The sequence below is a fragment of the Vespula vulgaris genome, chromosome 10 (genome assembly GCF_905475345.1).
Source record: "Vespula vulgaris chromosome 10, iyVesVulg1.1, whole genome shotgun sequence".
Taxonomy (NCBI): Eukaryota; Metazoa; Arthropoda; class Insecta; order Hymenoptera; family Vespidae; genus Vespula; species Vespula vulgaris.
In genome coordinates this window covers 6,085,792-6,374,149 of record NC_066595.1, presented here as the reverse complement: position 1 = coordinate 6,374,149, position 288,358 = coordinate 6,085,792, and the positions used below count along the sequence as shown (strand labels likewise).

The 288,358-nt window shown below is 34.4% G+C and overlaps 20 protein-coding genes and 2 long non-coding RNA genes across 53 annotated transcripts in view; 14 read left to right on the top strand and 8 right to left on the bottom strand.

Annotated features, from left to right (window-relative positions):
- Window positions 1-14,929, top strand: part of LOC127066732 (pyruvate carboxylase, mitochondrial) — a 15,495-nt gene extending 566 nt beyond the window's left edge. Inside the window, exons 2-13 of one of the 3 annotated variants that reach the window (XM_051000793.1) lie at window positions 6,641-6,900; window positions 7,695-8,014; window positions 8,265-8,415; window positions 8,515-8,726; window positions 8,789-8,991; window positions 9,069-9,330; window positions 9,439-9,757; window positions 10,725-10,775; window positions 11,469-11,936; window positions 12,045-12,434; window positions 12,515-13,347; window positions 13,430-14,929. In XM_051000793.1, coding sequence (XP_050856750.1) covers window positions 6,768-6,900; window positions 7,695-8,014; window positions 8,265-8,415; window positions 8,515-8,726; window positions 8,789-8,991; window positions 9,069-9,330; window positions 9,439-9,757; window positions 10,725-10,775; window positions 11,469-11,936; window positions 12,045-12,434; window positions 12,515-13,347; window positions 13,430-13,678 — 3,591 coding nt within the window. In that variant the 5' untranslated portion in view covers window positions 6,641-6,767 and the 3' untranslated portion in view covers window positions 13,679-14,929. Of the gene's footprint in view, window positions 1-6,640; window positions 6,901-7,694; window positions 8,015-8,264; window positions 8,426-8,514; window positions 8,727-8,788; window positions 8,992-9,068; window positions 9,331-9,438; window positions 9,758-10,724; window positions 10,776-11,468; window positions 11,937-12,044; window positions 12,435-12,514; window positions 13,348-13,429 lie in introns of those variants that run through there. The other 2 variants (XM_051000794.1, XM_051000795.1) reach the window with 2 other exon arrangements.
- A 237-nt stretch (window positions 14,930-15,166) lies between these two features.
- Window positions 15,167-16,722, top strand: LOC127066748 (uncharacterized). Its single transcript, XM_051000835.1, has 4 exons — window positions 15,167-15,485; window positions 15,563-15,761; window positions 15,841-16,031; window positions 16,259-16,722. Exons 2-4 carry the CDS (start codon window positions 15,565-15,567, stop codon window positions 16,429-16,431), a joined length of 561 nt encoding a protein of 186 aa, XP_050856792.1. The 5' UTR covers window positions 15,167-15,485; window positions 15,563-15,564; the 3' UTR covers window positions 16,432-16,722.
- A 55-nt stretch (window positions 16,723-16,777) lies between these two features.
- Window positions 16,778-18,756, top strand: LOC127066747 (eukaryotic translation initiation factor 4E type 2-like). 3 transcript variants are annotated; one of them, XM_051000832.1, is made up of 6 exons: window positions 16,778-17,129; window positions 17,545-17,664; window positions 17,759-18,001; window positions 18,102-18,254; window positions 18,331-18,540; window positions 18,614-18,756. In XM_051000832.1, the coding sequence occupies exons 1-5, from the start codon at window positions 17,124-17,126 to the stop codon at window positions 18,484-18,486; spliced, it is 678 nt and encodes a 225-aa protein (XP_050856789.1). In that variant the 5' UTR covers window positions 16,778-17,123; the 3' UTR covers window positions 18,487-18,540; window positions 18,614-18,756. The 3 variants fall into 3 exon arrangements, with proteins under 3 accessions (XP_050856789.1, XP_050856790.1, XP_050856791.1); XM_051000833.1 differs by having other exon boundaries at window positions 16,800-17,065; window positions 17,580-17,664; XM_051000834.1 differs by having other exon boundaries at window positions 16,819-17,065; window positions 17,589-17,664.
- Window positions 18,757-19,362: 606 nt separating this feature from the next.
- Window positions 19,363-22,048, bottom strand: LOC127066746 (motile sperm domain-containing protein 1-like). 2 transcript variants are annotated; one of them, XM_051000829.1, is made up of 8 exons: window positions 21,816-22,048; window positions 21,440-21,512; window positions 20,992-21,168; window positions 20,748-20,911; window positions 20,497-20,656; window positions 20,228-20,362; window positions 19,529-19,672; window positions 19,363-19,464 (listed from the first exon to the last, which is right to left on the bottom strand). In XM_051000829.1, the coding sequence occupies exons 3-8, from the start codon at window positions 21,134-21,136 to the stop codon at window positions 19,433-19,435; spliced, it is 780 nt and encodes a 259-aa protein (XP_050856786.1). In that variant the 5' UTR covers window positions 21,137-21,168; window positions 21,440-21,512; window positions 21,816-22,048; the 3' UTR covers window positions 19,363-19,432. The 2 variants fall into 2 exon arrangements, with proteins under 2 accessions (XP_050856786.1, XP_050856787.1); XM_051000830.1 differs by lacking the exon at window positions 20,228-20,362 and having other exon boundaries at window positions 21,816-22,038.
- Window positions 22,049-22,271: 223 nt separating this feature from the next.
- LOC127066745 (mitochondrial carrier homolog 2-like) lies at window positions 22,272-28,526 on the top strand. Of its 4 annotated transcripts, XR_007782496.1 has the most exons (10): window positions 22,283-22,699; window positions 22,773-22,913; window positions 22,985-23,069; window positions 23,149-23,320; window positions 23,410-23,541; window positions 23,631-23,817; window positions 23,887-23,954; window positions 24,028-24,325; window positions 27,484-27,966; window positions 28,322-28,526. XR_007782496.1 is itself a non-coding variant. In XM_051000827.1 (9 exons), exons 3-9 carry the CDS (start codon window positions 22,812-22,814, stop codon window positions 24,224-24,226), a joined length of 945 nt encoding a protein of 314 aa, XP_050856784.1. In that variant the 5' UTR covers window positions 22,282-22,328; window positions 22,569-22,699; window positions 22,773-22,811; the 3' UTR covers window positions 24,227-24,287. The 4 variants fall into 4 exon arrangements, 3 of the variants coding, with proteins under 3 accessions (XP_050856785.1, XP_050856784.1, XP_050856783.1); XM_051000827.1 differs by lacking the exons at window positions 27,484-27,966; window positions 28,322-28,526 and having other exon boundaries at window positions 22,282-22,328; window positions 22,569-22,699; window positions 24,028-24,287; XM_051000828.1 differs by lacking the exons at window positions 27,484-27,966; window positions 28,322-28,526 and having other exon boundaries at window positions 22,272-22,328; window positions 24,028-24,287.
- On the bottom strand, window positions 25,167-30,655 carry LOC127066735 (USP6 N-terminal-like protein). The gene is made up of 8 exons (XM_051000808.1): window positions 30,490-30,655; window positions 29,878-30,117; window positions 29,488-29,811; window positions 29,235-29,422; window positions 28,950-29,110; window positions 28,556-28,876; window positions 28,334-28,475; window positions 25,167-27,902 (listed from the first exon to the last, which is right to left on the bottom strand). The coding sequence occupies exons 2-8, from the start codon at window positions 30,030-30,032 to the stop codon at window positions 27,475-27,477; spliced, it is 1,719 nt and encodes a 572-aa protein (XP_050856765.1). The 5' UTR covers window positions 30,033-30,117; window positions 30,490-30,655; the 3' UTR covers window positions 25,167-27,474.
- Window positions 30,656-32,200: 1,545 nt separating this feature from the next.
- LOC127066740 (acyl-CoA Delta-9 desaturase) lies at window positions 32,201-46,491 on the top strand. Of its 3 annotated transcripts, none has more exons than XM_051000818.1 (6): window positions 32,201-32,473; window positions 42,286-42,981; window positions 43,492-43,622; window positions 43,784-43,989; window positions 44,231-44,416; window positions 44,500-46,491. In XM_051000818.1, exons 2-6 carry the CDS (start codon window positions 42,690-42,692, stop codon window positions 44,813-44,815), a joined length of 1,131 nt encoding a protein of 376 aa, XP_050856775.1. In that variant the 5' UTR covers window positions 32,201-32,473; window positions 42,286-42,689; the 3' UTR covers window positions 44,816-46,491. The 3 variants fall into 3 exon arrangements, with proteins under 3 accessions (XP_050856775.1, XP_050856773.1, XP_050856774.1); XM_051000816.1 differs by having other exon boundaries at window positions 32,201-32,478; XM_051000817.1 differs by lacking the exon at window positions 32,201-32,473 and adding an exon at window positions 34,325-34,343.
- LOC127066744 (acyl-CoA Delta-12 desaturase) lies at window positions 46,420-49,054 on the top strand. Of its 2 annotated transcripts, XM_051000825.1 has the most exons (6): window positions 46,420-46,561; window positions 46,773-46,918; window positions 47,119-47,249; window positions 47,388-47,593; window positions 47,692-47,877; window positions 48,540-49,054. In XM_051000825.1, the coding sequence occupies exons 2-6, from the start codon at window positions 46,774-46,776 to the stop codon at window positions 48,847-48,849; spliced, it is 978 nt and encodes a 325-aa protein (XP_050856782.1). In that variant the 5' UTR covers window positions 46,420-46,561; window position 46,773; the 3' UTR covers window positions 48,850-49,054. The 2 variants fall into 2 exon arrangements, with proteins under 2 accessions (XP_050856782.1, XP_050856781.1); XM_051000824.1 differs by lacking the exon at window positions 46,420-46,561 and having other exon boundaries at window positions 46,633-46,918.
- A 2,453-nt stretch (window positions 49,055-51,507) lies between these two features.
- Window positions 51,508-53,443, top strand: LOC127066743 (acyl-CoA Delta-9 desaturase-like). Its single transcript, XM_051000822.1, has 5 exons — window positions 51,508-51,733; window positions 51,993-52,123; window positions 52,408-52,613; window positions 52,715-52,900; window positions 52,981-53,443. Exons 1-5 carry the CDS (start codon window positions 51,523-51,525, stop codon window positions 53,306-53,308), a joined length of 1,062 nt encoding a protein of 353 aa, XP_050856779.1. The 5' UTR covers window positions 51,508-51,522; the 3' UTR covers window positions 53,309-53,443.
- Window positions 53,444-55,551: 2,108 nt separating this feature from the next.
- Window positions 55,552-75,510, bottom strand: LOC127066742 (acyl-CoA Delta-9 desaturase-like). 3 transcript variants are annotated; one of them, XM_051000821.1, is made up of 6 exons: window positions 75,214-75,510; window positions 59,311-59,534; window positions 58,942-59,072; window positions 58,450-58,655; window positions 58,163-58,348; window positions 55,552-58,082 (listed from the first exon to the last, which is right to left on the bottom strand). In XM_051000821.1, exons 2-6 carry the CDS (start codon window positions 59,519-59,521, stop codon window positions 57,755-57,757), a joined length of 1,062 nt encoding a protein of 353 aa, XP_050856778.1. In that variant the 5' UTR covers window positions 59,522-59,534; window positions 75,214-75,510; the 3' UTR covers window positions 55,552-57,754. The 3 variants fall into 3 exon arrangements, with proteins under 3 accessions (XP_050856778.1, XP_050856777.1, XP_050856776.1); XM_051000820.1 differs by lacking the exon at window positions 75,214-75,510 and adding an exon at window positions 68,574-68,743; XM_051000819.1 differs by lacking the exon at window positions 75,214-75,510 and adding an exon at window positions 61,514-61,817.
- A 209-nt stretch (window positions 75,511-75,719) lies between these two features.
- Window positions 75,720-81,958, bottom strand: LOC127067354 (glutamate receptor ionotropic, kainate glr-3-like). 3 transcript variants are annotated; one of them, XM_051002180.1, is made up of 11 exons: window positions 80,575-80,795; window positions 80,008-80,368; window positions 79,394-79,578; window positions 79,132-79,316; window positions 78,331-78,717; window positions 77,976-78,143; window positions 77,685-77,911; window positions 77,406-77,608; window positions 77,077-77,342; window positions 76,667-76,883; window positions 76,261-76,418 (listed from the first exon to the last, which is right to left on the bottom strand). In XM_051002180.1, exons 2-11 carry the CDS (start codon window positions 80,159-80,161, stop codon window positions 76,398-76,400), a joined length of 2,013 nt encoding a protein of 670 aa, XP_050858137.1. In that variant the 5' UTR covers window positions 80,162-80,368; window positions 80,575-80,795; the 3' UTR covers window positions 76,261-76,397. The 3 variants fall into 3 exon arrangements, with proteins under 3 accessions (XP_050858136.1, XP_050858135.1, XP_050858137.1); XM_051002179.1 differs by lacking the exon at window positions 80,575-80,795 and adding an exon at window positions 81,934-81,958 and having other exon boundaries at window positions 75,720-76,883; XM_051002178.1 differs by having other exon boundaries at window positions 75,720-76,883.
- A 218-nt stretch (window positions 81,959-82,176) lies between these two features.
- LOC127067355 (acyl-CoA Delta-9 desaturase-like) lies at window positions 82,177-101,212 on the top strand. 3 transcript variants are annotated; one of them, XM_051002183.1, is made up of 7 exons: window positions 82,177-82,452; window positions 91,206-91,381; window positions 97,745-98,013; window positions 98,247-98,377; window positions 98,993-99,198; window positions 99,282-99,464; window positions 99,658-101,212. In XM_051002183.1, the coding sequence occupies exons 3-7, from the start codon at window positions 97,758-97,760 to the stop codon at window positions 100,013-100,015; spliced, it is 1,134 nt and encodes a 377-aa protein (XP_050858140.1). In that variant the 5' UTR covers window positions 82,177-82,452; window positions 91,206-91,381; window positions 97,745-97,757; the 3' UTR covers window positions 100,016-101,212. The 3 variants fall into 3 exon arrangements, with proteins under 3 accessions (XP_050858140.1, XP_050858141.1, XP_050858139.1); XM_051002184.1 differs by lacking the exon at window positions 91,206-91,381; XM_051002182.1 differs by lacking the exons at window positions 82,177-82,452; window positions 91,206-91,381 and adding an exon at window positions 92,189-92,497.
- Window positions 101,213-103,808: 2,596 nt separating this feature from the next.
- On the top strand, window positions 103,809-107,669 carry LOC127067356 (acyl-CoA Delta-9 desaturase-like). Its single transcript, XM_051002185.1, has 7 exons — window positions 103,809-103,953; window positions 104,048-104,102; window positions 105,091-105,359; window positions 105,570-105,700; window positions 106,014-106,219; window positions 106,292-106,474; window positions 106,647-107,669. The coding sequence occupies exons 3-7, from the start codon at window positions 105,104-105,106 to the stop codon at window positions 106,999-107,001; spliced, it is 1,131 nt and encodes a 376-aa protein (XP_050858142.1). The 5' UTR covers window positions 103,809-103,953; window positions 104,048-104,102; window positions 105,091-105,103; the 3' UTR covers window positions 107,002-107,669.
- Window positions 107,670-108,385: 716 nt separating this feature from the next.
- On the top strand, window positions 108,386-114,469 carry LOC127067317 (aminopeptidase A-like). Of its 3 annotated transcripts, none has more exons than XM_051002110.1 (17): window positions 108,386-108,534; window positions 109,302-109,373; window positions 109,457-109,519; window positions 110,103-110,535; window positions 110,615-110,762; window positions 110,853-111,123; window positions 111,250-111,420; window positions 111,548-111,645; window positions 111,899-112,033; window positions 112,110-112,408; window positions 112,496-112,581; window positions 112,648-112,775; window positions 112,854-113,057; window positions 113,160-113,239; window positions 113,318-113,466; window positions 113,550-113,682; window positions 113,800-114,469. In XM_051002110.1, the coding sequence occupies exons 3-17, from the start codon at window positions 109,465-109,467 to the stop codon at window positions 114,170-114,172; spliced, it is 2,763 nt and encodes a 920-aa protein (XP_050858067.1). In that variant the 5' UTR covers window positions 108,386-108,534; window positions 109,302-109,373; window positions 109,457-109,464; the 3' UTR covers window positions 114,173-114,469. The 3 variants fall into 3 exon arrangements, with proteins under 3 accessions (XP_050858067.1, XP_050858065.1, XP_050858066.1); XM_051002108.1 differs by having other exon boundaries at window positions 109,457-109,636; XM_051002109.1 differs by lacking the exon at window positions 108,386-108,534 and adding an exon at window positions 108,607-108,733 and having other exon boundaries at window positions 109,457-109,636.
- Window positions 114,470-115,669: 1,200 nt separating this feature from the next.
- LOC127067319 (peptide transporter family 1-like) lies at window positions 115,670-123,712 on the top strand. Of its 2 annotated transcripts, XM_051002112.1 has the most exons (10): window positions 115,670-115,833; window positions 116,654-116,694; window positions 120,222-120,300; window positions 120,402-120,630; window positions 120,913-121,187; window positions 121,259-121,341; window positions 121,644-122,057; window positions 122,136-122,352; window positions 122,433-123,025; window positions 123,128-123,712. In XM_051002112.1, the coding sequence occupies exons 1-10, from the start codon at window positions 115,800-115,802 to the stop codon at window positions 123,296-123,298; spliced, it is 2,136 nt and encodes a 711-aa protein (XP_050858069.1). In that variant the 5' UTR covers window positions 115,670-115,799; the 3' UTR covers window positions 123,299-123,712. The 2 variants fall into 2 exon arrangements, with proteins under 2 accessions (XP_050858069.1, XP_050858070.1); XM_051002113.1 differs by lacking the exons at window positions 115,670-115,833; window positions 116,654-116,694 and adding an exon at window positions 118,620-119,174.
- LOC127067318 (putative histone-lysine N-methyltransferase 1) lies at window positions 123,547-128,039 on the bottom strand. The gene is made up of 5 exons (XM_051002111.1): window positions 127,150-128,039; window positions 126,967-127,071; window positions 126,405-126,845; window positions 124,640-126,322; window positions 123,547-124,551 (listed from the first exon to the last, which is right to left on the bottom strand). Exons 1-5 carry the CDS (start codon window positions 127,714-127,716, stop codon window positions 124,507-124,509), a joined length of 2,841 nt encoding a protein of 946 aa, XP_050858068.1. The 5' UTR covers window positions 127,717-128,039; the 3' UTR covers window positions 123,547-124,506.
- A 587-nt stretch (window positions 128,040-128,626) lies between these two features.
- LOC127067058 (integrin alpha-PS2) lies at window positions 128,627-178,504 on the top strand. 2 transcript variants are annotated; one of them, XM_051001544.1, is made up of 13 exons: window positions 128,627-129,769; window positions 141,294-141,415; window positions 145,624-145,742; window positions 156,195-156,366; window positions 163,064-163,125; window positions 170,941-170,989; window positions 171,425-171,502; window positions 172,560-172,735; window positions 173,154-173,392; window positions 173,575-174,190; window positions 174,273-175,172; window positions 175,256-177,310; window positions 177,403-178,504. In XM_051001544.1, the coding sequence occupies exons 1-13, from the start codon at window positions 129,591-129,593 to the stop codon at window positions 177,496-177,498; spliced, it is 4,863 nt and encodes a 1,620-aa protein (XP_050857501.1). In that variant the 5' UTR covers window positions 128,627-129,590; the 3' UTR covers window positions 177,499-178,504. The 2 variants fall into 2 exon arrangements, with proteins under 2 accessions (XP_050857501.1, XP_050857502.1); XM_051001545.1 differs by lacking the exon at window positions 171,425-171,502.
- Window positions 178,505-178,926: 422 nt separating this feature from the next.
- Window positions 178,927-189,841, bottom strand: LOC127067059 (PAN2-PAN3 deadenylation complex catalytic subunit PAN2). Of its 7 annotated transcripts, none has more exons than XM_051001553.1 (21): window positions 189,019-189,841; window positions 188,083-188,301; window positions 187,803-187,972; window positions 187,617-187,737; window positions 187,350-187,546; window positions 187,047-187,260; window positions 186,826-186,962; window positions 186,604-186,750; window positions 186,367-186,463; window positions 184,280-184,513; window positions 183,866-184,111; window positions 183,474-183,720; window positions 182,494-182,676; window positions 182,249-182,415; window positions 181,983-182,163; window positions 181,412-181,910; window positions 181,118-181,335; window positions 180,892-181,021; window positions 180,580-180,801; window positions 180,204-180,465; window positions 178,927-180,131 (listed from the first exon to the last, which is right to left on the bottom strand). In XM_051001553.1, exons 2-21 carry the CDS (start codon window positions 188,101-188,103, stop codon window positions 180,117-180,119), a joined length of 3,708 nt encoding a protein of 1,235 aa, XP_050857510.1. In that variant the 5' UTR covers window positions 188,104-188,301; window positions 189,019-189,841; the 3' UTR covers window positions 178,927-180,116. The 7 variants fall into 7 exon arrangements, with proteins under 7 accessions (XP_050857510.1, XP_050857503.1, XP_050857506.1 ...); XM_051001546.1 differs by having other exon boundaries at window positions 188,083-188,270; XM_051001549.1 differs by having other exon boundaries at window positions 181,995-182,163; window positions 188,083-188,270.
- A 145-nt stretch (window positions 189,842-189,986) lies between these two features.
- On the bottom strand, window positions 189,987-197,159 carry LOC127067065 (uncharacterized). Of its 2 annotated transcripts, XM_051001581.1 has the most exons (6): window positions 196,951-197,159; window positions 191,748-191,962; window positions 191,587-191,675; window positions 191,245-191,398; window positions 190,972-191,166; window positions 189,987-190,806 (listed from the first exon to the last, which is right to left on the bottom strand). In XM_051001581.1, the coding sequence occupies exons 1-5, from the start codon at window positions 197,142-197,144 to the stop codon at window positions 190,973-190,975; spliced, it is 846 nt and encodes a 281-aa protein (XP_050857538.1). In that variant the 5' UTR covers window positions 197,145-197,159; the 3' UTR covers window positions 189,987-190,806; window position 190,972. The 2 variants fall into 2 exon arrangements, with proteins under 2 accessions (XP_050857538.1, XP_050857537.1); XM_051001580.1 differs by lacking the exon at window positions 196,951-197,159 and having other exon boundaries at window positions 191,748-192,697.
- Window positions 197,160-202,510: 5,351 nt separating this feature from the next.
- On the top strand, window positions 202,511-269,195 carry LOC127067068 (uncharacterized). The gene is made up of 3 exons (XR_007782547.1): window positions 202,511-202,644; window positions 236,438-236,570; window positions 268,715-269,195. It is a non-coding gene; the product is annotated as an uncharacterized LOC127067068 (long non-coding RNA).
- On the bottom strand, window positions 253,722-254,681 carry LOC127067067 (uncharacterized). 2 transcript variants are annotated; one of them, XR_007782546.1, is made up of 3 exons: window positions 254,617-254,681; window positions 254,025-254,095; window positions 253,722-253,844 (listed from the first exon to the last, which is right to left on the bottom strand). It is a non-coding gene; the product is annotated as an uncharacterized LOC127067067 (long non-coding RNA). The 2 variants fall into 2 exon arrangements; XR_007782545.1 differs by lacking the exon at window positions 254,617-254,681 and adding an exon at window positions 254,321-254,385.
- Window positions 269,196-274,357: 5,162 nt separating the features above from the next.
- The window catches only part of LOC127067062 (serine/threonine-protein kinase Warts-like), a 142,756-nt gene continuing 128,755 nt past the window's right edge, over window positions 274,358-288,358 (top strand). Inside the window, exon 1 of one of the 3 annotated variants that reach the window (XM_051001564.1) lies at window positions 274,358-274,403. In XM_051001564.1, the coding sequence (XP_050857521.1) occupies window positions 274,373-274,403 (31 nt within the window). In that variant the 5' untranslated portion in view covers window positions 274,358-274,372. Of the gene's footprint in view, window positions 274,404-286,408; window positions 286,926-287,528; window positions 287,560-288,358 lie in introns of those variants that run through there. The other 2 variants (XM_051001565.1, XM_051001566.1) reach the window with 2 other exon arrangements.

Here is a 288,358-nt window from a genome sequence, read left to right as displayed (position 1 = left end):
TTCTCTTAACGTAATTGCGCATTATCTTTTACATAACCAACAACGTTGAAATTTTCATTGTTACATATCCTCGGTTATTTAAATTAATTACGTTTCTTCGCTTATTCGTGGAAATATACGAGTTGATTATAGTTAATAGTCGTAAAAACATTAATGCGTATTTTATTATACGTTAGAATTTCACAAAAAATTCATTGATAAAAAGATATGACTTTAAGTACTCGTGTCTCGTAAATCTCTTATAAGACAACTCTCTTTCTCTCTCTCTCTCTCTTTTCTCTCTCTCTCTCTCTCTCTCTCTCTCTTTTCTCTCTCTCTATCTCTCTCTCTCTCTCTCTCTTTCAATGTTCTCGTCAAACTAACGCAGAGGGATTAGCGAACGACTGACGATGTGAGGCGCTTCGTGATGCGCCAAAAGAATGACGCACCGAAGTGGGAGCTACGTTATACGTTCGAATTTGGTGAGATGTAGATGAGTCTCGTTGTCTCTCGGTCTCCCTATGACACGTGTTTGTTCACCATTCGATGACGCGACGAAGCGACGAGAGAAGCTTCATGTCACTCTCGATGCAAATCATGCATCGATCATTTTAAACACGAACACGTTTTCAAGTGTTCGAAATTCGAAAAAGGAAAAAGAGAAGAAGAAAAAGATGAAGGTGCTGCTACATACTCGATTTTAATTATTTGTTCTCTTCGATAACAGACGAATATATAGGAAAAATATTTATATCTATATATATATATATATATATATATATATATATATATATATATATTTCGTCACGTATCTATTCTTAAGATTAAGTTGTTGATCAAATCTATATAGATAATATGTTACTCGTTGTATTCCTAGTGTTACGATCAACCTTAATCGGTCATTAACTCAATTTTTTCCCCACGTTTAGTTACGTATATACATATCATATGCATACATACGTTAGTTACGAGTTACAATAGGAATAAATACAATTTTTAGTAATATCTTTTCTTGGCCGTGCATAAACCTTCGATATAATAACATCGTTACGGATCGTGGCAATTTTTATTTATTTATTTATTCCTTTTTTTTTTTTTTTGCCAATTAACGTTGTATCGTTTGATCTAACAATGTGATAAAAATAGAGTCAGGATCTTAACTTTGTTATATACATGAATAATCGATTGTCTCTCTCTCTCTCTCTCTCTCTCTCTCTATCTCTCACGATTTATCTTTTCTCGAATTTCTTTTCTTTTTCATTCCTTTTGACCCTGAACTGGTTTTCTTGGACACTCGAAGGAGAACTCGTTCTCTAGTTGGATAGAAACAGAGTTTTCATTAACGTTTATGGAAATGTCTGAACGATTGCATATATATATATATATATATATATATATATATATATATATATATATAAACAATTTTTAATGATAATACATACTTTGCTTTTATTTTTATTATTTTCTTGATATAATAGAGTGATATCAGATACGACAATATATCATCGACAACGTTTGTCTTCACTTTCTAAACAGTTTCAAATTAATCGATTCGATTATTGACCACTTAAGAAAAAAATTTCTTTCCTCTTCTCTTCGTTTCTTTTTTTTTTTTGTTTTTTTTTCTCTAAAACGATCTCTTATATATCCTTTTGAATACAAGATAACACAATTGGAGGTTCGTGTTTCAAAATAAGACAATTGTCTTCTTGATTATCTAACTTCTAATCCAATCTAATCATTACCTCTTTTACGTATAATGTACGGAAATATACGTCCTTTGGGACGTAAATACTCAATAGTTTCTTAGAAAGAAATGAATGGAATAGGTTGGACAATGATCACTGAATTCATTATCTTATATATATATATATATATATATATATATATATATATATATATATATTACTTTTCTTTCTTTTTTGTTTTCAAGATCTTGTATTATGTTTACGAAAATATGGAATTAACCTTTTAAAGATAGCGGTAAATGTTTTTTATTTTTCGAGATTAACTTGCTTGACTAATGATGTTTATTATTATCTTTTTAGTAACCTTCCGCGAAAAAATTATCATAAAAGTAATTATCATAACTGATATATATATATATAATATATATATATATATATATATATATATATATATATAAAGTGTTCGTTCATCAATGTCTAAATAAATATCTTGCAATTATTAGAAATTACAAGAAGATTTCTAAAGAGAAATTTACACTACACAAAAACAGATATATATATTTACACGTTTAATTTTTTCTATACGCACTTTATGAACCAGTTCAGAGCCACGCAAACTTCTAATATTTACAAGAGATGTTATTTTTAATATCATATGTGAATCAAATCAATCAGATATAGGCGCAATAAAATCGAGAAACGGTATCGAAGACAAGAGCCTTTCAAATGGCAATTCAAATACAAGAAAAATAGTCGACATTTTGAAATGGTGTAAGAATATTAAACAAAATGGATCGTCGTTACGACAGCAATAATACAAACTTCATACTTTTATTTTTCTGTTTTTAATTTTTTAATAAGACATTTGTAATTCTATTCTTATACAACATTTTGTTTTTATTTCTTTTCGTAAAACATATCGGCAGGCGGAAAAAGAACTGAAAAACCTTGTATACATAATATATATATACATACACGTGTATATATAATACGTATGATGTTGAAACTTGATACAAATTTCGAATTAGTTTTATCTAAGCCATAGTACGATTGATTGATGAAAGGACGAAGCCATAAAACGACTTTTTCCTAGGGTCCATTGCGGTTTCTTATTTTTATTATTCGAAGTAACACAAGCTTGCTGTTAATTTAATTACACGCACACACTAGACATTACGATCTCTATAGTAAGTCGAGAAAATCATATGGTGACATGCTCGAAAAAATATGTGCGGTTCGTAAACATTATTTATACATACATCTTATACATGTATACATAATACTCATATAAACATTTATATTATATATATATATTAACAAGCATTACGTATAACGAACGAATTAATCGTATGCAGAAGAAATATGCATCCTAATTAGACTTGATATTTTACGATATATTAAAAATAATTTTAATGGCGATCATTTTGAATATTTAAATATCTATATAATTATCATGATTTAATATTAATTACGAGTAACATTTACGAGAGCATTTTTTAGATAATTTAAATTATCTTTAAAGCGAAGTACAATCGGTAGACTCATTTAGATAACTTTTCCATATTTGTGTCAATGACAGAATATAGTTGTAAAGGATAAGTTATACACGTTAGAAGGAAAAGAAAAAGAGAAAACAGATATACTTGAATATTGTTGACTTATACGAAGGAAAGACATGTATGTATTCACCAAGGAAAGTTTCAATGATGCAAAGAATGATTACGTCGTAAATGATTTGTGCTTTTTTTTTTGTTTTCTTTTTTTCTTTTTCTTTTTTTTTCCTCATACATTTTACATTGCAAAAAGATCTAATAGTATTTATCTTGATCATTTTTCTTTTCTCTATGATATGATAAAATACTTGTAGATACTCGTCTAATTTTACACGCTACAATATAATATCTTTATAATATTATAATTCGATTTAACGTCGAATCTCGGGCTTTCGATCGAAGGGTAAAAGGTTAACAGTACGTGCGATTAGTTAGAAATAATAATTGCGTAAGCTAATGGCGAAGTTCGGCTCTAATTGCGTGCTTCAAATAATATATCGATTTCATGAAAGATTAGAATTTGAATTTGGCGCGCTTTATTTCACATACACACACATTCAACGATGTCAAAGGCCGGACAAAATCGTTTCTGTAGTCTTACTAGAGAAGCAAATACATTCGGATCAAAGTCCTCTCATCGATGATTCTTTTGTATTGTTACGGAATTATTTGTTTTCTTTCTCCCCTTTCTAGACGATAACAGATCAATTTGGAGCATTGACAATTTCGTATTATAATGAGGGAAGAGTCATAACACTAACGATAAGCGATTTGTTATTTCTCTTCTTTACTTATCCGATATATTCGAATTTATTTGATTTCATTTTTTACGTTACTCGATATATATAAATACGTTCTTTTTTTCTTCAGATAAATCAAAAGTTTTATTTTTTAATAAAAAATATTGTAATATCGGTGGTTATATATCGTTTTACAAAATACTAAGGAAATGATAACGGAATGAAGATATAATCATGTTTTTTTCTTTTTTCTTCTTCCCACGTGACTACGTAATATATAACGTATACATATCTAGAGGAAAAATGAAATTGGAATTCCCGCGAGAAACGAGAATATGGTTCAAGTCGTCATTTTCCATTAACTCCGTATACGTTGAAATTATTAAAAAATACAACGAAGAAAGAGTCTATAAAACGAGTTTTACGAAGGAAGGAGATAAAATGGGAACAGGGGAAACAAATTTTAGAAAATTGAATTTGACCGTTCAGAACGATGATGAAATAAAAGAAAAAAAAAAAAAAGAAAAGAAAAAGCAAACAAGAAAAAACAAACAAATAAATTCACGGATATGCTTCGATATTAATTCAAGTAACGATATTAATTCAACGATGTGAAATTTGATCGAACGATAAATTTTGATTGAAAATGTCGATTAATTCGAGGGTACCGCGTTATCAATGTGGGGTAATTAGATATTCTGAAAGCTGCGCAGTAACATTGAACTCATGGTGGGATTGAGAAGGATAAGGTAGGGGAAAACTAGGACTACCCCATTCGCCCGAAATGCTTTTGCATAAATGTCATAGTCGGTGTACGTAACGGAATAGTTTCTCTTTAGTCGAATGAACAAATCAAGAATTCAAGAAGATTAAAAAATTTTTATTCGATAATTATCAAATAGGTATGTACATAGGTGGCAAAATTTTTTTTTTTTTATCAACATTTTGTTCCTCTTATCTTACGTTATCGTACGATCTATAATTTTTTTCTCTGTCATATTTTTTTCTTTTCTTTTATATGTTTTTCCTTTATATAACACAAATTTACAATTTGATTTGTATCTACTCGTTTTACCGTACGATATATATGTACGTACCGACAAACGACATTTAAATTAGAAACTCACACCCACGCAATATTCAAATCGAAACGAAGGGCATGAATCTATTTTGACTATGCCAATTTTCTTACTTACAGAGATCTCTTATTAATATGATCGTACAAAATTTGTCAATATTATCATTCGCTATTATCGATTATCTTGAAATAATCGAACCACTTATAAATTTCTCTGTAGAAAGTTTTCTATAATTTCCTTTCTTTTTTATTTTATTTTATTTTTTTTTTTTTTGATTATTTAAATCAATAAATTGATCGATATAAATAGGAAAGACGAAGAAAAGTATCTCGAGTTTATCGAAAGAATGATTAGGCAGACATGTAAATAACGCATATTATCAGACAAAAACAATAAAATTGCAAATTGTCGACCGTCTCCCGAGCAAATTCATAGTCTATAATACATTACGTAATGATAGTAGACTACCATGAAATACATAAGCCAACGAAAGAGACTGTTAAAGTACTTTGTCGTCTGACAATAAACATCGTTAATGAACCGATAAAAAAAAGAGATAGAAAAAGAAAGAGAAAAAAAAGGAAGTTCAAAAATCCTTACATTACATTCTCATCTATTCTTGTTTGTTTAGATAAAATGGAATAATATTGTAAGTTGCGTCGAGAATATATAGAGCTTATCATCGGTTATTTGTCTTATCGAACTTAAGACTTTATAGTCATAAATTTCTTCATCCAATGAAACTTCAATGATTAATAATTTTAAATTAATGAAATCGATTATTTTCTACTGTAACCATTGATCATCCTGATGCAAAATTCTATAATTAATATCTTCTCTTTTTTTTTTCTTTCTTTCTTTTCTTATGACTGATATTCACCATTAAATGTTTTAATAAATTATTAACATTTGGATAACATATTCGTTATTATTATTTGTATTATTATTATTATTTTTGTGAAAGGTAAAATGCAGAAAGGTCATTGATCGTGAATGCTCTGAATTTTTTTTTCTTTTCTTTTTTTTTTTTTTTTTATTATTATCAGATATAAATATAAATCCTTTTCCTAGATTTCCTGGATTATCTCTTGACGGCTGTAAATTATGTTCGGCACTTATGACATTTAATAACTTCGGATAGGATAGACTAAACTCTGAACATATGGTCCGAATGGACAACTTTAATTATTATGAACGACCATGCGTTATTGTTTTGATAAAGTACTGATAAAAGTTTAACGAGAGCATAGTTCTTTCCTTAGTCGATTAATTTTTTTTCACAATTAATTTTCTGTTTTTCTGTTTTATTTTTTTTTCTGTTTTTGTTTTTGTTTTATTTAGATATCCGTCATCCATCATCGAAGTAGTCCCCTTGTTATTAATAAACATTTAAATACGATACAACTTTATAAAAAGAAAAAAGTGTTCGACAAGAGAATAAAACGTCTTCTGTTAAATAAAAAGAAAAAAAGAAAAAAAAACAGAAAAAGGAGAAAAAGAAAATGCCTTAAAAAGAGAGAAGAAATATTGAATGAAAAATATTGGAGTTTGTAACACCGGTTTCTTTCTTTTTTTTTTTTTTTTTTTTTCCCAATAAATAGGTGAATAAAACAAGAAATTGGAGAATAACAATCATCGATAGATATCGAAGTTATAACATTTACAACGAATAACTAGAAACGTTCAAAAATATATCTATAATCTATAAGAAAGTTCAAGTTATCGAAGATGCAATCGATAAGAGCCCAGCAAGCCTTATTAAGGCACAAAACGATACTACAAACATGGAGAGTCAGCAAGAATTTATTCGCCAGCGATGTTCAGTACAAACCTATAAGAAGCGTTTTGGTCGCAAATCGAGGTAAGTGATTTAATTTCTTTAGAAATAAAAATAAAATAATAAGCAAAAATAAAAGTAAACGGATAAAGATTAAATTAATTAATGATAGAATAAAGAAAAGAAAAGAAAAAAAAAAAGAAAAAAAAGACAAGTTTAATCGGGTTGAATTGACCTAAAAAAATAATTTGATATTGTTCACTGGCTTTGACCGATCGAAAATCTTTGGCTTCATTACAGTAGAGTTATTTAGCTCAATACACTTGGCAACCAATCCAACAAACCGATCCAAAAAAAAATGGTAATCCCTCGCAAATATCTAACTTATTTGACTAACGCACGATAACGCGTAAGCCTAAAATCATGCACCATACGATCACGAGTCCATTCACGATAAGAGTGACGAATATTGATTCAATCTGACGTTAATTCAACAAACGACCATTCATATTATCTCTTTAAATAATCCAACTTAATTATCGTGAAAGTATTGCTTCGATCGGCCTGAACTTTGATTAATTATTAATTAAAAAAAAAAAGGATGTTTCCTCAGATGATAGATAAGATCGCAATACGCGTAATGGAATCCAAAAGCTAATTTTCGAAAGTAACATTTATCTCTGATCGATGATTCTAAATCGCAATTTGTTTTTCTTTCTTTTCTTTTTAATTACTCCAATACTTTCTTCGATCGATAGATCCGTGAGATAGATAAATTTTAATACAACTTCAATGTTGCAATAAACACAAGATTCCAAAGAAAAAAAAAAAAATAAATAAATAAATAAAAAATATTCTCTGTTCTACGATTTATTTAGGAGAGATCGCCATTCGCGTTTTTCGTGCCTGCACCGAACTCGGCATTCGTTCGGTAGCTATTTATTCGGAACAAGACAAGATGCAAATGCACCGGCAGAAGGCCGATGAAGGTTACTTAGTTGGAAGAGGCTTACCGCCGGTCCAAGCTTATCTCAATATACCGGAGATTATAAAAGTAGCTAAAGAGAATGACGTCGATGCCATTCATCCAGGCTATGGTTTCCTCTCAGAGAGATCAGATTTTGCTCAAGCTGTGATCGATGCTGGATTAAGATTCATCGGACCTAGTCCGAAGGTCGTTCAACAAATGGGGGACAAGGTGAGGCCTCGAGAAAATTCGTGAATAGTTAAAGAACTGCAATTAATCCTTTAATGATTACGATTTCTTTTTCTTCTTAACAAATTTCAAAAAAGAAAAAAAGAATTATATCTTAATTATCAAGTGAATATTAAAAGCGAAAAAATTACGTAAATAATTTTATCGAAATTTACCGTGAAAAATAAATTTTCATGAACATTTGTAAAAATGTTGTAGACGAGTTGTTGTTAACGTAAAATTATATTATTAGGTGGCTGCCAGACAAGCTGCTATAGCAGCTGGAGTACCAATCGTTCCAGGAACGGACGGTCCAGTAAGGACTACCGACGAAGCCATGGAATTTTGTATGAAACACGGTCTTCCCGTAATATTCAAAGCTGCTTATGGAGGTGGAGGGCGAGGTAGACCCCAGTAATTGATAACTGTTTTTCGTTATTACTCTCATTATCGAATATTTACTATGGTTTGAGGAACGATCGAAACGTGTATTACATCGACAGGTATGCGTGTCGTCAAACAAATGGAAGAGGTTCGTGAAATGTTCGAACGTGCCTCGTCCGAGGCAAAGGCAGCTTTTGGAGACGGTGCTATGTTCATCGAGAAGTTCATCGAAAGACCAAGACATATCGAGGTACAATTACTCGGTGATCAAGCTGGTAACGTCGTTCATCTTTACGAACGCGATTGTTCCGTTCAACGTCGGCATCAAAAGGTGAGATAATCGAGATCGTACTGTTTCTAAACTAATTTGAATAATCAAATTCAAATCGATAGGTTGTGGAAATTGCACCTGCGCCACGATTGGATGTCAAAGTAAGGAATAAGATGACCGAATATGCCGTAAAGCTAGCAAAACACGTTGGTTACTCGAATGCCGGTACTGTCGAGTTTCTAGCCGACGAATCAGGAAACTTTTACTTCATCGAAGTGAATGCTAGATTACAAGTTGAGCATACGGTCACGGAAGAGATCACCGGGTACTTTTTCAACTTTCAATGATATTATATAAAAGAGATAGATGACAAGTGATTCGTCGTTATTCAATACGTTTTAGGATCGATCTTGTCCAATCTCAAGTACGTATCGCCGAAGGGATCACTTTACCTGAGCTTGGTATGACGCAAGATAAAATTGTTCCCCAAGGTTTTGCCATCCAGTGTAGAGTTACAACCGAAGATCCAGCAAAGAATTTCCAACCAGATACTGGAAGGATCGAAGTCTTTCGATCGGGAGAGGGTATGGGAATCCGACTGGACGGTGCATCTGCTTTTGCTGGTGCTATTATTTCACCTTATTACGATTCCCTTCTCGTTAAGGTATCTATAACGATTTAAAAGATTAAAAAAAAAGAAATAAATAAAAAGAGCAATTTTCTATAGAAACTCGTTTCTATAAAAGCCAGTAACAATTTCTTATTTCAACAGGTGATAAGTCACTCCGCAGATCTTCAATCGTCCTGCGCTAAGATGAATCGTGCATTACGTGAATTCCGAGTTCGTGGTGTGAAAACCAACATACCGTTCTTACTTAACGTTTTGGAAAATCAAAAATTCCTCAACGGAAACGTCGACACCTATTTCATCGATGAGAATCCACAATTGTTTCAATTTCAACAGAGTCAGAATCGAGCTCAAAAGTTATTGAATTATTTAGGGACCGTTCTCGTCAATGGACCTAGCACACCATTGGCTACTACTCTAAAACCAGCAGAAATCAAACCTCACGTTCCACAGATTGCTTTAGGTATGATATTTGAAAACGTAGCAAACTGCTTGTGCGTTTGTAATTACTATTGGAACTCTTATTCTAATTCGAAAGATTTAGAAATAAAAACGTTAATAACGATCTAGTCTCTCAAGTGGCAAACAAGTTAAAACGCTAGAGATCTACAAAGGATACGCTTTGATACGTGGGTCCATAATAAATGGGAGCATACTTTTCTTACTTCGCCTTTAGGGTGTCTGCCAGTCTCTCTCTCTCTCTCTCTCTCTCTCTCTCTCTCTATTGATCGGTAATGATCGCCAGAAGGTGATCAAGATTTCTTGTAAGGTGATTTCAACATCGTGTGAATAATATTTTCAGTTTTTGCTAATCCAAATGTTAATATCGCAAATAACATTCTATTACGACAGACACCCTATTTTTAGCCCATACAAACTGAAACATTTTGCTTTCTCTGATGGATGACTATGGGCAAATATTGGACAAATCTTTAATTGGACAAATTTTTATCACATTTTTATGTACTTATATTCGTTTGCACAATTTGCACCACGTCATCATATGCGACACTAATGCACTTTACGTGAAAGATCAATATTCGTAATACTTGTCATACTTTTCGTTCTTTTTTTTTAATATTTCTTTTTTCATTTCTCTATCTTATATCATACTCATATCATGGTATTTCTCATTTATAACTTCATTTATCTTTCTATTTTCTTTTGGATTTATTATCAAAGGAAAACATTTGTAATTAAAAAGTCATTTAAGTTCACGAGCATGCTTAATAATGAATCAACGAAAGGATACATCCAAGTTGTGCGTCCAAATTTATTTCTCGTTAAAATAACGAAATCGTTAATAGTTTTCTTAATTAAATTGACCACACCTTGGATAGCCGTTAATTAGAAATTAATGGTTCCTCGTAATTTATTACACTTTATTGTTTATCGCATGCTTTTATTTTATTGTTTGGCAATGTTTTTAGACTTTGCTAAGCTTGCAGCTGCAGAGGAGAACAATGATCCAGATTCACCAGGTAGGCAAACAATACTGATTCTTTTTTTATTTTCATATACTTGTTATCAAGTATCCATTTATTATTATAGAGACTGAAGAACATGTATAGCTTGCAAAAATTATTATATAGATAATAATCTGTTAGTTTAGTTAATACACTATTGATGCAATATACTTTACAAAGATACAAGATACATTAACTACACAACAATGTGTGTCTGTGTGTGTGACCGGAGTACAAAAGAGTATCTTCTTAAAAATAGAAGTAGGTAAAAAATTATAATATAATATGAAGAAATATGTATACGTTCCTCGTACACATAAACAATTGGCACACTAAGAAGATTTTGATATTTATAATACAATTTTTTTGATATTTTTTGTGCATGCATAGGGGTTACACTTGTGAAAATGTAATTTACACGTAAACAGTGCATCTCACTTCTAGCTTACAAACATTATTATTGTCCATTTGTTGCATGAACACATATATATATATATATATATATATATATACAGCATGATCATACACTATCGTATAACTACATACAAAGCTTTAATTTGGACCGATAATACGTGTATATGTGTGTGTGTGTATACGCATGGGATCACTAAACTTTCGTTAATACCTTGATTTCAATTTTCTGAGGAAAAAAAAGAAAACAAGAAAAAGAAGAGATCATTGCTGATTAAAATGTATCACATCTTACAGGAGTTATGGACCCACCGAAAGGTTTTCGTCATATCTACAAAGAACAGGGACCAGAAGCATTTGCCAAAGCCGTTCGCCAACACAAAGGTGTGTTACTGATGGACACGACATTCCGTGATGCTCATCAATCTCTCTTAGCTACTCGCGTCCGATCTCACGACCTTCTAACGATCTCACCATTTGTGGCACATAAATTCAACAAACTCTACTCTTTGGAGAACTGGGGAGGTGCAACCTTCGACGTAGCGTTAAGATTTTTACACGAATGCCCGTGGGAACGTTTGGAAGATATGCGTAAAGCCATTCCCAATATTCCTTTCCAAATGTTATTAAGAGGTGCTAATGCAGTCGGTTATACGAATTATCCGGACAACGTTGTCTTCAAATTTTGCGAATTAGCCGTACAAATGGGCATAGACGTTTTCAGGGTGTTCGATTCGTTGAATTACATGCCTAACTTGATCATCGGTAAGACTATATTCTTTTTATGAAAGATATCTTTGAATATTTTTTTTTATTTTATTTGTCTTTTTCTTTCATGAACTATAGCGATTAACGAATTAAGATCTTTTTCAGGAATGGAAGCAGCTGGTAAAGCAGGTGGAATCGTAGAAGCTGCTATCTCATATACAGGAGATGTCAGCAATCCAGAACGTAAAAAGTACGATCTAAAATATTACACCGATTTGGCGAGTGAACTAGTCAAAGCTGGCACTCACGTCCTAGCGATCAAAGATATGGCAGGCCTTTTGAAACCAAAAGCTGCGACAATGCTGATCGATGCTATTAGGCAAAAAAATCCTGACGTGCCGATTCATATCCATACTCATGATACCGCAGGCGTCGGAGTTGCATCGATGTTAGCTTGTGTCGAAAGTGGAGCCGATGTTGTAGACGTTGCTGTTGACAGCATGTCTGGAATGACCAGTCAACCTTCTATGGGAGCTGTTGTCGCGTCATTGCAAGGTAAAATATTCGTAATAGTAATTTTACCTTTATGCTTATTTCTCTTTTTGAAGTCTGTTAATTTTGATACAAAACTTTAGGTACACCGAACGATACCAATCTGGATCTGAGCGATGTCTCGGAATATTCAGCTTATTGGGAACAAACGAGAACGTTGTATGCACCTTTCGAATGTACAACGACGATGAAATCTGGAAACGCTGATGTATACTTGAACGAAATTCCAGGCGGCCAATATACGAATCTTCAATTCCAAACGTATTCCCTTGGATTGGGTCAATTCTTTGAGGATGTTAAGAAAGCATATAGAGAAGCTAATCTTTTACTAGGAGATATAATCAAAGTTACACCTAGCTCGAAGGTAGTCGGCGATTTGGCACAATTCATGGTACAAAATAAACTATCCTCTGAAGATGTACTTAACAAGGCCGAAGAATTGTCTTTCCCGAAATCGGTAGTCGAATTTCTTCAAGGTGCGATCGGTGAACCTCACGGTGGATTCCCTGAACCTCTTAGATCTAAGGTTCTGAAAGATATGCCAAGAGTAAAGGGTAGGCCAGGAGCGAACTTGGCACCTTTAGATTTCGCCAATTTGAAAAAAGAATTGCAAGAATCCCATCCACATGTTACGGAAAAAGATGTTATGTCCGCGGCCCTATATCCTAGCGTGACCAACGATTACTTGAACTTTAAAGAACAATTTGGTCCGGTAGACAAACTTGAAACTAGAATTTTCCTTACGGGACCAAAAGTAGGAGAAGAATTTGACGTAACTATAGAAAGGGGTAAGACGTTAGCCATCAAAACCTTGGCAGTTGCCGAAGATCTTACGAAAAATGGTGAACGTGAAGTATTCTTTGAAATGAATGGACAATTGAGATCTGTATTCATTAAGGATAAAGAGGCTGTTAAGGTAAGCTTTCATTAAATTTATATATATATATTTTTTTTTTTTGATAATAATCCTGTTTTAATTCATTCTCATTATCTCTCAGGAACTTCACGTACATCCAAAAGCAGACAAAAGTAATAAAAATCAAATAGGAGCTCCTATGCCTGGTACCGTCATTGATATCAGAGCAAAAGTTGGTGATACGGTAGACAAAGGTGCACCTTTGATCGTCTTATCTGCCATGAAAATGGAAATGGTAGTGCAGGCACCAAAGGCAGGAAAAGTAAAAACGATAGATGTTAGCCAAGGAATAAGAGTAGAAGGAGATGATCTTCTAGTGACCCTCGAATAAGATGAGCCAAAATTACAGAACATTCATTAGTCATTTTTCTACATAATTCGTTGCAACAGAGAATCCCTCTGCATTACATTATTTTCATAATACATTTGACAAATTTTACCAATCACAGACTATCAAGTATCGAGGCACGTTTTCAAATATAAAAAGAATATATATTATTTTACACATTCTTCTCTTCTTTTTCATCTTTGTTAGAATATTTATAATTTTAATAATGCTATAATAGCACAAAATTTTTAATATATATATACACATATAAGTCTTTATAATTCAATGCTGCCTAAAATGTCAATTTATATTAGAGATATATATATATATGTTTTATAAAATATTCACAAAACAAAAAGAATTGGTTGCACGAAAGTAATAGATCTTTTATATTCCAATACATAAAAGCTATAAATGAAAGCTCGAATTCATTTGTTGGTTCATTACTAAAATGTATCGTACAATAGTAATTTTAGTAACCTCACAACAAATAGAAATATAAAATTTAGGAAACAGGATAGTTAGATTTTATATATATAAAGATCAATTATCTATATTTAAAATTGTGTAAAAAAACAATAACTATTTTTCTCAATCTAAAACAGTTCTAGCAAGAAAATATCAGTGACTCCTGAGTTTTTGCCATAGGCTTTATTTAAATTGTTATTTCAGACTATATGTACATACGTCGTATCTATCCTGAAAGTTGTCAATGATTAACCACCGTCATATTCTCTGGTTTCACTGATAATTGTATATATAGCCATAAGTGAATATAAGTTTTTAGCTTGTACTTGTTATAAATGTATAATTGTATTTGACAAAAGGGCTCCGTTATTGTGCTAGTTAAAGTAATTATAATATTTTAAAGCTGCATATTATTCATAATAAATGTATGAAAAAGGAAAAAAAAAAAAGAAACGGATCATTTTATATACAATCATCAATTTTATATAGAAACATTGCTGCTTCTTTAACAATAATTGCAAACAAAAGCAAGTTTATAACGATGTTGGAATTTATCAAAAACTTGAACATTTTTTATGAAATAATAAACAGCTGATACGTATGTGAATTTATCTTCTATATATTATTGAAAAAGTTTAAAAACAAATTTACATACGTACTTGATGAAGTCATTCGTCGAATGTTTCTTTTTATTTCTCGTGACTAAATGGAATGATGGTTCGATCTTAAAATTTTTATAGCAAAAATATCACTTGTTCCGATCAATAAAAGATACGCTTATACACACGTTTCGCATTAATTATTGCCACAATATATATATATATATATATACATATATATATATATATATATATACATATATATCACGTTAATTATTGCCACGATTGGAACGAATTGTCGAGAAAATTTAAAAACGATTTTCCCACCGTTCTTAATTATTTTTAAAAGATTATCTTACACCATCTGGCGGTACTTTGGAAGAACTAAAGCTATTATATTTATTTATAAATGTACATACACATGCACACACACACACACACACACACACACACACACACACACACACACACACATAAATTACTTTCACGATTTTCTTCGTTTAATTAATGTAAACTTGAAATTCTTTCTATTTCTGAATGCTTAACGCGTACAAAAAATTTAGAAAAGTTTTAATAGAAGGGAGCTACAATATTAGAAGAAACTACAAACTACTATCCGTCAGTTTCATGGATACAGTCGACGTGTCAATGTCGAAGATAAAAATTGTATCTGTCGTGTGTATCAGTGACGGAAGTTGTGTAGGCTTTTTTGATTATTTAAAAGATCACTTTTATACAAACAGGTATTTAAAACAGAATATTATTAAAAGAAATCATTCAAATAATGTATATTATCGATATAACAATCATTTCTTTCCAGAAATGAGTATCAATCCAATGAAATGGAAGACCAAAAATATTGTATATACCATAATAATCATTTTTACGTTTTATTATCTTTTTATTCATAAGAAAACTAATCGAACGCAGATCGTAGGTATCGTCAATAATACCCATCCAATTTATGTATGGGATTTTGTAGCAGATTTTAGTAACATGAAATTATTGAATCCACTTATGTACGTACCTTAACGTTATACTATTCTCAATAAGAAAAAAAAAAAAAAGGAAAGAAAAGATCAGTGTTATGAATTTCAGAGATGATTTTAATATCACTGCTGAAAGTGGAAATTACGATCACTGGCAATATTCCGTTGAATATAGCGAACATTTACGTTATTTGCCATTCGTACAAAACTTCGCTATTGGACATTATTCGATAAGAAAAGAAAACCTTGATTATTTAATAAGTTCGAATCACAATACTTGTTTCTTTGGTTTCATATGTCGTAAGTTATTTTGTTCTCTTTTTTATTTCTTTTTTATATTTTTTTTTCTTTTTCTTTTTCTTTTTTTTTTTAAAGAGAAAGAGCTATTTTTAAGGACGATCATAAAAGTCAAATAAAAATAGAAGTGTAGTCTGAGAGATAACACAGCTTGAATTATAATTGTAAAATAAGTCATTGACTTTCATAAAATCCGATTCTAAATTTCAATGATCTCGTTCAAATTTCAGTGAGAACAACATCGGAATTTAAATTCGAGATATACGAGGAAAAGAACACGAAATGCACCGAAAGCGTGGAATATCATTGTCCGATCACTATTATGCGCTTGTGCGACGAAGAAGTTAAAGCACAACGGAAGGACATAATGAATCGATTAAAGGCGGCATTTTCATCAACATGAAAAATAACACTATCGATTCCTCGATACTTTGTAACTTAATGAAATATTTTTAAAATACGCGTTTAGAGAGATTTTTCATATATACATATATATACATCGAATTCTCTTAATGATCAAACAAAATATATTTGTTAGAATAATGATGATTAACAAAATGATGATTTAAAAAAAAAAAAAAGGAAGGAAGGAAAGAAAAATGAAAAGATGACAACATCACACCATTTTCCCCAGAAGCAAAAATATGTACTATCTTTTTTCTAAGAAAAAATATAATATTTTTTTTATCAATTATCTCTGTATTATCCCACGTTTGTTATGCGCTATCAAATTTCTATGGTGATATATATATATATGTATGTATGATATGTATGTGTATATATATATATATTATTATTATTTTAGATTCGCTGAGAGAACGATATATTAAAACTAGGAAATTCTAGTAAAAGATTAGTATAGCCAACGTGAGGGCATTAAACTTCTTAATGCAATAAGCGATAAAGAAGGAGAGAGATCAACAATCGAGTTTTTGTATTTATATTCCTACTTGTTGAAATATATCGTTTACAGTATTTTATTAATATTCTATATACATTTATACCTCTGCAAGAAACATGTCCAATAAATTTGAGGCGTAAGTGAAACTATAGTGTTTCTCTGATTTCATCGTGCTATTTTCGCAAGCAACTTTTATGGAGGTTAGATTCATTTTCAATGCAAAATTACTCGAGTAAAATATTTATCATACTCGTGACATGAAGCACCAGTTGTTAGAATAATCGTGTACAAATTTCTCTTCGATATGGACTTTCAGTGCTTCGATTTATAATATCCAGTGGAATATAGAACGTGACATTTGTCAGAATAGATTGTATTGACTCGTGTTTTTATCCTTTCTTTTTTTTTTCTTTTCAAAATTTACTAACCGTGTTTTCGGAGCTTCCTCGTTTCGATTTTACAGTGTTTTCGAGTTAAAAATGATCGATTAATAGTGAATACATTATATAAATCAATTCAAATGTGTATATATATTTGAGTTGTGCCAGGCACATTATTTGTTAATAAATGAAATATGTGGTTATTATTATTTATTTATTTTTTTTTTTCATATAGATAAAAAAGGAAACATATTTTGTGAATTATGATAGTTCTTACAGATCAAAAACCAATGAAGACAGTGGAGAAGAAGAAACCCAATCAAAGGACAGTCATAAAGTTGAGAAAGATCTATTAGTGAGTAGAATATTTGCAGCTTACTTTTATTTAGTTTTACTTGCAAATTTAGATTTAGAAGTGCTTTATAAATCACTTTTTTTTTTATGTATAGCCTTCTATAGAAATAAGTCCTCACGAGCACAAATTGCAATATGCATATGCATTATGGTATAGTAGACGCAGTCCTGGTAAACAAACCAGCATACAGAGTTACGACCAGAATTTAAAATTGGTTGGTAGGTTTGCAAGTGTGGAACAATTTTGGGGTCTATACAGTCATTTAGTCAGACCGTCAGAACTAACGACACATACAGACTTTCATTTATTCAAAGTTGGTATAAAACCTATGTGGGAGGTAAGTTTTTTATCTCGACAATTATTTTTTGTGCTACTTTAAATGAAAGCATTAAAATCAATCAAGATAAATGTATACGATTAAAGTACTTTAATTTCAGGATGAGGCAAACCAAAGAGGTGGTAAATGGATAGTAAGATTAAGAAAAGGCTTGGTATCAAGATGTTGGGAAAATCTTATTTTAGCTATGTTAGGAGAGCAATTTATGGTAGGAGAGGAAATATGTGGTGCTGTTGTATCCATAAGGTTTCAAGTAAGATTAATCTCATATCTATTTTTAATTTACTTCATTCAATTTAATATGTAATATTTTTTTTTTTTTAATGCAGGAAGATATAATTTGTGTTTGGAATAAAACAGCATCGGACGTTGCAACGACGGCAAGAATTAGAGATACACTTAGGAGAGTATTACATCTTCCAGCCAGTGCCTCTATGGAATATAAGACTCACAATGAAAGTTTAAAAAATGTTCATAGGCTTTAGAGCTATGAAAATCTGACTGCGATACATTTCAACCACTTTGTGGAGATTGTAAAGGCAAGTTATATATTTTTTAGCAGATACAAGCCTCAAATGTAATTTATTTGACAATTTATTATTATACCAACAGATACTTGTGACGTGGTGGCAGTTCTGACGTTCAGAATATTTTGCAAATAATGAATTGGGCTAAACAACTGTTCGGTGAACCACTTTATTCACAAGTGTCATCATTGTAACTTATGTAAATAATAAATACACATTGCTAATGGTTGTCTGAATGCTTTTATTTAAAAATTGAAAAATTGTAACTTAATTGACTAATCAGTCTTATGAAATACTTATATTGTTAAAAAAAATTGATTTCCTCTTTAATATAAATGAAACTAATTCAGCTTGATTTGTATTATTTTTTAGAATATACAAAGATATCTTTATTGACATTTTCATATAATTCTTTTTATTAAGAATTTAAAATGGCAACCTACTGCACATAGGAAGATATTTACATATCTGTATATGAGATCATATTTTTTTGAATGCATAATTATTAAAATGATTATAGATAGAACATGTAGAAGAATTCTTGAGCTGCAAAACTAGATTATTCTATCTAAGGCTTTTTTGTTTTTGATACATAAAAAAGGATTGGTGATATATCACATATATATGCATAATGTTTATATGTCATTGATTAAAAATATAAATTGAGATATTGTAATGAACGAAAAAGAATATAAAATGGAAGAAAATAAAATATCACATTCAAAACTAAATATTGGAAGTGCTCAAAAAATAGGCTAGCTACATAATACTTGTAAACTAGACCTCCATACATTTAACAAAGATAAGACATCTAATATAAAAAAAAAATATGCATTAATTGTGCTTTCACCCCATAATCCTATTTATTGTATAAAGTCTTTTTTTTCATATAACCAGCCACAAATTACAACCTTAAGATTATAATTGTTACCATACCTGTAACAAAATTGTGTGTTATATATACTATCTAATTTATAAATACTAAGTATACTATACTTACCTAATACGAACGAAAATATTAATTTAAAATTTATGGAAAGATGGAGGTAATCAGGCACTGTGTGACTACGTTCTCCTTCTGTTGGTAGAAGTAGCCCAGCTATGCAAATAATTCCTGCGATAAGTGCTACATAGTTTGTTCCTCCTGAAAGGTAATTTATTCTGTAATTCTGATAATATCATTTCTTTGTTACACACTGTCTCTCTCTCTCTCACACACAAACACACATGCCATTATAATATTGACATTATATAAACTACATTTTACGTCTATATTTGCTGTAATTTAATATATTATATAACAAACTATAAGTATACAAGCTACATATAATTAGTTATATTGTAAAATGATAGAAAAAACTGTTCTTTGAACTTGTATATTTATAGCTTTCCAAAAAAAGGAAAGTATTGCTGAGACATCTACTTAATATTGAAGATCGTTCATATTCATAAAAGAAACTATTAATCTTAAGTAATAATTGTATTTTTTTAGAAAGCAGATTGAAAAATATGGCACTACTGAAGATTCTATTATTATTCTTATAAGAACTTTTTATGTATAATGCATATAAAACGTACATCATTTTTTTTTTTGCAACTTCTCATAAAAATCATGTATATGAAAATTTTAATTATCAGTTTCATCATGTTGCAGTGTATTCATAGATCAGCAACTAAATTCAAATACTAACATATTAACCTTTATCCACAATGATACAATTGGCATTTTTCATATTTGAGCTCAGAAACATATTTGTAATTTTATCTTGAATTTCTCCATGAAATAAATCATACTGCAACTGTAATAAGTTTTTATGTATCTTGAGTGAAGTGTCTGTAATTATAAATTATTGTTGTGGAACATAGGTAAATGCAATACTTTTCAAAACCTACATTCTGCTGTTTTAAATAACCATACCTTTAAATTATGTATGCAATCCATACTCAATTATAATATTTTATACTCACTGTCAATTGTTCTATTTTGAGTTATAAGCGCATATGATTGTTGTTGTCTAGTTTCATTTATTGGAAGTTGTTGAAACATTTCTGGATCTGGAGTTGCTCTTCCAGCAGTCTCTGAAGTTCCAGGTAACAATGTAGCTTCAACATCTCGTTTACCTGTTGCCTTTAAATATTGAGAAGATATAAATATAAGACGAATATATATAAATGCTTTAATGAATTCAAATCTGTATTATTATTACTAATACTATTACCTGTTTACTAGGATGTTCTTGCATTTGTATCCTGAATTTATCAGTCACATTGCAATTACTAATTAAAAGAGCTGTGTGTCTTACAACAATGTCAACGCAACATTTTGCCTTTATCGTTCCTTCGGGATCGACAACTTTGTACTTATTTGGTGCAGTACAAAGCACTAAAAATATATTGTAAAAATCATGTTATAAATAATATTATCTCTCAAATAACTCTTAAAAGAAATTCAATAAGATATACCTTTGAATTTTACTGGGAAATCATATGGATTATATAAAGTCAAAACTTGTTTATGAGTAGATTGATTTTCTAGATAAAAAGTAATGCTTGAAGGGAAGACAAACACAGGTAATTTTCGAGGAGTTGCTGCTAACTGGGACTGCATTATGTATGATTATGTTTACATAACCCATGCACCTACAAAAAATAAGTAACGGAAGATGACACATTTACAATTTGACTCAGACTTAACAAAAACATGACAATTCATTTTATAATTATTATTATTATTTTTATATATATATACTGTTTATATTACTATTAAAATTATTACTATTATTATTATTATTATTATTATTATTATTATTATTATTATTATTATTGTTGTTGTTGTTGTTGTTGTTTTTGTTATTCCATGTTATTGAATTTAAGTTTTCAAATATACAATTAAATTTATTTCAAGACTTACATTACGATTAATCTAATCAAAAGTACTCCATCGTATTGCAAGGAATAATATGATATTTACTGCAGCAACTGACCTAAAAATATTTGTCTTTGTCAAATGCAGTGGTCGAATATAAACGTCATATGTTAGATCGGACTTTAACATGTGAATTAGTTCGAGTGGAATAAAAGTTATCGGTGGATGTTGATGCTCGTTTCACGCAAAATTTGTGCAAATCTCAAGGGATTTAATTTCACAATCATTTTATATTTCACTTCACAAAAAAATGACCAATTATTACTATCACGAAATTTTGATAAATCGAAAGTTAGGGATAAGCCAATAAAAACAATTTCTTTCCTAATAATCATTTAAAATGATATATCGAAATACTAACCAACATTGAAGAGACAACTGTTTTTCTTTCTTCTGCGTTGGCCTTCTCTACATAATAATATTTTATTAAATTTGATTGGTCACAGTAGAATTAAAATTGATTAAAGTCATATAAAATACGAAGTTAGTAAACTTGATCGTAATACGTTGATTAATGAACTATAAAATCCCAAAAGCGAAAGAGTTACACTGATCAAAACAATCCAAGTAACAAAGATTTATAAACATATATTTCTTTTACGGTTGGTAACATTTGATTAAATAAATTTGCGAACATCGTTTTTTGATCAAAGATTAAATAACAATGAGCGTTTTGAACTTAATATTTATAACACGGTTATATATATATATATATATATATATATATATATATCAGTTATGTTTTTATTAAGACATTTTTAACGTACCTATGAACATTAACTTTTACTTTTACATGCATGATGTTGGTACTCCTGATTAATAAGATGGTGTAGGAGTGGTAGCCTCTCTGATGTATTCGTGTACTACGTTTATGGTAAAGTTCAAGTGAATAAATTCAGAATATGATCGGCGATTTTGCTATTTTCTAATAACAGAATCGTAGAGAACATGGAACTTACATTTTGTTGGTTTTCGAAAATATCTAATATGAAATTTATAGAATTATTATTTGCAAAAGTATTTTCGATTACAGATTAAATACGATATGTTATTGACTATCTTTCGATAATAGTTACAGTACAAAGAATAATTTATCTTATGCTCGTGTTTTAAGCTTCTAAAGAAAGATGCCGTTGGCCTAAGTATTGAAAACTACTGTGAGATTAAGTAAAGAAATTATTTAAAAAGAAATCTAATAAATTTCACCAAATATAAGAAAAAAAGAGATAGATCTTATTTATTATCGTGCGTATATTTTATTAAGCGCTTCATAGTTTCATTTTTTATTTTCATTTTTACGGAATATCTATGTTTCCAGAAAAAATAATATAGTGAAGTAAAACTCGTGAAATTAATTATGATTTCGCAAAGAGAAGAACCTGTATGGTCTAATATAGCAATTCGTATGTTCATAAATACAATATCCCATCCGATCGAATATGCAAAAGTTCTGATACAGGTATGTAATATATATGTTTAAAAATTATATGCATAAAAAAGATAAAAATTGTATCTTTTTATAAATTTCAGATTGGTCATGAACCTATTACACCACGCCAAACAGTGACGTTGTTTGGAAAACCAGCATTAGCTTTACCTAACGTTTTTCAATATGGCAAGTTAAAAATTAGCATAGGAAATAAAAAATTTTTGTTAGTTTTGTTAAAAATTTTTTTATATTATTACTCTTTTAGTTAGGTATATAAAAAATGTTGATGGATTTAGTGGATGTTATCGAGGACTTGTACCCAAACTTTGTGCATATACTATCAGTGCAGTAGCCTTTGAGAAAACTTCTGAATGCATTTCATTTAGTGGTGAACCTGACAAAAATATTGATGACGAAGAATTATCAGAACCTGAAAGGTAAAGCTTGAATGCTTTGGGAAAGCAATAGATTCTTAGCATTTATATAATCATAATTATAATTTAATAAATTTATAACAATATTACAGACGTACTAGATGTATACACGAACTTATACGGGATTTACTTAGTAGAATGATGGGAATCATAGTAAGCCATCCATTAGATGTAATAATGTTAAGAATGATGGCCCAATTTGTAGGTGGTGAAACGAAATATAAGTTAGTTATATAAATATTAATTCTAACACATTTAAATGTTATTTATAAAAACATTTAATGCTCGAACAATTATTTGTTTTATATTCTAGTGGATTGATTAGATCGTTTATAGAAGTGTACAAGGAGAATGGGATTGCAGGATATTATGCAGGATTAGTACCACGCTTGATTGCAAATGCAGCAGTATTAGTTCTTGTCAGTTCATCAACTTATGTCATCAATAAATATGTTATTCGTGATCAAGAATTAAAGACTTATACAGCTTCCACTATGAAAGTAAATACAAATACTAATATAATAATTATTATTCAAGTGTAAAGTTTTACATAATTATATAATTTTTAGTTTCTTGCAACGACCGTTACATATCCATTTTTGGTAGTATCTCATTGCATGGCAGTAAATAACTGCGGGTAAGTTAATGATAATATATATTATACAAAGATCTTAAATGTAAATTAATCTAACTTTTTTTTTTTATATAAGGTTGGTTGCTGGTCTTCCTCCAAATATGCCAATTTATAATAGTTGGTTGGATTGCTGGTCTCATTTATCAAGTATCAATCAATTGAAGAGAGGCAGCAGTCTTTTATGGCGCTACTATACAGGTCCACAAGTAATTATGAATGGAAAAGCAATACCTATTAATGCAGATGACTTTTATCTGGAAAGTAAAATCCAATAAAAATTTGGTTGATACTTTGAAAAATATTCAGAAGACCAATAAAAATCAGTCCTAAATCACATATGTGTTACATTATGGTGTTCATCTGTAATTTATAAGGTACTTTACAATATTGTATAATAAAGATATAGATAGTTTTTACTACTTCAATATGTATTCCAGTATAAACTATATACTAAAAACTTTGGATCATATGTTCGAACTATGTATATATATATGATACATATGTTTAATGAGAACATAATTATGCATTGATGAGCTTATATAAATTATAATATTTAATATCCCTTTATCAAAAAATTCCATTTTATTTAATATCTTTTCCAAGTGCTCCATTATTTTTGTCTTCTTTATTTCAATGAAAAGTTCTATTTATCTCATAGTTTAAAAAAAAATCAAAATTTATTTTATTTCAGCGTCTTTATTGTTTGGGCGTTTTGTCAATTTACAATGAGATTTGTCAGGCATTAATCATTTGCAGACACATGAGTATTGCATCATTAGATTGTGTGTGTACATATTTTACTACATTTCTAATAATAATTTATCATACATGAAAGTTTATGCTAAGTTTTGCATTTGACACATGTATAAAAAAAATATTGACTTGAACTATAGTCTTATACATTATACATATATTTTTCCAGGTAGTAAGTTTGAACTGTAATTTATCTACTAAAGCTGCAATATGAATGTGAATAATGAACAGAATGCATTTATTAATGATATATTATATATACTTAGTTTCTATTTAAAATTTAATAATTGAAAATGAATAATACCAAAATTATTCTATACTATACAATGTTGATGTTGAAATATTTTAATAAAAAGAAAAAAAAAAAGGAATATATTTATAAATATTTAATTTGTTTTCAATGGTTATATAAAGGTTAATTTCCTACGTAATATTTTACCTATGCTCAAGTAATAAAATAAATAAATCAAAAAATATATTTTATTCACAATAACAACTAAGATACACCACTTTTTTTTTCGTCAATACCTCAACAATACTATTTTGACATTAATATTACTGTATGCAATAATTATCTTATACTGTAAAGATATATATTTATCCCTTAAATCTTCTTAACGTTTTTGAGTATAATTAATATTAAGAAGTACAATGTTTGACCATTTGTTGCATGAAAAATATAAATGCAACTGTGCACTTAAAATGTTGCTAATATGAAAATTGTAATCTTTGTAAAATATATAATATACATATAATTGCTGATTTTGAAAAGATTTCTTTAGATAACATATATTTTGAAGAATTGTGCAATATTTAAGTGCCATATGTTTTAAATATCTGGTCCACTTCTGCTTTTTATGCAATTTTTCGATTTTAACTGCTGTCGATACAAAAAAATTACATTCGTCATAATTTTTTTTCAATATCATTTAGTTTTTAAGTTCTACACTTAAGTAGTTTTAGGAATGTCATATTTTGCAGCTGGCATTATAGTTCACTATAAGTTATTGAAGATTTTGCATTTTGCACTCTGAACAATTAAATGATTCATATTGATTGGAAATATATCAAATGAAAATAGAAGATCATTGGTCATTTTACTATCTTTTTTAAATATGTTAAATTTGCGCAATTAATATAATTTTTATGGTATTTGTAATAGTTTATACATGTATCTCAAACATTATAATGGCCAATGATCCTTTACTTTACCTAATACTTGATATTATAATATACAACTTGTACAGTTTTTGTTTCTTAAAAATATATGAATTTGCATACTTTATAATATGAGAATCTGCATTTTCTAATTCTTTGATTACAATTTTTATTTTTTATATATGATCTTGTTTTATAAGAGATATATCTGTGAATGCATTGTCATATAATTTTATGGCATTGGATCATCCAGATTCATACAACACGATAAACATTTAATATTCGATCAACAAATTTTACTTATGCTATTAAATATAACAACTAATTGTTGTAAGATCTGTTCATGTATTGGAATGTTTATAAACTAAAAATAGAAGTGTATATCTTAGTTCAATTACACTCACAACAGCAAGTATATCATTTCATGTTTAAATAGTATAGAGGAAATATAATACTAGACTGTCCATTATTCACATTCTTTAGTGAAGATTTTATGCAACTTGTTCATTGTATTTAACGACTTTTACATATCTTTAAGGATACTATTTATTTACAAAAGTATACTTCTTATAGTGTATGAATAATTGAAAAGAAAAACTTAGATGTAATCAAATTTTAATAATCCTACGGCAGTATAATACTTAATTTAAAACAGGATTTTATCCATAAATATATTAACCAGTTTATAACATTATCCTAACATAGAAATAAAAAAAGGTAGATAAAAATTTCAGATCTAGCGTTAAAATATAAGTATGAGATATATAAAACAATAGAATTAAAGATAAATTAAGTGTCTATCAATGTTAAGTTTGCAAAAAAAAGTGCTACTGTAATGCATTATTTCTGCATTGTTTAAAGCAAAATATGGTGTATGATACATTTAGGTGATAAAATTACTAAATTTAAGCATTGAAAATAAATTAATGGTACATTTCTTTCTATTATAATCACTGTTATAGCAGCATACTTTCTTACTTAATGTCACTAGGTGCAAATAAATAAATAATATCTGATCTACTATAATTGAAATAGACACAAACTTTTCGTTTTTTATATTAATTACTTCTTTTTAACTTGCTTGCTGCTTTCTGTAATACTATCATCTTTCCGATTATTATCAATAATACTCAACTGAATGTTGTGAGCAATATAATATTTGGAATGCAAATGAAATGAAAATTCTGAGTGCCAATAAAGCAAGAAATATCATTTTCATAGTGCTAGGAACGTAGTAATTACATATTAATTTTTCATTGCCATGCTTCATTGTCTTTTGTCACTGTCAATGAAGATTAGTTAATTTTACAACTAAGTTTTAATTAAACTTTTGTAATTGATAAATTGATTAGATGTACCATGTAATATTATAATTAGCTTTGCAGTTATTTTCACATTATTAATATATCGATATTATCGATGATATTTTTGTTTCTGATTATCATCCTTCTATACATATTATTTATATATATATATCTATATATATATATATGTATATATATATTATATATATATCTTTTTTATTAGATATATACAACATACATCTAATTTCATTATCTTCAATTGTAATAATACTATTTATAGTGCTTGTTACGTAATTTCTATTTGTTATTTATTTTAGATCTAATTCAAACTCTGGACTATCTAAAGAAAGTGGCTTGAGGTGTTCAACTATAGGAGTTTGATCGGGATCAACACGTATGCGGATTCTATTCGTTTCTAAAGATCGAGGAAGGGTGCGAGGAAGATCGTCCTTGTACGAAGTTGCGGAAGGTGAAGTATATGGTACATAGATTCGTACAATATCAGGACTTGGATGATGGGGCGTTGCCCTTGGTGTAAGCAAACCACCACTACCAGAACTACCATTAGAAACATTACTTTGAGTATCAAGACTATTGTCTAATGCTTGAGACCGTGTCGCGGAACTAAATACAGAAAGATCAGCTGTGGAGGTAACAGATGTGTCAGCCAAAGATCGATGTGAGCCATTAGGAGACGCACCATCGTCAAGACTTGGATCAAATGAGAATTTGCTCCCTGCACATACATTCACAATTTATTGCTTGTATTAGTATTTTGACGATTCGCCGTCTGTGCAAAGGTGTTTCTAATGTTATCACTGCAGATACTTCTTTTATGATTCTATCAATTGATTGTTATAACTTTAATTAATACATATATGACCAGAAGTATTATGAAAGTAAAAAATATATTTACATTTATTACAGAAATTACAATGATTCTTTTCAAAATATATTTCAATATCATAATCGACTTTTTCTTTATATCTAACTTTAACCCAGATTTTAAAAATCTGTTTTATAATCTAGTATTATATATAAGTATAATATCAATTGCTGAATCAATTTCAGTGTCACTCTTCTCATCTGCATCACCCTCATATATGGGCCGACAAATAGTAATATCTCTGCTATTGTGTGTGGTATTGTCACTAGATTCAAACTTACCACCAAGGCCACCACCACTACTTGGATCAACTGGCGTTGTACTTTCTCTGCCTTCCTCGACGAGAGCCATATCCCTTCGTTGTACTACCGATTCGCGCATCATATGCTGTGCTTCACTGAACTCTTCGCTACGTCGTCCAACCTGCATAAGCATAATATTATAATCACTTAATATGCTCGTTTTTATATTAAAGGTATTTTATTTAATTCGTGTTATAATACCTTGCTAGTGAAAGAGGGTTCTTTAAATGTACCAACTGGATACTGTGGTAATTCGTGTGGTAAGGGAGGGCCTGGATATTCTAATTTGGCACGTTTAAGTTCTTCCATGCAACGTTCCATGGTATTAATTACAGTATCATCGTTAAAACCAAAGTCTTGTTCCAATTTAATTTGCAAATAATTACAAAATTCATCAAGACTTTCCATTGGCATTAAATTACGTTTATGCATTTTCATAATAGTGTATGCCATTGCAGGTAAAATGCGATCTCCATCCAGTAAAAATATATCCCAAATACGAAGACCAAGACTAACAGGTGTCTACAAGACAACGTAGGGAATTACTTAGATGTACATTAACAGTTTTCTAAAATGCAATGAACATAGTGCTTACTCGTTCTTGGAAAACTACAAAGAACCATTTCAATGCATATAATATAGAATCGCAACCACACTTATCAAGTTTTCGTTTTAGTTTTGGTAGAAATTTATTCATTATTTTATCGTGATGTTCGATGAAACGATTTAGTTTAGGAAAACCATCAACATAAAATCCTAGAAATCAAAAATGCTTAGAGATGCTCTTTAATACATGCATCACGCACATGCTGTGTTATATTAATCATAAAAAAAAAAAAACTCAAGCATAATCAATAATTGTTATAACAGATATACTTACCGTGCATACTATATTTTTTATCGGCAAGTAATACAGACAAACCCCAAAATGCATCTTCTTCATCCATATATAGTAAAAGTAATCCTGCCAAAACTGACATTCCTTGACAATAACCTACTTCCATGTTGTACATACTATAAGCAGCTAACACATAGAACATAGACCGTTGTTTTATGCTATATCTCTCCCTGTAGAAAAGTTTTGCTTATGATCTAGAACTTATATAATGTAAATAAAAAAATATACTGCATACCTATAATTGATATGATCCCTATATTGTCTAGCAACATCAGCATCAATTTGCCGAATTTCAGTGGACCAATGACGTGCAAGTTTAAGCATTTCTTCATACTTGCCTGCTTGTTCTTCCTTTAGAGTTTTTATTCCTAGTAATAAAGTCCATACTTGACCTCTAAATCTATTTGGAATACCTTTATATATTCTACGACGTAATTTCTCCTTAGTCGATGAACTCTCCCATTGTTTTGTCATCTTTTCCCATTTTTTCAATCTCTGTATTTCTATTTGATCAAGTCTTATTTCATTTGCACCTAACCTTCGTGGTAATCGCTTATCGCTATATAACAAAGAAGATATTAAATGATAAATTATATATTTAAATTTATCCTTACAAAATACGTACTGTATAAATCCATATCTATCTGTGGTATGATAAACTTCATAACCAGGATCTTCCCATGCATCAATTTGGGCTCCATGTTCTCTGCCACGGTCATAGCAGCTGAATATTCTATCACGCTCCGCAGCTGACCGTGTCAATAACTCTTCCTCATTCATTCCACGTTTGAATGCTCGACCAATCTTTTACAAACATTCCGTCTCATTAGTAATGATCTATAGACCGAAGATTGCTCTCCCTTATCTAAAATACAAGATAACAATGTTAACCTTCTTTCATATGTATCTATTAAAATATATATATCGGTAAGAGATGAAACTGCATAAGTAATATACGATTGTGTATATATATACACACACACACATATATACATACATATATATATATATATCATGCTTTAAGAGGTTTATTCATATTACAGCTGGAAAGATATTGCTAATATATATGTATATATTTATTGCATTTAATTAAAGACAAGAACGACTAATAATAATATATGATATATATCATGAGAAATTCCGCAAATATCTATAAAATTGTATGATATTAAATTAATGACATACTACAAGCTAAAAGGTTATACATAAACAGTAAGTTGAACCTACACATACGTACCGTTTGTCGTTATTGAACCGTATATACATGAACACTGTAAATTCAAATACGGAAATATTTTCTGCGTTTCATATTATATGGATATATTACTTTCTCGGAAGGAGCCCTTCGTTTAGCAAAACCACCGTATATCGTCAAGCCGGATTTGGATGTTCCCACTTCCCATTCCACAGTAATACCAACATAAAAGTTGTACACTCATCCAACCAGTGAAATTTTAACGAAGAAAAAGGCGAATGGTCATAGCATTGATTGTTTCTAGATTTAAATTATATCAGAATATTCTTTCATTATAATTAATTGTCTAATGGTAAGCATAATTAAATATTTCTATTAGATTTCATCTCATACAATAGTTTAAATTAATCTATTAATATATTACGATATTCTCTTTTATTTGATATATTCTCATTTTACATACTCGAATAATTTTAAATTGTTAATTCATGGCTCAACTGATACATTCGTTACATGTCCACAGATTCTTGTCTGTTTCTTTTTTTTTTTTTTAATTTTTTCATAATCAATGACAAAAATGCTATCATGTATTAAAGATAGTATAATTGTTATACAATATTTTTATGTTATATTCGATCTATAATTTATAATTTATAGATGTAGATATTATTGATTAACATTATTTGACAAATAATCAGTACGAGTGTATATATAATTTATACATATGTATCGTATATGAAGCATCCAATTCAGTCAAAATGTGTGTGGTGTGTATATATGTATGTATATATAGGATCATGAATTATCGACATCAGATGATATTCAATAGCCCGGGTATTTAAATTAACGCTTGGAGAACATTCTTGATAAATTTGTATTTAAATGTTATAATTATTAATCTTTTATGTTTAATCTTTTATTTATTTATCTATTATTATTATTATTTTATAGAAAAACGACGAGAACGATCCTTTCACCAAGATAATGCAATTACTTGATAATGAGGGAAATGAAAAAAATGTCTGCAAATTGTTTAGCTGACCTTCCTTGTCATTTGGGATTTCCTATTAATATAATCATGCGTGAATGTGTGAATGTAACGTGATAAAAATATCTTTGGATTTAGCACATCAATCGTTTCTAATCTTGCTATCAAGTCTAATCCATATCGTAGGTGTAAAAATAAAACATGATCTCGATCCGTAATCAATCGAAAATCATTTCAAACACGATTACCATTTCTACTTGATTTATTTGAAATGATGAAAGCTGTGAAATATTTTTAACACGACACGACGAAAGAAGAAACATTTTCGATATCTCTGAAATAAGAAAACTAATATTATATATTTTCTTGTTAGGTTGGACGGAGTCAATTAAGCGCAGTATGTCTTTTTATCAAAGCCTTTTACTCAGCTTCCTTCTTTCAAGCGAAGTGAAAGGAAGTCAACGTGGTATCGTCCGAGATTCCTGATCGGCAATTATAACGAATGAAGAGATTCAGGTATTACAAGATATTACGAAATTACAAAGGGAATATAAGATGATGAAACAAAATGATAGAAATGAACGAAGGAGATAGAAGATACTAATATACGTTATATCGAGTAGTAAACTTAGAGCTAACATCTGTCTTATCAATTTTATCTCTTTCACCGGTAATCTAGCGCGTGCATTAGAGCGCATGCGCATCTTCAAAAGCCTCGAAAAGAACGCGCGCGCAAATGATTGAGCAGCACCGCACGCGTTAGCCAGTCGTTTGTTGATCCAACGGGCGTTCGGGTCTACGTGCGAGTGTTCGTGCGTATAGGGAAAAAAAAAGAAAGATAGGAGAGATAGACAGATAGATAGATAGGCAAAGAGAAAGAGAGAAAGAACTAAAAAAAAAAGAAGTAAAGTGTCCTCGTCATAGACAAGTGAAATTTTGGAAGCAGCTCGAAGGAGGATTTATCGATCTTTTTCGATGATCGTCCATGTCTTCAGAAGAGGATTAGTGTAGTTGTAGAAGAATTTTAAGCAAGTTAACGTAACGTAAATATCACGATTAAACCATAACGTTAAATAGAAGAAAAAAAGAGAGAAAAAAAGATCATTTTCTCATAGTAAATAATTTTCATATATCCCGAAATTATTTTTCTATCGTCATCTATTATATCATTTATTTATCCTTTTTTCGCGTTACGTTCGAACGTCCTTCCGTTGTCGTTACGTGTGGTAACTCGATCGATAATTTTATTCGCTTCGATCCGGAGTGACATCATTACGAGGAAGAATATCTCGAGTCTTTTTCCTTCTTCGAATTCATAATAATAACCAATCAATCATCGATCTTATATACTTTTCTTATTGGATATCCATTTTGTATGTATTTCATTCGAAAACGGATTAATATATTATCTTCCTGTTTGGTGAGTGATATTGCCTTAACTGGTACCGTTAGAATTTCGTCTCGTACGATATCCACGTGTTGTATCGTCATCATTTTCGTAGTCTCTCTTTCAACGAGGTGAATCCTTCGAATATGTATTACATAGTATTTATATAAAAAAGAAAAAAAAACAAATACGTACACGAATACGATCAGAAAAAAACGTCGAGTTGATACATGTAATTGACCCTAGAGAACCTTTACACGATCTTATGTATCTTACGTTCTTCTAATGTACCGAAGACCGGTTATGTTTATAAATGTTACTACACGATAACGTGCACTCTTTTAAATGTGCTCAGATCAATGAGCCTTTCATCGATCGATCTCGTCCAATGATGTTTGACTTTCAACTTATATCGTAATTATAAAATATTCTAAAAGAAACTTTATAATGTTTCCCTATTCAACTTTTCGCATCCTAGTATTTTTACGATAATTAACGATATTTACGATATTTCTAGGAATTGGTACGTTAACGATTAGATATCTATTTGTTTCTGCTGTTTTTCTGTCATTTTTTTTTTTTTCTTTTCGTATCAAAGTATTTGTAGGGTCTTCAGAAGGAAGTCAATGTATCTGCTTTCTAGTTATTTCGATGGATCAATATTTTGTTTGTTTTTAAATACGTTTAATAAATGTTTCTATTTGTTCCATACAAATACTTATATATTTTTTCTTTTCTTTCGAGTATTATAACTGATCGATGTGACTACACTCGTAAACTTCATTTTTATTTCGTTTATGCGACCTGACTCGAATGTATTCGACGAAGAGTCGAGATTAAACGATATTCAAGTGATTCGCTAGTAAGTGCGAACGACCGGTTCAACGATATTAGATAAACGTGTTTAATCAACGCATTTCTATGTAACGCGGAAATTCATAATTGCTGATAGTTTCATCGATCGATTGATTTTTTTTTAGTCTTTAGCGATTTGCATAATTTGTTATGAAACGTAGAGAAAGAGAGAGAGAAAGAGAGAGAGAGAGAGAGAGAGAGAGAGAGAGAGAGAGAGAGAGAGAGAGAGAGAGAGAGAGAGAGAGAGAGAGAGAGAGAGGAGAGAAAGAAGAGAAAGATCTAAACGAAACCTTTGCTAAGTGAATAGTAAAGTATTCCCACGTGTTCCGTGATGTGTGTGTAATTGCTCATGCAACAGTATACGTCTTTCTTTCTCTTTTCTACTTATTATACCATCATTAATAATAACATTAATTCGCTGCACTAATCTATAAAAATCAAAGAAGCTATTTATAGAAATCATATTTTTTCGATGTGACGAAAAGTAAGAAATAGAGATAAAGATAATAATAAAGAAAGAGAGAGAGAAAGAGAGGGAGAGCAAAAGAGAAAAGTAAGAAGAAATTTGTGAAGCGATGAACGCCGCCTTTTGCAATATCTCACGTATGGTCTTATCTTTCTTTCTTTAGAGACGAAGGGCCTTGGCGAGCCGATTTCCTTGTACATGTGCGTATTTTCTTCTCATGCATATGTATATGTTAGTATGCTTCTCTATCTCTATTTCTCTCTCTGTCTTTCTCTCTTTCTCCTTTTCTTTCTCTCTCTTTCTCTCACTCTCTTTCTCTCACTCACTCTTTCTATCTCTTTATAAACATCTAACGTAAGATGACCGTAAGACGTATTTTTACTACTACTTCTAGGTAGTAGTGTAATAGAGTGAACACGAGTGTCTCTTTTCTTGCCGTGTAAATGACGTAATACTAAACGGGCGTGGGTTCGAGTAGGCACGAAGTCATAAGATTTATACACTGCGCACTTGCTTTCTTTCTTTTTTTTTTGTCCAGACACATATGCATGATGTCATATTTGTAATATTTATATATGTGTGTGTGTGTGTGTTGTGGCTCTGTCTCTCTCTCTCTCTCTTTCTCTTTCTCCGTGTGCATGTATGTGTGTACATCTGTTTGTAAAGTATATAGAATCGAAGAAATTTCGTTTATTCCTGGAGATTCTTCCTTGTACATCTTTATCTGTATACGTGTATGTATGTCATGTGTAATTAGCGAGACGTAAAAATAAAAGATACCAAGGCGTTATTAAATACTATACGCTAAGATTTCAGACGTTTTTAAAAGCCGGTGTTTTTGCATCCTTGCTAAGAATAAATACTACTTCATTGGTATAGTTTTAAACACAAGTTGCGAGTTTAATCACGGTTTGTCTATTGTCGTTCGTATTCTTTCGAGTTTATTCTCTCTCTTTCTCTTTTTCTTTCTCTCTCTCTTTCTCCCTCGTAAATTCTTGTTATCTTTTACGCTTGTTTCCTGCATCTTACTCATTTGTTAGAGGATATTACGAAGGCAGACGAAACGAAACGCTGAGCGATATATTTGACCGTGAACTATAAATTACTAACAATAAACACTGATTAAAGGCCATGCGACAGAAGTGGAGAAAGATGTATAGAATAAATTCTCTATTGGCTACTTCTATTTGATAGAAATTTTTTACTCGACGTGAAAGCTTCTTTTCTTTCTTTTTTTTTCTTTCTTTCTTTCTTTTTCTTTTTGTTCTTTTTAGATTGTTTTTTTTTTTATTTTTTCTTGTCGTCGAACGCTCAACGCAAATAAATTTCCTTGAGATGCCGTCGATTATATTTAGATTTCCGGCGGCGCAACGCTTTAACTTAATTTGACGAAACACTTGATCTCCGTATCGAATACGGTCGACTGAAAAAAACTTTTCGCGATTATCGTCAGACTTTCGTCTCGCATTTTTAATTAGTCGCATGGTATATACGATATTAGACGCGATATTAGAAACACTGAGAGACCGATAAGAGGTTTAACATAGTATCATATCATTCTAGAGACTTCTAATCTATAATAAATTTGTTTTCACGCCAAGTCGAAATTAATCTTTTGAGGTCGTTGGAAGCACAGGTTGAAGGTTTATGAAAAAATAATCTATCTATGTTAGAAAATTATTAATATCTCTTTTCCTTTATATTATCTATATTATTAACCATGTACTTTTTAAACGACAAGAAAATTGATTTTTAAAAGTGAGTAATTAAAATGCAGTACGTTACTTTGAAAATATTGATTTAGTATCGAGCGGGACGTTTCGTGAGTAAGTACGCTTTCGTTCAATCAAAAACAACAGGTAACGAGATTAGTAAACAGAATTCCGATTGGCGGCAGTAATTTTCCGCGAAAATTCAATTACACGTTCGAAGGCTGACGAGACCGGTAATTTCGGAACAATAGACTTTCGTGATTACAATTGCTAACTATGTTTATATATACTGGATCGTAAGTCTATTGATAAAGAAGAGAAATAAAGAATAGAAAAGGTTTAATTGAAAGGAAAAATCGATTGATACGAACGAAAACAAACTGCTCATGGATTGTTAATAAACTAAATGAAAGAAAATATGCTATGTTTTGAAAATGGAAACAAAAAGTCTACGATCATTTAAACGTATAAGAAATTCAAGAAGTCGAACAATATTCGAAGAAGACATACATAAAACATAAAGACATACGCGTAAAGAGTAATAAATAGATGCATGATTCATAAGCAATGATTGCAAGGCATTTTCATATTATGAAGTCCTCTATGGACACTGGTTATGCAGTCACAAGGTTACTTTGTTCTTTTTCTTTTTCCTTTGCAAGGTATTTTTTATCTTTTTTATTTATATTTAATCCGTGCGCGATCGTAACGTAAAGAGAGGCGTCGATTTACTGGTCGATGCAGACATACAATCATAAATGACGCACGGTACGTTAAACGTGCGTTGCAGAGAACGTAAATATATATGTATTTACTTACTTATATATATTTTGAATGTGAGATGCCGCACGTTACCGCACGTCAAGCTGCGTTAACGCAATATCCCACGTTGTCCTGACGCTTAAACGCAAAACATCATGTCCTACGAGATTGATATTAAACTTTTAATCAAAATAATTAAAAAAAGCATTGACGATTAATTTGTCGAAAATATTCTATATATAATTTTGATGAAATGGATATAAATATCAGAAAGATTCACATTCATAATCCTAGATGACTAAAAATTGAAAAAACTATATGTGAAAACGTAACGCGCGTTTAACATTACTTGCTTGCGTTAACGCACCGTGCACCAAACAATAACGTTGCGTCACCGCTCGTTTGCATCGGCCGCATGATGATACGTTCGTTGTAACGAATTCAATGGAAAAAAAATAAAAAGAGAAAGAAAGAAAGAGAAAGAAAAAAATAGAAAGAGAGATAAAGAGAGAGAGAGAGAATCTACTTCTCATCTAATTTTAATCGAATTAACGATAAATCGATACTCTTTTTATATTTTCATGAAAAAGTAATTCTAAGGCACGTATATGTATTATTCATACACATATCTACTTACGTTCGATTTTGTATCTTATCTCATTATTTTTGATAGATTAGTACAACATATTCGGCTCTATCTTTCAAAACGTGAAAATTTAAGCGATCGATTTTTGCAATAATCGAACAAGTTGTAAATGAGAACTGGTTGTACACACATCATACACACATACACACACACACACACATATTTATACGTTGCGAATGAATATGAAAGAGATTGTGCGCGCGTTCAAAAAGAATCGCTTTTGTTCGGATCAATAAGAGTAAGGTCCGTTAAGAAAAAGAGCTGAGCACACGCGACTGTTCCGAGATTATTATCGTTGGCTCGCGAATATCGATTATTTTTTTTTTTTATCTTCCTTTCTTTTATTCCTTCTCTGTCTTTTTTTTTGCTTTTAGTTTTTCACAAAATAACAACGCGCGTGTAATGTTTTAAGGCTACACTATATCATAGATAATGTACAAATACAATATCTTAGGCAATAAGACCGCTAAAAGGAACATGCGATAATATTTAACGTATTATTTGTTATTTTCTTTTACATAAAATGTATAGATATTTCATTGGTAAAATTCGTTTTATTTATATATTTATTTATAAAATCCTGATTACGATATATAATAAATGTAGGAGAGATAAGTCTTATTTGTTACTTTACTATAAATAATATGAAATAATAACGATCCTCCGACTTGCAGGTTTTATTAGTATTATATTATTGCATCTATAAAATTGCTTTTTCATTCGGTCGTCAAAATTTGTAATTTTTATCGAACCATTCATTACTATTTTGTACTTATACTATATTATATTGTTATGTATAAGGTGAAGAAAAAGTGATTTACGTAATCTCGAATTCAGTTTGAAAAGATTATCAAAGTTTCTACGTTTTCAAAAGATTATTCTATCGCTAAGAAAAAAAGAAAAAAATTATTTTTTTGAAAAAGTATTTTTTAGTATAGTTATATAATAAGTACAAGTGATTAGTTTTGTCACGAAGCAGATTATCTATTGATATATGTACATTCTTTATACGTCAAATTATGTACTTGTATTTTGTTTTGATTCGTATATGTGTCCTACTTCTTAAATGCATGAAGGACATAATGTATTTATAAAAGTATAAATATCAAGTATCATAACAAATCAAGCAATATTACGCTTGCAAAAGTCAAGAGCTGGAAGAGCATTTATTTAATTTGCTTTTTATATGTTATTGATTGTTTTGAAATCACAAATAATTGAATCGAAAAGTGATAAACAATTTTAATTGGATATATCTACATTCGCGATTAGTAATAATAATTTTTCATGGTTGTTTTTTACGTTCTTTTTTGTGTTATATGTTAACAAAGCCAACTAGTTTCTTTCAAAAAAAGAAACGATTGTTGTTTTTTTCTTTTTTTTTTTCGATTGAACATGATACGATAGACGACATAATAACGACGAATAATAACTGTGAAGCATAAAGATATAAATAACTTATATGACGAAAATCGTGATAAGAAAATAAAAAAGGAAAAAAGAAAGAACAATATAAATCGATATCGTGTGCTCGTAAAATCGTACACAATAATAAATAGTCTATTATAAGGATTAATTAATAAAAAGATCGTTATCAAATGGAATCACATCTATTGGAATTATATATCTAGGAATTAGTTATAAATTATTATTTCGCGTTCTTACAATTTCATTAGTCAGTAGAGAGAAATGAATAATGAATATAATCGTCGATCTTTGTTATACGCGTTACGTTTCACGCGAATATTATACATGCAATTTGTGCAATTAGAAATAACGAGACGAAAGAAGCTATATAATTATTACTAATATTAATTATTTCACTGACTTCATTTTATTATAGTAGTTACATTAGGAATGATAATTATCGATAAAATTTGTCTTTCCTTCTTTTTTTTTTTTTCGTAATTACACAATTGTTTTAACTAATTAACGAAATGTTCCATTTTATTCGTACACGTCAACGTGAGATTATCGTCGTAGAAATTTTATCTTAATAAAACTATAAAAATATTTTGCAGTTTATATATGTTCTTCTTTTTTTCTTTCTTTCTTTATTTTATTTTATTTCTTTTTCTTTTTTTACAATCAAGTTGTAAAACGAACCTCGTCGAATCTTTCATTGATCTAGAGAAAAGGACTCGTCGTTTGTCGTTTGAACGATACAATAAATAAGTTGTGAAGAGTCAATTTAAGCTTTCCCTCGTAGGATCGTAGGCGCCTGTTAATGCGAAGTCTAGGCTCGATTGACTCTATCGCAAAGTGCCAGTGCTCTTTCGTAACTTTCCTCGCGCGCATCAATATTATCGACGTTGGTTGGTGTGCGATAATAATGATGATTAACTCCCGTTGAATCGTTAAACCGTTATATTTTCATTTCGTATTTGAGAAAAAGAAAAAAAGAGAAGAAGGAGAAAAAGGAAAGAAGAGAAAGAGAAATAGGACGATCAAATATTATTAACATGCTCTGGAAAATTTTTAATAGATATCTTTGCAATATCGCGAATTGATTTTCTTCTATCCTTAAACACAATTTATGATTATCTTTAACCAATTCGAGTGGATATATATATATATATATTTATATATAATTCAATTAATGATTAAATTGAATTAATTAAATGGAATTATTTCATTGTCAATCTCGATGAAACGTTTACTTAATTACGAATTAATTATTAAATCTATTGCATGATTATTAATGATTAATAATTGCAATTTTTATCGTCGTTAAACGAATATTTGCTTCTTTACATATATATATATATATTTATTTATTTATTTATTTATTTATTGTTACCTTATTGATATATTTAAGAATTAATTAGAATAATAAGCGAGATGTACGGATGATCGTACGAAATGGTTAGTCAATGATGTACAATGTGATTACGAAATAGTCAATGATTCATGATTTATCTACGAATAAAATAATTCTATGAAAATAATTCTAAGAATTCTATGATCGAATATATTTATGAAATAGTCTGACAAGGAATCACGGTACGTCTATGAAGTAGTTCGTCAATGTGCGAGTTTCAATCATGGTCGGTGATTGAAACTGATCGTCAATGATTGAAACTCGCACTCAATAATTGAAATTCATCGTCAATGATTAAAATTCGCACGCTGACATCAATTACTTATTAGATATAATATAAATCATTGAATCGTTTTATTCATAGACACGTCGAAAATCATTAAAAAATTATTTTGTAGAATCATTTTCATTTTACTTATCATTTCGTTTCATTTAAAAAATGGTAATAACAATTATACATATAATAAAAAAAAAATTGCACATTAATTTTATTACGATGAGAAGTTTAATCCTCTACAATCTGATTTTTTTTCGGGCTTAGGATGAAAAAAAATTTCGGAACGAAGTTACTTGTTTCTTTTTGCGTAGAATATGCTGCCATTATGAAAAATGTAGGTTCCTATTAGAAAAAGAAAAAGAGAGAAAAAAAAATAGTTGACCTTGAAATGACCTTAAAATCTTTTGCTAAATAAAACACAATAAATGCCGTAATATTCTCCAATGAAATGAGATAACTCTTGTCTAAACAATTTTTCTCAAAAATACCGTGTTCTCGAGATAACAATTTTTAACTCTATGATTTGAACATCCTATAATGTTATTACACAATATTAAGTATAATTTCGATTTAAAACATTTGATTTCGATGAAAAACTGTATATGAATTAACAAATAATTTTACAATGATAAAATGAAATAAGATAAAAAAATATAGATATATGTATATTTAGATATGTGACTTCAAAGTTACAGAGCACTATAAACAGTTAATCTAATTAAAATTAAAAATGTTAAAAATTGTGATATTAATAATGAAATAATTATTAGAATTTTAATTGTTCTAATCATCGAAAAAATTATATATTATTTAATGAGCTTTTTTTCATTAGTTTTATGATAATCAATATTCCATCCAACTAATGTCGCTCGCTTTGTGTTTCTAAATGCATGTCATTGGAGATCGTGCGCGTGCGTATGACATAGACAGAAAGATAGAGAGAAAGAGAGAGAGAAAGAGAGAGAGAGAGAGAGAGAGAGAGAGAGAGAGAAAGACATAAAAAATCGAACGATATATCTCTGTTCTTTCTTCAAGTGTCTCTTTAATTAATTGATAATAGAAACGTTAAATAAAAACCGACGATTATAATTCCACTTTCGTATTTGCGATTATATCGTAAAACGGTTCTTTATATGCATATATGTATATATGTATAATACAATACATTTGTTTTGCAGTTGTCTAAGATAAACGGATCAGTATAATGTAATGTGCTTAATGTATAATCTATATAATACTTTTGGAAATATCGAACAAACAAAATATCTATAAATCTTCTATTTCTATCTATGATATTACAATACGATATTTATTATACGAGGTGGAATGTTTAAACAAAAACATCTGATTATTTTATCATTCGTATTAATTTATAATAGGTACTTTTTACGTGAGAAATTATAATTTTGTAAAAGTAAATCTAGCGGTAAATATATTTTTTCTGAGAATCATTTTTTACTAGCGACATCTTATCTTGTTTATCATATTATTGATAAATAGCACAGGTGTACAATATGCAGGTGTTCCCATTTAGATGGGAACTCCTTATATAATATTCTATAATATGATTTTATATCATTAAGATCATATATACAGAAAAAGAAGTCAATGAAAGATACAAGCTTCGTGACCGAAACGAATAAGAAAGATGGAAAAAAAGGAGTAAAATAAAATTATATAAAATAAAAAACGAAGAATATTCTTAGAAAAAACTTTCGAGCATGTTATTGATCGCGATTTGGATTTTATTCTTCGTACGATTACAATCTTAGATTTCTAAAAAAAGTGCCCAGTAGATAAAACAAGTTACACGATCATCAAAGGAGAAATCAATCGATGATTTAAGTTTCATTTTCGAGAGTGTCACGTAAAGTATATAGTTCGAAGATATCAAAGTACTTTCATACTTTTTATTTCTTTCCAGAGTGCTTGATCTATCTGAAAAACAATTAACTTCGATGCATCATCGATCGAAGACTTGAGTTAAATCATCATTTTCGCGAGGGAGAGAGAAAGAAGAGGAAGGTGATGAAGATGCGAAACGCAGACTATGTTATTTTGATCATACATTAAAAAAGAAATTAAAGAGAGAGAGAGAGAGAGAGAGAGAGTATCTGTATGAGTGTACGTGTATATTTAGAAGAAGAGACATACACGTACGTACTTCCAATAGATTCGAAATTCAAGGAAATAAATTGATAAGAAGGAAGCTTCGTGAGTATATAAAAAAAGAGAGAGGAGGTAGAGAGAAAGAAGATAGAAAGAAGAAAGATAGACAGATAGAGAGAGAGAGAGAGACAGACAGAGAGAAAGAGAGAATCGTTGGGTATGTGCCCTGATAAGGAAAGAGTATTGACTATGAGGTGTGCTGTCAACGAAAAGGCTGCTTATGAAGAAGTTGATCCTCCTTCGATGAAAAAAATGGAGGACGAGTTAAGGATTGAAGGAGTCAAGGAAGATCGAACATCTCCTTCAGAGGATTCTTCTTTGAGTGACCGGATTGAATATGTTCCAAAGATCAAGTGGTTGGACCTTTCCGCGCAAATATTCATCCATGGTGGTTGTCTTTATGGATTCTACCTCATGTTCACGCAGGCGAAACTTTTGACGTCTTTCTGGGGTAGGTTTTATTATTAAAAACTTATTATTAAAGATAGCTTGTCAATTATTTAGAAATGAATCTTATACTTTGGGAAATGTTAAATATATTCAAAAGGAAATAAGTGTAGAGAGAGAAAGCAAGAAAAAAATATAATACATATAATATTATCTTTGATATACCATAACTTAGTGAAAGCAAACGTAATAGTTAACGAGAGATAGACATCAAGAGTAAGGGTGATAAGGAAAAACGATAAAATGAATCATAGAGCTTTGTTGCGTTCGATTATCTTTGCTATTAAACTGTGCAAGTATTACAGTTTCGAATTTTCTAAATTAATCCCTATAACGTATCGAGATATTCTTTAAAAGATCCAACAGTGATAAATTGTTTTTAATAAGATTTTATAATATCGTTGATAATAAGTTATAATTTTGAAGAATCGATATGTTCGAAACTTTATTAAATGAAATTCTTCTTTTATATTATATTATAATTAAATTTAATCATGGAATTTTTTTTTCATAGCTTTCATAGTAATATACACTTCCGGTTTTGGCATAACAGCGGGAGCTCACAGATTATGGTCTCATAGGGCGTACAAAGCGAAGTGGCCATTGCGATTACTTCTAGTCTTCCTTTTTACGATAACTGGTCAAGTATGTACATATACTTTTTACACACACACATATATTATATATATTTTTAGATTATTATATTTAAGATTATTATTATTAATATACTCCTATATCAAAGTTATAAAAACATTAATAATCTATATATAATAATATAATAATTCTAATATCAATTTCAATTATAGAAGCACGTTTATGCGTGGGCGTTGGACCACAGGGTGCACCACAAATATAGTGAGACCGATGCCGATCCACATAACGCGAAAAGAGGTTTCTTTTTTGCTCATGTAGGGTGGCTTTTTACGACACCCCACCCAGACGTTGTGGCTAAACGCAAAGTCGTCGATATGAGTGATCTTGAAGCCGATCCAATAGTGATGTGGCAAAAGAGGTAAGCTTGCAATGAAATGAGAAAAGCATTGAAAGAAGTTATATAAATGATTTCATTCATATATATATATTATTCTTGATGAATAATATATAATATTAAAATGAAAACAAATCGATATTTTCGTTTCGTTAAGATTCGCTGAGCAATAAGATAATATGTTTGTATTTTGTTGATATATATATATATAAATATAAATAAATATATATATATGTATATTTAACAATTTAAAAAAATTTTATAGATTTTACATACCTCTGTTTGCTCTTTTAACCATTGGATTACCGGTCGCCGTACCTTATTATCTTTGGTCTGAAACATTCTGGACATCTTTCTGGGTCAGTTTTAATTTCCGATTTTGCGTAACGCTCAATATAGCCTTCTTCGTTAATAGCGTCGCACACATGTGGGGTCAGAAACCTTACGATAAGTAAGTCACTTAGTCAGTCAGTTCCTTTAAATGAATCTTTCACAATGCCGTATAATGAAATTAAATGAGAGATATAATTATAGGAATATCTCACCAGTTGAAAACATTGCGGTCTCCATAGCAGCACTTGGAGAAGGCTGGCACAATTATCATCACGTGTTCCCATGGGATTACAAGACCGGAGAACTTGGTGATTATTCTTTCAATATAACGACTGGATTCATCGACGCTTTTGCTCGTATTGGTTGGGCTTATGATCGGAAATACGTCTCGCCAGAAATGGTACGGCGAAGGGCTAATAAATCTGGTGATGGTAGTCATGTTTGGGGTTATGGAGATGTGGATATCTCTAAAGAAGATCTTCAAGAATTAGAAACGATGGATAAAAAATTTTTATAAATAAGTAGTTCCTCTTTTATTATCTTATAATATGCCCGGCGCACGATATAGCAGAATCTTTGTCGTCGTTCTTATTATAATCCTGCCGTCTTTTTTATATTTTCTAGAAAAATAAAACTATCTTAGGTTTATATAACAATTTTATAACCATGGAATAGCAAAGAACACGCTCATGCGTTATTAATTGGAAGCATAAATATAATTTCGTGCAATGAGATATATGAGTATAACAATGAGGTAAAAAGGAATAAAACGAAAAAAAGAAAACAAAAAGCTATTTTTACGCTCTTTCGTTTTTTTTTTGTTTTGTTTTGGTTTAATACATACTATGTATTTCCAAATGGGAGCACAAAAATACGTTAGTTTTAATAAAGTATTATTCATTTTTGTTGTTATTTCCGATTGTATGGATATACGTTTTGTAATAGAAATGCAACGGATGTCATATGTTACTTTTGTTAAAAGAATATTATTCTGATTTATTTGTCATAAGACCATTAGCTTAATAAATAATGAATAAAATAAAAAATAGATTTTTCAATCGCCAAGTTTTCACGGTAGATTTTCCATAGTAGTTTTTTTTTTCTAACGTTTAAAGATTTGATACATACATAATGAAAAAATATATATATGATTTCTATAAGATATAAGTACACGAATAATATATATATTATTTATATATATATATATATGCGATATATATGTAATTATAATAATATATTCACGAATCGTATTTTTTATAACTTGTTTGAAAAAAAAACAAATGATTATGATTTTAATTCCATTATTTATAAATGAAATCAAAATAAATCATTTATTTATTGATAAAATAAGTGAGTAAAATAAGTTTGATAGATTTTGTTACGATAATTAGATTCCATTTTATTATTGTAATACTTCCATGAGTGAAATATGAAACGTAAGCATTCATAGTAACCGATACTTGTGTGAATTCTAAAGGTGCATATCCACTTGTTGCGTATTCTCATATCATATCTTCGTTATATATCAATATGGATAGACAAAGGACAAATTGTATCCTCTGTTTTTATACGGAAGAATGATTTGTAATAATGATACTAAAATATGCAACAAGTGGATACGCATTTTAATATATAAATTATCGTGAAATCTGCCTCGAATTAATAATTTATTGTCACTGATGATCACTATCTTAAAATATATGGATCTTACATTACAGATTTTGGATAATTTTGTATAAATCTACAGGAAGTATATATATGTATAGGCGTATGCATATATATATATATATATATATATATATATATATATATATATATATATATCGATAATACTTTTACTCGATACTTCTTTTTGATTTTTGAATTTTTGTTCCAGCACGAATAGAAGAACTTCGTTCTTATTTCAATATTGTGATACTATTAAATCATTGTACAGTTACTTATTATATTAATATAGTAAATGCTAATGAAGTAAATGCTAATGATGATACATGTTTAATATTTATGGAATCTTATAATAAAAACATATTCTATTTATATAAAAAATAAAAATACAAAAGAAGACAAAGGTCATCATTTCTTCGAAACACTTTTCAGTGAGGTATTTTAGCACAATCACGATGTGATTTCGAAATGAAGGAAGTGACATGAAAATTAAGGCAGTGGTCGAATAAACAAGATTAATTAACATAAGCTTATGTTGAATTGTTTTCAATGATTTCAGTCTCTTCCGAAACTTCCAACGGTTCGAATGATCTTTCAAGTACGATAATCGTCTTTTTTCTTCTTCTTTATTTAATTTTTGTATTTTTTCTTTTTTATTTTAATGTGTTCTCTATAAAAAAAAACGAAACGATTGTCTATCTTCGCGAAACGAAAAAATCAATATACGTTCTTATTGATTAAAATAAAAATATCTTACACATTATATATATATAAATATATACTATTAATTTTTAATTGATTAACGACAGAATGTCAACAAATGAGGATACAAATATTTCAAAAAATCAAGAATTAAATTGGTTTCTCGTGCTATGGTATATTCACATTCATTTAATTGGTATCTATGGATTTTGGCTGTTGCTTTTCGAAACGAAATGGATGACAGTGCTATTTGGTATGTTTCACTAACATCTTTTTTATAAACAGGAAATAATATCACATTGATATTATTATCATTAATTAATCCAATTATTTTATATTCATTATCGAACCTATTAGATAAGTTTCAATGTTATTTTCTATTTATATCTATAAGTATATATGGAATAAAAATAAGATATCTTGAAAATATAATGAATTTGTAAACGATTTCAGTTATTTTTGTCACATCGATCAATTGTCTTGGAATAACCATAGGCGCCCACAGACATTATGCACATAGAGCGTTTGAAGCAGTAAAACCTCTTAAATATTTTTTCCTCATAGCTCATACCATTGCCGGTGTGGTAAGTGTCAGTGAAAAAAAAAAAAAAAAGAAAAAGAAATAAAAAAAAAGAAAAAGAAAAAGAAAAAACAAAAAAAAGGTTCTAAAGTTGGCATCAAAATATTATTTTTATTTCTACATATTATTTTTATTTCTACAGGGCCCTTTGTACAACTGGGTTTGTTATCACAGGATACATCATAAATACTACGGTACTGATAAAGATCCCTATTGTAGTAATAAAGGATTTTGGTACAGTTACCTTTTCAGCAACATGATGAATTCAAATTTGAACAAAGATGAATTGACAAAGATAGTAGACATGCGAGACATCGATAATGATACTTGCATTATGATTCAGAAATTGTAAGCGTCGCTTTATTTATTTATTTACTTACTTTATATATATTATTACTAATAATGACGATTATTTGTTACGTCTAAACGTTAATGTTTCTTTTTAGATTATATTGGATTATAATCATACCGATAACGTATCTAATATCTATTTCCATACCTATGGAATATTGGAATGAGACTCTTCTAAATTCTATCTGTATTATGGGATTTTTGCGATTGCTTATAAACTCCAGCGTATCTAGGATGGTGAACAGCGCCATTTTGGTGTGGGGTCTTAAACGAGGAGACAAGTTAATGTCTATTCTATATATTATTCGATTACTTTATATGTTTTTTTTTAAAATACCGAAGAGTCACGGTACTGTTATGATTGATTACGATGGTATACGTACTAATTGAATTTAAGTACTCGTTAATTTATAAGTCACCTTATCAAATAGAAAGTTATCGTTCTTGTAATATTTATGATCTTATATATAAACTTTCGAATGTTAAGATAATAGTTTCTCTCTCTTTTCTCTGTTTTATGATAAGTATTATATATAGCTACGAAAAAATTGTAGAATTAGTATTGTCTTATCTTATATTTATGTAATTCCTTCTTTTTAATTATTTTTTTATGACATATTTACAATGCGATTATGTGAATCAAATAAGAGGATAGATTCGAATATCAACAAATATTATTATATAGAGTATAAAAAACGGGCTCGTTCGAATCCACGGAAAAAAGGGAGTATCTTGAAAGGATCTAATTTAAAATAGAAATTATAATATTATTTAAACAATTAATCGAGTTAAGGGATGTAGTATTAATGTGAGTTAGAGGTGTGACTCTTATCTTCAATATGATGACTTCCTTTATTATGTTCGTCCGGTGTTTGAATGTGCTTGTATTTATATATCATTTATATATAGTAATAATAACAAAAAATTAATCGATGTTTTGCAGATATCCAGTCGATGACAATTCGATATTTTACATTACCAAATCTTATTGGTTAAATTATCATTATCTTCTTCCTTGGGATTGGAAAAGTTCGGAATTTGGCAAGTACGATAAAGGATGTGGTACTCTAATTATTAAAATTTGGCGTGATCTCGGTATAGTGAAAAATCTTAAAACATCGTCGACGGAAGATATCAGAAAAATTATTCAGGATTTGGGAAGTAAAAAGATATCATTAACAGAAGCCATAATTGAATTGCAGAAGCTAAGCGAAGAAGAAGTTGAACGAGAAAACCTTCGTTTCTTTCATTAATATAAAGAGGAATTTGTATTTCATAAATTTATATGATCTATATGAATTAAATGTTAAGGAATTAATTACATAAGAAAGTTTCTTTAAATTATTGATGTTTGTAATGATCAATCATGCTCTAAATAAAAAAATTTCATTCATAATTTTATTTTTAAAATATATACACATATCTATTTAATAAAAGGAAATAATTTTTATTCCGAAATATCTGTTTCTTTTTTTATTAGATTTTCTAAAATAATTACAAATTACATAAGTATACTTGAAAATAAATTTGTATTGAATGGAAGATTTAATTCTACACTCCAGCCAATTTTGTGACATAATGTATTATCTTCAAGATTCCTTTACAGAAATTTTATAATCCTTAAATATGTAGAGAATTACAAAAATGTCGCTATTTCAAGCACTTTTCAAAAAAATCGGTCGATAAAGCGTTGTTTCCTGTATCTACACTTATGAGAATCAATGACTATGTTTAATCTACAATTATGTAAATCAATGACAACGATAAGGAATTGATAAATGTATCAGAAATTGCAGAAATCACGATATTGATAATGGTAAAAATAAAAATCACAAAGACAACTATTCAATTTTATTTGATTTTTCACTGTCATTTATTATATCGACAAATGTATGAGCTATAAGGAAAAAATATCTAAGAAGAATTTGTATTTTATTCAATGAAACTTTTATTGATTCATCTTCGATTAATTGATCGAAGAAAATACATGTCTGTATATGATCACGTCATGTGATTTATAAAGTCATCGCTACGTGCAAAGGAAGTAGAATCAAAGTTGAAATTCATCGTTTATTTTTAATAATTGTTCTTTCCTTCACATGTAATTCGCTGAGTCAGCACTACGTCCGATTAGATTTACATGCTATTATACGTTTTTGCTCGTTTCATATTTATATATTGAAAGTTATATATCTTCGTTATAAAATAATGTTAGTTAATTATATAAAATAGTATAATTGAATAATATTATTGAATAGTTATAATATATATAATTTATAAAATAAAAATTGTATTAGCAGATTTTCATTTTCTTATATTTTTAAATCAGTTAAATCGAAAGGAATGTTTTTATATTTTAATACGTAGACGAATTTTATGTTCGGTCGATCAAAAAACACTACGTAAGACAATTCGATCGTTTCTCTTTTTCTCTCTATTTTTCTTTCTTCTTTTTTCTCAAAGAATTGAGAGGGAGAAAGCAGAGGTGAAAAATGATCGTCGATACTCGTGAATATCACAGTAGAAGAGTAGGATCAAGAAGGATCAAGAAATCCCAGTAAAGTAATAAAAGTAAGGATTGTATTTTATTCGTTCAACCATTCTACGTATAATACCTTGTGGAATTTATCCAACCTACGAGGTAATTTATTATAATTATCTTTGCGATATTAAAAATTTACAAAATTCTTTGAAGTAAGAGAGAGAGAGAGAGAGAGAGAGAGAGAGAGAGAGAGAGAGAGAGAGAGAGAGAGAGAGAGAGAGAGAGAGATAGAAGATAATAGGCTAATAATCCTTTTGTTGTAAAAAATTTGACAAATATTCATATATTCGTATAAATTCATAAAAATGTATTTTGTAGTATAATCAAATACAAAATACATCTATTTAACTAATGAAGTTGTCGTAATGTTTCTCAATTATCGATTATTTCGATGAATATTTATTATTTATAACGCGCATTTTTAAATTTCTTTCTTTCTTTCTTTTTAACAATTTCAAATTACGTTCATTCTACATACGTAATCATATATACGAAAAGATAACTCTGTTATATATATATTTTCTAAATTCCTTTATCTGTCGATAAGTGAAACGAATTTTTCTTAACATATCTATTGATTGGCATTTAGTAAAAATCGTTTTCTATCGGAGATTTATTACTTCGTCGAAAATCATTGAGAAAAAATTCCTTCTTTCTTTTCTATTCTTGAATTCTGAAAAATATTTGCGATTATAGAATGGAAAAATAATCTTCGTTTGTGCGTATGTACAAAACAATGTACGTCCGGAAATAATATTTGTATTATTCTTATTTTTTATTTCCTCGTTCTTTGTCTCACAAATGTAATAGTTAGGTGGGTGTTTTAGAAATTCAAAGGCATATATACTCATCAGTATTATAGTACATAGTAAAATATTTACATATTTTATACGAATATTTCACATTCCACATCATTACTATGAAATACATATCAATCGATTGTATACACAATCGATTCTATAATTTCAAGTAGCTCACATAATTGATTTATTATAACTCTTATATAATTTCATAGATTATTAAACAATTTTATTATTTATTATTGCACTTGTTATTTGTTATTAATAATCACTTATTATTTCATTTTTTAGTACTGATAATAAGATTTCGTAGTACGTTAAATTATAATATATTTACTATATGATGCACGACGAAAAGAAAACTAAGAGATATTATTATCCAATTATATTTTATAATGTTGTCGGATGTCAATATTTTAAAATAATAGAGAGAATGAGGAAAAAAAATTATTAATATATCATGCACGTCATATATTGAAATATTCAATTATTTAAAAAGATAGTTTCGTACGATATTTATTTATTATATCTAATCTTTCTTATTTTCTTATCTATTTTCTTTTCTTTTAAGAATAAATTGAAACATGCTATCGAATATCACATGCAGCTCAATGGAAGTTCTCTACGAAAGAGAAAAGATAGATGATCATGCAATCGAATTATCCAAAGAAAAAGAAATATATAAGAGACGTATCGTTTGGAGAAATGTCATGATATTGAGTAGTTTACACATCGGTGCTATTTATGGTATCTATCTTACGCTCACATCCGCAAAATTGTTAACAACGCTTTTTGGTAAGTAACGCACACACACCTTTTCTCTCCTATTTTTTTCAGCGTATTTTCGATTATTCATAATATTATATATGACACTAATAGAATTAAAAAGATTGTATGTCACGAATAATATATCCAGCGAATCGACAGGAATATTTTAACGATTTTGTAAAACGATTTTAACACATTTAAGAATTTCAATAAAAAATACATGTTTATGTATACATATATTAACAATTTAAATAAAAATACAAATATATTAATACTCGTTTTTTAGGTATCTTACTTGGCATGTGCTCAGGTTTTGGTATCACAGCAGGAGCACATAGATTATGGGCGCACAGATCCTACAAAGCAAAGTGGCAACTTCGATTAATTCTTATTATATTCAATACCATAGCCTTTCAGGTATGAGAGATAATCTATTCGTTTATTTCATGGATTTCTTATATTTTACTACAAATAAGTTTCTACGAATTATGTCATCACGACGATATTATGTTATCGCGAATAAGATTGATCGATTAATTAACATAACGTAAAATTTATTCGTATGCATTTAAAATCTTTCGCTACGTATCAACCGACGGTCAAAGAAATATATCAATAATAATAAACTAATATCTATTCAGTTTAATCAAACAACCATCGTTCGATAAAAGTGATTAAAAATTGATATCCTTTTGCGGCAGGATGCGGCTATCGATTGGGCAAGGGACCACAGGGTTCATCATAAATACAGTGAAACTGATGCAGATCCGCATAACGCCAAAAGGGGATTCTTCTTCTCTCACGTAGGTTGGTTGCTGCTCAGGAAACATCCGGAAGTTAAGCAGAAGGGTAAAGGAATCGACATGAGCGATCTTAAAAGTGATCCCATCATCGCCTTTCAAAAGAAGTATGGTCTCTCTTAGAGTATTTTTTATATATTTTACATTTATACGAGATACGAGAATGTAAATTAAGGGAACAGCTTTTACAAGGAAACTAATGTTTCAGATACTATTTCCTTCTGATGCCTATGATGTGCTTCGTCCTACCAAGCTTAATACCCATGTATTTCTGGAACGAGACTTTCCTCAATGCTTACTTCGTCCCCGTAGTATTTCGTTACGTCTACACCTTAAATACTACGTGGCTAGTGAACTCCGCCGCACATCTTTTCGGCAATAAACCTTACGACAAGTTAGTTAGAACCGATGGATTAACATAAGATGGTTAATTCTAACGAATGGTTTTGTAAATGTTGAAATTGTTATTTATAGATACATCAATCCCTCGGAAAACAAAGGAGTAGCAATGATAGCAATGGGCGAAGGCTGGCACAATTATCATCACGTATTTCCATGGGATTACAAAACTAGCGAATTGGGTAATTACAGGTTTAATATCACGACCGCGTTTATCGACTTCTTTGCGAAAATAGGTTGGGCCTATGATCTAAAAAGTGTCTCGAAAGATATGGTGAAAACACGCGTGCTCAAAAGCGGTGATGGTACCCACGATGTTTGGGGTTGGGGTGACAAGGATCAAACACTAGAAGAGAAACAACAAACCATAGTCACGTATATTTCCTCGACGAAGGATCGATAACTATTCTTTCTCTTCTTGTACTCTTTCCCCTTATTTATTTTTTCATCTATCAAAAATATCTTTAAATTCATTCAACCAAATTAAGTAATTTGCAATCAGGAATTTATTAGTCTTCATACAACAATCTTTGCGTTATGATTTCCTCTCTCTCCCTCCCCCTCTTTTCTTATTCTCATCTTATTCATCATAATATAATATTTACGAGATAATTTTACAACAATATAATTCATTCAAGAGACGAATAGATCGTCTCTCATCTCAAAGGTTGAATGTAATAAAAATTAATCGGATTTTAGTATTTTGCTTTATGATTTGTTTTATGATTGTGTTTACTAAAAAAACAAGTTGTAATACACGTGTATTTTTATTTTCATTGAAATTTCAAAACAAGTTAAAGTCTTCTCACGAAATAGTGAAAACATACATATCGATTCGTTGCATGTGTTTATTGATAATATAAAATGTTTTTAATTTGATAAGTATTATGAGATTAAGAATAATCTAAAGGAATGTAACGCGTTGAAAGAGAGAGAGAGAGAGAGAAAGAAAGAGAGGAAGTATATGCATGTGTGCATATTTATCAAAAAGCGATGTTAATAATTTACTGGAAGATAAGATAATCTGCAACGATGTGTAGAGCGCTCAATATCACGATGTTTCTTTCAAACAATACGTTTCTTGTATATTTCTTTTTCTTTGGGTAATTCGATCTTTGATCTTTTCTGCTTTAAACGAAATTTCTATTGGACTACTTGTGATATTCGATACCATGATCGGTATAAAATAAAATGATATATAAAGAAAAATAATTTTAATATCGAAATATATGAAATACTTGCATATAATATTTTTCCATTATATTTATTTTAAGCAAATATCTTCAATATATTAAAGCAAAAATACAATTTGTTAAAAACCGACAGGATGCGATTCTCATTGTTGGAAAAAATTAAATTTAAATATTTGTAGCTATTTTTATGGCTAAGACAATTTTTATGGGTTCTGTAACGTTATGCCAAGATAAAATGTCAATAATAAAATATTTTTATAGTGTTTTGTCTGAATAAATTGTCAGTAAAAAATCAAATAAAATCCGAAAATTCGCTTTGAAATATTATTTTTATTTCCACAAAGTTTGTTGTACGACAGGGCTCATCATCACAGAACATATCAGAAATATATAATAAAATATACAATAATGAAAAAAATTAATCCATGTTTTAGATTTCCAATCAACGATAACTTAATCTTCTACGTGATCGAGTCTTATTATATTCTACGTATATATTCTACGTATCAAATTATCATCTTCTTTCTTGGAATTGGAAAAATTTGCAATTTGGCAAATACAATAAAGTTTTTGATGATGATTAAAATTTAGCATAATTTCGATTTTATAAAAGTAGTTAAAACTATGTCGGCGAAAGATATCAGAAACGTTTTTCTTAAACTCGAGAGTAAAAAGATATCATTACCAGAAATCATAATTGAATTGCAGAAGCTAAGCGAAGAAGAAGCTGAATGAGAAGACCTTCGTTTTTTTCGTTAATATAAAGAGGAATTTGTATTTTATAAATTTATACGATCTATATGAATTAAATGTTAACGAATTAATTACATAAGAAAATTTCTTTAAATTATTGATGTTTGCAATGATCAATCATGCTCTAAATAAAAAAATTTCATTCATAATTTTATTTTTAATATATATACACATATCTATCTAATAAAAGGAAATATTTTTTATTCCGAAATATCTGTTTCTTTTTTTATTAGATTTTCTAAAATAATTACAAATTACATAAGTATACTTGAAAATAAATTTGTATTGAATGGAAGATTTAATTCTACACTCCAGCCAATTTTGTGACATAATGTATTATCTTCAAGATTCCTTTACAGAAATTTTATAATCCTTAAATATGTAGAGAATTACAAAAATGTCGCTATTTCAAGCACTTTTCAAAAAGATCGGTCGATAAAGCGTTGTTTCTTGTATCTACACTTATGAGAATCAATGACTATGTTCAATCTACGATCACGTGTATCAATGGACAGGGTAAAGAAGATTATTTCTTTTTTCTATTTTTTCGAATCTATGCTTGAATAAATCAATGACATTTTAGCGTTTTCTACCTTATTTCCTCGATATAGCTCAACTAATTGTATTTATTGTTAAAGAAAAGAGGAACAAAAAGAGGAATATATTATTAAGGAAAAAATAAATAAATCTTTCGTTCAAATTCTATATACTTTCATTTAATATTATTACTATTATTTATGATTGGTATCTTTGATACTTTATCACAATTTCGATTAAATAACGATAGTTTATTCAAATTACTCGATACGTGTTTAATTTTCTTACGACTAACATTATTTTTCGATTTGATATGACATAAAAATACCGAAATATTTGTGTATAATAATTTAAAGTTATCGCGCGCGCGATTGGTATTAACAAAATTTATATTAATATATGGAAAACATATATATTCTTGACATAACGTTGTTCCTGAGTGAGATACAGAGTTTATAAGGAACGCTTGGAATAATAATATACCCAGATACAAATAAAAATTATATACTGCGCAATGGCTTCGCTTATTTATTCACTCTTTAATGCTTAAAATTAACGTAGCTGAGAAATGTATCAAAAATTGCAGAGATCACGGAATTGACCATGCGGTATAAAAATTAGTAAAACTACATTTTTCGGCCATAAAATAGTTTATTCTTTTGTTATCCTCGTTCTCGTTTCGGCACTTGTTACAGTTCTATCAAACTGTAGCCACATTTATTTCTTTTTAGTATCAATAGTAAAAATAATTACACAAATGAGACGGATAATTTTATAGAGAGCGCGCTTTTTTGAATTGTTAAATTATATGAAACGTTTACATATAATATTTTTCCCTTGTATCTTCTTTATGCAAATATTTTTAAACATATTAATATAAGAATGATGAGAGCCAACAAAATTCAATCCGCAAACTTGGAGAAAATTAAACTTAAAAGTTTGTAGGAATATTTAAAGACAACCAAATCTTATTTGTTCTGTAATATTTTGCCATAATAAAATTTAATAAAATAAACATAAAACGTTTATTAGTATATAAGATATTATGAAAATATTACGAACAAACGAAATGGTTTTACCGCATTACTCGGTCATTTTCCGAGTACTCTGAATAAACAACCTTAACTAAATAAATTATGGATTAATATATACACCCACACGCGTTTCTGTGCATAGGACGTCAATAAATTTTTACATTTATTATATACCCCCTTTTTTTTATACGTTCAAACGTACTTTATAATTCTTTTTCGGATTATAATTTTTTTTTTGGCAATATTATATTCGATTCACGAAGAATATTCACACAATATGAGTAAATTAATTGTTAGCCAGATTTGATGATTAACAATTACAATTCATCGACGTGGTTTAATTAATTTTTTGCTTCATTTATTTTTTATTGTTCTATTGTTATCACTACTGAAAAAATAAACAGAATGAGGTATGAGAATTATTCTAAGAAATAATTCGTCGATGAATGACGACAAACGAACTACTTTTGCAGTTAAAATATAACTTGTAGAAGTATTCTCATCGCTTCGATTAAGTTTCCAGTAGTAATAACCAAATTGCCCAAAATTGGTATTAATAAATGTATTAAATTTAAACATCGATCTTATATATATATATATGTATACTTCCTCTTTTTCCCCTATATAAAAACTAGTATATGTAATAATAATAAGAAAACGGAGAAACCAAAGTGTCGCTAGTTTACTAACAAAAACAAAAACACAAAATATAACTTAAGTAGTTCCCAGAATGAAAATAATAATAATAAAAAAAAAGAAAAAAAAAAGAAAAAAAAATGTAAAATAAAATAAAATGAAGAAGACAAAAGAAAAGAAAAGAGAGAACCATGCTGACTTTTCTTCGCGTTGCTTACTTTGAAAGGCATCTGTGAAATTCTGAATGTTATTATAGCGATCATGCCCGTTTTACGTTGACGTATTTATTAGAATCGTATCGGTAATGAGAATAGTCGTATCAAAATCTTGGAGACTTGTCGGATACAATTTTTCAAAGTCGACACTTTCGTTGCGCAACAACGGTTTTTTTTTTTCTTTCCGTTGATGAATTACATGCACTACTGGAATTTAATTTAATACACAGGTACAAAGATCACCCACTCAATAACAAAAATTACAATCTATCACGTATCATATAAGATACGTGATTTAAGGAGGAACATAGATGTATGTAAAAAGAGGGGGAGAATAAGGAAAATTATAAAGCAAAGATTCTTTTATAAAGAATAATAAACTCATGCTTGCAAATTACTTAGTTTTGTTGAGTGAATGTAGGGATATTCTAGAAAGAAGGAAAACAAATAAGCGCGAAGAGGACAACGAGAGAGAGAACAGTTATTGATCCTTCGTCGAAGAAGTATACGTGACTATGGCTTGCTGTTTCTCTTCTTGTGTTTGATCCTTGTCGCCCCAACCCCAAACATCGTGGGTACCATCACCACTTTTGAGTACGCGCGCTTTCACCATATCTTTCGCGACACTTTTTAGGTCATAAGCCCAACCTATTTTCGCAAAGAAGTCGATGAACGCGGTCGTGATATTAAACCTGTAATTACCCAATTCGCTAGTTTTGTAATCCCATGGAAATACGTGATGATAATTGTGCCAGCCTTCGCCTAACGCCATCATTGCTACTCCTTTGTTTTCCGAGGGATTGATGTATCTATAAAGAACAATTTCAACATTTACAAGACCATTCGTTAGAATTAACCATCTTATGTTAATCCATCGGTTCTAACTAACTTGTCGTAAGGTTTATTGCCGAAAAGATGTGCGGCGGAGTTCACTAGCCACGTCATATTTAAGGTGAAGACGTAACGAAATACTACGGGGATGAAGTAAGCATTGAGGAAAGTCTCGTTCCAGAAATACATGGGTATTAAGCTTGGTAGGACGAAGCACATCATAGGCATCAGAAGGAAATAGTATCTGAAACATTAGTTTCCTTGTAAAAGCTGTTCCCTTAATTTACATTCTCGTATCTCGTATAAATGTAAAATATATAAAAAATACTCTAAGAGAGACCATACTTCTTTTGAAAGGCGATGATGGGATCACTTTTAAGATCGCTCATGTCGATTCCTTTACCCTTCTGCTTAACTTCCGGATGTTTCCTGAGCAGCAACCAGCCTACGTGAGAAAAGAAGAATCCCCTTTTGGCGTTATGCGGATCTGCATCAGTTTCACTGTATTTATGATGAACCCTGTGGTCCCTTGCCCAATCGATAGCCGCATCCTGCCGCAAAAGGAAATCAATTTTTAATCACTTTTATCGAACGATGGCTGTTTGATTAAACCGAATAGATATTAGTTTATTATTATTGATATATTTCTTTGACCGTCGGTTGATACGTAGCGAAAGATCTTAAATGAATACGAATAAATTTTACGTTATGTTAATTAATTGATCAATCTTATTCGCGATAACATAATATCGTCGTAAGATGACATAATTCGTAGAAACTTATTTGTAGTAAAATATAAGAAATCTATGAAATAAACGAATAGATTATCTCTCATACCTGAAAGGCTATGGTATTAAATATAATAAGAATTAATCGAAGTTGCCACTTTGCTTTGTAGGATCTGTGCGCCCATAATCTATGTGCTCCTGCTGTGATACCTATACCTGAGCACTGGTAAAGTATGAAGGCTGAAAAAATATTATAATGTATATTTTTATTTCGTTAAAATTTTAAAATACGTTATAATCTTCTTACGAAATCGTAAAAACATTCGTATTGCGCGTTAGTGATCATGTAAAATATACTTAATTCCATAAATATCATATACAATATTCTGAATAATTTAAAAGATCGGAACGCGCTGGGAGAAATGAAAAAAAGAAAGAGAGATAAAAGAGAGAGAAGAAAATGTGTGTGTATACTTACCAAAAAGCGTTGTTAACAATTTGGCGGATGTGAGTGCAAGATAGACGCCATAAATAGCACCGATGTGTAGACCGCTAAATATCGCAACATTTCTCCAAACTATACGTCTTTTATATATTTCTTTTTCCTTGTTTATTTCGACTGGTTGATCCTCTATGTTTTCTCCTTCGAACAGAACTCCCGTAGGGCTGCTTGTGATATTCGGTGCCATATTTGAATTTATCCTTAAGAGAAAACAAATAGAAAAAAAAAGAAAACTTAAATATGACAAATACGATAGAACGTACATAGATAAATATCGAAAGAGACTACGTTTTTAAATATGCATTTTTTTCTTTTATGAATTCGTAGAAATTTATTTTTATATCCTCATCCTTTTTCTTTCCACTCTTCCAAATGAATAGTACAATGTTGGACGAGTATAATACATTACGTTATAACTTTTATTGTTGTTGTTATTTTCTATAACTGATATCCAAGTCAAGTGTGCGATTTACCGTGTGATACCATGAAGGTTTAATAGTAGATTTGGCAGTTTTAGTTCGAGACAAGCAAAAATCGAATTGTAAAAGTCGATATCTCATTTACTTTAAAATGTATGAATTTTTTAACCTTAAGGTAATACACACACACACGAAGAGTCCTGTTTTTATCATGTATAATATATTCAACACGCAATCCTGAAATATATATACGCATGGAATGCTGATCAAACTTTATCTCCTCGTGATATATTTTGAATGAAGCTAAAATAGTTTAAATTGTTGCTAATATGATTTACATTTTTTTAAAGCCCGAAATTATCCATTTTTGTTAGTTTTGGAAAATTTATTATCGAAAAAAAAAGAAGAAGATAATAAACCTGTTATCTATATAACCTTTCCTTAAAAAAATCTATCTAAAACGACTAAAATATTATAACGTAATACTGATATCGACTTCACGTACATTGGGTCATCATTTTTACGTCGCAAACATGCAACATTCACGATCGAAATATGGCAATTCTCAGCGTATCTCGTATATATAATAGCAGAGCTGAAAATTACATATCTCTCAAAATAATCGAGCTTTCGTTTTTTTGACTTTTATTACTTTTTGATTTTTGTTCGTTTCGTCTTAGGAATTGATGCAGTCGAACATTGATGCCACAGAAATATGATACAATCCAAGATTATAGAAAATGATCGTAACAGTTAGTCATCTTTTAATTCATTACGTACGTATATACATACAATATGATGTAATACTTTAAAAAGTCTCCTTTTTAGTATCAAAACAAAAATAAAAAAAAAAAAAAAGATGAAAGATTATAATTAATCGACAAATAATACGATCATTTAATAAAGTTAAGGTTACAAAATATATACGCTACACTAATACATAATAAATTAAGCAGAATAAATGTAGAAACAATTATTTGTAAAATCGATCGATGACATGACGAATGTAGAAAATTCAAATAAGCAATGTAAATGTAATTGCTTATGCGTATCACGTATTCGATGTTAAGAATGCTTTTGGATTTCAACGTGCTATTAAACTATTCGTTTGCCTGTTGCATTCGTGAAAAAGAGGAAAAATGGGAGAAAAAAAGCAAAAAAAAAAAGAAAGAAAGAAAAGAAAAGAAAGTGAAAACAAATGAAATGCTCGAATAAAAAATGGAGAATACAAGTATCATTATTATCTAAGACGAACGACGAGTGAGTTTTCTTTTTTTTTTTTTTTTCATTTTAAAATCGACGAATAATTTCTAAAATCAAGGATAGGAAAGAGACGAGAAGGAAAGGGAGAATTTGTTCAGTGATTTTCGACAAGGTCACGAAGCTCCGATCGAGCGGTATGCTAACTACCGAACAATAGGTCACGAGAAACTCGTGTCACTTTCAACTTGTTTTCTTACTAACAGATAAGAAATGAATTTAGTAAATATCGATATTATTTATCCTTTCGCGGATATAACTTATATCTGTAAAATAATGATTTAACAAAAAAGAAAGAAAAAGAAAGGAAAGAAGAAAACGATAGCTTGAAATTATTTAACATAAAACAAAAAGAAAAAAGAAAAGGAAAGAAAAAAAAGTGGGACGGAGGGAGAGGGAGAGAGAGAGAGAGAGAGAGAGAGAGAGAGAGAGAGAGAATAGAAGAAGGAAAAAGGAAAAATAAAAGGTCCATTACGAATAACAAATATTATAATATTCACCGAAATGATTGATAATTGCTACACATCGTGACAACTTCACTAGCATCAAATTAATCAGGTGTCTTTTGTATCCCATAACAACGAAAAATTACACTCTCACGAATTTTTCGTATATTCGAATACGTATCCTTGAGCTTCACTACGTCGTCCCTTTCTTCCTTGTAAAATTTTTCACGACTAAATGACTATTCCTTTCTCTCTCTTTCTCTCTCTGTTTCCGTCTCTTTCTCTGTCTTTCTCTCTTTGTCTGTCTCTTTCTCTTCTCGTTTTAAAGAGCTTCTGAAAAGTTTACATATCACGACGATAACTGCGACGAAGTACCTCGTAAACTGGCAGGATTCCAGAAGGTACTGTACGTTAGAGAGTGGACGAACAAAAAACAACCCTTTCTGTGTTACCACGCGATTTCTACTCAATCCTGCCGACCCACTCTGCTACTGAGAGTGTGACGAGTTTGCGCACATCGACGAATATCCTCCTCCCCTCCTTTTTCCTTCTCTATTCTTCGAGAAAGACAGAGAGAGAGAGAGAGAGAGAGAGAGGGAGAGAGACACGATCGAAATATTGTACGTAATAGTTGTCGATCGATCAAAAAATTCATCTTTGTACAAAGATCGAAAATATGGAGAATTCTTTCAATAATAGATAATTTAAAAACAAAAAGAAAGAATATATAAAAAAAAAAAAAGAAAAGAAAAGAAAGAAAGAGAGACCCGCGAGTTCCAAGAACAACTGCAAGGACTCTTACGTAATCACTGCATTGAAAATTTTCTTTTATATTTGAAATTCTATAGGAATTATTACGTTTCATGTTTTTTACGTTTCTTAATTGTAAATCTGTTCCTCTTTCTCTTTCTCTCTCTCCCTCCTCTCTCTATTTTTAGATTCTTTTAATTTCTCTTATTTTTATGTTGCATGTGAATATTTAAACTGTTTGTAAATAATTATATAAAAATAAATAATTACAGCTTGTAAATATAGTAAATATAGCACCGAATGAATAATTAATCGAAATTGGTTATTAATATATAAAATGTTTATAATGAAAAACAAGGCAAATCGATATTTCAGATATGATTTATAGAAAATATAAAAAATTTTGTACCGCTTTGATTTAAAACATTAATATATTTTAAAATGTAAAAAAGATTTCATAAGAAGAAGGCTAGTTAAGATAATTTATGTACATAATGTATATCTAATTTTAATTACCCGATTATAGGATTATTACATAAATTTACAGATGTAAATTTTTAACCTTTACTACTATGTAATCGCTTTATTGTCGCAAATACCATACTTCTTCTTTTAAATATTTCTGAGTCATGGTTCTAATGTATTTAATTAACAAATCAAGGCCAGAGTGCGAGAATATGAATTTCAAATTATAAATGTTTTGCGTACACGAATACATAATATATCCACGACTAAAGATACTAAAACCAAAGATAGTGACAATATAGATATAGATCTTATAAAATTTTATGGAAAATTATCGTAATACATTTACTTATCTTAATCATTATTTCAAATCGATATAACATACAAAGATATATATTGAAATCCATTTCAATGTACTCGTTAATATATCTTGTCTTCTTTAAAAATTTAATAGAACGACGATTATGATCTATGGACAAATGTGAAACAATTCGAAATTGAATAAGACACTGCCAAAGGTCGTGTTTAAAAAAAGGGATGGATAATGTTAGTAACTGCATGAGATGCAATGAATAGCAAACTCTTCTCACTGATGACATGCTGGCACTGTTTTATATGTTTAGACGTTATGATTGTGGCACCTCGAAAAATAATATCTATCGACTGCCAGTTGGATCTCGCAAGAAGAGTAACGAGGCCTTCAAGCGCAGACGCGTCGTCATTGGATAGCCTCCCCTTCTCACCCTTCTCAACCCTTTACAGAGGGTGAACCTAACCAGTGTCACTTTCGAAAGTTCTCTCGGACGATCAGCTGACTCCCACGGAGACTACTCTACTTCTTTGTCCTTGTCTACCGAGGCGAACCCTGCTTTGACGTTCTCTTGGGCCATTTATTTTCTCTTCTCTTTCTTTCTCCTTTATTTTTTTTTTCTTTTAACGTCATTATCGTATTACATATTGTACTCTCTTCTTTACCCTATGTGCCAGTCGATCGATAGCGTTTTCCTTTTTTTTTTCGAATTAGTTATTACTCCTTATCAAAGAGACAATTAACGTAAAAATTTGATTTTATATATAATTTGATTTTATAATCAATGTTCCGTAATGTATTTTCTCTCATAGATTCATAAATCTTTAAATAAGATATTGGTTTTATATAAAAAGCTTTATTTCTATCTCATACGCATGCTTAATTATACCGAGGAGAAAAAAAAGAAAAAAAAAAGAAACGAGAAGAAAGAATACAATCGTAACCTTTCGAAATCAATTTCTGTCGAATACAAATAGTCAATTAAATGTAATTATTTGTTAAATATATCAAATATACTCCACGATCTTCAAAAATTCTATTCAAATAATAATTCCCAAATTAAGCAAATCTTTCTTCCCTTAATTATAGAAACTCGATATTTCGATGTTTATACGCGATGAATACTGTTTAATTTCTAACTTAAATTAAAGTCTGAATAATATTTGTATAATCACATATATATTTATCAGTCATTTTCCAACATGTATTCATTGAATGAATCATTAAATAAATAAATAATCATAACTGATGAAAGTTTATTTTAGAAATAAAATACAACTGACTTATTTCTCTCAATCTCTGTCTGTCTCTCTTTCTCTTTCTTTTTAATTTTTCTTTTTCTTTTTTTTATTTTGATTTTTAATCGCGTTTTCTAATTTCTTCTTTTAAATTCGACTGATATGAGTCAATAATCCTTGAAGAGTTCAGATCAACGTCCGCTTCCGTATAAACGTCCTCGATAGAGGTTGACCATATAACGTATAATATATCGTGCGCGATATAAAACCAGACAAGGTCGAGGTTTCGGACGATTACATTGCTCTGGTCGTACGATTACTTGGCAGTGCTCGTACGATGGAAGAAGAAAATAAGACGACGAGCAGAGGAAAAGAGAGAGAAAGACAGAGAGACATAGAAGGGGAAAAGAGAGAGAGAGAGAGGGAACTAGGGAGTAAGAAAGAGGGAGAAACAGAGAGAGAGAGAGAGAGGGGGGGGGAGGGAACTAGGGAGTAAGAAAGAGGGAGAAACAGAGAGAGAGAGAGAGAGAGAGAGAGAGAGTGTGAAAATGTCAATGGCAAGGTTATCTAAGGCCTTGCAACGAGCTCGTTTATGTAACGAGACAACTGGAGCATGTTGGTGGTGGTAGTTATAGAGTGATCGAACTTGTAATTATAAGATAAAATTCAAATAATTATATTTTTTATAAATTCGAGAATATATTTATAAGAAAGAATTTTATAATCAAAAGAAATAGTATATTCGAAAATCAGACGCAATCTTTACGTAATTCGATTTTGGCTAATGAATATTCGTCCAATATTTTATATCCAAATAAATAATATCAGCTTTTTTTTTTTGTAACAGAGTTATCGAACTTGTGATTGATAACATTCGAATAGTTATATTTCTTATAAATTGGTGGAGATATTCATAAGAAAGAATGTAATTCGAAAGAAATAGTATAATTAAAAATTAGACCCAATCTTTATAAAATTTGCTAATGAGTTAGTCAATATTTGTCAAACTTTATCCATACTTTATATTTGAATAAATAATACTACTAATTTTTACTGAATATTCTAACATTACTTATCGGTCAATCCCAATACTAACTTTATTATATTTTGTTTTTATTTTATTGAAATGTAAAATACTGAACAGTTTTTATTGGTCAACTTAATAAATGAATTACGAATCTTAATAAACGTCGTAAATAAATGACTTAATGATCTTTACATACCACAATAAAGTAATATATATTTTAATAAACATATAGATTATATATATATATATATATATATATATATATATATATAAATTACATAATGACCTGTGTGCGCGCGCGTGTATCGTTTTGGAAAAATTGGCTCGTTTTTCTCCTACTTAAAAAGAAGATAAACTCTCGTTAAATCGAGAGAAGAAAGTTTTGCCTCCGTTCCTTCCTGATTATTTTTAAGAAGCTTATTTTATGAATTATGCAAGAAAGTAAAATATGTTTTATCGAAATATTTTTATTATATTGGACTTTATTACGATAAGGATAATAATATTTGGAATTCTGTATGCTTAGATATTATTAATGTTGCATATCACATTGTACAAAGTCAGACAGAAATATTTTTGATCAATTATTTTTATGTATTGACGCAAAAATCAATGTTACTATGTAAATGAAAAAAATAAAAAAAAAAAAAAAAAAGAAAAAGGAAAGAAAGAAAAATAAAGCATAAAACAAATAGATCTTTCTAGTAAAAAGTTTTTTGTCTTTCATTAAATTTAAAATAAATATTCACTTAATACTAACGTATGGTCACCTTCACGAGAGGACAAAAAATATCTTCGAGAAAAGACGTTCACTATTATTCCATTCTCTTCTAATAATCTCGATGTCAATGAATACCACTGCTTGGTAATCTTCTTCAGGAAATGACGAAGAACAGTTTTGAACCAGGCACTCGTTTAAAAGAGAAATTGCAACGGTACCCGACGTACTCATATTATATGTATCATTATTACACCTATAACTCATCTGCTATGTACATAACACATACGTACATAGATACATATATATATATACATACATATATATATACATACATACATATACACGTATGCACATGCAAGCATACAAAAATAGCTCTTTTGAAAAGTTCACGATAATTAAGCGACGATAATATTTTTAATAATTCAATATAATAACTCATTCCGAAACGGAAACGTAAGATTTTGATATTTGAAACAAAGTCAAATTTGAAATGATATTTACTTTAAATTCGTAAATAATAATACGTTAGAAGAGATAGCTGGAGAAAATTGCACGGTAATTTTTCAATTTGTTACGATGAGCTGATCACAATATCGTTTTAAGTAATGACAATAAAAATATGTGACAGCGATAGAGAGAGAAAAAGAGAGAGAGAAAGAGAGAGAATAATTATTTCGCAAAAATTTTTGAACCTTGAATTTTTGTAGGTTTTACAGCTCGTGGAAAAAGAAAAAAAAAAAGAGAGAGAGAAAAGAAGATAAAAACAGAGAAATAGCAAAAAAAAAAAAAAACAGAAAAACAGTAAAGAAGAATTTCGAAGAGAAAGCTAAGTGTTTTTGTGAAATATGAGTCGTTCACAGTTCAAAGTGATTAACTCCGAGTCAAGAATTCTCCTATTTAAATTTTCACGTTAAAACATTTGATTGATGCTTTATGCTTTTTTTTTTTCATATTTGAAATACATTTCTTTAACAATTTATATGCTAGTTTAAGACTAAAAAATACAATAATGTCTATAACTTCTTTAATTTTATCTACTTTTTATTTTACGGAGTTGATCGATTTGATAAAAACGAACGGCTTATACGAAATGATGCTTTGAATTTTTCATTAATGTGTTTATGAATTAACTAAATATTTCGAAATAAAAATATCTTGATCTATCTCGAAGGGAAAAAAAAACAAAAAAAGAAAAAAAAAAACACGCAGAGAAACAGGAATATTAATAATTTAACAGTTGAAAGAATGATTAGAACAACCAGTGTGTGTATATACACACACGCGCGCGCGTGCGTACACACACATCTGTTATTTAATTATGTACGTATATATCTTAGCTAGGCCTTCAGCTAATTATGCAACTAACCTAAAATATAAATTCGAGCTTCCGTTAGACGGTAAGTCAAGAAACTTGGACGTGAGAAGAGAAGATATATATGGTTGGCGGTCGGACAGATTAAATGAAAAAGAAAAAAAAAAAAAGAAAATAAAAAAAAGGAAAATTAGAAAAAAAAGAAAAAAAAAAAGTTTTGCAGTTAAAACGATCGTCGTTAACACAGGTGATCGATCCATTCATTAAATACGCCGAGGAGTTGTCGAAGTGGGAAATATTTTTATAAAAGAATATGATGACGGATAAAATATAAAGAGGAAAAGAAAAGAAAGGAAAAAAAAAGAAAAAGAAAAAAAAAGAAGCGATAAATGGATAGTAAGATACGGTTAAGAGAGCACGATGGTCTCACCCGAGGTGGTGCGGACCAATCGCGTTGCTTCCTGCTACTCTCGCCACTCGTTGTAACGAATGAGAGAGCGGAAAGAGCAACAGACGAGACGTCGCGCGAGTTTGTGGCGTTCTGATTCTAACGTTTTAGGTATGGCGCGATATAGGTATGTAAGAGGGGGTAACACGTAGCACAATGAGCGAAGGAGAGAGAGAGAGATAGAGAGAAAGAGAGAGAGAGAGAGAGAGAGAGAATTATGGCGAGGATGGTTCACGCATGCGCCTTACTCATTCTTCTAAAGCACACGTGGGGACATAGTGAAATACAACAAAACGCGGGCTCGAATTTTCTTTTTTAAGTGTACGTAATTACCAAACGCGTAATATAAATTTTATTTGTTTCTTTTATCTTTTGAATTCTAATTTTTACGCTTATTTTTGTTTATTGCTAAAAAGATGATTGGTTACATTTGATTTCATTCTTTATGACAAAGTAAAACACGACCGAAATTATTTTTCCCCTTTCCATTACGAAAAACGTGTCTTCTTGTTTTTTCTCTTTTGTTCTTCTTCTTCTATTTACTACTATTTTTCTCTCGATTTTGACTCTTTATTTGAAGAGTATCACACGATACACGTGTCTATGTACTTGTATATGTGTGCGTGTGTGTAGATATATATGTATATATGTATATGTTCTTATCTACGCGTTACAAGAGTGATGCAACATTTGCAAATAACTCGTTAAAGTACACAAAATTTCTTGGGAATATCATATAATTTATATCAAATATATAAATTCTAATTCTAATTTAATAGTCCAATTTAATAGTCGAATTTGGCAAGAAAATCATTTAAAAGCGTATGCAAAATTTGAACTTACATTATTATTTCGTTTTTCTTCGTAACGACGTATAAACTGTAGATTGTAAACGTTTGGATTTGTCAAAAAAAAAAAAAATTAAAAAGAACAATGTCTATTGTTACGTTTAAAATAAATTTTAAACAACACAACAAAGGAATTTATTTCCATCATCATTGTATCACGCAACAACCCATGGAAAATGAGAGAATAGTCATGGATTTAATCGATACGGCGTACGCTCGCGAATCCAGCCACATATGTGCGCGCGAATATGATGTTACGTCCACGTGAATATCGCGTGGATATACGTGCGCGCGCAACCACGCATCACGAGTCCGTGATAATACTCGGTAACTAAAAACTCATTTAATCCGTCGCACTATGCTGATTACATACACGTATGATCTTTTCCTAATAAATAAATAAGTAAATAAATAAATAAAAAATATATGCATGTATTTTTTTTTATATGTGTATAAATACATACACGATATGTAAATATATATAATTTATATATAATTTATATATAACTACGTTATATCTACCATAATTCAATATTATATAAATATTTATTATGTTATAAATATTTGTTAATATATAACTTGTATATGTATATACATAATATAGACAGACTGTAGATATACTCTAAAAAGAGAACATACATACACACAGTAAACGTATATGCATATATATATACATTGTACATGAATGTGTTTAGATGTATATATCGAGAAATGTTCATAAGATATATAATATATTAATATAATTAATACAATATTGTAATAAACATTCTGAATATATGGTATACTTCTTTTTCTTTTTTTCAAATTGAACACTTGTTCGATATTTTCTTTTATATCATATCACAATATATATTTTAAATGGTGTATAGTTAGCCTACGTGATTTTTCATGGATCATCTTGTCATTGAAAGGTAAATGTCATGACATAAAGTAGATAATGGAAGTTTTAATAGATTGAAGATAAAAAATATTTTTCTAGGTAAAGCAACAAGAACACAAACACAGACTGCATATAATATATATATATATATATATATATATATATATATATATATATATATATATAATATATATTATTCCGTACATACATACATACATATATATATTTTGCAGTTTATCAACATCTTACAATTATCTTATTTAGAGAGCAATTATGATTGTAATATCTACAAGTAATTTGTTTGATACTTTTTACGGCTTCTAGAGTACATTGACTAATCAAACCGGTTGTCGAGAAACTCGTTATACTAAGAATACAACGAGGAAATGTTCCCGATCGATAAATGGCACGTGGAAAGCTTTTATTTTCGTTTCGTTTTTCCAACTTGCGCCTTTTACTCGTTCGATTATACGAGAAAAAATAAAAGAATGAATAATAAAACAAACAAAATTGTCCATGCAAAGTAATAATGTAGATGCAACGTTAACGGTGATTATTGCAAAGAAAGTTGTAAACGTAAGAAATATTAGATAAGGTCTCTAGCGTAATTTCCCTTGTCGTTTTATTACAATCACCTTTCCTCTTTTAGAGCTATCCAGGAAGTATTTGCAACTAACTTTCGCCTCTGACGACACTAGAAATTATTACAACGTCACGTCGTTACGTAGAAATATACGAGATATATATATATCACATTATACATATATTATATAATATACATAACAATATATATATTACATAATATTATATAGTATATATAACATTTATATAATATATAATATATATATTATATAATATGTTATATATGTATAATGTATAAATATATTTTATTTGTATATATTAAAGAATCTTTTTTTGTTCAAGGACGTCATCGTAAGACGCATAACACTTATTAGGCATACAATTATGTTTTTATTTTTTCCTCTGCTTCTCTCTCTCTCTCTCTTTTTTATCTACACGCACACACATTTTTTCAGAGATAAATTCAGTTAAGTATTAATTAAGATTTCGAGAAAAATATCAGGATGAATACGTGTCTCTTGCGTGCTCAAATATCAAATTTGCATGAAAATGATTCACCGACAAAACAATTAAATAATTATAACAATTACTTATAATAATCAGATAAATTCGTTTATAATACGATTATCAATCCAAAAACTTCCTTTTATAATCTATTATTCTCTTTACAATGTATCCACGTTTTTTGTATCAATCATTAATAAAAAAATGAATATTCGTAAGAAAAATAAATAAGAAGAAGATTAACTTTTTTAAGAGTTAAAAAATATTGATAATTCTATATTTGATTAATATATAATTTAAGCCTCGTTTTACACATTTCACTTTGATTTTCCTTTCAACCTTTCGTCCATAGTATTTTCAATACTACTTCATATAATTTAAACATTTTTTTATTCAGTTGAACAATTATTTCACTTATTTATTCGTCATAGATAACTTTTTTAATACATAATTACGGAAAAAAATGTGCAATATGTTAATTGACTTTTAGTTGATGTTGTCATTTTAAAACCAACATTTATTTATCGGACAATTATATGAGTGTTTTAACTTCAGGGTTAAAACTTAATTGATCGGAACAAATCTAGAAAAAGAACAAAAACAGAAAGAAACTATGTTTCCAATATGACTAAATGCATATATATATTAAAAGGACGATTGGAATTCTTTCTTTTGTAATTCTGATATATTTTGCATACGAATGCAAAGAAAATGAAACATTTGAGTTTCGACAGAACTCAACTACATAAGAAATTCAAGAACTGAAAATTTGACAAATTTTATGTTTGATCATGTACATTCGATGCCCGTATCCTCTTTCTACTTGTTCTGCCACAAAATCCATCAGCAAATTTTGTTATTTATATTTTATTTTTCAATTTTTTTAAAATACTTTACAATATAACTTTACCTCATGCATTTTTTATAACAATTGGCATAAAAATGAATCTCATTATCTGTAGAATAAAAAAAAAAGAAAAAAGAAGAAAAGAAAAAAGTGAAAAGAGAAAAGGAATAAAAAAAAAGGAGAAAAACTCGATCTTTTAAAATCAATAATTACAGTATAATAATAAGATTAATGAGCTATAAACATACGATTAGACTCGTAACTGATTAAATCGTTTAAATGATCATTGATATGCAAACGTATCGTAACCGTTTATAATATCTAAATATTTATATACGATCTGAGATTATCCATAATATAAAGGAGTCAATCATTTCGAAAATGAAATGTTTCCGAAGGGATTTTTGAAAGACAAAAAAAAACACTCAAATACGTTTATATAAGTCCGCGCTGTAAGGATGTCCTTTAGTGGTCAGACCGGAAAGTAGAGTGACCACCGAATATAACCGGAGGAGATATATGCGGGTTATAGATGATGTATTTACATATAAAAGTGTACGTTACACATATAAAAACTACGATAACTAATTCGAGTACGACGCACGGACTTTTATAAACGTTTCTTCCTCTCTCTTTGCATAACGTTAATATCATACTGTCAATCAGTTTTATGCTAAAAAAAAAAGAAAAAAAAAAAATAATTCTCCTTCCATGTATAAATAGCTTTCTATACATATTTAATACGAAATGATTTTTATAGGAGTCACATATATTGTTTAATTAATATTCCAAAAAGTTTGTCACTAACAGACTCTTCAATTGTCGATGTTAAAGATTCAATTTGAAGCAACTGATATGAAATAAATTTTCATTGATATGATCAATAAAAAATCATCATTCTGCGCTACGCTGTACTAACAGAGTACTTGTGAACATACACGATTTATATATGTATATACGTGTACGGAGCCAATTGTTCCCTCACCCTCGGAATAAAGAGTGATATAATTATTTTATATTAAGCACTTATTTAACGTAATGAAAAAATATCACTAGTACGTACGTTTTCTATATAAGATGACGCGTTCTATTTCTATGAGAATTAAAAGTTATATTTTGAAATATATATTTTACTACAATTCGAATTGAAGTAAACTGTGTTATCGTTATCACTACAATTTTACGTATATCGTATTACCATTTAGTCTACTTTAAAACATGATTATTATACAAAACAACAATAATTACGGTTAATGTATTTATATGTGCAAAAGAGTACTATTTAACATGTTCGTTTGAAACTTACTACTATATAATAACGAAAAGAAACGTGACAAGCATTTTGTAATATTTTTATACAACACGTGTCTTCTAATAATAAAATATCAATTAATTCACATCGTTAATCTATATTTCTTTACAAATAAATAGAACAAAATTACTTATATAGTTATTTTCATTATAATTGAATAAGTAAATATAAATAGATGATTTAAGGCGACGATGATGTAAAAAATAATAAAAGTCAGTACATGGATATAAGTACATATCTTTTGCTATATATATATACACACTATATTACATACTTATATGTACGTACGTGTGTCTTTAATGTCTTTCGACTAATATATAGATAATATTAAAACGTAAAATGACGACATTAAAAAGTCATTTTTATATTACATGTCAAGATATATCAATATAAATAGAATCCTAACTCTTATTCTTTGAAAAATAATTCGATTATAAAACGGATTAGGTCGCATATATGAAAAGTAAGGAAATAAATATTGTGTGCATAGAATTTAAACGGAAAATACACGATCGATTTCGAATCCTTTAATTTGATTCTTATTCCAACGAGAAAATGGAATTTATTATCAGACAGATTTGATAGATTGGATATTGGCTTCTATAATTGTATCATGAAAATTTCAACGAGCTAATCCTTTATAAGATACGTGTTTTGATTCGTCTAACTTGAGAAATATTTCGTTTTCGACATTGATAAGATCTCGATAATTGAGAATCGAGTAAGAGCGTTTGAAAATAAAAAAGAAAAGGAAGCAAAAAAGAAAAAGAAAAAAAGAAAGAAAAAAAAATAAGATTAATAAATTAAATCGATGAATGGAAGAAAACGTTTTATAATTGTAAAATCTTATGCTAATTTTTATATTATACGGTCGTGTACGTAAATGCAAGAATAATGATATCTATGACGATATTGCATTGTTAAAATTCACAATTCCATAATAGGTGACTCAGCCTTATAATGTTTTACTTCGTTAAAATTTTAAATATATATATATATATATATATATATATATATATATATATATCGATATATATTTCTTCTTATATACTAATAGATGTGAATAAATACGATTACGTTAACATAATTTTGCAAATTATCGCTAGTACGTATGGATATGTATATATCTTATGACCTACCAATATTCAAGCGTTATCTCAATCAGCCGATGAACAAAAAAGAAAATACTGATTTCTTATAAGAAATATCAAATATCATTCGTTATTCTATTTTTGATTTTGAAATTTCCGATGATACAAAAGATCATTAGATAATCATAGATTTCCTCGTCGTTAAATCGTAAATAAAATATTTCCACCGTTATTATTGATCATTCGCAAAGTTTTCTTTACGAAAATGATAGAACAGTTTACTTATTTTTATAGGTTATAAAACCTATAAAAATAAATAGAGAATCTTTGTCCCAGGTCCATTTGTTTACAATCGTATTTCTAAGGAAAGAAAAAGAGAGGAAGAAAAAGAAAAGGAAAAAGAAAAAGAAAGAAAAAAAACAACAAGAAACAAAAGAAATATGAATTTTCTTCGAAGGACACATTAAGCCTTACGAATGCATACGTTGAAAATTTCCTTATTCGTTAATCGCGACTCGGTGACCTAACCTCTACGGACGACATTCGCGATTCGTGTTATGGCCATTATATTACAATAGACCAGGACTTTATGTGTGTATCTATGTCTATCTATTGTAAAATACATGTATATATATATATATATATACACATATACACATATATATATCTAATATAACCTACTGAGTTTACGCGATATTATTGTTCTATATGTCCTTCGACGTGTTTCTACATTTGCCCGGCTTTTTTCTATAACGTACTAGAAATTTTTCTCCCCTTTCTCTCTCTCTCTCTCTCTCTCTCTCTCTCTCTCTCTTTCTCTCTATCTGTTTGTCTGTCTCTCTCGCTCTCTCTTTCTCTCTCTCTCTTTCTCTTTGCTGTCTCTCTCCCCTTTCGGTCCCATCGTATACTTGATTTCATCGACAGGTTAAACGACCGATCCCCATCGATGATAATTGCCCAGGATTGACAAGCACGAGAAAGAGGAGGAGGGAAAGAGAGGAAGTGCAGATTGATTGAAATCGAACGAGAAACGCGCGAGAGAGAGAGAGAGAGAGAGAGAGAGAGAAAGACAGAGAGAGAGAGAAGTAGAATATTTTTCAAAGCGAACAATTGACATCGTCCTCGTCGAGTTTTTTCGACGAAATGAATGTTTTCTAAAGACAAACGAACGGTATCGAGAGACTAATATCAAAACAGAATAAGAGAGAGAATGAGAGATGGAGGGAGAAAGAGAGAGGGAGAAAGAGAGAGAGAGAGAGAGAGAGAGAGAGAAAATGAGGCATACGAAAAAGGATAGATTGATTTGGAAGGACGGAAGTGATACGTGACGACATTCACAGCGTCGTGCCAAAAAAATATTTACCTATCATTAAAAATGTAAAAAGTATACGGAATTTCTATCATTAAAAATAGACTCACCTGGCTCCTTCTTTTCTTATCCCTTCCGGTAATGGGTATTCTCTTTCTCTTTTCGTAAGTGAGCTTCTTCGTATGTTCGTTACAGGTCACGCATGAAACGTCATGCGTGTCGTTGATTTCTCTGATGGCTTTTGATTTTTCTCTTTCAAATTGACTTGAAAAATGGAAGTTATTAAGAGGAAGTAGATGATGTCCTGTGGCTGAACGTTTCTCACTCTCTCCCTCTATCTCACTTTTTCTCGTTCGATGCCTGGGATCAAGGCAACGATGCAACAGCGCCGCAGAAACTGAGATGCCGGCTACACGCGGCAACGGTTAAATATAATTCCTAAACTGATGTGGCGCTGTAAGCGCTGTTTGTAGCGTCATCTGTTGACATTCGGGGAAAATATTGAAGAAAATTTTATCCAATGAGTAAGCGAAAGAGATTAGAGGGAAATAATATTATGCAAAAATAAAAAGAAGGATAAAGTGAATGAAGATAATGGAAAAAAAAAAGCAAAAGAAAATTTACAGATATTTTAATTTGAACGAACGATTCATTATTATCTGACTGTATCATTTAGACACATTAAGTTTCACAGAATATCACGTGTTCATTTTTATATAAGCAAATAAAGTAAATAATTATTAATTATATGAAGTTCATAGTTCGTAACAATTTTGTTCAGTATTAATTTGAGCGCTCGCATGTTTCACGTTTTACATAATAAGATAACGCATTTTTAAAATAACGAGCAAAACATATTTATTTTTATAATTACATATTATGATATCTTTTTTATAATTGTATTTTATTCATTAATATTGAGAATATTTCGATCGAATGAATAATCGAAAAACTCTTTAAACTAGCATGTTGTAGAGAGTGTAAAAACGTAAATGATGCAAATCGGTGTAATTAGACGTAAATAAAAAATGTTTAAAGACGGAAAGGTAAAATCTCCGTCATTGTTCTTTTCCTTTCTTCCGTGTTTTCCGCCTTAATTGTTTTCTCAGCTGATATTTCTCGTTTTTCGATCGTTACTTTAGATTCATTTTGAGGTACACCAACGAAAGAGGCCCAGAAAGCCTTTTTTGATATGTTTTTGGCTGATCGTTTTCGTATGGACGATGAACGTTTAGCAGACGAACGATCTTTCACGATCGATGATGCTACGTTCGATGTTTCGTTGGATCTCTTCTTACTCGTCAAAATTGTTTCGCTATTTTTTGAGGCAAAATTAGAATAATTTATAAAGTGAGGAGTCGCGGGTTTATTTGAATGATCGTTAATAAAATAAGGTTGAAACGATTGATCGTTATGATATCGATGATGACTAGAATGATGATTAGAATGTCGATTAGAATTAGGAGGAGGAGGATGATCAAGATGCTGATGATGTCGATGATGATAATGAAAGTTTATATGAGGCATATGAGGAATAAAATGATGCTCTCGAAATCCCCGTACTATGCTCTCTTGCATTTGTTTCCTTTTGTTCCAAATTCTCTCGAAGATTCCAATAGAAACAGCGGTAATGAGACCAACTATAAGTATTAAAAAGGCCGAGTAAACATCGGCTAATCTTGCACTGTTAAACGTCGTTGGTGCTTTGCACGTAGGCATTTCTGGTAACATTCTCTCGGCTATTCTTCGAAGAACACCGTGTTCTTGTATGCGTAATATACTGCAATGATAAGATTTAATGTAATTCTATTTTAATGATTGATTTTTTTGATAAATCTTTTGTAATAAATTTTCTTTGATAAATGATTCTATTTTCTTTCTTTTCTTTATTTTTTAATTTTTTATTTACTACGAATGATAACGCATAAATCAATCTAACGGCTGATTACGAAGTACAATAGCGTCTGGCTTACCTCAAATTGATAATTTTTTTATACGGACAAGTATTGGCCATAGGTAAAGCGACGAGAGTAAACGTCTGAGGTAAAGGGAGTTCCTTCAACGAACATCTTTCTTGAATAAACGTTGTACGTAGAGCACGGCGTGCCAAAGTTGCGCTGACGAAAAATCCGTAACGTCCTTGAGCGGCTTTCATGAGGCCAGTCGTCGCTCCCAAACGAGATTCACGATTGTTAAAAGCTTTTATGTACAGTTGACGAAGGTGACTGTCGTTAACGTTCTACGAGAATTTTGATAACAAAAAAGGAGCCAAAAATCCATCTATTTATCAAGAACTTCATACCCGAATATATTCGTCTTCGGTGATACTGTATCCTAGTTTGAAATTATTAAACAAGAGATCTGTAATCGATCTTATTCCACTGGCTTGTACAGATAGAATCGAAGTTATGAAACCGGCGTAAGCATTGTAAGTGACCAATGCAAATACTAAGCTAAAAAGTAAAAGAGTCTTTCCCGATGAACTTTTTGGTATCCAAGGTGATCCTACGTAGGATAATATAAACGATATATTTTAATTAGCTTTGTAATAATTTTTTAGATAATCATATTGTCGTTAAACCTTGCATGCACATGATACTCATACACCAAAGTGCTGCTTCACCGAGTCCAACGTTCTTTTCTTCTTCAGGATGTAAAGTTCTTTTAGCCACGTAAATGATCGTTCCCATTGAGAGTAAGATGAGAAAATACGTGGCTGCTACGCAACCAAGTAATCGATCATTGAATGGCTGTAGAAATATATCTCTCATAGTACCGGTTTCCAAGGGATGATAATAAACATTTCTCCTGTAATTAACGTAAACAAATTTGTTAATTATTAACAAAGTAAATACAAATGTTAGATACCAACATGTATCGAATAAGAGGATGGCTGAACGTCATATCTCCTAATCTTTCTTCATTGATAGTTATATATCCTAATCCAGCATCTACAGTACCAGCAACCACGTCACCGAGAAGATGGCTCCAAACCTTGTTCGTCAAAGTACCGAGTTTATCGTGCGGTATCAATTCTATGCTGGAAAATAAACGAAATAAAAATTTATTCGATAATATAAACGTAATTACAGAAAAATTATAACGTTTGTTCTATTTTTATTTCTTTATTCATTTCATTAGGATTTATATAAAAATTGTGTATGAAGAATGGTATTAAAAAATATAATAAAGAATTTACATAAGAAGGTATAATACAATCTTTATACCTGGCATTTAGATCGTGCGTTACAGAATCAGCAAAATCTAAAAGAGGTGTTATATCATTGACCACGACTTCGTCGGTAATGTCCGTTTGGCCATCGTTTGTACCATTTAAAACACCAAATATAATCGGCCAGCCTCTGAAATCTTTTCTTAGTTTCACACTCATTGGATCCTTTAGTAAAAATAATCCTGGACACCAAGATCCAAGGGAATATACGACGAGACTGGAATTATCGGAATTACGAATTTTATAAACGTGCAAGAAATGAAAACACATCGTCCGATTTTCCCGACCAATGTAATCCAGATTCATCATTCTATCCAAATTTCGTCGTTCCGGTAGATTTTGAAAATCAAGTTGGCCGTATTGTCGGAAATTCGAGCACGTTCTGAAATATGAGAATAAAAATAAAAAAATAAAAAAAAGAAAAGAGAAGAAAAGAAAAAGTACTTACGCGTCTCTTTTATCTTATTTCTTAAAAAAGAAAAAAAGAAAAAAAGAAAAAAATCTCACCATAGATTCGACATAATTAACGTGGAAAAGTTTTTAAAATTTTCATTAAAGTTATTAATCGCATTCTAGTTAATCATTTTTGAACGATCGTATTAGGGAATATTACAGAATGAAAGTGGTCACGTTTAGGAGAGGAGAAAGAGTGATAGAGAAGGGACAGAGAGAAAGAGAAATTATTCCAATGGGAATAATTTATATGTAGGTATACAATATTACTCGTAGTAATAATATGGAAGCAATTGACCTTGGCTATTTTTATAACGACTTATAACGATTTCTAATTTCTAACCTGTTCCGATATTTCAACGTCAATTCCCACATAACGTCCTGTGAATTTGAAGAGGTTGCAACCACCACATCGCTGTCAATACCAATATTGAGATCCTTCAGAACGGCGTCGATAGTGGTATCGGTATTTCTAGCCGTGATCATAAACCAAGACACGTAATAGTTGAACAATAATTTCTGTGAAGCCTAAATATCGAACAAAAATTTGTGATATACGCAAATTAAATAAGTTCTATAGCTGTTTCGAAATATAATATATCTACCACTTGAAGTACGTTATCTGAGGAAGTCAAGTTGAGTCCATCTAAAAGTACTATAGAACCAATTCTATGTCGTCGTATCGTAAGCGCGATTGGTATATTTGGATTTGTTGCCGACTGAATGGACACACTGATTCCTCTTTCAGCAAGACAAGACATTAAAGGTCGAGCGTATCTCAGGACACAATCTACGTGCGAGAATATTGAATTTGATTTTGGCATGATATTATTGTCTTAGATGTTAATAAATATTTCTAGTTATTAAGAAGAACATTAAAGTTATTAAAGTTTATTTAAAGTTTCATTTGTAAATTTCTCAGGCTATATGTCAGTTGATGAAGATAATGAATCAAATCGTTAATCTTTTACAGAGTATCAGATTTATTCATACAGAAGCAGTTAAGAATTATTTATATAACATGATCCATATAAATTTTTATTAGTTAAAGTATTATCTATTAAGCTTTTCTTATTGAAAAAGAATAACTTTATATAAAATTAACAGATTATTATGTCTCGTGTTAATAATTTTTGCACAGGATTTTTTCTTTAAAAGTACAAAGTGCAATACGGAAAAATGTTTACACATGCAAAGATTAAATTTCTATCATACTTACTCTTTGAACTGAGATTATCGAAAAGTACAATCTGATCCCACGATCTCCACTTAACATACTCAATTATTAGTTGCAACGTTAATGGCGATGGCATAACGCAACTATTTGCGAATACGAAGAAAAGAGACGAGAACATTAACAAAACTGTCTTCATTTTTTTTCCCTATTTTCCACTTTTTATTTCTTGATACGTCTTTAATAATCGACGGTGACGACAACGACAATAAAAATCGAACTCAGCGAAATCGGTTTCACGTTACGTTTTACGTAAGTACATATATACGTAAGCTATATAGAACCAATTATCTACGTTCGTTTTTGCTGCCTATCAACTTAATAATTTCGCTTAGCGTGAGTTGTTCTAAAATTAGAAATTCAACCAAAGGATGAACTAAACATTTAAGAAAGGTCGTAATTTATCGTTAGTTTTTAACCAGAATTTTATAGTTTTCATTTTTATTTTGAGATTGAAATTAATTCTATATATGTCCGTATATCTTAATAATTTTTATTAACTTTATCAAAACAAAAATAATGAATCGTAATATTTTCTCGTTCAACACTTACCCCATTATTGATTGGATACAGATATACATATATATATAAGTATTATAAGATTATTTCACTAGTAAATTAAATATAAGGAAATATAAAGCAGAAAAAACAAAGATTAAAAAGATCCGTTTAAGCACAAAGTGGCGTTACTACTGACACAAAGAGAATTTTTTTCTTTCGAGTGATCCCGCTACATGAACTGTGTCAGAGGGCGATCGGTCAGAAACTAGAGATCATCTTATAAAAGTCGATTCGATTGCTTTCTCTCTACCCATCGAAACTATCCAATAGAAATGAACTGAACAGATAGAGATCATAAAAACACTTTCATTTTTTGTACGAGCAAATTAATTGATGGAATGTCTTTTCACAATGGTCATTAATGATAATCCCATGGGACTTGAGCGGAAAGAGTAAAACTGTCTATGTCGTAGATTAAGAACGTTCTAAGCGAAAGGAAACGTAACATTATTATTTATTTCGTGACCGTACGAATTTTCGAAATTACTGTATATTTTTTTATTAGGATACACCAACGATATATTTTCTTGCAAATCGAATCCTTTACTAAAGTACAAAGTTTTACGTTGAGAAGGAACTAAAATCGTTTTCTTTTCTTTTCCTTATTTTTTTTTTTTCCTTTTTTTTATAAGTGTTTTTTCTAACAGTACTCCTTACCTATAGCATCGTTAAAGAATACAAGAGACATGTGCTGAGTTGGCTCTTAACAATCACTCAGAATTTTTTATTTGACATGCATCAATTAAAATAATAATCGTGTACGACTTTCATCGAGAGATATTAAATAGAAATGGTTCGATATCTCTTGAGTCATGCTTACTGATCGAAAATTTATACGGTAGTGTTGGATAATATTTCATTCAAATAAAGATTAACGATTACACAGCTAGAATATTCCATTATTAATTAGTTATTTACTAATTAATTGAATTAATTGATTAACAATTGAATTTCTTATCGTTCTAAAAGTTATTCGCTTTTATATATTTTCCTTTTTTTTGTCGTCATGAATGATCGTTTAAAGATGAATTAAAATGATAAATGAAATGAATAAATGATTCCAAAGAATTTATGCTATTATGAATTATGGCTATTTATAATTCTCCTTTTTAATCATACATCTTGTATTTTTTAATCAAACAGATTCAATGACTTCAAGCTTGTCTACGACATATTATTTAGAATCATTGATAAAACTAATCGTAGACATGAATGATTGATTGATTAAATTAATTAATTAAATTAAACAATGTCAAAGAATTTTATATATTATCTACAACTAAAATCATCGATTAGATTTTTTAATAAACATAACTAAACACAATGAATTATTTAGTATCGATAACTTACCGACGGAGAAAGAACTCGCATGGTAATAAACAGAAGACATTTTAATTATTTCCATTTTTGTCTCCCCATTGATTTTTAACAATGTAACAACACCATACAACGTATCATTCTAAAACTCCTCCATTATTATTGATTTCGTTTTATCTCGAAATGTCGCATTAGCGAGAAATTTAATTCTCAAGAAGGCCGTGTATGGCGTTAACGGCGTTTCGGATCAATCGGATTGAGCACATAGGGAAGAGAGAAGGAGATAGAAAGTAAAACGGATAGGTAACGAACTCTAACAACCCTGAGAAAAGATATTACTATATTATTCGAAATAACGATTGAATTTCGTCGACGTGTCGGCTTGTAGAACGTTCTTTCGAAGATTTTTTCGGAGTATTCGAATGATATAGAAAAGCAAGAAGACAAGAAGAACGATTTTATTCATGATTCTTTGCAAAACGATCGGGAGTGTTCGTTCAAATCGACGAAAATTATTTTGGTGCGTGTATCGCATGTGGATCTCCTACAAGGGTAATTATTATCACAATATATATTCATTATGCTAAATTTCAGTACAAGAAAAAGTTAAGGCCGGTTAACGTGTATCTACTTATATGTGTTCTCTCTCTCTCTCTCTCTCTCTCTCTCTTTCTCTGCCTATCTCTGTCTTTCTCTCTCTCTTTTTGTCTCTATCTCTGTCTCTCTTTTTCTCTTTCTCTTTCTCTTTCTCTTTCTCTTTCTCTTTCTCTTTCTCTTTCTCCTTCTTCCTTTCTCAATCGTGCGTAGAATTAAAGCTGTTTACAATCCAATAAGATTACATCATAAATTTTCCTGATTACGATTCTCCGATAATTTTAACGTTTAAAGGTTCATTCAGAGAAAAATAAAAAGTGAAAACATAACAAAACTGTTTTCGTTTCCTTTTCCTCTTTTCTTTAAAAAACGTTTCTCTTTGCGTGAAAATTGTTTTGCAAAATTATCTTTATTTTATTTATTTATTTTTTTAAACGTAATATTTATAAGAAATATATTATATATTAATATTTTTTTTTTTTTACGAATCGATAATCATCATTTGTTTTTTATCTTTGATTTCTGGATCGTCAAGATTCGTAGAAAACTGTATTCAGAAAAATTTATGTCGTAAATCATTTTAAACATATTTCTCATCATGTTTTCATGTATGACTTTTTTTGGAATTTTGTAAAAAGTATATCCTACTTTGTAAAACTATAATCCTGAAAAGTATTGTGTTTGAAAAATACTGACGCTTGAAATCGATATAAACATTTTTGTTCGTTTTCTTTTTCTCTTTTTATATATAAAGATTATGATAAGATCATTTTGTGACAATCATCTTATCGTGTGTAATCATTTGATTTGTGTAATCACTGATATAATCGACGTATTGTTATATGTAATTAATTTACCATTTATAATGTCATGACAGATTTATCACATAATTATACTTATATAGTTAACTATATTACTTTGAGAGAAACGTATGTTAATTGCGTTTCATTTTACGTATAAGTAGGTATTTTTACCTACGTAAGAATTAACATAACAATATATTATTTTGAAGAAACTGTGGGTTTTGTTTGAAATTTAAAGATTTTACGTAACTTTTACACAATGTTTAAAACGTAAATTTATTTTGGATATAAATTATTCGATATGAAGAAATTTATAGTCCCGCACGTTTATTTTTTAATAACAAATTTTTTCATTCCTTTGTTCTTACATTGAATGTAACGATTACGTTTATCAAAAGTTTTCATATTTTAATACTTTTATAATTAGATAGTTTTAGACGTCTTCTTGTTATCTGTTATTTTTTTTTTTATATTTCTCATATTACTAATTGTTCATTCGTTTTTGGCCGAAAGTGATTTTTTGGTGAAAGCTTTGAGTGATCACAATGTGATTTTTTTAATTTTTTTTTTTTTGGGGTAATGATATCATGTAATATTATTACCTTTTTACTAATGTAATATTATTTCGTGCGTGCATGTGTGTGCGTGCGTGTTGTACCTCTCTCTCTCTCTCTCTCTCTCTCTCTCTATATATATATATATATATATATATATATATATATCGAGGATATCATTCGTACCTTAAAAAACTCGTCTCCTAAAAAAAAAAGAAAAAAAGAAATTCTTGTTTCTGATTTCTGGTTTTGAGATAACCAGTTTCAAATGTCCAAAAAAGATTTCTTTTTTTTCCGATTATCGATAGATAACCTTATTCACAATAATATCATTTTGAGATGGTAAAGATGCGTACACATTATGTCACTCGTGTCCGGTAGGAAATCATCCTCCCACGCATGCTAATTTGGGGATCGGGTCACTGTTAGCGCGTAGAATATTATGTCCCTACCATCTATTAAACTACCGCGTTATATCATTCCGAGATATCACGATAAGGATAACATTCAGCTATAGATGTATGTCCAACAATTGCATAGAATCTCATAAGATTTATTTTTGAGAGATTGTAATTCCAATCGGTATAGTTTCCTTATATAATGTATCAATCGAGAATTGATTTATAATTTTTGCAAAAATTTTTAAGAATTTTTTTCAAATAAATAATACACGGATATCTGTAATAATAATTACATTAAAAATATTTGTAACAATCACCGGCAAACAGATAGATTTGTTTCTCGTTAAAACGCATAAATATCGTTTGCGAAAAACAAGATCATTATCCAACTTGTCTGTATTACGAGGATCTATTAGCAACGTTAGAATAACAGAAAGATTTGGGAAGTATTTTGCGAGGATAAGTATCATTACGAACAATCAAGAGATACTTCGTCGTGGCATAGATGAACAGGGGCTACGTATAATTGATTGAAACTGAAACTTACATGAATCAAAACAAATGTTCTCTCTTTGCATTAATTTTCGTCTATCTACGTTGATCTATTCATTTGATTAAAAGTCATATATTTTCTTTTCAATCGAAAAATACTACTGTTTGAAGTTTCACACTGCATTATTAATATGAAATGATATATTGCGTTGACTTTCGTTGACTTTCATTAATTAATTAATTGCTCGCTCGTTCGACTCGATAGATAGAGAAAGAAATTAGCTACGAACGCTTTTAATGCATAGATATTTCTTTTTATTTCGAACTTAGCTCGAAGGGATAATATAAGATATAGAAATGCATGAGCATTATTAAGTAATACAAAGATTAAAAATAAACTGAATAAAGATTGTCCTTCAGTTTTGATCTTCCGTAATGATATTTATTCTTCAATGTTTATAGATACGATTTATTTTTTATATAATTTCGCACGCACGAAGCAAAACAAAATATGAGTTGCTTCGTTACGTAAACAATGAATATCAATGTACAAACATATTTCCCCAAGGAACCAATAACGAGGAACTTTTTATTGACATTCCATATGGCGATCAAATCAATATCAAATTAGTATTATCGGTACCAGTCTGAAAAAAATAATACCATATCGAATAATACCTAAGTCGTAGATATCAAAAATATTGATACTCGTTTGATACTTCTATGAAAGTATCGATAACCATTTGATACTTCTATGAAAATTTCAAGACGAGTGACTCTTTGTTCTTTATTATTAGTCTTTCGTTTCTTCTTTAGTTTAGTTTACAGAGTCGTTCTTTGTTTATTCATGTATCGATATATCAGTGGATAGGAGTACTTTTCGATTTGATATCGATTTAAGAAATCTATACTATGTCATTATCGAAAATAGATATCAAGTTCAATAAAAATTCAATATGTATCGTCAAAAGTAAAATTCTAATATGTATTGATGTTTCTCATTGAGTATTTCGGTATTACATACGTATACCTTAGTATAGTTTTGAAATTAATTGAATATCATATATAATATATCTTAAAAAAGTCTTCGAATTATCAACAACAGATGTTATCATAAAAATGTTATAAAAAAAAACATACGGACATAAATGGCAACGAAATAAATAGTTCCTCCATTGTCTTAAAAACGAATAGATAGCACACAATAGATAGCATGACGTGATTATAATCTTTCTCCAACAGATTTAAAACTATTAGTTTTTTTTATTTCCAAGAGATTTTTAAATATTTGAAATCACGTAACAGCATGTATGTATGACATAATATTAACGTATTTCTATTTTTATTAATGTTTCAGTATTTTATGAATATTTCATTTTATTTATTCCAATGCTATTATGCATCTCTTATTTATTTTTCTTTTTTTCTTTCTTTCTTTTTTTTTTTTGTTAATTATTCAAATCTTAAGCAAAAGATCATGAAATCTCCATAAAAAGCAATATAAAAACTTGAGGAAGTTTTAATATTCTCTTTTCGAAAAGATTTCTATACTATTCATATTGAAATTAGGTTACACGTGGTAGTCATTCGTTGACATTAATCAAATGTCTTTTGTTATTTTCTTAATTTTCATTCATACGTTTATCCTTTTTGTCGATTTTTTTTTTCTTTTAATAGATAACAATCATCGTTAAGCATTTAATAATTAATAATATTTCATTATCATTATCAATTTCGCTTGACACTTTAAGTTTTATTTATAACGATTATAAAATCTTTATAAAATACTTTATAGAAAAATTGACGAATCATTGACAAATTGCTCTCTAAATACATTCAACAAATCATAAGTTTATTTTTATTCGAGAATGCTTTGTAAATTATTATCAAATTGTCTCTCGTAGACATATTGTATGGAAATACATTCATTTCATTATTGGTTTTTAGGAAACATTTTTAAATATATATAAATGACGAAGAAAAAGAAATGAGTCATAGAGAGATAGGACATATAATATATATCGATTGAAATTTGATCGTGAAATGGGAACTAATTTTATATCTTTCCTGTTGAAATATGAGATAATCATGGCAATGTACTTTAATCCTTCGTTATTATTTAAAAGAATAAAATCTACATAGTCTTTCTTATGCAATATATATATATATTTGACACACATTTTTATACGACATACATATATAAATAAAAACAAAAAATTAACTTTAGATCTTTCATTCAAAGGATTAAGGTTACTAGGTAATAATTGATTGAACGTAAATCAGCTGTTGTGCGAACGAAAATAATTCCGACTAACGGGATATTTATGGCTACAGCTATTGCAATAGAGAAGTGTCAATGTAGACGCTATACAACTATTTTCAAAAGTAGAGCAGTTTTTTATTCAAATTTGTTAATATACCATGCTGTCAGGTCACACATAAGTCTTGGCCGGTGAAAAGAAACATTTCTTATACTGATAGGTACCGTTTAATAACCTTATTCCCCTTAAGATATCGAAACTCTCCAACCTCATTTTGTAAATTTCGAACGGTCCATTCTTCTTTTATAAACGTCTCTTTTAATAAGTGTCTCTTTTAATCTTCCTCTTTTTTCTGTCTTTCCATTTTAAATTCCTCGTTAGATTCATCATCCGATTTTTACCAATAGATATCTCAAATATCTTTACAATTTCCAAAATATTCTTATCCAAAGAGACTTGTTCTCCTTTCATAACCTCCTTTCAATATTTTTGAAGATATTTAAAATTATTTAAACTATTTTGCATATTTTAATTAACATTATAAAACTAAAAACATTGTAAAACTATAACAATTTTACAAATCAAAACTATTCATAAATGTTTTTGAAATTGCATAATTGCATTCGAAAATACTTTTGAGATATGATCGAAGAGAAAGAATCTCATTTACATCGTATTTTAATTTACAATATAATCGCTATATAAACTCGTTATATAATTAAATTCATGACGAATAGCGTTATAACACATATGTTTTAATTTTCGATATATTTCAAATGTTTAACTTAAGTGATAACCAGCGATTTTTTTCTTTCTTTCATGATCTAAATTTATTAACAGATGTGCAAATAGTTAGAATTCTATGACAATTCTGAAGAAAAAGAAAAGAAAAGAAAGAAAAAAGAACGAATTTTGACGATTTTTACCAATAAAGGAAAATTTCTAGTAAATTGTTTTGTCGATTGTACCATAGAAGTTACACGTATGATGCGTTAAGAATGGATAACAATTCGAGAATAATTTTAAAATGTTTAAACGGAGCGAATAATGTCAAAAATGAAAACAAAAAAATACTTTTAATATTCCATCCTTCGATCGAAATGTTACGAAATGGAAATATAATTTCAGTTCGATTATGATTAAATTTTCGATCTACATATTTATTTGTTATTGTCAAAAAAAATAAAAAATAAAAAAATAAAGCGGGGAATAACTAATAAAACGGAGAGGAAAATCCTTGAAGAAATCGCGCTAAGTCCGAGCTCGAACTAACAAAAATTCAATATTGCCCTATGTAATAGAAGTTTATGCATGGTAAATGTTTGACAAGAGAGATACGTGTGACACCTAAGATGAAGAAGAAAAAAGGAAGGTAGGGTCTCCTATATTTCGACACATCCTAGTGATTTTTCTCGACTATATTTATCGCATATTACTTTTCTCATTGGAGAGTTGGTCAGGTTTGGGAGATAAACCTTGAGGTATTCTTTTCTTTTTTCTTTTTTTCTTTCATCTTTTTTTTCGCGATACATTCTTGTCCTCCTTTACTCTCTTCTTCTTAGAAACGTTCACGAGTGAAATGAAAAATAAAAATATATAGTTAGAGAATGAATAGTATTAACATTATATTTATATCGTATTATTCATGTTAAACGAGATATCCTATTTTGCTATAGAATATTTATTAACTCAATATTTATTATATACACATATACACACACATATATATAATAAATAATTTATATATATATAATAAATTGATTTAATTTTAATTTAATTAATTTATTTATTTATATATAATCAATATACTTCTGGTAATAACATTTTGATGTCGATATAAAGTGGAACATTAGCAGCATGCTCATAAATTCTTCGCTGATCAAAATGGCGATAACTTCTCGTTCGCTCGCATTTTTTCATCTCTAAATCATCCCACCTCATTTTGTGATTCGTTCGAATGTCGTCGACCCCTTTGTTTCTATGTCGAAAAGTGTGTTATCCGAACGGTTTATCTCGAAGCAATGATGTCGTAAAACGTAACATCCATCTAACGGAGAAGTTATATTTACCTCTTTGTGACTGTCAGTGTAAATAAGAAAAGCAAAAACGAAAGCAATGCGTTTTAACGAACTATAGCTTTTTGTAGGTCATAGTTTTTTTTTGCGATTTTCGTTTCTAGTAGATTTTAATGACGGCAATAAATTCTTTCTGGATATTTCGGTTCTTTCAATACTTCTTCATAACAGAAATATCTAAAAATTTTTTTCTTCGGAATTTAAAACCAATTTATTTTATAGTAAAGAGGTCATGAATTATTTATTACGTATATATAAATAATAAGGAAAATCATAACAATCGCAATGTATATCAAAAGCATATGTATTTATTCCAGATCATTTCAAATACCGTGAGACTTCCTTTCATTGTAAAACTTTTGTAAAAATAAAGACAAAACTTAATAGCGTCATTGTTAGCATAATTACGATGCTTGCGCAAATATTTGCGTTAACTATGATAATGAATTATTCATAATATAAATTAAATATATTTGAATTTCTCAATCACATATATGATTGTTAGAATACTTTTCATTAAACAGAATATTGTAATTGTTTTTCATTGAACTCTTACATATTTTCTGTATTCTGTTTAATTTTTCCAATTTTTACATTGTTATAATAATTATCTAACACGATCGAATTTATATTTTTAAATGAGATCTATATATTTCTTTTTATCATAGCCAAAATCGAAAGGTTTTAAAAATATCATTAATTTGTATCTTTTGCACAAATCACTATCGGGATAATATTAAAATTCGAAGTAAATATGTTTTAAATCTTACTTTAAATTACTGAATCCTTACTGAAACAACTTCTAAATCACTGAAACAATTGAGACATTTTCCATCTATTTTTCAAAAGTCATTATTTCTTATTGGATAATTCTTCAGGTTGATGTTATTAGATCAAAGGAAAATATAAAAAACGTGATCAAACGTGACAACAAAATTTGACGAAACGAACTAAAAAAATTTTTCCTCCAACATATATGCTTCAATTCGGACAAAATACTCATTCAAGTTGTATAATTTTGTTTATAGAGATTATTTCTGTTTCAACTGAAAACTGTTTTACTTAAAAATACAGAATAAATGTTATTCCATATTTTTAACACAGATATAAATGCTTCATTAAAAAATTTTAAGAAAAATTAAATTCTTGTTATTAATATAGTACTTCGTAACGATGATCTGTTGTGTTTCATATTACTGTTCCATTTCAAAACGTTCGTCATTTACATTGCATTTGAATAGCCATTGAAAAGCTCTTTCTTCGATATTGCGTGGTGATTGTTGTAACCACATATTATTATTATGGATATTAAAAGTATCTTATTTTGTAAATGTAGTTTCATTGATCCATAGTATTAATAATGGAAAATTATTATTTTCTTCGATTGAACACACATGAAATTCATGAGATTATAGTTGCTATTATTTTCTTTTCTTTCAATATTTACTGCTGATAAATATGGTAAATATAATACCGTATTAATAATATTAACATGGTCATTTTATGCTATCATTTAATTTAATTCTTGTTATAATGTTTTAATAAAGCATTTATAAGATTATCTAATCGTCTAAGACTATCTAATCTATCAAAGATTATCTAATCGTAAAACGTACCGGTACAATACAATGTAAAAAAGTATTATTTTAACGTGATTTATTTGAAGAATAATAAATATTGAAGAATATATAAATGAATTCTATTAAATGATTATGCTTGTGAATATCACTTCAAGATGTATAGATTGTATTCAATTTTATATCATATGACATCTTATATTATATTAATATATTCGTTAATTAGGATTAGCATAGTTATTTATTAACGCATGGTTGCTATATTCCACTAGTGATTTCAAAACTTTATGCTTATAATGTTATGAATTATGCTAAATCATAATCTCTAAATGCAACTGATGATTTATAATATCATATTTTGTTATGAGTAAAGTGTACGTTCGATCCATGATAAAACACACGATCAATTTGCTCTAAGATATTTAATTGGTACATACTGAAGTATATTCTAGTACTCTGATTGTCCATATTATTGCAATTATTTTTTACCAAACAAAATAACTTTTAATTAGACTTATTTAAAATCCTTGCATCTTGAATGTCTTCAGGAATCATATCACGATCATCTCAACTCCAAACAACATCATTGTGTGTGTGCTCGTGTTGATCTTCGATAAGTTGATACTTCGTGCCATCTCCTCTTCGAGCTGCTTGCATCTGAATCAAAAGGGAGAGATTCCCTTGATATCATAGATACAGCCGAGTTTAGCGAAGTTGTAACAGGGTAGGTATTGATTTTATACGAAATCGAAAATATACTATCGAAAGTAACTACACCCAAAGAATAAATTTAGTTAGATATAAATTAAAGTAATTTTTAGGCTGGCACGTTTATCTATTAGTAGCAAGTTTTCTCGTAGCTTTGTCATGTTATTACTATTTTATTTTTATACGTGTTATTATATGTATATCTGTATATGTGTGTGTCCGTGTAAGTAGATGCAAAAAAGACTCCAATGGAGTTCGAGAAGAATATCAACGTTATTATGTTTTAATAAGATTCTCTTATTGCTGTAAAAATAATTGTTTCTTAACGTATACAATAAATATAAGTAAACAGTTGTCATAAAACAAGTCATACATTAATATGAATTGTTTACATGCCAAAACACTCTTATTTTATTTGAATTCGAACTTTTTATAGTTGGACTTTTATTCTATCAAAAATTACGACAGTGTCAATCAATATCGTTTAATCAAAATCAATCAAAATCATTTAACAAAGATTTGATAAAGCAATGATATACATATCTCTATTAAACAATAAGCCAATAATGATACGTTTTTCTTTATTATAGATAGTCTTGTAATGATAATTTTAGCTTCAGTGTTCTTTTAACTCGCTTTTGAATCTTTCTTTTTTTCCTTTTTTTTTCTTTTTTTTTTCATGTCCGCCATCGAAGTCACTCATAATTCGAAAAGGAGATGGTGAACAGCCTTTTACTCTTCCCCTCGTAAACTTCGTAGTCGTTACAGTGGTAGTGGTTTAGTCTAGCGGCCAATGCTGATAAGTAGGACGTACTTTCCTGCACGTCGGTATTTTGTAGCAAGCTCGCCTTCGACTCAGATCACTTGGTGTTTGCCATTAAGAATCATACGTACTGATCGGTCGTATTGGGTGAATCTGCTCTCTTGCTTTTTCATTTGTCCCTCTTATTTCTCTCCAATCGTTCGTTATTATTTCATTATTCAGATTATTATTAAACGAAGCTCATTTTCGCGAGTTCGTTATTTAAAAATTTGAGTTTGTATATTGAAAATAACAATAATCTGTCAATTCTGTATTCCTTATCATCCGAGAGTCCCAAAGACTTCGAACTTGGATCATCGATATTTCTTTGTAAGTGTTTCATCATTTTATATTTTTTATTTGATCTATTTATTTTCATCATTAACAAGTGGCAGTTCCGACCACGTGATTCGTTTAAATATTTTTATAGTTATTGATTAACGCGACAATGTACGTACTAACTTGTATTATGAGAAGTAGTAAAATTATGATTTTCTTAGACGATTGTGTTTATCGAGCTGTCAGTCACACTTGATTCCCAAAAATCACATTTACACGACAAGTTTCATTTACACGAAGTTAATTATATTGTTTCTATAGCTGTAGAAATTTATATATGTCCTTTAATTCTTTTCTTTTTCCTCTCTTCCATTCGTATGTGTACTATACTGTTAATGGTGTAAAATTTATACATTCTTTATAATTATTTGGTATTATTTACATCAAGACATATATCATATTTCCAATCATCTTCTTATTTCGTATTTTAATAATCAGCATATATGATAATAAAATTAAATGCGTTTTACTCTTAAAAGTTTTTGAAAGAAAATTTGTTTGATAAAAAGTCAAATAACATAAGAATTTATTTAGAAGAATATATTCCAACTTAAATTGATATTTTGTCTTAAAATATCGAATGAGAGTCGTAGAATCTAAAATAATAATCTTTTATCATTTTACCTTAGCTTATGTTTAAGTGAAGTTGATTACAATCGTTATAGAAAATATGCAATTGTCGTATAAAACAAAGAATATTTTCACACAGGTATATATCAAATATTATTGAAATTATAATTATAACATGTGTGTTATTTTCAAAAGCATATAATAATGAACAATACAATCAAAAAATTAATCAATAAAAGTTTGCACTGAAAATAAAAAAAGAAATGGAATAACTTGGTGTAATGCAAGCCGTGTAAAGTTGTTTCACTAGTATTAAAGTGTTTTGAAATATAGCATATAATTTAGAATCATTAATGAATATTAGAAGCGAGTTTTATACCAAAAGTAGGCCACTCGAACTATGTTTTTTTAATAGAAAATTAAGTATAATTATTTTAATATGTTCTTTCGTTTTTAATATGAAACATTATTTTATCTTTCGTTATTATATTTTTGTCTTGTTGCATTATATCATATTATAAAATTTATATATAAAAATATTTATATATTCATTAAAAAGTAAACTAGATTGTTTGGTTCTGTTATTTATACACAAATATTGAACTATCGGATTTAAGAAGAAAATCACAAAGAACGTACTCATTCAAGAATCTTTCCCGATGTTTTTCTCGTTCGGTGCCTTCATACGCCTGATAATCCTTCCGCTCGACACACTTTCTTACTCGTGCGATTCTGTTTACTAGAGTGAAATTAAATACTTGAAAGAATCACAGAATTTCGCTTGAAACGTGTAAACAACAAGTGTTAATACTTTTTCTAGGAAAATAACATTGAAAGATATTCTTTAAATTTATTCAATTTAATCAACTTATTTGTGTAAAATTTTTATAAGTTTTCGTTTTTGAAAGCATTTATTATTCGATAGCAAAAGTTATTTCAATAGTAGAATAATAACATAAGGATATTTAAAATATAATAACGAAAGGAAATTCATTATTGAACAATCTTCAAAATGTTCCAATGCATCTTTTTTTTCACGTTTCGAAAATGCCGATGATTCATATGATCGTCGAAAAAAGCTTTTACTATCCGTCAGCTTCTATTCGATGTTTAGATGAAATCATTAAAAGACATACTTCGCTAGATGAGTTACGTGGTACGAAGTATATATATACATTTGGATATGTGTGTGTTTCCAATTTCGAGTAATTGCACTTGCACCATGGAATTGTGCAACGATCGCGAAAGGACACGTTTGCGAAGTATGAGAAATCGTTGCGAATCTGCAAAGTTGAGTATCTTAAACGGCATCGTAACGTGATTCATTAACTCCGATATAATGAGAATCGAAAATGCCGTTTATCAAACATCAAAAAATGATCGTATTATTTGGATAACTCTGACATGTTTGATTTCTTTTTTGGTCTGATTGCGTGCCAACTACTATGTGAAGTTCCTTACAAGGAAATCGACAATTAGGTCACTTTCATCTGTACCCACGCTCTTCAAATCCTTGTTCATTGCGTGCGTCCACTTTCCGAAGAAGCATCCCGTTCGTCTCAATACTTCATCGACGTATGACCTCCTTATAAATACGTTTTACAAATCTCGAATGACTACAATCAAAATTTCGGCTAAATTGAACATAGTTAATAATAAGATAGAAATGCAATAGGTCGTTACGTTGCAATTTATTTAAATTTCCCCGTTCGATCTCAACGTGAAAAAATATAGAAAAAAGAAAGAGGAGAAATATCTATATATAGGTCTACTTTCGATTAACATATAATTAACCTAATTCCGATAAACAGACTTGTCAAGAATTCAAATTAAAAAATAAAAATAGCACAAATCATGATAAAAATGCGATCAATCAGAAAGTGTTGGTATATTTATAATGGAGCAGCTCTGATACTATGTAGTACTACGATACTATGTAGTAACAAGTCGGTGATTGGCAATGACCTCAACAGCGCCATTGGCCTCCTTTCTGGAGAACCCGTTTGCGTCTCTTGAAACTTCACTTCTTTTACTTCCTTCTTCCTTTCCCGCTCCACTCTTTTACCACCATCAGAATCTTCTCCCTCTCTGTCTGTTCCTTCAGCTCGCTTTCTTTTATCCTCTTTCTCCATCCTCCATCGATATACCGTTGCATTTTGGTACATACGTCAATTGAAGCACTTTTACTACTAACACAGAATGGAGAAGATCACGTTACTCACCTTCTATCTAGTCACGCAAACAGCATCTATCTATTCCTTTTTCTAAACGTAGTTACAATTTCCTATATAAAAATCATTACTCCATGTTTATTTGCTATTTCTGTTATATTAATATCTTCTTGTTGGTTTCCTCAAAAATATATCAATGAATAACAATATCATTTAATATTGATAAATAAACCTAAAGAACCTTTCGGCGAATGTTTCGCCGATGATATTGAATATTTTTATTTGATAAGTTCGAATTTATTTAAATGATTAAATTAAGTTCAAATTTAATTAAGTAATTTAAGTAAATTCTATACATTTATGTATATATGTCGAGCCAATTGAGATATATGTATATATACATAATAATTGTTTCGTAAAGTGATTAAATTTGATAACTTATAAGAAATTTTTGTCATTTTTTTAATAATACAAGGATACCATATGAACTAGCCTGATGTTTTGATATTACTATACCTTGGCAATGGATGTCTATCAACGTAATCAACTCGGTATCGTTTATTTAAGTATACTTATCGATAATTTGTCAAACGTAATACTTGAGTTTTCATTAGTCACATTACATCCATTTTTTAAATATTCATTCGATTAGGAATCACCTTTGAACATATCTATCATTTCATTCTAATTTCTCTGTTATAACAAAATAATTTATCTTATCTACTAGAAAATAGTCATTAACTTTAAAGATTCAACAAAAACATTTTCTAAAATTACTAAGTGATCTAAATTAAACTTCATACGTATTGTTGTAAATACAACGTTTAAAAGTTTCAAAATACGTTTCAAAAGTTCTTCCTATAGTGATAGAAAAACCCAAATAAGCTTATTGGATTTATCAGAAAGATCTATATTCTTTTTTTATTTTTTGCTCTCCTCTTGTCTTTTTCTCGTTTGTCTGTCGTTACTATTAATATTAAAAATCATTTCTTTTATTTTTCGAAATATCTTTTTTAGCGAAAGTAGATTCGAGTTGAAGCAATGTCAATCGTCAGGATTACGAGTTTCTGATTATCCGCGATAATCATTAACGATGAAGAAAGATCTTCGTGAAATAACTTGTACGTTGGCTTGGCTAGAACTATCCGTTATTTCACCGTAATAGAGTTTTAATACGCGTGGAAAATGATATATGATAATGACATACAGTTAACTGTGTGAAAAAATGCGTTCAAATCGATGATATATATTTTAAAGGATTTCCAATAGAAAGGATGGTAGACACGAGGTCGGCAAGTACCGAAGTCAAAAGTTTATTTCATCCTTGCGTAAATTAAAAAGAAAAAAAAAAAGAACAAATAATGACTCGTCGTATTTATATATACCAAACGAAAGGTTAGAACTTTTTCTTTCTTCTTCTTTTTATTTTTCTATGTAGTCATAAAGAATTGTTTAAACTTCACATAAACTTTCTTTATTTAACGGAATATCACATTGTCAACGTACATATACAAATGTACATATATATCTATATATATACGCGTATACTTCTATACATATATACATACTTACGTGTGTGTGTGTGTGTGTATGTATGCGTGCACGTATATTCAATATAAATATACGCATGCATTTTAATAGTAATTTCCTACGGTTGAGTACGTTCCTTTACTTAACTCAATATCGTTGAAAAATTTTATCCCATTGATCTCGAAACAGCTTACCGTTGTTGATTTTTCTTGAAATCAAATATTTCTTTACTATTTATACTATTGCATGGTCATGAATCTAATAAAACATTCTATGAATATATATATATATACATATATATATAGGTATACAAAGATAATTTACATCGATATTGATAATATACGTCCATAGAAAGTTTGTAAATTTGTTGGAGAACATATATGAATAAGAATGTAACGGATTCTTAGTCGAAATCGATTTGTTATTTCAAAAATGGAACCATTAGTAGTCTATTTTTTAAAATAACATTCTTACTTCAAAGCTTTCCATCGAAGAAGATTTATTAGAAGAGAAATACGAACGGGTTATCATAAACGGATTCACAATTGGTAAAGCCATCGAAAGCACTCACGTGTTAATATTATCTCTCCTTGACAATGAAAGCTGCTTTCACACATTGTAAAAAAATATGCTGTTAACTGCTGATGTTATTTGAGAATGGGCTTTCTTTACTCAGCTTGTTTAAATAAACGGATTTTAAAGATTAAAACGTTGTTGCATCTACTGATTCTAATTGCGTTTACTGATTTTTATTTCTTTTAGATCATTACGTTTTCTTTCTGTTTCTTTTCTTATTTTTTTGTTTTGTTTTTAACGAGTAGTATCTTAACATTATAAAAACTAATTAATGCTGAGTGATATCCGTTGAAAAATTTATAAAATCGATATTATATCATAATTATATGAAAAAAACGTTCTAATACAGTTTAAAGATCACGAGAAATTTACAATGTTATTGTTTTTTCAGAACATCCGTCATCATGGCGCCAAACCTGTTCGGAACTTCGGCATCTTTATTCTTGGAAGCGTCCCAGCAGAATCTCATTCAGGAAAAATCAACAACAGAAAAAACAAACACGCCGAAGTTGGACACGCAGAAATCGCTAAGATCGAAATCAAAATATAAGTGGAACATTGTATGGAGAAACGTGATAGCATTTCTCTATCTTCACATCAGCGCTGTTTACGGACTCTATTTGTGCTTCACCGGTGCAAAATTATGCACGGTCATATACAGTAAGTCGTTTAATATCGATTTTTCTTTACTAACACGTTTTGCTATTCAATCGTTTCGTTATTATCAATCCCATAATGATATTATAGATATAATAATAAATTCTTAATTTGTTATCCTGAATGACTATTCATTACGATTTTTATTTATTATCGAATATCAAAGATGTAAACTATATTAAAAAATAAGCAATGTTTTTCATCGTTTTGAGGATATTCCATTCTTTCTTTTTCAGCGTTTGTCATAGGTTTTATTGCAGCCTTTGGTGTTACAGCCGGTGCACATAGATTATGGGCTCATAAATCCTACAAAGCGAAATGGCCTATGAGAGTAATTCTAATGATTTGTCAAACGATAGCCTTCCAAGTAAGTATATTTTATTCGTACGTATAAACACAGGATATAATAATGAAAAATTCGTTCGTTTTATTCTAATCCCGCAAGAAACATTTTAATCATTAATATTTTTAATTTAGTACATTCTTACGATAAAGAAATCGTGGAGCAGTTAACGCTTGAAAAAATATTTTTAGTCTTCCATATATTTAACTCTGGATTTCGAAGTGTAAAATAAAAATATCAGTTTCCTAAACAATTAATAAGGGTCGCAGAAAAATAAGGAATATCGTCCGAGAGAAGGAAAGAAATTGTGAAAGGATTCGACAATTGGAATTTAATGAAATACAATTTTTCTCCGCGATCAGGATTACGAACAATCTATAATATTGAATGACGAAATAAACAAATAATTGTTATTAACTGTTAAGTTATAGTAAAATTAAAATTATAGAAATTGTAATATTATAAAATTATAAAATACTTTATTAAAATCAATTATCTTATTGATTTATATAATGAAAAATTTGTTTAAATAGAATTTGATGAAATTATTATTTATAGCATTTAAATTGATAAAGAATGATACACGCGTGTACGTGTTGCGAAAAGACAAATAAGTAAATAGAATTGTTAATATTACAGAATCACATTTACGAATGGGTAAGAGATCATAGAGTCCATCACAAATTCACTGACACTGATGCCGATCCTCATAATGCTCAGAGAGGTTTTTTCTTTTCGCACATTGGCTGGCTGATGTTAAAAAAACATCCTGATGTTATCAAAAAAGGTGCTATGATCGATATGAGCGATCTCGAGAAAGATCCAGTGGTTGTTTGGCAACGAAGGTAAATATTAATAGTTGAATATTTTTGAATTTTTGTCGTTTTTATTAGGACCTTAATATATCTTTTTATTTTTATTTTTCTAGACTCTATATCGTCCTTATGCCACTCTTCTGTTTCATCATTCCCACGTGGATACCATGGCATTTTTGGGGAGAACGACCGATGTATGCTTGGTACCTAACTCTTTTCAGATATACCCTATCCTTGAACCTAACTTGGCTCGTAAATTCTGCTGCTCATATATGGGGTATGAAACCGTTTGACAGGTATGTAGCAATTTTTTTTTCTTTTCTAATATCACTTGAACCAGTAATATAAAGAATGAAAAATTATTGAATTGATAAAAAAAAAGAAGTATTAATAAAATAGATTAGGATTGTAAATATGTATGTATATATATATATATGTATATATGTAATCACTAAAAGAATAATTTTTATCATTATTTTCTTCTTCCAGTTCAATTTCTCCAACCGACAGTTATTCAGTTGGTATAGCTGCAATCGGTGAAGGTTGGCATAATTACCATCATGTCTTTCCATGGGATTACAAAGCCGCAGAGTTGGGCAACTATAAAGTGAATTTCACGACGGCTATCATCGACGGCTTCGCGAAACTTGGTTGGGCCTACGATCTCAAGACTGCTTCTGTTGAAATGATTCAAAAACGAGCAGCTCGAACGGGAGATGGCTCAAGATACAAACTTATCGAAGATCAACACGAACACACGCATAATGATGCTGTTTGGGGTTGGGACGATAGTGATATGATCCCTGAAGACATTCAAGAAACAAGGATATTAAATAAGTCTGATTAAAGTCTTTCATTATTATTTGGAGGATTTTTACGTTCTCGTTGAAGGATTATTACCAAAAAAAAAAAAAGGAAATGGCATGGAAATGAAAAAAAAAACTTGTAACAGAACGGTCGATTTTCAAGTTTATTAATGTAATATTGTTTACGTACTAGCATAATTAGGTTTATTGTTTCATTTTCGATCATTTATTTCGAATACCATATATATTACTTATCATAGTTTTAGCGTTGAATTTTTGGATATATGGAAAAAAGGGTAACACATGAAGTAATAGTGAATTAACATCGTCAATTAAAAATCTGGAATACATAGCGACGGTGATATCAGAACTATTTTTTACATTTGCTTTCTAATTCCCATAAATCGCATATAGGTAGATCGTAGTTCTCCTATGATTCCGTAGATTATATTTTTGATAGGATTTTTGCCGAATGACCTTTTACCTTTGGAAAAATTAACCAAATGACTATTTGAGAAAAGGGAAAAAACAATTTTTTTTTAATCGACCTAACTTTCAGAAATTGGATTGATTTGCTCTACGAAGGTTTCTCAAATAAATAATATTCGCGATTGCAGTAAGCAATTTTATAAAATATGTCATTTCAAGTTTCATATTGTCTTCCGAACACGTTATCTTAAGAGAATTCTCGAGAATCAATTCTCTTTTTGGATAAAAAATTTATTCATATAACACAAAAAATGTTACTCCACGTGTTATACTGAAGTTTACTGTACATACGTCGAACTCGATGATGATCGTTTTCGAAAAAAATTTTAACAATTCATTAATAATCCGATATCGATGTTTTGCCTTAAAACATTTACTTATATGTAGACAAATATTGTTAATTAACTGAAGTTTCGGTATCTAGTTAAAAATTGTTCGTTCGGAATTATTGCATACTCACGCAATATAAATTTTTGCGAGATAGCTATCTACCTTGTAAGTATAGTAGCGGCATACCATTATGCGATATGAATACATTATTTATAATAGGCTACTTTTTGTCCTATAGAATTATACTAAATTTAACGAAATTCGTAGAAAAAACAGCGTAATTATGATCGAAATGGCTGTTAGAATTACAAAAGGATGTGTTTATTTTGTTTCTTTTCTATGTAACATATGTTTCCTAAAATGATACAATAATAAGGATTGATATGATACTTTCAAATAAATTATTTTATTCGGATGCATATTTGTGCGCTATTTATGTTATTTGAATATGTAAGTGCCTAATTTTCGCTTATTTGACTTTTCGATCATATTTTAATGGCAAATAGTCGCATTTAGAACAATGTCGAGTCTATTATTTTATTCATTTTAAGCTAAACGAATTTGAATGTAAATAGCACTTAAAATTAAGAAAGAATATCGTCATAATCTTCTCTTTCATATTGAATTATATTACTCGGACATTCGCTTGAAATATGTTTATAAATGCTCTTCTTTTTTTCTTGAGAATGGCTTTCGATAATTTCGTAAATGTTATAATAGATGCTAGAATAATCATAAAAAAAGAAAACAATAGAAAACAAAACAAAAGAAAAAAATAAGGTAGATCAACAAGTGCTGTTTAACATTAATTTATTTCAAATGATTTCGCCTGTGATTAAAGGTCAAACAAAATCAGAATTATGTTCATGATTCATTATTTAATTCGTTGAATTATGATCTATATAATTATCAGTATTGTTTAATTTGAGCTTGCATTGAAAAAAGAGATAATATAAGTCATAAGCTAGAATATACATTCGTAAGCTATAAGAGAGTCCTAAGTAGATAAAAGGGAAATTACAATACAAAATAAACGTCTTTATCTATCAAAAAAAAAGCATATTAACACATTAAAGAATATTTTACAAATTAATGCAATGCGATAATATGGTACTTTCTCAACATTGTAGCATATTGTTCTTAGCATTGTTGATAAATAAAAACGCTAGACAATAGGGATACCGAAGGATTTCATTGAGAGTTGAGATTAAGCAATATTAGTGTACTTATAATCGATTAAATATTAATATACTTTTAATCGAAAATTCAAAATGTAAGTATTTAAATGTCTGTACGATTGAAATATTCGATTAATGTAAAAAAAAACGTATCGGAGTTCTATGAAATTAAACTATATAATTCGTTCAAACGTCTAATTTTATTAAAACATTGATTAAGAAATTAATGAGTAAATAAAAAATTTCTAAAAAAATTTCTTATAAAAATTTTAGGATGGTTAAATAATAATGTAGAAAAACGAGCCGAATTATAAGATTGATTTTGTGAGGAAATGGAAAAAATATATTGAAATGAAAAATATATTTAATTTATCGACTAATACGGATCCAATTTAGATGAATTATAAATTGATAAAACGATCGACAGATGACGCTAAAAATCATACCGGAGTAGTAGCAATGGATGCAAGTACTTGCAAAAACGTACCGATAGATGTACTACTTTATTTATGCATTTTGTTTTATCTGATAACTTTATATTTAATTTGGTTCTTATCAATGAAAACATTGAAGTTATTAGCTTTTGATACGGTAAGATATCCTCTCGTATTCGTCACGAAACAACGGAATAATCTAAAAATTCATTAAAACCGGATACATTATCGATCACGTTAATCAGCGAATTACTGTGCTAGTCGAATATGTTCAGCAAATTTTAATTAAAAAGAAATAATGACAAAAAAATCGAAATATTTTTTACAATACACTTATTCAATTAGTAGAAAATTTGATAAATTTCAACTTGGACTTATTAATGATTGGATTATATGACGAGCTGAAACTATTAAAATATTGTGAGACTAGTAAAATATGTGATCATGGACGTCTGACAATACTTTTTGTAGAATTAAATCTGTTGAATGGTTCTTAATTATTTTCCTGCTAATGTCATATAATAATTGTTTTGAAATAATTTTGTCGCTTCATATTCTACTCACGTAGTAAATATAATTGATTCAAATTACCTTTATTTTCAGATCAAAATAAATTGTAAACAGATGCCGTCGTGAACCACGATCAGCTGAATAATAAGACTTTCAAATTATCGAAGAAAATTAAATCGCCCTTCACCAAGAAGATCTCAAACTTACTTATACTATTACATCGAGTTGAAAACATGATCGCGAAGATAACTATGAAATCGAATTATTAACAACTATGAATCGAGTTTATTATTCAGACGTTAATTTTGATAATTATTATTTTCGAAGAAAATTAACAATATAATTAAAATCTGACATCGATGACTTATCTTAAATATCTGTTTATATTTATATAAATATTATTAACGTATTAATGTATTCGTAGTATGACGAAAATATCTCGTTCGAGGTCATTTGAAATATATTGAAGTGATATATTAGATTTATATCTATTTTTCGCACTCGTAATTCGATTTTACGTTCAATTTTTTTCACCATTTAATAATTTTAATATGTTAATCTTATCCATTAAGTAACAGTATTAAATGATTATATCTATTATATCTATTAATTATAATATATCTATTAATTTATAAATTATTATATCTATTATATCTATAATATATTAATAATTCATTATAGTACATAGAAACAGGAAATCTTTTAAATTCCTATGTTTCTAATTTGAATATGCGAGAGTCATTCTTACGTGTTGTTTCGACTTAAAACGATTCACTTTTTTATAAATGTACACCGCACATAGTGTGAATTTGTAATTAATAATTACTATTTCTCCCACCACAACAAAATAGTCTATCCCCACTGTATCCATAGTATTATGATTATTACGCAGATAGAGTCATCATCCTCGAATTGTAAGAAACATAACATGAAAAGTTTCTAGCTGGTCTTAGTTAAACTTTGAATGTTCTATTGAATAGTAACCGTACTACGCAAAATGCTCTAGAAATTTTTCCTCATATCGATTAAAAGGCTTACGTGAGTTTAGCTTTTAAGATTATCAACACAGCCCATTACAAACTTTTTTGCTAATTGATCATAGTGAAACTTTGAAAAATTTTTTTTTTGGCAGTGTATTCAAACCAGACGCTCCAAAAACATTTCTCTGCAGCAATCGAAAGACTTATGTGAGTTTAATCCTTAACAATTTATAAACACAACTCACAAGCTTTACAAACTTTAATTTGAACATTAACGAATTATCGTGTTTGTCAGAAAAACTTTCGTTCCTTTCATTTTTATTTTGTTTTACGATTATTATGAATAATTTATTTCGAAATATGTTTTTTAATGAAAGTAGATATAAATAGAAGGAATATCTTAAAAAACTAGTTTCTTACGAATTTCTTATTATTCGCGATGATCGTTAACGATGAGAAAAATTTTTTTAGATTATGTTGAATCAATTATAATTATTCGTTATTACAGATAATAACGAGCTTAATAAAGTTTTAATATATGTGGGAAATGATATATAACAATGAAACGACTATGTCAAATATACCTTCAAATTTATTAAATGTACTTTAAAGAATTTAAGCAGAAAGGATTGTAGATCGAAGAGTTTCAAAAGTCAGTTCATATCGTATTCTTGTATGAGCTTAAAAAAAAACAAATAATTATATGTTTACAAATAACCAAGCATACCAAGGAGAAGGGTTGGAGTCTACTCTCTCTCTCTCTCTCTCTCTCTTTTTTATTTCCTTTTTACGTAACTATAAAGAATTTTCTTAGTTTAACGAAATATTTTTGAGATATACTTGCATTTACATACATATTGTTATCGCATATATGAATGCGTAATAAAACTTTGAAGTCATGACTATGAATTTTTTGTTAATCATAGACTAACTATGCATATGAATGCAAAGCAAGTCATTAAAATAGAAATTAAATTACAAATGTACTAGCGATCCATCTAATTCATATTTAAATTACTGGAGTCTTTTGTTTCGTGGTTTCTTATTTGTTTGTTCTTAGATATTTTTTTCAAAATTCTAATACTATCAAAATCGACTGATCCTAGAATAATACAAAACTTTACAAACTTGCTACTATGTCAACATTATATAGTAAATTATTTCACGAGAAAATCTGATATCATTGATTTTTTAGATTATTCTTCGTCATGGTAAAAGACTTGCACAAAACTTCGGCGACTTTATCTCTGAAAGAACTTCAACAAGATATTGTTCAAGAAAATTCTACAATACAGGAAGAAAGCTGGCCGATGTCTAACTTACAGAAATCTCAAAAGTCGGAGCCAAAATATAAATGGAAGATTGTATGGAGAAACGTGATAATTTTTCTCTATTTTCATATCGGTGCTATATATGGAGCATATTTGTTTTTCACCGTAGTGAGATGGTACACAATTATATTCTGTAAGTTCTTTAACTTTGACTTTCCATTGCTGTCATGTTTCGCTAAGCAATCTGTTATCGATCACTTCACGATAATAAAAATAATAAATTCTCGCTCTATTGTAAGCAGAAATCATTCATTTATTAACAAATATGACAAATTCAAACTATGTTAAAATATAAGAAATGCTTCCAAAAAAATTTTTACTATACTCGATTATTTCTTTTCAGGTTTATTCACATTGTATAGTGGATTAGTTGGTATAACTGCTGGTGCTCACAGATTGTGGACTCATAAATCTTACAAAGCGAAATGGCCAATGAGAGTAATTCTGATGATTTGTCAAACCATTGCTTTTCAAGTAAGTCTATTCATTGTTCTTCCATTTACACGTATAAATATAAGAGATAATCGCGAAAAACTTGATATAATAATAAATAATAGTGATTACGAAGAACAATATTACCTAAAAAAATAAATAAAAGATCGTTACTAAAATGATTAAATATCGTATTAGAATCGATTATTTCACTGAATTATATAGTATGAAGAAAACTTATAATTGAAACAAGATTCAATTAAATTATAATTTATGAAACTTGAATTTATAAAGAATAGGCATATAAGCCTGATGCAATAGAGCAAAAAAGTAATTGCAATTGTTGATATTGCAGAATCATATTTACGAATGGGTGAGGGACCACAGGGTCCATCACAAGTACACCGATACTGATGCAGATCCCCATAACGCAAAGAGAGGCTTTTTCTTTTCACACATTGGCTGGCTGATGCTAAAAAAACATCCTGATGTTATCAAAAAAGGTGCTACGATCGATATGAGCGATCTCGAGAAAGATCCAGTGGTTGTTTGGCAACGAAAGTAGGTATTAATCTTTGAATTCTTTCGTTTTTACTACTACATTGATATATTTTCTTGCTTTAATTTTTCTAGACTCTATATCGTTCTTATGCCACTCCTCTGTTTCATTATCCCTACATGGATACCCTCCTATTTTTGGGGAGAGCGTCCGATATATGCTTGGTACCTCACTATTTTCAGATATACGATGTGCTTGAACATTACTTGGCTAGTAAATTCTGCTGCTCATATATGGGGTATGAAACCATATGACAGGTACTTACAAATTTTCTTTTTTGTAGCAATACGAATTTTATCATTCGATTTTCGATAAAATAACGTATAAAATAATTTTATTAACAATACAAATACCTTGTTATTAAAATGGATTTGTATTACACAGAGAGTTTCTTAAAAGATAATACCTATCAATATTTTCTTTTTACAGATATATTTCTCCAACTGACAGTTATTCAGTTGGTATAACAGCAATCGGTGAAGGTTGGCACAATTATCATCACGTATTTCCGTGGGATTACAAAACTTCAGAGTTAAATAGCTATAGTGTGAACTTCACGACAGCAGTGATCGACGGATTCGCGAAACTCGGTTGGGCTTATGATCTCAAGACAGTCTCTCCCGAAATGATTCAACGGCGAGCAGCTCGGACGGGAGATGGTACAAAGTATCATCTTATCGATCATGAATACGAGCATGCGAGCAATAATGTTTGGGGTTGGGACGATAGCGATATGATTCCTGAAGATATTCAAGATGCAAAGATATTAAATAAGTGTGATTAAAATCTTTCATTATTATTTGGAAATAGTTTTTTTTCGTAATGAATTCCTTTATTGTATAAATATTTCTGATAATTATTTCGAAGGATACAAAGCGATATTACGAAGGAACTTATTAAATAGCAATGGATTCTTGATTCTTTTCACGTTACTTTGTTTATATATAAAAGTAGTTAACTTTATTGATTTAATTTTAATCATATATTTCGAAAATTATATATATTACGTAAATGAAGCTTCAGCGCCGATTATCTCGTAAACGATGAATATGCAAAAATGAAATTATAGATATCCATTAGAAAAAAAAATCTATATTGATCCATGCAATTCGAAAAGGTCAAAAGTAAAAAAAAGATTTTTATATGCAATTTGTAGCTGATTCGAAGTCATGCAAATTTCTCTTATTAAACTTTCTTGCAAATTCAACCAGTCTCGAAATATTTATTCAGATATATACGGGCAGGTTTTTTTTGTATATGTATATATATATATATATGTATGTATATATATATATATTTATTTATTTATTTATTTATTATATAGAATAATTTGTTTAGATATATTTATTTAAATTTGTTAATTTTATTTTCTTAGTATGTAATATATATTTCTTGAAATGGTAAATCAAAGTTGATAACGTATTTACAAATAAATTATTTTATTGGGATGCATTTCTATTTCTTATTTACTTAATTATCAATATACGTATTTGATATTCTAATAATATTTTTTACTTGACATTTCGATAATTTTTTAACAAAAAATAATTCCATTTATAAATTATATATATATATTAATTATATATATATATATATTATATTATATATATATATATAAATTATATATATATATATATATATATATATATATATATATGTTTATAAGAATAGCAGACAATGTATTATGCAGACGAATATTTAATTTATTTCAGAGGATAATAGTTCTAAGTCTACGTTAAATTTAGTCAGAGTAATTGGATCTAAGTGCTTAACAAATTTGAATGCAAGTCATGTCTCGAATTGAGAACGAATTTCGTCATAGGTTCTTTCCTTGTATTGAATTAAATTGCCCGAACGTGCGTTAGAAATAATTTCTATGCACGCGGTTTTTTATTTTTCTTATTTTTTTTTTTTTATTTTCACGAAAAACTTTCGGTGTATTCGTATATGTCATAAAAAAATATTATTGGAATAAACGTATAAATAAATAATAAAAGATAAAATAAAGATAAAAAGACGATTGAACGAGTGCAGTTCGATATTGATTTGTATAAAACGATCACGTTTGTGATCAAAGGTCGAACGAAGTGAAAGTTACGTACACGAACAACTATTATATCAGCCAGTAATAAATAACCTGTGTAAATACGATTTTTCATTTGTGCTTGTGCTCTGATAATATTAAGTCGTAGCTTCGTAAGCTGTAAGTACTCTAAGAAACGAGAATAACAAATAAGCATCTCTTAGTAGTAACCGAGAGAAAGTGATGGTAACAGCTCACGAGTGAACATTATACGAGTAAACGCGACACGATAAGGTATGATTTTACAATCATGAAACAGGCGGTTCTTATCGTAGATAAATCAATACGATGAACGATAATAATATTAAATGATTCAGTATTAAGATTAAATAATGTTTAGTGTATTTATAATCAATTTGAAACTGAAAGTGTTACCATTTGAACATATGCACGATCGAAACGAATCGGATTTTAGTGAAATCAAAAATATATAGTGCGTTCAAGTGTTCGATTTTGTTAATATATATATATATGTAGTTTAAAAAATTCTTGGGAAAAGCAAAGTGATTTTTAAAAAAATGTTTAACGAAATGTAAAGAAAAAAAAAAGTGAGAAATATTTAAGGTTACGTTTTTGATCGAAGATTATATATATATATATATTTTTTTTTTTTTTTTAAAAGACGTGTGATCAAATTGTGAAATTCGTTGTTGATATATTTTTAGAAGAGTTTTATTGTAAAACAAGTGGAATATTTCATAAAGGTTATAAAGTAATACTACGTACAACTTGCTATACATTTAACCGAGTAATCTTCGATCATTATTCTATTTACATTAACAAAGGTAGCAGGACTGCTTTCGCTATGATTTGATAAATTACCTGAGCTGGATAATTTAATAACGAGGAAGATATTTTCAAACGACTGATCTCAAAATTGATACGCGAATGAACTACGTTATTAAATTAAAATACATATATATATATAACGTTCGCTCGTTCGTTTCGTTTTCGACGATCCGATAAAAGATTTTTAAAAAGATTTATTATAAAAATTTCAGGATAGATATATAATAATCTACGAAAAAAGAAGACGGATTATAAGAGCGATTTTGTTCGAAAAAATACGAAAGGTAAATTGAAAAGAAAAATTTTGAATTAACGACTGAGACGGATGCAACTTCAATGAGTTACAATTTTGCAATATGATCGACAGGTGGAGCTATGAGTCGTAGCGGTGCAGTAAAGACGCTCAAGTTGCACCAACGTGGCGACAGAGGTACAGCTTTTCTCTGTTTCACTTGTGCTGTTTGTTTTGTTCTAAGTGTTACCTGTACTTTTCTCGGCACTCTTGTTATCCTCGATCAGAAAGTCGAGGCTGCCAGTTATCGATACGGTAAGAAATTCTAATGTTCTCAAAATAATAAAAGAACCGGAGAGAACCGTCAAAATCGCATTCATCACTGATCACGTGGTTTAAAGTATTATTAGCGCGCTATTTGAATACGCTTTAACGTTTATATTGATTCCAAAGAAACATCTTAAACAAAAAGCAACTCGAAATACAACATTGCTTCGTACGATAACTCTATAAACCAATTCGATTTGTTTAAAACTCGATAAATGTATTAATGATAAAAGTTATATCACGAATTAAACCTATCGAAGAATCTACAAATGAAATTTATCCGACGGACTTTGTTTGCGCTACTTTTCGTAGAGATAAGATGACTTTTACGATGACTCTCAATTATTTTCTCGGTAACGTTATACGTTAGTCCATTGATATCAAAATAATTTTATCAATTCATACTCTATTCGCATAATGAATTCGCAATTGATTAAGATCTGTTTATTTACAGATCCAAGTAAATTGGAAACGGTCGCCATCATGAGCCACGATCAACACGATGATTATACTTTCAGATTACCGAAGGAAGTCAAACCGATTCACTATGATATTTATTTATATCCCGATCTTAACAATGGTACATTCGTAGGTAAAGTTACGATCCTTATAGATGTTTTAGACAAAAGAGGCCAAATTGCCCTTCATCAAAAGGATCTCAATATTACTCATATCGAGCTAAAAACTTATGATCGCGAAGAGAACTATAAAATCGGATTATTGCCTCCATTTACGGTCCCGAAATATGAAATGCTTGTTGTTCCTATAAAGAACGAGATCAATTCAGGACTTTATGATCTATCTATCGAATTTAATGGAGCTCTTCAACCGGATAAAATCGTCGGTTTTTACTCGAGCAAATATAAAGACGAGAATAATAAAACGAGGTAAGAGTCTCGAGTATAACTTGATAATATATCGGGATTAATCGAATGTATCTTAAATATTTCGCACTTTTTTCCTCAGATATATCGCTACTTCGAAATTCGAACCAACCTATGCGAGAAGAGCGTTTCCTTGCTTCGACGAGCCTTCGTTCAAGGCCAAATTTTCAGTCAAATTAGTTCATCCTACCGATAACTGTTATAATGCACTTTCCAACATGAACGTCAAGGTAACGAAGTATAGCTTTGTTATTCGATCTACGATGTTTTCCCGCGAACGACAACTATATTTATTATAATTACAAATACGAATTATACAGAGTACTCTTATTAATCAACCAAGCCCTGGACTTACAACCGTGGTTTTTGCCGAAAGTGTACCTATGTCCACTTATTTGAGTTGCTTCATAATCAGCGATTTCGTAGCTGTAACAAAAAAAGCAAAAGGTTTTGATGGTCGAGAATTTCCAATTAGCGTATATACTACCAGAGCACAAAGGGAAAAAGGCTCTTTTGCTCTTAGTATTGGTGTTGATATCATTGAATATTATATCAATTTATTCCATATAGACTATCCTTTACCTAAGCTTGGTGAGTAACGATTGCTAATCGATCGTTTTTGTTTATTGTTTATTACCTGTAAACAGATTTTATATATATGTGTGTATGTGTGTGTGTATTATATAACAAATTTTATATATAAAAATTAATTTTCAGATATGATTGCAATACCAGATTTTGTATCGGGTGCGATGGAAAATTGGGGTATCGTAACGTACAGAGAAGCGAGATTACTTTACGATAATCAAACTAGTTCTACTCGAGAGATGCACGACATCGTCACCGTAATTAGTCACGAATTTGCACATATGTGGTTTGGCAATCTAGGTAAATATTATAATAAAAATAAATAGTTCCTGATCGTAAGTTGTAATTAAATGTAAAAATATTTCTTTCTTTTTCTTTTGTTTTTTTTCTTTTTCTCTCTTTTTTTATTTTTTTTCTTTTCATTCAGTTACAATGAAGTGGTGGAACGATCTATGGCTAAATGAAGGTTTTGCTTCGTTCATGCAATACAAAAGCGCGAATGCTATTCTTCCCGATTGGGGACTGGTTAGTATCGATAGGATGTAAATAAAAGAAATTGTACCAGTGTAAACAAAGATAAGAAAGTATAAAAAGCTAAACATTATGATCCACGAGTTTGACCCATGTAATAAAAATCGTAAGACCGTCGACGGTGATCGGTAATTATTGCGCCGTCATGGCGAATAAAAATTACAATCGAATTCATTTTAATGCGATCATCATAATTATTCCATCGAGATAGAAGATCTCGATTTATTAACGGAAGTAAATTTTGCAGATGGAAGAATTTCTACTCGACCAAATACACTTGGTCTTCGTTACAGATGCAAAACTGAGCACTCATCCGATCATTCAAACTGTCAACAATCCTGACGAGATCACGTCTATTTTCGATGAAATCTCTTATAGAAAGGTGAACGCATAAGAATCATTCATTAGTTATGCTTTATAATCGATATTAGACGAGTCGTTACTTTTTTTCTTTCCAGGGATCATCCATCATACGTATGATGGAAAATTTTATTGGTGTTGATAGATTTTACAACGGTATTAGAACCTATCTGAATAGGTTCACCTATCATAATGCGGAGACGACCGATCTCCTTAATATTTTGCAAGAACAAGTCGGCACAGAAATAAACGTGACGGAGATCATGAATACCTGGACCAGACAAAATGGTTTTCCAGTAGTGAATGTCCGTAAGACTGAAAACAAATACGTGTTAACGCAAAAACGTTTCTTGGCCGATCCAGACACTCAAATCGATCCTTCGGAATCAGATTACGGGTTGGTTTAATTCACAGAGAAATTGTGTTAATAATAATAATGTGAATTAACGATGAATTGATGATACATACGATATTCTCTTTTCAGATATAAATGGATAATACCTATTACGTATATTACTAATAAATCATCAAGGCCAACTTTAGTCTGGTTCAATAATAATGCTACTAATTGTAGGTATACATTCGAATTTCTTTTTGTTTCACGTTACCTCATATACTTTTTAATATAATTTTCAGTGGTAATCGAATTGGAAGAACCTGTCGAATGGATTAAATTTAATAAAGATCAAGTTGGTTACTATCGCGTTAATTATGAAACAACGGAATGGGAAAATTTGATTCATTTGCTTAAATATTATCACAAGGTAATTATTTCTTTGTACCGGTATATATACTCTTTGTGCAGATGGTTCTGGAAAATGAGTAAAAGTTGATATTTACAGAGATTATCTGTATCAGATAGAGCTCATCTCTTGGAAGAAGTATTCAGTTTAGCATCTGCGGGTGAACTTGACTACGGTATCGCCATGAATATGACCAAATATCTTCCACAAGAAAGTCATGTTATTCCATGGACTGTTGCATCGAAAAATTTATTGGCCATAGATCAATTTTTGTCGTCAACGAATTTATCTACTATTTTTAAGGTTATATAATAATACATTTTTATGTACATACGAATATAGAATACAATAAGAATGTTTTAGATTGCATATTTACCGATGATTTGATACTTTATTATTTTACAGTCATACGTAAGAAACTTGGTTGATAGCGTGTATCACGATGTAACATGGCGTGTAGATAACACGGAAGATCATGTAATGCTGTAAGACCAAAAGAATACTTATCAATTAACTCAAGATTTAATGCATACTTTATTGAAATAATTATGTCAAATTTGCAGAAGACTTCGCTCGGTAGTATTAGATCTGGCTTGTTCGGTGGGTCATATAGAATGTTTAGAAGAAGCATCCGAAATCTTCAAAAAGTGGATAAACGATATAAAGGACGTTCGTCCGCATCCTGATATTCGAGGATTGATTTATTATTACGGTTAGTGTTTTATGAATTTATACTTATATTAACGATTAGAATTGATCGTTTGAAATAAATACTTTTATTTAATATCATTACAGGCTTACATTATGCTGGTTCTGAAACTGAATGGAATCTTATGTTTGATAAATTTGTTCAAGAAACGGATTCGTCTGAAAAATTAAAATTGATGCGTGGATTAACGGGAACACGAGAAAGTTGGCTTTTGAACAAGTTAGTTAACTTTTTATATAAATTTCCAAATAAACAATATTTATGTTACTCGTAGAGACAAAGAGAAAGACAGAGAGAGAAAATATTTGATACATTGTTTCTTTGTTTCTTCTATAGATTTATCACTATAGCGAAGAATGAAAATTACGTTCGTGCACAAGATTTTTTTTCTTGTTTGACGGCAATTTCTAACAATCCTGTTGGTACACCTCTCGTTTGGGATTGGGTTCGAGGAAACTGGGAGTTTTTAGTTCAGAGATACACTTTGAACGATCGATACCTTGGACAACTTATACCTGGAATTACAAAAACTTTTGCTACGGAAACGAAGTTGAACGAAATGAAAGCCTTTTTTGAAAAATATCCTGAAGCCGGTGCTGGTGCATCGAATCGGGCGAAAGCATTGGAGACAGTACAGAATAATATAAAATGGTTAACGAGAAATACAGCCAAGCTTGAAAACTGGTTGAATTCACATTCGAGCAATTAATCCGACTGATTAAACTATACTACTAATCCATTTTTATGAAGAATAATGTTATCAAATAAAGAAAACCTACGATAATGTTTTTGAAATATATTTATGAAGAATATATATATATATATATATATATATATATATATATATATATATAAGAAGACTAATCGTAAGTTGAACAAAAATAAAAATTTTTACTTCATATATAAAAAGGCTTAATAATTTGTTATTATCTAATCCATTATTCTTACGATGTATAATAATGAATAACTTTTTCATTTGTTCGATTATTAAATCTATATAAAAGTATATCTAATGCAATAAAATTATTTACACTACCAAACTATCGTCATTTATATTCGACGATTGAATACAAATTATCGAAATTCAAAATAGACTAGAATATTAATGTTTGACTTTATCTCTCGATTATCTAACATAGCTGAACGAAAAATATGAAAAATGACGAAGCATTTATCGAAAATAGAGATACGACGTTAAAAAAGACATCAGCAAAAATTTATAATTATATTAAATAAGATTACATGATTTTATTTCAATGTATTAGATATTATTATTTTTATCAAATCTTTTTAATTCTCTTGAGAATTACTCGATAATAATTATCTATATTACGAACTATTTTTTGAAAAATAATCGTAAAACTATGACGTCGACGATGTAATACCAACGTACATTCGTACATAAACTTCCCCAGTCAATTAACTTCTTGACACGTCGCGTTGAAATCTAAGTTTTCTAATCACCATCCATAAAGAAAAATTATTAGAAAGATATGGGAGATTCAGATACACCTGTGACTTATAACGAACGTATTCTGCTAATGTTATCGTAAGTTACAAAAGAAAATTTTTTATAATGTTATAGTTACGTCGTAAAATGAAGATAACATTTTTTTTAAATAAAACTATCAATTCTTTTTTCCTTTTTAGAGAAAACCGTAGAAAACTCCTTCTACAATTATTATCGAAAAATGCGTTATCTCGTTATAACTTTTCACAGAAATAAAATTTGTAATATCTGTCTTAATATTTCTAAGAATTATGACATTTTTAAATGTGTGTGTGCGTGTAAATTCTTTTTTTTTTTTTTTTTTTTTGAATATAACAAAATTTTACGCATAGTTCGTGTACCATTATGGAATTTTTTAATTAATGAGATGCAATGATTATACATGAATACTAACTAAACGTGAATATAATAAAATATTATTATATATTATAGATAATATGTATTAAAAAAAAAAATAATAAAAACACATGTATTATTCGAGTAACATATAAATATAGACTTTCTCCATTTTACGATGATTATCGAATTCTTTAATCGAATTTACCAAAATTCGTGTGTTTTACTCAGACGGTTTCGAGTTTCGATGCATATCTCTATGACATCAACACCCCCGTGAAAGATATTTCTGATAAATTCATTTGTCAAAATTAATTGCTGTCCTACGTATTTCAATAGATAAGATGAGATAGTCACAAAGTGATATCGTGATCCAAAAGAGGATTAGTCTGAGACGTATTGTTGTATGAAGAAGACGTAGTGAAGAAAATTACAGTGAGCAGAATCGAGTCAGCCGAACAGTAAAAATATTAACTTATTAGAAATAGAAATGGAAAGAAAACTTTCGGAAAACGAAATTCGAGGTACTTTTTTTACTTTATCGTTTTGTATTAATCTTCGTCTCATATAAAACTATTTCTTAAACTGTTTCGATCGTATCGTTTCATTATAAAAATTATATTTATAATTTATTAATTAAATATGATGATATATTTGCATACCAATTTTTTGTATGTATATAGCTTTTTTAATATAGATAATAATATAAAAATATAAAAATATAAATATACATATAATGTTTATGGGTTTATATTTATTTATGTACATCATATATATATATATATATATATGTATATATATATATATATATATATATTGTATTATAATAACATTATAATATATTCATTATATTCATATAAATACATTAATATTTGTATATATAATCATATAAACACACAATAATATTTTTAATAAATATTATCTTATAATTCCTCAAGAAACTTATGTACTCATTGAGAAAGATTATTCAATTTGATGACTGTCAAATTGTCACTTCAATTTTCTTCAATCAAAAGTTATCGATTTTCTGTTTCGGAAATACGATAAAATGATAATCTTAAATTTCGTTCGAAGATACTTATAGATATATAAGATAAAGAAAAGGGTTTATTGTCCGAAGACTTAATAAAGGTTTTGATGGATTGATCGATTCGTTTAAAAAGTCGTCGAAACGTAATTACACCATGACCTAAATAGAAAGAACAACTATCGCTAGTGACATTGACACTTACACGCATTGATTTATATTAATTCAGTGATTAACGTGCAATTGCGAAAAGGTCAATGAAACTGATCTATCATTTTGGCAATCTCTTTATTTATTTATCGTTTGTCTCTATTTAGATCATCCAGAAGAACATAGCGATGTTGAAGCAACCGAAACCGTGAGTATCTATATATGTTACTATAATCAAAAAATTATGAAATTCTTGCAGAGAAAGTTTCGTCTTTTTCGACATTCGTTAAAATTATAAAACGTTCGTAATGACAGAATTATTTCAATTATTTTATAAGATTCGCAAGAATTCTTGATACATTCGAAATGAGAAAGTGAAATGGATTGATATAAAAATATCCACTTGGTGAACTTACGAAATCGAAATGAGTTTGCTCAACGAATACTTCTTTCATCGATAATCCTTTCGATAAAATTATTCCTATCCTTACTTTATTTAATTTATTTATTATTTATTGATTTCTTTTTATTTTTCATTGCCGAACGATCGCTCGTGAGAATGGGGACAGTAAAATTTCGGCTTGTCCCGTCGCTAAAAGCTTCAATAATCGAACGATCGATCAAGCAAGCGAAGAAAAATATTCAGGTCAATAATCATTTGTACAGATCACGCGTCGCATACGACACGATTCGCTTCTTGTAAGGCAGGTATCCGCACAAATAAGTAAGACACTGAAATATTCGTAGACTTGTTAAAATTAAATAACTTTTTCTAGACCTATCGAATAATTCAGAAATTTTGAATAAACGCAAAGAAACATTGCTTTTTGTTTTGCGAGTGATCAAAAATACAAAATAAACTTCTTTCAAGATATTATCATTAAAAAAAAATTAATAAATAAATAATAAGTAAATAAAAAACAATACAAAGGAACAAATATATGCATTCCATCATGTATATCAAATCATCTTATACGAATTTTATAAATATTATCAAAATCGTACGATCTATAGATCTTTAAACGAGTATAATTTTTACGACATAAGATTAACGTAAGATTGACATAATCGACTTTACAGATCTTCGCGAATAAATGCAGTTAAACAAATATAAATTATTGTAAAATTGCTTATCGATTTTGATTACATAAAACTAACAAATATAAAAAAAATATGCCATATAATTGAGTTCGTTCTATGAAGATAAAATTGCCGCAGTGATATGTATTATTAAATGATTTGTTATAACTTAGTATGATAACGATTTCGTTTGTTATTCTTTCAATAATTTTTAAGATTTGAAGCAAGGAAGTGAAATGATCAGAATATCCATTAGTCAAGAGATATATATATATATATATATATATATATATATATATATGCTCTTTGAATCGTTACTTCTGATTAAATATCTTCTTCTTAAATAAAGATCATTTGTTCGCTCGCATTCTTTAACCTTGCAAGCATTCGAACGCACACATGCGTTAATCTATCGTTCTTCTTATATCCATTCTCAGGATTTCTTCTTCTATCATACCAGAAATATATCGATTATTCTTTAAGTCCACTATACGTATCATTCGTTGATTTACTTATTTCTGTTACTCATCCTACAATAACAACAATAATATGGAAAACGAAGTAATGTATTTGTTTTGTATAAAACTTTTTGATAACAAATTCTAAAAAGGTATATTTCGTATATTTTTTTTTTTTAATTCTTCCTGTCTTTGTTAATCTACACGCTCTAATTAATTCTACTCTACTCGCTTTATCTTACTTAAAAAAAAAAAAAAAAATGTATTCTATTTTCAAGCATTTCTGCTGTTCATGATACTTAATACACCATTTCTATATAAGCTAGAATGCCACACAGTAAATACGTTTGTAAACTTCTGGCGATACACTTGTTAATTTAAAATTAAATAAAATTAATCGCACACGCACGCAGAGAACAAATAACGTTCACGTTTTATACACAAGATACTACCTAATCGAAAATTATCTTTCGATTACATAATTTCGTCTTTCTCTTTTCTTTTGTCTTGTCTTTACCATTTTTTTTTTTTTTTTTTTTTTCTTATATAACGAATCAATCTGACAAGATAAATAAAAATATTTTATTATGATCAGTCGAGGAAGGCCTCAAGTTTTCTTTCTCTCTCTCTTCTCGTTTTCTTCTTTTTTTGTTTTCTACAAAGAACGAAGAAAAAAAAAAGAAAAGAAAAGAGAAAACGATGAAGGAAACTTCCTGATACGTAGAACGGTAAACGATTTCCAAACGATCGATCAGTCGTTCTTGAACGAGCTCTAGAAAGGAAAGAACGCGGCACCAGCGAAGGTTCGACAATCGCTCCGTTTTCTTTCACTCTCTTGTCACACACAACAGAAATAAAACGGGTTAGACGGGATCAAGACGCGCGTGCGCTAGCTAGATCGCGAATGATCTATCAATCCAGACAACGAGAGAAAAAAAGTGACGCGTTTAGTACGTAAGATATGCACAAAACTGATAAAATCCAAAGTGAACGGGCCGAATACATATGAATTCACGTAAATCTTGTGTATCATCGCAAATGTGTGCGTGTAAATGTGCGTATTTGTTATGTCAACGTGCATTACGATCCATCGATTCCTTTCAAATTCGATCATCAAGATAAATAGATCGACGAGATGAGCGCGGGAAAGGTACGATCGTCAATATTTTCCAAATCGTCATAATCAATCACCTTTTCTTTTTTATCTTTTATATTTAACCATTCGACTGACCTATTTTCTCAAAGCTTATACGAAAATATATCTGTACGATTCGTCGGAGATCGATAACGTATTTCGTTACTACTACGATCATTATTTCATCGAGCGACTTTCACTATTTCTTCCTCTGACCGTCTTCTTTTTCCAAAAATGACGTTCTTTCATGCGTCCTTATTAAATTCATCGAAATAGTCGAGTCGGTATGTTGTAATAACAAATAGATAATGCGCAACGAAGTTATAAATACTTATGTATGTAAAAAAGAACGTCAGAAGACATGTCCTCGAAACGCTTAAGAATGGTGTTTCATCATACATTTACTTGTTACTTTTCTTCTCTCTTCTTTATTTCTATATTTTATTTTTTTTTTTTAATCGAGTTTTTTTTCGATTAAACATTTATAAATTCTATAAAAGCTATCGAGCTTTTATATGAATCATTTACATTCTTTTCGACATTCTCTCAGATTTTTACATTCCTTTTAAATTTTTAATTTATTTAAACAACGCGCTTATTTCTTTTCGTGTTAATATATAACATAGATTACTATTAACTGATTATTACAATCGTAATAAAACTTGCTTCTTGATATATCATAACTGCGATTAAAGATAAAATATTTTCTAGGACGTACATATCGTCATGCTAGACGTATCGTCGACAGAAAAATACGCTCTTGTATGAATCAATGAGCGTGAGATTACGTCGCTATTGCGGTTTTGTATATACTCTTACGATTACCACTACCACGATCTTGCGAAAGCAACGAAACTAATTACCAGCGTATAGTTGCATAATCAATAAACTACAAGCGCGAACATATAAATACACTGATCATTATTAACTCTAGTTTGGTGACCTTTCATTTGCGATAATAAAAGTAACAAGCAAGGTTAAAAAAACATCGTTGCAAGATGAAACAACAAGAAAGAAACGTTTCTCTTTTCAATTATATTTAAGTTCTTCATATTATTGCAGAAGCTCAAGTATCCCAAATCGGTATTTTTCATCATCAGCAATGAATTCTGCGAGAGATTCTCTTTCTATGGAATGCGTAGTAAGTTTTTTCTCTCTCTCTCTCTCTCTATCTATCTTTTTTTTTATTATTATTATTATTTTTTTTTATATAGACATTCATTTAATTTACTTTAATTTCAGCGGTCCTGACGTTGTATCTTCGAAATGTTTTAAACTACACTGACAACACTTCGACCGTGATCTATCATATCTTCACGATGTTTGTTTTTTTCTTTCCATTATTCGGAGCTATCCTAGCAGATTCCATACTTGGGAAATACCGTACGATATTCTATGTTAGTATAATTTATACTGTGGGACAACTCTTGTTGGCCTTGAGTGCTGTACCGCCACTAGGATTGCCACCAAGGTTAATATTTGCAACAACGCGTCAAATGATTTGCAATGACTCAGAAAACTGATAGCTTTCTTATAATAGTCTAAACAAAATATCTGGACATTACGAATTGATGTAGAAATAAATGAGAATTTCGCTAATACATCTGTAATCGTAATTTTTCCAATTGACTTAGCTCGTTATGAAAAAAAAAATTGATCGGTATGAAAGAATATAATCATTTTATGAGTCATTGCATGATCTATTCTTTTATGATTAAATATGTCTTCTAATTCTAATCCAATCGAATTGCAGGGAGTTCGCATTAGTGGGTTTGTTTCTTATAGCTATTGGTTCGGGTGGTATAAAACCTTGCGTATCAGCGTTTGGTGGAGATCAATTTGTATTACCGCAACAGGAACAACAACTTTCGACTTTCTTTTCCGTCTTCTATTTCTCAATTAATTCGGGTTCCTTAATATCCAGCTTTCTTACACCGATATTAAGAAGCGACGTTACTTGTTTTGGCGATAAAACATGTTATTCCTTGTCTTTTCTAATACCTGCCGTATTGATGTCAATATCGATCGGTAATATAATATTTAAATCTATGAATACTATAGAAACGCAAGAATTTTGAATGTAAATTTTTCTTTTACAGTGATATTCGTGCTTGGTAAACCTTTGTACAAAATAGTCGATCTCAAAGGCAATATCGTGGTTGATGTTACCAAATGCATTTACGTAAGTTAATCAAATAATTCTTTTTTGAAAATTAACTAATATCTACGTTAGAATGTTAGCGAAATTATAATAACTAATAATAATAATAATAATAATAATAATAATAATAATAATAATAATAATAATAAAATAACAATAATGTATTAATATCAACAAGTTTTTATCATACGAACGAACGTGCATACCTTTACATTCGTATTCGCCATATCATGGATTGATAATATCTGGATTAGTTAATTTAAGTGAAATAATTAGTCAACTTTAGTCAGATAACTCAACTTAAATAAGAATAAAAATTTTAGTACGCGATCAAGAAGAAGATACAATCAAAGGAAAAGGTAGATCACTGGCTCGATCACTCATCGGACAAATATGGTCAAAAGTTGGTCGAGGACATCAAAGATTCCTTACAGGTATTAAAGATGTTCCTTCCTTTGCCGATCTTTTGGGCTCTTTTCGATCAACAAGGATCGAGATGGACGATCCAAGCGACAAGAATGGATGGTAAAGTTGGTAATTTCTTGATACAATCCGATCAGATGCAAGTATTTAATCCATTGTTGGTTGTCATCTTCATTCCTATCTTCGAGACTTGCATTTATCCAATATTTTCTAAAATTCATCTACTTAATACACCTTTGAAGAAACTTACAGTCGGTGGTGTATTAGCCGCATTATCCTTCGTTATATCTGCTATTGTTGAATTACAACTTGAGGTAAATACGAAACTCTTTAATATCCAATAACTATCTGTATAACTTTCATTCCATCGATATTTACTTGATTAATTTTAGAAAACATACCCGATACTGCCTACCACTGAAGAGGCCCAAGTAAGAATTTTCAATACCATGAATTGTAACGTAATAATAAATATTGATGGTAAAGATGAGACTATTAATGGTCTGGATTTTTGGGAAAATATAAATATCAAAACTATTAATGGCTCGGCTAATTTGAAGTATTCTTTAAATCCGACAGATTGCTTCTCGAAAAATTTCATCAAAGAAGGTAAATCAATCAGAGAATCTGTGGAATTAGAAATATATGTTAGAATAGAAAATAGTAATAACGAATTTATATTCTCATAGGAACGATGGTTATAACCGAAGCGAAAGCGATATCATTCGCTATTACACCTGATGGAATCAAGTATAATTACGTTGACAATGTAGCAAAACCAAAGAATGGTTTGCCTCTGGTTCGTGGTCTTATTTATTTGTCAGTAGAATCAATGCAAAAGAATACTAGCTTGATGTTTTATCAAGAATCGAAACTTGTGGATGAAATTAAATTAGATAAGACAAATATCAATAAAACTTCATTACGTGAACTCAAGCCAGATAAATATAATATTTATTTAAATGAAAAGCTATTATTACCAAATGTGGAATTAAAATTAGGTGGAGTATACACCATTGTTGGTCATGACATACCAGGAGAAACAAAATTGTCGATTGTTACTGTAACACTTCCTAATTCGATGCATTTGTTTTGGCTATTACCACAATACATTGTCATTACCATGGCAGAAGTCTTGTTTTCAGTAACGGGATTGGAATTTGCATTCACACAATCACCTCCCAGCATGAAATCCTTAATGCAATCCTCCTGGTTACTTACAGTAGCTTTTGGCAATCTTATTGTTGTTATTATCGCAGAAATATCATTCTTCAGTAGACAGGTGAGCTATCTAAATATCTGATAACAACTTTTACAGATTTTTATTTATAGAAGTCGATGATTAATTATAATTGATTTTGTTAATCGGAAACGTATGTTGCAGGTTTACGAGTTCTTCCTATTCGCAGGTCTAATGCTTATATTTATGATATTATTTGGCATAATGACAATGTTTTATAAATATACGGATATACCTGAAACAAATGAGGAAGAAATCGTATTAGAAGGGAAAAATGGAACTGTTAATCCATCGTACAAGAACGACGAAAAATGAAAAATACAAATAAATCTTAAAGATATTTGAGTATCTACCTGTTTTCAATTTTCTTTTGAGTGATACAATATATCAAGCTCAAGGATAATGAAGTTTTCATTGCAAAGATCGTTACGTTGAATGTGCAATGAAAGATATACGTCGAGATGGACGATGATGTTATTAACGATTATATGGAAAGGAGTTAAGTGTACGTGAAAAAAATATAAAAGTGAAATTTTTGAATCATAGGAAAGATCACAGAGGAATTACGAGTAATATATTTATTTTTACTAGCTCAAATAAATTGTTAAGATCTATCACAATAGAATAAAACACACGTTTGCAAATTTTGATACATACCGAACAAGTATTACCGAGTTAATATTCCATGTCTGTAATTAGTTATTGAAAATAAATTAGAAATATTTATAATCGTATTTGTTTTATATAGAATCGAAACTATTATTCACGAAAAAGGTCTATTTTCCTTTTTTAAAATAAGATCCATCTATATTAATTTTTATGGTAGTCACTCTTAAAACAATTCCAGATTTAACAAATATACATCTTAATGATTAATAATTTACGCATCTGTTGTTACATTATATTAATTTTATAACATGACAATGTAGATGCAATCGTAGCCGTACGATTTTTTAATGAAAATACCGTAACATATATTTTAATTTATAAAGAATAATGTGATATTCTATTATAGAATTATATTGTGATTAATTTCATCGTTCTATCGTAAGATATTTAACAATAGAATGTTTTCTTAGTTTTATTGCTCCTTACACAAATACAAGTAAATTAGTATGTTAACGAGCTATATTCTATAATTATTTTTGACGAAGTTATTCAGAAGCCAACGTTTGTATCATATAAGCAATTTTTCTGATAAATGTATTTCTATGTATAAGATTTTGACAATTTAATGATATTTTAAGAGGGCAAAAGATTATAGATTATTTTTCTAAACGTTTGTTGAATATATACGATCTAACATCTAATAAGATTCACATCTTTGATAAATTGTTTTAGTACCACCAGCTTTAAAATTCTAATTTCTAAAATAAATGATATATTAAATATGTAAGATACACACTTGCCTAGTAAACAATTCTATTTAGCGTTTTTCATTTGGAGCAAGCAAATGGTTATCTCTCTATATGTAATATTATAATCAAGATTTTTGAGGAAGTGTAAATCTTCTGTAGGTTTATTTAATGCCGAGGAGTCTTTTTCATATACGATAATCGATCGTCTTTCTACAACAATTTTTAAGAGCATACGTGTAAATATTAGTATTATAAAAATCAACAGTATTGATAAAAGAATACATAAGAAAACAATTACCGAATTTGAACGAATTCTAACAATTGCTTCACGAGCTGTTCCATATGCAATAGAAGCAAAATGGAAAGCACCAGTTACCAATGTTTCTGGCAAAATATGAATAGGTTCTGCAGTTCCTGGCATTGAATCGGTGGTAGTTTCCTCAACTATATGTCCAACATTTTTATTCTCTTCTTTCTTTGGATTGTTCTCCAGATATTTATTACCTAAGTCTTTCTTTATTTGCTCACGTATTTTGTTTTTTTTTGAAGCTGCAGATTTATTGCAATCAGAAAAACTATGTTTTGAATAATCATGACTGTTACTAGTATTTGTCTCACTTATACCATAAACACCATTGTCTGTAATCGAAGTAGTATGAGAATGAAAACTCTGTGTTAAATCGTTTAAATCTGTTTGGGCTTGACAATTGTGCTGTGCTATCGGAAAATCTGAAAAAATTGGATTTACTGGTTCTGTTGTCAAATAACTAGTATGAGAACTGTTTACATCAATCTTCATGGCATTTGTATTGTTATGTTTGGATTCTAAATGCAGTAAATTTGTATTCTCATCTATTGATTTTGATGTCTTTTTTATAAACAGGGAACAAATATTATCTGTTAGATTTGTTGAGTTATTGTTCGTACATTTTTTTAAAGTATTTGATAAATGTGTATCATGTATTTTTTCATTGATATTATCCTCATTTTTAGAATCTTCTTTTTCACCCAATTTGTAAGTACTAACATTATTTAAATCCTTCTTATTCATAGAAGTAGAATTATTCGAATTAGCTGTAAAATGATTCTCAGCAATGCAAATGACTGAAGATGCAGGTGATATTTCTGGAAGTAAATCAAAAGTTAAAAGATCAGTAACAATTTCATCATCATCCTCTTTATGGGCAATGTTTTTTATGTTCTCAGTTTTTGATGGACTTTTTTGTTTGTGACAATTTGTATTGGTTTTGTATTTTATTGGCATTGAAATTAATTCAAATTCATTATAGTCATCACAGATCTCTGTGTTACTGCTTAGGTCAGAACGTATACTGATATTCTCTATGTCAGATCCACAACAACAAGTTGTACTTTCAAGATATTTTTTATCCAACATTTGATATTCAGTGATAGAACAATTCATTCTTTGTCCACCATTTTCTTTTGTCCCATTGAATATGTTTGGTTCATTATACAAATTTTCTTTTGAAGATTCTAATGGAAGAAAATTTGGAGACATAGAATTACGTTTATCTTCAATCTGCTTTTCGCCAATATCATTTTGCTTATGAGCACTATTTATATTGCTCATTAATTCTGACGCATTATAGGTTTCGTTATGAACATTTTCCTCCTCTTTGTCTTCGTTAGGTTCACTGTTATATTCAAACTTTTCTTCGAATTTTTTCACTTGTTTCTTTCTGCTTTTGATAATGTTTATAAGTGGTTTATCTACATGTTCAGAATAAATCTTGTCGACTAGCATGTCCCTTTTCTTCCTTTTATATTGTCTTCTTTGATCTGTAAGTAAATTATTTCTTTGGTGATTACACTTTGATTTCAGACGATGAGATTGATTTTCAGATTTATTTGCATCCTTAGATTCTGTGCAAATCGGTGACCTCATAGAACACTTATTTAAATTTTCCATTACGTTAAACATGATTTGATTAGAAACTTCTGTTATTATATCCTTTTTTAACTACGAATAAAAGAAAGTACATGTTGCATTAATTTATAAAAAATAATATAAATAAAAAATAAATGGCACTTTTTATATTCACCTGTTCCATATATTGTACAAACCATGTCGGTGGAACATTATTGAGAACATCCTGGCTAGTTATGTTTGAAGGTGTTGTATTTTCTAGCTTCATATTATCAAAACTTTTTGTAAGGATCTTTGAATATGCTGATGTAGTTAAATTTGGAAACAAAGAAATAGCTCCATCCTTATCATTTAATTTATTATCATTAGTTTCTTCAACTAAATTAAATATTCTATTTAAATGTTGCCTTTTATTTTGTTGCTTTACTTCGCTCATGCTTTCTTTCGATTTAAAGTTTTCAGATGAAATAGAATTACTTGCAAATGAATTTTCTTGATCGTCACCAGATGATTCGTCAACTTCATGTTTATTTTTATTTATATCATCATCCTGATTATTTATAAAATCAACTAACAACAGTACTCCTTTGCTTTGCTTGGAGCATAATTTAGCAAACTAAAATTACACGTACCTTTTATTATTACCTTATTCATTATTTTGTATAAAGTCTTTTATATTGAGCGAAAAACAAAATTTGTATTACTATTAAAATATAGAGAAAACTATTCAAAATTACCTGCCATAATTCTAAAAATTCAGTTTCATTTTGAACCAAACGTACTTTGTCGTCATTATCGACATATAAAATATTGTTAGACGTATTTATCGCAAAGAAACGCATCTATGAAAAAAATATAAGAAATCACAAATATAAATGTTAATTTTAATACTAGAAATTGCTATCCAAAATATAACTTACTAAATATATCTTAAATAATTCGAAATTAAATGTCACTTTGAAAACTGAATTGTTATTATTCTCATAATTATCTTTTTTATCATTAGTGGGATTATACTTTGTTACGTCGCATATAGATAATTCGGAATCGTGCCACAAATACGATAATTTGTCATTATCCTTTGTTTTCTTACACGTATCCAAGAATAATTCTGATGTTTCTTTTACTGATGAGATAGATTTATCTTTGTGTGTATCGCCACGTACAGGTAATTCAGAATCATGCCACAAATATGACAATTTGTCATTATCTTTAGTTTTCTTGCACGTATCCAAGAATAATTCTGATGTTTCTTTCACTGGTAAAATAGATTTATTTTTGTGTGTATTGCCATTCTCGTTCAAGTTGCATCCATTTTCAATATCTTTGTGTATTAAATTTGCATACGAATCACGCACTACGCAAAAGATGTCTTTATACTTGTTAGTGCATTCTAAAGTAGATTCTTTCTTCCTTAGTACAAAGAACGTATAATCGTCTTTCTTCAGATGAGCAGAGCTCGGACTTATTATAGGAATCTTTTTCATTATACTTCTCGATTTTATAAATCCAGTAGACAATCGAATGATTCCAACGATTATAACTACGAAGGAAAACAGTAACAATTAACAGTTTACATGAAATCTCAAAACGATCAGGCAATAATCATTGCAACAGTAATGTCAAGTTAAACGTTACGGAAACAATTACACGATACTATTGCTAGTTACGCCGTCTTTCCGCCTTTCTCTGAACTGCATCGGAACCGACCTTGATTTGACCCTTATTCCGATCAAGTGATATTTACACTCTTCAAAAATCAAACATTCAAAGATCGTATTTTATCTAACAATAATTCGTAATAAAATAATTCGATGTTCCTGTAAATATTTTCCCAATCGAACATATATCAACTGGTTTAAATTGTTTTATTAACTGTACTATATCTGTATTTGAACTACCACCATTGTATAACTACACTAGTCAAAATAACCATTATAAATTTCATTATGTTAACGACGAAGAAAAAAGGGCTGATCGTCTCTACGAAGTAACGTTATTTCGTATAATTTATTTTTATTTTATCAATTATTCTTCAATGAGAAAAATATTAATTCCAATAAATGATTCAATTCCAATAATAATTTCATATTGACAATAGCGTTAACGTAGTTTCCGTTCTCATCATCTGGTGGTTAAATTTTCTATAAAAAAAAAAAAAAAAAAAAAAAAGAAAGAAAAATCCACAAAACACGGAGAATCTAATATAAGTAAGAAACATAGAATAGTAAATACAATATACCTGCTGCAAGTTCAACGAATTATTTACGAAAAATGAAGATAGCACAGTCGGTAAAAAGGTAAAGGATCGATACAGTAGTTAATTCGATGACAGTGCTCCCTACGATAGTCGTTAAATAATTAGAACCAGTAAATATGGCGGAACTAGGCGCGAGTAGACCTTTCAAAACTCTTTCTTTCAATATTCTTTGTTTTTATTTCTCCATCATCGACGAAATCAAAGATACTGCGTGTCGAACGCGAATCGATTTTAAACGAGATATACGCGACAATGTGTTGGTTCGAAAGTTTCCACGAAAATTGAAGATATCTCGCGAAGGAAAGAATCGCGCGACATTGAAAAGATATCGACAATTCTACGAAATGAAAATTAACGAAAGAAAGAAAGTTACAGTTTTTAATGAAGTGTTAAATATTCGATGGATGGATGTCGACTGGTAGAAGTCAAAGTAAATAGGATGTGACGAGAAATATAATCACGATACGTCATGATGTTTTGAATAACGACGAAGTGTCTTTAGAAGTGAGGTAATGGGTGGGAGTTGATTCGTTCGTTGGAACGAAGAGAGAGAGAAAGAGAGAAAGAGACAGAGAGAGAGAGAGAGAGAAGAAGAAGAAGCAAAGAGGAACCGAAAGAAGGGAGTTCCAGTCAGTCTGTCCGTGCGAGTCCGTCCGTCGAGCAGACTTCTCTCACTCTTTCGTTCTCCTCTTAGAGCAGACCGTCGAGTGGCTCGTGGTGGAAGCCACATGTCGTCGGTGGTGCAGCTGCTACCGGCACCCTGACGATCAATCAGTTTATCGTCGTCATTGGTATAGATCGCGATCGTCCGCTTTCCATTATTTACCACACCTTTTTTTTCTTTTCATTTTGTTAATCTTCTCTTATCGCACTCGATACATTTATACTCGTAATATACGCATGAGAGTGATCAAAAACAGCAAAATAATAGAGATAGAGATAGAGGGAAGGAAAGAAAAAAAAAAGAGTGCTTGTTAAAAGTGTTTGAGAAAAGGATTAGATCTTAAAGAATTCTTTTCTTTTTCTTTTTTTCTTTTTATTTTTTTTTTTCTTCTTCTTCTTTGGAGAGAAAGAAGAAATCGACGAAAAAACTCGAAGAACATGTCGTCGAGAATAATTTTCGGTTTGTTCGTCGGCTTGCTCATCGTTGTTGGTTCACCACCTACCATCATCGAAGCTTTCAACGTCGAAACAAAACATTACGCGATATATCGCAACGAGGCCCAATCTATGTTCGGCTTTGCCGTTTCAACATATCGTGACAAATATGGACGAGGATGGTGAGTGGAATTTTTATATATATATATATATATAAATACATACGTATATATATTACATTGGTTATTACGTTCTTTCAAATTTGCCGCGGTTTTTTTGCGCGAGAGTGCGCGCTCTCCTCTTCCTTCTTCGTTTCACGATCAATGGAAACGTTTGATCGATCTGTTGATTATCGTGATCGGAAATTGTAAACAAAACAATCGATTGTAAATCGATTGTAAATCGATTAATATTCGTGAGATTCGAACTTACGTATCGAACGAGTTATTATGGAAAATTTATTAAATGATTTATTTTAGAAGTAACTTAAATATTTATTATTATTGACAAATATTTTTCATATTCATTATTATCGACAAATGTTGTTATTAAAAATCTTCCAATTTTTTAATTCGAATAAAATTCTAATGCATTCGACGATTATGTTCTTCCTTCGAAATTCGAAAGTAAAAACATGGTTTAATTAAAATATGCGAGTTTATAATACGATATAAATCCACGCGATTTTTGTGCATATATATATATATATATATACACATATATGTGTGTACGTATATGTGTAATTAATAATATTTTTTTTCTTCGGTCTATACGCTGAATCAACATCGTGATTCTGAAAAAAAAGTTTGATTCATCGTGATTCGAGCTCGTCGCCACAATTGACTCACTGGTATATTCTCAAACGTGGAAATGTTTGTTCTCCAGATGAAATACTATCGACGATACTGTCTCATGTAGAATTGGATTTAACTTTTTTCTTTTTCCATTTTTTGTATTAACTCTCATCTCTTTTCTTTCATCTCTTTCTTATTTCTCGTTCTTGTCCTATTGTGCTGTTGCATTCGGATACACAAGAGCCTCTCTGTTCCTCAAACAACCGAATCGTATGATCTTTGTAATTTTTTCTTTTTTTTTCTTCTCCTTTTTTCTCCTTTTCAAAGCATCCAAATTAAAGCTCAACAAACGATTTGGTCCGTCTTCGTACGAGCATAATGCTTTCATAACGCTTTTAAAAAATATTTTTCATCGTCAAACGAATCCCTTCTCTCTCTCTCTCTCTCTCTCTCTCTCTCTCTCTCTCTCTCTCTCTCTCTCTCTCTCTCTCACTTTCTGTCTCGGCTGAACGTTTTATCAAAGATAAAAAAAAGTGTCTATAATCTTCATCTTACATTTTATAGCTTCTTTCTCTCGAGATCTTCATTTCGTATCGTTGATCCATTCGATCGGACTTAAAACGAGTCCGCGATATAGCTAGTGGACGATGTTTTCGATTCATAGAGCTAGCTCTGCGTTTTTATTCGTTCATTTATTTATTTCTTTCTTTTTCTTTTTTCCTTTTATTTTCTCTCGCGTTTGGACCACCCTCTCCTAAACGTGTCGAGTTCTCTGGTCGATTCTCTCTCTCTCTCTTTCTATATATCTTTTTCTCTTTAGAAGCTTCGGTCCACCAAGACTCGAATCTCGCGTGACTCACGCCCGCGACGAGCCACGAATAAACATTTCTACTCGGGCTCTACTCCCGCGGCGACGGCGAATATAAATAATACTGGCGGATCGGTGAAACGCGACTAACGCCGAATGATTACGTCGATGGCGCCTTGTAAAAGTTATCCATAACGCCGACATCTTCTCTCACCTTTATACATATTTATTTCTATTATATTTTTCTTTGTAATAAGAAACATAGCCACGAATTCGTTCGTTACTCGTTTATCCGTGCTTCTCAAAATTATCTATGACGTCTAACTAAGTAAATACTTTGCTTAATAAACTTATCGTATCAATAGTTAACAAAAAAAAATAGCGGACAATAGTAGACAATGTGAAATCACGCCAGAGAGAGAGAGAGAGAGAGAGAGAGAGAGAGAGAGAGAGAGAGAGAGAGAGAGAGAGAGAATTCTATTCTCGTGACCGGGCAGGAAGTTCGGATTACGTGATTACGTATAAACGAGAGAGACCTCGTAACCACTTATATTTAGGCCAATTCTCATAGTAGAACCTTTACGAACGTTTGTCTTCTTCGTTAATCTCGCGTAAGTCGAGAAATATAGACTGTGATGACCCACCTGAAATAGAATTTAATTGCATGATATTTATAATCGAAGCTCCTCGACCCGTCGAGAGATATCGTCGAACGCTTTATACCAACGGAAATGCGAAATTCGATCCTCCTTGGAACGGTTCAAGCACTTTTCCAATCTTTTTTATTCATAAAATACATAAACACATATATACACATATTATATATACATACATATATATATACACATATATATTCGAGTTCATGTATCCTATCTATCCATCCTACCTACTCGAGCTGAATCGTGTAATAGTATCCGCGATTTTCTTTTAACGAGATCACCGACCAGTCGCAAGAACGTAGCACGTTCGACGATGAGAGGGCCACTCTGATACAGGATGTTAGGTCATCGCTGGGACGATGATCATGTGGGTGGTTGATCGTTCTCGCGTGTGTCGCTCAGCTCTTAATACCTTCTTGTAATCTTTCTGTTCGATCTGCTATTCCTACCTTCTCATTCGAATGTATACGTCGAAGACGAAGACAGAAAAAAGAGAGAGAGAGAGAAAGAAAGATAGAAGCTATTCTTCTTTCGATAATCTGACCCTGCCTTACCTCCTTGGTCACAAACTTCGATTCTGGATTTCGAGGAAGTTAAGTGGAATTAAAGGTTCGACCCCCCGTGGCGGTCTCTCATGCATACTCTTACTTACGTTTGCGGATGCGATCTAATCTTCGTACCAGCTCAGAGAGTCGGCCACTCCAGCTTCCACGCGCCGATCTTTCTTTTATTTTCGAAAGATATCTCTACTATCCGCATATATTCGTTCGTATGTATATATCCTACGGTATATATCTAAGAGACGTTTTCGACTTGGTATATCGTCGAAAAGAAAGCTTTCGAGAAAAGATTTCGAGATTATTCGGATATCTATACTTACGGATTTCTAAGATCACGTTGATGTTTCATTCGTCTCGTAAAAAGAGAGATTCTTTTCCATCTCGTCGAAAATTTTCAAATTCGACATTCGATTTATCTCCGTTGAATCAACAGGTTTTTACTGAACGTTTTTGTTCATTTATCCAACGAAATTTTGATGGAAAGAATTCTTCTCTTTAAAATAAGATGAGACAATTGATATTAGTGGTTATACGATTCTTACGAATCCCTTGACTCACCAACGTGTCATAGCTGGTTCTTCTTTAAAAGGAAACTCGAGGTGACGGCGTTAACTCTAAAAATGGAATCAACGTGAGATACCGATCGAGAGGTGACGCGTTTGTGTGAACGATGAGTGTCACTTTTTCTTGGATTCGCTGACCAAACGTTTCTCATCCGTGGTGTATATCAAAACCCAAAATTTCCTAATGAAGAAAAGAAAGGAAAAATAAAAAACAGAGAGAAAGAAAAAGAACGAACGAAGATTTGTTTAAAACCATCGATGAAACAACGATCACTCGTTGGAATCGTTAACTCATGTACCTCGAAATTGTCTCGAAATAATCTTGATTCCTTTTATTGTCTGCCACAAAGGAGATATTAGAAAATCATGGAAGGCACGGAGGAGGACGTTCGTATTAATAATGCGTTCCGCTAATGAGCGAAAAGTGATTCTCCTTTGTAAGCGAGACTGTTGTTAACAATTTTTTTACTGATATTCTAGGAAGCATGCCTCCGTTATCGCTGCTCGCTTCCATGAAGATAAGAACGCTTTGCGCTTAAAACGGAGATTCCACTTGGAATTCTCTTTCGAAGCTTTCGCCTATCTCTCTAAGCAATTCTTTCTCTTTCTTTTTCTCTCTTTCTTCTTTCTTCTTTCTCTTTCTCTCTTTCTTTCTATCTTTCCCTCCGTATTACAAAATAATCCTATCTTGCAAACACATCGAAGTATTACTTATTATGTACTTACTCGCATACTTGTTTCTTTTTCTTTCTTTTTCGAACTTTTAGAATCTTTTTAAATCGATCGATTCAATCATCATCGCTCGCGTTAACTCGTTCGCAACGATTACTACTCTTTGTTCGAGAAATATAGTTGCGAAAAGAAGAAGCGGAACTTTTAACGTTTGCCGCGCTTTTTCCATGGGACAAACGAAGCGTATCCTAACAGGAAACGAGGATTCAATTTCCTCGATGTTTCCGGTCAGAGGAACAAAACAAGTGTTGTCGAGGGTTTGATCATTTTTATGTCGGTAGAACTATTTCTTCAGTTATGATCGTTTTAAAAAAAAAGATAACATGCAGTAACCTAAAATAAAATGAGAAAGAAAGAGAGAAAGAGAGAAATAAGAAGCGAGAGAAGGAGAAAAGAAGGGAGGGTAGATGATGCAAAGGAAAATAAATGAGGATCGCGTGAGGCACGTGCCTGAAGCTTTGCTTATGTCATTATCCGAACGAATGAGAGAGTCAGCAAGCTTCAGTCAGCCCTCTTACCTTTAGAACGCGTTAAAGCGCGTGATCACGCGATGCGAAAAGAACTCGAGCCCACCCGGTCGGCCTCGCTTTCAAAGCGTGATAAGCCCAATAGAATTTACGATTAACGACCTTCTCTCTCTCTCTCTCTCTCTCTCTCTCTCTTTCTCTCTCTTTCTTTCTTTCTCTCTGTCTCTTTCTCTTTCTCTCTCGTCTGTCCGTATGTCTCTCTTTCTTTTTCTTCTTTATACATTCTTTATTTAGAACGAGATCATTTTTTGATGCTACAGAAATGTTCTTTTCTCCTTTCTTTTCTTTTCTTTTTTTTACTTTGAATTCTCTCCTTATTTAAAGATTAAAAAAGACAAAAGATCATTTGTAAAGATTGCATTGTAATATTAATATATCGCAAGATTAATAAAACCGCTTTAATTAAATTTAAAAGCATCTATTAGTAAATAACTTCTCGCGTGCGTTCCTTTTTTTTTCTTTCTCTCTCTCTCTCTTTTTTTTTTATTTTTTCTTTCTTTCTCTACTGTGCCCGCCATATGGACAGTTTCGTTCGTTACATGTCACTCCATAGAAATGACATTGTTACCACGGGGACCTTGCCCCGACACATGTTTCTACTTCCGTGGAGTAGAACGAAGGGTCGAGTCGTGCACCGGACGACCTACGTACGGAAAAGCGTTTTACGAGCATCCTACCGAAGATTTATAGTTCCTTTTAGGCAAAGGAAAGAGACACAGAGAAATGGGTGAGGAGTGTTCGTTCTATTTGTTTGTCTCTTTCTTTCTTTCTTTCTTTCTTTCTCACTCCGTTTCTCTCTGTCTCTCTTTTTTCTTTCTACTTGATGCACTCTTGCAAATCGATGCTATACTACTCGAGAGAAAAATCTTTCGAAAATAAACAAAATTAAGTAAGACAGTATATAACTAAAATGTTACATAAGATCATCGTGATTATCGATAATGGAGAAGAGCAGACAGGGGTCATTATATCATGGTGATACGTAATGATATTACGATTTGCTTGAGCTCGTTAATTAATCCGGCTAAATTTATCTAATTAATACGTTTATCGCGACCCAGTTGTTACTACAGTAGAACGTACAAACACAATACGGATGAAACTCTAACTGAGATTTTCAAGTTCGTATCTCTTTTTCTTTTATTTGTCTTTTTTTTTTTTTATTTCGAAAATGTGAAAAATATAAAATTTCTTTTCGATCGATTGTGACATTCCTACTTATGAAAACCGTCGACTTAGCCATTCCCGCACGAATACCAACGAAAATGCGTCTGACGTCAGCTGTAACAATCGTGACGAAATATCGTGGGTTTGTTCAAAGTTTCGCAAGGACTGTTAACCACATGTACTCGATGACCATTTCACGACTGTCTTTTCGAATATGTTTAGAAAACTTAAGTCTACTATTAACGTGTACCGGACAGTCATCTGTCGATACTCAGGTATAAGAACGATGTCATCTGGCGCACAGAACTAATAATATCTAATTGTTATTGAACAATGAAATCTTCGCCTTGAGAATATTCCAAACGTGAGCGTACTCTCGCATGCATAAACATAAACGTAATAAATAAATTTATTTCAATCGGTAAAAATATCTTCGTTCCAGTCACGATCTAAGAAATCATAGAAACATTCCGCATGTACTTATGCGATATCTTTATATTAGTTTTTTTCTTCTCTTTTACTTTCCTTTTCTTTTCTATTTCTTTTTTTCTTCTTTTTTTCTCCCCTTTAATAAAATATAAATAAAAATGCTAAAGATAAAATGTAGGTATCTGTGGTACGTCGACTATCCTTACGATCGACACAAACATTGTATTTTATGGATGCAATACATTAGCAGATACCTGTCTTGCCTATTTTGCGGTTCGACAGATTGGAGACATCGATAGTGAAATTGTTTAAGGAGTAACACGCGGGGATCGTGTTACTCGCGAACACGAACGCGGACTCGTACTGTCACGCTTCGAGCATACGCACGATTTCTCAGAGATTCCTCTTCGTATGTATGTATGTATGTATGTATGTTACGTATATTTACCTATTGGATTTTCTTTACACAGTGAAAGCCGATTTTACGGTGTGCTGTATCCGTGAGAAGGTGCTCCTTATAAAGTAGCAGAGACTCGAGACGCCGATATACGCCTCCGTTCGCGTCCATTGCGTCATCGACCGATTGCGAACGAGCACAAGTCTGCATCTCCTCTAGTTGACCGCCTTATCCACCAAATCATTTTCTAATACACTAATAAGATACACCTTACCAAGAGACATATCATTAACTTACAATAACAGAATCTTTAACATCGGCCTGAATTCTTTATCACATCGCTTTTTTATATCTGTTTATTTATATCTATGTATCATATATACGTAAGAATGTATGTATGGTAGTTTGTTAGTTAGTTAGTTAGTTAATTTGTTTGTTTGTATATTTGTTGGGCACGTACATGCATACAGAGAAAAGAACGTGGAATATCGCAAAGCTAATGCCGCTTAAAAATGCTACCTATTTGATATTCGAATACTCCGCTATTCGTTTCTCGACTTTATCAAGCTACATAAATAGAATGTCTCATTTGATTATTATAGGTACATATATGATAATATTTATCAGAGAAAAATCAGAAGACAAAATTTAGCCGACACGATTTCTTTTTAGCGATTCATTTCTATACGTCTCGTTCATAAAAAACGAAGAATATTTAGAATGTTTCCATTACAATCGTCCACTCTCTCTTTCTCTCTCTTTCTCTCTCTCTCTCTCTCTCTCTCTCTCTCTCTCTCTCTCTCTCTCTCTTTATATATATATATGTATTACTAATTCTCAAAGGAATCTTCCGCTAGTTTTTCGAAAACGTTATCTCATGTAACAGTATATCGCGATAAGTTAGGCGAATTCCTAGATACTGCTTGGGATATGCAAAATGTTCTCGACGTTGGAGAGCCGACAAAATTTCCCAGAGATAAGGTGAATACGTTATTGCATTAGGTTAGCGTATCCGCATTAGACTCCTTCGTGTACTCTTCGAAGAGTAGCTAACAATAAAGTTTTACTTCTCGTATGGAGTAGTACCAACGGACCGGAAGGCGTATCTACCTGGTTTTAAATTTCCTAGCACGCACCCGGGAGCTTCATTACCATATACGCGTTCTTCGGAAGGAGAGAAAGAAAAAAGAAAGAGAAAGAGAGAGAAAAGTCACCGAGAGTTCGCTGAACCCCCATGGTTTAATCGAAAAATTTTACTCCAAAAATCTTGTCTATCCGATCACTATTTCTTCTTCACGAGATCTTTTACTATCGATAGACATTAGTATTTAACGAGCCTTTAGAATCTCCAATTCAATGGTTATTGCATATAATTTGTTTTCTATCTTTTATACCATACATATGTACATACATACATACATAGATATCGTCTCGTACAGAGATGCTTCGATTTAAGTAAAACTCCATTGATAAAGAAAACGATGATATAAGTACTTACTTATTCCTTAAATATTACAAAATACCTATAGGTATCGAAGAAACGCAAAAGGAGTCTCGACGGGGAAAGACAATTCACGGCGGTGAATACTAAACGTTTAATTTTTCGTGGTGGGTTAAACGAACGTGACAATTTCCACACTTCCTACGAAAAAGGCCTTCCCTTTGAAAAGGACGTAAAATCTTACGTGATTTCCGTTTCGAAAGTAGAAGCTTGAATTATAATCGGTGCCATTTTATAGCCCTTTATGTGTAATCGTTCTATCGGAAATTCTTTCTTATTCATATCTATTTCGTAAAAGGATTCGACGACGAATATATAGAGCTTGTTTAATAAATAAACAAGATATTTTTCGATGTTTCTTTTGAAATGTAATGTTGATCTAACATCTGCTGTTTCTATGAAACGCAATATCGATTTACGATATGTGCTGTAACAATGGTGTTAAAAAATTAGATAGGAAAGCTTTCTCTTTAGCTTTTTCTTTTTCCTTTTTCTTTTTCTTGGTTTTCTTTCTTTTTTCTCTTTTCTTTAGAAAGATCAAAGCTAGAGATTCTAAGGGAAAACGGTGCTTCGGCATTGAGCAATTCGCCAAGAATGGCATCCATGCACGATGTCGGATGGAGCCGTCCGATTTTGCCAAATACGGGATTACAAATGCGCTTCTGTCCAGCGACCCGCCGCAATATAAGTCAATACAGCAGGCAACTTCTCCTTGCCGTTTCCATCGCGCGAATAAAAGACCCCGACGATATTTATTTCCCAATACGATAGCCGATGTCACGATAACGCTTGATTTACGCCGAACGACAAATCGCCGTCTAATTCGCGATCTTCGATCTTCGACCTTCACAAAGACGAGAATTACGAAAGCCTCGCGAGAATCTTTGATGAAAAAGAAAAAGAAAAATAGAAAAGAAAAGAAAGAAAATATAATCAAAAGACGTGACCGTTTGTCGACATTTCTTTCTATTTGTTTTCGTTTTTTTTTTTTTTTATTATTATTATTATTATACGTATCTTTATTCTACGTTCGTTATTTATCATCGAATGGTAATAATTTTACAATACGCGTATACGTTAAGTAATAACAATAATAATAGAAATATATAGATATATATGGAAATGTAAATATCTCGTTTCGTTTAAAAAAATTGTTTAAAACCAAATCGCAAATCGTATATGCAGGTGTACTGCAAATTCGCGTTATCGTATGTGACCAAGGCCAACGTGGAATGTAATAACGTCGAGGTTGACGTACGCTTATGGAACTTTTGTCTGTTCAAGGATAAACGTAAGAATAGACTAAACACGTTCTTATGATTCATATTATCTTTGCTGTATATCGCGAAGACGCGCTATCCTTTATTTGGCGATATTCGTGCTAAATCATTCGAATATAATATTACGTTCGCATATTACAAATTTCATCGTCGAGAAACACGTTACTCGATTTTCCAACTGTTTCAAAGTGATTCAGCAAGTGACGTCATTCTTACGAATAAATATCAAATCAATAAATGTCTCGCGTTTACCTTCGTTCGTAAAAGAAACCTGTTTCAGCTCGATTCTATTTAGAAAATCGAAACAGCGTTTCTTTTTTTTTGTTCTTTTCTTTTATATTTTTCTTCTTTTTTACTGATAAATAATTACTCGTCTAAATCGATACAGAATCTCACGGTGACTGGTTCGTTTCATAGTATACGTCATATATCGGTAATTGTGGTTCTTCACCAATGCAAAAAAAAAAGAAAAAAGAAAAAAAAAAAGAAAAATGGAGTGGGCGAGAGCAAGACCTTCGTCAGGTTCGACCCACGCAAGTTATTAACGAGACGCGTGCGTAGAGTTCATTGAATATTAGCTTTCAGTGAACGCGTTGAGTTTTCATGGTGTGGATCCCATTTGTACTGTTCGAGATAAAAGAAAAAGAAAAAAAAAGACGAAGAAGAAAAGTAACTTTTTTCGAGCTTTTTTCCTTTTTTTTTTTTTTTTTAGACGATAAACAAGATTTCAAATTAACATACGTACAAATTTTTATATTTTTTAAGCGATAAAAATAAAAATAAGATCGCTCGACGGCTTCTTTTTTTCCTTCTTTCTTCTTTCTCCTCCCTTTCGTTTTTCTTTATTCAGCTGATTCTAATTTAAACGCCGTTTACGAGGCAAACGTGCCATCTTCGACTTCTCATTAGCGTCGCATCATATTTTGTTGCCCCATTCGATTTATTGTTATCGGTCATACCGCCTACGCTACTCCGCCATTGCTTCTTCCAAGATGCGTACGAATCACTGAGCGAGTTATGAATCGCTTACATAACTTTCTCGCATAATCGTACTTTCCTCCTTCCACGTGTTTCGCGCTCGCTTTTACAACCATATGAGCGAGTGAACGTGTGGGTCTCTTTACCTACGCGTACTGCATCCAAGCTGTGCAACTTAGAAGCCAAAGTATGCCAAGGTTGTTCGATCTATCGATAAGATTTTCAAATATCTTTTACGTTCCTTACATAGATACGTGTATTAAAAAAATTTCTTTGAAGAAAGACAATCATTTTTGTTTTGTTTTTTTCTTCTCTCCTCTTTCCTTTCTTTTCATTTTTTAATCGCATATTGCAGACGACGAGTATAACAAATATTTCGAATAAACGATCGTTTCATGTAAATCAGATCGATCATCGTTCTCTTCTTCCTTCGTATCGATAATAAAAATATCGTGATACTCGCTCGAGGTCGTTCAGAAAGCATGGCACACGATTAGAACGATTAGAACCTGTTACGAATCTGGGTCAATGCATTAGTTCGTTTACATTGATTTCTACGATTGATCGACTTATTGAATCATAGATCTCGAGACAAGTTACGCATGACATGGCGGGAGATTAGGAGTATCGATTTAAAGTTAGATTAATCATAAAGTTTTTCCACCCTTTTTTTTTAATATGTATGTACACTGTAATCTATATTTTTGTCTGACACGCCCTCTTCGAATAATTACACGATCGATTGTCTTATTTACTCTCTTCCTTGATATTACATATATATATATCATATATATACATAAATATAAAAGAAAAGAATTTTACCTTTCAACGCCATTGGTGTGCCTCTGCTCGAATTTCGAAGGGCCAACCCGCGAGAAATAAATTACACCTCGACTTCCTTCCAATCCTCGGCTAACGACCGCTCATCGTCGATTCGTGTCCATTAGGAAAAACGTCATGTCGATGATCCCTCGGTCAATAAAGGTAATAGCCAATTTGGCACGGCGAGTCGACGACCGGTGGCTTCATTAACATAATTGAAGGTGTCAGGAGATTCGTTATTCTCATATTTTCTTTCTTTTTTCTAACATCATCAAAATTATACACCAAGTTTCATCGACGCATACCTATTTATTACATACTTTGTAATTAATATTTTTAAAAGATAATGTAACATCTATATTTTGCAAAACCTTACTTAAAAAAAAAAAGAAAGAAAAAAAGGAAAAGCATTAGAAATTTTTAACGATTGATTCGTTTAGATAAGAATTAAACGTGACGATATTAGAAATAATTCCTATCGTGTTTCAGGGCGATCGTAGGAGCTCCGGAGGCCGATACATCGCAAGTGGGTGTGTATAGGGGTGGTGCGGTTTACAGATGCGATATAGCGGCCGACGACAGATGCGACATCATCCACTTCGACGATAATGGTAAGATCATCGGCGACAGTAACGTAGCAACGACATGTTATCATGTCCAAGACGTGTCTCTCGCGAAATTTTATCGTCGATCTTTCAAAAGAAAATCGATACTAAAGCCGTCGAGATGGCAAATCGTTGATTCTGGATCGACGCTCGAGGATCGATCGCGACAGGACCGGTTTTGTATAATTTGCTCGTCAGAATCGACTGTACTTACAGATACATGTGTGTAACGATATATATACATACATAATAATACATAGGTATCTATACTTACTTCTTCGTCGGCTTTGCGCGCCTTGAAATTGTTCCGTTCAAAAGCGACGGCAAGACGGACAATAGAATTGTCTGTAATTCAAGTAGCAAGAGTAGCGATACTCGGAGTTGCTAACTAAGTCTCTTCGCGTCTGACATGTCTCAAGATTTAATTCGATATCTTTCTTCTTCCGCTCCTTTTTCCTATTTTTTTTCTTTTCCTTTATTTTTGTTTCTTTCTCTTTTCGACTCTTCCAGAGTAAGTACTCGTCCGGTACTTAGAGAGAAGACGCACTCTTGTCGGTACGCTAACAAGACTCCCTACCTCTAATTCTTACTTACATGTTCGCAGTAAGCTGACCCACATTTTCATTCGCTTGAGTTTCAAAGTAGCTTCGTAATCTCGAAAGAGAAAGAGAGAGAGAGAGAGAGAGACACTGCGAAATAACCAGCACACTGACTATATAACGTTTCTATTCTTAGTCGACTCCACCTACCCTGCGTTGACCCTTCCATTTTTCGAAGGCCTTCCGCTCCAGATAATCTTCTCCGTTCGGTTCTAACATTCCGAATAATCAGCTCTCGATGATCGACCGCTAGATTTAAATGGATTCGAAAAGAATGATCTTCAGTTATCGGTTCTTCGCCGAGTAAATAGAGAAACGTTTCAACATAGAATTTAATCTCAAAGCACGATTGAAACGAACACGGTACTACAGCTCGATGTAAATTAGAGGAATCAAGTCCGGTGCGAATTAGATGTATGTATCTACGCTTGCACACCTCGTAACGAGCGTATCTCTCTATGATCAGTAGGCCGTAACTCGGTACGATAATCTCAGCCATAATTTGCCGGCGCGAAAGTAATCGACCGGCTCGAGAAATCCTCGGCCATTCTACCTGCTCGTTCGCTGATTTCGTGTTATCTCGAACACCTCCAGAACAAAGCACGAAACGAGCAGGATTATCTACCGGGACATGCGATTTACCGAAACGCTTCGATGACTCTACGAGATCTCTTTTATTTCTATCTTCGTCTCTTTCTTTTTCTTTTTCCTTTTATTATTATTATTATTATTATTATTTTTTCTTTTTTAGATAAGAAGTTCCTTATTTATTTATTTTCATTCTTAGAAGAAAGTTGTTAAATGCGTATCGGTCGTCTAAGTCATATTTCATCGATTTGTGTTCCTTATTACTATGTATAAAACGACATATATAACGACGTTATATGTATAACGATATATGATATAAATGATAAGTCTTAGTAAATTTACAATCGTTTTTATACGTGTGTTGTTTATATCCTTTTGAAAAATAAGTATCTTACGATTAATGCGTCTTACGAACATGTATCTAATATTTTCTTTTTCGCTAATTTATTTAGCTTATAGTAATCTAATAATACGGATTTATTCTACGTTTCTAAAAAAAATGTACTACGCTTTTATTCGAGATACTGTTTCAACGATTGGTTATATCGTACCTGTGTTATACTATATTGAAAAAAAAAAAAACTTATGATAAATTCATTCGTTCGTTAGAGAAAATATTTTATACAATAATCTATAATATTACGTAAAAATTTATATTAAATATATGAGATAAAATATCTTAAATGATAATAATTTTGATAATTCTCTCTGAAAACTAAGAAATACTTTGTTTATATAAATGCAAAAAGATCAGAGAGTTCGTTAAGTAAGGTTAGATTAAATTAATTAGTTTCTCGTATAAAATACTTCACTATAGATTAGACTTTCGTCTTAGTTTCGATCTTCTTATCCAATTAAGATCGGGTCGAAAGATTTCTTCTATCTTCTGCCAGGATAATACGAAGATTATTCAGTAGAGCCTTTGAAACTTATCGAATCGTGCGTCGATCGAAAACGAAATCTAACAATTTTAGTTTAAACTTAAAAAATAATCTCGAAAGGTATAGTTGTACGTAGAAAGAACGATCTTAAAATAGTAATGAATTGCTCGACTAGTCACTCCGACTTTGCGGTGCCGTTAAGACGATGCAAACAAGATGCGTACTCGAAAATAGATCGCGGACGTATGCGTGTGCCGCGAAAGATGACGACGGTATGACCTAATGAAGATGAACGAACAATATACGACCTTCTACATAAATAAAGACATTGTTGTCCTTGTGTATCGTTAAACATGTGTACACATAAGACAAGATTATCGAATGAATGTAAACACGTATTTGTAATGTATTGATCGGCGTCCCATTAAAATCAATATTTCTTCAATGTTAACATTGGATCGATACAATGTCCTTGATATTTAAAGAGATAATATACGTAATCGTAATAATTTCAATTATTCATTTTTATTAGAAATTAATTCTTATAATTTAATTATATATATAGATAACAAAAAAGATATATATATTTTTTAAAAAGACGCGAATTAACATATATATATATATATACACATATATATAAAGAATTTTTTAGAACAATTAAGAAATATAATTTGTGATATCGATTTTGTATCTAACGCGAAGAAAAGAATTCAAGGAGCGATTCCTGTCGATCCTGAGCGAGATCGTCATCGATCCTTATTCGAACTGATCCGGTCGATCCACCTGCGAGTTCCGACGCGTCCAAGTGCCAAACGATCTTCCCGATTGAGGATCGTATCTCTGATTCAGTCTGCGTACGAGGAAGCGATCTCTTGAGTAGAGTCTTCCTCGAGGTCACTTACTCTTCGCCTAACTCAAAGTCAACGTAAGACTGGACGTAGAATGATTTTCTCGAAGAAGAACTTTGTGAAGAGGAGCAGCAACAGGCTTAAGTAAACTCTCTTTTATAGAGAGTTTTATCTCGTCGTACACGCTGGGTAACCTCGAGATACCGAGAATCCGTACTCTTCGACAAGAAGTCGACCCTGCCTAATACAGAAAACCGTAAGACGAGCCCTACGAACGCCCTGCCTACCCGAACGTTTGACACTTCTTGCCGGATACCACCTGGTGGACCTTCACGAGAAGGTCAGAAGATCTTTTCTTCGGCTAATTGATCCTTCCTTCGACGAATAAAATTTACCGTTCGTAATATATATATATATATATTTTCTTTTTTAAGAATATTATTATTGTATTTCTATACGTATAAGCACTTAGCACATATTCCATCCGTAAAATGTATAATGAATTACGATTTACGATTTTTCTAATCTATATGATCCGACAAGATGAGAAAAAAGTAAATAGTGTAAAAACTCAATGTACTAAAGTAAAATGAAAAAAATTATATCTCGTAGGTAGGTATATCAAAATGTTAATAAATAATAATATTATTATTTAATTTGATATAATATTACTAATTTAATCGTAAATTGAATAAAACCGATCGATCAATCATTTATTATTATTTCACTTCGATATCTCGCGTTCCTCGTGTCGATGTGGTCACGCGAGTGTTGTAACTGGTAGAGTTGGAAGACTGACAACTTCCCTTTAAGGACCAATTGCGACCGATACGGTTAACGGCTTCGTATGGTCGTCGGAGTCAGAGTCAGAGGAAGAAACGTCAAGAATATGTTTCACCCGAAAGTAGATATACGTGTTCGTACGAAATATCTACTACTACTATTATAAGTTTGGTTTATAGATAGTTATCGTCGTATACACACGTTTCTTCGAAATGAAAACCCAAGCGAATGAATCATTCGAATCCGTAATATCGCGTGCCAGAAATTGAACATCAGGAAAGTCATTAGTTTCGACCTGGATTAATTTCTACCAAAAGTGTAAACGTCACAAGAAACGTCATCCTTTTCATTCCGATCCTTTTCAATGTCATCGTATATTACATCGTTTAGTTTCTTTAGACAACTTACGTTTCCTTGACTGGCATAATTTTAAATTAGCATATTCGATGTAGACGAACGATAAATTCGAAAGAAGTTTCATTCGATAACATAACGTTCTCTCGTTCTTCTTCCAGGAAACAACCATGTTAGAAATCCGAGCGTACCTAGTAGTCTGACTCAGATCGATAACAAAACGCTTCAGTGGTTTGGTGCGACGGTATCTGCTTCGAGTAAAGACGGCGGTCCGATTATGGTAAGTACTTTTCTTACTGAAACATCCAGGGAAAAATGAATAGTTTTGATTGAAACGTAGTAACAAGTAAAGTTCATTGATAAGTTCGATTTAATTTTTTATGAAATAAGAAAATCGATATGCGACGTATTCTTTAAATGTTTCGTTTGTTAAATATATTAAAACGTTTGTTTCAATCAAGTATATGCATATGAAATGATGTTGGATAATATGGGATTTTATTTTCGATTTCATTGATAAGTTCGATTTAATTTTTGATGAAATAAGGAAATCAAAACACGATGTATTCTTTAATTAAATATATGCATATACTTAAACCATTTTCTTTAATCAAGTATATGTATATGAAATGATGTTGGATAATACGAGATTTTCTTTTTGATGGAGAGTATGGAAAGTACATGAAACGATGTGTGTGGCTTTGTTAAGTCAAATAATTCCACGTAGGTATATAAAACTATACACATCGGCACGCAAGTATCCAGACTTTGTGCGACGGGAAGCGAAGCTTTCTCGCAAGGACAAGGAAAAATAAACTGGAAGAATCCGGCCTTATTTCTGGCTTCTCAGGAAAACTCCTTACAGGGAATCGCAGTTGTTGAAAGAGGGAAGAAGAAAAAGACAGAAAGAAAGAGAAAGAGAGAGAGAGAAAGGAGATCGGTGAAGAAACACGTGCGAGTTGTTCGCAAGTGTTGAATAATCATAAACATTCATTTTCTCTTTAACCGAGAAAATTATTGATTATCCTCGATTAAAAGTTTTGCGAAAATTTTACAACCGAGACGTTTCTCAAAAATCCTATTTTATACGAACGAATAGGTAAACTCTCTCTTTCTCTCTCTCTCTCTCTCTCTCTCTCTCTTGGTAGTCGACTCCATTTCTATTTTAAGAATTGAAAATAAACAAAGGCCAGAGTTCCTCGATGTTGTTACTCCGAGGGCAGAACTCGACTTAGAGTGGCAGGATATCATGATAAAATCATGATCGCCCGATGGAACCGATCGTATAGTCGATGAAATCTCAAGATGATATTTTATATTTTTAAAAAATTTGGAAAACACTTGGCTGTTTTCTTTCTTTTTCCAATACGAGAGATATAAGCATTGCGAAAAGCAATCTTCTCTAATGTAGAAAGATTTTTACTCTTCTCGAAGAGTCACGTATCCGTTCGTAGACGGCGGTACGTGTGATGTACCGCAGCCCTTATTCACTTTGATGCATTTTCTCCAGAAATTCAAACACAGTGCGGTAACGTAGTCGGTACGCATAGAGCTTCTCATAATCCGTTGAACTCCCTGAAAGTCTGGACCCAGTGGGATGTTAGAAAAAAGCGTACGAAAAATCTCGTAAATCCGGATGCGAGACGGGCCCTACGTTTCTCCGAAATTTCGCGCGAGAGACGTACTCGTGAACGGTCTTTGAAATGGCGGCACGATAATTACTTCCATAGAGACGTCGTTATTTCGATTGCAATTTATTTAATTGCATTAAAAAAGGGACACGATCAAATTGTTCGATGAATTTGAAAAACGAGAAGGATAAAAAAGAATCGGTTCGATCGATCTTGAGTTCGAACGAATTTCTTATTAAAATCTAAATGATCAACCATCGATTATTTAAATATAGATCGTGAGATAAAAAAGACGCGGTTAATTACAAATTTATATAAAACGATGCAAACGTTATAATATTGTTTTCGTATAACACACGATGAAGAAAAAGCTCGCTCGTAAAACGTGATACAGGTGTGCCATTTAATTCGATTATTTTAAATATCTCTATTGTTTTCGACGACATAAGAATATCTTTAAAGATAAAGTTCAATCGTTGGAGGAGGTAAATGACGATGATGATATGGAAATTATAGTATAAACTATGCGGTTCTCTATACGTTCTCTACCGTATGAATCAAGTGAAAGTTTAACGGACGTATGAAGAATGAAAAGAAGAAAGAGAGATAAAAAAAAGGAGAGAGAGAGAGAGAAAAAGGACAAGAGGTTATAAATAAGAAGACAATTACCGACAATTCCGTACTCGCGTAATTTTCATGCACAGGAAAACGTCATGCTTACTACTCTGCAACGACATTCTCTCTGGGTCTACCTTTCCGTCCGTCCGCCATTGTACTGGAATTATCTACTTACTCCAGAATGCGAACCCTCTGTAAATCGTCTCCTGTTTTTAAATTCTCTGCACCTTTTCTTTTTCTTCTTCTTCTTTTTCTTTCTTTATTTCGTTTCATCGTGCCCAGTTTAAAATTCGATAATAAAAGTGAAAAACGTTTGATTTCAAGGACAAGCGGAATTAAATAATTCATTTATCGTCTTTTATCGTTCAAGAAACGTTAATCGTGGCACGTGGTAAAATAAATTAAAGTGGAGAATCTTTAGAAAGAACGGACGTTTCTTTTAAAGATCGGAAGTACAATAGGTACGCGAGTCGCATAATCGATCGTGGCAAACCTTTTGAAAGAAGCACGATCCAGCACGCTAAAACAATGTACCCTCAACTTCTACATACTATTCTCATCACGGACTATGTGACGTCTATCGATGGTACTCTATGTAGCCACGAAAATCGTTATCCGACAAACTTGATTTGTTTTTCCTTTCGAGAAAATAATAGCATGTTTTCAAAGTATGTTATATTAAAAGGATAAGGCTTACGTGACGATGAAATTATATATTTACGATGATCGAAGTAATTAAAAATTCATGAGGTTCATGGTTTCGACCGATTCTTCTTGAAAATCTCTTTCAGAGAAATAAGAAAATAAAAGTATAATAAAGAAAATAAAAGTATAATTCGTCGAACGAGATTGAAAGAGAAAAGAACAGTAGTCGAACGAACGGAACAGAAACGCAATAGGTAATCGTCGAGAGTTGTCGTTGTACCGCTTCTTCCGTAATGACAGATTTCAATCTGAACACAGTCTTCTACCTCTTCCTTGTCCTCTTCTTCTTCTTCTTCTCCTCCTCCTCCTCCTCCTCCTCCTCCATTTCCTTCATCTTCTTTTTCTTCTTTTTCTTCTTCCTCGAACATACAACGTGCGTTTCGCACCGTCGTACGAACACGAACGACGAGCTACCACGATAATTACCTTCTATTAATTGCTTCCGAGAGAAAGGTCGCGTCTAAAGGGCAAACGAGCGAACGAGACTTCGACAGAAAGCAACTTCCGAGCACGTTCGAATAATGCTCACGATCTTTCTTTTCTAACGAAAGAAAAAGTATTTTCGGATGGTGATCTTGCTCTGATGTTTATAAAACTCTTTCTATTAATACTTTTCCTATATTCAAGATTGTTTTGTAATTGTAAACCACGCGAAAGAATCTGTAAATTATGCCACCGTAGTTTTCTACCTTCTTCTTTTTTCTCTTTTTCTTTCTTTTTTTTTTCTTTTTCTCCTTTCTTCTCTTTTTGAAATTTCTAAAGTTCTACGTTCGATTAGGAATTTTGGAGCTACGATAGCATAATAATTCAACGTACAAAATAAGATTTATTATAGTCATAGAATTGTTTCATGAAATATGATGCAGTCTTATTTTTATATAATTTTCATGCGCAATCAATACAAGTATTTATAAAAATTGTAGACAATTGATGAGTTTCGAAAGTCGAAGCTTCGTTTATTACGCGTATGTACGTCGAGCGATTTTTAAGAGGTAAATTTACGAAGGAAAAAAAGAAAAACGAGAAAGAAGAGAAAATACAACCGAAAGAGTCGGGATATCAAAGCGAAGGACAATCGCGACCTCGGCGACCCTGCTTGAAAGCAGAGCCTTGTACGAAATCCTCGAGACTTTCCTTCTTTCTACTTAGTCTTCTTCTTCTGTCTACTATCTCCTCCCTCTTCGACACGCACGTCCCTTACACCGTGACTTTCGCCCGTTTTGGGAATTCGCATGGGAGGACCCATCGCATGGGAGTTTGCGTGAACGCAACGAAGGATTCAGGAGGATCGATAGGATTCGAGATTGTCGTTTGTCGGCACACTCTTCGTGAGAATGGAAATGGCATTGTAGAGTCTACTGGACAGGACAATGTTCCTTCAGAGAAGTCACCGTAGGCTACACCTCGCAAAGGGCATATAAGATCTCGAGTATGCATTGCCTGTGCTATGTATGTTTCCGATGCGATCTGTTGCCTTTGCAAAAAGAAAAAAAAGAAGGGATTGGAGGAGAGAAAAAAAACACAAAACGAAACGGGAAAGATAAAAAGAAAAATACAAAACTTGCTCGATACACGCATACTATTATATACATCTAAATCTGCGTCAAAATCGATCGAACAACTCGAATAAGATAATAAGCGATCGAATCGAAAGTTTCACAAAGTGTTATCTATGTTCGTAATTAATGTACGTGTACATATATATATATATATATATATAGATAATTATTTTCTATTTTATTAACGAAAGTAACTGAAATATTAGCTTGATCGAAGAGACTCATCTCGCTAGTCTGGAACTCGTCTAGCGAGGTGCTTGGTCCTAGAAAAAGGAGGAGGAAGAGGAGGAGAAGGATGAGATGAAGAAGAAGAAGAAGAAGAAGAAGAAGAAGAAGAAGAAGAAGAAGAAGGGATCGGATAATCCGACGGTCAGACAATACGCATTCCAGTCGTGTGTTTTGTCGAGGGGACAAATTGCGACGCCCGTTAAACGATCCCTTTTTGCTCCGCGGTAGCCTTTCGTGGCCTCCTCCGAGACGGTTCGTTCAAGAACGAACCACTTTGCGCTCTCTCTCTCTTTCTCTCTCTTTCTCTCTTTCTCGTCTCCTTAGCGGCGTTAGCTCCGTCACGGGAACAAGGAAATGCGACCTTAATACGATAAAACACCGTGAAACTCGTCCATGCTCGTAAACCAAAACGAAACGGATTGATTATGATAGGACTAAGATGAACGATATATACTACTTAAATTTAATATTTAATATTCGAACATTTTTCGAGTCCGTCCATGAGTCAAAAGGAAATAAAAAATTTTATAAGCACGTCAACGAAACGATACGCGAATTCTTTCGCAGAGTTAGTTTTTAAGATATTAATCGTACGAAATGTACTGCTAACAAATTGCAGGATTCAAGGATGATAGATCGTTCGAGTCGTTTTCTCTGACAATTGCGAGCTCCTAACCTTCTTCTCTCACACACAAACAAGACACACACACACATGCTCTCTATTTTTTTCTTTTTGTCTCTTATTATTCTATGTGTTCACAACTACAAGAATCATATGCTCGTATTTGTACGATGTATAAATAATGTTGTGACTCAGTATATACGAGGTGAGTCAACCTCGAAACTAAAGCAACTCCTTAGACTCCACCTTTATGACGTAAATATCCCACTCCGTAACTACTCTGTTATTCTGTCACTCGAAAGTACTTACTCCTTTCTTATTCTTATTGTTTTTTTTTTATCTCTTCTTTCTTTCTTTCTTTTTTTTACATCTTTCTTTTCCTTTCCTGCATTAGTGATACGGAGTAAAAAATTAAGAGTGATATGTACGTAGATACACGTATGTGTGTGTGTGTCTGGAGTCATAAAAAATCAACATCGTAAAATTTTGATACCGTTCGTCGTGCGATAAACGTAAAGCTTGATTTTCTACGAAATAATCAAGTTCACCTTCGACTATCAACGTCGTAATTCGTCGATTAACTCGCGAGGAAGCGAGGACCCATTCACCGTTGATTTTCGTTTGCGTCGTTAATTTCATTCGTGGCAAATAAAATGTCAAGGTGTTCGAAGGCACAGACGAAAGGGAGATGGACGTTTTACGAGCGAACTATTACAGGCCATTTTGTTGTGTTAGCAAGAAAGAAAAAGAAGAGAGAGAAAGAGAGAGAGAGAGAGAGTGAGTGAGTGACTGAGTGAGAGTCTATACGAAGAAAGAAGTTGTTACATTTCCTTTTTTTATTTTCTTTCTTTTTGTTCCATTTATTGTGGTCATTTTCGGACACCGTCTTTCCGGGTGTTGATCACTCGTTATATTTTTTCTTCATCGCAGTAACCCGTCAGTTATCTCTTAAAAAATAAAATAAAAAAAAAAGAGAGAGAGAGAGAGAGAGAGAGAGAGAAAAAGGAGAAAGACGTATAAATACTTACTCGGTAGTTATCACCGGGATTATGATTCACGACGTTTGAATAAAAGGATTTAGTTTAATCTTCTAGAAAGCCTTTGCGAGACGTTCATTGTACTCCAAGAGATAAGGTTTCTTAATCCGAAGAAACGGAAGATGAGAACTCTTTCGGAATATAACGTCATCGGCTTTGTAAAAGACCGAGCATTGTACTCTCTAATGACTTCCGTCCTACGGAAGTAACCCGATTCGATGGCTTCGGCATTATAGGTAGTTGTATCGTCGAAAAAAGAGTGACATGCGCGACGTACATATGTATGAACTTATATGTATGTATTATATATTTTGGTGTAGTAAAGAACCGGCCTTCTCTTTCAAATTTAAAAGGACTGTCAACTGCTTTAAAACACGAGCGAGATCTATTCGAAACGATCAAGTTGAGTGCAACCAACCAGAGATGACCTCATTCGTATAACGAAAATAACTTTCGCTTTATTTCGTTTAAGTTTCCAAACTTTTAACGATCGTCCTTCTCCTCCTTCGATTTCTTTTCTTTTTTTTTCTTCTCTTTTTTTTTTTGTCGACAGTTTTATCGACAGTTTGAAAAAAAGTTCGATGATTTTTAAAAGATTTTTAGAAACGATAAGATTTATCAAAGATTTTCTCGACGTATCGTTTTCATTTAACTCTTCGAAACTTTTCGTTGCATAATAATACCCGTGCGTTTAGCGAGTCTTGTCATATTTATTCGACGCGATACTCCGTGACTCGAAGGATCTTCGAGGCGTGCGCGTGCGCGCACGTGCGTACGAACAATAAAGGCGTAAAAGCATGAAGCTTTACGACGATGCGAGACCAGCTGCCGTTTGGTTTTCTCTCATCTTGGCCCGCGTCCAATCGGCCGATCGTAAAGTTCGACGAAGAATCGTAAATGGCGCGAACACCCTACGTGCGTGTTCTTCCTTTTCAACGTATGTACGTTGCCATCATAAAAATTATTTTTTCGATGAGAGATATATATATATATATATATACACATACATAAATGTATATAATATATATTCATGATGTATATGTGTAATGATATATAATTTTCATAATATTTGATTATATCAAATTTATTTAATTATATAAATCGTTCTATACGATATATGTATATATGTTAATATGTATGTATCTTATATACGTATGTAATCGTGAAATATCTGTTTGTATATATCTATACAACGATACGATACATAGAAAGAGCACTTTACTCGCTAAATTCACGAACGACTTCACGCTTTTCTCCTTCCCCGTTCATTGAGATGCCTGTTGAAAGCTCGTGAAGTGGCCCACCGAGGAAGACATTAAAGGAACCATGTTATTAACCGTGTTTTAAGCTACCTCAAGTGGTCCTCGAGTTTATAAAGATCGTACTCGAGTGATCGTAAAATGAAAAAATGAATAAAATAGTACGCGTCGGGTTTCCTGAATGGCCATTGTTTCTTCGTTTCTCGTAGATTTCAATTTTAGTTTATATATTTTATATCGGATGGCAAAGTAAGTTTATCGTTTATCTTTAAATAAAAAAAAAATAGAAGATCTCGTACAAAAATAAATATTCTCGTAAAAGAACAAAATGTCATATCCAATATTTTCCAAACGACTTCTGATTCGTTCGCAGATATAATACAGTTTAAAAACTTATTTTGCTATAAAACTCGCTTTTTCTTTTTCATATCTTTTTTTTTTTTTTTTTTTTTTAATAATAATAAAGCAATTGTACAACTTGTTCCGTACAAAAAAAGTATGCTTCATATATTTATCCATATTGTATAATAACGTTTACGAATTTTAATTAATAAAACGTAATTAGAATTCCTCCCAGTGCAAAAAAAAAAAAAAGGAAAAGTTTAGCCAATAACTCTGTTAAATACCATTCATCCGTATCTAAATTCGATTCTAAATCTTTTATTTATAGAAGAGTAAAGAAATCCCGTTTCGCGATAGTCATTCTACGATCGTGAAACGATAAATGAATACAAATTTAACATTCTTAACCGTATACACCCGAAATGCATTCTTGTTTCTCTGCATTTAATGGCGGCTTAAATATATTATCTACTACGTCGTAACTAGCGTTTCGTCTTTAAATTCGTTCACCTTTAAATCGAAGATACTCGAACGAAGAAGAAAACTAGGAGGAATCGCGTGTGTAAGAACTTCGCGATCGAATTCCTACGACTCGCTCGGCCAAGTTCTTTCTTCTTTCGAGTTCTATTTCATCTCGATGACTTCCTCTCTTTCCTTTCTTCCTTGCTTGCTTGCTTCCTTCCTTCCTTCCTTCCTTCCTTATTTCTTCTTTTTCGTTTCTTCTTTCTTTCTTTCTTCTTCGATTCTTCGGCCGAATTCCTTCGTTCCTTCGCGGCACCGGTGAAAGGAATCGCCAAAGGTTTCTTTATTTGGAACGACCGATAACCGTTTCTTTCCGCTTACGGCTTCGACGACATAGTCGCGAGCTCTTCGTCGACCGCCATTATTCTCTTCGACGTCGCGCCAAACCGAAAGGAGAAATGTGCGAGAGCGTACTTAACGGTCGTTGTTGCTCTCCGTCAGTCGGCATTGAGTTCAGTCATAGTGGTTCGTACGTTATCATAGCGGTAATCCTTCAACGATTGAGCTAAACTGGCGCAATGGATAAATTACGCTACTTTGGCGCATCGTCTTCTCTTTATTATTTATCTTTCTCTCTCTCTCTCTCTCTCTTTGTTTTCTTTTATTACGTTCGTACGTAGTAACAACATCCTCTGTTTTCATCGGAGTAATCCGATTCGTCCTGTAAAATGTTTACACATTTTTGTTTTTATTTATTTATTTATTTATTTATTTATATTTTTGTCTTCTCTTCTTCCGTTTCTTTTTAATTCATTCTTCTCCAGTTGATTCATAGCATCTATTATGATCACCTTCGTAGAATCGACTAACGTTCGCGCGTGTAACAACTTAATCGATGGAATCGAATTCTCTTTCCTCGTAATTCTTGATTAAAAGAAAGGTGGATGGGATGTAGTGGGTGTAGACCTCACCGGTTACGTGCAACAACGTGTTCCAGATACAAGAGAATCGCGTGCGTATAACGACGAAGCTCGTTGTAACGCCCCTTAATTGGCTCGCAATTAATATTGGTCGTGTTGCGTGCATCGAACGAAACCGGTGCGCATTCGTATAATTCTTCCTGAAAAGGATGAACATGAGAGAAAGAGAAAGAAAAAGAGAAAGAGGAGAGAGAAAGAGAGAGAGAGAGAGAGAGAGAGAGAGAATTAGCAACACGTGCGTGCTTTTGCTTCTGGTGTATGCATGTGAAATCAACGTTCGAGCCTCGTTAAGGCTCGTTTACACGGGCCAACCTTGAAAAACGATTAAAATATTAACGTGTTGCAGGCGCAAACAATGAGAGCTATGCGTGTTCCCTCGAGGCTATCGTTCGAGAGATTACGAAGAACTATCTTTTCTTTTTTTTTTTATCATCATCATCTTTATCTTATTCTTCTTATTTTCGTTCATAACGATTTTTATATCGTTATATCGTTAGAAACACGAGCGAGAAATAGAGAATTCAATCCTCTTCACCTGCTACTTATTCTCTCGAGGTCAATGGCTGCTTCTGTTAGCCGGTCAACTACAGAAGATCGACGTAACTCGATTGGATTATTATCAAGCGAGAGACAACGAGAGGGATGGTAGTCGAACAGGATGAATTCGTCACGATGATCATCGATGTTATTAATAGGTAACGAGGGAGAAAAGTGGTCAATTTTTTCAACGTTGCACGAACAGTTGAAGAATTCAACATATGTGTATACATTAATATAATCATTCTTTTTATCTCGCGATTCTTTAATCACGATGCTGAGAAGCGTTCTTGCGTTTCGCGATTTCATTCAAGATAAAAACTTAACGCGGGATACGGTCCAATAACGTGGCCGCAATAGCTGATTGTACGAGTAATGATAAATTCTAAATACAGCAATGATCTATACACATTACGCAATACATACTAGTAAACGTATGCAGATATGTATATCCTCGAACTTGAAGGCCTTCAACGAGTACATAACTAAATGACATCATCCGTTAAAGTATACTTTCTTCTCTCTCTAACGCCCAAGTGAATACTTACATACATACATCGTGAAATTTTCGATGTTGTTAGCATTGAACGAGCAAGATCGTCGAGTAGACGACACGAACTCGTTAAAATGCTCCTCTTATTACGAGCAAACGCATCGTTAACAATGCAAACACACTGGGATAAGGAAAGAACGAAGAAAGAAACTTTGAATGATGTTTGACTTAACTCAATTAAGTCTTCCCTTTGTTACAGGCATGTGCTCCGAGATACATTTGGTTCTCTCTATCACAGCCAAGATACGATCCTGACGAATCGAGATCGACTAAAGAAACTACCGTTGGTAATCGAAGAGATCCAGTTGGTACCTGTTGGGTAGTCGACAAAAATTTCAACGAATCTCAAGAATTTTCTCCATGTCGAACGAGTGAGTATTTTTTTTGTTTCCTTTTTTTCTTTTGTTCTTTCCTCATTTCTCGATCGATCACGAAAAATCGAGTAAAATTATTCGAGCATTACACCACGTAAGTTCGAAATACTTGGACGATCTATCGTACATCTGTTGACCATTCCTTCCTGGATTTAACTCTTGAATTTACGGAAAAATGTTGAAGAATGACGTCTGTTTAGACTCAAATTCGAGTGTTATAAACAGTCGTAAAGTGGTGAGTCTCAGCTCGAAACAGACAGATCTTGGCTACTGTTTCTTCTTTTTCTTAGTTTTTCTCTTTTTTCTTTTTTCTCTGTTCTTCTTTTCAAAATTCATTTCTTTCTTTTTCCCCTATTAACGTTAAGGAGAATTTGAGGGGTCTTGAATTTAGCCGAAGAGAGGTAAATCCTTGACGGAACGGAGAAAGTTTCGAGGATCTTAAGGATCAAGGCGACATATGGTCGTGTTCTCAAACTATAGCAACCATAAATACGCCTCGTAACAGGATACTTCCTGCCAACCCGTAGGTACTTACTTACTTACCTCCGCCTTTCGCGTTTTAATGACAAAAGACATATCGACTTTCGTACGTCGTACGAAATTCTACGGGATCGAGCTTCGTTGTCCCGTGATAATAATTTAAACTACAACGAAATTCAATTAGCGAAAGAAAATCTCGAACACTATGCTATTCTCTTCGAGTTGAATGCTTCCGAATCGATATTTCATGACTCTTGTATTATCTTTGACTAAAACTTTGTTCATATTTTTAAAGCGACGAGAAAAACACTTGTCTCCGACGATTCGAGCCAACACAATAAGAGATAACAATCGTGCTAAAGTAGCTTTTCCGCGTTATCGATCTTCTTTATCGGCAGAGTAAAGTAGCTGCCGTGTTATCTCGTAAAAGCAATATCTTATTTGCGACGAGGAGACAAGGGGGAAGTCGGGGGGTGGAGAACGCATTACCTCGAAATTTCGATCATTGAAGCGAGTTCGTAGCGTGAGCTCATCGCCGAGAAATTCCAAGCTCGTGAATCGCGTAATTAAACAATTTGTTGGATTCGAAAGAGAAAGAGAAAGAGAGAAAAAGAGAAAAAGAGAAAAAGAGCGATTAGAAGAGAAACGAGAAACCGTGAGCGACAACTTTTCTTGGGAATTGTATTTTAGCAAAAGAATCTTTCACGATGGAGAAAAACACTTTGCAATTTATAACGCATCTCTCCTCACGTTTTATTTTACGAATGGAAAGTCGTAACATTCGTCGTGAGCATTGTTCGCTTTTATTATGAAAGAAAAGCCACATCCTCTCGCCCGTATATCTTTCAACGTTTTATCTTTCGAACACCGTCACCAATAGATACTCTACCAGCACACAGGTATTCACTTACTCGACACTTGTTCGTAAAACTTCTGACGTGTGACTCATTCGTTGAAATAAATGAAAGTTACATTAATCGAGAGAACTATACTCGGAATCTTATCAATCTGTCACCTGGATGTAGGAAATTTATTTTTATTAGAAATGAAATGGTACGAATGAAAAAATTAAGATTTCGATAAATTAATGAAAACGTTCGATCACAAAATTGGAACGGATAGTTCTTTCTCTAGCAATAGATTTTTACGATTCGATTACAAGGATTGGTTTTTTTTTTATCGTTTTTATTTTTACGAATTTCTATTTTTAATCTTATCGCACGTTTTTCTCCAAGCAAATATATTATGATTTTTTTTTGTCCCATATATATATGATCTATTTTATAATCAATTTTATAATCAATTTGGATTTACGGATATTGATCGTATAGATATATGTGCCCTAATTGGAATATATTATTCATATACAAGGTAGTGTTTTAAGAATATTTTTTTATATTTTTCTATGGATTTATATCGTTTATTTTTATGATTTGTGTTATACATATTGTTTTCTATAATATTTAATACTACTCTCATATTATCAATGAATTTTATCAAGTCTAAATTTTCCAATACCTCTGATTTTCTTCTTGATATATACTTTAACTAATTCAATTTTTCATTTTGATGTTTTGGAAATATGAAAACAAGTATGATTACATAAAAGACTAACGAAGTTACATAAGTTATTACGATTAATTTGCTTGATTCAAAACCTTCCTATATCATTTTCTCCTCATACTTATTTTCACTGATATCCCACATATTGATACGAAAATCACGTTAAAATGGGATCTTCTTCATTATAAAATTCAAGCTCCTATCGTTATATCAATCAAAGTCGAAATAAATTGCTACAAAATAATAATTAACGATTTGATTTTGATTCATTTAACTTTAAGTATAAAGTCAATTGACGTATTACATGATTCCAATATTAACAGAGGTAAAAAAGAAATGATTTATGAATAATATTCTTTTAACGAATTAAGAATTCATTTATTGTAGCTAAGTCTTCTATTGAAAATGGGATTTTGTTGTATACACTTGTACACTTGTCTGATTTCGATCGTGTATAAATATTCGAATTCGAATTCATTGAAGGATCGATTGTCGTGTGTAAATGAACCTTTAGTTTAATTTTTGTTAACTCGATAAGGTTAACATATAAATATTTTGTAAATCGTCGATTTGAAGATCGGTCGGTTAGTATCCGTTAGATTAGAGAAAGGAAGGACAAAACGCGAGAAGCGCATTCCACGATGAAAGGCACCCACTCGTTCGCTGCTATTACATAGATACTTTGGAAAAAAAGAAATGATAATTAGAAGGCGCCATAGAGCGCGAGCGGTACTAACTCAGCGCCGTTCTAACGAGGCCAATTAGCACTTGATCCTACTTGAATTACGATCGAGCTGGCCGATCCCTGCCTGTCTACCCGGTTATTTTGCTACACGTTGTTTCTTTTTCCGGCTTGCCGATTCATTAAAACAAATTGTTGAGCGACACCGACGCAATTTATCTCTGTGTTTCGACGTTAAATTCACGCTATAATTATTCTTTTTGTCGGAAACTATGATATATGTATATATATATATATATATTCGCTTTTTAAAATGTACAATGAACGATTACGAAGAATAGATTAGAAATTTCACGAACAGGAGGAAAACGTTGCCTGATAATAAATGTCAACGTGTGTCTAATCGTATTATACACATATAAAAGGTTTCTATATTACCAACGAGGATATAAATAATTCTACAATTAAAGAGAGGAGAAATAGATAGGAAACGAAGGTCGATAACCGATATAAAAGAATAAAGAAATAGACAGAGGGAGGGACAGCAGCAATGGCCTTCGAATTTCTATAGAAAAATGATACGATAAAATACGCGCTCAACTGTACGTATAATAATGCACAAATGCGTGGACTTCTCACACGTTCGCAGCATCCAAGAGTATCACAGTGACTCCATTCATCGCATGTAACTCGATTAAGAGACGCGTCGGACAACGCGATTCTCGAACCACTCAACTTTGTGATTTCGATTCTTTCGTCCATACAATCTTGTACCATCGACTTTTTTCAATTAGCGATATATTAATTATTCAGAGATTGGATACTCGTTATTACATTTTTTATATTTATAAATAAACTTTAGAAATGTAAGAAACCGATACTTACGGTGTAATTAAATTTGCAAAGTATCTTCGAACAGCAATGTAAAATATTTCTTATAAATATTTATTGAATAAAAAAGTTGAGAAGTCGACAAATATTCGCGATTAACTCGAATGCAAGGATTTTCTTCTTCTCCCTCTTTCTCTCTCTCTCTCTCTCTCTCTCTCTCTCTCTCTCTCTCTCTGTCTATCTTCTTATCCGTGACGAGTAAAAGTCCGGAAAATACCGATCGATCTTAACTTTTTATCGCGGTTCTCTAGTGCGTCAACGATCACAGTCGGATCACGGACCAAGAGAAGCGATCGATGTAATTGCGTGAGTAGCAGCTCTCGTCCAAAGTGACCGATCGTTCGTCGGTCTCTCTTCGTCTTTCTCTCATAACGTATGTAAAAGCTCATGCGTGCTGGTAAAACACACATACGTTTGTGTATGTGTGTGTGTGTATGGAAGAAAGGCACGGCCGAGATCCTCCGACCGGGGAGCAGACCGGATATTCTCCCCCATTCGAGCCTACATTTCTTACAGTCCGTGCATGCGGCTATGACCCTACGTCGTCGGTCTTGGACAATATTTAATTCAATTGACGATTGACCATTCCAATTGAAATATTTCATTCATCAATCAGAATTGAAAATTTACTTAAATCATTGTTAGCTACTCGTGATTAAATTTATCATATATTTTTACTCGGTTAATCGGATTAATCATTCTCATCGTCGCGAGATCAATGTCCCTTTCTACATATTTTTATCGTTTCTTCGTTCGTTATTAACGATTTGAAAAATTTTTATTCTTTCGAAGTGACTCGTATTAACGATTTACCGTTTAATAATAATGCGTGAAGTAATGAGAATTAAAATGAATTACGTGTTTCTACGGGGTTATTTCTAAAATAATTCAAACTCGTACAACGAATTACTTCTTAGAGATTCAGTAAATCTTCAATATCGTTTTATTCGTAGACGTCGGCTCTATCTACTGACCCTGTTCCGCAATAAACGCTTCGTCACTTTTATCATTCCATCGAGATTCATTCTTCTTAATTAATTCATTAAGTAATTAATGAAACGTGGCCCTACGTCGAATCTGACTCGACATCGCATCTCGTTTGATCCTCTGGCATATCGATAAAAAAATATGTTTCAATAATTATAGATATTTCTCTCATGTTAAAATATTGAAATGAAAGATCATTAAGAATGGAATGAGGTTAATTATTTGAATTTCTTGAAGAGTTAACGTTCTAATCTAACAGAACGTCCATATTTCTCTTTCTCTCTCACTCTTTCTTTTTTTTTTTTTTAATGAATAGATCGATAAAATTAATTTTTTTCCCTAATAGATATATCGTAAAATAGATCGTAGGTTATACGTTATAATGCCACGTGATATGAAAAGCTCGATCGTTCGAGTTTCTCTTACGATTCCGTTTATTTCTTTTCATAATATTAATAGACGATTCGACGTTCCTACGTATGAAAGTGTGAGAAAGATTACGAGCGTGGTTATGGCGAGACGTATGTCGGTAGGTACCTAACACGCATCGTACGCGTTTCATGCGTGGCGTGCGTGACGTAAGCGTATTCGTGGACGATGGGGTTTGGCTTTGCTGAGGTCAGGGATCCAAACAGGGAGATCTGATCTCAGAAGGCAGATTTCTCACGTCCGCTTACGTCGAGAGACTCTCAATGTAGGTATCGCGAAGCTCCATCTTATTTCTGCGCGAATTCGATGCCTTCTTTTTTATTTTCTTTTTCTTTCTTATTTCTTTCTTTCTTTCTTTCTTTCTTTCTTTCTTTCTTTCTCAAGCTTTTAAAGTTAAAAATCTATCGTTCGATGTTCGAGAAACGGTCCACTTGTAATCCCTTTCCCTCCTTATCGAACTCGTAACTTTCCACTTTATCGTTGACATTGTCTCAGTTCATGCGATAACCGTTATGGTAATCGTGACTCGGAGAAAATTTAAGACCACCCTGGGCGACTTTCCTTACTACTTTCATCCTTTTCTTTTTCTTTTTTTTTGGCTTTTTTTCTTCTTCTTTTCTCGTATTTTTACCTTCTTATCTATGTGACCGTTCCGATAGCCGCCAACGAACAGTAGTGACCGTCGACTGAAAGTTCGGAAGCTCTTCCGTACGGTCGGTGACTGGGAGATAAGACAGATAACACGTGAAACTGAAAGCTGTATTCTCACTCTCTCTCTCTCTCTCTCTCTCTCTCTCTCTCTCTCTCTCTCTCTCTCTCTCTATTTTTTTTTCTTTTTCTTTTCCAATTTAAAAACGATTTATTCGAGTATATTCGAGCTATAATTAACGCGTTACGTAAACGAAATATATGTAGGTATTTTAACCATCGAAAATAATCGCTAATTAAATTGGCAAAGAAATCTCATTCTTTTCAATGTAAAATTTTCAACATCGTTATACCGGAAATAACGTGTAACGTAAACGAATGTCAACGAAAAGGTTAATTAATTAAAATCTCTCTTTATCTTCCGATAAGTTATCGAAGTTTCCTGCTTGGCGCCCGGAATTTTTCTATGGAACGAAATCAAAGAAGAAGGAATTCTCGTAGCACGGCGAACTAGGAGAGATAGAGAAAATGAATCGTAAACTCGGCGAGCGAAGATCGATCCGAGGTTAATGATGCGTGCACCTACCCATTTAGGCGTATGCACACGATGCCTTTGAAACGTATGCCGTTCGACTTCCTAGTCGATAACTCGTAATACTCGAGGTTCGACCTCCAGCGTTCAAATGCCGTCGAAATGCGCCGGAGTACTACTTCCGTTATAAGTAATACTAATTTCAAAACTTTCGAGAATTTCCTGGATGTATTTCAATCGAAATCTCGATTATTTTATCAATCATCCACGATAACGATCGGATTAAGATCTGTTTGTTTATAAAAACAACACTCGCTGTATTATTTTTCTCTTGTTTCTTTTTTAAAACGAAAAAGCATTGAATCGTGATACGTATCATGAATATCACGTGATTAGCGAAGTATGAAGAGTTTCAAGAATAAAAAAAAGAAGAAGAAGAAGAAGAAGGTCATTCACTATATAATTGTCCATTTCCGTTTCAGGGTATTGGGGATACCACAGGCAAGGCTCATGTCAGGCCGGTTTGGGTGCCGCCATGGCTAAGGTAAAAACGAAATTTAAGTTTAACAATTTTATAACGATTCTCTTTAATCTTTCTTACTATTTAACTCGTTTATCCACGATAATTCAAATCGAAAATTAGCGAACGATGACACGATATACAATTGTTGCATTTTCGTATGTAAACTTCTATTCTTTATTTTCTTTTTTTTTATTTTAACGCGCGAGAAAGAAGAGAATTATAGGGAATCTCTAAAGAACCTTTAACGGTATAAATCCCGAAAGAGGGTTGGAAAGAGGGTATATAAATATAATGCTGGTGCTAGCCAACACGTCAGGAAAAAGTTAAGGGACGATACGAGGGGGTCGGTTAGAACCAAATATGGCGAGGAATGCGAATTCCTACTCTACGCAACATCGCGATGTATTCGTATTCTTATTCGTACGGTAGCTTACCCACGGTCCAAAGAGCGAGCAATCGGTAGGACTGTCTCTCTCTCTCTCTTTTTTTTCTTTTTTCCTTGCACATGGTCGTCGATTGTCTTGTCAAAAGCTCGCTTTTCTGGCTCCCGTCTTCTCGACTTGGTCCTTCCGATCGAGTCAGGATCGAAGAGACGTCTTCGAAGAAATTTTTCTTCGATTTCATCGAATTCCATACGTTCCTCAGACTTTACGGAAACAAAATGGGTTACCTACGTACTTACATACGTACGAGAGAAAGAAAGAGATTTATCCTCATGACACTTGTTCCCGTGTTACGTTGTATACCTCAACTATCCGTCTTCGTTTCTCAATATTCTTCTCTTTCTTTCTTTCTCTATCTATCTATATCTCTATATCTCTCCCCTTTCTTTTTCTTTACTTTTATTTTGATTTGATTTATTTTCTTTTTTCTTTGATCGTGTGACCTACCGACTTCGATCTAATCTCTCTACGCGTAAGAAGTTCCTCGACACGACGTCGGAGCTTTGTATAAACTGAGACGCGGAAAAGAGACTAAAAAAGAAAGAGAGAGAGAGAGAGAAATATATATGAGAACGAGAGAAAGAGAGAAAGAGAGAGACAGTACTTTCGCGCAGCGGGACAGCTTCGATTGCCGCCAAAGAAATAGTGGGACAATTCCGCGAGCACTCAGTTGCTCGGCTATCTTCCTCGGATGTATAATTCAGAATTGTCCGGCTATATGGCAGATGTTTAATGCATGTTCCCCCGTGCGGATCGTAGCCGACTTTACTCCTCTCGCCAAACGGCATTCAATGTTAATACCCCGCCCTCGCTTTAGCTCAATCCCCGTGCTTTTACCCACGCTTTGAAATCGACCCTCTTCATTCCACGTTCTCTCTCGTTTCATCCCTATTCCTACGCAACAAGTGTCGTCCGGGATCTTAGCCTAATTCGATCTCGAATTTATCTTGTGAAATACTATCGTACGTATCTATTTCTTTTGGATTTACTTGTTTCTTTTTAATTTTTTTATTATTCGTATTTTTATGTTTATTTTTGTTTCTTCTTTCTCATCTTCTTCTTTTTCTTGTTCCCTTTCACCCGAAAACTTACGATCGATTTTGTTTATCTCAAATAGTCTGATTTATGAAAGAAATTAGGTTGATTCTATTATGAATAAAAGTATTATATCTATTATGTATGTAAAAGTAAAAAGTATAAAAATCGGACTTGATATTTTCCTCTTCTCTTTTTTTCTTTCTTTTTTTAGAGGAACGAATAAAATCTTTTTTAAAGGAACAATAAAAATTAATTTATTAAAGACTTGTATTCGGATATTCGAACGTTTCCAATAAAACTAGACAGTTCCGAATGAATACGAAGACGAATTTTGACAGTACTCTGTCTCTCTCTTTCTCTTTCTATATATATATATATATATATATATATATATATATATATATATATATTTCTATCTTTCGAAGACGAAATGGCAAAGAAGAGAAGAGAAAAATGGACATTGCAAGAAAAATTGCTATTGTTTCGAAGGACGGAGCCGAGTCTCACTCGACTACTAAATCTCACTGGCGGTGATTTAGAGGGCCTTTCGATGCCAACGATCGTACGATCGACCATCGATCTTCGCGTTAAACTGCTCGCTTCTGGAATCGCGTCCCCTTTCCTCGAAGCAACTTACACGCGTTATCTTTGCGGTGGATCTGTTCGAGATCGATCGATAGCCGGTTCGATAACGATCGATGCCGATTTTTCGATACGATCCGTCCACTTTATCTCGATCGTTTTCTCGAGTTCGATCGTTCCGTTCGATGCCATGCAGAATCGTTTGGATTCGATAAAAAAAAAAAGAAAAAAAGAAAAAGAAAAAGAGACAAGAACAAAGAATAAAAAAGAAAAATTAAGTATAACAGACTCTTGTGTCCTCAAATTATTCGTTTAAAAAAGAAAATCGATGAAAATTAATACGACGTTAAACGTTTCGATCGATTGAATTTCTGTCTTGGTCCTACCAATTCATCGAACGTCGTTTGCACGCTCGTCCATCCGATCATTCAAGATCTCGATGATCATTTATGCATAGAAACCGATCGATGCCTGTGTATCTCTTTTCGATCGATCGCTTCGATGTAACTCTTACATCGTTTCTTGCTCGCCAAAGTCGTCCAGCCGTACGTTTCTTGCCCTCGAGAGAGTACAATCTCTCTTTCTCTCTTTCTCTCTGTCTATCTGTCTATCTCTTTCTCTTTCTGTCTCTCTTTCTTTGCCTGCATTCGATATGGTATATTTCAAGCGATGCACGTTTAAGGCTTGTAATATCTAGGCTTCGTGCGTGCGTGCATGCGTCTGCGTTTCTTCGTTCTTCTGTGTTGCGTTTGCGGAGATGCTGCGAAAGATAATTTCTCAAACGATACACGAAGCGCACGAAATATCCGTAGAAAAAAAAAGAAAAAAAAAAAAAAAGAAATAAAAAGAAGAAGCACGTGCTCGCAAATCTCACGACGATTTAGCACTGGCGGAATTTCTCTTTTGCGAAACGGTATATACGTCTATGTCGTCTATATCCTACGTTCTTCTCGTTTTATTATGTCATTACTTTTTTTTTTATTTTGTTCTTCTTCCACTCCTACCTTTCGAGCTTTTCCATTTTACTTATTTATCTTTATATGAGAATGTGAAGATCGATAATGTGATTCTAGCATGATAAACATATATAAAATGAAATAATTGTGATCCTAGAACGATAAACGTATCTCGATAGTAAAACGCCTAAGAACCAAGGGAAAGAAATCTAAGAAATTCTTCAGGCAAAGGGTTAAGTACTTTCAATCTCGACTGGCATGCCAAGAGGGTGATCTCGAGCTTTACTAAAAAAGAATGAAAGAAATAAAGAAAGACAGAGAAAGAAAGAGAGCACGAGGCCTGGGATGTCGGCATAAATTTCACTCGGTACTCCCGAGTACACATTCGGTCGCTCGGTTATATTTCAATCTCGAATGCTCGCTCTCTCCTCCTTCTTCCGATCGGCGCCAGAATACAACTCGTGTCGGTCGTGTTTCGTGTAGACAGACCGGTGCCTCCGACCGCCATTGTCTCGGTTGCAAATTTTTCCCGTGTATAAGCATCGAGTCGACGCTACTCCATAGGGGGTACACGTATGCACTCTTTCTCTTTCTCCCTCTTTCTCTCTTTCTCTCTTTCTCTCCTTCCTTCTCTCTTTTTCTCTCCTTCTTTCTTTCTTTCATCTCCCATTCTCTTTCTCTTCTCGTGTCTTCTCGTGTCCTTACGAGACCGAGCGACAAATGCACGTATTTGCTTACCGTTGCACGACTAATACTTCGAACGCTCTTCTTCCACAATGAAATTCTTCTCGACTGTAATATTTTAAGAGAATTCACTTGAAACAAACGATTCATTATTTTCCCCACTGAGGAAATTCCCAAATTTCAATCTCTCGATTGTGTCATCGCGTTTTATTTAAACAAAAAAAAAAAAAAAAAGAGGAAGAAAGAAAGAAGAAAAGAAAATTCGTGCGTTTTTTTTTTTTTTTTGATAAAATATGTTATCATAATTTATCCAATTTCTCCCAGGCAATAGGGGGAAAATATTTTTGTCCTGAAAATAACTTTCTATCTTTCTCTGTCTCGGATTTTTTCTTTTTTTTTTTTATCCCTCTTCATTGTTGCAAAGGGAGACAAAAAAGAATTGCAGATGTACAGAAGTCACGGTTGGTAGGTATATCGATGCAAGTACGCACGTGTATGCGTGATTGTACGATCGTAGGTGTGTTTTGTGCGTGTATGCACGTGTGTGTGTTTGGTGTGTTCACCCATCGAGACATTGGGCGTTCACGTGACTCGGTCGCACGTTTGACATCGTTGTGTATCCTCTCTAAGAGGAGGAGCTGGAGGAGACTCCCATTGTTCGCCGAGCGTGCGAATCGCCGGCGTTGCGGCCGGTGCACCGTCTCACAAATAATAACATTTGCGGACACGAACGATAAATAAAGTCCCAAGCCGAAATGCCTACCGGACTGGCGCCACTTTAACTCGTACTTTAGCCGTCCTTTACTCACCGACCACCGAGACGTATCGTATCCACTACTTTTCTCCCTTGATCCTCTTCATCCAGTTTTTTTTTACAACGTTCCAACTCGTCGTTCGAAATCAACGACGAGTTGATGCCGAGTCTGAAAAATAATGGAACCCGAGGTTATATAAACAGTCATTAAAATGAGTTCGAGTTCGAAAGAGAAAACTCTTTGTCGCGTCGACGAACGTGTCTCTTTTTTACGTTCGAAGTATGGCTTTAGAGTCTACGAGTAAATCCCTACCAAGAGTACTGAGAGTCAGGATATAAAGGGATGAGGAAAAAAGTTGAAAGAATAAGACAAGAGAGAAAAGAGAGACAGAGAAAGAGAGAGAGAGAGAGAGTAGAGTAGAGTAAAGAAAAAGGAGAGGATATATGCAAGTACAGGATGGCGGAGCAAAGGGTGGGCAAAGGGGAGAGAGTTTCAGGTGGCCATTTAAGGCTTGGACATTTCGTTCTGTCACCGCGTTCCGTGTTCACCGTCGACCGTTTGCAAGGAGGCCACCTACGCGCGCCGGTGGTCCTGCTTGCATTGTTTTATAAACGGCCGCCATTTCTCATGATAAGGAGAGTAAAACGAAGTTAGACGCTAGTTTTCTTTTCGCGATTCCTTGCCTGTACGCGGTACTTCTTATCCTATTTCTCTCTCTCTCTCTCACTTTCTCGCTATAATATACCTACTTACATATATGTGTATGCATGTGTGCCTACCTATAAGCTTTTCTTCTATCTCCGATACGATATTTCCCGCAGCCGGATTAGGCGAGTCTCTTCGACCTCTCCCGACCCTTTCTCCTGATAAAATAGAAACTAAAAGTATCGTAGCCCCTTTTTGCCCTACTATCTTCTATCTTCCCTCGAATTGCTTTCCAATCGTTAATCGCGTTTCCATTCGTTCTATTCTCTATACAATACGCAGTTGTATGTTATAAGCGTTTATATAGGATTTTTTCGAAAATCGACAGATTATCATTTATTTCTTTTTGCATAATTGCATGTATATATATTTATGTATTATAATTATAATATTTTATTTTATATATACATATATATATATATACGTATATGAACATACGTATAATATATAAAATATATATACATATATATTCTTTTTCTTTTTTGTTAACATACCTCATCTCCAACGATTCTCTATGATTACCTTTCAAGAAATAATTATATATACCAAACTCAGTGATAATTAATTCGATGCTCAAAGTACGTGACTTTGCATTTCCTATAAATCATCTATCGAACTTATGCCCTTTGAAGATCATCAACGTTTACACGTACTCCTCCTTTTCATCCCTCTCACTATCCTTTTCAAACGATTTCTTCTCTTCCATCTTTACCGGCACCATCGCCAATCCATTACTTCAGGTCCATTCAACTTACGAAACTCGTACGCATCTTGAGTGGGCGACTAGCTACATGTGTCGAGCGTAGGTGCACTCCGAGAAAGTGCATCGGCATTGTCCCGCTATTAACACTTCGATCTCGACGATATTTAAGCCGAGACCTTGACTCCCGATCTCTACTCTGGAACTTTAAACGACCTTTTATCGATCGTCGAATCGAATTTTGCGTCCTTTGAAGATCTCTTTGATCTTTCAGAGGAAAAAAGGAAGAGAAAAGAAAAGAGAAGAAGGGTAATGTAGAAACAATTGCGTTACGTAAATGATTTTTAATCTGGAGATAAATGATAATTATTCTACGCCTTTGATTCGTCGTGATATTCATTCTCTTCTCGCTTTTCTATCATATGCTTATTCTCTATGTATAAGTTTGATCATGCATTTGCATTGATACATACATGCGTACTACTCCGATTGCGTAATTTCGCAAGGAAAAAAAAAAGAATGAAAAGGAACTGCCTCATCTATTTTCCACGCGTTCGGTCTCTTACGAGATCATTCATGCTCCGCAGGCTATTAATTAATATGTATGCGATGCGTAATCTTTATTACAGTCGTTAGATGTCCCCGTCGTGGTTCTTACCGTTACACAACGTGAACGCAAACGTCACGGAAACGTGCGTGTTAGTGAGATAATTTATAGGCTACTATAACCGCGCGTATCTCGCTAACGGACAAAGAGATACACTTTAACCGGTTCCATACGAACAACACGAACCCCGAATGAACGCTATGAAATCGTAAGTATAATATATATAATAGAAATGTGAATTTCCAAACGAAACCAATTGAATATTATATAGTGGTTCGCATTAAAGGATTATATTAAAGAATTAACAACGTTCTTTCGAGTTACGAAAACTCGAGATGGATTATTTCTTTAGTATCGGTTTTGAAAATAGGACATAATCCCACGTCGTGCGTTGAACGCCATGGGAAATGCGAGTTGTGAACGAATTAACGGGGGTTTAGGTATGTCGACGATTTCGAGTGGCACTCGAAAGAAAGAGAGAGAGAGAGAGAGAGAAAGAGAGATTAAGTGGCGTTACGATCGTAAAGTTTTAAGTATCCTATCTTCTTTTTTAATAAATCATATGGTATCAGAAACTTCAGATAAAGCTTTAATTTCTTTTCGATATTCTTCATTATTCTTTATAAAAATTGTGCAAGCGTCTTTTTACGAAAGAAATTTTTGTAAGCAATCTTTGAATCGATGGAAAAAGAGATCAATCTGAGAATAATTAGTTTTGATTTTAATTAAAATCGCGATCTAGCGATTCCAATAAAACATTTTAGTTTTGTTAACGATATTTAGTTCGAAAAGTTCTCTTTTTAATCTTCTCCTATATACTTTTGAAAGGAATCTATCGTTCAAATTAATGAACGCTTATGGGAAAGATATGGCATCGGTTGATTTTATCTGCGATTTCTCGCGTACATTTCGCTCGACAAATTTAATATGCGCGCACGCATAACCGTGTCTCCTCCTCTCCTTTTCCCTTCGTGTGCTTTCGAATAGCAGCATGAGCACGTTACAAGAGCGACCGATTTATCGCGTGTTTGTGAGACTCGTATACAAGTACGTACATAAGTATGTACGCGACTATCTTCGAAGTTATCTTGTTAATTGAAGAAAAATTCGTGTTTCGTGGGTGCACTCGGTTTCCTGTTCATCTCACATACTACTACTATTGTGTTTACTTAAATAACAATACGCAATGCCAACGAATCGAGCTTTCTTTATACTTGTATTTTTTGTTTCTTGTTTCTTTTTTTTGTTTTTTACTTTTTTCTTTATTTTCTTCTTCTCCTTTTTGTTTCTTAATTTTTATTTCCACTTCTCTCTTTTCAATTACGAATTGAACAATGAACAAATTTATCTTCTTTATTAATTTCAGAATGGCGAGAGACTCTTTATTGGCGCGCCAGGAAGTTGGTACTGGCAAGGTAAACCATTTTTTTTTTCTTTCGATCTTTGATATAATTGACAAATCTTTGAAGTTAGAATCGATGAAACATTCTTTCGTTTTCTTCTTGAGCAAGATGTTTGTAAGAGATATGAAAAATGTCAACAATGCTATATACCATTTTCTATCGTTCTAACTGTATTTTTTATCGGCTTAATTAATTAATTGAATTAAAAAAAATTGAATTCTCATGAAAAGAGAAATATTCAAGTCTCTCAATGACGAAGATGACGAAATTTGTGTTTCATCGTAAGTATACATTTTTCTTATTATTGTCTCATGTAAAAATGGATTGAATTTATCTATCCACGCTATCTGCTACTACAGGACGATTCAGAAGCGGCAGAAACGAGACGGATTATTATTAATTTGAATTAATATTTTTAAGTGATTTAGAAAAGATAAAACGTTTCAGGTCAACTATACTCTATCAGCACGTCGATGAGATTCCAATTCGTGGCAACTACGTCCTTCCTTCAGGAAGAAGTTGCAGGTACCGCGTATTTGCAGCTGCCCAAATCTCTCTCCCCTTTTCTAATAAATAAAACAAAATACATGTTTTAGTGATAGTCGGTTTTTAATCAGCTACCCATTTTTTCCCTTACACTATTTGTTGCAAACCACTTAAAAAAAGAAAAATGGCAAATTAACACGTGTTGCTTGATTCCTACGCTGTTATTTCGAAAATTCGTTAAGAAAAAAATCTTCGTAGGAATGTGTCGTCGAGTAAAATAAAAAGAAAAAAAAAAAAGAAAAGAAAAATCTTCCACCTTTTAATACTCGCTTGGCAGTGGATCCTAATCTAAATCTATTAATCATAATAACGAGTAAATAGTTTGGCGTTAGATTCGTTTGAATTTTTTAATTACGACGCTTGTTTTGTGGCTACTTTGTCAATAACAACAACAACAAAATTAAATAAGAAAACAACAACAATCGACAACATTAACGATTGAACATTAAATTCTAAGATCGATGAAACGAGCTTCATGAACTTTCATTATTCGTTAATTACTGCCAGGTCAGTTTAGGATGATCACGTCTAACAGGTGCAGGCTGCTTTTTCCAGCTTCACGTCTCAAGCAGAGCCGTTCAACGTAACGTTGGATCCATCTATCCTGCTACTTGTAATCGTTCTAATCGTCGCTCCAGTTCTTCTCTATCGTCACGTCTTTCAAAAGTGATCAAGACAGCTGGAATGTCCCTGCGTATAAATAATGTCACTACCGATACGATACGTTTACGCTTAAAAGCTAAATATTAATATAAATAATAGTGTATCGCTTGTAAACCTGCAAACACATAGTCCATCGTTCGAGATATTTCACGATTGCGATTCCTCATAGTCGATGATTTTCATGAAAAAGAAATAAAAATCTTGCCAAGGAAAGAGAAATCTTAAGCAAAGAGAGAGAATGAAATATAAATAATTGGATTAAAAAAGCAATCGTGAAAGAAATACGTACATGGACACCACCCACTCGAGCGAGATCGTTAGTCACCGTCTGAAATTTTTCGTCCTTAAAGACACCATACAATTCGCTTTGCAGGTCAAGCATTTTCGCAGCCGTTGAATAGTCGCGCCAAAGTGATGTTCACAAAGGAAGCTCCGGCGAACGAAGACGACAGTTACATGGGCTACTCGGTCGCCGCGGGAGACTTCGTTGGAAACGGAGACAGTGGCACGGCTGTTGGTGTACCCAGGGGATCTGGTCTTCGTGGCAAGGTAAGATATGCTCTGACCTTACCTGCTAACCAACGATAAATAGCTACCTAGCCTAATCGTAATTTCTTTTTATAACTCTTTCTTCTTATTCACCGATTCTTCTTTATAAAAAGAAATGTCTATTCGAACGTGATTTTTTTCTTTTGTTCAAAATAAAAAGAAACTGATAGCCCTTCGGTTTATTTTCATTTTTACGAGCTATCATACCATCGTGTAACATAAGCATACCTTTCTTATATCGTATCGATGACTATCGTATCTTAAAAGAAACGATCTTGAAAAAAAAGTTTCCATATCATTGTATTGTATTTTATTGTCCTGTAACTGTACTTTCGTATCATTCAATCCGACGGAAATATCTAGATATTTGATTTTTAAATAGAATATCCGGTATATGTTATTATCTTCGTTGTTCTAGGTCGTACTCTTTACATCCAACATGACCAATCATCAAAACGTCACCGGTGAACAAATGGGTGCTTACTTCGGCTATTCCGTAGCAGCTGGTGACATTGATGGTGACAGTTTAGACGATCTTATAGTCGGTGCACCGATGTATACTATTCCGGACAATCCAGAAATGAATATCGAAACCGGAAGAATCTATGTTATATATCAAGGAGGAGCTCTCGAGAAGTTCCGAAAGGTTGACAGCAGGTATGGTCGAATGTTTTTTATTCGTCGATCTTAAAATTAAATTATATGGATTCACATTTAAAGGAGAAACGATTAGTTTCCTTGTCTAAAAATAAGAAAGAACAGAAAAATTCGAAGAATTTTCGAATCTCATCTAGTGTCCGCTGAACTTTCGCGATAAGCTTTTTATCTCGTTTTTTCAGAGACGGAGAAAGTAATCGCGGGCGTTTCGGTTTGTCACTGGCTTTTCTAGGGGATATCGACCATGATGGTTATGGTGATTTCGTTGTTGGTGCTCCTTACGGTGGAATAAACGGTCGTGGAGCCGTTTACGTTTATCACGGATCGAAAAACGGTGTTTTAGAGAAATATTCCCAAGCTATTCATGCCGAAGAATTGAACGTACCAATTCAGACCTTCGGATTTTCCGTAGCTGGTAGCTTGGATCTCGATGGCAATCATTATCCTGACTTGGTCGTTGGAGCTTACGAATCCAGCTCAGCATTCTTCTTCAGAGCGCGTCCAGTCATCAAAATGGATTCTTTCGTGACTTTTGAAACCGAATCGAAATTGATCTCTTTAGATGATAAGAATTATACTCTCTCCGATGGTACCAGAGTTACTTCTCTACCATTAAGAGGATGCTTCAGATACAGTGGTGATGGTGTCCTATCAAGATACGTGTTCAACGTTCAATACGTCGTCGACGTTAAGAAAACAAAGGCTCCGCGATTGTTCTTCATTGAACATGAGAATAAAAACATGATAAACAAGACGATCACGCTCGAACGAGATCAACAACTCTGTCGTACAGTACAGGTAAACTGGTCTAATTCTATTTAACTTTCTTATCACACTCGTAAGTTCTTTTTTTTTTTTTATTTAACGTATTATCGTTTAGGTTTACGTGACACCAAATATCCGTGACAAATTGACATCGTTGGAAGCGGAATTGCGTATAAGTTTGAAAGACGATCAATTGCCCGATAATCGTCCACGAGATCCTAGGATATCTCTTAGACCTGTTATCGGTGCTACCATGTCCAAAAAGGATTCATTATCGATAAGAAAGAATTGTGGTCCTGACAACGTTTGCATACCTGATCTACAGCTCAGTGTTAAACCAAACGTCGAACGATACCTTCTAGGATCCGGAAAGAAATTAGAACTGGAGATTTTGGTGATAAACAATGGCGAGGATGCGTTCGAAGCTACTTACAATATCCAATTGCCGGCTGGCATCGATTACATCAAAATCGAAAGAATCGACAAAACCGAAGTACCTGTACAATGTTCGGCCCCTAAACAATCGAACAACAATACTTTGCGTTGCGATATCGGCAATCCTCTTCCTCAAAGACAATTGGTGAATTTCAAAGTACTCTTGCAACCTGTAACGTCTAATAGTATGGCACCGTCTTACGAATTCTATATGGAAGTCAACACGACCAATCCCGAGAACGGTACAACGACCAATGACAACAGCTGGCACTTGTCCTTACCGATTTGGATCGAAACGGAATTACTCGTGGAGGGTGAAAGTCGACCCAAAGAAATCTATTACAATCCTTACAATTACACTGCGACGAACGTTACGACTGAATCAGAGTTTGGGCCAGCAGTCATTCACAATTATATCATATACAATCAGGGACCATCGGATATACTTGAAGCAGAAGCATTTCTGATATGGCCTGCTCAAACACTTGCTGGCGAAGAGTTGTTGTACTTGATCGAGCAACCGGAAATGACCGGGCCGATTGCTTGTGAAACGGCAAATGCTAATTATCTCAGTCTCCAGGTAAGTGATAACATTGACAGATTATGTTGATTTGGTTTGACGTTATATTATATTCATATTTTGTTTCAATTTGTATTTGTTAGCTCGATCAACGAAGAAGACCGTTGCATCAGAGCTATCCAGATCCATCTGGCGTAATCTTGGACGAATCTCATTCAGGCAAAACGATCAACGTACAAAGAGGTTTCGAAACATTACAATCTAATAAATCGAATCGCAAGGAAGAGAGCGATGTAAATAGTGGCGACAGTTCGGACATCCAAAAATCACGACACTCCTCATCGTCCTCTACAAACGTCGTTAACACCGAAACCAGAAGGATACAGCTTACTTCCAGTGGAGAACAACCCGGTGTGTTAACCACCACATATACGCAAAACAGTTCCGGAGTGACGAGTAGTGGTAGTAATAAAGCCGACGGAATATCCGGTGTTAACAGGGCAATTATTTTTCACTCCGATTCCGATGGTTACAGTGGCAGTTCGACGAATATAGGAAGTGGATTACAGACAACCGTTCAAGGAAGTAATTTCGACTCGAATTTATCCAACTTGGATGAATCGCGTAATAGAAATTTGAATTATAGTAGAAATGTTGAAAATCATTGGAGAGAATCTGGTAGGATTGCCTATGGAAATCAGGAAAGTTCCTTTTCTTCAACGGGTACTCCAATGGTGCATATCGACGAAAACGAAAGCATAAGACAGTACCAGGAAAGTTTGAAACAACAAGAGGAAGAACGCCGTCGTCAGGAACTGGAAACTTTGAGAATTGAGGAAGAGGCACGTTTGAAAAGGGTACAAGAGAAGAGACGTTTAGAAGCATTGGAAAAAGCTGCGGAGGAAGAACGTTTGTCACGTGAGAGACAACGACAAGAGTACGAACGTTTGCTCTTGCAAAGACGAAAGGAGGAAGAACGTAGACAGGAGGAAGAACGATTGAGACAAGAAAAAGAAAAGGAAGAAGATTATGATTACGATGACGAAAAGATTTACGACGATACTTTTGAAAATCATGATACAGAGAAACAATCGGGATTTATAACTGGCGACAGAGAGCACGTTATTGGTAGCAGCGAAATAGAATTCCGTTTACGAAATATTAGCTCTAATCAAGAACTAGAGAAACTCCTTGGATCCTTGTCGAAAGAAGCAACCGGTTATCAGTCGTACAGTAGACAAGGCAAACAATATGTTCAGTTTATGGGACGATTTAGAACGTCCTCCGATAGAAAGGAGTATATAGAATTTCAGGATGGTTCTATGTTTCCGCTGCAGGATCATAGAGGAGTACAAAGTTATATTCCTGTATCTACCGAGCCACAAGATAGCCGATTCTTGAGAATAGAAGGTCAGCTTTTGATTGGACAGGATGGGAAAGGATATATCGTGTTGAAAGATGGTCGCAGATTTCCTTTACAAGGGTCTTACACTTATACAGAAGAACGTACTTATACTTTGGGTGGTGGTCCAGGTATCAAATCTTCTTACAGCAGATCTCGACAAGAAGAAGGATCCAATTTGGAGAAAGATTACGAGACCAGATACAGTTCGCACGTTGACGAACACAAACGAACGGAGGATAGACAAGTCGATAGCAGAGTATATGGGAGAAATCGTTTCGATCTCGTTGGCGAGATAGATCCAAATCATTTGAATTCAAGATTCAGACGAGAAAATGATGCCTTGAGTGTAACCGAGTTTCGAAAATTCGAGGAACTCAATAGACACCGTCGAGAAATCGATGGTAGTTTTTCTTTGGATGAAAATAATCCCATCAATCGTCGTCAGAATCCTTGCAATACCACCAAATGTGTTACATTGCGTTGCGTCCTTGGACCTCTGAAAAAGGACCAAGAGATAACGATCGCCGCAAGGTATCTCGTTAACATCAGGACCCTGAAGAAAGTTGCATTTCAGGAAAAAGTTAAGGTCTCCAGTCAGTTGGTAGCACGCGTTACCAAACAACCCTTCATCGGTACACCGATTGAGCAAGTAGTAAAGAGCCACGAAATTTATACGAACATCGAACCTACTATTGCTCCGTCCTCTCCATATGTCATTCCACTTTGGATAGTAGTTCTGTCTGCTTGTGCCGGAACGATAATCTTACTACTACTCATCTACTTACTTCATAAGGTAAGTCAAACTATAGGTAAAGAAATTAAAAAGTTAATCCTTATAACCATAGACGAGTCGTCATCTTTAACATATATTCTCTCTGTTAACAGTGTGGATTCTTCAAGAGAAACAGACCTTCCGATGCTCCGGAAAGACAACCCTTGAACAGGAATGGTCATTTCCAACAAGGTGACGAACACTTATAAAAAGGACTCTACTCGAATTGAGTTATTAGACATTTTTTTGCTCTCTGCGATCGAATCTATTCACGTTTCGATCGTGCATTGGAAACCATGGAAGAAGTGCCTTAACGGTCTCGATGTCCAGCTAAAGGAGGAGAAAATGAATCTAGTGGATTTGATCGTCTCACGAATAACGTATATACCGCTGGTGCATCGAACGATGATAACGCGAGATTCGTTATCGTTAATACAGCAATACTGCCACTTAATACTCCTTCCAGCTCCTGCAGCAGCTCGATCACGCAAGTTTCTAGTCAGGAGATGTTTTCTTTTTACGTGTAACTTACTTGAAGCCATACCTCACGTGTCATCAGAAGCGAAAGAAATTCTAAGTTCTTTTTTTTTTTTTTTCTTTGTTCAATCTCCAATTGTCTCTCTCTCTCTATATATATATCTTTTTTTCTATTGTAAAGAAGTATTATACAAATATGGTCAAAATAATAGAGAGAGCGAGAAAAAAGAAACAAATATAAAGCATTTTAGACTCTCGTGGAATTGATATTGAACCTTCTACGAAAGAGATTGCCTTTTGACGGATCTCATTCGCTTCTGCGATCGACGCCTATGTGGGTTCCTCGTTACATCTGGGAAGCAGGCTTGGCAGTACGCAAATTTTTAATTATTTATTAAATTTATATATATATATATATATATATATATATATATATATATGTATATGTATATGTATGTATGTATGTAGGTATGTATGTATGTGTGTATGTATGTATACCACGTAACATATAGTAAAGCGTTTAAACATACGAGGAGGGCTGCAGCCATGCCCCAGGTGTATGTGTGTATAATTTTGTAAATTATTAATTATGTTATTATACTTACGTACGGAGAATAACCTGTGTGTCTGATTGTGAGATAGATGATCAGCGACCGATAAAATACAGAAATTAACTTGTACATACAATATTAAGGCGTAACGTTAAAGAAATATATATATAATGATATTAATATTAAATGCTTTTCTTCTTTATTCATTGATTGTACCAAATTAATTATCTAATTAAAAATATTGTTACCTTATAAAAGAAACTACAATATATAAAAATATATATATATATACATAATATATATATTAAATATATCATGCTAAAAGAAAATATTAGTTTGAACATGTACACGTGATTTAAAAGATCTGAAATGTGTATTAGTCTGTGAAGTATTAGGTCATTGTAATGACTTCATTGCAATGACCCAATGCAGAGATTTGATCATTTATTTGTTTTGTCGATATTTACTCTGTTCAATTGTACCAATCTGTAAACAAAAGAACCTTCAGAACAACGTCATATCAAACATTACGATTTAATTTTATTTATTTTATAAAATGTATTTATTTATTTGTTTATAAAACGTTCATCCGCGTTAAAAGGGACACAATTTTGCAATAGATTTTGACTTTATTTTCAATATTTTTCATTGATAAAATGTATACAAAAATAATCTATAATGAGTACAATTGTTTTTATTTTTGTAAAATATATCACTATCTCCTGAATGTGTTTGTGTTTCGAAAGTTTCATATAAAAAGATAGAGTCATTAGCTGACGATGTTCGATCGCCTGGAATAAATAAAGACGCCAAGATCGTTACGAGAACTAAAATTCATCGGAAGAAGTAAAGATTATTAAAAAATACATTAATCGTTGTATCCCAAGAAGATACAAAAGTATAATGTACGTTCTTAGTACATTTAAAAGGAAATGATTACGATCGTGTAAATATTATTCTGTCACAGATATAGCAAAGTATTACCTGATACTGATTACTATTTCTGTACACGCATTAAAAATTCGTTCCGAATTAACAGGAATAACAATATTGTCGAGATTAGTACAATGAAAAATTAAAAGAAACGTCGAACGTATGAAACAACGTGAAAAAATTTCTGATCTTCGATATGCTAATATGCTATGGAACATTATATACAATTAACTATTGATTATTAACAATTTAGACACAGTCTTTCTGAATTCTAATCAACAAGAAATTTCGTAATTTTAATTACCTAAAAAATTTATAAAATGATCTCTTTTAATTCATAATCAATTTCGATGTAACAAGAATTCGATATCTCATTGATAACGAATCACGATATAAATGACAAATTCCGACTATCGGTGCGAATTTGAAAAGATTCTTTTTTTTTCTTGCACCTATTTTTTTTTTCTTTTTTCTTTTCTTTTTTTTTTTTTAAACCAATATCAATTTCATATACCCGTAATTTTAATTTCCACATTAATTTTATCATTTTTAACAATTGTTCATATTCGCTCGCATATTCGTTTCTGTAAAGTTGATAATTTATATCGATGACAGATAGATAATCGTCTTAAATGTATAAAAAAAAAGGAGAGGGGGAAAGAAAAAAATCAAAAGCAAAAAAAAAGGAAAAAAAAAAAAGAACTAAATTGGATTATCTTTTAAATTTAAATTTTGTCAGGCGAATTAATTTTTGAACTATTTACTTGGCCTATTATACACTCAAATGCATTTATCACTTGGACCTCATTATCGTTTTCTGATTCAATAATGTTCTCAGTTTCATCGTTACACTCACTAACCTCATATCAGCTATCTGGTACCTGCGAAGATGAAAGTTTGTATTAATTATGAAGGTAATAAATCGTTGATATTATTACAAGTAAAATACTAACTTTCCATTGTAATTGGGTCCCAATAGTATAAAGTTCTTTGAGGTTCTCTGCTAATTTGCCTGAACTTTCCAGTTCTTTGTACTTACGATATAACTCCAGAGCAGCTCGTGCATCTTCCGTAGAATCGTGAGTTTCAGATTGTATAGTTTTACCTAAGAAATGCCACGTTAGAAAGCGTAACGATACCATACGATGATGAGGTAGATGAAACAGCCATACTGTATCTACTATTTGCTCTGGAGGCACGACCAAATTAATTACCCTGTTATAATAAAAAGAGAAGAAAAAAAAAATAGTCATAAAAGAATCTATAATTAATTATAAGAAGATAATCAATATATTTAGATGCGATTGTGTGACTGATATAATTATATACCTAAAATCATTCTTTAATCCATGACCAACAAATATAATACCATTATCCACTAAAAATCTTAATTTTTGATACGTCGATTTGAGCGTTGTAAGATGTTTACTACTGAAATTGGCATCTAAATCTCCCGGTTGGATTCCACTGAATTTCGTAAGATAATCAACCACTTGTTCTTGCGTGCTAATGTAATCATCTATAAACGGTGTGCCTTCAAGTGGACCTTGTCTAAAAATGTAGACTTATATATATATATAGTTACCAAGTATTTATACATAACTATATTCATTTTATTATTCAATTTAATTAATCATATACCCTCGTATACAAGTAATCCTCGCAACAGACATATGACTCGGTTTGATCGTAGACATTTTTCCATCGCTTCGAAGTTCTGATTCCTCCTGATTCAAAGTAACAAATTCAGCGTCGATTCCTACTAGTTCCCCTAAAAAAAAAAAGAAAGAAAGAAAAAATAAACAAAAAATGTCTTGTCAAATCGTTCTAACGTTAATCAATTATTTTATTTATTTGTATTCCGTACCTTTCTTGGGCATTTCATCCGATGAAAGAGGTGTGAACGTAATACCTGTCGTTCCTCCACTACGTGCAATGCATTTGTCTTCTCCGAAGACGTCGTACGTAAGCGGACTTACGAATATCGATGGTTCCGGAGCTGGAATTACTGTATAATGAAGAACACATGGTACTTTCCAATCAAGATTGAACCAAACTGCCTCCTGTGGTGTAACTGGAGATATACTGTAATAAAAAACATATCTCTTATATACGTCTTTACACGTTAATCAGCAAATTTATTACTTATAATATTACTTACCAGAAGTCGTTAAAGATATACCATTGAGAAACCGCACTTCCTGTTGATCGTTTGTGGTAACTCGGGCCAACGCGTAATAAGGCGACAAGATTTCTTCTTTCCTCGTTATTTTTATCATCGACATAACACACAACCGCACTAAGGCTATATTGAACTTTACTCGTCGAGCTAGATATTTTTTCTTCAACATTTCCTGATCCTTTGTTTTCTATATCTGCACTTTCGTTTTCATTTTTATTTTGAATTATTTCTATAGTATTTGAAGTCCTTTGCGTATTGCTATCACCTTGTCCATTTTCTAACAAATTAGATGCAGTAGTAGTATCGTCGATCTTTGGAGAAGTAATTTTCTCGACCAACATTTCACCACTTTCGTTTATAGAAATTTCAATATTATGAGGAATCCACGAATGAGAATAGTACAAATGACTCGGAGGCGTTGAAATAGATGAATTAGTTGTAGCTGTGGGAGGTGTAGCTGGTGATACTGTCGACGTTTCTATTGAAAATATTATTAAAATACATTAGAGTATATCTTCAGGAAATTATAATAGATACTATTAAACGTAACTTTTTATTCTACCTGAATCCCGTCCAATATGTCTGAATCTACAACCTAGTCTGGTACAATTGCTACCGTATCGACATGGTTTCACAGTAATTGGAACAGGACTGGATGAAGGACTAGCTTCTTTACCGCTCAAAACCTTTCGGACCACGATGTCCATTTGATTTTGCCAAAAAGCTTTATCCTAAAATCATTTAATCGTTACATAAAATTCTATAATATAATAAAATCTATGGCTTAGGTAACTTTGTTAGATCAATATGTTTTACTTGTTGCGTATCTAAGCCACAATTTAATGCTAATATTTGAGGTAGCTTGGTCAATTGTCGAGATTGTAGAGTAGGCGTAAACTTTTGACATTCGTCGCACCACGCAGGTGTAATTTTTTCTGGTCTTAAACTTCGTCCAAGTATATTTGTAAATGGAACCTCTTCTGCTACAAGAAAGAAAAATTGATCTGTATATTATATCATCTTAATGTATGAATGAAAATAATTGCAGGATAATATCTTACATGGATTAACTATCTCAGGATATACTAAATTACATAATAACATGATAGAATGTTTAGTAGCTTCTTGTCCACATTTCAAACAACGATGTATATGCATTTGTTCAGAACCAAATAGTCGACTGATTTCCGTTTCCTCGTCTCGTACTTCATTTTCTTCAGGAGATTTTTTATTACCTTGATCTACTTGTGATTTAAAATAATAGAAATCATTAGAGTATAAATATATCATCTATTAAACTACAAACTTACTCATTTACATTTGTGCAAAAGGCATAAACGTGCATTTTTGTAACATTGCGATCTATTAAAAATAAATTATATAAAAAGCACTCGAACAAACAATGCAACGCATTGCTGAACATCTAGAGCAATGTTAAGGTAAAATTGCGGGTCAGACATATTATCGAAATACGTTTAATTAAAAAGCTTCAGATGCAATATCCAAAAAATGCAAGAGTACAAAAAGATCCTAAAAATTCTATCAAGATGGAAACTATAAAATAATAAAGATTCTTGTGCCACTGTGGTAGTAGTACTTCATAAAACAAAATATAGTAGAATACCGTATGTTTCCAGTTGCCTCTTGTCATCTTTCGGATATAGCCCTGCAGCCTTCGAACAAGCCTGTTTAAAATATTTAATAGAGTTTGATGGAATATCATAAAATATGAGCAAAAGTCAGGTTAGAACTCTATAATAAATATTTATTCTTCTTTAGATAAATTTCCTTTCTTTCTTTCTTTTTTTTTTTTTTACTTTATGAATGAATTTGAAATTTCTTAATGCGTGTATTTCTCAATTATTCATTTGATACCTTATACCAACACACAAGTTCTAACATATCTTTTTTTTTGTATTTTATGGCTATGTATAAAATTCTATTGAATATTTTAAGCAGAATATAAAACATGATTACATACAGGCTGAAAAATAAACACAAAAAGTGCCCAGTGCTAAGGATACACATGAATTGTGTTTACCTTTCGATGTTATCCACATATATTTACCATCCTCCTCTTGCTTTCTCCTTTTCTTCCTTTCTTTATCATGACTTTTATACCGGGAACCAAGATCCTGTAAAATGCTAGGAAAGTCTTGCTCATTATAGACAAACGGTGCACATTTAGGTCCAGACTTCAAACGTGCAGCCTCTTCTTCTTCCTGCTGGCGTTTTCTAGTTTCTAGAATTTCGTAGTGTATTTGATGAAGAATGAATCGATTCCAACTCTAAGACAAGATTTTAAAAAATTATAAAGATCTTTTCGTTACGTTTAATTGTACATGAATATATATGTGCACGTATATATATATACATACATATATATATATATATACACACACATATGTATGTATATTGATACAGATTAAATACCTGTATTAATCTGACTAAACTTGTTTTCCTTTTAGCCTCTGGATGTAAGTCACTTAAAATAAGGCCTAAAGCTGCTGCTTCTGGGACAGTTCTAAAAGCTCTGAGGAAGTTGGCTGCTTGACAGGGTAATCCACGAGATGTATCCAACATGTGAAACAGGAATCCCAGTTCGCATGACAAGCAAAATTCTCTTTGGCATGAATGTGAAAGTAATGCAGTTCTTACAGGTTCACAATAATAAAGTAACTGTAATTATAATGATGTATTATTATATCATGGATATCACACACACACACACACACACACACATACATACATATATACATATATATATATATATAACTTATAAGATTTTACGTGCATATATATATAACTTATATAATAAAAATATTTGAAATTATTTCTCACACTTACCTGTAACATCGCATTACAATAACTATTTGGAAGTGTAGCTTCAAGACCGCAAAAATTCGTCCGATTGTACTGATCAAAATCAAATTCATCATAACCGATTCGTGAATATTTCACCTCAATTTTACGGTAACGCTTTGGTATTGCCACAAAAGTTCCGTCGTCTGTTTTAGCTCGTGAATCTGCCGCGAAAAGTTTCGTGACTACACCACGTCGTTTTTCCAAATTGTAAGGTATCTGTAAAAGAGGTATTATTTATTTTTATTCTAATAATGATTATATGAATAATTCTTTCTTGATAGTAAAAGTTGTATAATTTTGTTATAAGCTCTACATAAATTAATAAGAATTGTTAAAAAATAAATAATACCTATTCGGAATTCTTTGGGCGCGACTCAAGTAAGCAGCGCGATATTAATGCAAGGCTTATAAATATATTATTACAACTTTTTATTTCATTCAAATACAACTTCAATTATACATGTATCAAGATAGCACAGTCTATGCATAAATGTAGTATTTATAATTAAGCGCAAAATATCAAAAAGTAAGCAGTGTGTGTAAACGCTTTGATTATAAACATAGTATTGTTATGCTAACTTGAAGACATAGAGGATTGTCATATTAATTGATGAAATTTAAGGGTTAATGCTATAATAAAGAAATACTGTTTATCAATTTTCGAATGTTCTGAATGCTTTTAACTCTATCTTTTATAATTTAGAATGTTTTTGAGGACACGTAAGATTATAAGCTAACTTTGGGATATATATCATGATCTACAGCTTCTAAAGTGCATATTTTAGCATGCTAGGGAATCTCTTTTGCATCCTCCATCTCCAAATTACTTAATCAAATTTTTTTTTTTTTTCTTTATTTATAGAGTTTCTCCTAAAATATTTTTATTCATTACATGTAACCCTGCAATTTCATCAAAACCCTTGGTACGGTCTTGTCTTCACTGTTTCAGTTGCTTGATTTAGGACAAATTTACAATTATTATAAATTGGCACTATATTGAAATAATAATATAAGTAAAAATTTACTCATCGGTTTGTGCTTTTAATTTTGTTTTTAATAATAATCGAAAAAAAAAACATCATTTTGTCATTCAATGATTTGTTTTTTAATGTGGTAATAGAGGAGTTTAATATTGTAATTTATTTTAATTATTAAATATAATTAAAAATATAACAGTCTGCATTAATGAGATCAATTAAGTGTTGAGCATATTTTTTAGTTGTTTTGTAGTTCGTAAATTTATATAAATCATTTTAAACCGAATAACACATTATTTCAAAAATGAAATGGCAATTCCATATCATCATTTGGACAGTATATTTTTGATGTATACAATACACCCTTTTATTTTATGCATTATCACACTGAAATTACTAGAATATAATAGACTAGCTTATGAAAATATAATATCACGTTTTCTTAACAATATTATGTTCTACAGTTATCACGAAATATTATCAGTCTTAATAATATATCTTTTTTCTTTCTAAAAAATTAATATTTTAATTATATTGAGCTTCAATTTCTATATTGCAAATAGCACAGAGATATTGCCCTTACATTGCTTTAAAATGGCAAGACTATACTGATATTGTTATTAAAGTAAGATCTTTAAGGCATTTGATAGTTAGATAGTTTCGCGATATTGTCCTTACAGCTAATTAAGTCAGCTGTATATCACGGATAGCAATACACGAAAGAAGTGTCATTAGATTATATTTATTCAGAATAGTGTTGCTTTTATATGAAGGACTTCCGTTACCGTTTCAAAAATTAATCACGTAGTAAATATTGAAGATCACTTAAAAGCATCAAAAAAATAATTCTGTCTGTATTATTATTTTATCTATGGCACGGTAAACAATATATATATATATATATGTACATATATATGTATAATCATATCAAACCTTATGAATGAGATAACATTTGTTAACTCCTGAATTCAATTCAGAATATAAATAAGAGATCTTTTAGAGGATGCAAAGAGAAAAATATATGTTTTAAGGAAGTTTAAAAAGAGATGGAGGAGAATATTGTAGAAATTTGGGAGAATATTGTTTCCTCACTTGATTGCGTCGAAAGGCCTGAGGATTTGGAGCATAACCTATTGTTCCTTGCATCTTCATTGTGCGTAGAATTTCAGGATCAATTGAAGGAGTTTTCCTGCAGATTAATAAAGCAGTACGCATCGCTTATTAAATTAAATATTACACTACGTCATATAAAATCTTGACATTTTCATAATTTAAAATAGATTTAAGCAAAACAAGCATTTTTTAGAAGCAGTAGCAATATGATTATACCTGTATATCTTCTTTAATAATTCTTCTGGCCAATCACTTAATAATGGATGTCCGGTATACATAACAGGTATCGTACTGAACGGTGTAAGATCATCGTCAAATGCAATAGGTTGAAGAGACTCAACAGGATCAGCAAATTCTGTAGGTCTGTTCAAAGAAAACTTCATTTGTCTATTCATTATTTCTAATAATTAATAAAATACGTATGCCATAGTTACTAACCTAGAAAATGTATTAAACTGAGGTTCAGAAGTATTCGTAGACATTAAATGTATAGATCCTGCTGAATCTCCAAAACAAAGACATTGGGATGTAGACGATACATCAAATGATAGTATCATCGCTCCATTGGTAGCAACCTATAATTACATGCATGAACGTGTAAGCTACGTACAAAAAAATATGTATAATAATAATCTGAAGTAAATCGTATAATCATTCACCTGGTATAAACATGTCAAAGGTGGTTGTACATTGGCATAGATTGTATCAAGCAATTGCATTTGTCCTAAAGGAGAAACAACGGCAAGTCGGCTGGAATAGCTTGGGAGGAATTTTAATAGAAGGGGATACACCAGCGTTGTAACAGGACTCAAAGCTCGCATTTGTCTTAAGTCATACGCCATCAAAAATCGATCTACCGTTAGACCTTGGCGACTATAGATATTACAAAATATAAATAAGTTAAAAACATCTAAGTAATCCTTTATAAAAAGTACGAACTATTTAACGATTACTATTTTTACCTATTACTGAAACCACATGTAACAAGATAATTTCCCTGAACATCAAAATCGCTAAGGGAACCGCTATGAGTATCAAAAGTATGTTCTATAGACAACGTATTTGGATCCCTGAGATCAATTCTTCCCGCTGGATTACCAGCGCATATAAGTCTATTATGCTGCCTTAATATTGCACAACCGTTTTCTCCCACATGAACCTAAAAATGAGAAGAAGCATTTATAGTTGCCAGTATGAATTTGATTTATAAATATATCAGAATATCTTACTAATCCAGTTTCCTTCCCTCTAGTAAGATTAAAATCAATTAATTTTTCTTGATGTCCCCCCATTAACATCCTAGTTGGAGAAATTTGAAGCATACACTGCATATCTACCATGTTTGACGATCTACAATTTTATAATGTTTAACATAGAGGTATATAGTTACGTTATATAAGTATATGTCTACATACGTATGCGTAAATATTGGTATGCCACGTCTTAATTGACATCGCAATATGCTTTGAGTAAGCACCAAAATGCCTTCATCTAACGGATGGATATGGCGCACCTCCTGCGTTGCATGTACTTGAAAGGATGTATATTTTTGTACACCAGATCCATAATAAGATGTTACGTGACCCTATAAAAAATGTAATTATATCCATAGAAATAAACAGAGTTTAAAATACAATTACAAACAATATGACCGATAACAAATACTAGTTAAGAAGTTATTTAAAGTTTAAATACCCCTTGATTTCCCATCCACATAAGTTCCTCGATGGTATCGAAAGTGGCAGTAGAAACGCCAAACCTATCTCCACCATCTGCGAGCAGTGTTCGAGTTTCATGAAATTCAGCTCCTATAAACTCCTCTCCAAATTGTTCCGAAGCAGGTACATACTCATCGCCTGGTAAAACATAATTAGAATCTCCCCCTAAAAAGCAAAACTAAAAATTATAACCAAACTAAACAAAAAAAAAAGAAGAAAAAAGGAAGAAAGAAAGAAAGAAAGAAAGAAAGAAAGAAAGAAAGAAAGAAAGAAAGAAATAAGAAAGAAAGAAAGAAAGAAAGAAAGAAAGGAAGAAAGAAAGGAAGAAAGAAAGAAAAAAGAAAGAAAAAAGAAAGAAAGAAAGAAAGAAAGAAAGAAAGAAAGAAAGAAATATTGAATCTTTTCGCTCTTAACGTACGGGAAATCTTATTGTACGTAATTTTACAAAAAAACATGAAACAAATACACTTCAACGTCCATTTTTAACGCAACTCTATGCGAAAGCTATTAACCGAAATAAATACTACAAACATGATACACACGGACGTGTCATTGATGATGTGAAAACGATCGCAAAAAAAAGATCGGTACGTACATATGTAGCGTCTGCAAAAATAAATTTACATTTGACGGGACTGAAAAGAACAAAAGAATGATATCGTCATATGGAGCTAAAAATTTGGCGCCTTTTCTAAGCTTTCATATATCGAGCGATATAACGCACACACATACACACACACACACACACACAGCACAGCACACAGCCAGACAGACCATATCACGTATATGAGTTCGCTCGAAACAACGGACGGTTTTCGCGCGTTTTTTTTTAATCATTTCTCTTTTTACCCTTGACACCGAATAGAAATAAAAAAGAATCGCAGGTAGAATGTAACACGTTTAAAAAACTCACAAAGTAGTTCTTGCTCGTCCCCGCCACTACCGGCTGTCTCATCCGTTACGGACGGGTCGTAGTGACTTAAAACCGGATAGTCCATGATCTCTCTCTCCCCCCTTGCTCCACCTCTTTTTCTTTCTTTTTTCTCTTCAGGTCGATCGATTTAGGAACATTGAATCATCATCGAAGAGACTGGACAATTTACGTCTCGACGATCGGCGTCGGTCCACTCTCATAGCACACTTTTTGTAACACGCACGTACGCATGTAAAAGGTACCCTCTTTTAGTCGCCTAGGCAACTGCGTGCAACAAGCGAAACTTTTAGCACACTAATAAAAATCTTTTTTTATAATCGAGGAACACGAAGTCTTGTTTTAAACGTTCTTCGCATTCTCCTTTTTTTCTTCCCCCTCTTATTTTCCACAACGCACGAAAACGCGAACGAATCTTTTCCCCACGATACCTTTAATTCATGATTCCGCTTTTCTACGTTTCTTCTCTTCGTCTGACGACGACAACGACGACGACTCGACGACGGCGACGACGTGAAATGGCCTTGAAACCGGCGCCATCTGTCATCGCTCAGAAACGCACGTACGCGTTTTCTCTTTCGGTGTGAAGTTACCGATAGAAGGACCTTTTGAAATCTAACGCGCGAAAATAGTTTACTTTTCGCTACGAGCTCATGCTTTTTATATTTACTTTTCTACATCTTTCTTTATTATCGCAAGATAACACAATATACGTTGTTTAACTTCTTTTTATCGTATATACTCTTTATCCTATATATCGGAACGAAAGGGGGATTAAGATAAGATTATTGACTTATTATTATCCGATGTATTGGAAATTTTTTTTTTTTCTCTTTTCCTTTTTATACTATTAAGATCAGTCTTTGATATACTTCAAGTCTGAAAATAAAATATCAGAAAGGCGAGCGAAGCGTAACGGCGTAAACAAAAATTTTCATAGAACACTGGTGTTCATGTGTATGTATATATATATATTTCGTAAACTATAATTAACATTTTATGTATCACATGAAGAACGACGAAGATCACAGGGTTAGACGGTCCAAGTATCTCCTAACGGAGGGATATAACGATTGTTCTTTCTCTTTCTCTTTTTTTTTTATTATTACCAAAATATGTCCTAACTCGTTAGTTCTCTAAAATATACTTCTTTCTTTTCTTTTCTTTTCTTTTCTTTCTTTATATCTCACTGTTCCCTCTTACACAGACATATTTATATCCTTTCGTCAAGTAAGATTACATTACTTCGAATTGAACGTAAACAATTCGTTTTTTTGACGTTGAACTTCATCGACATGTTTTTTTTGTTTTGTTTTTTTAGCAATATACGTAGTCCGTCTGCTAAAAACGTAACGCCATAATTAACTACGAAATTAAATGAAAGGAAAGGAAATATAAAGTATTTTCTTTTTAACATAGACGCAATAATAAATGATCTTACACAATCGTAGATGAAAACAATTAAAAATTCCATTTGGAGTAAGTACGGACGTAAATAAGTAAATTCGTTTTATACGTATGATATGATACACAGTTTCAGATGCAAACGGCAGTCAGATTCTTCCCAATAAGAAATGATACGTTTCACGTAAAAGTTTGTCTCCATGGATGGGCCTTAATTCGAAGCGTATGTGTGTGTGTATGTGTGTATGTGTATATATATATATATACACACAAATATATATCTATATGTATGTATATATATATGTATATAGCTTGGATTTGATAAACGGTCCTGGATATGATCGTTGTGCGTCGTGCATAAAAGACCTGTTAAAGTATCGGAAATTAAAATAAATCGAAAAGATAAGCCCCGTTACGATAGAATCAGGTATCGACTTTTAAAACGATGACTCTTTGCAAGAACGTTCATCAATCGATATACGTCGAGATAAGATGGACGTGGATTCCATAGCTCCTTTGAATGCACTTTACCTTAATGGCGACGGATCAAACGTGTACGATGATGAAGAGCGGTGATAAGTACTCCGATTTCTTCCTCGGACTCGGCCGATTGACGTCGTGACATTCGTATATTTGGCGTGCCAGTGGCCGATGGAGCTGATCGTTTATTGTTAGCCTGATGCGTTGGAAAGGAAGAACGTCGAATAAGCGGGGCTGGTCGCTCACCTGTAAAACGAGTCGGCAATCCCATTATATTTTCAGTTAACTAAACGATCTTAATTACTTCAATTTACATTTTCATACCCAAGAGGCGCAAAGAAGATCGATGCATTCCTAACAATTCGAAGGATCTTTGACTCTTCATTGGCTCTCTTGGAATGAAGCGCCTTTGAATCGGAAGATCAATGGTGGAGCTTTTTCTTGAAACGATGTTACCTCTCGACGAAGTATCCTTATTCTTTTGTTAAAGATATGCGACCTTTTAGACGTTTACTCTGATTTTAACATCGAGGAAGAAAGAAGATAAAGTATTTTTCAACATTGAGACGAGCTAGATTTTAATGATTATTAAAGGTAATATAATGTTATATGTTTAAAAGTAGATAGAGAAAAGAAGATGAAGATTGATCAAGAGAAAGGCGATACCTTGTCCTTGGAGAATCTAATCCGAAGTACTTCGACCAAAGCTGCGATCGCTGAAACGAGGAGCATCGTCACGAGTATGTGTCCTGCAACTGGAACGGATTTCATTCGACGAGATCTATTTCGAACGAATCATTCTATTATATTTTTATTAGTATTCTCACCAACGATTTCCTTCGATTCCTGCGACTCCTCTTCTTCACTGTTCTCCACGTCTTCTTTCTCCTTCACTTTACCCTCCTCCTTCACCACCTCCTTCTCCTCCACTCTCTTATTCACCTTTAGCACCACCTCGTTGACCGGTAGAAACGAATCGTCCGTCGTTTCCTCTTCCTCTTTCGTCGGAACTTTTACGTACGTACAGTTCTGGTCGTAATCGCTGTAAAAGATCGATTTTATCTGATCCTCGTAACGATGTCTTCTGCACCGTTTCAATTTTCTATAATCGATCAACAATTCTAACATCTCCTTGTTCTTCGCCTCGGCCGACAATATACCGATATCGTTATCACTGTCATTTTCGTGACTTTGGGCATCGTAATTCGTATACAAGAGTAATTTTAACGGTAGAGACAATAAAATACCGAATATCGTGAGAATCAGAAGGATACTAACGTTGATGCCCAACGATAAACGTTTCTCCGTCATCCTGACGAAATGTTAAAAATTGATCTGCGTCCTTGTCGTTCCACCGTTAATAAACAATTCCATTTTACGATATTCAAAGCGATTTAATATCCGATACTTTGCACTCTTTCATAATGGTATCCTTTGCGTTTGATCACTCGAGGTCAACGATTTTGTCAACGATCGTTCCTCTTCGAATTCTTTTCATTTTTTTAATCACATTGCCGATCGTTCGTAGATACACAATAGAGAAAGGGGGAGAGAGAAAGAGAGAGAGAGAGAGAGAGAGAGAGAGAGAGAGAGAAAGAGAAAAAGCAAGAGAGGAAAAGAGCAAGAAAGAAAGAGGAAAAGAGAATAACACTGAGACGATACTTTTTGGTCGTTATCGGTCAAATGTACGACGGCTCAATGGATTTCTACCTCAGCCATCTCTCCTTCTTTCCTTATTGAGACGCAACTGTTGCGCATTATGTTGTCGCTGCAGTTAGAGGCGAACCTGGATGTCCGCTGATATTGATTTCCAGGTAGGCCAAGCTACTAGAGCGCAAGTCCTCGACACATCGTACGGGTACGAGCGAGGGGGAGAAACGTACTATGTACCTAAGTACGCAATTCCTCTAACCATTTCGTGCTTATGCACGACAAAAGGTTGTATCTACACGGTGCAATGAACACGTTCAAGGACGAAGAAGAAGGAGATCGTCTCTATGATCGTTCTTGAAAGATAGAGAGAAAGAGAGATAGAGAGATAGAGAGAGAGAAAAAAAGAGAAACTCTTAAACATTAGTATGTAGAACTCACGATTGGTTTCGCTTAAAATTAAGATTTAGATTTAATCCAAACGATAGAGGCAATAGGAAAAAAAGAAGCAGAAGAAAAAGAAAAAGAAAAAAAAATCGATTAGATACAATAGATAGCGGCATTATCGACTACGATGATATCGCGGTCAGCAAAATCATAAGCTTTAGGACTCTACGGAGATGGCAAGTAAGGATGTTTCGAGATCCGAGTTAAGTCGTCGGCTCTCTTATCGTCAGATTTCTTATTCAGACGTAAGGTAAGAAGGTGGAACAACGTTCGCGAACGATCTCCCGCGTGGCGCGTGCATATATAAATAATATTAGACAATATCAAATGAAAGTTCGCATCTTTTCGCTGGTCAACAATGGACCGTAATACAGCAACAAAGGAAACGCCCGCGATGGTGGCAGCGGTACGCCTCGGCGGCATTTATAAAAGTAATAAAACGGTCCAACGACGACTCTTGGGAGTAGCAGCGGCCGTCGAAAGATAGAAGGAGAGAGAGAGAGAGAGAGAAGGGAGAGAGAAGGGAGAGAAAGAGAGAAAAGAAGAGAACGAGAGGAAGAGGGGAAGGGACAGGAAAAGAGAGCAAAAGGGAGAATGAAACACAGGAGAACAGCGACCCGACCCGACCGACCGGTAGCTCAGCCAGCACACGTATATCTTGCTCTGCTACACCGCACTCTGATTCTTCGAGGTTCTCATTGATGGTTTTACCTCATTGTTATATCGTTCTCCTAACGGAAAAAATCTTTATGCCCTGTGTCGCAAAGTACATTGGTCATCGAGTTAGTCGAAGCGGTAAACGGGTATAAAAGATAAGAGGATAACGTCCAATTAAAGGAACCTGTCAGGGAATATCGCATTTTTATCATGGTCACATCCATTAACGGGCTTACGAGAGGCTAGGGTGATCGTTGAAGAATCATGGGGGCTATCTGAAAGAGCGTTCGTTCTCGTTTCGTCGTTTTCCGTTCTTATAGTAGGACAGGTAATATCGGTAATACTCGGAGGGAAAGAAAGAGAGGAAAAAAGAAGGAAAGAAAGAGGGAGAGAGAGGGAGAGAGAGAGACAGAATTATCGTCGAGATGCGGGTACCACTGACGATGTCGTGTCTCTTCTCACGGTATGCTTCAAATAAAAGTTTAAGAAGAAGAAGAAGAAGAAGAAGGAGAAGAAGAAGAAGAAGAAGAAGAGGAAGAAGAAGAAGAAGAAGAAGAAGAAGAGGTTGAGAGCCAGGGTATGTAGAGCAGATGCTGTGGCCATGGCAGTGGTAGCGGGGTGCGTGATTTTTCACCGCCGACAGCTCCTCCTTCGAGAACCCGCGCATTCCACCTCCCTTCTCCTTCGCCTCTGGCTCAGCTTCTTCTTCTTTTTCTTCTTCTTCTTCTTCTTCTTCTTCTTCGGCCCCCTTCATCCTTCACTCTTCGTTCCCATCCACATAAGTGTCTCTCTCTCTTTCTCTCTCTCTTTCCTTCTCTCTCAGTGGCTTACGTTGGCCAACGTATGCCTTGGACACGCCACTGGACACCAGTTGCACGATCTTAGATTTGCTGATCTCGCATATCTCAGGTTCACGTACGTATACGCACATATACACGAATCTCAACGAACTCATACATGCGCATATAACGACGAGAGCGACGCGCCACGCGAAGAGCCGCGCCCGCGACGCATCCTTGTCTTCTTCTTCTTCTTCTTCATCTTCTTCTTCTTATTCCTCTTCGTCGTTTTTTTCTCTTCTTCGTTTATACGCAAATGCGTGTAAGTATCTGGCGCGTGTACTCGACTTCTATCCTTCTTCGATGCTTCAACCGAAGAATCCCACGTACGCGATTATTTTGGATGCCTCGTAATCTTATAGGTTTTTCTCTCTTTTCTTTTTCTTAAAGTACATCTCCTAGTTGATTGATGAATGATTGTAAGCCGAATAAATTTCATAATTTATCGTAGCTACCAATGGAGTAATTTACTATCGCGAAAGACATATCGATAATGTCCACGAATAGTTGAAGATGTTTTACGAGAATTTATTATGATTTTATAATCACCCAAGCGTAAAGCGATAACAGATAATAGACGGACCGGAGAGATCGATCTATTAAATTTCTTCAAAGGAAATCAAACGATGCAAATATCTACTCATGGCGAATCGCGTGTAACATATGAAACGCATTTAAGTGCCCCTTATTCAGTGCATCCATCGTTACTGGTTTGTCGAGAAAGACGACTATCCATTGAAATGTTAGACTTAGTTATCCTACGAATAGTTGCATACCAAAGATAAAACGTTAGGGGCAAAGAATCAAATGAATGTTCCTACTCGGAAAGCATTTTGTAAAATACGAGCATTTTATATTTTATTATTATTACCATTACTCTAGTGTTACTATTGGTATTATTACTCTTACAAAAAACATTATTTCGTATTACCTACCATGTTCAAGATTGCACTTACGAAAGGATAGAGAGGATCTTAGAATGTGGAATGCAGAGATCGTTTAGCCTCATTGATCAAAGCGATATTTTCGCGCGTAGTGTTTTTTGAAAGCTCAGTCAAGATACTAAGAGAGTCGCGAGGAGTCACGCCCGAGGTAAAATTCGCGAGGTATCGCAATTACGCAAATTGCTCCCCTGTTCTCGCCACCTCGGGGCTTTTATCGTCCACGGAAGTGCATCGAAGACGGGGTATCCTTGCGCAGTCTCACATCTATCTCTTTTTTTCAAAATTAAAGCGTCTTCAAACATTAATCATTTTCTAACGAAAGAACGTCATTGAAATATCTTCGAAAAGATCAATGAAACGTGTATCTTGAAAGAAGGAAAACAAAAGAAAAAAAAGAAAGGTAGAAGACCAAAGAAATTCTGATTTATATCTAGAAACTAATCGTCATGATTTCTCTACTGATAAATTTGTATTTATTGTATATGTATGTTAACATATAGTTTTATGAATATATAGATTTGTATGTGTATATGGATAATGTATGCACCGAGTATACGTTGGGTGGCATCGCAAGTAATCGATAAAAACGACGTTGTTATGCCAGAATCCTTCGAGTTCTGTTTCGATTCCGCGACCGGCCACGTAGTGTCACGAACGTTTTTGCTCGTTCTTGGATACTCGCACGACAGTATCGCTAATGGTAGCCGACAGAAAATCCATTAGGTCGTATCGACGTTACTAGAGGAATTTCCAATGGGTCGTACATGTCGTCTGTGCGAATCGAGAAAACGTTGTCTCCCTAAGTACCAACAGTTTCGAGTCCTTTTTCTCTTTTTTATTCACCGCGAACCTAAGAGAGCTCCTTTGAGACAGAGAGAGAGAGAGAGAGAGAGAGAGAGAGAGAGAGAAACAGAAACAAGGACGTTGAGAGAATTTTTATTCAACGTTCGTTACATTCGCTTGGAGCGTTTGTGGCACGTTAATCGCGCGACGTTCAACTTCGAGAATCACGAAACAACTTGGAATTAACACGGGACACGTTTTGCGATCGACAAAAACACCATTGAAACGTCGATTTTGGATCGGGATAGAATGCACGAGTTCGTTGTAAATCCCATACCGTTGATGGCTATTAACGATCGCTACGAGCGTGTGTCACGGAAAAAAAAAGACACCGGAAAGTTTTGTCCGAAAGCGATAAATAACGGCACGCTACTGGTGCGTTGCTCCCTTTTCGATAAAAGCTCGTAAATCTTTGGTCGCGTTACGCGAGGCATCCCAGAACATAAACTTTTTACGCTTACGGTTCAGCGGACTTTAAGCGATCGTCAGGTGGTTCGCGTATTAAAAATTTTTATGTTCCAGCTACCGTTGGAAGAGAGAAAGAGAGAGAGAGAGAGAGAGACAGAGAGAGAGAGAGAGAGAGAGAGAGAGAGAGAGAGAGAGAGAGAGGTAAAGCAAAAAAAATAAAGGGGGATAAAAAAAAGAAATACCTTTCTTCTTCCTGCATACAAATGCGTACTCGTCGTAAAGAATAAGAAGATTTTTTTCCATGCACCGTATTGATCGATTTTTCTTCGGGTGGTGACTTCTTTTGGTCATGTGGTACGACCGATAGAGCTAAAGGTAAAAGTTGTAACGATCGGGCTCGAGGTATTAACGTCGTCGGGCGCATAACGCTGCACATTTATTTCTCTATCGGCGGCATCCGTTCGAAGAGCCGGCAGAAAGGATGGAAGGAAATTTACGCAGAGCTGATAATTAGCGAGCCGAATCGGGTTGCCGGGTTGGAGGATACCGCGGCTGAGCGAGCAAGCGAGAGAACGCGCGCGCGCACGGTAATCGCCGTAATTTATACCCGACTACCTTTGGATATAGGCTCGTTGAGATAGGCCAGGAGCGTAAAAATGGTGCGCACGGCGAAAATGTCGCCCAATTAACGGCGAATTGGAGCGGCCGAGGTCGCGCGTATATGTTCGAAGGAAAAGAAAAAGAAAAAGAAAAAGAAAAAGAAAAAGAAGAAGAAGAAGAAGAAGAAGAGATGGAAGAGAAGGAGGAGGAGGAAAAGGAGGAGCAAGAGAAAGAGAGAAAAGAAGAGAAAGGGATACTCTTAACGACTCGATCGCGTAAAAGCCGCCGCCGCACCATTAGCGAGCAAGTACCAGTCGAATAAACCGCGCGCGGGCTTTTTGAATCGAACGAACAGCAACATCGGTCCATACCTTTCCTTCTCGTTTTCTTCTTTCGAACTTCGAGACACCTTTACGATTTTATTATCGGCCTTTTACGCCTCGCTTTTTGCGAATACTAGGGATGTATGCACGTCTGTATATGTACGTATACAGAGTTGGAATTTAAAATGGAATATCTGAAAGTATATATTATACATGTGTGTGTGTGTGTGTATGAATGTATTCTCTTTCTTGGTAAAAGCAAAATTATAATCTTTTTTAAGAGATGATACAATTATAGGAAAAACTATCGTCGATTTTGTTCTTGTTATTTTTCCTTTCCTCTATTTTCTTTCTTAATTCGACGACAAGAAATTAAGTGTTTCTCTTTTTGTTTTTCTGCGTATCATATTTGCATGATAGCTTGCCCGATATTTTTTTTTCTTTTCTTTTTTTTTTCAATTATTAATAGCTTCCGTCAAATGTTACACTAACTTTGTCACATTTATAGAAAAATGCTTGATAGAATCGATCTATTTTACGATGACTGTCATTGATCTGACAAAAATACGCTTTTTAATAATATTAAAAGCAATATTCTCATTGGATGAAATCTTATAATAACTATTAAAGATTCATAGAGCCATGTCCTTTACGATTCTATTTATGAATAGAATCGTAATTTACTCTTTTGTCGATAAGAAAACAACCGTGCTGAGAAGAAATTTATATATACATACATATACATATATGTATATGTATATGAAGTGGTAATGTTTAAAATTCTACGACAGTCTAAGCTTATCGAGCGTATCTAATCTCTTCATTGAATTTACAATTAGCCGAACGAGCTGATCGAGCGAAATAACGCGTACGTTGTATCGCGTCCGCTTTTATCGACAACGAGGACGGGTGATGGATGATCGTATGTTAATTATACATATGCAAAGCGATTATGCTCGTCCGTGATGGATGATGGTTAATTGTGATCGAAGATGGTCCAGTAGAATTAATTATTGATTTAGACGTAAACCAATGGTAATTAGCATTTTATGAATGAATTTCCACGAAGATATTCAAGCTGCTCTTAATTAAACACATCGTGATTATGAATCGACAAAAATGGAAGGGATTATGTTTTTATGACTTTGACGGTCTCTCTCTTTCTCTCCCTCTCTCTCTCTCTCTCTCTCTTTTCGTGCGATCTTTACGAGTTCGCTCGTTGAAAATGCTAAATAATAAAGCCGTAATGCAGCGAGACGGTATTGGTCAATGCTCGGCGACGACGTATCGTAAATTACATCGTATTATCATATGTACTTTTACGACGATCTGTTACGGAATATAAAAACGAGGTATGCTTAAAAAGAATCGATTATTAAAGGCTTTTACTTCTCCGTTATATCGTCTTGTAAATCAAAAACGTAACGACTTTACGTTCGTATCGTGTGCATGAAAGGAGGGAGATAGGATAAGCTGACTTTATTAAAAACGAGACAAGAACTGTACTCTGATCTAACTAAAAAGCAATTAAATTTTTCTATCTCTTCCTTTCTCTCTCTCTCTCTCTCTCTCTCTCTCTCTTTCTCTCTCTCTGTGTGTCTATCTCTATCTCCTTTTAAAACGTCGAGCAATAAAATCTCGGTCATTAGTACAATTCGTTTACTTCTCGGTCGTACTTGTCACGAAGTTCGTTCAAATCGTTATCTCCGAGCATGGGCGAGCCGACATTTAACAAATCGTACCGGTTGGATGAGCGATTAAACTGTACCACGCAGTTGTACGTACCTATTACATTCTTATGAAGTCCTTCGAGGTTAAAACAAAAAAAAAAGAGAGAGAGAGAGAGAGAGAGAGAAAAGAAAAGAAAAAGAAAAAAGTGAATGAGAAAAGAGAAAAAGATTGTTACTCGTAAGAGCAACAATTTCTTATACGTTAATGAACTACTTAAAATGGTCGTCTTGTGGTTTCTTAGAAAGTCATTTTCAACGAACGATCTCGTTACGGGCTAAAAGAATATATCGAGATTTTAATTCTAATTGGGATTAAAAGATTTTTGATATATTACTATTCCACAATAGCAAAGCTTTTCGAATAATACTTCTTACTTAGGACTTACCGATCGATCTATCGGCAAGATCGTTCGAAATACGTTAAACCTGGAAGTCGTTTCTCCTAAGATTCCGCATGGCTGCCCATAGTTATGCCACTACCACTAAGGATCGATCCACCGACCACCACCACCAATGTGTCCGGCTCGTGCGTCGGTATGCCTAACTACCGCGATACACCCGGCACGAACCGTTTTTATTCAACATACACCGCGTTCCTGACACGACAATCGGTGTTAACCGGTAATTCAGATCTCGGCTAACGGCGGGTAATTTAGACGGGAGTTAAGCGCGCGCGCGCACTCACGCGATGCGATATCCGATCTCTCGGACGTTCGTTGATTTATCTATCATGCGAATAGTTTGACCAAATTTGTTCCTTTCTCTTTCTAACCACAAACTTTCTCTCTCTCTCTCTTTCTATTTCTCTCTTTCTCTTTCTTTCTTTCTTTCTTTCTTTCTTTCTCTCTCTGTCTTCTCGCTTCGATCGACAAATCGATATTCCATTAATAAATAAATAATTGCTTTTCCATTCGTTTCTAACATATCATAAAAGATGTATAACACTTCGAATCAATTAATTGAATATATATCGATTAGTATGAGGAATGGAATAATTAATATAAAAATATATTTCTATTAGTGATTAACCAATCCATTTTCGAGAAAATTTTTGACTAATAAGAACGTCGCGTCAGAACAACCGTTACCCATTGGACGATTCTGATTGGACGGTAAACATTAGCAGAATCGATTCGAACGATTATTCTTTCGATTATCGAAGGTCTTCGTAGTTCTCCTTCGGGCACGTATGGACGCTTTTGTTCGGGAAGATCGTCCAGCCGTTCGGTCTTATTAATCGCGTTTGGAGATTATCTATTCCTGTGCTTCTTTTTTCTTTTTACGATACATCGTACCAGAAATATCTTGGGATGTGAATGAGACGGATCGTTCGTTCTCTCGTTTGGTAGTGTCGATAAATGTTCGTCGTTGGTGTTTACTCAGTACAACCCCGTGCGTGTCTCGCGTCGTTACTCGGTGACTCGTTAATACATCCGCCTACCCGGTATCGCATTCACGATACCCGAGGAAATACTATGACTATCGAATTTCAAACGATAACAACGTGCAGTGAGTGTGAAAGGCGATAGTAAAAGTGAACGCGTGAACGCGATTGTGAACGAGTACGATTGGCAAACGCTTCTCTTATTGACGTTAGAGGAAGAACGTTTCTACAGTTTCATACGTTTCTCTTGATCTTTCATTTTTTGTTTCTCATCTTCTCTCCTTCTCTTTTCCTTCTCTTTTTTTCTCGTCAAACTTTTCGTCGGTCGTACCAACCAAACAAACAAAAAAACAAAAAAGAAACAGGAAGGACTAAGAAAAAATCTTATCGATCCATTATCTACGAGCGAAGATCCTTTTTATTATCCTTTTACGAGAATCAGATTCATCAGATTCATAAATAAATATTTTTCGGGAATCGATGGAGGTTATGGTAACAGTTAGATGCACCGTTGCGGCGGGAAATTCGAAAAGTTTGGCGCGCCTCAATCGACGCGCCGCTAACTGTTCGCGGGGGTGCGGAAGGTGGCGTGCGTTTCGAAAGAGAAAGAGAGAGAGAGAGAGAGAGAGAGAGAGAGAGAGAGAGAGAGAGAGAGAGAGAGAGAGAGAGAGAGAGACTACGTCGACGTCATCGTCGGGAGAGTAGGTTTCGCTGTGCCAGACGTCGCAAGTATTCGCGGCGCGTCGCTATCGCCGTGCAGACGCGTTCGTGTGCTTTGCCAGACGCTTTCCAGTCTAATCGAAGTTAGAGAGGAAGGAAGGAACGAAGGAAGAAAGAAAAAAAAAAAGACAGAAAGAAAGAAAGAAAAGGAAGGAAAAACAAAAGAAAAAACTACAACAAAATAAAAAGAAGAAAAGCATTAGGATGCATGAACTCGTTACGGCTGACAGATGTCGAATCGTTGTCGTTGGCCAGTTTGTTTTTATATTTCGAAAACGACCTGCTGGCCGGCCTGCTAAACGACGCTTTTGTTTACCGCGACGGTAGGTGGCGCGCGTGTTGCAAAAAGGTGGAGGGGCTATAGGGTGTAAACGTATGACCCACGTCGCGTGCCACGCGCTCCTCTTGGCTCTATATCTTTCTCTTTCTCTCTCTCTATCTCTCTATCTGTCTCTATCTGTCTGTCTATCTGTCTCTCTCTACTTCTCTCTCTCTCTCTCTCTCTATCTCTTTCTCTTTCTCTCGCGTTGTCTCTCTCGTCTAGGAGGCCGCGTCAGCCTTCTTATCCGTGCACCTTCGAAAAGCGCGTTTCGCGGCCGACGCGTAGCCGAGTTAAGTCTACGATCAGTACGATTTCGCGCGTGCGACCGCGACAATCGTTGTCCCGTCGTCGCCGGTTCGACGAATATATAATCTCTTTTTCGTTCTTTGAAAATCTTTTCTAACTCTTCCCTTCTTTCTCTCTCTCTCTCTCTCTCGCACGCTCACTCGTTCGCGCTCTTTTACTCTTCTTCTTTCATCTCCATTCCTTTCTTCTCTTCTCTCTCTCTCTCTGTATATATATATACCTATCTCTCTGTCTCTGTCTATGTCTGTCTGTTTCTGTCTTTCTCTGTCTGTCTCTGTCTCTCTCCCTCTCTCTTAGCCGCGTCACGTGCGTCCGACCATCCAGTCGTGTCCCTCCGTACTCCGATCGTCCAACTAGCCTTAGCCATCGGATCACGTGGACCACCGTGGACACCGAGTTCGTGCACTCGGCACGAATCGTGTGTTGTAAACATCAACAACGAATTCGAGTGTTCACGTTGAAGAATAAATACGATGAGTGTAGCTCGGCTCAGTGGGATCCTTTTTTGAAGAGACGCGCGCCGACGTTGGAGGGGCGACCGCATCGATTAGGTGAGTGAGAAATGATTTCTTTCTTTCTTTCTTTCTTTCTTTTTCCCCTTACTTCTCTTTCATTTCTTTCATTCATTCATTCATTCATTCATTCATTCATTCATTCATTCATTCATTCATACGTTCATTCATTCGTTCGTTCAGTCGTTCGAACGAAGAAAAGAAGGAAAAGAAAAGAAAAAAAAAAAAAGCGTCATACCGAAATGAATTGCAATCTTAAAGGATCAATAGTTGGTATGCATTATCATTGAATAGCACGCAGGTTGCGAAAATCGATCGGCATCGTGAAAAATCATCGAACGTTTTTCTATCTAACAACAATGAAGCGTTGATCGTTGAGCGTGAAAGGGTACATTGCCGGACCTTCGAACGTTCGTCGTGCCGGCTTCGAGCAAGTTGGATGGAAATTCTCATGGAACATTGCACTTTCTCGAGACGTAATCGTGTGCTTTTTGTCGTGCGAGAAAAAGCGATCTGTTTCCTTCCTACGTTGCTCTTGTCGTAGTTGTGTAGTCGTTTGTCGTACCGAACGTTCTGGCTCTTTATCTTTGAATCGCTAGGATCGAGAAAGTCTCTTCTTGGGTAATCGAAATTTTCTTATCGTCTTATACAGAAATGTTAACTATGTATCTGTCTGTGTAAATACATAGAAAAGTAGGTAATAAGATAATGATGATGTAACAACTGTTTCAACTTTTTGGATCATCGATTAAAAAAAAAAAAAAAATGAAGTAAGAAAGAAAGGAAAATAACGATCCCTTTCCCTTTTGAAAATTTCCCCCTGAATAAATTTTATATAATGTATCTATGCCGTAAGGTTATACAGAGATAGGAGTCAACGACGATGAGCGGAAGTACAGGCTGCCGATAGCGGAACACGAGGTGAATATGTAGCCGCACGTACGAGTACATTCCTACGAGAAAGTTTAAACGATATAGGCTTTTGAAACTCGCGCCGTCTCTCCTTACGTATATTAACAGCTCGAGTCAGCTAACTCTCCTTGTTATCTAATGAAATATCGTACCCCATAACGAGAACTTTGTATTATTACGAAAACGTCACTCACGGCGAAAACAATCCGAAGAGATTTATTTCTTTAACGTATCGACCGATTTAACGCGATTTTTTTTTTTTTTACGTATCGGAAACAAGTCGTTTCCAAAAAAAAAAAAAGAAAAGAAAAAAGTTCGTACGTTCTTATTAATAATTCCTGTTAAGAAATACTTTTTTTCTCGATTTTAAAGAGACTACAAAATAAAAGGATCTCATTTATTGCGATTCGACGGTTTTATTCTTCGATAAATTATTCGTGCCATATTTAACGATATTTATAACGATCAATGTGCCTACAAAAATATCGGACTCATCTGAGCACTTACTTACTTGGAAAACGTAAATAGATATATATATGTACGACGACCAGCAACGAGTATCTACGCGGTCTATCATTATCAACTTCGTACTTCGTTTCCTCCGTAGCTTTTTATTACGATAAGCTTTACCGTTCGTATCGTTTGACCACGACGACGATGATCTCTGAAGTACTATTGTCTACGATCTATTCGACAATTTTTTTCATCTCTCTTTCCCTCTCTCTCTCTCTTTCTCGAGCAAAAGAATAGGAATGAATTAGAGGATAGCGTTGGTATTAAAAAAATAAAGACGATTCGTATATTTGATTTAAACAACTGATGATTCTTCGATAGCTTTGATTTTCTCCGTTGATCTTCGATTCGCGTAATCAAATATCGTAATCAAGATCGTGGATACATTAAATGACATAGAAAATTAACGAGCCAGAATAAATCCGTTCGAATAAGCCGTTCTTCCCGCTGTTATCTTTTCGATGAAAAAAGAACTATTGACGTTAATCGTCGTCTCATAGCAACGAACGACTCAGACGTTCTCTTATCAGATAATCGCTTTCTTCGGACTTATTCTTATACTTCCGTTTGGAAAAATGAAAGACACGAAGAGGAGAGAGAGAGAGAGAGAGAGAGAAAGAAAAAGAGGTGACACGTTTGTTATCACCTTCCGAGCTAATAACGTTATAACTGTTTAAAAAGAAATAAAGATATATCAAAGAGACAATAACAGAGAGAAAAAGGAAGAGAGAGGGAGAGAAAAAGACAGATAAAAAAAGAGAAAGAGAGAGGAGAACGTTTCTTTATCGAAAGAAAAAGGGAACGGTTAAGGAAACGTGAAAATAATCGCGATATAATTTGGAACGCGAGTTTACGTGGTCTCAACTTTGTCGTTCAAGCGAACGAGTCGCTATCGAACCTTGCCGAGAGGAGAGCGCGAGAGAGATAAGATAGCACGAGCAACGGTTATCGACTCGGCTTTACGTTCCTCGGTTCACCTGCGCGTCCTAGGTATATCCTTATCTAGGCCTTTTATCTATGACCCCTGCACCGTACGGCACATGGTCCGATATCACGTGTGCGAGAGAGAAAGAAATGGAGAGAGAGAGAGAGAAAGTAAAGGTATTTCGTAATTTATCTCTCTCTCTCTCTCTTTCTCTTTCTCTTTCTCTTTCTTTCTTTCTCTAGTTCTTTCAACGATATGCACGTAACGATGCAAACCTCGTAACGTCTACATCGAAGCTCATCGGACCCACCCACTTCTGGAAGCGAATCGTTCCAATTTACAGAGAAGAATTTCTTCTCCTACTTCTTACCTCGTCCTAGAAAGATTCCATCTTGGATACAGGCACGGCCACGCCTTCGTAAAACAACGATGCCTGCGTTGAGATCTCTTTGCTTCTTTCCTCGATCTCGAGGTTATACATCTGTTTCTCTTTTTCTCTCTTTCTTTCTCTATCTATCTATCTGTCTATCTATGTCTTCTCTCTCTCTCTCTCTCTCTCTCTCTCTTGTCAAGATCGATATCACCGTTCTGGAAATTTGTCCTTTTGAAAATATATAATGGAAAAAATAATATGATATATATAATATATTTATTGATTTATTGATATGAATGACCGATGAAGCACCTGATGGAAACTTTCTTTTGCTTTTCTTGTCTCCTTAAATCATCACGATCGCCCTGCTTCGAAGCAATGTCGTTGGGAAACGACATAAAATAGAGAGAAAGAGAGAGAAAGAGAGAAAGATGGTAAAAGAAAAAGAACGCAAAGTCATTGCTCCTGATGCTTCGCATACGAATCGGAATTCGAGCGAGATTATCTCCGAGCGACATTTTCGCGCCTCTTCTTTCACCTTATCTTTTTTCTTTTATTCGTTGTCGTCTTCGTCGTCGTCGTCGTCGTCGTCGTCGTCTTCGTCGTCGTCTCCTCCTCCTTTCTTCTTCTTCTTCTTCTTCTTCTTCTTCTTCTTCTTGTTTTGTGTGGCACGTATACGAAACTTCCGTCATCGGCGACGTTCCTCGTCGCGCTTCGACGACGTCGCAAAAATCATCTCCGCTCGGCTGGAACGCTCGTAACCGCGTCCACTAAAGCGTTTCTTGCGTCGTCCACCGCGTGTACTTTTCTTCGAAGTTCGCGACGACGCGTCCATCGTTTTCTATGGATAAATATCCTACGTAAATGCGTTATTTCTTTTTTCTGTTCCTTTTTTTCCCTTCCTTTTTCTTTCCTTTTTTCTTTTCATTTTTTTTTTCTTTTCTTTTTCCCTTTTCCTTTTTATCCGTGCGAACTCCGCTTTCCGTAAGAGGAACGATGGAATAAAGTTCCCTTGTACCTTTTCTCTCTTCGTCCATTGAAATCGTTCCGTAAGCGAGGTAGCTCGAGCTTCATAACTCTTTCGTCGATCGAACGAGACCGGGAGTGATAAATCAGAGAGTACTTTGGTATTCTCAGCTTCTCACGGATACATCTATAGTATTACTTTTTTCTTTTTGGTTTTTTGTCTCTTTACGAGGAAAACTTTTCGTACGTATAGTGTATACTACTTTGAACTAGTTCGTTGATACATATATATACACACACACATATACGTGTATAAAAGTTTGCGCATGCATATATAGACATATACATACACATTACACACGTGTGAACGTACTTAGAAGTGTGCGTAACATGCAAGTCCCTCTTTTCGTCTCATCCTCGACACCACGCGGAGAAAGAGGACGGCCCGTGTTGGTATACGTGTATGGCGGCCGGTAAACAAGAGGGGCAGGTGGAAAAGGTTGTGCAACCTGTTGCTTCGTTGCTGGAACGAGGGACGAAACGGTAGGATGAGAGGAGTCGTTCGGCTTTGCTCGCGGCTCGGCATGAGACGTCGACGATGCACACACCACCGAAGAAACACATTCTGGCCTTTGGCTATGGCAATCACAATGGGGCGAGACTCTACCCTCTTCTTCTTCTTCTTCTTCTTCTTCTTCTCCTTCTTCCTTCTCTCTTTCTCTTTCTATACTCTTCGCTTCCTCCTTTGGATACTTCTACTGTTGGCTTCTTCGTCATCATCTTCGCTTTCTACTTCTACTTCTTCTTCGTCTTCTTCTCTTCTTCTTCTTCTTCGTCTTCGTCTTCGTCTTCGTCTTCGTCTTCGTCTTCTCCTTTTTCTTCTCTTCCTTCTTCATCCTCTTCATCTTCTTTTACTGCTGCCGCTACTCTTCTTCCTCTTGCCGTAGATCTTCTTTCTCAGCCAGCATCCCCGCCTTCCTCTTCTCTCGGACGTCGTACCCTCAGGACGCGATCCCGATCTGACGCGATTTGCATAATTCCGGTATCCCCGCCCAGACGTTCAGCTGCTCAATTATTAGCTGGAATTTAAGACGTGTTTAAGAAAATAGCTCGAGACTCGCTTCGGCTTTTCGCTTCTCGCTGCCGATTCGAACGGCGCCCCTCTTTTCTTTTCTTCTTATTTTATTTTATTTTATTTTATTTTATTCTTTTTTAATTTTCTCCTCTTTCTTTTTCTTTTCTTTTCTATTTATTTATTTGTTTTTTTTTCGGGTCTTCGACTTCGATCGAGTCAAAAATTTTACGAGGACGCCATCAATCGATGTCTTAGAAAATCGTCGATAAACCTGCCTTGTTTAATTAACAATCGCTGTCATAGTACCGATCACCACTACTCGTAACCTTATCACGAAACATGTTTTTATCGAGCTCTCGACGATACGGTAACGAGCCACCATACTTACGGATGTCTGTGCATTATTCTTTTCGCTCCACATTTTCTTTATAACGATCTACTGATTTAATAGCTTGTTCCTTGATTTAAATATCTACGCTTCGTTACCCAGCCAACGACTGTATCTATCATAGTCTTGCTCGATAATACAGCTCGGAAAACTTCCAATTGGATCTGTATAGTTCGTTTACGTTTAAGAAACGCCTTGCGTGTCGTTAAATTAATGATTGCATTGTTGATCGGGAATTAAACTTAAATAAGTTATGGTACGTTTGGTACAACGGATTTACGATCAATGATCTACGAGAAATCTAGAAAGTGATATTTTTCACCAACCAGAGAATTATTATTATTACTTTACGTTATACCAAAATTCTATTTGTTGAAATTCGTTGGAAGTGTACCCTTAAGCTGTAACTGAAGAGGAAACAGAATATGTTAAGATAGAAAGAAAGAAAAAGAAAAAGAAAAAGAGAGAGAGAGAGAGAGAACTAAAAGGGCGAGGCTCATCGCATCGGTGTGCTCTCTTTAAAGGCGTTGGGCGTTCACCCCGACCTCGCCATCCCGGTGCAACTGGTTCGAATGCATATTGCATAGTGCAGAGGTGCACTACTGGTAGCGCCCCTCTCCATCCTTTGCTTCTTCGCTACACTCTCTTCTCCCTTCTCTCTCTCTCTCTCTCTCTTCGCATACTCTCGCCTAATGGAGCTCGCAGCGACATATACAGCACCAAACCTCGTCCTGGCAAGCTGTTCCTGCTGCTCGTGGTGGGCATTTTGACATTTACTACCCGACTGCTACTGCTCGGGCTTTCGCAGAAACGATGCTACTCCTCTCGTATCGACGAGCCGATACGAAACGAGCTGCGTGCCACCGATATCTTCTCTACTCTCTCTCTCTCTCTCTCTTTTTCTCTTTATCTACGATCGAAGAGAGACGAAGAAAGAGAAAAAGAGAGAGTGGATTGGTCGCTGTAGAGAGAAGAGGAAAGAAAGAGTAAAAGGAGAAATAACGACTAATAATATTTTCACGGCTTTCGCTACTCCCCAAGTGGGCGTCGATAAAGGAGGAAGTTTAAAGAAACTTCGTAGATCAGGTATTGTTTACAAATTTAAACGTTGTAGCGCGTCGTCATCGACGGCTCGCAGGCGTTTCAGAAGCAACGATCATTGACGAGACTTGAGCTAGTAAAAAGAGAAAGAGAGAGAGAGAGTTAGGTTAGGCTTATCATCGTCGCATAAAACAAACTCGAGCTCGCCGTTTTCGAACAAAGGGCTTTTGTCTCTTCTTAGCATAAATATTCTTCCTTCTACTTACTTACACCGGTATTACGTGGCTCCTCTTCCATTCACCACCATCACTATCACCATCCCTTCCTTCTTCTTCCTTTTTTCTATTTCTATCTTTTACCTTGCCATCGCTTTCCTTTACCTCTACATCTGTTGCTGATTGCCCCTACCAACACGGTGGCTACAATTTCTTAGTTTATTCTCTGTCTCGCGCTAATGGATACGAAGGGATGCGGCGGTAGCAGCCGCCTCTACGGATTATCGCATAACAGAAGCGAAGGAAAGCCGCTGGTGGGTGGAGGAAACGAGTAACCATTAATGGTACGGTACGCTCTGCCGATAGGCCGCTTTTGTTTTATCGATACAATTGCATACCGTGAACGAGAGGAAAAAGAGAGAAAGAAAGAAAGAGAGAGAGAGAAAGAGAGAGAGTACACGTAAAACCCGTGTGCCGTACCGGTGGGTAATGGATGCTCGCCGATGCACACGTGGCTGCCGCCACTGATGCCGACGATAAAACCGGTATTGATCTTCGAACTTGCCGCATAATACTCTCCTTCTCTCCCTCTCTCTCTCTCTCTCTCTCTCTCTCTCTCTCTCTCTCTCTCTCTCTCTCTCTCTCTCTTTCTATCTCTGTCGGTCCAACCAACGGGTTATTGTTTTTTTTTTTCCTTCTTTTTTTCTCCCCCTTTCTCTCCTTTTTTCTCTTCTCTCTTTCTTTCTATATTTTCAATCTCGTCCTCCGATAAGTTTCGGGACGAACAATAAAAAATGACGTCTTTCTTCGAATCTATCGAAGTTTTAATAATCGCTCTATAAACCGAGCTGTAGACTTTTTATCACAATGTATACAAAAAAGAAAGAGAATGGAAAAGAAAACAAAAGTCAATGTATTTATCTAGAACGAAGAATACATTTTTTTTTTTTTTATTTGTGTTTATCTCGGAATACTTTGTACGCGTAGGTATGATAACTTTGATTCACTAACGAATCGCAATCGTAAGCACGATGCTTGCAAGGTATCGGTAAACGTATGCCTCCAGCGATGGGCCCCTGTTTTGTTTTGTTTTATTTTATTTATTTTTTTTTTATTTTCTTTCTTAATTTTTTTTTCTTTCTTTTTCTCTCTCTCTCTCTCTCTCTCTCTCTCCTTCGAAAAGAAGCCCGAAAGAAGTTCGCCGCAATTAACGGCTCTCGCGAATTTACATACGTCGGCGATCGCCCAGGATAAATGACCAGAAAAAGTTCCATACCAAGAGAAAGAGAAAACGAACTTCGCGGATAAAGCAATCGCGTAAATCTCCTGATCCCTCTACGTGCTTGTTCCCTTCTTTACATTTTAATCAACATATTTAAGAGCTTCCCATCCTTTCCTTTTCTTCTTTTTCTTTTTTTTTCCTTCTTCATAGAGACAAATTGAATGTATTATAACTCAATTATTAATTTATTTTACTTTATTATTACAATTTCCAATGTCCTTTATTTATTTCATTTTGTTATATCCTCGGTGATATAATCAAACTACGTTTATCCTAGTCGAATAAAAATAGATGCACGTTCGGATGGAAGAGATAATGAAAAGAAAATAAAACGAAGAAAAGAAGAAAATGAAGAAGAAGAAAAAGAAGAAGAAGAAAAAGAAAAAGATAAAGAGGAAGATACTAAAACAACGTGAGGAAAGACGAAACGAACATATCCCAATCGAGACACGTCGATATCCTACCGCCTTCGAGAAAGAGAGAAAGGACCACCTTGCCGCAGGGCTTGAGAAAGACTGAAAGAAGCTTACCTTACGGAATGGTATACGTTTCTACCTACCGCGGTTGAGCTGATTGCGAAAATAAACATTCATTATTGTAATTACTTTCTGCGACGTGGGCCATGCCGAGAGCCACGATCTTCTCGAACCTGACGTGCCTCGCTTGCTTGAGAAAGAAGAGACAGAGAGAAAGAAAGAGAGAGAGAGAGAGAAAGAGGAAGAGGAAGATAGATAGAGAGAGAGAGAGAGAGAGAGAGAGAAAGAAAGAGTGTAGGTGGTACGAGAGAGACAGAGGACAATCTGTATATCTGTAACGAGAGTTTCATTGACATGGCCGTCGTCGTTGTTGGTTGTGCGCCCATGGCGTGGGTTAATTACAAAGTCGAACCGACGATTCCTTCATTAGCAAAAAGGAATCGCGACTCGTACAGCGGAGGTAAAACGAATTGTCGTTTGCATCTACGACTGTTCCCGTGCTCTGTGATTGAGCTGTGCTCTTTACGAAAAAGAGAGAGAGAGAGAGAGAGAGAGAGAGAAAGAAAGAAAAAAAAGATGGAGATAAAAAAGGAACATAAAAAATAAGAGAGAGGGAGATTCCTTCTGCTCGATCAATCTTGATAAATCCTTCGGAATCTTTTTTTTTTTTTCTTTTCTTCTTTCTTTCCCCTTTCGCTTTTTTTTTATTTTTCTTTATTGGAAGGAGGAAGAAGTCATTGAAATCTTTTTCAGTTAATTCATGAATCGACTACGATCGATCCGTAGGAGGACGGAGAAGAACGTAGAGACATTTAGAAATTCGTCGAGCTTTCAACGGTGTGTATACGAGAAAGGAGTGAGAAATTATTAGAACGATCATTCAGGATTAAGCGGAACGACGTTATTCAAAAGCGTCTCGAATTACACGAGACAAAATGGGTTCCCATTATGTCGTATATCAGCAATGCCTGAGATATTTAACTTAATGAAATATTAACGATTACGATTGAAATATTTTCTTGACAATCGGGATTAACGATTCCATTTTCTTCCTTTTTAATTTTTTTATTTACAAAGATGTTAATAATACAACGATTAAATTCATTATTTTCACGTACGATCAGATGTGGTAATTTTTATTTTTATTGTTGTTCTTGTTATTGTTGTTGTTGTTTTTTCTTTTCTGCTTTTTCTTTTCTCTTTGTATATACACCTTCGTCGGTATAATATTTAAAAATTAATCAGAACGATAGATGGGCGATAAAATTAATTCAATGTATCAGTATTTTGTCGACATCGTTCTTAAACGTCGTTTTAATTTTTTCAATTGCAACAAGGACATAGTAAAACTTATATAGAAAGAAACTTTCAATTTTCTAATCATCAGTCGAACTAATAATCGAACTAATTCAATCGTATCGTGCGATTAATATTGTAATGAATAAAAATTGAATCGTTAATTGAATGAATTATTACCCGTTGGACTGTATCGTACTATCCGAGCCATTAAAAGCCACAGAATCTACGATAAGTAGAATCTTTTTCATCTCACTTTCTCTTTCTATCCGAATGAATTCAATCGAGATATCGAGTACGTAGCTACAAAGTGATCCACGAAGTCATTAGACGTGGAAGTTCATATATGCGCGATAGAAACAGACGAGGGAAGATCAAGATATGGAAGACGATTAAAGAGAGAGAGAGAGAGAGAGAGAGAGAGACAGAGAAAGAGAGAATAGAAAAAGAAAAAGAGAAAGAATACATCGGACGTGGTCACGATGCCGGCATCTCCTTTGCATGTATAATAACGGTCGCTTTTGGTGCTCACATCGAATACGTTCTGACGGATGAGACTCGTACAGTGTACTGCGCCAACCTTCGAGCGACATTCTTCTCGTACGAGTATAATCAAGATCGACGGTCCGTGCAATTAAAAAAGAGAGCCATCGAGGGCTCGGTGAACCGTACTCTTAAATCTTCTTTCTCTTAGAAAGGAAGAGACGGGAGCAAACTCTTGAGAAAGAAAGAGAGAGAGAAAGAAAGATAAAGATGAAGAAGAAAGTTTGAAGATTCGAAAGAGAGGAGAAGGAGAGCGCGTTCGGATCGGCCGGATAAACCGTCTCTGGCGTGCACACTGCCGTGAATTAATTATCACCCATGGGCCTCGTGTTCGTACTTTTAATCGGGGAGGCCTGCCGAGATCCCGACCTCGTCCCACCTCTCGTGGCCGCCTCGTTTCTACCTATAAAACGTTCGTCGTAAGGCAGTATTTCACGCCTGCCCACGCGTGCCCTTATGCCAATGCGAGAGGAAGGAAAGATAGAAGGAACGGTGGAAGTGGTGCGACGACGGTGCTGCTGATCCTGCATTGGTACTGGTATCAAAAAGGTCTACGGTGACAGAGAGAGAGAGAGAGAGAGAGAGAGAGAAAGAGAGAGAGAAGTGAGAAAAGGAGAGAGTGAAAGAGAGAGAAGACAGAGCAAGTTCAGAACGGTTTACCTTCTCCTTCTCTTTCACTCGGAGAGTCCTCGTGCTTACCGCAGGTGCATCGCAGGACTTCGAGAAGACTCCTTTCTCCCTTTTGCTCGAAATGGCCATAATATCGTACGGTTATGCTCCGAGTTAATGCGTTGGCCGACAGGATACGTAGAGTATGTTTGTGGCCGGTGTCGCATGTACGTTTGCCCTCTCTTTTTCTCTTTCTCTCTTTCTCTTTCTCTCTCGCTATCTTTTTCTCTTGGTCTCTATGTCGCCGCCCGTGTAAACGCGTTGTCCTCGGTACCACGGTCAGGGCTTATCCTCCTCTTTTTTCTCTTCCTTTCGAAGTCCACACGATATCGGATTCTTCGGATCTGTCGATCCGTATCTATCGTGCGTGCGTGCGTGCGTGCGTGCGTGCGTTGCTACTCGATGGAAAATTTAGTTATACGCGTATATCCAAGATATTCCCGAGTATTTTCTTCTTCGATCGGCAAATTTCTTCGAAGAGCTTGTGCGCGATTATATAAATTTATTATTTCTTTATTTTCTCTGTCTTCTTCTTTCTTTCTTTCTCTTGTTCCTTTTTTTTTGTTTCCTCGAAATAAACAAATATTTTCGCGGTATAACCGAAAGGAAATTTCGACGAAAGTTAGAATCGTTGATTATAATATATTACTTATTATTATTTAACTAAATTAATGATATATTTGTAATAATATCTAATTAAGTTAATTAATAATGAATATCTGTAGACTATGTATACATTTAAATGTATACATTTAAATACACTCAAATTGACATTATCGTATTGCTCGTTGGAAAGGAACGATTTATAATTCGAAAGAAAGTGCGTCGGACCGAAAGTGACACCTCGTCTAACTCGTGTGGATCACGCGAGAAAAATCAACTCCTGGGACGTACTTCCTTGGCACGTTGTACATTCTTCTCGTTCAAAGCAGCCAGTTAAGAATGTCGCTGTACCGGTCTCCCTATTGGAAGGCGGTTTCTGCGTTTGAATCTCTTCATGTATCTACATACGCCGATATCTCCTTCCTCGGATAGCCTGCCCTAATGACGGAATCAATTATCAAAACAATTTTCCACTAGCGATTACGGCGAGTTCCATCGGAGTGCAAATCCGTTTCAAATCGATCGAATTTTCCCGCAAAGTGCTTTCTTAACGTAGCTTCTTGTTTTATTATCCAACCATATTCTTTGTACGCCAAATGAAAGATACTTCTACTTATCTTACACGAAATAGGTTTTGCGTTATTGCATCGAAATAATAATACTCGATCGATGAACACGAGTAAATACGAGCCAATAAAAAATGTTTTTCTTTATTGCTGGATCTATAAAGGATCTCGAAGGACTCGATTAGTTGGAAAGTATTCTCCGTGTTACGTGCCATCAACGAGAATCGCGTGTATGCGAATCACGCACGAACACATATATATAAACAGGCATACACACACACACACGGAGAGAGATACACATATGTACATACATATGTATATATATCAGAGAGTCGGACGAAATATCGTAGATCACGTTATGGTACCGTCGATTTATCGAGACCTCGGTAAATCACGTCGGTGTCGAAGGTAAACGAATGTTCGCATTGTCTCTTCGTATATTCCGCGCGCAAACTTGCCCGACTCGCAGTTCCAAGCGTTAGAAGCACGTATACGTGTGTAAGCTTAAACGTGAGATAAAGAAAGAGAAAGAGTAAACGTGCGAGCGATCTCTCTCTCTCTCTCTCTCTCTCTCTCTCTCTCTCTCTCTCTCTCTCTCTTGAGAAAGAGAGAGAGGGAGAGCAGGGGAGAGAGAAGGACGAGGGGATGGAGAAGGACGGCGGATTCGCGCGATACCGATTTCATGTAAGCAAGCCAATCGTATAGATCGCGGCAATTAATCTCATCGTGAAACGGCCGGGCCCGCGCTCGAGTTTCGACGAAGAAATTTACATCGACTCGCATTAACCTCGCTCCTCCCCACTTTCCTCTTTCTTGGCCTCACTATTTGTAGCAGCTTCGTTCGGGGTAGGGAGAGAGATCGATCGAAAAAATTGATAAGGGAATTGCCATTGTAATTAGACTCTCTTTATCTCTCTTTCTTTCTCTCTTTATCTTCCCCTCTCTCTCTTTCTCTTTCTCTCTCTCTCTCTCTCTCTCTCTCTCTCTCTCTCTCTCTCTCTCTCTATTCTGATACAATGCCGCAACGATTTATATGTATATATAACATCGGTTCGCGTCGAAGTAATTACTTGTTCCACGTCTAATGCGATATTACCTATCGTTCGTCGTTCCCGTTTAATACATACCTACATAAGAACGTTCTCTAAGCTCGCTGGGATTAGCCTCGCACAGCTTGGACGTTAATCTTTCGAAGTATGTGTAGTACAATATTCGAAGAATCGTTCAGGGACAGAGATCGTGAGAGAAAGAGAAAGAGATAGATAGATAAGTAGAGAAAGAAAGAAAGACTCTCCGGCTAAATTAACGGCATTTGGTATCGTTTAATAGTTAGACTCGATAATTCGCGTAATTAAAGCATTCGAGAGAATCGAATAGTTATTTGGTTATCGATAGGAAATGGAGATACGTCGTTTGATACCAACGTATCAAACACTTACCAAGAGATATACGGGCTGACGGTATTTGAAAATTGCCTTTCGCCTTCCTAGTTAATCGTCGAACTCCCTTTTGTCGTTTCTCCTTTCGAGGAAACGTCGTACGGTATTTTAGTTTCGTTCTAATAACTGGTTATTAACCTTTAAAGACGATATACGTATTCCCAAAGTGATAGATACGGCACTCTGCCGTAACGATCGTGCGTTTTAGCGACGTCCTCACGATATATGTATGTCGAGTACCGCCTTGTTAATTAACCACCGGAACTCGAGCACCATCGTTGTGGTACGTCGTCCAAGCGATTACTTATCCGCATGTGTATACATCGATCCTTTTTATAAACGTTTAAAGGACTGATCGATCGATCAACCGAACATACCACAATCATCTCTCTCTCTCTTTCTCTCTTCTTTCGTCTCTTTTGGTATTTGTATTTTCACCTTTACATTTACACAAATATAATATCTTTCTTTTTTCTATTTCTTTTTCTTATCTTTTTTTACTTTTTATTTATTTATTTCTTTTTTTTCTTCAGAGTGACAAACGATTACAGATACTCGATAATTAGTTGTATAAATGTCGACTTGAAATGATTGCTCGTTACTACTATGTAGAGTAAAAAACACAGAGAGAATGTGGGTGAGGGAAGAAGAAAGAGAAAGAGAGAATAAAAAAAAAAAAACAGGGAAAAAATTCGAATAAGTATCAATGAATAAGAAGTCGAACAACTCTTTAGGGTGGCCGTAAGGGTTCGACTTTCTATGTCTCCATCGATGGCCACGGGTAGAAGACTTTTTGCTGGCTTTCCGGTAACGAGGGCTATTTATTTCTCTCCGGGCCATTAGCACCCGGTCTCGGCACTTCGGTTCGAGTTAACATCGGTGAGCGATGCATCCGGTCTCTTCTCGATCGGAAACGATCCAGGCTACGATCCTCTTTCTCTTTGACTCTCTCTCTCTCTCTCTCTCTCTCTCTTTCTCTTACTCTTTTACTCGCTCGTTCATTCTCTTTCTTTTTCGTTTTCATCCCCCCTTTTCACCACCCCTCATCCCCATGCTTCCTAGCCATTAGCCGTTTCACCGAGATCACCGTCACGTATAACTCGTGGCATCTTTTCTCTCTCTCTCTCTCTCTCTCTCTTTCTCTCTCTTTCTCTTTCTCTGTTCGGAGTAAATCGCCGATCGATCTCGATCCGCGATCGTGTCGGAACATTAGCTCGAAATTGCGCTATCCGTTTGACCCGGCAAGCACCGCGGGATCGATCGTCGTCGCGTCGATCATCGTGCATCATCCGAGTCTCTCTTCGCGGCTCGTTGGCGTCGATCGATTCGAACAAAACCATGTGTATCTATAATACGACCAGATAACTATTCCTACTTCAGTTTCGATTCGATCGCTATTCGTAGACTGTTCCAGATGGAAACAGATTTAAGAAATCGACTTTCTCCGCCGAACTCGCGCCGAACTAATCGGTTGGATCTTATTCTAGTTACCGTCAAATCTATCTCGTGCAAATATCCGAACTCTAATATAAGAGAGTTGGATATCGAGTTTGATGGATTAATTAATCTGGAAAATAACGGATGACTTTGATAGGTTAGATCGTTGTGCGTTGATCTTTAGCGATCTTTGCCGTGAGTGATCCATCGTGGCATGCTTTAGCTCGAATTAACCTGGCCGCACATATACGCGCATAAAAACACACACACAATATATATATATATACACACACATACTTTCTCTCTCTCTCTCTTTCTCTCTCTTTCTCTCGATGTCGTATTCATCGAAAAACGTTGTTGCATTTTCAGGAGAAAAGATCGCGACAGGCGCACGTAATAAATCTTATCTCACTAGTGTGTACCGTCTCTACATCGTAACAGCCGTCTTTTCTCAAAAAAGAACTCGAGTACAAGGTAGATCTTAGCGAATTCGAGAGAGAGAGAGAGAGAGAGAGAGAGAGAGAGAGAGAGAGAGAGAGACGACGATTATGCTTTCGATGCGCCGTAAAGTCGATCGCGGTACCGAAAATGTTGGGGCAGGGAGGAAGAGGGTGGTTGGTTAGTTGGTTGGTTGGTTGGTTGCTTGGTTGGTTGGTTGGTTGGTTGGTTGGTTTGGACGACGGGGTGACGTCAAGCCAAACGGGCGAGGCTATTTTCGGAGAATCTGGTGAACAGATAGAGGGAGGGCAAGAGAGGTGGAGAGGTCGAGTCTCGCGAGACGAGTTCGGGTCAGCTTCCCTCACCCACGCCACCCCTCATTTTTTTCTTGGCTGTTCTCCAAGGTATACCGTCGAGCGCGATAACGCGATACATGCTCTCTCTTTCTCTCTCTCTCTCTCTCTCTCTCTCTCTCTCTCTCTCTTTCTCTCTTTTTCTCTCTCTAATATTCTTTTAAAAATTATTTTCGAACGTAAAAAACAAATCGACGAGAACGAGAAGACAAAAAGAAAAAAGGGAACTCGTTATTTTGAATAATATTTACATAACACGTTCGATGACATGACAGATAAGTAGTCAATCTACTTTTTTTTTTTTTTTTTTTCAATTCTACTCGTATCATCATATCTATTAATGAATATTTTCTTCGATATTTTTATAATAAACTAAACCAGTAAAAATCACGATTTAGTTCTTTATACTATAAACAAGTTCCATACGTTGATACAATGGTCGCAATTGTAGTACGATTATTTATTATACCAATTTACTATATCTATATAAAAAATATTTTTGTTATTGTCGCTATATTGTAATAAGTGTCTACAAATCGATCAGTTCGCTCGATTTATACGAACTTGTACGAAGAAACAAATTGATGTCGGATCGAGAACGGGAAACGACGATTTCACGAAAGCACGTCGGAACCTTTCACAATGGGAAGAACCTTCCCCTTACCTTTCTCTCTCTCTCTCTCTCTCTCTTCCTCTATTCTTCTATTTTTTTCTCCGTTTCTCTTTCTTCTCGATTCACCAAGACGATTCTCAAACATCGTGGGAGCTTTCGTGCGCGTCGAACAAATTTCTACTGCCATTATCGTTTGAATTATTTTAACGGCGGGCATCGAACGTTTTGCGATTTCGCAATGGCGAAATATCGTCATCATTCACGTCTCGTTAGACGAAGGAACTAATACGAAGACATTGAAGGAAGAGAAGAAGGAGAAATAAAGATAAGTAACAGAAAGAGAGTCTGGAAGGGGCTCTCGATGGAAATTCGTATATAACGAAAGGCACGTACTTATTTACGCGCTTACGCGCGCAAACGTGTGCGCGCGCGAGTGCACGCGAGAAGATCGGTGACGCAAGTGGTGTAATCGTTGCTAATATCTGCCATGTACCGGGTGATTACCGTATTTCATTGCGACGTAGCAGTAAAATACTTTCGTATGTAGAAGAGGAGGCTTGAAAGCGTACAGGGTGTTTCTATCGATTCTCTCTCGCTCCGCCTTTGTCGTATTCTTTAACTTTCTTTTTCTTTATTTTCTTTATTTTCTCTTTCTCTCTTTTTTTCTCTCGTCGGAACGTACACAGGACGTAACAGAAAATGGACCTCACGATCTCTTACCTTGTTTCTCCCACGTGCCGGTTATCAGAGAAGACGCCGCCGTGCGTGGATCCCTTTGGTATTTTGTAGATCGCGATCTACAAAATGCCGAGATCGTTCGATCGTTTTTATTAATGTACATGTATGTACCGTATGTATTTATATATCTATTATATACATTAAAGACTACCTTCTTGTTTTGTATCTCTGTTCAAATTCAAAAGATAAAATATTCTTATTGACAAAACGTATATATTTTAATCTAATTCTAATGTTCAATATTATTCCATTTGGATGTATCACGCTAACGACGTTGCATACATCTTCTCGATGTTCTTTTACGATGAAAGATACTTTAGAATATACTCTAGTCGAATGTTTTCAAGGTGAATACGAAGAAGAAGGCGAAGGAACGTAGATCACGATCCACGCGAACGCGTTGCTCGAGTTCCCGCAGGTTTCTGTCTGATTCGAAGCGTGGGTGTCGCGCTTGGCAGGGTTCCAGGACTCGTGGGTGGCTGACCAAGCCTTATAGACTGACCTCAGCCTCTGACCTCACCCGAAATAGTCTCCTCTCGGTTCCCTGGCTCGTTTCTCCCTGCACTTCTATTTCGGAATTTCTCCTCTCGCGTTACGTCGGTTGAACGCGTCTCGAGAAATTCGGAAAGAGATAATCTTCTTCTTTTACTTCGTCTTCATCTTCTCGATCATCGTCATCATCATCATCATCGTGTTTTTTTTCTTCTTTTCTACTTGCGACGCTTATTACGTACATATTATACTTACGTATATAAGGCAAAAGATAATTTCGATAAGCGATGAAAAATAAAAATAAAGATAAAATGTAATCTTGTTTCACGGGATATGTCCTTCGCTAGTTTCATTAGGGAAAGATTTTCCTGGCAATAAAATCAATGATCTACGGCGTTTCTAAAGAGTTTATCTGTATTGTCGGTGTGATTACCGACGACGACGGGTTGGACGGTAGCAGATAGTAGAAGAAATTACGAGGCGGTCTTCGTGCTATTCCACGAGTAGGCAGGTAGTTTCATTAAGATGCAAATTCGCCAATAATTCTGGTCCCGCATAGCAGCAGCTCTCCTTGTCGCCTCGATCCCGCACTTCGTAATCGTTCATAGTAGCACACATGGTGTACCACGGAGATCGGAGATCGAAATTCAAAGCGTACGAGAGACCAAAAGAGAGAGGGAAAGAAAGAGAGAGAGAGGGAAAGAGAGAGAGAGAGAGAGTGAGTTTGCTTTCCAATTCTCTATGCATCTAACAGGCGCCTGCGTCTCGTCGAGAGTTAATTATTGTCCCGCAAATTTAATTGCTCGCGCACGATATTCCTTTTTAAGTGTCGACGAGGAGGCTGATAGCGAGGTAAGAGAAAAAGGGATAGATATAACTAGAGAAAGAGAAAGAGATTGGAACTAGCGAAGCGAGAGGACTCTAAACGACAAGCCGTGCGTGCGTGTGGCTCAGAAAAGAGGAGGATGGTGGTGTTCCGTGGCATGTAGCACGAGTATCGGTTACAAGTTCGATGTATAGTAGATGCTTGGTTAGTCGATACTCCTTCGATCCTCGATACCTCGAATAGGCTTTTTGCGAGTCCGTGTATGTACTTTGAAAAAAGTATTACCCACCGCTACGGGAAAACGTAGTCTCTTTCGAAGTCATCGAACGTTCGTTCGGAATCTTTTTCTTTCTTTTTCTTTCTCTTTTCCTTTTTTTTTTTTTTTTTTTTTAATTTATTTTTTCCTTTACTTCTTTATTTTATTTTATTGTATTTTATTTCTTATTTTTGACGACCGATTTGATTCGCTGATCGTTTTATTATTTTCAAAGAAAGATCTATCTATGTGTGGTATCAATACTCGTGCGAAAATTTCTATTACTTACCGTTGGAATATACACGAAAATGGAAAACGAGAGAGAGTTTTGGGTGTAAAGGGAAAGGATTCCATGATGTTGTAATTCGTTATAGAAAAGGTGAATAGAGGGTGTGCTTTGGTTCTCTCGCGCGAACAGCACGCGTGCTTTATAAGTAAACGCGCGCGAGTAGAACGGGCAAGTCGGTGGACAAGGCTATCGCTTTTCCAATCTCGTAAGCCAATATCGCTTATTTCCTAGGAGCGCGAAACACTTCTATGCTCGTGCTCTCGTATAAACTCACGAAGGGATCTCGGCTAGCCAGTCAGCACCTGACGTATTTCCAGGGATATCTAATTACTCGGCAGATCTTTAAAGCTGAATGCCTACACGACACACAAGCTCCACTAAAACCGCGTTCTCTGAGTTTCCTTCTATAATTTTATTGTCGTTCTTGTTGTTGTTGTTGTTGTTTTTGTTGTTATGGTTGTTTGTATTAATCATTTGATCGTAGACTGTACGCTAAAATTAAATTTCATTCATTTAATTTCTCAATTTTCAATAATACATAAAGGATTACGTATAAAGTTGATTTTATTGAATGTAAATAGACGAATCAAACTGAAAGATAATCTTTAATCTTTAATCTCGAATCCTTATAAAGATTTATTAATATGCACTTAGAATTAGTAACGATGAATTATGAAATGACGGAGGATAGATAAAAACGAGGAAAAATGTTTTCGAAGCGTATTGTCTTGAAAGAAAAGTCAAGTTGGAAGAGGATGACTAATTTCGCGAAATAAATATCCAAAGGAGAAACGTGCTAAGTTGACTCGCCAATTTCATTTATTTTTCTTTAGAGGATTTTTCTTATCATCGTATCAGCACTTTTTAACGTTTGTTCACTTTTCTTGTAATCGTCACGCGCACGTTATTATTACGTATCCGAATTATAAATCTGAAAATGTCGGAGGAACTAGGTAAGCATATTTTGCTTATAAGGGCAATTGAATAATAGTAATAAAAATATAAAGACAACGAGTTCTCAAGTATACGTACGTATATGCATGCAAGTATAGATATACGAAGCGTACATATGTATACATAAATTACAAAAATACCTATTATTGAAAAATTTCAACGAATATCTATTACCGATTATCGCGTGGCGATATGTTTCATATTTTTTACAATATTTCTACGTTGTCGCATTTAACCAGTCATTTATAATTAGGTCGTAGGATAGATCGATACTTAACGATCGAAATCAAAAATCTTTAGCCTCACTTTCGTTTCTTTTCTCTCCGATTATATCTTTACGCCAAACAAGCGTAATTGTAATATATGTATCTACTTTATTTCAAACAAGATACGGATTAAGACCGGCCAGTATCTATCGGTTTTATAAAAATTCAATACTTTTAACAATCTTTCTTATATCTGATATATATTCAAATCGAACGGGTATATATACATGTGTGTGTGTGTGTGACCATAGAACAGATATGAATATACAGGATGGAAACGGATTGACGTCAACCAATTGCTTTTATCGAAGTTCAATATCATACGAGCGTTCGAAACGTTCATCATAGAAACAGACGACCGGTTGTCGCGAGTCCCATGAAAAATCAAAGATCTATGTCCTTCGATCCGTAGAACGAATGTTAAGTCGAAGATGTTATCGTTCGAGATATTTACCGGACACCGGAGCCATCGGATCGTTCCAGATTAATGGTCCGATCGGTAATGAACGTGGCAGCGTGGCAATCAGAGTTTTCTTGCCACCACAAATCGAGACTTCCTCGTCTCTGTCCCGCGGCCATCTCGCGTTATCGTGCTCGCACACGCGTCGCTATTATCAACGGGACTTGGAAGATATGCTGGTTGAGCTGGGTGCAAGGTCGTTGACTTAGGCCTTTCTTTCTCTCTTTCTCTCTCTCTTTCCTCTCGTAGAAAGGAAGAATACTTTCGCATAATTTTTGATAAGTATTATATATCTACTTCGCGGCAGGATATCCCGATTATACAAGAACGTTATACCGTTAGATCGTATAAGCTAGGGAAGCACGCTGTGCCTGGAGGTGTTAAAAACAAAAAAGAAGAGAAAAAGAGAACAGAATGAAAAGCAACAAAAAAGAAAACAAAAAAAATAAACAACAAAGCGAGAGAGAGAGAGAGAGAAAAGAAATAAACAAGATCAAATGAAAAAAGAAATGGAAGAAAGGAAGGAGGAAGGACAGAAAAGAAACGAAGAGAAAAAAAGTAATGTCGAAAACCGCCCACCTGTATACGTCTCTTTCTCCTTTATAAGAGAAATCGTACTCTCGCTCGTCGCGTTATCATGCGTGCGAGAACATATCGCTCGATAGGTACGTGCAAAATGCAAACGGCCTTTCACGGTTATCGTTCGTACTCTCTCCCTCTCTCCCTCTCTCTCTCTCTCTCTCTCCCTATCTCTCTATCACGTACACACATCTCAACATATACTCACATACTACAACACACACAAACACATGGAAAGAGAGAGAAAGAGAAAGAGAAAGAGAAACGAGATATATGCAACGTCCAAGTTGCTTCTCCCGAGTTCGAACTGGCGAACGAAGACACGTTTTGCTCTATCGATCTCAGAGAGAGAGAGAAAGAGAGAGAGAGAGAGCAGAGCTCTTCCCTCGTGAAACAATGTTCGTTCGCGCGATTTGCAAATGTCGTCGACACGTGTCCGAATGACGTAGTAGACCCTGTCGCTCCGGTTGCTCGCTCGATCGCTCGCTCGCTCGCTCGCTTGCTCACGCGCGCCAGCAAGCAAGAAAGCAAGCAACGAACGAACGAGCAAGCGAGCAAGCGCCTTCTCTCACGAGCTTACGAGCGATGGCTCGGCAGCGAACGCGGCATTTGTTCCAATCTAGGCGGCCCGTGGCAATAAATATGCCTTCTCGGCTGATATAATGCGAGCGTGGGTTGGTACCACTGGAATCAGTCGTCGCAGCTGCTTGATTTACGCCATATGCTGCGATGCATCACGGCACTATCGTCCTGCTTGCATTTTGCCGACCGAAAATAGGTCCGGCTCTCGTAACTCGCTTCTCCTCCTCGTTTTGTCCCCTCCACTGTCATCTTTTAACCCCTCCTCTTTCTTTCTCTCTGTCTCTGTCTGTCTCTTTTTGTATCTCTGTGTCTATGTATCTCTCTCTTTCTCTCTCTTGTTCTCTCTCTCTCTCTCTCGTTCTGTTTCGTGTCGTATTCATTTATTTCTTGATAGAACGATTGAAAAATGGTCCAGTATGGATTTTTTCTGCTTCCTTTTCTATTTCTCTCTTTCTTTCTTTCTTTCTTTCTTTTTTTCTTTCTCTCTCTTTTTCTCTCTTCTTCCTTCCGCATCGCCATTTGTTTTCAGATACAGTTCGCTGCACCTTCGATCCGGTCTATTTCTAACGGCGCTCGCGATGCGATGGTGCTCGTCGATTCTCTCGAATCTAATCTCATGGGATTTCTTTAACGGAGACGTAATAAGATGATCGAAATTTTAAACCGATATATATATATATATGTATATATACATGTATGTATGTATGTATGTATGTATGTATGTATGTATGTATGTATGTATGTATTACGTACGTACGTGTCACAAGTAACACGTAAAGAGAAAGATATCGTGCTTGTGGTAAGGAAATCTCTAGTCGAGTTCGAGGGACACGAATGCTTGATTCGTGCACCTAATCGTAATTCGAAAGAGTTCGAATCGAGGGTGGGAGGTTTCTACGTTTGATACTCGCGAGATGGCAAAAAGAAACGTATCCCGCGGCTTGTGGACGTACTTACTCGACGGAATATCGCGTGTCGTTCTCCACCGAGCATTTAGCATTTTATGGACTCGGTCAGGAAAGCCTCGCCTCGTATCCGAGGTCGTCGTTGCCGTGCAACGAGGTGGAGTCGAGTCTCTCTCTCTCTCTCTCTTTCTCTCTTTTTTTCTGTCTCGACTTCTTCGTCTTCTCTTCTTAGCCTCTCCCTTGCCTTCTTCCTTCGACAGCAGCCTCTTCGTGGGTCGATCTCCATGGACCGGTTTCGACCCGCGGCTACCGGCGTCAATGAAAAACTCGACTTATGATAACGCCCTGGGCCCTGGTACGTGCGCGAGCAACAAACTGGAAAGAGTGAAAAAGAGAGAGAGAGAGATAGAGAGAGAGAAGCTGCTCGTGTCGCCGATTAAGGTCCTGGCGTCGAACGAGGCTACCGTAATTACTAATTGTAGTATCGAGTCGTGATTAGGGATTCACGTTGGTCGGTTCATCAAGGATCCTTCCGAGCCCTCATCCGGCACCTTTCTTTCTTTCTCTCCTTTGGCCTCCTTTTTAACGCTTCCACTCTTGAGAAACGAGAATATGACGGTCGGACGGGAACGTAGTGGAGAGTGGATTGGAGTGTGTGGAGGACATTCCTACGTATGTATAAATATGTGAGTCTGTATGTATGCGTACATGCGTGCGTATGCGTGTGTGTATATATATATATATATATATATAGGATTGCTTCATTAGACAGGTGCCAGTGAAGTCGCGATGGCCTTGCCTCTTTCCTGCTATTGTAGATCCACTCCCGATCGTCGATAAAGTCCGATCGATTCCCGTTCGTCGCGTTTCCTTTGAGACTTCATTGAAACGTAAATACGTACGTACGTACTCTCGCCATCTTTTTTCCCTTTCTTTTTCTTTTCCATCCATTCTCTTTTCTTCTTCTTTCTCTTTTTTTATCCTTTCGAAGGCGCGAGTCGAACTCGTCGAATATTTTAATACCGTCGAAGGAGAAAACTGAATAAGAAACATATTGCAAAGTAGAGGCGTACCAGGACCGGATATCTTCTCTTTATCCCAAGGCGGTAAGGAGAAAGCTTAGGAGGATCTCTTTTACCTTTTATAGGTTATAGAAGGCGGTTTCGTGCCCATATACATACATATGTATATCGTATGCGGAAAGAACGAAGAGGAGCGAGAATCACGAAAGAGAGAGAAAGGGGGTTGGAGGGAGGGAGAAAGGGTAGAGATCGGATAATAGCCGTGTGCGGTGCAGGAGCCGGCGCAAGGCAGCCATCGACAAATGGCCGTGGCCATGCAATAAACAAGCCGCGCAATTAAGAGAGCAGGTTAATTAATGTGGACCAACTAGGAGGAAGGAAGGAAGGAAGGAAAGAAAGAAAGAAAGAAAGAAGGAAGAAAGAGTCCATCGTTTCTTTCTCTCGTCTCTTCTCTCTCTCTCTTTCTTTCTGTCTCTCTTTCTCTTTTTCTTCTTCCTTCTCTTCCCATCTTCCCTTTTCTTTCTTTTTTTTTCTATCTCCAAGTCGCTGCTACTCCGTTCAGCTTCCCTCCCAAAGGCTTAACTCGTTCCTCGTCACACAGTTCCTCTCTGTTTCTGTCGGCGGCGTAAGCCAGTACGTTGCACGGTAGTTATCGAGAGAACCGAACCGATCCTTTTTTTGCGTCAAAAGGATTCGTAGAGAGAAAGAGGAGGAGGAGGAGGTGGAGGTGGAGGTGGAGGTGGAGGTGGAGGTAGGACGTCACGGGATTTTCTTTCTGTCTCGAGTAACGTCGTCCAAGATGTGGAAAGAGGAAGAAGAACAACAACAACAAGAAGAACAAGAACGACAAGAACAAGAAGAAGAAATAAAATAAGAAGATGAAAGCGACGAGAAGAAGGAAGAGACGTTCCGAATGGAAGAAAAAAACGGATTGAAGGGTATGTGGGAAGAAGTGGTGGGGTTCACTAGAGATCGTCGGGTCATTCATGAAATCGGGTAAAATCAATTCGCCGCACGGAACGAAGACGCTCGTAAATCCTCCCTTTTCTCTCTCTTCTTTCTCTTCCCCTTTCTCCTACCCCTTCTTCCCCTCCCCCTTCCTCTTCATCGTTCTCTTTCAATGTCTTCGACGAGATCCGAGTTGAATGGCTCGAAAATCGGTGTTACGATGTCACCGAGATACATACCCCCTTTCTTTCTGTCGAAAGATATCGAGGCTCGACAAGAAAGAGAAAAGAAAGATCTCAAAGAAATTGAAGTCTTGTGTTTCTTTTTCTTTTTTCTTTTTCTTTTTTCCTTTTTTCTTCTTCTTTTTTTTTTTTTTTATTTCTTTTTCTGTTTCATCTTTTAGCCGTCTCGAAGAGAGAAAAGCCTTTCGGCGATCTGCGAGAATACTACAAAATTGTACCCTACGTTACCCATGTATTTACGTTAAACGGATAGACGGAATACGCGACGGTGATAATAATCGGTTATTTCCTGTCGCGTAGAAAAAGGGACCGACAGTCATGCTTTGACGTTTTGACATTAACCGAGGTGTCGTGAGACTTGTGAAACTGGTGTGTAAATACACACGCGTAGACTACTCCCGTTGTTGCACTTGTTTTGTCGATCGAACATGTAACATTCGTTTTGATTGTATTCCCTTTTTTCTTTCTTTTTTTTTTTATATTTTGTTTTCTTTTGTTTAATTCTTTTTTTCATTCTTTCGTCCTCCTCCTCGCTTTCGAACGATTTTGAACCTCTCCATGTAATATTTCGAAATACACACTTCTATTATCCAATTGCATAATAACGAAATAAATAAATCGGCTTCGAAAAAGCATTATAAGAAGAAGGAACGAGCACGTAGAGGCAATGAGGAAACGACGAGGTACGTGTTGCTGAACGCACGATGCTTCTCAAGGCCGTGTTAGACCTTCACCTCTTGACACGGGAATACGTTCGAAGGCACGATCGTGCGCAACGCGGAATCCGTGAAGATTCGCCGTGGCTAGACCGGACGACCGAGACTACTTCGACTCTCGGTTGTATTCTTCTTAAATCATAGAGAGTCGAGTCTTTTCGATCTTTTAATAATTACGATCGATGATGATGATGATGATGATGATGATGATAATGATGATGATGATGACGATGACGACGACAATGATGGTAGTAATAATAATAATAATAATAATAATAATAATAATAATATCTATATAAATAATATAACGTACGTAAAGAAAAAGTTCAAGCGTCAAACTTCAAGAAAGATTCAAGCGTTTCGAGTCGTTTCTATTTAATTAAATCCCATCCTTTCTTGAATTTCTTTCTCTTCTTCCTTCCCTGACACAATAAGTATGAAAGTATATAATTGAATGAAACGAAAGAAATTTTATGAAAATATATTTTTCAACGTTAAACTCGACAGACGATTAAAATCGCTCGTCGTTAAGGTATACGTAAACTTAAAGGGACAAAAGGGAAGCCGCGATACTTAAACGCTGTCAGGAACTCTAATAGCTCTGGACCACCTACTAGTTCATGATTTCATAATCGACGCTCGCGGCGCGATGATGGCCGGTGCGGTTTGTACGCGCCATTATCTTTGCTATCTGAGATTCAATTAGCTTGGTAATTTCAACGAATCGTTTGCCTCCAGTGCTGTTGTACGGAGTAGTACTAAAACCCTTTTACCGATTTATGCTTTCGTTACATCAATGAAATCCGGCCTTGGAAGATGTTTAATTTCATCGAAAGTTCATATATAATAAGTAATCCTCTAAACGACGATTTTATTATTACATACGATCGTTATCGTTAGTTTATTAAAGTTATTTTATTAAAATTATCTCGGGTATTTGCCTTTTCGTTTTACGAAACGAAGGAGAGAATTGTTAAAGAAAATTATGATCCATTGTTTCGATGATTTTCTATTTAGGGATCGAACCATTTGCATCCTGGAATACACTTTTCTCGCCACCTACGCTACGTCTTTCTACGTCTAGCAAGGAAGTGTCCACGATTTCACGGTTCGGCTGACTCGCCGTACCAAACTCTTAAGCGATACGTAGTTACGTAAACATATCTTTAGAAGGAACTTAACGATGTCGAAGTACGAGAGTAGGAAGAAGAAAGACCGATTCTTTAACGCCTCTTCTCTCTCTCTCTCTCTTTCTCTTTCTCTTTCGCACTGTGAAACACTTTGAAACACTTAATTTTCTATCTCCCTTCGTTCGTTTACGACGTATAGTTACAATTCATTTTTAAAGCGCTTCAAACGTCCTTGAATTTCATTCTGAATAGCGTCTAATTGTCGATAGCCTCTCGAAAAGATCTCATCTTTTGTCCTTTGCTCCTTGGCCTCTTGTGTCTCGCGATTCCGTTCGACCAACGCCCACGGTCACGTCGATGAGCTCTTGTTCTTCGAATACGAGCAACCAGGCAATGGGCCAATCAGGTTCTTGATCGATAGGCTAATCGTTTTACGGTACACTGCTCCTTTCTATACAGAAGCAAGCGAGAGAGTGTGTGTGAGAGAGAGAGAGAGAGAGATGAAAAATCATGGAGAAAGGTGGATATTAATTTAAAATAATCGTCGCGAGATACGTCTGGAAAGGCAGTGGGCGTTAGACGATCTTTTGTAGAATATATCGAACGACACACGATCCATGAAAACTTGTTCGTATTACTCTGGTGAGTGCTGCTGCTGCCGCATGACAGAAGAAATTAACATAATCGCGCGTACGATAAGTATCCCATTTCCTAACAACGATAAGAAGCAAATCAGTTTAGACGTTTAGACATTTAGATAGGTAAGATGGACGGAAAAGAAATCGGATCGTTAAAATTCGATCTGAACCCGATTGAAAATATTACACGCTGATTTTCCAATCGGAATCGAATGTCACGTTCGTGTAACGCGGACGGCTTACTGCTCTCGACCGGTCCCTCGAGCCATGGGAATCGATTCTTGACATTCACGAGCAACGCGTTAGCTCCTTGGGCAATGCCAAACGATTATGTACCAGAATGATAGATTAAAGACGCGTGCGTTCCGTTCCTGACGTGTAATAGTATCTGCGTGCCGCATATTTTCTACGAGCTAATAGCCTTTCAAACGAAGAACCATAGAATCGAGTTTGTGCATATAGTTACTCGAAAGAAAATACATTTTGCGTTAGGTCGATTGTGTACGTATAAAAATGTCACGTCTTTTCTTTCTTTTTTTTCTTACGCAGAATTAGCGATATAAATGTGTGTGTGTTAATTATATTAGATTTTAAATATCAACGATAGAATAAACGAAAGAAATATGGGAAAGATAAGGAAATACAAATTAGCGTTAAATATAATTAGCCATGTTCAATGGGAAAGCGATATGCAGTATATCGAGAGATGATGATTTAAAATCGATAGGAGAAAAGGTGGAACTATGGCCGTGACCTCGATCTAGCAGGTGCATTTCTAACAGATTATCGCCGACGGTCGATCATTTTACGGGGCGTGTTGCTCGTCGTACCTTTCCACGTCTTTCACTATCAACGTTGCAGATAGAAAGTATCGAGTGAAAGCGAGGAAAATTCGAGTGGACTGGCATAAAATTTATCCTGGCATAAAAACGCTTTTAGATCCGATCGATCGATCGATCCTAGCTACGAGAGTTCTCATTTGATTCTTTTTTCTTTCCTTTCTTTCTTTCTTTCTTTCTTTTTTTTTCTTAATCGAGAACACGAGAACAAGAAAGAGAAAGAGACAGGATCGTACCCTTTCTAACTCAACGAGGAAGCAAAGAAGAGCTAAATTCGCGGTAGCCTAACCCTGTAATTTGGTAATCCAATAAACGAGCCAACTTACGAAACGATCGTTCGAAGGTAATCCGTAATAATCGACGATCTTTCAGCGGCTTTTACTCGACTCATAAATCACACGGTTACATGGAGATACAAGTGTGTACGCTTGCATGCACGCATGCATGAACACACATATATATATATATAAATATACACATATGTACGTATATATACACACAGATACTTAGGTACATCGAAACGATCGGTCGTCGTTAGATTTCTTAAAGGTCATAAGCTCGGTCATTAAAGCGAGTCTATCAAAAGTTCCTATTTTCTTGCTCTCCCTCTCAACCAAGATAATTTGATCGATGCCTACTATCCTTCCTAGTTGGTAGCAGCACATTCTCACCCTTTCCCAACGGGACGTCGAAGAAGCAAAGTCCTTTCCATCCTAATGCGTCCCTGATGAGTTTCATCCCTTCACCTCTCTCCCTTCGACTATATTTTTCTTTCTCCTCTTTTAACTCGCCTCGATTACTCGGCTTATCGATACGAACGATTATTTCGCTCGTCACGTTCGTCATCGTCTCTGCGGGTCACCCGACTGGAAGCTTTTTACCTGCCAACGGCACCGGCACGTAGGAAAGACTCGTGGACGAGCAGACGGTCGGCGGTAATCTTCTGACAAGCGGCACTACTACCACTTGCTATGGCCGCTATTACCAACGTACATTGCCGGATAATCTTGCTTCCGAGTCTTTCTCTCTCTTTTTTTTTCTCTCTCTATCTTCTTTTTCTTCTTCATTTTTTTATTTTTTATATCCTTTTTCTCTCATTCTTTTTCTTTTTTTTTTTTATTCCCCTTGAATCATCGTGACTCGTGCGTCTAATATTTCAGGGAAAGCCGATAAATATATTTATATGTACGTATATATGTATATCTTCTTACACTGCGACTCTCGCGAAAATTTCTCTCGAAATTGGATACGTTAGATTCTGTTTGAACGTCTGTTACCTTTAAACATCTTCCTCCTATACACGTGTGTACCCTACAAACTTCGCTTCTGTTCGACTCTGTTCTTCTTAGAACAGCGAACCCTTCGCCTTCGACTCGTTAGTTTCGAGCAAAGGAGAACGCGAGAGGAAGCTCAAAGGAATTTCAGTTCGCTTCAAGAAGGTCCCGCTCGCGCGCTAGAGAGAAAGAGAGAAAAAGAGAAAAAGAAAGAGACGGAGAGAGAGAGAGAGAGAAAGAGAGAGTTATACACGGCAGTTGCTTTCTTTCTCTCCTTCTCTCTTTCTCTTCGAGCGAGCTTCTCCGCGTGCATATCCGCTCTTAAAAAGTCTTCTTCTCCTCGTACGACGCTCGTAACTTCCATCTCGTGCGGATCTTTCTACGTCGGACCGAGCTCGCCTAGGGCGAGAGAGCCGAGTAAAGCGGGTAGTAAAGCACGGGGACGATGGAAGGAGAGCACGAAAGCATAGATCGTATGCGCGTCGAAGAGAAAGAAAGAGAGATAGAAAGAGAGAGTAAGAGAGAAAGAGTAAGACAGCTCGGCTTCCATGATTTCTTCTTTTTTCTCTTCTTCTTCTTCTTTTTCTTCTTCTTCCTCTGCTTTTCCTTCTCCTTCTACTCTTCTTTAGTCTTCCCTCTTCTCTGGCGTTCCTCCGAAACAAGCCAAGAGGTAGGTATAAAGAGCGGGACGACATTAGAGGCACATTAGCGTGCGCCACTCGTCGTCCAGCTGGTAGTCTACCGGTTCGGTTAATTACATGCCGATTCCTAGCAAGGATCACTCGTACAATACTCCATATCTTTTCCTCCCCCTTCTTCTCTCTCTCTCTCTCTCTCTCTTTCTCTCTCTTTTCTTCTTATTTTGTTTTGTTTTGATTTGATTTTTTTCGAACTTACCATACATCCTTCAAAGTCCTTCTCCGGTGTTTGCCGCCAACCTGGCGCACTCGTTTTCAAAACTTTCAGTTGTAAATCTTCGATCGAGTATGCGTTTTTCTTCGATTTTCGACCGATCATAATTTTCTCTTCTCGCGACTTCAAAAAGGGATCCTGCGCTCTTCGAATTCGTTCGTTCGTTCGTTCGTTCGTTCGTTCGAGCGAGCACGCGAGAGAGATCTACTTACTTATACTTCCCTATGCGGCCACTTAACAGCGGGTGTTCCCTTCGCTTCTCCTTCGAGAAACGAATGTTCATTCGAGATCTATACGACTCCCACTGAGACGAGAATCGAAACGGTCGAACGTATTCGACGAATGATTCGCGAAGCTTGGCCAATATCCTCGATCGATTCCACTAGCTAGAGATTTTTCGGATTTGATCATATCGCGATTGAATGATCTTGCGATGATAGAAATGAAAAAGAGAAATAGAAGGAAAAGGAAAATAAATAAAGACGAAGTAAATAATATTTTTCTTTCTCTCTTCGTTTGTATGCACTCTCATCTATTTTTGTTATATACATAAAAAAAAAAAAAGAGAGAAAGAGAGAGAGAGAGAGAGAGAGAGAAATAAAAACTATTCAGATCGTGGGAGAAATCGTGGAACGTATTCCAGCAGGAAAATGTGGTGAGTTCTCTCAACTCTCGAGAATACTTTTTCTTAATGGGACCGCTTTAGATGTCCCCAGAGTGCTCGCGGTATTCTGCTTCTCGCGAAAACTGTCGGCCGATTGTCGTCGGCAGTTACAAACTCACTCCGATGACACTCGACGGTACTCGAACGAAACGCTTCTTCTCGGTGCTTAGTTTTCATCGAGGAGGATCGGGTCCTCGACGATGACGACGAAGAGGAAGACGAAGAGGAGACACGATGGACGATTATGGTAGACTTCTCTTCGACAATTACAGCTCGAGTGGCACCGTAAGAGACAGGTGGTAAGCTTGCGTTCGCAATCTTTAACTTTACGTTCGCTCTCTCCCTCTCTCTCTCTCTCTCTTTCTCTCTTTCCGTGTGTTTCTCTCCGTTGCTCTCGCTCTCTCATCATCCTCATCCTCTCTTTTACTTTGCGTCCACGACTCTCGTAAACTTATGACAGGGCACATATTTTCGTATTTATGTCGAAAGATAAGCACCAACGGTTAACCATAAATACCGCGGCACTTCGCGGCATCAAGAGCGAAGCCATTTTGCGTTTTAACCGGCGCTTCGCTTCTATCTCGGTACGAGTTTCTTTTTTCTTCGAGTGGACAAGCGCGAGTGGATAATAACGGCCCTGGAGAATATGCTGGTGGATAGTGCAATTCGTTCATTGATTCCGAACGAAAGTATGAGACTGTGAACTTTGAGAATGTGAACGAGGATGGATGCTCGACGAAAGTCGACGAAAGTTTCCGTAGGACGGGCTCGATTAAAGAAAAGAGTAAGAGAGAGAGAGAGGATGGGCTCGATTAAAGAAAAGAGTAAAAGAGAGAGAAAGAAAGAGTCCTTTAAAGGATCGACGATTTGTACGAAGGCCGAGAGACACGTAGCGCGTCGATAAACGTATGGTTGGATGGGCCCGTGGATCGAAGAGAGGAGCCACGGAAACTCGATGCGAGATCTTCGTCGTCAAGGGCCGAGGATAATCGACTTAACGACGAGGCTTAACGACTTCTCGGTAACGGTTTCGCCAAGCTTCGTTCCTTCCATCGTTGTCCTTTTCGTCGTCGTCGTCGTCGTCGTCTTCGTCGTGGTCGTCGTGGTCGTCGTTGTCCTCCTCCTCGTCGTCCTGACATTACGATCCAAAGGGAATTCTAAACTTGGGTCTCTTGTCCACCGCTTCAAGTTGAAGTTGGTACCTATAGGGGTCCACTGAGCGATCGAGACACGGCTCTATAATGCACGCTCGACACCGCCATACGTGTCATGGGGGAATCGATCCGATCCGGTTGTAAGGCGACCTGACCATAAGTCCAGAGTGGATCGAGCTTGCTCGTCAAACGAGAGAGTACTTAGCCTTGCATACAGGAAGCTCCGGAATAAACCGCGATGTAGCTCGCTTTGTCATTGAACCCTTCGCGGTTTTATTGGCCCTCCACTTCTCCCTCCCTTTCTTAGTCTCTTGTTTCTTTTACTTTCTCTCTAGTCTCCTCCAAGGAAGGTGCCAATCTTTAAAATGGACACCTCCAGAATGACCGACTCTGATACTCTTCTGTTCATTTTTTTCTCTTTTCGTTTCGTTTCGTTTCGTTTCTTTTTGAACCTTTCCAAATTCGTGCACGCGAAAGGTGTCTATCTCGTGGGCAGCTTTTCGTAACGACCGGTATGATTTTGCGAGAACAGTCTGAATAACTTGAATAAAAAAAAAAAGATAAGAAAGAAAAAGAAGAAAGAAGACGATGATCGAATCGACCGGTATTCTTCTTAGATCCGCTGACGTAGCATTCGAAGGCATTACTCCTGCCTGATTTACGGTACAACAAACCGTACGTTACATAGCTATGCATCTATACACACACACAAACATATATATATATATACATATGTATGTATATATATCTGTATGTATGTATCTATGTATCTATCTATATCTTATAACGTTTACCTTAAACGAGCATGACTTCAACGATGATTCGCGAATCTCATCGAGGTTTGCTTCTTAATATCTAAAGCGTAATTTAATTATAGCGCTTATCGGCCACTTAGAAACTAAAACTCTTACTATCCTAATGGATACCTGCGCATGTAGTATCCGGGTTCGAGATTCTCTTTCTCTATCCCATTTGGTACCTTATAAGCGAGCGAGAATAATTGCTATGGTTTCACGAGCCGTGATTAGCGGCTGTCACGCAAGTTGAAGAAAGAAAGAAATAAAGGAAGGAAAAAAAGAAAGAAAGAAAGAAAGAAAGAAAGAAAGAAAGAAAGAAACGTTACGGAAGAGTGCGTTCGTCATTGTCTTTCATCTTTTCGAAGGATATACCTAAGTACTCATAGCTTTTGATTCCGAGATTAACGACGTCGATAATTCAATTTATCGCGTGTAATCATCGGACTCATTCTATGGAACTTTTCGGGTGAAACTTGAGATTACTCGACATAGTAGACTCAACGATTATAATCGGATCGTTTGCCCGAGCACAATTTCTATCGTCGATCTTTCGCACGTATCCAAGCGTGCTTGGTGATTCAATCAACCGAACGTTTAAGTCGCGTTTATCAATAATCGTTTTAATTAACGTGTAGCTCGGACAACATTGTCAAAGATGGAAGATAGCCTGATGTTGGAATCAATTATTTCAAGGTCGTTACTTAAGATAGAATACGACGAACACACACATATACATATGTGACGAACAAGCAAGATGTCAGCTTGATATAAACAATAAACCTGTTATACCTATCAATTTTTTTATCACTTTTTTTCTTCTTTTTTTTTCTTTTTCATTTTTAAAAAGAGTCTTTGTTGCAGTCAGTCCGGATATAGAGATATCTTTTAAAGATAGGTCTAATGTATTACTTAAACATTTCCTATAGCTTAAACGTTATTAATATATTTGTTCCACTCTAATCCGAGCGCAACACTCGTACCGATAACAACGCCATCGTCCAATCTCCTTTTTTTTCCATTTTTCAGGATCGTGACAACCTGGCGAACGGCTCGGAGCGTGACTCCCCTTGGAGTTGTGGGGGTGGTGGCGGCAGTGGCCGTAGACCCCTCACCTCCATTATCGAACACCTACGCTCCTCCAAAGGCAGACTTCACAATGGTGAGTCAGATATCGAGTCTCTTTATCATTTCCCTTACCATTCTCGTAGATTATCCCGTAAAATATTATTCCACATTGACCGGTGTCGTAGCGAAATCGTCGAAGAAAACAAATTTGCATTCGTTTCTTTTTCTTTTTTTATATATGTATATATATACATTCGTTTTTACTTATCTACATATTTCCATATATATATATATATGTATATATAAAACTTAGAAAAACCTATCGAATAATTTGGAATCCCTTTTCTCGTCGAATCCTTCTCCTCCGTTTCTTTTTAATTCCTCGCTCTCGGTAGTCGCTTTGTATACTCGCGCACCATTAGTAATAACGAGCATGGTCGCTGCCATAAACGCAAGAATAACGATCCAACGTGCTCTCGGTAGGGGACAATAAATAATCAGGGGAAAATATCGGCGCAACGAGACGCAAACGATTCGTTCTCCCTGTGACTTGAGGTGCTCGGCTTTCGAGACGATTCTCTCTCTCTCTCTCTCTCTCTCTCTCTCTCTCTCTCTCTCTCTCTCTCTCTCTCTCTCTCTCTGTTGCTCTCGTAATGTCTTCATTCCAGATAATTAGAGGCACGGACGAGCATAAGCGAGACGTACCGCTTCGTCGCTACGCGCTGATTCTCTCGAGTGAAACGAAATTCCTTCTCTTCCCTATCTCCCTCTTTTTTTATTTCTTTTTCACTCACACTCATTCTCTGATTCTCTCTTTCTCTCTCTCTCTCTCTGCTTTTTGAACTCGCAACCTTTTCATCTCGACGAATAAATCGCGTTCCACCGATGCGTCCTCGCACCAGTGACAAATTTACTCCGATTGCTAGGACAGATAAACAAAGACGAACGAGGAGGTGCATGAAAAAGGGTTAAAGGAATGAGGTGTCACCGGTCGAAGAAGAAACCTGTGGAACATCGATCGCGATTAGGGAGTAAGTTTTTCGAATGGGTCTCATTAGGTACGCCGAGGGTTCATTATTACGTTATCAACGTCCTCGGGCACACGCATAATGGAAACCGAATGTATTTACGAGGGTTATCCTTCCTCTTTCTCATTCTGCTCTTGCTCTATCTATCGTAGCTGTTTGCCGTTCCTGCAAAAGCCAGGATCCAGCCGAGGCAGTAACAATAATCCTTATCCAGCGGATAATTGTACTCACGGAGGATTTATAGAACGAGTCCAGGTACCGATCCTCTATCTAACGATCTGCACCATTCAGCTCGCACGATACAGGACCTCAGGGAATAAGATTCATTCAAGTCGAGTTTAGTTCGTGCTCTTTAGTGATGGATCATGGATCGATGATCGAAATCCATGCGTCTGTCAGAACGGACGTTCATCTGTATCATGGAGGAATAACGCGTTCGTTATACCGAAAGAACTAGACATAAATGATATAAACCATAGCACGTAGCAAAGTTTTCAAAGACGTTCGCGGAGCGTTCACCAAGATGGATAAAGTGAAAAATTTTCTAGAGTTTGCCGTAGATCGGGTTACTTGGATTCCGAGATAATCGTTCGGCTACGCATCGGTCGATACGACGACGTGTCATTACGTCTGAATGACATCATACTGGCTCTGCTTGCCTTCTGGCAATCTTATTCTCTATCTCCTTATCTCTCTCTCTCTCTCTCTTTTTATTTGCTCGTTCCTTCATACGATAAAGTGCCTAAGCCACTCTGCTCCTCCTAATAAGGCATTGCCGATGAACCAGTAAGATAGATTCGCGTGTCATTAGCGATGATGTCAATCCAAACTGCCTGACGATCGGTAGAGTTATAAGTCTCCTAGAAGATACGCCTAGTAATTTTGTAAGATCGATTTTGTACTAACAAATATACCTAGTTTCTCCCTTTTTATTCCGCTTAATCGGATCGACGAGATTGAAGTTAATTCGGAACGATCGCGAGGAAGATACTTATAAGTCGATCGATCTCAACGAGTCGGATTAAGCGCGCCGATCCGTAAGATCGACGAATCTCTTCTGGATCTCCTTAACGATCGATGCCGTAGGCGGTGGGGACGTTGATGGTGTTGGTAGTGGTGATGGTGATGGTGATGGTGATGGTGATGGTGATGGTGTCGGTGCGATCTCTTTCGAGGCTATCTCGTCGTACAGCCACGTCGATTCTACTCGATTCCGGTCAGCATCCTGGAAGCGCCGATTCGACACGCGGCATTCGGAGGCCGGTGCACCGCGTGCACTCGCCAGGATGCAGGCGCACGCACAATTTATAATGCAATTAGAGCCTCGGATGGTAGCGCCCGGATTTATGGCAGGTAGGAATCCGCTGCAACGTACGGTGGTGGTAGGGGTCGGCAAAAGGTGGAGGAAGAAAAAGAGGAGAAAGAAGAAAAAGGAAAAGAAAGAAAGAAAGAAGAAGAAGAAGAAGAAGAAGGAGAAAAGCGGAGGCCGGGCTATATACCCGAGGAATGAGTTATATGCCTCCCGCGGTAGCCGATGCATTATTTATCGCTCGGCTTTTCATTATTTCTCTTTCTCGTCCGTACCGAATATACACGAAAGCGCGTTGCTTGCGAACTCGAATACTTATACTTTCTTGAAAGAACTTATACCTCTACTCGAATCCGATAAAACCTGATCAAAATTACCTATCGATTGCCTACTCGTCTAACTGTCCTTCTCTTCTTTATAATTCTTTTCTTTCTTTTCTTTTTTTTTTCTTTCAACGATTCGAAAAAAGAAGAAGAAGAGAGAGAGAGAGAGAGAAGAAAACGAAGAAGAAAACGAACAGGAAGAAGAAACTCTTCGTCGATGAGACAACGTATCTCTCAATCGTCCGATTTTCTTCTACCGCAAACTACTCATCGTATATTCGTTCTAAGGATCTCAGGTGGGAAGTTCTGGAAGAACTTTAAAAGTCCTTGAAAGGGCGCCTCTATCATTAGGCGCAATAACTTACGTCGGTGTTACGATGCTAATGAGGATTCCTCTAGCACGATACGCTTATTTACAGCCTAGTAGTAAGTACGTATGTATGTAAGTACACGTTTAGGAGGACTCCAAAGAAGCTTTCTTGTCTTACTTCAACGAACTTTACTTCTACTCTCAAATAATCAGGCACATTCGGCGAGGATCTCTTCTGATCGTGCCACGTTCGAACGTACGATCAGAACGAAACGAAACGAAACGAAACGATTGCCTTTTGCATTGGTAATTATGCGCCTTTGTCTTGAGACTTCTTTCTTCTTCCTCCTCCTTTTTTTTCTCTTCTTTTCTTTTTGTCTTCTTTCTTTTTTTTTTAATTTTTTATTTCATTTTTTTTTTCATCGATAGTTCTCGCAAGAATGAAGTCGTTAACGAGCTAGTAAGGAAACCGTTCGAACGTACGCGGTACGACTTTATCGGTGAAACCGCATACCAGAAGTCACTCCGGCTGCCTTTTATCTCGGCAACGAAATCGCTTGAACAAGATTAATTGTAGTCGAGTGAAAGCACGACAAGATAATAATTTATTTCGAACGAAATGGTGAAATATTGAAACGTTAAGAGCGTTGCCTCGATAATCGCCGCGAAACGTTTTAAAGATCTTCTCCCGATTTTGATATCCTTCTTTTCTTCTTCTTCTTCTTCTTTTTTAACGCAAAGTCGAGAACATAAAAGACGTCCGTGACCGAAACGTGCTACGAATACAACGTGGTTAACTATTGGATACCCCTATCGGGAAAGGGAGATATTGTGTGCAAGAAAGATGAATAGATAGAAATAGATAGATAGATAGATAGATAGATACATAGATAGATAGAGAAAGAGAGAGAGAGAACGTGTACGCAACGAATGCTGCGCCTATACACTGTAGCCGTATCCTTAGAAAGTTCGTGGTCGTGAAGATAATTGCTTCTTAGAACAAAATTACACGCTCTATTCTTCGCGTTCATCCCACTTAGAACAAAGAAGATCGATCGACGAAGACACGATGGAATTAGAAGGTGTGTACGGCCGAGTCATCTGTGAAAAGAACACGTCGAAACGACGATGAACGATGACTTCCATTCGTGCTTCGTTCTTCTAACGAAGGTTAATGCATTCGATTATCGGAGATGTCGTTCTGTCGTCGCACTTTCTAATATCGACGGGAAATCTCTAACGGGTTCCTTCAAAATAATCGTACGAGCTAGCGTAATAAGAAAAGAAAGAAGATTCACGTTAAAAGAAGACGGAGAAGAGACGAAGGAAAAGGATAATAAAATAAAAGGAACGAGTAGAGAAGAACGAGAAAAGAGAAAATAAGAAGGAAAAAAAGAGGAAGAACGCGAGCGATGAAGTGCAAAGGAGGTGAGCGAAGAACCGAACCGTTAATCGCCAACGTAATTACGATTATCGCTCATTGATTGCACTCGCGATCGTGCACCTTCTACACCTTTCTTGGCGCATAGACGAGCGATTTACGGGGCCGCGTTTCGCCTTCGTCGAACCGTTCCCCTTTCGCGTAATTTAACACGATTTAACTGGTGGTATCGTTTTTAACGACGACATAATGACTAGTCTGTTTTTAATCGAAGACTTGGGTCATAAGGTAGAAAAATCACGATTCCTTAAACGTGACGGGAGAGAAACGTGATTTAAAAAGTAAAAAAAGAGAGAAGAAAAGAATAACAACGACAATAATAATAATAACAAATTAATAATAATAATAATAATAATAATAGTAATGAAGGAAATAAATGTATTTAGAGGATATTAATATACTTGCTTTCATGGAGAGGATCAGACGTGTTGTGCCCTTTAACTCGACGTATTTAAATCAATGTAACGCCGGACGACGTTACATAGTCCACCATTAACCTCTCCTAACGCAATTCTTAATCGAGTGAAAGTCCTCGATGCGAGAGGACGTTGATAGACCATCCTCGGAACGGCAGGTAATGCAAGCGAACTCTTATTCAAGAAGCAGACCGGGACTTTATTCGTGTACCTTTCGGGGTCCGTTCGCACGTTGAATGCAACGAATAAAGACATTAATAAAGTGTGTTTCGTGACGACGCGGAGAAACGTTGGTGAACGTGAAGGAACAGAGGGAGGAGGAGAAGGTGGAGGAGGAGGAAAAGGATTCAACGAAAGGGAGAATACAATAAGCTTGGTCGAGGGTAATGGATGCTGGCGTTGCTCTCTCGAGCTTGGACGTTGTAACGGATGGCGTTGCTCCGGATGCTGTTGCTATCTTACTTCTTCTGATTTCTATTCGGATACATGCATCCTATCTGAGGGAGGATCGGTGAGGATTGAATAAAAACCAAGCAAATGCTGCTGCATGAAAAAAAGAAGGAAAAGAAAGATAGAGAGAGAGAGAGAGAGAGAGGGTCGATATAGATAACGGAGGATGATATCTTGATACTCAACAATGATGTGTTTACTTTTTTTTCCTTTTTGTTTTTTTCCCCTTATCAAAAGTTGCTATTCCAAAAAGAGATAAGATGTTCGAATTACGAAGTCGGTATAAGTCCACCGATTTCGATCAATCCTTATTAAATGTATTTTTCGTGAATATAGGACGAAAGAATAATATCTTTTTTCTTCTTTCTTAAAATCGTCGATGATCGAGATCGTTAAGCGATAAAATATTTCGTATCTATCTTACGATATAATTCTCGAGTAATATCAATAAGATGTTATTGGTTATCGATGTATAATATTATTTAATTGAGTGCTCAAAGAAATCGATTTAAAATGATCCAATAATATATAGAAAAATATTGTCAAAAAAAAATCGAACAAATCTCGCTAACCAAACTCAGCTCGAGTTTATATCTCGCGTATTCTTCGTAACGTTCGAACCATTAGTCGTTGTCAACCGCGTCCGGTCACTTCTTCTTCTTCTTCTTCTTCATCATCCTTTTCTTTTTCTTTTCCTTTTTCTTCTGCTTTGCTGCCAAACGAGAATCAGGAATCTAGGTGCACGACAGCATCGAGAAATACTTACGTTTCTCCATGAGTAACTTACGTTCGTATTGATTTCCTAAAAGGAAAGTGAGTCAAATAGAAAAAGAAAAAAAAAGAAAGAAAGAAAGAAAAAGAGAAAATAAGAAAAAAAGAAAGGAAATAAAAAATAAAAGGAGACGAAAGGTCCAAAGGACATAGAAATTTCTCTCCCCTTCTTTCTCTCTCAGTTTTCACGTCACGTTGATCGCTTCGCAATCGAATATGCCGCGCTTTCATTGAATCTACCTCGTTTCACGTGGCTTATTAACTTTGGCATTTATGACCCTTTGAACCCCGTCGATTCTAGTCGGGGAGCACGTTTTATTGCCCGGTTTATTGCGCGGCAACGACGCATTGAATTAAGACTTCACCGAGATTGTCGTCGGCCAGGATACATAATTCATTTCGAAGGATAAAAATAATCATTACTGACTTGCCGACTTTGTTGCATTTCCCGTAGTATCTCGATTGATTCGATCGGATTACCATCGATAGAATTTCATTAACCAATCGATAATTATATTGTAATTTTATATATCGTGATACATTGAGATCACAATCTTTCTCTCTCTCTTTCTCTTTCTCTTTCTCATTCCAAGCAAAGATAATCTCTGTCGAAGGTGTTCGAGCGAGGAGAGTGAAAATAAAGGGAAGTGTAAACAAGTGGCAAGTGGAAAGGAAAGGAAAGGAAGATTCTTATCTTTTTTCTCTTTTCCTGTGTTTTTTTTTTCCTTCTTTCTTTTTTCTCCCTCTTTCTTTCTATCTTTCTTACTTTCTTTTTTCAAGTCAGTGATATTAATAATTCTGACGGTCTAAGAGGAACGAATGGATCTTGCAAAAAGCGTCTGCCGATGTAGTCTTCCCTCGAGCTATCAAATTCCGCGTGTATAAAGACGTGGGATACGTCCGACGGCTCGTGAATGGGATTATTAATATTTCCCGTCCCTCCGTTTCCATCTCTTTCTCTCTCTCTCTCTCTCTTTCTTTCTCTCTCTCTCTCCTCTCTTTCTATCTTTCTATCTTTCTCTCTCTTCTGCAGCTTTCTTCGCATCGCCTCGAAGCGATCCGCGGCACTCTACCCTCGCCGATAATTTATGCGAAATCATGAAATCAAGTTTTACCGCTCTCCTATACGTCGAATGGAGGACCTCTTTAGAGTATTTGCGTCGCGTATGGTAGAACTTCCTCGCGGATAATTAAGATATCGTCGTCGAACCCTACGGACTGGATTTATTAATACCAATTGCTTTTTCTTCGACTATCTTGATTCACAGGACCGGCTTGGTTCGTCGATTTTTTCCAATGCAAACGTAAGATCGAAACTGATGCACGAGTTGCTTCTACGCAAGTCTATATTAATATCTATACATTAAAATAAGAATAATAATAATAAAAAAAAAAGAAAAAAAAAGAAAAACAAAACGAAAGAAAAAGTAAAGAAAGAAACAGATATATTTCTACGTTCTTCTTACGTTCTATTAAAAGACGTTCGTTCTATACATGTACGTCGTGTGAGTATGTGTGTCTATATAAAAATATGTGTATTTGTGTGTGTATGTGTGTCGTGCCAGGGCACTCAATGGAATCGATATTTTCACGTGTTCCTTCGAAATGCGACAGGAGTGTATCATTACCTTAATGCATCGTTCGCGAAAGGAGGAGCGAGCGAATCGAAATCGTCTCTCGATCGGTCGGCGTCGTAACGGAGTAGGTTACTAATGGTGGGCTTGGTGGCTCGGTGAGTCGGTAGATTGGGTTGGGCTTCTTACGGGTCCACCGAGGTCAGATGTGTACGAGAAGGATATGCTCGCCCAAGGCACCGATGACATCGACCGAACGAATAGCCAGCCTTCGCAGTCGAGAAGCGTGTACTCTTCGAGAGAGGAAAGATCGCCGCAAAAGACGTATATATGTACGTATGTATTTATATATGTATGTATGAACTACTTACATACACTCTGTATCTACGTACACACGTATACAACAACGATACCAAATCGATTTTTTACTTTCGACATAAATTTTATCTCCAATCTTTTTCTTCCTCTCTTTTAATCGATCCTTCGAAAGATTTCAATTTCTTTACATATTCTTTATATATAGTTTACATTCTGAACGATTACAATCTGATTCGTTGCAGGCAACTCGACGTTTGATATATGCATTTTTTTTTCTTCTTTTAAATAACATACATTATATCATTTAAAAATCCATTTGATCGTCTAACTTCTTTCCGAAATGACTCGAAATTCGTTCGATGCATCTTTTCACTCGTTAATAAACTCATTTATTAAAGTTTGACCGGGCCACTTTTGCTTTTTTGTTTCGAAACGATTATCTCGCGCGAGGTTCTCGTTCCTCGAAAGGACTCCAATCGTGCGTGTCGCGATATATAGAAGAAGAAGAAGACGAAGAAAAAGAAAAGAAAATAGCAAAAGGTTTTCGTGCAGAAGCAAGGCAGCATCTGTCTCCGGTCTCTATAGGTAGAGTAGAGGAGAGAAGGACTAGAGATAGGCAAAGAGAGAGAATAAAAAGAAATAGCAAAAGGAAATCAGAAGAAAGAGAAAAGAAAGAGAAGAAAGAGAGAAGCTGAGTTAGTGAAGATGCTGAAGAGGAAGAGAAAGAAGAAGAAGAAGAAGAGGAGGAGTAAGAAGAAGAAGAAGAAGAAGAAGAAGAAGAAGAAGAAGAAGAAGAAGAAGAAGAAGAAGAAGAAGGAGGTATGGGTCATGCAACAACAGGAAGGTTAGTTGCTCGAGGCGGCGACAAGCGAGCGAACACCATCTCAAAACGTGCCTTTTACATACGTAACCGGGCCTTCATAATAATTTCACTCGGCCACTCGGACTGAGGGTAGGATCGACATGTAACGCGTGTTGTTTCCTGGAAACATATCCTTTTCGTCGAACGAAAACGATCCTTTCTCTCTACCGTCATTAACCGATGTGGAAAAAAGAAATAAAAGTGAAAATAAAAAAAAAAAGGAAAGAACAAATAAAAAAGAGGTAGAACACGATTTCAATGGCTCTCGTTGGTAATGATTTTCGTTCATTTCGTGTTTTTTGTTCTTTTTCTTTTTCTTTCTTTTTTCGTTAATTTTCCATTCATCCCATATTTTCAACTCCATTATAGCTACTTATCACAGTAAGTAGCTATAATGGACGAGTGAATAGAGAGTGGTAGATAGTATCCATATTCAAGGACGACAATTCTTTAACAAATTTTCTATATATTTCATATCGATATCTATTATCTATAGTTAGAATAATTCCAAAGATCATCACGCATATATATATATATATATATATATATAATTTTTATTGTTATTAGATCGAACTTGTCAAGTTGTTCCATTTGTTTCAATCCGATTATCTCGATAAATTGTTTTCAATTTGAACGAAAGTCGTACGATTGGTATTTGAATATTGGAGTTGTTGTTCGAAGGATGTAGGTCGATATAAGGAGTGAAAGACGAAGTAGGAAGAATTTAAAGGTAGTTGTATCGTATTCCGTAGATCCAACTGAAGGGGGAGAGAAAAGGACATGGGGATTCGCCATCAACGACGTCGTCTTTACAACCATTATTCCAGGGGGGTCTTCGAGAGTGTTTCGAAGGGCGAAATTTATTTCGAACGAGCTATCCCGTAAGCATTACGATCGTGTAGGTGTATCAACCTGTATGTTGTAACGATCTGGCGTTACAAGTTTAAGGAAAAGATTATTAGATGAAATTTAACCCATTAGATCTAGCTTTCTGTTAATAGTAGGCGTTGTCGTACCTTTTCTCTACTTAATTGGGACCCATTTAAAAGTCCTCGTACGTAGACCATGGTACCATAGAAAATCGATCTTGGCTAATATTTTATTCAATTAACGATCATCACGTCACTATCCTTAATTACGATTGACAATGAATTATTACGTTAATTTAATGAGATATCGCTTAACATTATCGATACTTATTTATCACATCGCAAATAATTAATTACCGTGTTATAACCTTTTATATATATATATATATATATATATATATATATGTTGTGTGTATATGTCTATATGTATCTATTGCATATGGTATAAGGTCAGGAATAGTCTGGATATCCGGTCATTTACGAGAGCTCGTCACGCGAACGAATTTAATAATCGCGATGGCTGGTAGAAAATTTTAAAAGAGTCACTGTCGAGTAGTAGTAGTAGTAGAGTCTGCCGTGCAGATGACGTAGAAGAAGAAAAAAAAGAGTACTCCTCTTTCTCTCGAGAAGAATATTACGAGAAACGCTCTTATAATCTCTCGTGTTTTCTCTTTCTCTCTCTTTCTGTCAGGGCTCGAGCACATGCACGAACAAACACGAATACACACCAACGTAGAGATAGCTTACAAAGCGGTACAGGATCTCAGTTTGCTTCCGGTATAATAGTTTCTGGTGGAAGAAGACACGTATATAGGATCAGAGCGTTCATGCTCCGCGAGGCAGCTACTCCTCTCGTCTTTTTCAGATGTCCACTGAAAGCTGTGCGTTGCTTAGGCACTTAGGGTTTTTGCCGGTCGATCGAGCGACACGGTCCACGTGCCACGTGTTCGTGGTAATGTCAGAATTGCTCTTTACCGAACGAGTGGTGCAGCCACCACACGTTTAACTACCATTACGTATCATCAGAAAAAGTTCTTGGCTGTTTGAAACACACCAACGATATTTTCTCCTTCCAATCTTCTATCTTAATGTGATTTAGATTAAATCTATCTTGCGTGTATGTATGTATATGCATGTATTTATGTGTATATATTTATTTATATATATATATATATATATGTATATACATAAATATATGTAACTACATAAAAATGTCACGATATATCGCGTTATAATTATTCTTGTTAATTCATCGATCATATACGTAAGTACACGGTAACATATAATTACGACTATTTAACATTTTCCCGATTACTCAAACTTACAAATTTTATTACCCCAGATTAAAGTTTTATTCGATATTACTCTTCCGTGGAACGATAATTTAAATGGCTGAATAATAATGTATTTCTCCGTTTTAGAAACTCATTCATAATGTTATTTGGTACGAGAAAAACGGATAGAGGCAGAGAGAAGGAAAGAGATAAATAAATAGATAGATAGATGGATAGATAGATAGATAATTGTTCTCTTTATCGAAAAATATTAGTCGAACAAAAACCTCTTTTCTTATCCTTTATCTATATTCATTATTGCTTTTAATAAAGCAACTTTCTCTTAATAAAAGAAACAAAGAAAATACAAATAATCAGTTCCATAATTTTAAGTACCTTTGTAAGTATTATTACTTTCGATAATATATATTCCAATTATTAAATAGTTATACGGTTTTCAATGTTAAAAGTTATTATCTATCTTACGTAATACGTTCGGTCTTTATAATAATTACATCGTTCATTCGAATAAAGGTGTGTTGTAACTTTTTATATTTCGTATATCTCCATGTTATATACATACATACATACATACATACATACATGCATACATATATATATATATATTTTTCAAATATCTTGTCGTATAAATATGTTATAGAAAATGACGTAATCGAAATAAATGTTCCATTTTAAAACTAATGATTTTTTTATTAATGGCGATAACTTCGTACATACATATCTAACTAAAATAAAATGCATACTTACAGTAAGATGTTGCGTTTTCGATACGATAATTTTTGTACTTAATTTGAACGTCGGTAGTTCTCGTGTTATTCGTTTTCGTGTTGATTATCACGGTGATTGTTTCATTGATATTATTACGTCGATCGTTTTGTTCACGTCTTACTTTTGTTTTTAAAAGGTATGACCTTTTAAAACGGCGTTACTTTCAAAACATTACTACATCTCTAAGAACAACAAAACCGACGAGCACGACGATCGAAAACATATGTTTTGTTTAGAAAAGTTTCATCCATTATTATCGAATTTTTACCTCTTAAAAAGAAATGATATCTCTCTTTGGCGATTAAACGATTTAATATAAATTATATATCTCGATCAAAATGATGTTTCCTATTGTCGTAATTTACTTACTGTTCTGATATTACTAATCATTAATTACTCTTCTTTATCGTTATTTTATTTAGGATTCTTATAATATATGTATGTCAAAAAATACAGTATAATAGAGGGAAAAGTATTGTGAATTCAGTTGTACTATTTTTAATTTTGAAGAACTTGATAGATTATGATCATTGAATCTTCCGGAAATATCTATAATAATATATAAGACAAATTAATGATCTTCCTCGTTTTGACGTAAAGTAACAATTATCATTTCGTGGCTTTTTAAAACTTTATTGCGAGCCGATAGATCAAAAAACACTGATTCAAACTCTTAAGCATTTTATAACTTATACTTATCGCGTACTGTAATATAATCACAAAGTTTAGCGATTAAATGTTCATGCTTCGTAAAATAAATATATTATTCAAATTGAAAATTTTATCCTAATAATATAGATTATTTCCAAAAAAAAAGGAAAAGAAAAAAAAGAATATTTTAAAAACGAGTATGATATATAATTTTCCAAGTGCATTGGGATATATATTAATAACTTTTACATTCAAAACTTAACACTACGTTTGAAATATCAAAAGTATTTTTTTGCAGAATTAACAATTCTAATTTATGCTCTTTCATCCGTCCATCATAGATATAACCATATAAAACTTGTATATTTATGAAACCATGTAACTTCACTATATGAAACTTTTATAACTTATTAACTTTGATAACTTATTATTACACATTATTTAATTATTATCATTATACTTTGCAATATATTTATGTAATGAGTATAATTATATCGTTATACTCTACTAAATATAACTTATACTTAGCAATTATTAAATTTCAAGATATAAAATAACTGTGATACCTTCGAGACGATAAAAATAAAATAAATATACGAGTGTGTGATTTCGAAATAACATGACGTTACAGAGAATTAACGATTGTCGATAAGCATCAGCACGATTTCGAGCACGTACTGGCACCAAAAGCTATAAAATAATTTTTTTTGATCATAAGAAAACAACAAACTTCTTTTTCGAACGATATAAAATAACATTTGATTTGGAAGTCCGAACACGTGTACGTATCTAAAAAAAAAAAAAAAAAAAATTGACTTCTTCCCGTTTTTTTAATTTCGAACGAAAACGTTTAACTTTTGTAAATGTTTTCCTTATGTATTCTTTTTCTTTTTTCCTATCGTTTTAATAAAAATCTTAGCGTAGTCACCGTCCTTCGACAAGAACGCTCAGAAAACAAGTCGACTTTCATCGAAACAATGATTTATTACCGGTTGGTCGTTCGCCTGTAGACGATAATTACGATTAAAGAGATATGCCGGCGTGTACGCGAGAGTAGAGGTTGTTAATTCACACCAGCAGCTGATCATCATCTGACCGTGTAGACTGTAAAAGAATGACTTTCGGTGAATCCAGTTCGCCTCTTGTCACCAACGATGATCGATCAGCCTGGAGGATCTCTACTCGTTCGCTACATAGCAGACCTAATTTCTTTCTATCTCGAAGAAGAAGAAAAAGAATAAGAAAGAGAACGATGCACTGTCTCGTCAGTACTCGAGCGAAATGACCGTAAACGAACGAACGAACGAACGACGAGCCGTCGCTCAGTTTTTTACTACAAGTTTTGAGGAGAGAAGAAAGGTGGAAGAGAAGGATGAAGAGAAAGAAAAGAAAGAAAAACCTTGGATAGAAGCCTCGAAGAACGAGCAGATTCAAATAAGAAAATAAAAAGAAAAAGAAAAAGGGACAAAGTAATCGAGTCGCGTTAAGTCAAGGCTGTTACAAAAGATAAAGAAAATAAATAGTAATTTGTGAATTATTTCACAAGATGCAACAGATTCATCGTAAGATTTTTTTTCTCGGTAACAGCTATTTCGGAGATAATTCGATCGATATCTCGAAAGGTTAAGACGGTTCATCATCTTTCGCTGTGTAACGAAATATCGTATCTGTGTGCATACGTGTGACCTCAGCAACAGGTGAAGAACTGAACAAAATATGAACTACAAGAGCAAGCAGGAAACACTCTCGTCGCAATGCATATCGTATCAGTCTATAAGCTCGAGTCGCTTATATCCTTCTCGTATATAACATAACGATTAGATTAGTTTTGGTTAGAATAGATAATGCTAGTAGTAGACTGTAAATTTACGCTTTTCATTATCTCAGATTTATATCTTTCTTTAATGGTGGCGTATTTGTCACAGTAATCCGTGATAAATACGATGCAGCATAGGTACGCATTTATTTTATGATATAAATGTATAAAGGATAAGAAATATAGTTGATAGAAAAATTAGTTAATATTTATATATCAAATATTATTTTATATAATGTTAATATAAATGTATTTCTTTTTCTACTTCTTCTTCCGCTTCTGCTTCTTCTTCTTATTATTATAGTGACAGTAATAATACGATATAAAGAGAAATATTTCTACAAGAGAAACTACGAAAATTGATTTTTATTAAAATAATATATAATATATAAGTATATATTCACTAATTATTATTTCTGATCGAATAATCGATAAAATTTTGATTTCGTTCGAAAATTTATATACTTAATATTTGTCCATAGAATTCTATTATATACAATTGATTTTTTGTGGAAGTATTATTAGCAAATTTAAAGTGTTCATACTTTAACGTTTAATCAAAGTTAGATTGAAAAGATTTTGAAAATATACCGAAATATGCAGCTATTCGCCCGGTAGTACTTGCGTCAAATCGAATTTCGATAGATAGCAAGTAATACCGACCCAGGTCTCACCACGTGGAGGTTGCTGCTTGTGGAGACCCACAGATATACTTGATATGATCCTACTCTAAAATCAAGATCAAAAAGAAGAAAAGAAAGTCGGAAGATACAATAAAATGCATAATATAGAACCAGAATATAGAACAAAACCAAAATATAGAACAAAACTAGAATATAGAAATCGAGCTCGATTTTGAAAGAAAGAAGGAGACCCGCCCAAGGCCCCTCCCAAGGGCCCATACCGATGAGCCCCACCTATGGGTCCCATCCGAGAGCTTTACACGATGTTAAGACCGCAGCCCGCCCAAAGGTTCACGCCCAAGGATCTCATCCAAGAAACTTACCCGACAGAAACTAAAATAATTAATCTAGAATAATTGTTTCAATTATTATTTAGCTATGCGGTTCAACAAATAGAAATGACTAGTATTTATTTATTGCTGAATATACGGAAGATGTAAGAATCAATGCAAAGTGTAGAAACTCGAATGTTTAGTTAGAAGTAGAATGAATAGATTTCAGAAAAATTCAGAAAGATGCTGCCATTCCTTCGATAGTATTTGCATCATACATCTGAAGAACTACGGGCTAATGGTGATTCTATTTTAAAATTCGCGTTCTTGATTTTTTTCATTGGGAAAATTTCGATGAGCTTAGCAAAAATTCAGATCCCAACGTTAACTGCAGGAATTAGCGTTTAAATATTAGTAAAATAATTTTATTTGTTAATTGTATTCTATCGTGTTCGCGATTTCTGTTTGTCGAAAGATAACATTGAATTTATTTTTTTATTGAACGTGTCTTATAATCTTTGTAATTTTGCTAAGAATATCCTATTGTTAATAAAATAATGTGATTTTCGAATTATACATAAATTATTGCAAATGTGTAGTCAAAAAGAATCGTCTTAGATTTCGCGAAATTGAATAAGAATCTAACTCATAAGTTTTCTATTTATTATAAAATTCGATTTAAATTCTTTTTGTTTATTCTATGATAATAGAAAATAGAAATAGATATGATAATAGATAATAGAAAAAGTTGATTAGAATTACAAGAAAAATCTTTAAAAGGGAAGATTGAAAAAGCCATTTCGCATTTTATTTAATCGAAAGGTTTTATGTTCTCCCTTACAAAAATTAAAAGTTGAGTTTATCACGAATGTTTACGTTCCTTTAAATGTAACTTTAAGAAATTCCTAACTTCTATTGAATTCATTATATCGAAAATCTTTAATTTTCTCGTAGCTGCAAGTAAAACATGCATACATTATATATATTCAAATGTGCATCATTACTCAGCTTCACTATGATTATTCTCTTATGACTTTACGAGTCTGTTTGTTTTATAGCAATGATTATCCTACTCGAATTTTTTTTTTTCCAAAGCAATGATTTCATCCAGACTTCTCTTTTATTAACAAAACTGATTAAATATTTAATGAATAATTTATATTTAAAAATATCATGAAAAATCCTTGAACATTCCTTTTTACAAGAGATTACTTTAATCAATCGAAAAAAGATCATGCAATTTCGTTTGTAATTCAAATACTATCCATCGCGAATGTCTTCTTGTTCATTCTTTATCACAACTCAATACCGATTCTTTACTATTTTCACGAGAAAAAAAAATACATTGATACGTTCAAGATTTTAATTATAATTAACGCGTTTGAGAATACTTTATCCTAATCTAATAAATCGATAGAAAAATAAGAAATCATTCGTAAGTAAATCTTCCAAGAAGTTTTTATACTCAATGCTTTTTTATTAATTAATTACAACCAATCACTCGTGTCGATTCGGATCTTTCGTCCTTGACATGATTGAGTGATCGAAGAGACTTAAAAATTCACTTACTACTTAAGAAGTTCTGCGATGGCTCCAAAACACTCGTCCAATTTTTCGATTTAGGTCGAAATTGAGGGTGGATGGTTGAAAATGAGATAGGTCGACATCGATGTTGATCGAGATCCTTTTCAGTGATGCACTGACTCTAATTCGCAATAATTATTTATTAACGTACGATCACTGAAGTTAATTCGCGAAACTCTATCTTTTATAAATACAGTCTGTGCGACTGTTAAAAAAATACTTTACGAACGAACACTGACTCTAACGACTGCATTGCGCTCAGTCGATGCAAAAACACTTGTTATTTAAATCGCGAATCGCGGACGAACAAACACTGCTTCTATTCCGCGATTTTTTCATTTTTATTTTAGCGTTACAAACACTCCATTTCATCATTGCTTCGCGCTCGATTGCAATAATGTTCTGAAATAGACAAGTAAAAACAAAATGATTAGTATCATTGTTATAATGAAAAACTGTAGAAATTATTGAAGGAATGTGTTACATAAGAGTATACTTACTTTAAATCTTCGATGATGCTTGGAACAAAGACATCTTGGGATAGCTTCGATGTTTATTTTGATCGAGTACCCGTGAAAGTCAGTCAGAGGTTACACGTTGTTAACAACGATCAGTCTAAAAATTAAATCTAAGAAAATAATAAAATAAATTACAATTATTTTATATTTAATACGTATTACGAGCACTGTAAAGTTGAATCGAATGTAGTATCGTTTAAATATTCATTTATTGTACTCCACGTACATTAAAGATTGTTGAAATAATTCGAAAATTATGAAAATTACGAAGTATCGAAATTTGTACTTACGGAAAGTGGGATTTTCGATGCTTACTCGTCGGCACGCGAAAGAGAACTGACGCAGTAATTAACGAAGTCGTCTGAAAGTCGGTCTTTGTTGAAATTAAATAAAGACGATGTCTCCGAGTTTGTAAACAAACGTTTAGTAAGATATTAAATTACAATTATTTCATATTTAATACGTATTACGAATTACCGTAACATCGAATCGAATGTACTATTGTTTAAATCTTGGTTTTTTATACTCCGTGTACATTTTTGTATCGCTTATTCTTTTTTTTTAACTCAAAGAGATTTGTACTTACGGAAAGTGGGATTTTCGATGCTTACTCGTCGACACGCGAAAGAGAACTGACGCAGTAATTAACGAAGTCGTCTGAAAGTCGGTCTTTGTTGAAATTAAATAAAGACGATGTCTCCGAGTTTGTAAACAAACGTTTGGTAAGATATTAAATTACAATTATTTCATATTTAATACGTATTACGAATTACCGTAACATCGAATCGAATGTACTATTGTTTAAATCTTGGTTTTTTATACTCCGTGTACATTTTTGTATCGCTTATTCTTTTTTTTTAACTCAAAGAGATTTGTACTTACGGAAAGTGGGATTTTCGATGCTTACTCGTCGACACGCGAAAGAGAACTGACGCAGTAATTAACGAAGTCGTCTGAAAGTCGGTCTTTGTTGAAATTAAATAAAGACGATGTCTCCGAGTTTGTAAACAAACGTTTGGTAAGATATTAAATTACAATTATTTCATATTTAATACGTATTACGAATTACCGTAACATCGAATCGAATGTACTATTGTTTAAATCTTGGTTTTTTATACTCCATGTACATTTTTGTATCGTTTATTTTTTTTTTTTTTAACTCAAAGAAATCGTAGGTATGTATATTTAAGGAAGGATGTCAGGTGATATCAGGTGATACTTACCTGGAATAGGTTAATGCTGGCTGACGCAAGTGTCGAGTAAGAATCACGAAAACGACGTTTTAATACGTTCTAAATGAGCCAGATCGAGCAAAAATATCTTTCTTCTCGGTAAGCCGTACTACCGGTTCTTTTTTCTTTTTTTTTTGTCTTTTCTTCTTTTTTCTTTTTTAATGTTCAAAGAAGGTAACAAGAACGAGAGGAAAGAAAGAGAGAGAGAGAGAGAGAGAGAAAAAAAAATGATTTTTATTTTACTCGAGAGCTCGTTGAAGAGAAAATTATCTTCGGTGGTATTCTAATCTGTATCTATTATCTTTGTTCGAGTAAAATTCAAGTCGAAATCTTTACATGAACGAAGATAACGTATGGAAAGTCGTTAATCAGCGATAATTACCCGATGATAGATACATACGTCGTAACGCTTATGCGGTAACCTCGCCTTCGGCTATATCTTGAAGAAGAAAATGTCGGGGGTGGCCTTGGAGAGCGAGTTCTCGATATGCAGATACGCAAAAGTCATATTAGTTTCCAATGGAATTAATTTTGAATAACTCGTTCAAATGGATTTGTACATATGGATTAAACTGCAGAATGTATTACCGTGAGATACACGATAAATCCTATTACGTTCTCTAAGATCACGTAGAAATAAGATAATAATCATTTTTATTTGCTCGTTAAACTCTGAGATTGACTGCAGATAAATATAAGTAAATAAATCTGACGATATTCTATCACACGCGCTAACGATATTCTATTATATTATAACGATAAGAAAAATAGTAATAGAAAGAAGAAACAATTTCGAAGGAAAGATTTATATCGAGATAGAACATTTTTATAAGAGATTTCTTTAAGAGATTGAAATTAATTACGATCGGTTATTTCGATACTCGAAATGAAAGTAGAAGAAGAAGAAGAAGAAAAAGAAGAAGAAGTATTTCGTATTCGTTCACTTCCGTGCGTACACTTGGAAATAATCGCTTTCCTTACGACGTCTGGACATAATCAATGCGTTTACTCGTAAGTTGGATAAGAAAAGGAGTAGTGGAAAGAGTGAGATAAACGTAGGGAGTGTACTATACCCGGACGGTGAAGTCGCCTGGGACACTCCTCTATTTCAGGTTCGGGATCGTTTGAATTACGAGACTCTCTTTCTATGTTGCGCTTGCTGCGTGCTACGGAGTCCTTTCTGTGAGTGGCGTGGCGTGCGAACAGCGACCCTCCTATAAATCTTCATTTAGCGGCCGTGCGCTCTCCAAGGGAGTCGTCGTCGCGACCAAGTCCGATCTTAGAAGAGCTTTCGAAGCTCTGGAATTTCATGGGGGCTACGTACTTACTTACTAAGTTACAACCTATTTTATTATTGTAAAAAGAAAGTAAATAGTTACTTATTTACTTGCCAAGTTATAACCTAATTTATTATTGTAAAAGGAAAGTAAGTATTTACTTACTTACTTACTAAGTTACGACCTATTTTATTATTGTAAAAAGAAAGTATTTACTTAGTTACTTACTAACTTACTTGTTTATTTACTTACTTATTTATGCTATCGATAAATTAAAATGAAAACGATAACGAAAGAAGTTTCGAATTTTATCGATAGATCGAATCGAGCTATCAAATAATTCCAGCTTTTCAAGCTCTGGAATTTTATGGGGCCTATTCAAGTACTTACTTACTAAGTTACAATTTATTTTATTATTGTAAAAAGAAAGAAAGTATCTACTTACTTACTTACTTACTTACTTACTATTTATCGATAAATTAAAATAAAAGAGACGACGGAGAGGAGGATACTTTTCGTATCGAATTTTATCGATAGATCGGATCGAACTATCAAATAATTCTAGCTTTTGAAGCTTGAAAATTTCATAGGGGCTATGTACTTACTTACTCACTTACTTACTTATTACCTATCTATCGGTAAATTAAAATAAACAAGACGACGAAAAGGAGGATACTTTTCGTATCGAATTTTATCGACAGATCGGATCGAATTATCAAATAATTCCAGCTTTTGAAGTTTTGGAATTTCATGAGGGCATATCTACTTACTTACATACTAAACTACAATCTATACTATTATTATAAAAAGGAAGTAAATAAGTACTTACTTACTTACTTACTTACTTATTTATTACCTATCGATAAAATACAGTAAAAAAATAGAGACGGAGAGAAGTATACTCTTCGAATATTATCGATAAAATCGCACCTAATCAAAATATACTCTTTTAATATCGCACCAATTACATAATAATAAAACGAAGAAATAAAGTAAAAGGCATTGAGAACCTTTCGAATTTCGATTTTACCAGGCTAAAATTCGGCTACCCACAGAATATTAGTAAAAGAAGAAAAAGAAACTATCGTCTTATTACGAGCTTCTCCGAAATGTCGTGCGTCGATAAGTTTTCGTCAACCGCAGACAGGATGCGTGGAAGAATTTACTTACTTACCTTGCCTTTCTCTTCGACCACCTTGTGTCTCTTTCTTTCACATCTCTCTCTCTCTCTCTCGTCTCTTGTAGTTCAAAAGTATCTTCGATTTTCTTTTGCTTAACTTCTTTATCCCGGACGGAAATCAATTTCGTTCTCTCTTCCTACTAATCTTCGCGTTTCTATCTTCTCTTTGATCCTTTCTCCTTGAACGAACGAACCTTGCTCTCGATGAGAAGAAACGAGATAGAGATACATACATACATACATACATACATACATACATAGATAAAGAGAGAGAGAGAGAGAGAGAGAGAGAGAAGCTACAGGTAATACCTACTATAGTCGTTTTTCCATCTCCTTCTATCCTTTTCGATGAAGCTTCGGTCAAGTTACCGGTGCACCGGCAGCTAACCTCTCTCCTCTGCGGATTAATTCGAGATCCCGGTTATGTACGCTGATACAGACGGGTGTGGTTGTGCGAATCGCCGTGAGCACGCAGTCTTCGGGGTCACCCTATCGGGACCTCTATCGTCCAAATATTTACGATCACCATCCGCACTCGACTTTATGACCGCCGACTTTCATTCGCGACACGCCGTAAACAGTCCCATGGCTTTTTCTACGTACACATACAGAGAGAGAGAGAGAGAGAAAGAGACGTATAAACACACAGACGAGGACACACCAGTACACACTTTCGTTTCGTTTTTCTCTTTTTTTCTTTTTCTTCAACGTTTAGTTCTTTTTGTTGTTGTTTTGTTTAGTATTGTTATTGGATCGATACGATGTTGGAACATCGTATATGTTTTGTAAAACGTTTGACTTTCAAAAGTTTTTCGTTCGATCATCCTTAACATTCTTGGAATTGTTCCTTGAGAAACAATTCTACGAAATCGTTGCGAAATCGTGACGTTTGCGTGACGTAATATTTGGAATATTCTATTACGTAAATATTATCGTTTATCCACAAACGATATGTTCGCGTTTAGACAATGTGAATGATATTAAAAATTTTCAAACGTAGATCGAAAAATTCGTATATTTCGTTATACATGAGTATGTGATAAAGTTCTACGTTCGTTTAATTATTTTCGTCGATCGTTTGTGTTTCGTAATGCGACGGTATGAAGTCATTTGAAGAAAAAGGTAGAAAAATAAATATTTGAGATAACGTGACGGGGAACGTTTAACGAGGAATCGACTTGAAAAGACGACGTGCAACGTAAGTACGTACGAACGTACTTACGTATAATATAGCTCAAATCGACGTCGGACTCTTTTATCCGAAATATTTCGTTCTTATCTTTTCGAAGGTAATAGTCTTCGGAAGATTATGCGCTGTAACGTGGGGATGCGCGAATACGCTCGTCATAAAAAGTAAGGTTTATCGTATGACTTTATTCGATCGTGGATCGTCTCTTCTACCTCCGTTCTCTCTTATTTCGATCATTTTTCATTCTTTAACGAGCACTTAAATACCTTCAGACAGTGTAGAGATACAAACGTACGATATGGATAAAATGACAAAACACCGATCGGACGTCGATCATCGCGTACTCGGAATCTTGGAAAGCGGATAAATAATTCTTCATGAATAAAATATCCCGCTCGTTAGAACTCGATGAGGTCTGTTAAGAGAGAAAGAACCTCTCACGATCGTTCGACGGATGATGATATAGAGACAGAGAGAGAAAGAGAGAGAGAGAGAGAGAGAGAGAGAGAAACATCGCATAGTGTTTGGTCCCCTTTGGTCTTTCTACTTTTCTCGCGATCGTACGATCGATCGATCGAACGCTTATCGAAAGGCACACAGTTGTAAGCGTATAAACGGGGCGCTTGTCTTACCTTCTATCCAAGGTCGAATCAGGAAAGGAAAGTCAGCCTCGGCAGGTGGTACGTGCTCTGAAATTGACACCGTAATCTCTTTCTCTCACGGGCCGTGCGTGTCAAAGAACAAAGCCGATCTTTTAATTGTTCGATCATTCACGACTATTCGAGTTTTATTATAAAATATTCTGTATTATAGATCTCCGTCGAGTTTTTTTTTTAAGAAAAAGTTTATTTACTTGATCGAAGAATCCTATTATTAGAGTTAGATTTGATTATTGTTAAGTAGAGTAAAGCATCGAAACGAACTTCATGAATGTATGTTTAGCGAGTACATATGTATATATAGTTGTCTACACACACACATATATATACTACCACGTAAATACACGCTTGGTTAGAACTTATACGCAGGTGTTCCCTGGAGCTGGATCGTGCATAAACCGGATGTAATAAATCGAACACGGTGAAAACGTTGAAGCAACGCTCGCCTATCACCGCCCGATGACACGCTCTGGAAAACGTAAAGCTGCTAGTACCTAACGTCGATGATCCTTTCTGAAAAAAATATCGAAGATCGTATAGGAGCGATAATCGACGACTTTCTTATCGATCTTTCGACTCTGATACTTCTAGAAAAGTGGAAACTTCGTGTTAAATTATGTTTTGCTGGCCTTTCGATTTATATTTATCGTATCAACGAAAATAATCGAGATTCGACCATGCATAACGTCAAAGGACGTACTTACTTACTTACTTTCTTATTTGCTTGCTTGCTTGCTTGCTTACGTCGTCCGATTTCTACGCATGTGTTCTTTTGGGTTATTCGACGATAGAAGAAAACAAAAAAAAAAGAGAGATAAGACGACAGCGTGACACGAATGATCGTGATATATATTTATGTATCTCATACAACAGCCAGTTGTGGACGAGAAACTCGCGCGTGATTTGAAACAATTCAAATCACCAATCTTATATATGAGAACACGCGGAAACGTGATTGCTTGCATATTGCTACACGGAATTTAATTGATACGTGATCGGTAGCCCGTTGCGGATTCCTATCTTTATTTCTTCTTTTTTACTTTTTTTTTCTTTCATTTTTTTCATTTCTTTTCTTTTTCTTTTTTCTTTCCTTTTTTCTTTTTTCCCCTCATTTTTCTCCTTTTTTTTTCCCTTCCTTCCTTTCGTTACCGTACCGTACAATCACTACATAACAGTTCCTTCCAGATTCCTGAGCGCCATCAGCCGGATCACGAGCACTCTTTTCGTTAACGACTTTTGTAATAATCGCTAATAAATTCCAACTCGAGATTGTTTTACGACTTAACAAGGACGTCGCGGTTACAACTTTTTTTTTTTACTCTTTTTATCTTTTTCCTTCTTTTTCTTTCTTTTTCTTTTTTGTAAAGAATCTGTAGGTCTCTTTGTTTAAAATTTCTTTCATACTTTCATGAAAGAGGAGAAGAAAAGTTTGAGAGTTCGTGTATCCCGTAAAAAAACAAGTCATCCGTAAAACCAAAGCTTTCGTAACTTTCTAATACTTATTCATTTCGTAAATAGCGAAAATTGTCCATTCTCTTTTTCCCTCCCACCCACTCATTCATTCACTCGTTTACTCTTCTCTCTATCTCTCTTTCTTCTCAGTTCTTGTCCCTTCCGCTGATCGAAAGAACGGCAAGACGGCAGTACACAAGCCGGTAAATCGCAGCCGGATATCCTCGGTGACTTTAGTCGGCTCTGTAAGGTGATAACGATACGGTACATTAACGGCCGCGTGAATTTCCCATTAGTCATCGGCGGTGGACGCTGTAATTTCTAGCACGCGCTGCTCTTACATACGTACTTGCGTACCTACGTACTATACCGATACACATTTACAAATATATCTCTTAGAGATAAAAGGAAAATACCGCTTCTTTTTCACTTTTTGCTTATTCCTTTCCCCACCACCATCGTTACCAGCACCACCACTATCACCATTACCACCACCATCACCATCACCATCACCATCACTATCACCACCTTCTTTCTTCTTAGAAACCAACCGGTAGTTACAACGGAATGTTTAAATCGTTTCTCGTTCGACATCGTCGTCGTCGTCGTCGTCGTCGTCGTCGTAGTTGTTGGGCTACCGAACGTGTCCTATTAATATCGCGTTACCCACCAACACTTGGAAAGGCAACAGCCAAGGGAGCGAACGTTTCTCGCGGAGAGAGCGGGTTAATGCACGCTTTTAATGCCGCGCCGGCAGTACGCTGAAATATGAAGACAGCTGGTCCAATGGCGTCTTCGCGAGATCTCCCGACTCTACGTGAAACGTCTATCGTGTATGTATGTATGTATGTATGTATGAATGTATGGATGTATGTGTGCGTATTTATATGTATAACGCGAGCCACGTAAGTACGTCGAATAATAAATTAATCGAGCGGTCCGCTCGACGGCCGATCGACGATCGACCTGTGCCTTCCTACATTATTAATACTCTTCGTCGAGAAACCCGAGCGATTATGTTATACAGAGAAAGAAAGAAAGAAAGAAAGAAAGAGAGAGAGAGAGAGAGGAAGTTATGACGTACGATCTTGCGCTAGGAACGACACGATTCATTAGGAAGACAATAGTTTTCTATAGGTATGATCGATGCTGCCTCATGAAACTCGAAGATAATGACGATGAATAAGAGGAAACTGGAATATGTCTGGTCTAACTTCGATTTCCTTTACATTACCGATCAATCTTGAAATAGGACGACCGTAGAGGAATCTTCGTCGATACATCGATTTCTCGCGTTCTTCGAAGACTCGGAACGAAAGAAGAAACGATAGCGTAAACTCCACATCGATCGTCGTCCTCGTCCTCGTCCTCGTTCTCGTTCTTTTCATCGTCGTCGTCGTCGTCCTCATCGTCGTCGTCGTCGTCGTCGTCGTCGTCGTCGTCGTCGTCGTCGTTCGTTGCAAAAAATGTTCGAAGGGATCAGTCCTTCCAGATTCTCAAAGCGGTATCCCTTTTCGTATGCGAAAAGGTGGAACTCTCTTTCTCTCTCTTTCTCTTTTGCTCTCTATCTCTATCTCTGTCTCTGTCTCTGTCTTTCTACTCTGTCTCTACCGACGACGCAAAGATGTATATATTGCTCCCCTTTCGCTGCAACATCCGCGACTCGTCGGCGTATCGTATCGCATCGGATCTTTCCCTATATGGAAATCCAGCATAAAAAGTCGTTGGCAGGACCTACAGGTCCCTGTGGTTAGTGACTGCGACGAACGACCACGACACCAACGTGGTCACGACGATCCACGAGGACGACGAAGACGATGTTAACCGAACTCGAACCGACGTCGTCTCATTATCCTACCGATCTTGATGTTCCTTCGGAGTATTCTTGCCGAAAATATCGATCCTGAGATTTTCGGTTATGTCCGTTCGATATAAATTCCCACAAAGATATATTCTAAATGAAACGATGTATCGATATCTCTTTTTCTTATCGTACTATTCTCTATTTCTCTCTCTGTCTTTTTTTTTTTTTTTTATTGTAGTATTCTTTATTTTAGTTACATTATTTTAGTTAGTATTATTTATATGTAGTTAATTATCTATGTAGCGTTGATGATTTTTATCAGGCTTATATATATATATATATATATATATATATATATATATATATGTATGTATTAGGTATTATTTTTATATATATATATGTATATACGTATCATCGAAAGTAGATTTGTAATTGTTGCAGAATCGGTAGATATTGTTTAAATTTGTGATATTGTTATTCAATAGTTTTTATATAGTAATATATCAACTATAACTTAGCGATTATTATCCTTTTTTTTTAAATATCTTTTTCCTCGTACGTTTGAAAATGTATTATAGATCGTTTCTACTTTTCTAGATTCTTTATACACACATATACGTATATAAAATCGTTAATAAAATTGTTAATTTTGTTACGAATATATGTAAATAATTTGAAACGGAGAATATTTATAAAAGATGATAAAGAACATCGTGTCAAGCGTTTTAAACGATTTGATGTATTGATAGACGTAAATTACAATTAATACAATTGATCGTTGTTTGATATCGTCACGGTGAGTACGTCGATCAAAATAGTATAAAGAAAAACAATTTGTTTTTGGTAAGAAGAATATCTAGGTATATATGTTTATGAACGAACGTATATCAATGAAAACATAGCATTGTTGTAAACATTCTCGAGGATGTCCTTGTCGTTTATGTTAAACGGAATCTCATTCGCGTATTGGTTTCTCATCGGGAAAGACGTACGTAGATAAATATATAGCTGAGAGAAAATCTCTCTAAAGTGATTCATTTTATTCGATTTTAATTTCTGTCGCGAGTTAAAAAGTCGAGTTACGAAAGAGAAAGAGATAAAGAAGGAAAAAGAAAAACCCCTACGACAGAAAGATATCATATAATTGTGGAAGATCCCTGCTGACTGTAATACTACTATCTGGACGGAGAAGAGGAAAGACTAACATCTGCCTCGAGAGGTCGAGGTTGAGTGGCCGGAACAGGATCACGGGAATTCAAGGTGCTTAAAGCGTTTCGACGACTCATCATCGCAAATTCTTGTTGCCTATGGTAAGATAAAATAAAAGAAATAAAGAGATATAAAAAGAGAGAATTCTTGCGTTCGCGAATGCGGAGATATAACCGAGTTTGATATTTTTCTAAGCGGAATCGTTTTTGTTATTTAGGGTAACCGTTAGATTTTTCTTCTTTATCGTGTGATAAAGAATAAAACGGAGTGAAGTTTGTACGAATTAGAGAGAGAGAGAGAGAGAGAGAGAGAGAGAGAGAGAGAGAGAGAGAGAGAAACAGAGAAGAGTGAGTTTTTCTTTCTTTTCTTTTGTTTCTTTTTCTTTTTTTTAAATAAAAACGTAAAGACGCCATTCACGAGGTCTTCCTAAACAATTATACGATCGGTCTTACGGCGTGAATTCATGGCACGGAGAATTCTCGTGCGTTATGCGCCTTTAAACTTTATTTCGGTCTGGGGTGCGCGCGATAAACGAGGCAGTAAAGTAATCGACGGCGAGAATTTGAAAGGATCATCCGAGATACGGGGTCGCATCTCCTGGAGTATCCTTCTTTTTTATGTCTTTACAAGGCTACGTCGTAAAAGTGCCCAATGCTCTCGCGTGCATGAGATATATACACAGAGAGAAAGAGAGAGAGAGAGAAGGATGCGTTTATTAGCGTTTCGCAATTCGGTCGTAAGGATTATAAAAGGCCGATGAAATTTCACGAGGTCGTTGCTTGACGCGAAAGGATTAACTTTACAAGATCAATAACCCCGAAGGAACCATTTTCGGTGATTAACTTTTAAGCACGTCTATCTATTCTCCTTTTTTCTTTCTTTTTCTTTTTTATTTTGTAATTTATAGAGATAAAGAGAGAAGAAGGGTACTACTTATGCTTGCTGCATAATAAACTTTGCGATCGGTTTTTGCGCTTTTTAACAAGGAAACGAGAATAAGAAAGAGAAAAGAAAAGAGAGAGGGAGAAGGGAAAAAAAATAATAGATCGATTTTGAAGAAGCCTTAACTTAAAAAGTTGAGGAGCTCTTGGAAGTAAAGAGAAGACATTTTTCACTGAATAGATTCGGGGGCTGATAACTGTCGTCGCGTTTCTGAGAGAGACAGAGAGATAGAAGAAGAAGAGAAAGAGAGAAAGAGATAGAGATAAAGAGAGAGAGAGAGAGAAGAGATAGAGAGAAAGCGAGAAAGGGAGCGGTCTGGTAGGCGTTTCCGTTAGACCGTAACGATATCGTCAGGTTGCATAAGTGGACCTCCGGTTATGACAGATTACGAGCGCATAAATAATGACCGCGTGCGATTTTCGTGGCGTGTACACGAACACACGGTCGGACACCTATATACATATGTGTACCGACATCACTCTCGAAGCTCGTTGCGGTAGGTATCGAGAGGAGTGATCTACGGCAAGGATCCGTAGATCGATGACTGACCGAGGCTGGCGAACGGCTGCCGGCCCGGGGGTCATAGGGTGACCTCGGTTGGAGAACTTGATCGATGACTCTGACGATGACCTCGTCGACGTTGCTCGACTCTCTTTCTCTAGCTAAGCATTCTTTCGTACGAAGTCTCCTTCCTCTTAGCCGCCTTTCTTAGCCGTCTTTCGTGAACACGACGCAGTATAGCTCCGTCTTGTAGAATCCATAGGTGACGTTTGATAGTCGAGTTTTATACCGATATTCATGACGATCAAAGTTAACGATTACTACGAGCAAAGTTTAAGATCGAAAAGGGAGACAAAGAAAAGCTAGAAAGTTAACAGGCTTGTCGGTTTTCTCAGTAAAATGGAAATTCTAGGAGTCTGTTAGTAAACCTCTTGTAGACATCGATTTCGTTCGCTCCCACGGTAGCACCTGAAACCAATTAGATAGTCTTCGTCGATCGAATATCGACGCATTCCATATCCGCAGGTGAAAAAATCAAGTCTCTCTCTCTCTCTCTCTCTCTCTCTGTTTCTATCTATCTATCCTTCTTTCCATTCATCGACAAAGGTTTCGCGCCTTTCCTCGGTTGCAGCTGGCTCGGATCGACCGATAGAAATCCACGAAAGCTCGCCGGTACCTTTGGCAAAGGCGGCGATCATCTCGCGGCAAAAGGGAAGCAATCGCGATTCCTCGCGAGTAGTCGGTGTCGGTGTCGTCCAATAAAACTGCCCCGTATCGTGTATACCGTATAGCTGTTAGCCCTAAGGCTCACCCTTTCTCGTGGAAGCTCTCGTGGCAGCAACCGGCAAGTTGCTGGACGAGGAGACGAGGAGTATGTAAAAGTATACATACGTGTACACGAGGTGCATCCGTAAGGATGCTTACCTGTAAACGACTATTTTGCATACAGTAACCTGGCTGCATTCAGAACGGAGCCGCCACCGCCTCCTTTTGCCTACCCGTCGGCTTACTTTCGATTTTCTTTGCGAGTACGCGAGGATAGCCGTGAGTACGCCATGTGCATACCGATTCAACGCTGCACCTACCGTCACCTTGTTGCCGTTGCCGTTGCCGTTGCAACTTTTGCTGTTGTTGCTGTTCGCGACGATGCGTACGCGCTGACAATGCCTTATAGCTCTAATGGAACCTCGTCGTTGTCGTCTCTGTGGGAATGACGTTCGAACGCTGCCGTTCTGGCTTCTATTCCTTCTGGCAACCGATGTCCAAGGGGGGAGAAGGTAGAAGAAAAGGAGGAGGAGAAGGAGGAAGAGGAGGACAAACGTTGAATTATTTCGCGTGCGTTTTATTGACGTGCTTACGCAAATACTTACCTCCCACTATTCGAAAATTCGATGATACTAGAAGATAAAGATGAAGATATTTCGAGAAATGCATTAATAAATTGCGAATAATTTATTATCGTCGAATTATTATCATTTTTCGAGGATTGAGAAAGTTTTTCAATGAAAAGATTGGAAAGGGTCGGAGGGAAAGGAGGGCTTCTGTCGTCGGCCGATATTATATTATCGTATTTACTTTGCTCGAGTAACATGGTTAAAGAAAGAAAAGAAAAGAGAAAAGATACGAAAGAAGAGAGAAATAACGAGTGAAAGAGACGGAGAGAAAGAGAGTGAAAGAGAAGACCGAGGATTACACCTTGGCACGCAAGAAAGGTGGAAAGGGTTTGGCGTGTGCGCACGCACGTAAGCAATGTGCTTGCTATCCGAGCAAAAACGAGACAGAATCTGCTCTAGCATCGCTTGGTTGCCCTCTTTTCCTCCTTCTCTTTTCCGCGTCCACTTTAGAATCTGAACACGGTCACCCAAGTCGTATAGCTCTATCCGTTGCACTTACCACGCTCGTGTTCGCTATCGTCGCTCGCTTTCCGTGCACTCCTAATATCGAAGTGGATAATTAATTACAAGCGCCGAGTTAGAGTTAGAGAGAGGAAGAGAGAGAGAGAGAGAGAGAGAGAGAGAGAGAGAGAGAGAGAGAGAGAGAGAGAGAGAAAGCAACGCTCGAGCTAATCGCAACGCATCTTCCGACATTCACGAGCCCGTTTTTATATCGCGATCATCGGTGCGTGGGCGTGCTACCGCTGACTATTAATTCGCCTTATTTCGTGAAATCACGATCGTTCTACTAAAACGATTTCTTTAGCAAGCCAGTAGAGGTCATTATCGTGCCTGTTAATTAATATTTCTTCCTGAGGTAATGGGAGTCAGAATGCGTTCTAGATTCTTCGGTTATACATACGTATTTTACTATTAATCTTATTAAATAAAAGAATATACCAGAACCTGCTAGTTATCTGTTACAACATTATTTTCATTTTCTTTTTCTTCTCTCGAGAGTTAGAGATTAAAGAAAAGCTTTCTGAGAAAAGATCGTACGACCTTTCACGGTTCAACAGACGGATTCTCGATTTCGCGATCGATCCCGATCTTCCGGGTGTCCTTTTCTATTCTCGAACGATCTCTTAGAGAACGCGGGCTCCTGTATCGCGTAATTTTAGCTCGGGACAGATCAGGTGTTACGTTGCCTCGGGAGCACATTAATCATTCAACGTGCACCAACGATACGAACCACGTTGAGAGAGATAGAGAGAAAGAAGAAGAGGCAAAGAGGTGGTGGTGTTGAAGGAGGAAGAGGAGAAAGAGGAGAAGAAAAAGGAGGAGGAAGTGGAGGAGGGGAAGGAGGTCCGCGAGACTGCTGGTATATTCTACGTACGCCTATCTAGCGATCTATCGCGGCTGTTTCAAGCAGCAGCTCACATACCATCGTTGAAAGAAAGAGAAAGAAAGGAAAAGAGAGAGAAAGAGAGAGAGGGAGAGAGCACGTTGCACGGCCCGCTTGCATATTGGGACGTAATTACGAAGGCTCACCTATACCCTCCCTCTTTCTTCGTTTCTCTTGTACGCCTAGAAAAGTCGCTTAGCACCGGTTAGAACGTGCCACGCCACCTGTGCCTTTAAAACGCAACGGGGGTCTTATAAGGAAAACGACGCTGATCTCCGATGCCACGCGAACTCGTGCTGTTGCATTTTGCACGAAGAGAATCCGCGCGAAAACACCGCCACGTCCCCGTCGCCCTTCTCTCTTTTTGTCCTTCTTCTTTCTCTTCTTCTTCTTCTTCTTCTTCTGTTATTTTTCTTCTTTCTCTTTTTTATTCTCTCCTTTCTCTTTTCTCTCTTCTTATTTTTATTTTTGTTCTCGTTATCGAGAAAGAGACATGCTTCACAGGTCTCTTTAATATTCCTGCTAAAGCTATTGCAATTGTATAGTATTTCTATTTTTCGAACGATTTTACACCAAAATTATTATTATTATTATCTTTTTCTTTTCTCTCTCTCTTTTTTTATTTTTTTATTTTTCATTGATAGAAATTAATTGCGAAAGAATTTATATATATATATATGTGTGTGTGTGTGTATTTTTTTTTTCACGGTTAATTGAATAAGAGCACCAAGAAGGCATCATCGTTTCTGTTTCTTAGTATTGCACTACGACCGGACGAGTTCATCGTACCGACCGCAACCCTGAACTTCACGGCAGTGCGTTAAAGTGATATAGGACCAAGCCAGTCGACGTCCGTGTACTGCTTTTGTATATGTTTCTGCGTGCGTGCGTACGTGCGTTCGTGCGTGTCTACCTATTCACGTGCGTGTATATGAGTGCACGCGCGTGCGCGCTAAGGCCGCTGGCATTAAATTCGCTAACGAACGTTACGTGGTTTATAATCGCTTAGCGGGCCGAACCGTAACGATTACACGAAGAATTATAGTCGTCCACTGTCGCGGAGGATTCTACGCGTTTTCATCAGGGACCATCTCTCTCTTTTAACTCGAAAAGATTAACAGTCCGATCCCTTTAGACTCGGAACGCCTTCTCGACGCCTTCGGAGCCGCTCCTTCGATGATAATCGCGATATCGTTAACGATGAAAATAAATAATAAAATAAATCACGTAGCTTCTGTTATCCCTTTTTCTTTTCTTTCTTTTCTTTTTTTTTTTTTGTATACTTTTAGAAAAAAGTACGATCCGAAAACGCTTTCGTTCTTTCTTTCTTTTCTTTCTCTCTTTTTCTTTTTCTTTTTTTTACTTTTTCTTTTTCTTTCTTTCTTGTTTTGTTTTTAATGACCATTTATAACCAAATTTTATTTCGCGCCCTTAAAAGGAAGAAGACTTCTATAATACGAAACTCGCAGTATAACTATACTTGGTCATAATCGCGAACATAATCGATACTTTAGAAGCATTAACCTCCTTCGTATATGAAATAGGAATTAATATTTCGTTAGATACGAAATAAGTCCAAGCTGAAGAGAGAAGGAAAAAGAAAAAAAAATGGGACAAACAGAAACAGATAATACAGAAAGAAAACATAACAAGAAGATAACAAGAAGACGAAAAAAAAAAAGAAAATATACGAATACACGATGAGATACTGGATATATGAATGCATTATAGAGGCTTTTTAAAAGACATAAACGAACGATCGAGTAGAGAGAGGAGTAGTATAAAATCGAATTTAAATTCGCATAGTGAAGGGTACGATTATCGTCCCTTACTCGTTCTATCTAGTACGTAGGAGTCCACATACACATACACACACATACATACATACATACATACATAGAAGAATGAGGGTCGAAGGTTCGCCGCGTTCTTCAGCGATATGCACGCCGGCATCCACCTTCGGGTGCGTTAAAGTGATATAGGGCCGTGGCCACGGTATCGGCGGCGTTCAGTGGCCGGCATTAAATTAGCTAACGAACGAGTTTGCCATGGCTATGCTCCTAGCTTAATAAAAGAATATACCGCGCGCGTCCGTTCTTTCTCCATCCTTCTCTCTCTCTCTTTCTCTCTCTTTCTTTCTAGCTAACTCTTATACACGCCGACGCGCTAAGAGAGAAAGAGAAAGAGAAAGAGAAAGAGAGAGAAAGAGAAGGAGCGGGTCTCCGGGTCGGCGATGATGCCCTCTCCGCCTCGGTCCCGTGGCGGTGCACAATCAACGGAGCGTGCTCGTAATGACCATTACCGTCCGACTCGCTACCTTCGACTACCTTCGCCCACCACCCGGTAAATGGCTCGTGTCTGCTAACTTCTCTCTCGCCCGTAACTTCCCCAGTACGGTTACTACCAGGGACGGATACTGTTATCGCCTTTTCTCTTACAAAGGATATTGACGAAAGCTGGAGAAAGCATTCCCCTTGCAAAAATGAATGTTTTGTTCTACTCTTTTCCTACGGGGTTTCTTTCCCTTTTCTTTTGCTTTCTTTTCGTTCTTTTCCTTTTTCTATTTCTTTCGATCGTTTCACAAGTTTTTTAAAGTATTACGAGAGAAACGTTCTTTTTCAAAGGGGTCATCGTAGTTTGTCACTCATTTTTTTTTAAGATTTGGATAAGTTCAAACATCATTATTCAAACATCCTAGAAATCCTCGTAGTCTGTTTTTCCTTTTTTTTGCTTTTTTTATAACATCTGGATAAATTTAAAAGTCGTCACTCTGTATCCTGGGAATCAACGTAAATCCGTCTATCACTCGTTGCTAACATTTGGATAATTTCAAAGATCATAGCTGGATATTTGAAGAATCATCGTAGCCATTGGCTAATGTTTATACAAGCTTGTACATCACAATTCGATATCGTCTTGATAATATTTATTATTTTTTATTACGAAACAAGTATTTTCTAATGTATTTCTAAAGAATCTTCTTTTACGATAAATTATCACCGATAGGACGCATCTCTCTCTCTCTCTCTCTCTCTCTCTTTCTCTTCTATGAAGGCGTTCCTACCGGTGAAGTTTCGCAACGGTGGTCGTTGTCTGCCCATTACGACGCACGCCCGCGCACGTACGTATAATGGCAATCATGTTAATTATTGTAAGTAGAGCCGTGCGCCGGCACCGACGCCGACAACGTGCTTCGTAGTGGTAACGGCGTGTGCCACCATTACGGTGAGCGCCTTACCGTGAACGCACGCTATTCATTCGGTTGCCTACGCTCTCAAAGAAGAAGAAGAAGGAGGAGGAAGAGGAGGAGGAGGAGGAGGAGGGGGAGGAAGGACGGACGGATAGAAGGAAGGAAGGAAGGAAGGAAGGAAGGTCGAACCAGAAATACATTAGACTCACTCCCCACCTTCTTTCATCTTGGTTTCCTGCTTACAATAATTAGGGCTTACCTCGAATGCAGTCACCAAATCGGTGGCACGAATTCTCTGTTTCTCTCTAGCCAGACAGACGTCTAACTATTTCGAATCGCGCACAACGTTTTCTTTTAATAAGATATCTAATTAAAGCGCGTAAAAAAAGAAAGAATGAAAGAAGGAAAGAGAGAGAGAGAGAGAGAGAGAGCAAGATGGATGTTAATTGAGCCTAGAGTGGACACTGTAACGCTTCGTGGGATCTTCTCGAATCGTATTACATAAAAGTAACGAGCGTACAAAGTGGCTCTCCTACTGGGTTTAAGGTCTGGAACGGTAAGGATCTTTTTACATTTTTATTCTACCTTATTCTTCTCTCTATTCGAGTGTATGCATAAGGTCTGATCGAGATGGACACTAATTAGAAGGTGGTGTTTCATTAAGATAACATAAGGGGAGTTAATTGAATTTTCATCGAGGCTCGATCACTTGCGTTGTTGTTTCCGGTAGGAGAGAGAGAGAGACAGAGAGAGAAAGAAAAGGAATATAAAAAGAAAAAGAAAAGGAGATGAAAAAAAAAAGAAAAAAAAAATCAGCATGTCTCGTTGAGAATTTCTAGCATATATAACTGAATACATATGCATGTATGTTATACATAGCGAAGTAGCCAATTAATCTTCGAACTAAGTAAGGAGAATAAGAAGGATGGAGAAGAAGAAGAAGAAGAAGAAGAAGAAGAAGAAGAAGAAGAAGAAGAGAGGGGGATCAAGGAAAGGTGGACGAGTTTGAATTTCCTCGCGAGTCTCTTACGATCTTCTTGAGCCACCGAGCGTGGCGCGAACTCGTATAATCAGAAGCTCGAATCCCGATTACGCATTTCTTTCTCTCTCTTTCTCTCTCTACAGTTCTCTACGGCTCTCTTTCTCATTTTTACTCTATCATTCGCTCTCGATCCCTTCGTACGTACTTACATAGTACCTCCGGCTAAGAAAAACATTGCTGGCTCCAACCTAGCAATACTTTCTTTTATTTATTTAGCAGCCCAGGAAGCCGTTAATTCTGCCGACGGCAGGAGCAACAACGGCAACGGCAGCAGCAACAGCAGCAGTAACAGCAACAGCAAAAGCAACAGCAGCAGTAACAGCAACAGCAACAGCAACAGCAGCAGCAGCAACAACCTCGCGGTAACTAATTAAAGGTCAGGACGAAGCGAGGTCTTATCCGGCTCGTAAGCGCTCGTTTCCGGCCCCGCGGGTCGACTTTCATAGCTACGCGATAAACTCGTAGGATCGTTCGAAAAGAGAAAGAGAAAAGAGAGAGAGAGAGAGAGAGAAAGAGAAAGAATATCATAGCTAATTATCCAGTCCGATGATTTCCAGTCTAAGAACTACGAGGATACTTTAATCGATTTTTCGAGGTTAACGTTTTAACGTAACGTCGACGTAACAAATTTAATCTTTAATTCATCGTTACGAGAAAATGTGATTGTTCGTCGAAGGATAAGCGAGTATTCTAAGGCTAAGACGAAAAATTCCATCTAACGCGTATTATACTTTATCGGAGGGAAGCGTTCTCGTCCGGTGGTGCTAATTATCGGTGCCAAGCACGGAACGTTAGACCGACGTCGATCGTAGCTAGCGAAGGAAATCTCGAGGTACGAGTCTGACAGGTTCGCAGCCAACGAGAGAGAGAGAGAGAGAGAGAGAGAGAGAGAAAGAGAATATAAGCACCGTCGAGCGCGCGTTGTGGAACGAAATCATTAGGCTTGTTCGAGCGAACTGGGTCTCCTCTCTCGCCACTAATGGCAAGATGTCTGTATATACTAGTAGTATATATACAGTTGTGTATATACATATATATGTATATATATATATATAAATATATATAGATATATATATGTCTATCTATCAGTCTAGTCGCATGTGTACGTACTTACTTGCGTACACGTTGAACGAAAGAGGGAGAGAGAAAAGCTTAAATAATGGTATTGTACCCGATCGGATTTCTATCGTTAACAAGCCCCTGCGTTCGTGTAAAAAGATATTGCAGGCTGACCGTAACTCTCAGAGACCGCTCCCACAATGAGAAGCCGCTCACGGCATTAACGCGCTTCGTTACTTCGACGATCGACAGAAACTAGACGCCTTCTATGGAACGCACAACGCATAACGCACGAGCCGTTGACGGAACTCCCAGCCTCTCTTTCTCCCTTTCGTTTCTCTTTACGAAGAAATACCAAAGGAAGAGACCAAACGATCCTAGGTGTTCTCTAGAAAGAGAAAGAGGGAAAGAGAGAGAAAGAAAGAAAGAAAATTTCTATGTCTTGACTTCTATTTCTCGATCGTTTCTCTCTCTCTCTCTCTCTCTCTCTCTCACTCTATCTCTATCTATCTATCTTTCTCTATCACTCTTCCGATCTCTCTCCTTCTTTCTGTTACCTATGACGACACACGTCAGTTGCAAGCGGCTCGTTTGTACCAGACCGTTTCTTACGCGATCTCTCGCATATCGCGAGAGAACAAAGTTGTATCGATTCAATAAATTCCTATTAGGTTGCTCGATCTCGTACGGACGTTTCTTAGCTACTCGTGTTTTTTATCCTTCTTTTTCTTCTCTCCTTCTCTATCTCTCTCTCTTCCTCTTTTTCTCTTTAAATCGCTCACACCGACTTGCTGATTCAGGTATCATAGGAAACGTCGTGTGTGTCTGTCGAACGGAAAAGACAGGAACGATCGATAGGTTCAACGATATTTATTGCTCGTCCTTTGAAGAAGAACGTAGAGAAGAAGGAAGTAAGTGGATAGACGTTATGAGATTTTTATTCGTTGGTACGATCTTTGGATCATTGCAAGAAGCACATCTTTGGATTTTCTTTCGTAGCTCGTAACGATGATGGCGCGCGATGGCGGCAACGACGACGACGACGATGACGGTGGCGAGTAGTAGGTATTTCAAATTCTCTCTATCGCGGAATTCGCAAGTAATCGTTGCATCCTTCGTTGGTCATGCGGAATGTTGAAACGAGATCACGAACAAGTACGTACACTCCACTTGCTTGACTAAAGCCGCCGTTTACGTATCTGATAATGTAAATAATATAACGTCGTTATCAGACGTTATCAGATAAATAAAATATTTTTATCGGTTTGATCTCGTTTTTATTCTCTTAGCTGAAAGTAACCATACTTTTCCAATACCGATAAAAAGAGATAGAAGAAGAGAAAAAGAAAAGGAAGATAAGAATACGATTGAAAAATCTCGAGTCCGTATAATCGACGATCTAGACGAGATTCGAGTTTTCTATCGTTGAAAATCGCCTCTCGACTTTAGAGATAATATGAAACGAAACGTCCCGTCGTCTTGTTGTAGATCGAAGAAACGAAACGATACGGCTGTGTGTATTCTATCGCAAACGGTAGCAATTAACGGGAGCTACCGATCGTTCGAGTCTGTCTCTTGGTGGCAATTAACGACAACGGACAAACTCGTACGTACGGACACTGTTCTAAAGGGAATAATCGATCGATTCGCGCGTGGGCACTGCGTGTCTAGGATGATGACGTCAGCGAAGGCGGGCGGACCGGGTCAGATCGATAAATAAAATCGATATCACGCATTCAGGTCGAATCTCCTGCGCGAGCGTTCTCGTCGTACGTAGTACGTGAGCGTTTATCGGGTAAGAGGAAGAGGAGGAGGATGAAAAGGAAGGGGAGAGGGGAAGAGAGGGAGAAAGGTCGGCTTGATTGAAAGTAACGATCGATCGTGCGGACGTGTTGCACGCATTTAACCGTGTCGTGTCGTACGGTCGAGCGAAGAAGAAGAAGAAGAAGAAGAAGAAGAAGAAAAAGGAAGAAAGAAAAAGAAAAAAGAGAGATCTGAACGTTGCTAAAGACGGTCCTGGTACGCGTGGGCCTTACCCCCACTCTCTATAGATCTCTTATACCTATCGGTGCCTCGTTGTCTTATTAATGACATATCTTTTCTCTCTCTTTCGTTCTTTCTTTCTTTCTTTCTTTCTTTCTTTCTTTCTTTCTCTACAGTCCCTTCGTTAAGTTACGTCCCGCTGGTTCTCTTCGATTCGATTTAAAAAGGACAGGAAAAGGAGAGACAAGGCTAGAGATGGAGTGACCGTAGTGTGGCTCGCGTGCGTGCACGTTCGTTTCTATCGCGCGAGATCGTCGTGCGAATTTCAATGACATGGAAATAAGACGGCGGGATAGATAGATATCGGTTCGTGGACGCGTTTTTACTCGCGCTTGAAATTAATTTAATTACCCTTCGATAAATGCTCCTCATTCTTTAGTTTCCTTTTATTTTTATTATTTCGAGCGTGCGTTACGAGCTTGCACATTTGATAGATTGCTTTCGTTGACTCGTATAAGTAGGCGTTTTCTAAAGTCTCAAAACATGCACGATATATTCCTACATAATTCTATATATATATATACATACACATATAAATATAAATATATATATATATATATTCTACGAAATCGCAACGTCCCGTAACATAACGTCCGTAATTCTGGAAGGAAAATTTTTCTCTTCCGTGGAAGAAACAGAATGGAAGAATAGTTAGGTGTAGGTATGTAGTATGGGAAAGCAACGTGGTAGGTGGTATAAGCGAGTAGAACGCGTGGACGTAATAAATCTATCTCGAATCGGTCTCGTAAGAACGTATGTATGTAGGTATGTATGTAAGTACACGGAGCTCGTACTTCTCTCTTGTACAGCAAGTCAACATATCGTAAAATAAAATTTGTAGCGCAAAGTGTCACCGCGTTGGACATAATCGTGACGCATGTGGATCGTAAACGTAACCGGCACTCGTAATACCTACCTATGCATCGATCGTCGATCACGATACGATTCCACGAAAGTCCGTCGAACAGTGCGGTTCAATTTGTTAGCAACGACGTTCGGCCATCGTACGATTAAAGACAGATCCGTTTTGCGTTCGTGTCGTGTTTCACCGATCGTAACGAATTGCCCCTTGTGAGTGATTTTACGATGCCGAGAAAGGAACATGGAAGACAATGAATGTTATCTTTGATATCGAGTGCGAGGTTATTGATACGCATCGACGCAATTTTTAATTCTTTTTTCTTTTCTTTCTTTCTTCTTTTTTTTTCTTTTCCAACGAGAAGATAACGAGAACGAAATTTGCTTGTTTCTAGGTAATAATCGTATCGAAAGGTTTCGTGAGAAGTACGCTTATTAAATCGGTTGTCGTTGATCGTTTGTAAAGAGAGAGAGAGAGAGAGAGAGAGATCGTTGGAGAGATACAATTCTTCGTGTTATTGATTTAACTCTCGAAGAAGTCGAGACGAGTTTATTATCTACTTAGCGAATCGTACAAATTTTAATAGCATTTGTACACGATCGAGTTTTGCGATTAAAGACGTTTATAAGTCCGTGAAAGGGGTCTTGTAAACGTATAATTATAATCGAAGTATTATATTATCAATCGGAATGAATGATGTAATTTTTAGTAGTACCGTATGTTAATTATACAACGTGATTAAATTAATACTTTTATCACGAATTAGATTAACCATTAACGATTAAAATTATCATCGTTTTATTCGTAATATAAGATAAGACGACTTAAAGTATTAACATATTTATAACTTTGCGAAGTGATTATCATCTGACTTTCGATTAATTTTTCAACGATAGCGAGTAAACAAGAAAGATATATTAATTCGAAGTAATGTTTAAACGATTAATCTAATTCTATCCTATATACGAGAAAAGTTCATATAAACAAGTATATAATGAAATATTTAATTTGTTATCGTTGATCGATTTGAATGAATCATTGAGGAATATTGTATGATGCAACGTCGTAAAAGTTGAATGAAAGAGGATCGAGTATTATGAATGAAAAGAAAAGGGAGGAAGAAAAATTGAGAAAAGAAATAGATAAATAGATAAATTGAAATAGAGAGAAGTTAGGCGAAGTTGGCACCTTCGTTCGAACGTGGTCGCATAACGTGACGTATGAGCGATGCTTACTCTCCCACAACGTCGACCGGTAGTAGATGATGCTATAATGGTTGGGAGAGTCGGACATGTGAGCGCGGACAGGAAGTCCAGGTTCCTTATACCAAGACGCACAGGAGTCACGCGGATCTTCGCATGGAGGCCTTGCAAACCTCCTACGTGTCACGCAACTCATTCACGAGCTTTTCCACGTTGCATTAAGTTCCATTACTCCAGGGTGGAGAGAGGGAGAGAGAGAGAGAGAGAGAGAGAGAGAAAGGATCCTGTAGTTACACGAACGCAAAAAGAAAATCCTTGGATATATTCCTTGCAATCAAGAGAACAGGTTTAGTCAGTTCTTTAAGTCTGAATCAAAATTATTATACGTCAAGGGCTCGACTCTTTTGGAAGTTCGTACTGCTGAGATATCACCACCGTTCGACGAGTGATTTGACTCGATTACGTCGATTATTTGTATCTATTTCTATATCATTTTGGTAACTGTATATCGACGCTTTGATAACACCGATGAAAATCTTAAATCTTAAAGATGATGGAAGATTCTTTCTCCTAAAAAAAAAAAAGAAAAAATAGAAGAAAGAATACAACAAGAATAACAACAGATACGATAGTTGGTAAATAATTCGAACGGAGAGTAATTTTCGTTAGTCGTTTTCTGTTCTTCTCGATGTCATAGACCCGTAGACAGGAAGATCGTGCGCCGTTGCGTAAGAGGACATTATCGTAGTGGTCGCGGCAGGTTACAATTTCATTCACGAAGAGGACGGTCTGCCTCCGTCTACCTCCCTCCACCAACAGACCTTCCACAGCGTATTCACTTTCTCCAGAAGCAAGCGGCGTCGGCCTCTTTCGTGATACTCGTCGTTTTGTTTTTCACAGAGTTTCTCTCTCTCTCTCTCTCTCTCTCTTTCCCTTTCTCTTTTTTCTCTTTTTCTACCCTTTTCCTTTTTTTTTCGTTCCCATGCGAACGATGAGTCTCAACGAGAACGAGGAAGATAGCATAAAATGAAAAGAAAAAAAGAGAGAGAGAGAGAGGAATAGGGATAGGTAGGAGAGAGAGGAGGAAGGGAAACAGTTTGCTCGAACGCCGTCTAACGCTCATCCTCCTCGTGATTGTTATGTCAGAAAAAAGGCCAGGCAGGAGGGCAAAAAGCGTGAATAATTTAAATTACATTTCTCATCATAACCCGCGAGCCGGTTAAACCAACACCGACTTTTTGTCCGTGACGTGATCGCGAGCCGAGCGAATCATTGTCAGCCAGTAACAGACTTAGCTCATTGTCGTTCATTTCTATCCCTTCGTCGTCGTTTATTACCCCTTAGGTGTTTACATAGGTAAGGATGATTTAGAAAAAAAAAGCAACAAAAAAAGAAATGCGATAGTAAACATTATCAGTAGGATTTAGCTAAAAATCTATAGTAGTAATAGAATTTTATTCGAAGATTGAAAAGGATAGAAGATGGAGGAGCTGCGGTTAAAAAATTATAATCGATCGTGGAAACGATATTATTTGAGGATTGAAAAAAGTTCTGAGAACAATATTGATCATTTAAGATCTTTCCTTCGTTGGAAAGATTTAGAACCTTTCGGGTTTGCTGTTTAGGTGAAATCAAAGGGTGGATAGGGGAGGATGCTTTTAGTGTAAGACGATGGCGTGTGTCTACAAATGTGAGACAAGGGAACCTCGATATTGCCGCCTTATAATAAGACAGTATCGTATGAACGAACGAAGGAACGAAAGCGGTCGGTGTCGGTGCTTCGCCACAGAGGGCGGTCCGAACAATGGGCCTGAATATCCGTTCGGACTCGAAGAGAAGAGTAGCAGCTACGGCGTTAGCGTGTGTAACAAGGACCGATGCGAACCATGAGCAAGAAGAACAGCCAGTAGAGAGAGAGACAGAAAGAAAGAGAGAGAGAGAGAGAAAGGGAGCGTGCAGGGCGTGGATGGAGGAGCAATGCACGCCATATATCAACATCGTACCGATAACGAGGTCCCCAGGAGGCTACCGGTCGTGAAAGACAACAACAACAACAACGACGACGACGACGACGACGACGACGACGACGACCGGTCCGCCGGTGTAACTTTGGACGTTGCACAAACCGCAATACCGAGTCCCCTTTTTTCCCTCGGATCCTGTTGAGGATTCTGGAATGAAAAAGGACGGGCTCGGACTCACCCAACTAGCGGACTCTTCAAATAATTCAGCAACCTTTCTGCCATCGATCGAAATCCGTCGGGAAAGAGTATGAGTATGCGTGTGCGTGTCTGAGAAAGAAAAACAGAGAGAGAGAGAGAGAGAGAGAGAGAGAGAGAGAGAGAGAATCGAAACTCTAAGAAACTTTTGATATACTCTCGAATAGTTTCTTCCTATGTGGAAAATCGAAGGATAAAGATCCTATGAATAATGCAAACTCGAGGAGACAAATTTATTAATTGCATGATCGGGACCCAACGATATTCCTTGGAACATGCAAATCTACTCGAACGTTCCGATCATTGGCATTGTTCGACGATCTGTTTACGATCCTCTTCAAATTAAGAACGTGTCGAACGTATAAGAGGAGAGATAAGGTAAAACTGTTCGTGGTAATGGGAAACGAGAACGTTTCCGAAGTAATAGTAAATTTCGTAGTAAAGTTTTTAGACGTTAGATAATATTCAAACGCATTCGTCGAGAGAAAACTTTCCAGTATAGAACCAGCATAGAAGATACAAAGTATCGAAGAGGTGATTATTATTCGCAAAGGATTCCGAAGTAAGTAGATGGATTCAATGTTGGCGAAGACGCTTTTCATCTTCATTAACAAAACGTCATTAGGAACTACGAATGGCGGATAGCGAAGTCTACGACTTATTTCGCTTGAAATTAATGATCATCGCGAAAGCGGTAGCAACGATCTTTCTTGGTATCATGCCTCTCGTAGCGATCTGACGATCGTCTAAACTCGACGTAAGAGTCGCTATTAATCACTCATTAAGACGATCCACCGTGTGTTAAGAGAACAACGAACGAACGAACGAACGAACGATCGATCCATCGATCGATCGATCTGTAACAACCCGTTTAGTTTTTTACGATTGTTTTATAAAACCAAAGTCAATTTCGATCATTTGAAGATGAGAAAAACGATAGATAGTAAGGATCTTAGATAGTAAAGATCGTAGGAATTTGAAATGATGATTTTCGGAGTGTCGACTCGATCGAAGGACGTTTCTTATCTCTTTTTTCTCCTCTCTTTTCCTTTTTCACTCGTGCACACCTCAAACGATCTCTCTTTCTCTCTTTTTTATATCTCTTGGATTCGCCCAGCTGGGCCTAAGGAGTAGTACCTACCTAAGAGAAGGCACCACGTATACTACACGCGCGTATGAGCCGCACGACGGGACATTGTAGAACTTATATGGCGATCCGGCATAAATCAAAGGGCTAATATACTGCTGACCACGGTAATGCAGCCGGCACGGCGGAGGTCTTTTTATCGGCGTAGTAAGACAATACGCATTTACATACGTGCGAGGAGCTCCTACGCGGCGTACCTTTACCCTCTCTCGCCTTCCAAACGATCCGCGTCCACTCCTTTTCTTACCATTCTTCCCCCCACCCTTGACGATACCCTCCCTTATCCCCTACCCTCTTAAAGGTAAGCAGGCAAGCCGATCTCTCTACGTAACTGTTTTATGTGTGTGGTTTGTATAAGTATATAAACACACACTTACAAATATATGTATATAGTTATACCTATATATATATATATATATATATATATATATATATATATATATATATATACTTGAGCTCACTTTGAAACATATGGCGAAGCTTATTGGAGCGAAGGGCCGACCAAGCACGGCAATTATCATGCTTGCCTACCGGCTTCTGGAAGTTCTACAATCCACGTATAGAAGGAAGAAGTCCCTCCTAGAGCCGCCCCTTTTCACTGATCTACTCCTTTTTCTCTTCTCCTTCTTCTTTCTCTTCTTCTTCTTCTTCTTCTTCTTCTCTTCATTTTTGATTATTTTTATTTGTATTATTTTTTTTTCTTCATTCGATCGACGTTCGATCGAAAGTAAAAGTCTGGACTATTTGCAAAACCTCCTCGTCAAGGGTTAAGGGTTCGTACATAATGCAGAGGGTAGAAAGAAGGAAGAAAGAAAGAAAGAAAGAAAGAAAGAAAGAAAGAAAGGAAGCAAAGAAGAACGGATGGATGGACCAACGAATCAACGAATCAACGAACCAACGAACCAACGAACGAACGGACGGATAGACGGAAGGAAGAGAGGAGAAGAAGAATTCGCGATTACGGGGACTGGGTTTGCTTGGTTGACGGAGAAGAATTTAGGAGCGACGGCAAGAGCAAAGGCTCAGTTCGCGAGCGGTCAGGTCCCTTTGAAGTCTAAAAACAATGGCATTGTCTCTTCAGTCTAGCGAAAGGCTCCTGCAGCATCTCAACCCCTTCTCTTCCCTTCCCTTTTTCTTCTTTCCTCTTCGTTCCTCCTTCACTCTCCTCCTCTGCTTCTACTCTTCGCGTCCAGCTCCGTTCGCGGTCGGCGTAAACGTTTAGATCTTTTTCCGCCCGGTACTCCGGATCTCTCTTTCTCTCTCTTACTCTCACTTTAATTCTTTTTCACTCTCTCTTTCTACGCAAGGGACCGAAAAGTTGAAACCGTAGGACTCGGGAATCGGTTCAGTCGACGCCAATTTACATTTTTCATTTACATCCTTCGGAGGTATACTACTCGAGAACTCTCTCTCTCTTTTTTCTTTCTTTCTTTCTCTCTTTCGACGACGACGACGACGACGACGACGACGACGACGAGATCGTACCACCTGCGTAAGCTTCGCCCTCTGACAGATTGAAGGCCACGCGAGAGTAAGAAGGAGAGATGTGGAGGAGGGAGTAGTTCCTCCGCAAACGACGTCGCCATCTCGCTCTTTCTTTCTTTCTTTCTTCCTTCCTTCCTTCCTTTCTTTCTTTCTTTCTTTCTTTTTTTCTTTCTTTCTCTTGGTCGTTATTTCCTCTTCTTCGAGCAACAGGAGTGAGGAGAAGAGAAAGGAATAAAGTTTTCGGTGTGCGTGCGTCTCTCGTCTCTCTACTCTTCGTATACCCGAACGAAGACCGGTAGGGACGCTATTAGCTTCGGCATAAGGGCGTTCTCCTTTTGTCGCCAATGGAATTTATTCCTTCCACCATAGGAAACCAGATTTCGGCTGGGGAGTTTCTCGGACTCCTTTCGTCAAAAAAGAAGCCGACCTTATACCTTACCTATACCATCGACCATTCCTTTTTCCAGAATGTCTTCGCCGACTTCGCGAAATCCGCGTTTTAGAACAGATTCGATCTCTTTTAATCGATTTTCGATTCGGCAACGAGCCAGGGAATACTTATCCCTTGATCGATCCATCTATTTCGATTTATTTACATAGTCCCGACGAAAACGATATTTATCTAACGACGATCCTACGGAAGATAATCTCTCTCTTTTTGTTTCTTTTCTTTTCTCCCGTATCCTCGGATATTAAAATTCGTGAATTCGGTATAAATTATTTCGGATCGTATAGATATCCAACGGGTTATCGTATTTCCAAACGAATAAAGTAAAAGTATAATAAATGAAAGTAAAGTAAAGTAAAGTGAAGTAAAGTAAAGTAAAACAAGAGGATTAAAAGGGCCAGGTAAAAATAATACGAGGAATAACAGGACCGTACGAATTGAGCGTGGTATTTCGAAAAACGTTCGAGCCGTGGTACGCGATCCAATTAAGTAGGTGCGACTTGAAAGAGACAGAGAAACGCACAGAGAATGAGAGAATGAGAGAGAGAAAGAGAAAGAGAGAGAGAGAGAGAGAAAGAGATCGAGGGAAGAAGAGTACGGTGACTCGGTTTCGCCGGTTAAGGAACTGGTTGCAATTAATGAGCGACCGGACGGAAATCGAATTGAGAAATTCCGGACGAGCGGCGAATGATCACGAAGAAGGACGAAGAAAACGATGGGAGATTTCGAGTAAGGGAGTGGGAACGGGTTGGTTTATTCTCGAGGGCACACACATAGCTAGCTTATTACATACGGTAGCACGAAAACATTTATCGGACGACACCCGTACTTCGGTCTCTGTCTTCTTCGTCGGTCCCTCCTCTCGGACTATCTTCCACCGCTGGTTCCACCCTTCCTCTCCCTCTCTATCTTTTTATTGATAGCTGCAATTAAAGGAGCGCGTCTCCTTAATTGCACCGCGGTACCTTAATTAGGAATCATCAATTCGTAGAGTCGGTGCACTCGCGCGGGCATAGCCACGCGTATGATTAACGTCACTTGACTCTACGTTTAAAACTCTTACGGTCGATCGAGCGCGCGATAAATATCGATGTCTCGGCCGTTTATCGAAATGTTTCTCTCTCTCTATCTCTTTTTCTCTCTCTTTCTCGAGAAATCGACGAAATCACGGGGAGTCTAGACGGTGCGTGCATCGTTCTTTGCTGCGCGCGCTTCTGTGTCTCTGTGTGTATGTGTGTGTGAGAGAGAAAGAGAGAGAGAGAGAATAAGTTTGTTTATATTTTTTTTCTTCGACCGACCTTCCTTTCCCTGATATTTATGGAGAGTTATTAACTCGACTATAAGCGAATGCCTCGCTACACGGATTTACGAGGCATTTGCGTTGTAGCTTCTGTAGGCGAAGGATCTAAAATTTACCGAATATCTTGGATCTCGTTGGAGTTCGGTGTTCCTTCTTTTTATCTTTCCATCGTATCGTTCGAAATAACGTTAATTAGATTTGAAAGTTTTCCTTTGTGTATAAAGAGCTTTGTGTCATGGCCGATTCTTCGCTGACTCGAATCACTTCCTTAACTATTCATTCGAACGAACGATAATACATATATTATCTTAAACGAATTCGACGTTCTGATTTCAATCGTTAAAAACGATCGTAAATTGCTGTTGTGACGTTCTTCTTCATTTTGTATTGTTCGATATAACGCGTTTAGAAAAGACAAAGAAACGTGAGCAATAAATAGCGAATTTCATGAGAACGTTTGAAGAACAGATTTGAACTTACTGACCTTTATCAAAACTTTATATGCTATTTAATATCGAATGCGAGAATGATTATTGAAGCTTACATTAAACGTGTTATCGTTAGTTCCATAACATTACGGTATCTCGTTAACATATTTAACAATAGCTAATTGTGATGAATAGCACACAGGAAACTTGACCCGTCACGTAGTCAAAACAAATCGCGGGGCATCGTGATTTAAATCGACCTTCGAGACGAGAATAACAAGATGGAATAAGGCAAAGGTAAAGTGGAAAGGAGGAGAGATGATAGGTACTCGAAGAAGAGAGAAAGAAAGAAAGGAAGAAAGAAAGAAAGAAGAAAAGAAAAACAAAAAAGAAGAGAGAGAGAGAGAGAGAGAGAGAAAAGAGAAAAAAGGAAGGAGAAAAAATGACGGAAGTATAGAAGAAAGAGGTAATAGGTAGTTCGCTGTATGTAATCGGTTACGTTCGCGAGTAGAGCGTGAAATTTTTCAAACGGTTCGTAGCAACCGGCCGTTGCTCGGCGCGATGGTCCCGATGCGCGGAGGTCATAGTTCAGAGGTCCAATCGCGGGTCTTCCGCACACATCCATATTAAGTGGCTCACTTTCATGTATACGCTCGCGAAGCACTCTACGAGCATTCTCACCGACACAGAAGCGCGCTCTTCTGTTACTTTAGTCTGCTCGACACGGCCGTGATCTCGCTCGTCGGATCGTTGCAAAAATATCGTCTTCCTCGAACACATGTTCGGCGTCGTAAGTCTTGAGAAACGGAAAAGGAAGAAAAAATAAGAAGAAATAAAAATAAGTAGAAGAGGGTGCCAGAATTAACCAGAATTAATTACTTCGTTTAATAAGGTGAACACTTTACATCGGGGGAATTAATTGTCCAGCAATTAAAAACAATTTTCAATCGATCAGTGATAAAGATAACATCTTTCTTTATTGTACTGCCTTTCGTTTAATTATCGTCAGGATTAAGACAACGACGACGACGACGACAACGATGACTACGAGGAAAGATAATTATTGATCGAATTTTATTTCAAACCAACGACGTTGAAAGATGTCGAAAGTTTGATCGTTTCTTTTTCATAAGCTTTTTACCTTTCTACCTGCGAGAAAAAGTATGTATTTGTGACATTATCACGTATTCATCGAAATGGAAGGTAGTGCATAATGTGAATTACGTAGAAATCGATTAATAATTGATCTAATCGCCGGAAACGGATTTCGTGAACTTGACTTTATTCGCAGTGTTAAAGTGAAATAAGTATTGTAAGCACGTTGATGAAACGAGCTCTTTAAATATATATACTTACGTTTGTATATAGCTACATACACACACACACACACACATATATATATGACGATAGCAATAACAATAATATTAATAATCAGAAACAGTAATTAGTTCGAGACGTGGTCGGTCTCGCGCGTTATTATCTTAATTATGACTCTTATCTTTGTTTCGACTCGCAACCGGAATGAATTCATCAAAGTTATTGGAAATCCTTTGCTCGACCTACGAACCGATAACCTTAAGTATGCATATAACTACTTAAAGTTTCATCGAATTTCACGGATTTCCGATTACGTCGTAGCAAAACATATCTAGAAGGAATGTCATATGCAGCAGAGAACAGGAGACAGGAGAGGGTTCGTGAGCGTTCCTTTGCGAGAATAGAAGATGAATATTTCAAAAGAGCGTGCGTTTGCATTTTGCGTTTGTGTGAGAGAAACGGAGAGATACGAGTATGGAAGCTGGTCGTATCTCGTGGCTGCCGAGACGACTGACATTTGTGAGAGGAAAAAGGATGCCGGTAGAAAGATGGAGGGGAAGGAAAAGAAAAGAGAGAAAAAAAGAAAGAAAGAAAGCGAGAAATAAGGAAAGAAAAAGAGAGAGAGAGAAAGAGAGAAAGAACGACTTAAGTGCATGAGCGGTAGAAGTGGAGGGAGAGCGGGTTCTGGCGGGTCGGGTCGGAGGGATCGAGAGGGTCAGAGGTCATGGGTCAGACCGTATAGCCCTGACCTTCGACCTTATCCCCTTCCAACTCCATTCTCGAGACCCTACGCGGACCCCTACCAAGCGCGCACCTAGTGTCCCGAGATCGACTCTACTTCGCGGCTGAACTCGAGACTACTCGCGAGCATCGACTCGTCTCTGAGAGTGTGAAAGAATGAGAGAAAGAGAGTGAAAGAGAGTAGAGAAATAGAGACAGAGAAATAGACAGAGATAGAGATAGATAGAGAGAGAGAGAGAGAGAGAGAGAGAGAGAGAGAGATAGAGATAGAGAGAGAAAGAGAGAGAGAGAGAGAGTCTGATTTTTGGAAAAGTTTATTTTTTCTTCAAATGGTCTAAAAAGAGAAAGAGAGAGAAAGACATCGACTAAGCGAGCCTCTTCATAGGAACCTTGACACAGTTCGAGATCCGTCGTGCCACGCAGTGCGTCTCCGGTGATATACCCCTACTGTTGTCGTCACTGTGTGATGCCGTCTACTCGAGGAGTGAGTAAGTGCGCGTGCGCGCGTGTACCAAGTGAACACTGTGCGCATTCGTGTGGAGATTCAGTGCGAACTCGTGTGCGCGGATCGACGCTCTTTTTTCGTCTGTCTCTTTCTTTCTGTCTCTCTGTCTCTGTCTCTCTCTCTCTCTCTCTCTCTCTCTCTCTCTCTCTCTTTCTCTTTTTCTTTATTCCTTTTTTCTTCCTTTCTTTCTTTTTTATTCACGTTGGATAGAACGATTTTGTTCGTCAAGGGATAATGGGATGGACATATTCAAGATAATTTATATGATAGACAGAGAGAGAGAGAGAGTGAGAGAGTGAGAGAAAGAGAGGGGGAGGAGAGAGACGAGCAGACAATTCGATATTCGCGATTTTAATAAGTTCCGCGTAACGCGCGAGTCTTTCCATCGTCGACGGTCAGGATTTATGATCGGCGTCGAACAGATGACGCGAAAATATTCCTAGCCGGAAACCGTTAATATAACTCTTATGTTAGTACGATCATCTCTCTCTTTCTTTCTCTGTCTGTCTATCCGTCCGTCCGTCTATTTGTCTATCCTACTATCTTTCTCTTCCATTCGAAGCTTCAATTCTCTTCGACTTTTCTCTCGATTGAATCGATAATGGTTTCCGATCGAGGTTCGTTCCTATCGTACGATTTCGTTGGTATCGTCTTTGTATATAGGAATCTTTGTCATCTTATTATCACTTAAGTTTTATCGCTTAAGAGAATCGAAGGAAGAAACTGACGAACGTTTAAACGACCAAGAGAAATAGTGCTCGTAAATCGTCGTAGATATCAACTCGAGGATGATAGGCGATGTGCGTGCCGACTCTCAGAAGCTTTTCACTTTGGATACGTATTATCGGATCAGTGCGTTACGCGTACGGTCACAACGATCGTCATCGTGCCGATGACAGCGAATGGTCTTCGGGACGAACGCAATAAACCGGCTCTTTATCGACCAACGTGATTTTCCTTGAGCAAGAGCACACGCGAAAGAGAAAGAGAAAGAGAAAGAGAAGGAGAAAGAGAAAGAGAAAAAGAGTCGGATAGAGAAGGAGATGAGAGACGATCGTTTGGGACGATCGTTTCGATCCCGATATTAGATCGTTCGTCGTTAATAATAACTTATGAGCGCTTAGCGCTCTTGCTTTTATCGCTCGTTATATCTTGGATCTTTACGGGCGCTAGATAGGGTTTTAGAAAATTGGAATGAACGTCGGAGGCCAAGGTCAAAGTTTCCAATCGCATTAATACCTGCGAAACGATTCCTCATACGTACTTACGTACGTGCACGTACAATGTACGTACATATATACATACACCAGATTGGTATATAGAACCATAACGGTTGAAGATGCAAGACGGTTTAAACGATCGTGTTAGCTCGATTATACCAGATGCTTTCTTTATATCCCTTTTCTAAGGTTCAAC

Coding starts and splice junctions, on each gene's coding strand:
- LOC127067317 (XM_051002108.1), top strand. CDS start 109,465: ATGAGTCGTAGCGGTGCAGTAAAGACGCTCAAGTTGCACCAACGTGGC. Junction 110,536..110,614: donor GACGAGAATAATAAAACGAG/GTAAGAGTCTCG, acceptor TTTTTTCCTCAG/ATATATCGCTACTTCGAAAT. Junction 113,058..113,159: donor ATTTATCTACTATTTTTAAG/GTTATATAATAA, acceptor ATTATTTTACAG/TCATACGTAAGAAACTTGGT.
- LOC127066748 (XM_051000835.1), top strand. CDS start 15,565: ATGAGTATCAATCCAATGAAATGGAAGACCAAAAATATTGTATATACC. Junction 15,762..15,840: donor AAATTATTGAATCCACTTAT/GTACGTACCTTA, acceptor TATGAATTTCAG/AGATGATTTTAATATCACTG. Junction 16,032..16,258: donor TTTCTTTGGTTTCATATGTC/GTAAGTTATTTT, acceptor TTCAAATTTCAG/TGAGAACAACATCGGAATTT.
- LOC127066743 (XM_051000822.1), top strand. CDS start 51,523: ATGCTATCGAATATCACATGCAGCTCAATGGAAGTTCTCTACGAAAGA. Junction 51,734..51,992: donor ATTGTTAACAACGCTTTTTG/GTAAGTAACGCA, acceptor CTCGTTTTTTAG/GTATCTTACTTGGCATGTGC. Junction 52,124..52,407: donor TCAATACCATAGCCTTTCAG/GTATGAGAGATA, acceptor CTTTTGCGGCAG/GATGCGGCTATCGATTGGGC.
- LOC127067065 (XM_051001580.1), bottom strand. CDS start 192,231: ATGACGGAGAAACGTTTATCGTTGGGCATCAACGTTAGTATCCTTCTG. Junction 191,676..191,747: donor GGAATCGAAGGAAATCGTTG/GTGAGAATACTA, acceptor AATCCGTTCCAG/TTGCAGGACACATACTCGTG. Junction 191,167..191,244: donor ATCTTCTTTGCGCCTCTTGG/GTATGAAAATGT, acceptor CTCGTTTTACAG/GTGAGCGACCAGCCCCGCTT.
- LOC127066747 (XM_051000832.1), top strand. Junction 17,665..17,758: donor AAGTTGAGAAAGATCTATTA/GTGAGTAGAATA, acceptor TTTTATGTATAG/CCTTCTATAGAAATAAGTCC. Junction 18,255..18,330: donor TTGTATCCATAAGGTTTCAA/GTAAGATTAATC, acceptor TTTTTAATGCAG/GAAGATATAATTTGTGTTTG.
- LOC127066745 (XM_051000828.1), top strand. CDS start 22,812: ATGATTTCGCAAAGAGAAGAACCTGTATGGTCTAATATAGCAATTCGT. Junction 22,914..22,984: donor ATGCAAAAGTTCTGATACAG/GTATGTAATATA, acceptor TATAAATTTCAG/ATTGGTCATGAACCTATTAC. Junction 23,542..23,630: donor GGTGGTGAAACGAAATATAA/GTTAGTTATATA, acceptor TTTATATTCTAG/TGGATTGATTAGATCGTTTA.
- LOC127067318 (XM_051002111.1), bottom strand. CDS start 127,716: ATGAAAAAGATTCCTATAATAAGTCCGAGCTCTGCTCATCTGAAGAAA. Junction 126,846..126,966: donor AATTTTTAGAATTATGGCAG/GTAATTTTGAAT, acceptor GTGTAATTTTAG/TTTGCTAAATTATGCTCCAA. Junction 126,323..126,404: donor TTGTACAATATATGGAACAG/GTGAATATAAAA, acceptor TTTTATTCGTAG/TTAAAAAAGGATATAATAAC.
- LOC127067058 (XM_051001544.1), top strand. CDS start 129,591: ATGTCGTCGAGAATAATTTTCGGTTTGTTCGTCGGCTTGCTCATCGTT. Junction 145,743..156,194: donor AAGACGGCGGTCCGATTATG/GTAAGTACTTTT, acceptor CCTTTGTTACAG/GCATGTGCTCCGAGATACAT. Junction 177,311..177,402: donor TCATCTACTTACTTCATAAG/GTAAGTCAAACT, acceptor CTCTGTTAACAG/TGTGGATTCTTCAAGAGAAA.
- LOC127066742 (XM_051000819.1), bottom strand. CDS start 61,539: ATGTGTAGCAATTATCAATCATTTCG. Junction 59,535..61,513: donor AGCAATTATCAATCATTTCG/GTGAATATTATA, acceptor TTTTCTCTTAAG/GATAAATTCAAATATGGCAC. Junction 58,083..58,162: donor GGCAATAAACCTTACGACAA/GTTAGTTAGAAC, acceptor TGTTCTTTATAG/ATACATCAATCCCTCGGAAA.
- LOC127067319 (XM_051002112.1), top strand. CDS start 115,800: ATGGAAAGAAAACTTTCGGAAAACGAAATTCGAG. Junction 115,834..116,653: donor TTCGGAAAACGAAATTCGAG/GTACTTTTTTTA, acceptor GTCTCTATTTAG/ATCATCCAGAAGAACATAGC. Junction 122,353..122,432: donor GAAAAATTTCATCAAAGAAG/GTAAATCAATCA, acceptor ATATTCTCATAG/GAACGATGGTTATAACCGAA.
- LOC127066744 (XM_051000825.1), top strand. CDS start 46,774: ATGTCAACAAATGAGGATACAAATATTTCAAAAAATCAAGAATTAAAT. Junction 47,594..47,691: donor TGCATTATGATTCAGAAATT/GTAAGCGTCGCT, acceptor GTTTCTTTTTAG/ATTATATTGGATTATAATCA. Junction 47,878..48,539: donor GGTCTTAAACGAGGAGACAA/GTTAATGTCTAT, acceptor GATGTTTTGCAG/ATATCCAGTCGATGACAATT.
- LOC127067356 (XM_051002185.1), top strand. CDS start 105,104: ATGGTAAAAGACTTGCACAAAACTTCGGCGACTTTATCTCTGAAAGAA. Junction 105,701..106,013: donor GTCAAACCATTGCTTTTCAA/GTAAGTCTATTC, acceptor TTGATATTGCAG/AATCATATTTACGAATGGGT. Junction 106,475..106,646: donor GGTATGAAACCATATGACAG/GTACTTACAAAT, acceptor TTCTTTTTACAG/ATATATTTCTCCAACTGACA.
- LOC127066735 (XM_051000808.1), bottom strand. CDS start 30,032: ATGAATGAGGAAGAGTTATTGACACGGTCAGCTGCGGAGCGTGATAGA. Junction 29,423..29,487: donor AGGGATCATATCAATTATAG/GTATGCAGTATA, acceptor ACTTTTCTACAG/GGAGAGATATAGCATAAAAC. Junction 28,476..28,555: donor AACCCTCTTTCACTAGCAAG/GTATTATAACAC, acceptor ATGCTTATGCAG/GTTGGACGACGTAGCGAAGA.
- LOC127067355 (XM_051002184.1), top strand. CDS start 97,758: ATGGCGCCAAACCTGTTCGGAACTTCGGCATCTTTATTCTTGGAAGCG. Junction 98,378..98,992: donor GTCAAACGATAGCCTTCCAA/GTAAGTATATTT, acceptor TTAATATTACAG/AATCACATTTACGAATGGGT. Junction 99,465..99,657: donor GGTATGAAACCGTTTGACAG/GTATGTAGCAAT, acceptor TTCTTCTTCCAG/TTCAATTTCTCCAACCGACA.
- LOC127066746 (XM_051000829.1), bottom strand. CDS start 21,136: ATGCAGTCCCAGTTAGCAGCAACTCCTCGAAAATTACCTGTGTTTGTC. Junction 20,363..20,496: donor TCAAAATAGAACAATTGACA/GTGAGTATAAAA, acceptor TTATAATTACAG/ACACTTCACTCAAGATACAT. Junction 19,465..19,528: donor AATATTTTCGTTCGTATTAG/GTAAGTATAGTA, acceptor ATTTTGTTACAG/GTATGGTAACAATTATAATC.
- LOC127066740 (XM_051000818.1), top strand. CDS start 42,690: ATGTGCCCTGATAAGGAAAGAGTATTGACTATGAGGTGTGCTGTCAAC. Junction 42,982..43,491: donor ACTTTTGACGTCTTTCTGGG/GTAGGTTTTATT, acceptor TTTTTTTCATAG/CTTTCATAGTAATATACACT. Junction 43,990..44,230: donor ATAGTGATGTGGCAAAAGAG/GTAAGCTTGCAA, acceptor AAAATTTTATAG/ATTTTACATACCTCTGTTTG.
- LOC127067354 (XM_051002179.1), bottom strand. CDS start 80,161: ATGAAGACAGTTTTGTTAATGTTCTCGTCTCTTTTCTTCGTATTCGCA. Junction 79,579..80,007: donor CGATAATCTCAGTTCAAAGA/GTAAGTATGATA, acceptor TCTCGCACGTAG/ATTGTGTCCTGAGATACGCT. Junction 78,718..79,131: donor ACGTTGAAATATCGGAACAG/GTTAGAAATTAG, acceptor CTCATATTTCAG/AACGTGCTCGAATTTCCGAC.
- LOC127067059 (XM_051001546.1), bottom strand. CDS start 189,103: ATGGACTATCCGGTTTTAAGTCACTACGACCCGTCCGTAACGGATGAG. Junction 187,261..187,349: donor ACATGTGGTTTCAGTAATAG/GTAAAAATAGTA, acceptor TAATATCTATAG/TCGCCAAGGTCTAACGGTAG. Junction 181,911..181,982: donor GGATTCAGGTAGAATAAAAA/GTTACGTTTAAT, acceptor TATTTTCAATAG/AAACGTCGACAGTATCACCA.